This window comes from Natrix helvetica (genome assembly GCF_964273705.1).
Source record: "Natrix helvetica genome assembly, chromosome: 2".
In the NCBI taxonomy this organism is placed as follows: Eukaryota; Metazoa; Chordata; class Lepidosauria; order Squamata; family Natricidae; genus Natrix; species Natrix helvetica.
The window spans coordinates 126,734,984-126,991,475 of NC_138552.1; the positions used below are offsets into that span (position 1 = coordinate 126,734,984).

General features: G+C 39.1%; 5 protein-coding genes across 8 annotated transcripts; 3 read left to right on the forward strand and 2 right to left on the reverse strand.

Annotated features, from left to right (window-relative positions):
• Positions 1 to 5,955: 5,955 nt before the first annotated feature.
• On the forward strand, positions 5,956 to 15,889 carry LOC309386318 (cysteine-rich venom protein TEL1-like; the record flags this gene model as incomplete). Its single annotated transcript, XM_081941549.1, has 7 exons — positions 5,956 to 6,012; positions 7,016 to 7,129; positions 10,091 to 10,178; positions 10,919 to 11,067; positions 11,877 to 11,971; positions 14,544 to 14,632; positions 15,227 to 15,889. The coding sequence occupies 7 exons, from the start codon at positions 5,956 to 5,958 to the stop codon at positions 15,352 to 15,354; spliced, it is 720 nt and encodes a 239-aa protein (XP_081797675.1). The 3' UTR covers positions 15,355 to 15,889.
• A 12,744-nt stretch (positions 15,890 to 28,633) lies between these two features.
• On the reverse strand, positions 28,634 to 37,541 carry FAM161A (FAM161 centrosomal protein A). 3 transcript variants are annotated; one of them, XM_081945596.1, is made up of 7 exons: positions 36,714 to 37,541; positions 35,426 to 35,661; positions 32,632 to 33,798; positions 31,100 to 31,267; positions 30,834 to 30,933; positions 30,144 to 30,304; positions 28,634 to 29,223 (listed from the first exon to the last, which is right to left on the reverse strand). In XM_081945596.1, the coding sequence occupies exons 1-7, from the start codon at positions 36,846 to 36,848 to the stop codon at positions 28,989 to 28,991; spliced, it is 2,202 nt and encodes a 733-aa protein (XP_081801722.1). In that variant the 5' UTR covers positions 36,849 to 37,541; the 3' UTR covers positions 28,634 to 28,988. The 3 variants fall into 3 exon arrangements, with proteins under 3 accessions (XP_081801722.1, XP_081801723.1, XP_081801724.1); XM_081945597.1 differs by lacking the exon at positions 31,100 to 31,267; XM_081945598.1 differs by lacking the exons at positions 30,144 to 30,304; positions 30,834 to 30,933; positions 31,100 to 31,267.
• Positions 37,542 to 42,568: 5,027 nt separating this feature from the next.
• CCT4 (chaperonin containing TCP1 subunit 4) lies at positions 42,569 to 57,322 on the reverse strand. Its single transcript, XM_081941546.1, has 14 exons — positions 57,019 to 57,322; positions 55,623 to 55,675; positions 52,323 to 52,412; positions 52,013 to 52,121; positions 50,997 to 51,139; positions 49,877 to 49,998; positions 49,666 to 49,798; positions 48,294 to 48,433; positions 47,517 to 47,613; positions 46,351 to 46,461; positions 45,962 to 46,092; positions 45,642 to 45,876; positions 43,021 to 43,134; positions 42,569 to 42,740 (listed from the first exon to the last, which is right to left on the reverse strand). The coding sequence occupies exons 1-14, from the start codon at positions 57,155 to 57,157 to the stop codon at positions 42,726 to 42,728; spliced, it is 1,632 nt and encodes a 543-aa protein (XP_081797672.1). The 5' UTR covers positions 57,158 to 57,322; the 3' UTR covers positions 42,569 to 42,725.
• A 2,396-nt stretch (positions 57,323 to 59,718) lies between these two features.
• COMMD1 (copper metabolism domain containing 1) lies at positions 59,719 to 162,544 on the forward strand. 2 transcript variants are annotated; one of them, XM_081941551.1, is made up of 4 exons: positions 59,719 to 60,011; positions 99,079 to 99,360; positions 161,750 to 161,822; positions 162,057 to 162,544. In XM_081941551.1, exons 1-4 carry the CDS (start codon positions 59,820 to 59,822, stop codon positions 162,062 to 162,064), a joined length of 555 nt encoding a protein of 184 aa, XP_081797677.1. In that variant the 5' UTR covers positions 59,719 to 59,819; the 3' UTR covers positions 162,065 to 162,544. The 2 variants fall into 2 exon arrangements, with proteins under 2 accessions (XP_081797677.1, XP_081797676.1); XM_081941550.1 differs by lacking the exon at positions 161,750 to 161,822 and having other exon boundaries at positions 59,744 to 60,011.
• A 30,801-nt stretch (positions 162,545 to 193,345) lies between these two features.
• On the forward strand, positions 193,346 to 211,148 carry B3GNT2 (UDP-GlcNAc:betaGal beta-1,3-N-acetylglucosaminyltransferase 2). The gene is made up of 2 exons (XM_081941547.1): positions 193,346 to 194,165; positions 208,999 to 211,148. The coding sequence occupies exon 2, from the start codon at positions 209,008 to 209,010 to the stop codon at positions 210,199 to 210,201; it is 1,194 nt and encodes a 397-aa protein (XP_081797673.1). The 5' UTR covers positions 193,346 to 194,165; positions 208,999 to 209,007; the 3' UTR covers positions 210,202 to 211,148.
• Positions 211,149 to 256,492: the final 45,344 nt, after the last annotated feature.

The window sequence follows — 256,492 nt, forward strand, 5'->3', positions numbered from 1 at the left end:
CAATTTATCTTCCTCACTTCCTTTAAATGGTTAACCTCCTCCATCCCCCCATTCTCCAACTCACTGTCAGCTTCATTTTGGTGAATTTCTGTACTCAGGGATGTCACTGCCCTCGTACTGTTTTGTTGACTGACTATTCTTGATGACCGCTAGTGATTTCATGGACATCTCAGCTGCCCTAGCCTCATCCAGAGCAGACTGAAAAGTCAAATCAGGCTTGGCTAATAACTTACATTGTAATCTTAGATCTCTGATCCCACAGACTAGCCCATCTAATAATGTATCATCCAAATCCTTAAATTCACAGTGCAGGGCAGAGGATCGCAATGCAGCCACATGATGATTGATTGACTCCCCCTCAGCCTGATTCCTCCGATAGAAATCATGACAGCGTGCAATTTTAGAAGGAGATGGGGCATAGTGGCTTTTCATCTTAGTCATGAGCGTATCCCACGGTACAGAATGAATTTAGGTTGGCCCCATAAGTGCCCTGGCCATGTCAAACATCTCGGTGCCACACACAATTAGGAAATAGGCACATTTTCATTTGCCCGAAATGTCAGAGAAATCGTGAGCTCTGAGTAAACATTCAAATCAAATCCTATATTCAAATATAGGACTCCCACATTTCTGAATTAGGGCTGAACAGGGTGAACGCCATGAGAGTAGCCATCTCTGTCAAGGGTAGATCGATCTGAGATAACGCCATCTCTCCTTCCCTCAGTCAGTCAGTCGTGCAGTGATCCACTGTCAACTGTTAGCTAGTAATTAAATCACCTGCTCAATAACTTGATCCCACCTTCGTCGCCACTTTGTTATATTTTGAACGCAAGGATCTATTATTGAGGCAAGGGATGGTTAAACTAGAACTTCTTTATTATGTAAGAACCAACAACTTCAACTATTTTCTTAATTAGCACAATTAGAAAAAAAATGCCTGTTCCTGCTTGACAGCTCCTTTAAATAGGTGGCTGTCAAACAGCCAATCAGTGGCGGGCATCACTCCGGCCTAAATGGCAACCAATCCAGATTGCGATACTCTACATAAATTGCTTCAACTTCTATCCTCAAAACAACACTATAGGGCACTGCAAACCAGAACAATTACTAGACACAAGAACAGATTTTTCCTGAATGCCATCACTCTGCTAAACAACTAATTCCCACAACACTGTCAAACTATTTACTAAGATTGTATTACTATTATTCTTCTCGTCCTTCCTATTACCTATCTCCTTCCAGTTATGACTATACCAATGTTGATTGCTTTTTTACAACTTATATTTTTCTGCTTGTTTCCTAGTATGATTTGCTTATTAGTAACCTATGACTATCACTAAGTGTTGTCTCTTATGATTCTTGATGAATGTATTTTTTCTTTATTTCCTTTTATGTACACTGAGAGTACCAAAGACAAATTCCTTGTGTGTCCAATCACATTTGGCCAATAAAGAACTCTATTCTATTCTATTCTGTGTAGAACATTCATAAGAGAAATCCCATTACAGCAGTTTAGAAATAACAATTAAATGGCTATGTACATCTCCAGCAGGTGATGCCCCTTTTCAGAGTGGGGAAATTTTGTCTGGGTTTTAATGAAAGGAGCCATATGAGAAACACTGATTCTTCCTTTATTTTGATATAATTTTGCAAAAACACTTAGGGCCCCACGATCTATTTCTCTTGCCTTCTCCACTTCCAGCCCTTCTTTGTTTGTTTTTTTAGCAAGGAAAAAACTTGTTCCAGATTTTCTCAGGTTGTCAGAAGAAGCAAAAAAAAAAAAAAAAATTGGAAGGAAGATGGCATTCCCTTAGATTAGCACAATGAGCTTTGCAAATATTTACAAAATATTAGATGTTCAATTTTATATGACATTTATGTCATTTTTTAAGCTTTAAGTAAACCTGCTCTGATTTGTAAGCCTTAAGCTTACTTAAAGACCTAAAGAGGGGTGTAGCCTGAATGTTGTAGCATGCCCATGGTGAGAAGGGATGAAAGATATAGTACCATCCTTACTGTGGTACTAAGTTCAAAAGGCACTATGGATATAGATATGACAGCAGTTCCAAAGAGTTACAACTATTTGGGGTCTATATTAGGACAGATGGTTACTGTGAGTATTCTGTGGCTAAATATGGTTGTGATAGTCAGAGTAATACAGGATCAATGGTCCTTGGCCTAAAATTTGACAGAAATACCTCCAAATATCCTTGAGTCAATCCTGATAGAGGGTAGCAAGTAGCAAGTATAGCTGATTTATGAGCCCTAGGTTTGTAAATGTGGGAAGGCCAGAGAGGTGTCCCTGGTATTTGTCTAGCTATTCTGGTTAGGTATTCTGATACCTAAAGCCCAGACCTTCTGAAGAGCACCTATTGTAGAAAGTTGCTATAAATCAAGGTTATCATTCTCCATACTACAGTGTTAGCATATGGAGTTTAGAGTTTAAATGATCACAAAGCCACAGTTTGTATACTTTCAATATTTTTAAATTACAGGTGAAACTCGAAAAATTAGAATATCGTGCAAAAGTTCGTTTATTTCAGTAATGCAACTTCAAAGGTGAAACTAATATATGAGATAAGACTGATTACATGCAAAGCAAGATAGTTCAAGCCAAGATTTGTCATAATTGTGATGATTATGGCTTACAGCTCATGAAAACCCCAAATCCACCATCTCAGAAAATTAGAATATTACATGCAATCAATAAAACAAGGATTGTACATAGAACAATATCGGACCTCTGAAAAGTATAAGCATGCATATGTACTGGGCCCCCTTTGCAGCAATTACTGCCTCAATGCGGTGTGGCATGGAAGCTATCAGTCTGTGACACTGCTGAGGTGTTATGGAAGACCAGAATGCTTCAATAGCGGCCTTCAGCTCTTCTGCATTGTTCGGTCTCATGTCTCTCATCTTTCTCTTGGCAATGCCCCATAGATTATCTATGGGGTTCAGGTCAGGTGAGTTTGCTGGCCAATCAAGCACAGTAATCCCACGGTCATTGAACCAGGTTTTGGTGCTTTTGGCAGTGTGGGCCGGTGCCAAGTCCTGCTGGAAAATGGAGTCAGCATCCCCATAAAGCTTGTCTGCAGAAGGAAGCATGAAGTGCTCCAAAATCTCCTGGTAGATGGCTGTGTTGACCCTGGACTTAGTGAAGCACAGTAGACCAACACCAGCAGATGACATGGCTCCCCAAATCAGCACAGACTGTGGAAAGTTCACACTGGACTTCAAGCATCTTGCAATGTGTGTCTCTCCATTCTTCCTCCATACTCTGGGTCCTTGGTTTCCAAATGAGATGCAAAAGTTGCTCTCATCAGAAAAGAGGACTTTGGGCCACTGAGCAACAGACCAGGTCTGTTTTTCTTTAGCCCAAGTAAGACACTTCTGACGTTTGTTGTTCAGGAGTGGCTTGACAAGAGGAATATGACATTTGAAGCCCATGTCCAGGATCCGTCTGTGTGTGATGGCTCTTGATGCAAGCCTCAGTCCACTCCTTGTGAAAGTCCCCAACACTTTTGAATGGCCTTTTCCTGACAATCCTCTCCAGGCTGCGGTCATCCCTGCTGCTTGTGCACCTTTTTCTTCCACACTTTTCCCTTCCACATAACTTTCTATTAATGTGCTTTGATACAGCACTTTGGGAACATCCAACGTCTTTTGCAATTACCTTTTGGGGTTTTCCCTCCTTGTGGAAGGTGTCAATGATGGTTTTCTGAACAACTGTCAGGTTAGCAGTCTTTCCCATGATTGTGATTCCTACTGAACCAGACTGAAAGACCATTTAAAGGCTCAGGAACCCTTTGCAGGTGTTATGACTTAATTAGCTGATTAGAGTGGGACACTAATTGCACCTTTTCACAATATTTTAATTTTCTGAGATTGTGGATTTGGGGTTTTCATGAGCTGTAAGCCATAATCATCACAATTATGACAAATCACAGCTTGAATTATCTTGCTTTGCATGTAGTGAGTCTATCTCATATACGAGTTTCACCTTTTAAGTTGCATTACTGAAATAAATGAACTTTTGCACGCTATTCTAATTTTTCGTGTTTCACCTGTATCTTGAAATCTAAAGAGTTGATAACATTATACATGTGTCACTGCGATTAAGCAAACCATGTAGTCATTAAGCAAATCCAGCATATCCAATGCATATTTTTTGCCATTTTATGCTGGAAAAAGGCAAAAAAAATCGCAAATCACAGTCACGTTATTGTGAATTACTGTAACTAGACATAAACGTGAGCTGGTTGCCAAGCATTCAAAATACAATCATATTACCCAGTCATATCTTCAATGATGGGTTGTAACTAACTATTTTTGAGTCTGTTGTAATGTCAATCATTAAGGGACTGATTGAGAACTGAGAAGAAAAAAAGAACTTGAGCCAAATCCAAACTTCTGTCTTATAAGACTTAAGCACTGAGTCACTCTGAATTACAGGAAGCAGTGAAGGTATATAAACCTGGTATTTTCTGTCTGACTTCCACGATTTTCTGAAAGCAACAAAGAAGTTACCTTCAGATTTATTCAAAACAACAGGTAAGATTTATTATTTTACTGCAGCTTGTTTAAATCCATTATTTGTAATTAAGCAAGCTAGGATAATTTTAGAGGGAAAGGCAATTAGTGTTTATGCAACTTTTATGAAACTGTTTTATTTTGTTCTATTTTTGAGAATCTGTTACATCTATTACCATAATAAATTAGGTTTTATATTAGCTTAAATAGCATGACATTCTTTTAAAAAAAATCTGACACTGCTGTTTTTTGAGTTGGCCGATGATCCTGTTAGGCATTCCTGGGATCTTCCCTTACTAAACTAACATTTTTAAGATTCTCTGGAAAGAGGAAATTAGAATTAAAACTGTTTCAAGGCTACAGATCTTTTTGTGCATTTATATGAATGAAATGCAAATTGAACTCAATGGAACTAACTTCCAAATAAACATTTGTACCACTGGTCTGTAAATGTATACTGCAATATATAAAACCTCAACTTAATCCTATCCCTTTTTGGCTTAATAATTTTTCCTAAGAGAAACTGAGCTCATAAAATATAGCATTTTTTCTATTTCCTCCTCTCAGATTTTGGCAGTCTGGTTTAGTGCCTCGAAATATTTTATGCATAGTGCTAGAGTTCTAAATCAGGAATTTTAATTTTTAAAAATTTATTATTAAATATATACGCTGCCCATTCTGCTTTCCATTTTAAAGTTCATCTCAGCTTCTTCTGCCTGTAGTTTCTCATTAGATGCTACAGCCACGGAAAAGGGCCACAGAAAAGCCAACTCCACATACAGTGGTGTCATCACTTCCTAGCACACCTGAGATGCTGGGAAGTCAACTAAATTGATCATATTAATCCAGTCTGTTTCTGTGTCAATCCAGTCATGATAAAAGCTGCCAGGACAAATTCTTGCAATCAGGAACAAATTCTGATTGCATTGCCTCAGGAGCAATCACCATTGTCATATGTGTTAACCCTGTAGCCTTTGCATCTGCAGATAATAGTTGATTATATCTGATATAAGACAAAAAATTGAGGAACAATATATTCTAAATGAGCTGTTACCAACCTAGGATCCTTCAGACATCTTGTAGATTAGATCCAATAATCACTGATCAGAGTGATTTTTTTATTGGCTTTTATGGAAATGGCTGGGGTAAAAGTTATTTTTTACTGCAGCAAATCAATAAGGGAAAACTTAAGGAACTATTATGGGTTTATAGATGATTTGTATATAAATGATTTACATATCCTTAGAATGAACCATTGATATGCAGGACGCCTATTGGAGTACAAGGGAGTAAAAGAAAAAATACTTAAGAGTTAGAGTAAGTTTTGTGGTTTAGGAGATATCTGAACTATTTACAGAAAATTGGCACAAATTCCATTGAGGAGATTAAGCACTGATATATCTTAATATATATATTTTTTTAGAAATGATTGTCTTCATCTTGCTAAGTCTTGCTGCAGTGCTGCAACAGTCTTTTGGAGCTGTAAGTTTAATAATTTTGTATCACATATAGCAGATTTAAGATACGCAGTACATAACTTTTTCCTCTTACAATTAATACATAAAACTGCCTAATACATGTTGGATTGTTCCATATGTGTGATGGTTGGTAGAAATAACCTTTAGGAGCAAGAAGAGGAGATGCAACTGAGACAACAGTGAAATAAATCTGAATCCAGACTTTCAAGTCTCTTGCTGTAATATTGAAACCTTGTAATCAAATAGTATTAGCATTCATTACTCTGGTCTAATCAGAGAAGCTTAGTCAATCTAACTGTTCATTTTAATTTGTAAATATATTCCAGGGCTGAACATGCAAAGCAAACAAAATCATGCTGAATGGGGCATTCAAATATAATTAAAACGGGCACATTTAATGAAAAGAATCTGACTAATTTTAATGCCTGTGGCCTATAAAAGAATTCAAGTCCCAATCCCCTGGAATAGCCCCCACACACGCACACACACCTGAGACTTGAGGGATCCCTACCCTTTTAAGCCTTCCAGAGGGCAGTGAAGATCTGGTTCTGCCCCCCCCTCCCCAAGTATTGGGCTCGGATGGGGGTTCAATGAGGCTGATTGGTCTGACACTTGGTGAATAGGATGGCTCTCTTTTTATTCCTGTTGTGAGCCACTTAAGATCATTATAGGATATAGACAGCCATATAAGTTCTTTATATAAATACATACATACCAGTGCAGTATTCCCATGAAGAATAATGATTAATTCATTTTACCTTGGCTCTATTATCACCTGCTTCTTATGTTGTGGCTAGTCTATCCAATACACAGACAAATGGGGCCACTGTTTCATAGCTAGTGGTCAGAAGAAAGTTGCAGGGAGTAGAATGGTGATAGAAGAAGATAAGGCAAAGTCATTCATAAGGACTGGTGCTGAATCCTGAGGCCACTAGTTGCCTGTTCTATTCAAAGTCATACAATTTTTAATTGTTTTTATTTTATTTTATTTTGCTTGTTACCTTAAGGTTGATTTTGATTCTGAGTCACCCAGGAGAAATGAAAAACAAAGGGAGATTGTTGACGTGCACAATTCTTTTAGGAGATCTGTGAGTCCAACTGCTAGCAACATGCTAAAAATGGTAAACTAAATATAATTATATTTGTTATAGAGTTTGGAAGTTTAAGTTCCTTACTAGTATAAATATTATATGATGTACTAACTACAATAAGGGAATATATTTATTATTGATTGATTGAGTAATTCTGTTTTTTTGCCAATGTGAATTTAGGTGCATCTATATTTTTATTTGAATCTATCAGTTATAACACCACTCAGGGAAATATATAATGCAAAAATATCATGAAAATATATAATAAAAGTATTGAGGAGAAATTAAGCTAAGAGGGCCTTTGGCAATATCTAGTACTGCCTCATAGCTGTATTTTTTTACATTCCAATATTGGCTGTTGTATCTTTAATTGCCATAATCTCAGCCAAGACTAGACTTGCACATTTCACATAAATTGCAATCTCAAGGTCCTTTAGTTTGATATAAATCCCATGGAAATCAATAGCCCTTATGTTCTAGCAATTGTACATATAGTAGGTAGATACCATAGTACAATACCTATAGCATCTCGATTTTCTTTCTTATACATGAAAATCAGTTACAATACTGCCAGTTACATCCAAGCACTGTGGTTTCAATTGCCATAAAAAATAATAATAATAGAGTTGGAAGGGATCTTGGAGGACTTCTAGTCCACCCCCAGCCCATGGTAGGAAATCCTACACTGTTCCAGACAAAATGGCTGTCCAGTCTGTTCTTTAAAAATAATACTAGTTTTCTGTACTGTTTTGTACAATATTATTTTTTTCCTTTTATGAAAAAAACTTGATTAGCTTTCATCAAAAGTAAAACCAGTTTTACAAAGTATTTTACCTATTAAAATAGCAATGAATATTGGCAAAGCAAATGGCCCAGGTAGATATTTGATTCACATGGCAGAATCACCGGGAAACAGATTGAAAATACCAATTGGAATGATTTATGTAAATAAATAAATATTATGACATCCATGAAAAAGAAGGAAGGTGATGGGGTAGTCAGAGTGACATAAATGACAGTGTCATGATATATCCCTCATCCCTTACTACATGCATCACAAAATCCAGGGGATGCTACTGTGTAAATTATCAGAGATCCTGATCATGTAGGAATCTTGATAAAATTGGTGATTAGGAGGAGATAGCTAGTCTCCTCTCCTATTTAACATCTAAATGAGATTGCTAGGAGAACTCATCCATCGCCATGAGATGAGTTATCATCAATATGTTGATAATATTCAATTCTACAGTTCTGTCCCTGGCAAATTAAGTGATGCTCTGGATGGGGCACAACTGACTTTATGTAAATGTGGAAAGACCTAGTGGCTTTAGGTTTTGGGACCCTCCAGTTATGAGACTATGACTTCTTTGGTGCTGGATGGCATTATACTGCCCCAAACTGACCCTGTGCACAATCTGGGCTTCCTCCTGGACTCACAAATCCTGCTTGAGGGGCAGATGGCAGTTGTGGCTAAGAGAAGCCTTCATACAACTTCATATTGTACACCAGTTGGAGATTCCTAGATCAAGGAGCTCAGTTCACAGTGACTCACCTTTAAAGTTCTACTGGCATGGGGCTGGGTTATTGGAGAAACCACCTCTTCCCAATTACATCTTCCTGTATCACCAGATCTAGTAGAGAGGACACGCTCTGGGTTATATTTAGGGAGCTACATTTGGGAGGCCTTAGGCAGTGAGCTTTCCTGGCTCTGATGTACCCACATTGTAAAGTATCCTCCCCCACCACCACAAAGCTAGCCTGAGGACACCAAGGAACTGGAAAATTAGTGAGGCAGGTCTATTATTAGCATTTCTTTGAAAATTTATTTTTTGTTATGTTTTATAGTTTTTAATGTTTTTGATAATAATTGTTGCTGTTATTATGAATTACTAATTTTAAAAATTTAAAAACATGACCATAGTTTTGTCAGATGGGCGGTATGCTGGTTTTGTTGTATTCGGGTATTTTCCCATGTAGGATTGAGATTGTCTTGGCAACATTTCAGCAAGGTCTCACTCGCCATCTTCAGGCTGGTGTTTTTGGCTTAAGGTGTGATCGGAGCTGCCGTCTTTCTGTAAATCTTGGTGGGGGGATATGGAGTGCTGGCTTTGTTTCAGTAAGTGGAATGATTGGTTGTGTGGTTGTATCATGATTGGTAGATTGGGGCTGATTGGTGCTGGCTGTGTGTGCATTGTTGTTTTGTATTGTAACGGCCTGGGTGGTGGGTGAGGCTCATTTGTTGACTAGGGCTGGTTTCCAGATGTTTGGTAGGCGGGAGATATCGTCACGTTTATTCATGTTGTGGGGGTGTTTCTCTATTTCGAGAAAAGCTTTAAAGCTTTAAGCCCAAAACTCAGCCTTAAGATGGTGAGTGAGAGCTCGTCGAAACGTTGCCAAGACAATCTCAATCTTACACGGGAAAAGACCCGAATACAACAAGACCAGCATACCTACACCCGTGAAAATCTACAAATACATACATACATACATACATACATACATACATACATACACACATACACACATACACATAGACACACATATACATATAATAAGCTACAATAATAAAGGTTATGTTCCAAATATCATCTCTTAACCTTATTTTTTCTTGATTTTGAAAAAACCATTCTTTCTTTGGCTCCTGCATGCAAGGGTATTCAACATACAAACATCAGAGAACTCCATCTCAATTGGAATTTTAACATTCCTGGTCAGAAGGAAACCCACTTAATGGCAATTATCATGGTACACACATGGGTTGTCGTCACACATGGGTTGGTTGTCAAAAAGGGTGGAGAGGGAGCCTTACCATCCAGGTCCAACTATTCAAAGGATGTTTTAAAGAATATTGCTGTAACTTCTGAATTCTTAAATACAAGATTTGAAGGAAGTCAAAAGGTAGTAAAAAATGATCAGACAAATATGTTCTGCAATTTTAAATTATGTCTCATTGATTGATTGATTGTTGCTGTTGACTTCTATTCTATTCAGGAATGGTATCCTGAAGCTGCTTCGAATGCAGAACGTTGGGCATTTCAATGTGCTTCTGATCACAGTCCAGATAGTTCAAGAATTCTTGGTAAGTCAATCCAAAGGTATAGAATAGCTTTAACTGGTTAGAGGACTAATAGTATATTTCACATTAAATAGCATTTACAATAACACTTGTTTTTCAATATTAGCAGGAAAAGCAATATTTATGAATCTCTCCCGCGTAAATGATTGGTAGAAGGATTAAGACAGTAATAATTTTCTTAATTCCCCCCCCCCCATGAATTTGCAAGAAAAATTTTATTTGAACAATGATTTTTTTTTCATTTCTTTCTTATATTGTACATTACTACATTTATGGCCCACCATCCCCCCAAGATGCTAAAGATATTTTCCTCACCACAGCTGTTTTTGATGGTAGATGCCAAGCCCAAAGATGTTCAGAGATTTCCATGGTCAGTGGAGAATTAAACCTGAAACTCCCTAATCTCAATACCACACTATGTATTAACATGGTGATGTCCCCACAAAATAAAGCATCTGGGCTCTAATTTACTTCTAAAGAAACTATGTTATTGTTTTTAAATGCTCATCAGAAAACAATTCATTACTACTTTAAACAATTAAAAGTTCTGCAAAAGTATTACAGTAAGGAAGGATTCTGGGTACAAATTTTTCCTTTCCTTTCCAATAGTTCATTAATATTTCTGGAAAGATAAGAGATAATGCTCAGCTATGACCTTTCTGCTGTCCTTTTGCTTCTTTCAAAACATGTGTTCACCTGTGTTTTCTTGCTGTTGCTTTTTTTTCAACCCTACCCACTTTTAGGTGGAATACAATGTGGTGAAAATATATACCAGTCAACTGTTCCCGTGGCATGGACTGAAATAATGCAGTCTTGGCATAATGAATACACAAATTTCGTATATGGCGTTGGAGCAAACCCACCAGGTTCTGTTACTGGCCATTATACTCAGGTAGGACTTTTTCATATCTTTGCCATTTCTATGTTCACCAAGTATAAATCCACAAAAATGAATGAGATAAAAAAAAGGTAGATTCCCTTAAATTACACTTAAGTCCATGGCTGATCCTGAATCACTAAGCTAGGCCATGCCTGGTTGTTATATAGTAAAATCATGGCTTGAAGCTAGACAGGAAAATTGAGAAAACATCCCACAAAAAGTTAATAGCAAAACATTTTTCTGTGCTGTGGCCAAGAAAACCAAGAAACTGTGTCCTTACAATCACTAAATAATTCCATAGACCTGAACACAGGATGATCTTGGCTAAAAGCCATAATCCCAGTGCATGTTAAGGAAAAGGAAAAACTAGACTAGGTTAAATGTTGCACCATTTTGTTTTTTAAGTACTGATATGGAGTAAATGAAGGATTGCAAACATACTAAATGTGTTATTTGTTATTCACAAATAGCTGCCCATTCAGATCTTGGCTTTAATGCAGCTGGGAAAGAGGAACTAGCTTGGATGTGATGGGGCAAAGTTCAGGATGAAGCAGTTTCGTGTTTTTCATTTTAAATATATACATTAAAGGACAAAGGACGAAGCCTTATTTGTTCTAACATTTCTTTGCTTTGGCAAACTTTTATATGAAATGATTGGAGAAGTTCTTTGTACACTCATTGTTATTATGGTATACTGTATATACTGCAACATTCTTGTAGCTGCGTTTATTTTCTTACATGCTCCTCTGAAGTCCATATGTTTGTTATCAATATTAAGCTTCTAGCATATTAACCTGTGTGTATATTTTTGTATCTTACAGATAGTTTGGTACAAAAGTCACCGTATTGGTTGTGCTGCTGCCTATTGTCCTTCATCTCCCTACAACTACTTCTATGTTTGTCAGTACTGCCCAGCGTATGTATCAGCTATGATTTCTATGTTTGTCACATTTATGGCAAGTCTAATTAGAGTAATTCTGATTGTCCTGGGGAAAAATGAGCTTAAATCACATTTTAATCAAATGTTATGTACAATCTTACACCCAAACAAAATATAAAGCAGTGTACGATAAAAAGAACAAAATAAATGCAAGTGAAGCAGTAAAATATGGCTACTATTAAGGTAAAGGTAAAGGTTCCCCTTGCACATATGTGCTAGTTGTTCCCGAATCTAGGGGGCGGTGCTCATCTCTGTTTCAATGCCGAAGAACCAGCGTTCTCAGAAGACATCTCCGTAGTCATGTGGCCAGCATGATTAAACGCCAAAGGGGCATGGAGCGCTGTTACCTTCCCACCAAAGGTGGTTCCTATTTTTGTACTTGTATTTTTACATGCTTTCGAACTGCTAGGTTGGCAGAAACTGGGACAAGAAACAGGAGCTTACTCTGTTACAAGGTGCTAGGGATTCGAACCACCGAACTGCCGATCTTTCTGATCGACAAGCTCAGCGTCTTAGCCACTCAGCCACTATGGCTATGCCTAGCTAGACCTATTATATATTAACTAACCGTAATGAGTTTTGTGTGCTAATAATTCAAGTTTGGCCATAGTGTATGGTTTTTTGGAGATATTTATTTAATATAAGATTTTGAAAATGAAATATATCAAGACACCAAGGATTATTTGGAATAGGAGTTCCAACAAAGAATTTCCAAGAGCTAAATTCTAAGTAATGGGCCTGAGGCATATGGACAAATCTTTTCTATTTAGTTTATTTTCCTAAATCTGACTCTGAAGATGATTGATAATAGAATATGAAATTATAGGAATGAAAAATCTCACATACCATTTACTGATGTTGCCAGTTTGAAGAAAATATAATTTCCTAATGCTATCCTCAAAAGTAATTTACTATGTTCCACTTGTGCTTCTACAAGAAGAATCCTTTTTGCTAAGAATGAACATGGCTCGCCCTGTCCCAGAGCCAGTGATGCTCCAGATAGAATCCATAAGGGCACGGGTTTTCTTCAACAATCTTCTCTAGTTGGTATGGGCTGAAATGTTATCTAGCAAAAAATGTTTGAACTGCTAGTTGTCATGATGGAAAAATTATGAAATAGGCATTATGACAGCACAATATAAAACCCACCCTTTTGTTCTATTTGTTCTATGCCTTGATTAGACACAATATGTTAAGCCACAAAGTTTGTGCTTTAATGCCATTGTTCTTTCCTGCAGATGCTTTTACCTAGCAATAACATCAAAAATACCTAAATTTTCATAAGATTAGCTGACACACACTCTTAGTTATATTTTATTTCAGGAGATCTTCCAATTATGTATCTCTATTATTTCTGCACTGGGTTAAGAAAAGAGTTAAATCAAAACTGACTTTGGGATTTTTAAACAAAAAGCTATACAGTTAGTCCTCATTTAGTGACCACAATTTGGGCTGGCAACTCAGTCATTAAGCCACGTGTTTCCAAAGGGGAATTATGACTGTGTTATTGTTTCAATCTCACTCTATAGACCTGCAAAAGCAATGGTTGGTTGCAACATTAGTTTTTTTTGTCACCATCATAAGTGTAAAAGTTTGGTGTCTAAGTCAATCACTGAATGAAGACTGCATATATAATTCTACACACAATTTCCTTAAAATATCCTTCTGTGTGATGTGATATAATGTTATGTTGTTTCTTGGATATCTGTTTTTTAACACGATATTGTTTCTTTAACTCGTTTCTTTAACAGAGTCATTTTGGAATGGAGTAGTCTCGAAATTCATTCAATTCATCCATCCAGTAAATATTAAAAAATTGAAAGCTGTGGATGGATGGATGGATGTTTATGGATGGATAATTAAATTTAATTTTTGTCCTAATCCTGTTTACTATTTTGTATTCGTTTTGCTTACTTTTCCATTCATCTCATTTTTTTTAACTCGAGTGGCAATTCCAAGAACGGAACTTGAAATCTTCAACCTGTAGGCACATGATTTGTCACATGGTCCCTCCCCAACTATGGGAAATACCTGAAAATAACATGCATAAGATAACATGCAGAGAGACAGCATGGATGACGTACATAGAAGGCAGACTCCTCAAGCAATCATGGCCTATGATTGGCAGGAAAGGGGGAAAAGATTTCTGTGTTGCTTAGAGAGACTTGAGAAAGACAGAGAGATAGGAGAAGAAGAATGTTAACAAAGAAAGAGGAAAAATGAAAGAGGGGAAAGAGGAAGACATGAGGCAGAAGTAAAAGTTTCTCTCAATTATTTAACAAGCCGGGAAAATCTTTTTTTGCTCTCTTCAAAACTTGACAGGGTTTACTGCCTTTTGGAGAAGACTTCAGAAGTCAGGTCTTCCATGGAGGGTGGAAGATGGCCACCCTCTTGATAGTGGTGCTGTCTGCTCTCTCAAAACTGGAAACCCAAACTAAGACAATGCAACCAAAGTCAATTATTTATTGATACAGCACGGGGGGTTCAGCAATCACAAATATAAGAGTGGTAATATATGACACCGTTCTGTTCATCTTTTTCATTCCAGAGGGAACTTCGCAGGTTTAACTGCTACTCCATATAAATTAGGGCAACCTTGTGAAGACTGTCCTTCGGCTTGTGACGACGGACTATGCAGTAAGTTAAAAAGACCAATTATTAAACCAACATTTGTAAAGGTCATGTCATATCACCCAAGAATAGATTTCATTTGAAGAGATAATTATGTCTAGGTAGAATAACTGGCATAATGGAAGATGTCCAGCTATCCAACAAGACAAGGGGATCAGTACATACATGAAGCATGCTATTGTGGGATAACCAGACATCTAGAGTTGCCTCAATGGTGCTTCTATATGCTCCCTCACTAGTGGTTGATGAGCCCATGCAATTGAATCAGGATATACGAGTATATTATCAATCCATTTCAGCTTAGGAAGAACTTAAAATCCATACCAGATTTTTGTTCAATTTTGTTCAGGACTATTGCTGAAAGTAATAATTCAGCAGCTGCCTACAATTACTTTGATATGTACTCTAAAATAATTACTCTAAGTAATATTTTCCTTTTAAAAAATCTTCAGCTTTAAATCCACCCCTTTAAAAAAAAATAAACAGGTTTGATTTTTGAGCTCTAAAATGTTATATACAATTGTAAAAGAGTTCCTAGCAGTTGTACTTTTGGTAATGTCTAACTTTTATTTACATTTCTTCTCTTTTTAAAATTTTCAGCAAATCCTTGCTTACAAATTGATAAGTACACCAACTGCGATTGGTTAGTGCAACGAAGTAGCTGCCAGAATGATATGATCAGGTCAAGCTGCCCTGCTACTTGCTTCTGCCACAATGAAATAATATAGTGGGCCTCCCATTCAATGTTTGTTATTTTTGCCAGAAAAATCTTAAAATCATGGCATCTTTTAGTATCAGCAAATTCTTACGTGACATTTGATTTCATATATTTTGCATGAGTGTCCTATGAATGTCTAAGGGAAAGGTAAGCAGGAGTAGAGGCTAGGGATGAAAACCCTAAGTTCAAATAGGAAAAATCACAGGCCTGGATGACATCAAAAAAGGGTCACACTGTAAGCTTGATTATAAGAAGATACTGAAGGCCTGAAAGTAAGATCACCAAAATTCTTTGCACTCCAACTATTTTTAAGAATTTATTAAATTCTTCTACTAAATCTAATCTAGAACTGCTTTGATGCCATTCATGCAAACTATATGTCGGGGTTTGGTGTTTTTAATGTTTTAATCAGTTGTGGTTTGTAGTTTGTTATGATTTGATATGATTTTTAATTTTTGATTGGAGCCGCCCAGAGGTGATTTAAAGATGGGCAGCTTTATAAATGTTATAAATAATTAAATAAACAAATAATTAAATGAATTCTGTGGAAGAATGACTGGTCAATGTATTGTGTATATGTATCTATATATGTGTTTGTGTATGTTTATAATTCGGTGCAACAATCTACCAAAATATTATTAAAAACATAACTTTCATGAAGCGGTTCAATATCCCTGGTGAGACTCTTAAATCAGCCTACCTTAATGCAGCAAATGTTCTGCATATTATTTTTTTTTAGTGTTTTCCTACTTAAACCAAGAATTTTTACATTAAAAAACTACCTTGTAATGCAGAGCATAAACATCGCAAATTCAATATCAGTTGGGAACAAACATGAAAGGTAAAATCACCCTGTTGTTAGACTCAGCATCTAGTGACAGTGGAGGTAGGTCTATGTCAATAATGGCGAACCTTTTAGAGATTGTGTGCCAAAACCCACTTATTTATCACAAAGTGCCAACACGGCAGTGGTGGGTTTCGGCTCCTGTTGCAACAGTACGCAGCAACGGGAGCCGTGTGTGCACCACAGGCATGCACGCTGTGCACGCATGCGCACCCACTGCCTACGATGCTCCAGCTGCTCGGCGGAGCATCGCGCAGGCACCGTATGCTACACGCGCATGCGCAGATGGCCCATTTCCTACAAATAGAGTAAGGAACGAGGGCGGGCGGACGGGCCCTCCAAAGCACCATTCTAGTGCAGTGGCTGCTGCTTCCAGCAGGCACCAGTATGCGCGTACCGGGGCATACTGCCTGCAACCCACCACTGCAACACGGCAATTTAACCTGAATACTGTGGTTTTAGTTTAGAAAAAACAACTCATACATTAACATCTTTTGTCTTAAAAGAAAAACACAATAACAGAGCTTTAAATGATACAAACAACTTTTGATATTTTCAATTTTGGGCCCGCCTTAACCATAATCCGGTCTCCGCTTCTGCAGCTCCAGCTGCATCAGGCTCTTCTCTACTTTCTGCCAGGATGAGGAGCCGGTCCCCTAGGCTGCCCTCAAGATGCCTGAACTCTGGCAAACTCTGTGCTGGGGTGATGGCGCACATGCCCACAGAAAGGGCTCTGAGTTCCCCCTCTGGCATGCATGCCATAGGTTCACCACCACTGATAGGATTGATGCTAATATCACCTCAGAGGGAATGAGGTTCCAAAGAGCATTTTGTGGAGTGCATTACAATAGTCCATTTGGTCACTATTCAAGAGGTAACAAGGATATGAGTATCTATAAACAGGAATGGGCAAACTGGCACACAACCCAAAGCTGTGCAAAGGTCCTCCTATCGATGACTGCCACCTGATCTTGAAGCAAGATTTGTGAGTCCCAGAAGGATCTCTCCCTCCCCCACCCTTTGTGCACCAGGCCTATTTGGGGCACTGCTATCCCTCCATTAGCAAAGATGGCAAAGTCCCAAACCATTCAGTTTTTCCAAGGTTGAGTTGAAGCCATATATACATATATATACATCATAAATACATCATATATACATCATATATACATACATACATACATACATACATACATATACACACATATACACACATACATACATACATACATACATGTATGCATGTATATAAGGGAGGTGGTGGCTCAGGGGCTAAGATGCTGAGCTTATCGATCAGAAAGTTTGGCAGTTTGGCTGTTCGAATCCCTAGCGCCACGTAACAGAGTGAACTCCCGTTACTTGTCTCAGCTTCTGCCAACCTAGCAGTTCGAAAGCATGTAAAAATGCAAGTAGAAAAATAGGGACCACCTTTCGGGGGAAGGTAACATCGTTCCGTGCCCCTTTGGCAATTAATCATGCCGGCCACATGACTACGGAGTCATCTTCAGACAGTGCTGGCACTTCGGCTTTGAAACGGAGATTAGCACCACCACCTACAATCAGGAATGACTAGTACTTATGTGCGAGGGGAACCCTTACCTTATAGATGATAGATAGATAGATAGATGGATGGATGGATGGATGGATGGATGGATGGATGGATGGATGGATAGAAAGATACTGTAGAAAGATAGATAGATGATAGATAGATAGATAGATAGATAGATAGATAGATAGATAGATAGATAGATAGATAGATAGATAGACAGATAAACAGACAGACAGATAATAAATAGTTTATTTGCCAGGGGGAGATATATAATTATATATATGTTACTGTGAAAGTCCGAAATCTGGTGAATGTCGACATTCACCGGTGAATGTCGACATTCACATAGTCGCTTGGTGTATGTCCTTATCCTCTCGACACCCTTACCCTAATACCCTTACCCTAATACCTCGGCTCCTCGCTTCCTTTTAAGCGTCTTCTATTCGCGGACTTTTTTTAAAAAAAAACCTGTGATCCTGCGCGGTTAGAACAAGTAGTTTCCAGGACCCCGAATTGAAAAGCAAAAGTAAAGCGTTACGCTGACTCGTTATATATGTCACCGTGAAAGACCGAAATTGGTATGTGTCAACATTCACCGGTGAATGTCGACATTCACCGGTGAATGTCGACATTCACCAACATTCACCGGTGAATGTCGACATTCACCAATTTCGGTCTTTCACGGTGACATATATATTACATTCTGACAATGTTAGCAGTTGCTAACCAAAGCTAAGTGATAAATATATTTTTAAAGTTCTGGAGATCACAATGTCTGTTTCTTTTATAACTACATCTGGAGCTCGCATTTTTAAGACAATTCACAATGTATGTATGTATGTATGTATGTATGTATGTATGTATGTATGTATGTATGTATCACCCTATAGTGACAGACATACTTCCCCAGAGTTTCATGTAGATGTTAAACAGGAATGATGAAAGTACCAAACCCTGTGGCACCCAACATAATAAAGGGACTTTCATTCCCAATCAACACCAACCATTATATGCCCCTTTAAAAGGAAGAGAACCAGCACAATACAGTGCCTCCCACTCCTAGTTCACATAGCCATTCCAGAAAAATACCATAGTTGATGGTGTTGAAAGCCGCCAAGAAATCGCATAGAGCCAAGATGGATACACTAACCCCATCCCGCTCGAACCAGAGATCATCTGAAAGCACAACCAATACCATTTCTGTCACCTACCCAGGTCTGAATCCTGATTGAAAGTGATCTGCATAATCTATGTAATCCAGGGTTCAGTGACTGCTGCACAACCACTTTCTCCACAACCATTCATAAAACAAGGAGATTGGATACTGGACGAAAACAAGGAGAAATATGACTCTAATGAGCAGGTGGCGGCTAAGCTCACAATTATGAGGACCCTGTCCAGTTCCTCAGGCCCAACTGGTTCAAATTTGTTTACAGACCAACTCTAGACCACAGGTATCTCCGCTGGACCTGTACCAAGACTGGAGTTTAACTGGGAATGAATTTGAATGATTTGGTTTGCTAGATGCTCTGAAAATTCCTCTGCATGGCCTTTCAGATTAATCTCTAGGTCCCCCTTGCCCAGAAGAGCTCAGATCACCTAGAACAGAGGTGTCAAACTCAAGGTGTCACATTGTCATCATGTGACGTATCACGACTTTTTTCCCTTTCGCTAAACTGGGGGTGGGGCTGGCCAACGCTTGATGCATCTGGTCTGTGGGCAATGAGTTTGACACCCCTGACCTAGAACAAGGCTCCAAGGTGGCAATCCATAGATACAGTTGTAGCCCTGCTCTATCTGCAGCTTTTTCATTTCACAAATTCACAGAATTTGACTTTTACAGGTGCTGCTCAGATACTTCCACACCAAAGGTGGTATTTAGCAGATTCTAACCAGCTCTCGAGAGCCAGTAGCGGAAATTTTGAGTAGTTCGGAGAACCAGTAAATACCACCTGACTGGCCCCGCCCCATCTATTCTCTGCCTCCCAAGTCCCAGCTGATCGGAAGGAAATGGGGATTTTGCAGTATTCTTCCCCTGCCACGCCCACAAAGCCATGCTCACCAAGCCACACCCACCAAGCTATGCCACTCTGGAGGGTCTCCGGAGCCTGGGAGAGGCAGTTTTCACCCTCTCAGAGTCTTGAGGAAAGCCTCCGGAACATGGGGAACAGCCCCCCTGCTGTTGTGCAGGAGGCCAACAAGGCTACGCCCATCATGCCCACAGCCACACACGTCCAGCAACCGGGCAGAGAACCCATTGCTGAAATTTTTGAAGCCCACCCCTGGAGATATATATATATATATAGAGAGAGAGAGAGAGATCCTCAGAAGGACAATTGTGATATGGCCCCAAGGCAGTCCCAAAGCCTTGGTTTTCATCTAACTCATGGGTCGTCAACCTGGTCCTTACCACCCACTAGTGGGCGTTTTGGGATTCCAGGTGGGCGGTGGGGATTTCGGAGGTTAAAACCTCCTTTTGTGCGAGTGGGAAGGGGAGGAATAGAAACTGTTAGCAGAGACAGGCAGAAGCACAGAAGTTGCAAACACGTGGGAAGAGGAAGGGGAGGAATAGAAACTGTTAGCAGAGCAGTTGCAAACAGGTGGGAAGAGGAAGGGGAGGAGTAGAAACTGTTAGCAGAGACAGGCAAAAGCCGAGCAGAAGCCGAGCAGAGCAGTTGCAAAATAGGAGAAAGAAAAGGCAGGAGAGAATTGTTGTTGGCTAATAATAATAAGTGGGCTAACTAGCTCAGCCTTACTTTTGTACATAGCCCTAAGGAAGATTTTAAAAAGGAGATAAAAAGGAAAAGCACCGAAAGAGGAGACCTTCGTTTGTTCCTTACTAAAATCGAACCAGATATCAAATATTTAGTCTCGCAGCATCAGCCTCAAAGATCTCATTAATCACTAGTAAAGCTAATTTCAATTTACTTTATTGTTTTCTAATTAAACTTTATAAAGTTAAAAACATTATAAACATGCATAAAGTAGAAATAAAAAGATAAATGTATGTAGATTTCTTTTTTTTTTTAAACACCCTCCTTTCTAAAAAATATTCTGCACTTGCGCAAAAACTGGTGGGCGGTAAGGAAATTTTTCCATCAAGAAAGATCCATTAATGGGCGGTAGGTAGAAAAAGGTTGACTACCACTGATCTAACTGATGCACTATATACAGAAACTAGATAGGTTGTTTCTTAATGGTCTAAGACAGTGGTGGGCAACCTTTTTTTTCAACTGAGCCAAATCTCGCCAAAACCACGATTGAAATTTATTTTGAGAGCCACATTTTTAAAACCGAAAATACATAGGGTACACTGTTTTTAGTTTCAATAAACTCTGGCATTTGAAGCACGCAAGTCTTAAAGCTGTCAAGTTACAAGATCCTTGCATCCCTAACCCTTTAGAAAAAAAAAACCCAGGGGTCTTCAAACCTGACAGCTTGAAGACTAGTGGACTTCAACTCCCAGAATTCTGAGAATTGAAGTCCACCAAGGGCATCAATCATATTAGCCCAGGGATCTGCAAAATTGGCTCTTAAGACTGGTGGACTTCAACTCCCAGAATTCTGAGAATTGAAGTCCATCAGTCTTAAAACAGCCACCTTTGCAGACCTCTGTGTTAGCCCAAAGCCTGGGGCTGGGCGGGCCTTGCTCCCCCATTGGTGGAGCCCCAAGAAGCGAGGAGGGAGAAAAAGAAATGGAGGCTAAGGAGCTTCCCCCCCGCCCCCTCCCAGCAAAAATCTAACCGGGGAGCCGGGTGGGCAGTAGCAAATTAGCCGATCCCGCCGCGATCGGCTAATTTGCTACTGCCCGCCCGGCTCCCCGGTTAGATTTTTGCTGGGAGGAGGCGGGGGGGAAGCTCCTTAGCCTCCGTTTCTTTTTCTGCCTCCTCGCTTCTCGTCCCCGCCCGACTTCAGGATCCTCCCTAATCATTGTGGGTTGAAAAGAAAAAAGGGAAAGGGGCTCTTGTTTTGAAGTGCCCGAGATGAGGGAGGGGAGCGGGCGCCCAACACACAGAAGAGCCGCATTAAAATGTGTAAAGAGCCACATGTGGCTCGCGAGCCGCGGCTTGCCGACCACTGGTCTAAGAGATTGCAACTGCAAGATACAATATAATCAGTTGTAATTTTCCATTGCATAGACTAGCATATAGCTTATGAATGATACAGCTTATAGTTTATATAAGCTTTATCCTTCGTTCAAATTTCCTAAAGTTAGTATTTTAACATATAGCCACACTACTACATATCCAAGGTGCAGCCATGTTTAAATTTGCTTTTCAATTGTATTGCTGATCATTTCCCATACGCCTTAACTTTCAAGAAAAGGCCTCTATTTCTGAGACCAGGACTGGTCTCTTTAATACATTGTAGCATTTTCATCTCTTCCCAAGCCTCCAACCTTGGGAAAGGCTGATAATGTATCTTATCCAACCCATTTTGATGTTTTCCCTTTTCAATGCTCTTTTCTATGGCTGTGCTGTAATTCTTGCACAACAAGAGAACTGATAAGGGAATATCAAAGAGGTGAGAAATGGCCGGCAGGAGGGGGAATGAGCGCTCAACAATTTTGGCTGATAATATGGACTTCATTAACTTTAAACAATTAGGTGTGATAGCAGATTATAGGTGGTCGGAAAGCATGTGATCAGACTAGACCTATTGACTGGACCTGGAAAGGATGGACAAGCGACCGGTGATACAAATGTATAAAATATGCTGAGATCTGTAACTGGTGTGGTTTCTCTTGCTTGTATGCTTGGAAATCCATCAGCCTTTGCAAATGCTTCAATAAAATTGTTTTGTATTCCAATAACTTCGGAGTTCAGATTTTACTCCTCACACAACTGATCACAAACTCTCTTCTGCATTGGGAAGTGAGGCAGCCATGTTTTACCCATATGGCCCTCTTCCCACCCCTGCACCCACACGCTATTTTCATTATATTTCTTCTCATCTCTGAAGCCTACCTGTTTTGTACAATGGATGTGCAAAGATGTCTGTACCTACCTGCACATGTGAACAAGACTGATTCAGTTCTCTTGTAAGTATCAGTTCCGTGTATGGGTAGATCCGGTATTCTTTCACAGATCCATTTTCAATATAGTGCATGACATGAATGAAAAGGGCAGATTTAATGATTTGCTACTAGATCTTGTATTCCGCCTACAACTAGTACATATTGGAGATCAGGCACACTGCAGGAGGGAAACTATTAGCTGTTAGAGGTCTGTTGTAAACAGCTTTCTGAAAAGTCTCTACCCAAGGAAGTGATTGAAGCACAAGGAAACAACAGCTGAAGACTTAATAGCCAGCCATCAACATTCCAATCAACAACCAAAAAGCCTCACACTGCCAGGCACCAGAATAGCCCAAAGCACATACTCTGCTAGAGAGAAGTTCCCTGAGGATGGGCTCCAGCACAAGTCCAAAAGCTCAGAAGACTAAACCGCTGGTTTAGACATATTTCAAGATAGCGGGATATACTTCAAGATGGCGGCAACGGAGGAAATATAGTTACATCGCAGGGAATTAAAAGAAAAGTTGCTATTAAAATAAGATAAATGATAGGAGAGGTGGAGAGGTAAAGACAAATTATAGAATAAATCATAGAGAGAGAGAGAAAAATAAGTGGAGGAAGGAAAAGGAGAAGAAAGACTGGAGAAATAGGAGGAAAATGATCCACAGCGAACTGCATCGTTTTGATCACACTATAAAAAAAATGTTGAGACTCTAGAAAAAGTGCAGAGGAGAGCAACCAGGATGATTAGGGGACTGGAAACTAAAACGTATGAAGAACAGTTACAGGAATTGGGCATGGCTAGTGTAGTGAAGCGAAGGACCAGGAGAGACATGATAGCAGTATTCCCATATTTGAGGGGCTGACATAGTTAGAGGAAGGGGTAAAGCTATTTTCCAAAGCACCTGAAGGCCACACAAGGAATAATGGATGGAAACTGATCAAAGAGGGATTCAACCTAGAAATAAGGAGGAACACTTCTGACAGTGAGAACAATCAACCAATGGAACAGCTTGCCTTCAGAAGTTGTGGGAGCTTCATCACTGGAGGCTTTGAAGAAGAGATTGGACTGCCATTTGTCAGAAATGGATCCTGCAATATTATCCGGGGACATGTATATTTGCCTTCATTCATCTACCTTTACAGAAGGTACAGAAGACCATGCAGGCAGAAAACCATATTTTTTATTTTTAATGTTGCCTTTTTATTCAAATCCCAGTAAGGGTATGGCTAGCTGATGAGAGCTAATTAGCTCGAAATAGATCTATACTAGTCTCCCTTTATTTATTTATCAGTACAAATACAACACAAATATATAAAAAAGGCAACATTAAAAATAAAAATATGGTTTTCTGCCTGCATGGTCTTCTGTGATGAGCCGAAGGACAGAAAGAGGGAGTAGTGACCTTCCTCCCATATTTAGGCATACCAGGGGTTGTAACACAAATACATGTGTGTGTGTGTGTGTGTGTGTGTGTGTGTGTGTGTGTGTGTATGTATGTATGTATGTATGTATGTATGTATACATATATATATAAGCAAAGGCCCTGTAAAGGAAAATTGCTGATCTATAAACTCAAATTTAAAGATGTGTGACAAGAAATCTATTTGAGATTAAATAACCCACTAAACGCAGGGATGTCAAACTGTCAGCCCATAGGTCCGACGTGTCACACTCAGACCACACCCATCCCGGCTCCGTGAAGGCAAAAAAAGTCACAATACATCACAATATGTCACATGACACAATCACGTTTGACACCCGTACACTAGAGAGTCACACACTTTTTTAAAAGTCAGCTTTAAATCTGTCTAGAATTCAACTCAGTTTATTTTATTTATTTTCTCCTCAATCCTTATTTCACAATCTTGGGAATTATTTTGTATTGGTGTAATATTGTACTTTATAGCTGTTATTAAAAGGTAGTGAATGTGGAGGTACACTGTCCATTTTTCATCATGTATATTAGAAAATGGAGTGGAGCTGTGGGTAGGACAGCAATGGTGGTAAAGATGGGGATTTAAATTGCCCTTTCTTGGTATAATAGATAAGACACAAAAATCAGGTGTTCCGAATATCAAATGAGCTTTAGGCAATGTATTTTAAACTGAGATAAACATGACAGAAAAATAACTGTCTTCTGAAATCATTCATACATCCAGTAGCTGTACTGATAGGAATGCTTTTGCTACTCAGGTCCCAATAAAGGAAATGGAAATACATCTATCTGGAAAAAAATCTTAATGGAACATGATGTTCAAAGAATCACAGGTTTTCCAGACGTATATAAATGGATATGAGGAAGTACTGTTCATTAAAGAACGAAGGGAGGCTCTGTATGTATTCTTCCTACAATTTAGGGGGGGACGGGGACGAAGAGGACTTGTAAATTGTTTGGGGAACAAAATTCAAGGACTCCAAAGATTTGGATTATGTAGGAAGCTACATTAGGAAGCTAGCCAGGCAGGCAAACAGCATAGCTGAAGCTTGCAGGTTGCAGCATTTAGGCATCCAACTCAGCCTCCACAAGCTCAAAAGAATCCCAGGCCACGCTGGTCATCTTGCTAGACTCTCTCCAAATGGAGTTAAGCTTACAGCAAATGCAAGCTGTCTTTCAGTTTCTTGCCTTCCTATCTTAAACCTAGTATTAGACATTAAGGTAACAATCCTTCTCCAGTCCTATTCTCAATATGTTATATATTGAAAGGGTTTTATATACTGTACTTATCTTTACTACACCTGAAGACCTACCGTATTTGCAGTGCTAATCTAATAATTTTAATAAATTTAAATTTAATACATAATTAATTTAGCAGTACGCCTGCTAAGCCAAATTTCAAGCAACCCTGCTAACGATTTCAGCCTTATCATTATGGAATGGAAGGAAGGCCCAAAGCAGCAGCTCCCTGAAAGTTTTTGAGAATCAATACAATAATACAATACAATACAATAGTAGAGTTGGAAGGGACCTTGGAGGTCTTCTAGTCTAATCAACTCATGAACCAGTCTGAGTCTTTAAGCATCATAGCATCAGGTACACAAACCCCAAATAACATTTACAGATGCTCAAAATCAAGCATGTTTATTATGTTTTTTCAGAAGAACGAGTAAAATATGCAATGCAGGTAAACCTTTCTTAACGCTTAATGACTGATGGTTTGAAGTTACAAAAGTACTGAAAAAATAACAGTCCTTGCATTTGCAACTGCCGCAGTGTCTATGGTCACATGATCGATAGGTGCTTCATGACTGGCTTCGAACAAACATAGTCAATGGAGAAACCAAAAAGTCAGTGTCACATGACGTCTTGCTTAATGACCCAGTGACTCATTTAACAATCAAACGGGAAGTGAAGTCCACTGCAGTCACGTTTCACTAAGTGACCGCAGCAAACTTGCTAATCCCAATTGTAGTCACTAAGCAGGCTACTTCTACTGATTGCTAGCTGCAATTCAGCAGTGGAAATCTCAGCAGGCTCAAGGTTGACTCAGCCGTACATCCTTCCAAGGTTGGTAAAATGAGGACCCAGATTGTTGGGGGCAATATGCTGACTCTGTAAACTGCTTAAAGAGGGCTGTAAAGCACTGTGAAGCAGTATATACGTAAGTCCAAGTGTCACAGGGCAGTTATTATTGCTGTATTTGGGAATTGCTGAGCAGATTCTGTCCTCTCTCAGGTTGTTAAGGAAGATATATTTGTAGTTTAAACTGTCTAGAAACACAACCATCCATAACAACTCTGTGCATTATATTATATATGTATGGTAAATAAATATTTTTTAATACTAGAGATTAGGCCCTGCTGAAGTTATTGGTAAAACTCCATTGATTTTAAAGGTGGCACATAAAGAAATTGTTCAGTTTACTTTAAAATGGAGATTTTACCTTTTTAAAATGGAAATAATTACAAATCAAGTGGTCATACTTTTCAGTGACAAGACCAAGGGCATTCCTGAAAGATTTAACAATGGTCAATGAAATCCTACATAATTCAAATAATTTTATCACTCTAAGAATTTGCTATCACAGGCATCCTACAGCTACCTATTATGTGTGTTACAGTTAATGAGCATAGATTGTAATATACTGCAATACCATAGGAAATTATAATGCAATTAAATGACACAAGCAGATTACTGTCAAAATTGCATTACAATTAAACCTCTGAATCTTCAGGAAGCTGAAGAACACAATTTAGAATAGAGAATGTACAGAAATTAAAACCACACAAGGCAAGGCAAGTAGTTCAGCCTCCCAACTAAGAGGGTTGGGTGTGGACTGAAATGCTTTGTCACTTCCCATATCCATCAGTTGCATTTCTTACATTTCTCACCTGCTTTGTTTTTTTTTTTAACTCTATTTATTCTATTCCCAGCAAAAATGCTGACTTCCTTTTCCTCTCTGGAGCTACTTCCTCTTCAACTCTAAGCTTCCTCTTTCAGGCTTAACCTGTTACATATCCTATGCCTCTTTGTATCTCTGTCTTGCCTCAGGTCCAAGAAAGGTTCCTTGTCCGACTCTAGGGGGCAGTGATCATGTCCATTTCCTAGCCGAAAAAGCCGTCGTTGTTCAAAGACACTTCCTTGGCCTTTTAGCCAGCATGACTATACACTGAGGCACACAGAATGCTGTTACCTTCCCACCAAAGTGGTACCTATTTATCTACTTGAATTGGCATGCTTTTAAACTGCTACGTTGGCAGGAGCTGGGAGAGGAACGGGAGCTCACCCCATCACATGGTACTTGCGTCTTAAACTGCCAAACTTTTGGTTGACAAACCCAGTGTCTTAACCACAAGGCCAGTACGCCCTCAGGATCCCCCAAAGTGTTCAGTATTGATTCCCATGGGTGGATGGTATTGTCCAAGAGTTGATGATCATAAGTAGTATTTAGTAAATTACTTTAATATAATAAATTTTGGGAATCGGTGAATAATCAAACTTGAAGGGGTCGATGAACTGAAGAATACCTGCTCTAGTCAAATTATTGTTAAGCCTACAGAGCATAAGATAATGCAGAAATTTGGATTAGATTCATAAGAGATGCTTCAGAACTCATGGCTGCACAAACACAGCCCCTCTGCAATTGATTAAAGCAGCTCTCTCTCTCTCCAAGGTCCCACGGAAGCTGGGGAAGCCTTGCTGCACCAGCCAGAGAGCTAGAAACAAGCACAATTACTTTGTGTAGTGATAGGCAAGTGCACAATGCTAGAAAGTACTGCTCATGAATATTAAGTACAGTACTGTACTTGCTCTTTTTCCAATCTCATTCACAATGTCATTATTTGTTAACAATATCCTTCCTTTTGACAAATCTCTTGTGTATGGAAACAAACTATTGCAAAAATCCAGCATGACACACTGCATATTTTCAAAAATCAATCGGGAAACATTTGATCCTCTCAGGCCTACGGTTGCCGAAATTACATTTTGAACAAAGGCATATAGCATTTACATATTGAAAAATACCATTATTATCCATATAAGGAAAATAGAAGCTGAAACAGCATAGCTGCAAGGTCATGGGTAATTTGAGAGCAGGAGGTCAGTTTTTAGAAACTGAAGACTCACCTGTTCCGACTGGCTGGTCTGGCATAATTCTTAACGTCTACCTCCTGGCATATATATTTCCTACTGGTTTTTTAGGGGACTTAATTTTATAAGACACTGGGGTTTTAAACTTTGTATATTTTAAATTATTTATTTAGCAATTACAGTTCTGTCTATTTTATCCTCCTCTTATTTATGTATTTATCCATTTAATAATTTTTAATTGTTATTATGTATGATGATTTTGATATGGACTGTACACCGCCCCGAGTCCCTTTTGGGAGAGGGGGCGGTCTAGAAGTGCTAATTAAATTAAATTAAATTAAATTGTAATGCTATCATTTTGGGGAACTAATTATTTCTCAGTGCAATTCAATCAAGAACAATACTGAAGAATATTCAGTATACTCCACTCAGTGTTGTAAAACATCCAGAATTCATGATTTTTTAAACAAAAAACATTTACAAAGCAATACTAATTTTAGTCAAAATGGACATCATTCTAAAAAGAAACTTAAGAGCAGAATATAACAACACTAGGAATAGCCAAAAGGAATTCAAATGTGTTGTGAGATTATAAGCACCAGTTATGTGAGTAGACAGGTTATGTAAGTGAAGGATTACCTATATTAGGTCCAATAAATAAACTATGAGCATTAAGACTCAGAGTAGTAGCAATATATTTTAATCAGCCCTCATAATCACTGGATTTTTCTATTGAATCTTTGCAATCATTTTCACTTTCATGCTCAGGAGTTTCTTGATCAGCACGATCTGATTGAGTGGCAGTATCTTCGTCTTCATCTTTTTTCTCTTCCTCTTTCTCTTTTTCCTTCTCCTCCTCCTCCCCACTAGGCTGACCTGACTGGAACTGGGAATTATATTCTCCTTCAGATTCTCTTTTTTCTTCATGTTCATTATCACTGTGTCAAAGGGGGAAACAATAGGTCCACTGAATAATAATGTATTGCTTTAGAAACACCTTACATCAGAGAGTATAAGCAATAAGATCCCCTTTTCAAACTCAGCAAGTAGTTTTTTCATTGTTTCAAGAGCAAACCAATAATTTAATTTTAAACTGCTGAATGTTATAAGTTTGGTAGAAAAAGATAGAATATTTAATATTAATGAACAATTTATTAAATTTTTATCCTCCTTTTCAATTTAAAAAAGGCTGTATAAGGTAGACTTGATTTCAAGCTTATAAACTGGAATAAGATATATATGGAAAATGAGTCTTTCTCCAAATTTTTATTCTATTCAGTTTAAAGAATGCAATAAACTATTTTTCCAAATATAAAAACGTATGCTCGCATAAATAAATATAATACACAAAGAAATGTGCAGTTACTTTTGGTGTGTTTATGTTTTTATGTCCCTGAACGATCAGCTACTAACTATGTCTAGTAAGGAAAGAAGAAATAAATATTGTACACCATTGGTCTCCAACCTTTCTGGCTTTGTGGACCGGCAGTGGCAGCAGGGGAAGGAGTGGGGATGGTTCTGTGCAGCTCCAATTGCATAAGCAGTGGGCTTGTGCACTCACACAAATGGAGCTGTGAGTAGGAGCTGCGAGCATTTGTGCAGCCCAGTTCCAAATGGGTCTTACCCCGTTACTGGGCTGCGGCCAGTGGGTTGGGGACCCCTGCTGTACACTAAAACAAGGGACCAAAACAAGATAACTGTCAAGAGCTGTTTATCTGTTATTGACTAGATTATGCATTTTTCCTCTGAAAGGTCAACTTTTCCTAACCACAAACAGCTATATAGACATTTCATATTTAGAATGAAGTATATTAAGAAGCTCAAAAATAGTATTATAAGCTCCCAAGCTAATATCTACCTTTCTACATTTGCTACCAAGCTTTCAAAGCTATTACTGTAGGAATCCTGCAAAAACTCTTCAGTAGCAGTTTGGCCTTTCTTTGAAATAAAGTCTTCACACAGTCCCAGCTCTCGCAGCAAATCAGAATAATGCTTCACTGCTGCTAGCCGTGCATTCTTCTACATTTAAAAAGAAAACAAAATTAACACATCTGAAATATATGTCCAAATTTAAAGGAATCATTTTATGTGTATTCCTAAATGTCCTTTATTTTACAAGATAAAATATTCTAAATCTGCAGGTCACTTGATTGAAATCTAAATAAATTGTTCAGACAGCAGACAGCTTTACATCTTGACATTTTTAACTTCTCAATTACAGCCTTAAGCTGGCAAACATATTATATGTATATCCAGATTCCATGCTATTAGCTGCAAGTGGCTTCTTCTGCCATCAATAGACAAGGAGAAAAATACCACATCATGATATATGACAGATCAGAAATGTGGAAACCAGTTTGAACCAATTGTTCAGCACCCATCGCTGGAAGCAATAGCTTGGGTAAATCAAGTTAAGCCCAATGCCATGGCAGGTGGCAATTACTAGCATTATCTTACCAACAATTATTAAACCCAACATACAAAGAAAAGGTAGCAACTTAATGAATAGATATATATATAGAGAGAGAAATATTAGGATGTCAATAACCTGTGTGGCTTGTTCCAACAATAGAGGCCTCTTTTCCACCCTTTCTTCAATTTCTTCCAGTTCCTGCAGATATTCTTTCTTTCTCTGCTTTTCATGTTTCCTGTTTTTTTAATATACCATGACATGGAAATGGTATGGAATTTAAATATGAATCTTTTAGCAAAATAAAAATGGAAGGAGTAAGACTATATGGATCTGCCTACTACTACTAAACTAAGGATCCTGTATCTAAGGGGTCAGGAATCAGGGGATATATTGCAGAATACCTAAACAATTTTAACTTTGGGTTAAGCATCTTGGCTAGGCTCTGATGTGGATCATTTGCCTCAGCCCGAGTAGCTATAAGCCTTTGTAGCTTTCTTGCTCTCTCTCTTTGTTTTGCTTCTCTTCTTTTATGCTCTTCTTCAACCTTCTTTTGTTCCTCAGCCGATTTCCTGAATAAGAAAATAAACTTAAGTCTAGCTAATGCATAACACCTTTTGTGGTCTTTCAGTGCCATCAAATTTGGTCTAGGACAGAGGTGTCAAACTCAATTTCATTGATAGCAACATCAGCATTATGATTACCCTCAAAGGGTCAGTTGCATGTAAAACTATGTATCATATTAGTTCAGGAGTGCATTATGTCTAAGTCTGGATATAAGGAGGCTGAGAGTCACATGATGGGGTGGTGATCAGTCTATCCCAGCAGGTGGGTCACATGATGGGATGGTATTCAGGTAGCTGGTCGGCCCTTCTTCCTCACTCTCTCCTCTCTCTCTCTCTCTTGCACTGCCTGCTGGTACTCCTTTCACAGCCTCTGCTCCTTTGCTAGCTCCTCTGCTTTCCTCCCTTTCACTCCAACTCTTCTCTCCCTCAAGCTTGCCGCATAGAAGCCTCTCCTCATTGCCTTGTCCCTCTCACTTCTCTCCTTTTTCCGCCAAACCCCCCTCCTTTTATCTCCTCTCCTCTCCCTCCCCCCCACTATCTATTCATTAGAAACAAACAGTCTGAAGAAAGGATCCACTTTGCTTCCTTGAATTTTCCCAGTTTCTTATAGATTGCAATGGTTTTTAGGCTACTTTTCCTTATCTCAGTCTGCAGTTTTCCACGGATTTAAACAAAAACTATTTTCCTTTTAAAAGAGAAGCGGAGATGAGAGGATTTCTATGGCCTAAATGCTGGTAAGTCATGCTTGAGATAAAAGATGTTCAGGAGATAGGCATAGAGATAAGAGATATAGATACACATACAGATATATAAGTACAGATATTGATGTAGATGATGTAGATGTAAATATAGATGTACATGTAGATAAATATATATTCAAAAAGTTTGCAGTCTGGCTGCAAACATATAGACTAGGAGCTGATAGACTAGGATGATGTAGATGATGTAGATGTAAATATAGATGTACATGTAGATAAATATATATTCAAAAGGTTTGCAGTCTGGCTGCAAACATATAGACTAGGAGCTGATAGACTAGGAGGGAGTTTGAAGCATCAGTAAATGCAGACCAAGGTGGTTTCACAATAAAAGCCACGTGGCCTTTTCAACTCCAGGAACAGCAGCAGAATAAAAACAAGTGGAACCCTCAAACACTAGGAAAAAAATAGTGCATTATTTCTTTTAAAACTCTCACATGGGATTTATTTCACACTCAGAAACAGCCACAATGGCAATTCTGAGATTGGGACATCCTTGACATGGAAACATTTTCCATACCTCAGTAAAACAGGTATTTGTATTTTCAATATCTGCATGTTTTACTTACCACAAAGAACTGGGATTAAATACACAGCATATTAAAGGCTTACCTTATGGCTTCTAGCCGTTTTCTTGTAGATGCTGTAATTCTTGGAGATGGAGACAGTATACAGCCTGAAGGATATGAACTTGTATTCAAGGTTCGAGGGGGATATCTTGTAGAGACATAAGGCCAGCGTGTTTCTTTTAACGTTGCTTCATCCATGTCAATGTCCTCAAGAATTTTCTCTTTATTGGATGAAATATTTGGTGTACTGAGTTTGAAAGGCTCACTGATTGTGACACTTTTCACATCCTTATGTGTTTGAAGCTGCTTCTGGAATTTTTTATGTAATGTTTCAAAATCAGGGACTTTAACTTTGGTTTTTGACTTACATATTGATTCTTCACTTTGTTCAAAGCAGTTTTGCTGCCTAGGCCTAATGGTGCCTTTATTTCCTAATCTGCTATTGGGAAGGGATGAATTACGCAGGAGCTCTTCAGATCTAACTTGAATTCTAATGTCTCTATAGAGTTCTTCTTCATTTAGTTTCTCTCTCATTTCTGAACTGGAAACAAATTTAGGAACTGGTTTAGCTTTAAACATTTTTGCTTTTTTTTCTGGTGAGGAAAATTGCATTTTTCTCAGTTCTTTCTTTTGTGCTTCTCTTTCAATAAACTGAAATGGCTTTTGTGTAGCTAAAAGAAAATTTCCTCTCCTTTCTCTAAATGACTTTCTACGTTCTTCATTTTCCTGCATTATTTCATGATAAAGAGGGACAAAAACATGTGCAGGTGCCGGATTAGCTCGAAATTGTTTTTGACACTCTTCCTCCTCTTCTAATTGCTTCTTCAGCAAGTTATTTTCCAGCTCCATGAGTGACTTGGACTTGATGTTCTGTTGCTTCCTCTTAGCTTCTCTAATAGTCATCTGGAAAGGTTCTGGTACTGTGATCTTTGGGAACCATTTTTTCTTTTTCTTGCTTAGCTTCAAAACATTTAATTTGGGTAAAATAGTTTTAGGGCAGAGTGAATAATCCTCCAAAAAACAGTCATCCCATGCATTTTCAGCCTTGTCCATTGTTAGTGATCCAACATCACTGTCACTTGTTTCTAACTCTAGGTTTTCATCAGTCACATCAGAGAAAGTTAATGAATGGAACGAACTGTTCAGATCAGATGCAGAAAATGATCTATGCATGTTTTGAAGTTGAAATGGTTTAGTTTCCCATGCTGATCTAAACATAACAAAAATGTAATGCTTAATTGTGTAGAATTGATACAAATTAACCTGATTTAATAATAGTTGTGGAACTTCTTGCCAAATTGAATAAAAGAGAATGTATAAAACAATTATTTGTTTATGAATATATTAAACGTTAGATTAAAAGAATATCAATTCTAAAACAATGTTAAATTGGTTTCTGAATCACATACTCCTTTCTCCATATTTTTCTTGGAGTACAAATATGCACATTGTCAGGCTATAATTAACAATTATAATTCCAATAAAATTCATTAATCCAACTGATAAAAATGTAAACCTGGAAATGTGAAAATCACAAACAAAATAAAAAGTATTTACAGTAATACAACCCTTTTAAGGAATGTTTGGATTGTTTTGGACTTTTAAAGAAAGAGCAGAAACTGACAAAATGAAAACTAATAAACATTCACATAATCAGGCATGACATCTTTTCTTAGATTTTTTTATAGATTTTGATTGGTCACTGTAAAATACGAGCTGCTGATCATGATGAGCCTTTAATCTGATCTTTCTAGACATCTCTTACTCTCTTAATATTTACACTTTATTATTGCTAATATGTATAATAAACCAAAAACAATGCTAAGACGATACTTGGGGTTATAACTACTTTTATACCTATGATGAAGAGCCAGTTTTTAGTTATGTTTTCATATTTTATATTCTTAATACCAGTCAAAGTCACAGCCAATATTATGTTTAATCACAATAAAAAAGGGGGAGAAAATATAAGCAGTCTGATGCCCTCATGTTTTTTTTAGAATTGGTCAAGCAATCAGTGTTGTTAAACCTTTACTAAACTATAAAGTCTGAGAAAGATAAATAATTATCTCTCACTGATTCATTTTATTCTTGCTTACCTAACCAAATCACACTGAGTTAGTTAAAGGTTAAATGTCTTTTAGAAACTCTAAAATTCTGATTCATATTTTCCAATTTTGCTATGGTTTTCAGGTAAGAATCTTAAGTTTTTCCAGAATATTAAGCAATATTCCTGATTTGAGAAGTACATTTCCTGCTGGACAAGCTTTCTGGAAAGTTATAGAACAACATGAGAAGAAATTGTTGCCTCTTAATCTATTTCCTAAATCAGGGCTGTCAAACTCGTAGCCCAGGGTCAGATGCGTCACACGCTGGCCACACCCAAACACGGTTTAGCAAAGGGGGGGAGTCATGATAAGTCACATGACACCACTATGACAACATGAGTTTGACATCCCAATCCTAAACTGCAAGAGGGTAATTCTGGCTGGTAGAGTTTTCAAAACTGTATGTTTCACAATTAATGACACTTTAAAACACACACTAGTCATTAAAAGCAAAACATTTAGAAAATTTAGACACATTAATAATCTACTAATAATTTTAAAAAGCCACAAGAAACAATCTTTCTTCTGGGTTTTTTTTCTGTACCTGGATATAGCTCAGGCTAAGGTCACTGTCTACAAGAGCTAAGGATTCAGACTTTTTATATTCCTTTTATGTATTTAACATATTTAATAACAATATTTTTTGCAATGATTAAGATATTTAATATATACAATAACCATTTTGGGACAAAATATATATTCATAAGTGTAGATTATTGTAAAAATTACCTGTAAGTCTTACAATAAATCACATCTTTGTTAGTTAAAGGTTGAACATCTTTTAGAAACAGCTTATTCTGATACATTTCTTCCAATTTTGCCATGGTTTCCAGGTGAGCATTCTTAAGTTCTTCCAGCTTTAAATAATATTCCTGATTTGAGAGGTACATGTTTGAGAGATCTAGCCAATCTTTACATTCAGCACACATGATGGAACCGTAATCTCTCCCTGGACTTAAGGATTCCTAAAATAAAAGATGGTCATGTTTGTTTTCCTTCTTTTTGAAAAAAAAATATTTATTAAATTACTCACAATTTAATAAGTTTGGTGTCCTAAAGTTACTTAAGAAACATATAAGACTTCTCTATTTGCTTGGATTTGCAGAGTAAAAAGGTCCCGGTGCTGATTAACCCAACTTGACAAAGCCTAAAATCAATAAGATATTTGTGGATGGCAAATGGTTCAAAATGTCCTACAAGTTAATAGACTATCTCCTATATCATATATAAAGATCTAAAACCTGTTGCTTTTCCCTATGCCCATGTGCCCAAGACAAATGCAGGCGAATTTGGGAACAGGCTTCTAATGCATCCATGAGGTTTTTCTTTTTTAATTAAAAGGGATTTAATATAACAGTAACATAATCACCTAAATCTGGCAAGTCTACAAAATTGTGTTCAGTGCTGTTAACCACTGCAAATGGTGTAAAGGCATTTTCATTAAGAAAATTTGGATGGCAAAGAAAAAAAAATTCTGGGATCTTGGAGGTGCGGAAAAGAGGAAAGGAATATTTTATTTCTAAAAAGTTTTGGCTTGATAAGGCTAGAATCATTCTCATCCAAATGGATAAGAATCCCATGTAGGGATAAGATTCCCTACACGGGATTCAATTAAAACTGAATGTGGGGTAAAATGAGGATTGGGCGAGGTTCTTTAAAGGAAGGGTAGGCCAGAGAGGACCACCAGCACCAAGGTGGGTGCATTCAATTACAGTAGCACGTTGGAATCGCTGAAGGGCCAAGTTAGTGGCAGTTCAGGAGAAAACCTATCTATGTGGACTTGATGGCACCTAATCGTCATAATTAAGTTATTGTCACGTGATGGCTGGCGCTACTTTCTATCCGGATGGAGGAATGACCCGAAAGAGCCAAGGCGCCGATTGGGGGGGGGGGGGATTTGAAACCCTCGCGAAGCCATTTCTGCAGAAATCCCGTCTCTCAGTTGCACGCTCCAGCCACCAGGGAGCAGCAAGCAGGAGCAGCAACCAGCGGACGGCGAAGGCAGATAGCCACCTACCTGCCCCACGCCATCTTCAAGCGAGGCTCTTTCTGGTACCCGTTCATAAAGCGCCGCCGGCGCCTTGGTGCGCGGGTTCACCGGTGTATGCAAGCAGGAGGCGGTGAGCAAAGCAGCTCGGTGGGATGCGTCCATGGGCTTCTCAAAGGACGGGAGGCCACAGCCAGCCTCCTTGCTAGCCTGATTATCAAGCCCCTTCCCTGCGTGTTTGGTTGCTACGGTTACTTGGCTTAGAGTCTTGAGACGCTACGGCAGAAATGGGGAACGACGGCCCTTTTATGACTTATGAGCACATGCTGACTCAGGAATTCTGGGAGTTGAAGTCCACAAGTATGAAACGGGAGTCGATCACCGCTATTGCGCTACGGCATCTCGAAGAGGACATTATCCTCCCGCTCGTGTACAAAGACGCGTCTCCCCTGTGCAATCTGTTTCTTGGAATTTTTCATCTGTTCTGAAACCGTCTTTTCCCACGTTAGAGGCATCTGGGAAAGAATTTCCTAAGAAAATGGGAAAATCTAGAACCGTAACCAAGCAGTGTTTCAATAGCACCAAGTTATCAGCTCACAGCAAAACATAACTTTAAAAATTGGGTATTATTGTGTAGTGATTTTTTAGGAAAATAGAAAACGTAATCAAGTATCATTTTCACATTATATACTAGAGATTTTAGCTCTAAATCAAGGCAAAGTTTTTAGCCTGGTGTGCTTTTTGCCAAAATAAGATCCAAACTAGAACGAAATATTTATTTCATTTATTTATTCTGGACCATTATTTTTACAATGTAAAGATTAAAATCACCCCATGCTGTAATTCCCATTTTATAAAAAGGAGCTGTAGTATATAAGTGGTTTGTTGTTGTTTTTTTATAAATTTCATTACTTTTCCATTGTCTACACCAGTGGTTCCCAAACTTTTTCAGTCCACCGCCCCCTTGGTGCTACAAACTGATCCTCAGTGCCCCCCACCCAGTGGTGGAATTCAATTTTTTACTACCTGTTCTGTGGGCGTGGCTTGGTGGGTGTGGCTGGGGGTGGGTCATGTGACTAGGCGGTTTGCACAACGGAAGGAAGATAATAACAGTAAAATTCAAAACTGTAACAATTGCACATTTATTCAAAATCCAATTTAAAAATCTTTTTAGTTGATGTTATTAGGATCTGAATTGGAATGGAGAAAAATGGTTTTGTGCGTGTGTGTGTGTGTGTGTGTGTGTGTGTGTGTGTGTGTGTTTGAGTGAGTGAGGGGTCCGGTAAGGGAACTGCGCCTATTTAGAAAAGGTAAATTATTGCAAACATGATCAGTCGAAGATAAGTATGGAGACAGGTTGGGCGGTAGAGAGAAAGTGATAAAAGACTGGGGGAGAGGAAGAGAGGAAGAAAAAAGAGGGAAGACAGACAGAAAGAGACAGAGAAGGAGCGAGAAAGTGACAGAAAAGTGGGAAAGAAGGAGAAAGAGAGACAAAGAGAAAGAGGGTGAGAGAGACAGAAAGAGACAAAGAGGAGAGAAAAGGGAGAAGAGAGAAAGTGACAGAAGAATGGAAAAGAAGGAGAGAGAAAGAGAAGAGAGAGAAAGAGGATGAGAGAGACAGAGAGAGACAGAGAGAGACGAGAGGAAGAGGAAAGAGTAAAAGAGAACATCTCATTTCAACCCTAAGGTGCTAATATTCTATTTGATTGGTAATTTTATTTGTCCATTTACTATCCAATAGTCTCATTTCTCCTTAAGTTCATCAAGAATTGCCTTCTTTTTATTGAATTTATCACAATACTTTGAGAACAACTTTTTCTGCATAGCTTTAGAGCTATTTAAAATATATAGTAATTTAGATCAGGTTTTCAGAACATTAGTCTATTTATAAGTCACTAAGCGCAAGAAACAGAATTCAGAAAGTTGGCTTCCCTTTTTGTAATTGCCTATTGTCTGCTTAATTTTCTTCCTACATTTTTGATAACTGATATTCACTGTTGACCTAAGAAGCCCATCGTAGAAAGAAACCTTCCCTATGAACTTTGTTGGATTTCCATGGAATGAAGTTTGATCTTTTTCTCAACCATACAGTAGCATATTCTTTCTAAGGAGGATATAATCAAGATAGTCCATAATTGTCTATCAATCTAACAGTATGACAATCTCTTTATATTTTAACTCTAACTCTTTCAGTCTTAAAGGTTTGGTGAGGAGAAATCCAAAAATTATTTTAAAGAGGAAAAAAATGCTTGCACAATTGCATCCATGGAGACATGTATACAGTATATAGACAACATAGAGAGAAACAAACTTAACAAAGTGCTAAGTCTGCCCACCAACTAACTCTCTCTCTCTGAGAGAGAGAGAGAGAGAGAGAGAGAGAGAGAGAGAGAGAGAGAGAGAGAGAGAGAGAGAGAGAGAGAGAGAGAGAGAGAGAGAGAGAGAGAGAGAGAGAGAGAGAGAGAGAGAGAGAGAGAGAATCCCTCCTTCCTTCAGCCCAACACTCTTGCTGGCATTCCAGCCAGACGAGAGGAACTGCAGAGGGTCTGCAGAGAAGCGAAGAGGCAGGAGAGACGAAGCAGGGAGCCAAGGGTCATTCCTTCCAAGAGGCAACTTTCCCATCGAATGACTTGCTGCCCTAGACTCTGGGAGACCCTCTGCAGTCCCTCTCGTCTGGCCGGGATGCCAGCGAGTGTTGGGCTGAAGGAAGAAGGGATACACATGTTTGCGCTCTCCCTCTCTCTCTCGCAAATGGCAAATCCGAGCAGCCGCTGCTGGGAGCCCGTCCCATGCCTTCTCCCAACCCCCACACCCCTTCTCAGCTACTTTCTGCCTTGTGGACCTAGAACTGATTGCTGACTCCAGGCTGGCTCTCCTCTCCTATTATCGTAGAAGGCGTCTCACAAAAACCACTGCACGGCAGTTGGAAACTGCCGCAGGGTGTTTTGTTGCCACGTGCGTGGCCGCGCATCCATGCAGCTTAGAGGGAACATTGCTAGTGACCCAAAATATCCAACAAAATTGCACAGATAAACTGACAGATAGGAAGTTTAATTAGCTTAAAAGCAAAAATATTCTCAATGAAAATCCCAATGAGTTATCTAATATCAGGTGATGTCAGTTGACCGGCTGGAGACTCAAAGATAGCTGAGATTGCAGCCAGGAGAGGTAGAACAAGGAAGACTTTCTTTGAAAGAGAGAGATGCAGGAAACAGACCCTGCTTCCTGCATTTGGATTCTCTGGTGTGCGCACTCTAGGTGGGAATTTAGGATCGCTGCTGCGCTGCCCTGGATTTGCCAATGCGAGCCTCAGGTAGGTAGCCTCAAGAGAAACGGTGGCAGTAAGTCTCCTGCCATTGCTTTCTACCTCATTGCCACCGTTTCTCTCTGTGGAGCAATCCACGCTCGGCTTAGTTGGCTCGTTCTTGGTTCGCGACCAGCCTCACCCGCACCCCTTCTGGGCTTTTATGTGTTAATCGAGGCACGGATGCTAGAGAGGAAGGGAAGCTGCTTTCACACAATACAGTTTATCTCAAGAGGCTGAATTAATCACGCGGGTCAGAAAGACAGGAAACTTTCTTTCAGCGAGTTTCGGCCAATCACTCCCCCCCCCCCCCAATGAGGCAAATTTAGTCCTCTTAATCTTGTGCGAAGGCAGCTGTGGGCAATGTTCCCTCTAAAATAGTTGCTCCAGGAAGCCCGAGCCACCTCAAGTCCTCAACCCAGGCATTTTGCTGCCCTGCTGCACCTCAAGACTCCTGTTTAGCTGGAGGGGGTTTCAATTGCGACTGTGTGGCCGCTCTGCAGACTGCAGTCCGTGTCCGGCAAATGACACTGCATGTCAGTTGGAAACTGCTGCGTGGTGTTTACTTTCCACATGCCAAATTGGGGGGCAGGCGATTGAAGCGGTGCGCACCCCTCCTGGGAGGAAGGCGGTAATTGGAGGTGAGGGTGGTGACGCTCTCTGCAGCAAACACAATCTTTTTTTCCTTGCCCTCTTAGCACCCCCCTAAGTCATCTCACCGCCCACTAGGAGATGGTACCGCCCACTTTGGGAACCACTGGTCTACACTTATCAGTGCCCAATAAACATTGCGCTGACTGGATACCCAAACCAGCTCAGCAATATAGATTACTCTCTCCATCTCAACCTCCTTTCCAGCCACTGGTAAAATAAGTTCCATGTTTGATAATATTCTGTCTCTTCTGTTTAATTTTCAATGTAAATCTATCCATTTCTGCACAATCTAGTATCCATTTTCCAATATAGTGTGAATATAATTGCTACTGTTAAAACATGCAATATTAAATATATACTTTGCGTATCATTTTTTCTGGTATTATGCCTAATAAAAAATAGTTTATTTAAAATCTGTGTTTCCCTATCTTTTCTGTACTTTTGCCCATTTTTTTTGCTTTTACACAAATCCACCAAATGATAAAATGTTTTTTTTAAATTACATACATTTCCAACATTTGCTAGACATATTTTTAAACATTTTACCTAACCTAGCAGGTGGTAAATGCCATCTATAAAACATTTTATATAAATTTTCTTTATAAGAAGTTACTATTGTTAATTTATAGTTCCTTTCCATAAGTTTTGCCATTTCTCTAATTGTTATAGCCAAAGTTTTTCCCCCATTGTCTTTTACTTTTTTGTCCTCCATTTTCCAGTTTAGTAAGAAATTATAGATCTTCTTAGTTTTTCATCAGAGTTCAAATGTATCAGATCAAAGGGTGTTTGTCATTTATACAAGCCATACTTTTTCATATCTTTTTCATATTTATATTGTATTTGCAATTGAGGCCACCAAGATAATACCCTGGTCTTCAAGCTTTTGCTTAGATTTTAATTTCCCTTCAATGTCCAAGATGTCTTTATATGTCACAATTTTTTCAAACTTCATCAGATTTTGGTATGTAAATGCTGCCATCATTGAGAGCTATTCTGGAATTTTCAAATACATCTTAGGTTTTATTTTTCCCCATACATATAATAGTGAGTTTCTTATGTAGTGATTTTGAAAGTATCTGTGAATTTTATTCTTCTCATACCATAAAAGGCGTGCCATCCCAGTTGTAAATCATCTTTCTAAATATAGCAGCTTCTTGTGCCTCATTCTTTTACCATGTTATCACACATACGTACATGGTAGTATAGGTTGCTGTTAAAAATCAGGTAGTAAAATGTTAAATTATTTTCGAAAGTTTCCTTTATTTATGAACTCTTTCTATTTTAAAATTCTACAAACCATATTTTCTCAATAGTACTTCGCCTGATTCAATCCAAAGGACAAACCAAAAGCAGAATACTATTTATACTAAATCATGAGTTCAAAAAGTTCCTATTGAAGGCTAGTATCTCACAAGATTTTCAGTCCAACACTTCAGTAATCAACGTAACAGCACATAATCTCCTAAACAGCTTTGTTCAAGAACTTAATTGGTAAAACTACTTAAGAGGCCAGAGAAGCTCACATTTCCACAAGCAACAATGTGGACAGTAAATTCTGATACCAACATGATAAACAGGCAATGACAACACACACATTATTTTATTGTGTGCTGGTGTCAGAATGAACATAAGTCGTATTTGTTTCATTTCGTCACATGTATGGTGATTTGCACCCATGCTTCCTGCTCATATATATTTAGGAAATTTCTCTTGCATTAAAAAAAACACTAACAGCTAAAAGAATATAATGCTGTCTGGAATGCATGTTAAATAATGGATGAGAAAATGAGTACTTAAAAGACAAAATCCTTGCTGATTTAAATTGAAAAGCATGTATTGAAATCAGTTTTTAAAAGGGCTACAACCCTACCAGTTTGTGCAGTTTTTAGCTCTGTAAGTTTAATGAGTGAAGAATTTAAACAAAGTCTGTCTTTTGAAGTTAAGGTTTTATTAACTTAGTTTGACAGAACATGAACACAACCGCAAGTTAAGTAGGTGTCTAACGCAGTGCCTCTATAAAGAAGTCAAGTTCCAAAGTTAGGATAGTGTACTAATTAAGAGCACTGCCTCTTCCTTTAGTCATTTCATCGAGTGTTCACCTGTAAAAAAAAAAGACAGAACATAGTATGTAAAATGATATCAGTGTATAATTTGCCAAGCTTTATTCTCCAAAATATAGTATTCTAAATTTTCAAAAACTATTGCACATGTCTAATTGTCCACATTAGATAACTATAATTACAAAATAATTCTCACCCAACAATTACAAATATAAATACAATTGTATTATGGTAAGAACTATCATTTTGATTTTAAAAATTAACAAAAATTAGACAAAAAAGACTTTAGAGCAATTGAAAAGAACATTAAATAGCTTACCACATCATCAATCTTAAGAATGCTGCGAACTGTTTCTGTAGCTAGGGTGAGAGCACTGATCGACACCAATAAAGGCTGGACCACCAACTCTTCCAAGATATTTGAAATTCCACCCTACAATTTAAAAATCACAATATCAAAGTACTAACAATTATCAGCAAGCATCTTAAACATGATATCATGTATTTCTAAGAGCTTTTTCAAATGTCTACACTAAAAGATAATCATCCAATATGTGACATTTTCTCAATATCTGTATCAGCAAAATTAAAACATTTTGGAGTACACATACACATATACAGAGTACTATGCAAAAGTAGCCAATCTGATTCTGCTTATCCAGCAAAGGAATGACCCCATTTATGACTGAACTTTTCTTCACTGAAAACAGAACTGCTAACATGAAATTGCTGTTACACAAATCTAGGATATCCTTAAAATAGTGGCTATAATTCTTACTTCAAAAGGGATATTACAGAGCTAAACAAATACAAAAAGTGGCAACCAAAACTCCTAAGAGGTAGATGAGGTCTCTCTCTCTGTTATATATGTATATGTACGTATATGTGTGCATGTACATATGTATACATACACATATATATGAAGTACTACTGTATTAAACACTAAGCAACTGTTTTCTTTTTAATGATGCTAACATAATCAGAAATTACATATTAAACCTGTGAGAGATGGGACTTTTACAACTATGACAACTGTTCTGACAACTTTTTCCCATATAGGGAAAATAGGAAACGAACATAACATGAACCTTAATTGCAGTGATGATTAGCGATTTTGTTTAAATAAATACAAAGAGAAAGTACAGACCAAATAGGAATAGAGCTTCCCTGAGTATTTTTGCAGGAGATGAAAGCTTATTAGACCTATTTTATTGCCAACAAAGTAGGATGAAAAATCATGACAACTTTATTAAATTATGCAAACCAGATCAACAAGGCTACATAGAGGTCAACACTTCCTCACATTTACTTTATTAACATAATTTAAAACATTTAAGAAAGCTATTTTTTGTTGACATATACCAATTACTCTATATGACTGCCATTTTCACTGACATATCTAAAACCATAGAAGGAAGTATTAGATATAGAGCGATTTAGCAAAATTTCAGAAGACAGCTCCCAACCAGCTTTGCCAATGTTCAGAAGCTATGCTACTTTTGATGGTGTGGGAGGGGTGGGCCATTCCTTTGGGGTGAGGCAGTTCCTCAAATAACCTAAACCAGTGATGGCGAACCTATGGCATGTGTGCCCTGTCAGCTGGCAAGCGCACATGCACATGCTGGCCAGCTGAGTTCACCCCTTTTTAAAGCCATTTTTTGCTCTCCCCAGGCTCCAGAGGCTTTATAGGAGCCTGGGTAGGGTGAAAAGAGCCCCCCCGCCCCCCCGGAGGCCCTCCAGAGGTTTCATGAGCTTCCCTGAAACCTCTGGAGCACAAAAAAACGGCCCTACGGGCAAACCTGAAGTTCGGAAACAGACTTCCAGTTTGCTCGGAGGTTCGTTTTGACTGCTCTGGAGGCTTCAGGGAAGCGTCCTGAAGATCCCTGAAGCCTCCGGAGGGCTTCCGGGGGGGGGGGGGGCTGTTTTTGCTCTCCCCAACCTCCTATAAAGCCTCTGGAGCCTGGGGAGGGCAAAAAAAGCATGCAAAAAATGGGAGGGGGGGTCGCGCGCCTATAGTGTGCACATGCGCACTGGGGGGGTCGCGCATTGCATTATGGGTGCGGCACGCCCGCACACTACCCCCCTGCGCTCCCACTTATGGCACGCGAGCCAAAAAAAGTTCGCCATCGCTGACCTAGACCAGTGATGGCTAACCTTTTTGTCGTTGTGTTTGTGTGCATGCCCATAACGCAATGCATGTGCAACCCCTGCGCATGCACGGACAACCCCCCACTCCCCCTGCCAGCTGATTTACATTGTGTCAGATAGGTTTGAAGCCACAAACAGCAGCATCAGAAGCAGCTTTGAATGGCCAATGGGACAGACTATCTGCCTGAATAGCAACTATTGTTAAATAGCAGAATAAAGTCCATGAGTGATATTGAAATGTTGCCATCCTTGTGCCTTCATGCACTTCATTTTCATACCTAAAATGTGCAAGTTGCATTACAGATCAAGCTAGAATGCTCCGATCTCCACAGCAAAAAGGACAGTTTTCTTTGTTGAAATGCTAATTGCAAAAATTGTTTGTGTATTAGAAAGAAGCATCAAGAAAAAAGCCATGCACTTAAGTTGCTATTATGCTACTTGTGGGACGTTGAAGTGAATTGCTATTTAGCTGCCTGTTTGTGTAGGCACGCTACAAAAAACACTACAATTATATTGCCACTTGCTAAAATGTCCAACATTCTAAGAGCAAAAAAGGATTTTGTTTAATTGACATTTCTAAATTGGGTCACCCAAACCAACACAATATAGCTACAAACCCGATACATTTCTCTGCATTTGTTGCAATTTATATTGAAATTTCAGGATGAACAATCCTAGTTATGCATAATGCAATAAACATGAAAAACAGTACGAGTGAACTCCAAAAAGGCAGAATCTTACTAATGTCAAATATGAGGTACATCATTTGTTTTATTAGAGTTTGCAGATTACCTTTCTGACATTGATGCCAGCAGTTTTCTCTCCTTGTGCATGTCTGTTTCTCAACTCTGTAACAGTGGATATCGGATTAAGGCCCGCATTTTCAGCCAGGGTGGATGGAATAATTTCCAGAGCCTCTCCATAACCACGAACACAGTAAGATTCCATGCCACTTAAAACACGAGAATATTCATTCAGGCGTAATGCCAACTCTATTTCTGGTGCTCCACCACCTGCAATTAGGGCTCTGAAATTAAAATTAAAATGCATCTTGAAGTGTAGCTTGCTAACTTGAATGATGATTTTATTGATCCAAAAAGATGATGCAGTACCTTTTCTTGACCAAACAACGGACAACACACAGAGCATCATGGATGGAACGCTCAGCCTCTTCAATCACCAGTTTATTAGACCCTCGTACCACAATTGTTACTGTTTTTCCAGGGCTAGCACAGCCTGTAATCTGAAATACAAAACAAGCACTATATTGAATATTCAGATAAGAAAGCTTACTGCTCTTGGGAGGGAAGATCTGGTTTTGGGATCAGATTTTAGAACTATGAAAGCACTGATAACAAAATGACAGTCTCAATTTCCTTTTCAAGAGTTTTCCTTTAGTTTTTAGCAAGGAGAGCTTTTTTTGTTATCCTAAAGAATCCATTCAACCCAGTTTGAAAGATTTGCTTTAACTTCAGAACAAAGTAGACGAGACATATCTTACCTTAACTAGCTTTCCAGATCCATTTAAATTAACTTCTTCTGCAATTTCGGCAGATCCCAGCATGTCAGCAGTAAACTGATCAATATGAGCAACTGGCTTAGTTCCAATAGTCTTTTAAAAAATAAACAATACACAAATACATCTTAGGTTAGATATGTAATATTTTTCAGAATGTTCTATAGTGCTCAAGGAATTGGAAATCAAAAGGCAGGTAAACTTTCCAAGCAGATGTCAAATCTACTTCCAGGTCTGAACAAAAATAACTGTGCATACAGCTCCATAACGACACAGCTTCCCCATCCCCAAATAACCATAAGCATACACTCTAGCTTATTTGCTCATAACAGGGAGAGAGGCAAACATACCCTTACAGGCAGAAACAGCCTCTCATCACCTCCAGAGACATGATTTTTGCTCAAAGAAGAGAGGAACTCTTCTTTGAGAGGAATGCAAAACAGTAGCTATTTTATTCTTTCAAAAGCAGGGACAAACTGCAAGACTGAGGGAGTGAGAAAACCACTTATTCATTTAGCTACCCACCACTGCCACCTTGTCCTCTATGAAAACACATATGCTGGCCACATATAGAACCATAGTCACATGTGTACTATTTTAAAGTCCTCAGTGGTGGGTTAAATCTACCAGATGCATCACAGATGTGAACAAAATAGTGCAAAAAAGCAGTATAGTGACAGATATTTCAGAGTTACAGTGTCTGGGCTGATTATGTGTCTCCCAAAATAGCTTCTGGTTCATTCAGTTTGCTCACAACTAAGCAATTAAGAAAATGCATTAATGTGGAAAATACATGTATTTGTAATCTCAACTGGCTAGCTGTTTGTAAGAGAACTGAGGGGGCAAAGTGGGAACAAGCCCACAAAGCACATAAGTAATTTGATAAATGTATGTGTTATATCACTGAACCACAATCTATTTGTATGGAAATAAGACCCATTAAATTAGCTTCTGAGCTGATGTTAGATTATTCTGTAAACCTTTTTAGAAAATATTTATAGACTGCTTTTTATTATAGCATTACAAATGTCAACAGAGATTCATTCACTGTTACAATCAATTTCAATTCATGATTACTCATGATACTGTCAGGATTATAAAATTCCATGACTTAAGAATTCATTCATTTCAAGAAGCCTCTATTATCTCACCTTACATATAAATTCAATGTCTTCTCTTTCAATATCTTTGATCACCATAATCTTCATTTTGTTGAGGAAATGTAGACCCAGATCACTTAGAGCATCCCTACAACCAACACATTAGATGTGGTTTAATATATGTCATCACAGCATAGCATTATCAGTACTATTCTGATCTGACATAGAATGATTTCAAAACTAGAACATAATTTTGTTTTCTTCCTACTCTCAAATATGGGTTTCAGATATTTCCCAAGCCTTCTGGAACTATGAAAGTAATTCTTATGGCTCCTCTATCCAGGGTGTGTGTGTGATCCCACCGGTTTAACAACCGGTTCACTGCACGCACCTCGCATGGTTCACAGAGAAATCACCTTCCACATTACTGCTGGAGAGGAAACCAGCTGAGGTGCGGCAATCCACTCTGCCGTGCTATCAGCTGGGCTTCAGAAAAGGGAATATAGGTGAGTATAGCGCAGGGGCGGGAGAGCCCAGCCCAGCTGATAGTCAGAGCTACCGGTTCTCGCCCAAACTGGTCCTAACCGGTAGAATCCCACCCCTGCCTCTATCTCAAGTCAGAGCATATTACCAAGTACTGGGAACTATAGTTCTTCCACTACTATAGTGCTAAAAAGTCTCATTTCCATTGTTTTTAGTTTTAGCAGTATACAAACTCCAGAGAGAGGTGCATTAGACACACATTAACTATGACAAGAACAATTTTAAAGCTAAAATTAAAGTTCTAGTTAAAAATGAATGAAATATGAATTATTGAAATAAACATACCGCAAAATGGATTTCTGAATGAGTAGTACATTGCAACCCGTCTTCTTAATTTGCTTAACTAAATTCAGAATATAGGCTCGCTCTTCACGCAAGACCCTATCCATTTGAGTATAGTCAGAAACAACAATCTGGTTATCCATCTAGTAGAAAAAATTTAAAAAAAGTATTTTAAGTATACTTGTGCATAATAGTCAATTTAATAGCTTTGCAACAAGCCAATCACCTGAACAGTCAAAATATAGGTTTTGCAAAGTACTAAATTACAGCTGACATTTTTTTAGGCACAAAAATATCAATTTCTCAGCATTAGTTCTTGTCAGTTTGCTTCATTTCTATAGAACATGCATTAGGGTGCCTTGAGTGCCTCCCAAAGACAATTCTTTTAGTGGAGGGATAAACAGTGATTTTTATCAATAAAATAAATACAGTTAACAGACTGAACTCTAACTTATAATTTCTGTCAATTGCCTGTCCCCAGAAATCTGTTGTAGTTATGGATATTTGTAGAAAAGGAAGAATGCTTTAGTTGTATGAGACAATGCCAACTTGCATAATACTGCATTTAGTCTTATATTAAGAGGATTGCTCAAAACAAATTGGATATATCTTGCTTTGTGAACCTAATGTATTCTTTAATAAGTGCAGAAAGTCAGTCTGCAATACAATCTTACATGCTGTTTTTTGTAAAAATCTTACATTTTTACAAATCAAATACAGGATTAATATTTTAAGAAACTTACAACCACAATTGAGCCCAACATTTCTATTGCTGAGACAGTTTTTAAGTGAGTTTTGTCCCATTTTACGACCTTTCTTGCCACAGTTGAATCAGTTAAGTTAGTAACACTGTTGTTGAATGAATCTGGCTTCCCCATTGACTTTGCTGGTCAGAAAGTTGCCAAAGGTGATCACATGACCCCGGAACACTGCAATCATTATAAATACATGCCAGTTCCATGCATCTGAATTTTGATCACACGACAATAGGGATGATACAATGTCATAAGCCTCTTTTCCCAGTGTCATTGTAACTTTGAACAGTAATTAAACAAATGGTTGTAGTTGAGGACTAACTGGATACTTAATAATGAATAGAATGAAAGGACAATGCTTTTTGAGCCACAAAAGTCAGAAGGTTGCAAAAGGTCATCATATCACTCTGGGACACTGTAATTTGTCATAAATATGAATCAATTGCCAAACATCTGAATTTTGATCATGTGACCATGGAGATGTTATAATAGTCATTAAACGTGAAAAAGTCTTAGTTACTATTCTCAGTGCTGTTGGAATTTTGAATGGTCACTAAATGCACTATTGTAAGTTGAAGACTACCTATAATTTATTCAAAAGAACAAATTAAAAAACTTACATCTGTTTTTGGAGCAGATAAGCAAAACTGAATGAGACCTATTTTAGCTTTTTCCACTCTGTTCACGCCAGTATTGGCCACTTTTTGTGTAAGGACCAGCCCTTCAACGAGTTCACAGTCATCAATTGTGCCCCTAAAAATAAATACTCAGTGAATAAGCAATACTAAATAAAGATACAAAATAAAAATTCAGAATTTGACTAACTCTTACCCCAGTTTTTTAACGATTTTAATGTCTCTAAGATCCACGCTGCTAGCAGTAGTTGGATCTATCACCTTCATCACAGCTTCAACACTCATTGGAGAAAGGAGACTAGAATACTGCGATACAACCTGAAGGATCAGTAAAGATTTACTTAACATGCCTTTTGTTTTTCCATTATATAAGAATTTCACACAACTTTACTTTTTTAATTATTCAAAACTGAAACAGGAATTAATTTCTTCAATTGTTTTAATAATGTAAATGATTTAAATAGAACCTATTCCACAGCATCCACTTGACTCTCTCAATAGGTCTCCTGAAGCAAGCCTAATGAAGCTTAATGTTCAAGACTGATGGTAAATAGCTGAACTCCAAGGAGACAGCTGCAAAGCTTTCTTTCCTACAATACTCATTATGGATGTATGGTTCTTCTTTCATGTATGAAATGGCAACAGCAACTCCAAATGAATAGATTTTGTCTCGACAAAGGAACCAGAACAAGGCAAAAGACTTCCATGTTTAATCATTTTGTTTTTTAATCAGAACAAAATTCTCGTAGCAATACTAGATAGACCAGGTAGGCAGTCCAGGAGAGGGGGGAACAGACAACATTCTAATGAGATTATATTGCTGGGCAAAAGGAAGCATCTTTCTTTCATTTCTTTAATGCTTGTGCCATGATTTCTAGAGACTCTCATAACTGCATCTTAGCTATATATTGTGCAAATTTTACACAGGAGGACTTCATTAAATTTAATCAAGTCACCAAGTGGAATGACAAAGGTTTTGTACCTCAAATAATTGTAAAAAGTTTTCATAGGTACATTTTGATGAAGTCATTATGGAAATTAAATGATTAAAGTTATTGTAAGAATTATATCACTAGCTTTCAATAGGAAATGATGCTAAATGTTTGCCGAGGGTTGGGATGATCATAATCAATTTGAAACTAAACATACCCTGTGTACTCTTGAACATTACTGATGGCTAATTAATCTTATTTATTTATTGAGCCCATGGAGACTCATATAAACTTATACATATAAACTGTACATAAAAGGCAAATTATGCATACCCAAATAAACAAAAGTAAAAACTTATCAAGTGTTCTCTTTCCAAAACCCACCTTAGAATTCAGTGCTGTAGTTGCACTGTTAAGGAGGGTTTCTCTGTCACTCAGTTCGACAGGCTGTCCCATGCTGGTCAAGATTTCAACACCTTTTTCCAATGCCTTCTGGAATGACTCCGAAATGATGGTAGGATGAATTCCTATGGAGAATTTCAGATATAAATTTATTCAAACTATAATCAATACACAGATATAGATCTATAACATCAACAATCTGATCTCATAGATTGGTCTCAATGATTTGATCTCACAGAATGATTTCAAATCAAGCTGTCTGTAAAAGAATTGTGTTAGTAGTAGGTAGATGAATAAAACCAAGCTTGGAATAGCTAAGGCTCCTGAAAAGACTGATTAGGGGTTTTAAAAATGTCTCATTTTGGAAGCAAAAAAAACCCTCTCTGGCATAAAATAAATCTTAACAGTAACATAATACAAATGCAACACATAATATAACCAGTCTTCCAATTTATCTCTAAAACTATTAGCCTACATTAGCCGTATGAAACACAAAGATAATTATTTTTTAATCTACAAAAATCTTTCAGTTCTTGTGGGTGGGATAACTAGTTGCTTTAATCATATAACCAATGAAGCAAATTCTATAGTAACACTTCTTTTTTGCACTTTGGGTTCATTTTATGAGTCACTCATCAAGGTTTTCCATGCAAACAACACAAAGGAAAGTTCCCTCTCCCCGGCCCTCCCCACCCTTTATCTAAAATGTGCTTGTATATTGTTTAGGAAACAGATGCTCGGTTCCCAGCTCTACTTTTTGTTATTTGACCTTGGCTGGCTGTAGCTTCTCACATGGCTCAGCTGGGTTTCCATCCTCTCTTTCTTCCCAATCTGTCTTCTCCCCCTGACTGACAGCTCATGGAGCTTGGATAGGTGAGATGCAGCCATGATAGCCAAGATTTGGATGCAGAAGTTTTCTACTGTGACAAAAAGATCACCCAGACTATATTTTTATTACTTTACATTGCATTTCCATATGCAAAACTGCATAAAGATACCTTTCTGAAGAAGTCTGGAACAAGCATCCAGGAGAGCACCTGCAATGACCACAACAGATGTAGTGCCATCTCCAGCTTCAATATCTTGTGCTTTTGATAATTCCACCAGCTACACGTTGTCAAATGTTGAAAGAAAAAAATGTAAATTCCTGTATAACACTACTAGAGGTTTTTATTAACAAAAAACATGCAATACATTTCTAGGCTCCATGTCAATGTACTGCAGTAATTATTTTCTATAAGGAATATAACCATCATAGTAGTTAGTGCAATTTGGCTTTAGTTTTTGCATTTACATTTAAAAACTTACCATTCTGGCTGCAGGATGAAGAACCTGCATCTGCTTCAGAATTGTTGCACCATCATTTGTGATTGTCACATCACCTTTACCATCTTGGATCTACAAAAGCACAATCAAGTTTTTGGACACCAACTCAAAAAAGAGAAAATCTACAAACAGAATACAAGTTGAAGCATCAATTTATATTATGTATTGAAAAGTACAAACCATTGGTTCAATATTGCAAACTACTATTTAGCCTAGGGTTAGAAATATTTTCAGTAATGTTCACCAGCACTTCTGCATCCAATGAAATTTCAAGAGCATGAAACCTCATGACATTTCTTGAATAGCAAAGTGTACAACTGATGTACTTGAGTTTGAATGAAAGTACAATCCTTTCATATTATTTAATCTAAAAATCATCTGCCAAAGATTCATTGGCAGTTCTTTTTATAAATATGGTTCATGCCAAATAAGACTTATTTCTATCCCTTCGTTTCTCACGACACTCCGCATGTAGTTACATTAATTAGAATAGTTGCACAAAATTTTATTTTACTACAATATTCTAAACCCTTCCCTTTATTACTTCTGAAAACATATATAAATATTCAGCAACTTCATATCAGCTTTCAATGGATCTACACATGGGAACTCAATTACTATCAAGTCTCTGCAAAGTATTTAAAAGTACACTACCATGAGTGCACAGAGCATATCAATAAAAGCTGCATCTTCAGGAAAAATTGACATGGCTATTTCAATGGGTTCCTGAGTATCTGCACATGCAGAGTTGCTTAGTTTTTGGTCCAGCAGAAATGCTGTCTATGAATGAATGTGAAGAAAATTGGTAAAAACCTTTGAAGTAGTTCAAGGCTTCTTGGGAACAGTTACCATATTTTTTGGGTATAAGACGCACCTCCCCCCCAAGAGTGTGAAAATCTGGATGCATCCTATACTCCAAATGTAGCTCCACCTACCCACTCCGTGCGTCACATTTTCAGGTGGTTCCAGGCTGGGGAGGGGGGGGGGGAGATCCTCACACATGGAGCCTGATTCCCGAAGAATTCCCGGGGAATTGCATTCAAAGCCTTTTCAACAAAAGCATTTTGGGGCGGTAGCACCACAATCCCCTACCCGATTCCAAAAAGGGCACGTGCAGAAGCCAAAAAAGTGCATCACATTTCATGCGGCGGGAGGTTCCAGGCTGCTCCCTAATCCCTGCAGCTAGGAACCGCCTGTCACTTGAAATGCTCTTTTTCCTCCTCGATTGCAAAAATGGCTTTTCTCAGGATGCTAGATTGGGAAGTTAAAAACCTGGAATGGGATACAATCAAGCTCCTGAGATCGCTTTGCTGCTACCCAAAAACGCTATTATTGCGATCTCTGCCGCCTGGAACTGCCCGAGAAGGGGCAGGTGAAATGGGCTTTGCAGAGATGACTGTAACAGCATTTTTGGGTGGCAGCGCAGGGATCCAAAGCCAAAGCCTTTGAATCAAGCTTGATTGTATCCCATTCCACGTTTTTAACTTCCCAATCTAGCGTGCTGAGAAATCTAGCGTCTTTGAGGCACCTCTCATTTGCAGGAGGAGGAGGGTGGCATATACAAAAGCCTCTGAGTAACTGGGAAAGAAAGCAACGCTTGGAACCTGCCGAAAACTGCCGCCTGAAAAGCCCTTTTTCTCTGTCCTCCTCTCCTAAGGTTTTCAAAGCATGATCACCTTCCCAAGGGCGCCACGATCCTCACGAAAGCGGAGGGAGAAACAAAGGGGGAGAGAGAGCTTGCGGAGATGAGAGATTCCCTATGAACCCAGGGAAAGGGAGCCCCTTCAGGAGGAAAACAGCCACCTTCTTCCCCTCAGATTTGCACCCTCTTGTTCCTCAGCAGCCCCGCTACCAAGCCTCTAGTGCCATGATGGCGAACCTATGGCACGTGTGCCACAGGTGGCACATGGAGCCATTTCTGAGGGCACACGAGGCGTTGCCCTGTCAGCTCCAGTGAACATTTTCTCCTGAAGCTTCCGGAGAAAAATGGCCCAACGGGCAACCTGGAAGTCTGTTCCCAAATTTCTGGTTTATTTATTTATTTTTATTATTTATTATTCGTATTTATAGACCGCCCCTTCTCCCGAAAGGAACTCGTGTTGGGCTGTTTTTTGCCCCCCTAGACTCCAAGAAAGCCCTGCGCACATGCACGGGGCAGTGAGGGGGTCACATGCGCATGCACAGGAGCCACTTAATGGGGACCATTAAATTATGGGGGTTTGCACACGAGCATTTTGGCACCCGAGGCGAAAAAGGTTTGCCATCACTGCTCTAGTGGCTGAAACTCCACGTTTGTTTTGTTTTTTTACTTCTCACTTTCATGTGTTTCTGCCACATTTCCTCAGCACTCCAGCTCATGGAATGGGGCAGGTGGAAGAAAAGCAAAGATAAGCCAAGGAGCCATGAGCTAAGATCGTAGGCAGGTCAGGGAAAGAAGAAGGGGGTTGGGAGAGAGAAAACGCCAAGCTTGTCCTCGCCTTTCCCAAGGAGCTCCCACGCCATCTCACAAGAGCACCTGGTTTAACACAGCAAAAGTTTGGCTCACACAGAGGAGAGACGATTTAAGGGGAGGAGGAAATGGCTGTGGGAGGCGATGTTAATCAATGCATTGTTACTGTAAATGCCCTTGTACGGGAAGGGTGTGGGCCCCCGCAGCCCTCCAAGAGGGCTTCAGCAATCCCGAGCGCCACCAGCGCTGGGCCAGCTTCTTCGAGCAGCCAAGTCCTTCTTCTTCTGCACCCATGAAAATCATCCCCCCATCCCATCCCACTCCACGCATTCCAGTTAAATCTGCGTATGGTGATAGGGTTTGTTTTAAATGGATAAAAAAATCTGTGCTGCTCATTATCAAAATCTGAGTGGAAGTGAGGATCCCTGCCACTTGGAACCGCGAGGCACACAGGCAGCGATGGTCTGTGGCAATCCCTGCAGCCTGGAACAGCTGGTTGGAGGTATTCCACCCTTCAATCAGCTGCTCCTCCTGAATCAGGCTGCTGAACCTGGCCAGGACATTTGCTGTTTGCTGCAAGGATGCTCGCCAGATTACTACCAATGGATGCTGGTAGGCAGAGGCAGAAACTTTTTTTTCTTGTTTTCCTCCCCAAAAATTAGGGTGCATCTTATATTCTGGTGCTTCTTATACTCCAAAAATATAGTAATTTACTGAGTCCATAATGTTTTGCTTTTGCTAATGCATTCTGCAAAACATCTTTCAAATGCTCTACACAGACTTATTATAAGCACAAACTACACACACACACAAAACCCCGGCTCAAAACTCACCATTTTATCCATTCCCTTTGGGCCAAGACTTGTCCTGACAGCATCCGCAACCGCTAAAATAGAGATGAAAATAAATTTTATATATCCGAAGTTTACTTCAAGGGTAAACAATTTCATTTATTGGATTTGTTATGGCTGCCCACCCCAAAAGACATTGTGTAGCCACAAATAATATAATAAATTAGACACTAAATCCTTTAGGATGTTTAAAATACCAGCTTCCACAAAAACATAATAAAGTGATTCATATTATTAAGCCATTGCTTGTTTAATGATGGTTTGCTAAATAAAGTCCAACTTCTTTAGTTCACATCACATGGACCAAAAATGAAAAATCACAATATGCATGCCAAATTTTCAAAGTATTTGAATATATCTGAAAGTGGCTTGTATATTGATTGCATGGACCAGCTGTCATAGCTTATTCATGTAGCAAACTAAAGTGGAACAAATACTGCTTTTGAATAATGCATGGACTCAATAACTGTATAGAAAGCAAACTAATACTACATGAAAAATAGCAACAGTAATAGTAAAATAATGTTATTTTATAATGCTGTCTTATATATTAGTTACATATTAATTATATTTTGGGTAGTGACAGCACCATTTAAATTTAATTTAATTATATATTATATTACTTAAAAACAAATGTTACCTGACAATAACATGCAACTCATATTCAATGTGAACACTAAAATAACTGGAGGATCACTCTCCCTAAATGAATTTGCTTTTGATCTTCAGTTTTATTTTTTGCATCTAACATCACCTGTGGTTCAGGATCACCCTGAGGAGGATCCAAGAATCTAACAAGCCACAGGCAATCCATCACTTTTCTGGAAGAATCCTCAGGTTTGTGCCCTCAAGCCTTTTCCACTTATAGATGCTGACCTCAATCTTAACCTCTAATCAAAGCGCTCACATTATGGTTTACTGTGCTGTGCAATCCGACCAAGAAACATTTTCTTGTATAAAAGGTTTATCTTTTATTTCAAATCACACTGGAAACATTCAGCACAATGACATCCATTACACTTTCTAAAAGTGGGAAAAGAATAGGAAGGATAATAGAAATCGTTCCTTTACAACGAATGCAATTCATCTTCTTCCCTTTTATTTAAAAAATACAGGAAAAAATAACAGCGTTATAAACAGCAAAGCTTTATACTGCTCGGCCTGCTCGGCCTTCTTTTATCTTCAACAAGACTCTGAAAGGGCCTCAAGTTCATTCCAACAAAAGAAGCGGAGGGCCGAGGGGTGTGGTCTGCATGCTTTAGGGATCGGGAGCCCCTGCCCGAGCCCGCCAGATGTCAACGGAGGGTCCATTCATCCTCCCCTCCACCCCCCCTCCACCCTTCCCCCTATAAAGACAATGGGGTGTCCCATCCATCACCTTTCCCCGCAGAAATGTTGCTGAAACGGATCTGAGCCGGCTTATCTTTATCCTGGTAAAAACTGCGATTGCCGCCGGAGTTGCGGTTCCCTGAGGCCACATTCAGAAAGGCCCCCTTTGTGCTTGCGTTCTCCGGCATGTTTGCGCCCGGATGCCCGCTCAGTCCTCCGATGGAGATGGATTATTTTCTCCCCAGTCCTGGAACCTGCGCCACCAACGATTCCCCAACGCCGATCGGAACCTTCCAGAACGCGCGCGGCAGCAATTGGGAGAAGGGCCTTGCAACGGTTCCTCAGACCGTCGCTGAGAATGACGCTCCGTACAGGGCTGTCTTTGTATGTGCCTGATTTTCAATAAACACAGGAAACCGTCGACGTTTTTTTCAAGTAGTGACTTCCGGGAAAGGAAAGAATGAATTTGGCCTGTGTGCGTAAATGTTTTCCAGAGGCTGAAGCCGAACTATTTTAAGTAGGGCAATAATGCCAAACAGGGAATAAGATAGGCATCAAAAGCCACAGGCTCCAGTGTCATTCTTAACTGCTCAACAGTCTGAATGCTGAATTCTCTTCTATTGGCGCAGAATATAATTGGAAGCATCAATTTAACTATCGCGAAAAGGAAAGAGTTGCTAAATGGAAGGAATTATTGAATTTATAATCATTAATAAAATAATTAAAGAAAATCAAATGTTGCAAATTGCAAAGCACAAAATAAAGAAAAAATTCACACATTTATTCTGCAATTTTATTTTATTTTGCTTGAAAATAATCTGATATAAAATGAGTGGGATTTCAAAGTAAGTCTGCATACAAATACAGACTGGTAGAGCTAAATGAGATTTAAGAACCAGTTTTTAAGAAATCACCCTAACTTTTCAAATGAGAATACTTTTAAAAGCAACAAATGTTCCATAACTTCAGCAAGCAAATCATTAATTTTGGGAGATTTGTGTATGCCACAAATTCTTAACTGTAAAACATTTGTTTTACTTATCAAATGTATATTTTATTTTATTATCATGGGCTGAAATAATTATTTGTTTCAGAATTGTTGCAATTTAATGTACCAATTCATTTTAATATCACAAAATTATAATACTAGAAGTATATAGATTCTTTTGACCATTCTTTTCATTTCAGTTTCATATGCCAGATGAGATTTTTTTTAAAAAAAATGATTCTTTTATCTCCAAGAGTAAAGAGAGAGAATTCTGTTCAGGAACATTTTCAAACAATTATAAACTGATGAATGAGGGATTGAAAGTAAATTGCTTTTCACAAAAAAACCTCCACGATTTTATGTTAGTAGATATTCTACTGGAGAATACTATACTATACTATATTCGGGTGGGTTCCTGCCAGCTCTAACCTCTTCTATAGAAGATGTTCCACAAATCTACCATGCTGTTTAGAATCGGTTCCAGCTACCTCCCCCTGCACCACGCTTGCCTTGCCCGCCGCTCACCCGCCTGCCTCTAAGAGTCCTATCTAAACTTTAAAGTCTTAAAGCTGTCAAGTTTGAACATCCCTGGGGTTTTTTTTCTAAAGAGTTAGGGGTGCAAGGGTCTTGTAACTTGACAGCTTTAAGACTTGCGTGCTTCAAATGCCAGAGTTCCTGAGCCAACATTTTGGTTGCTAAGCAAAAGCGTTGTTAAGTGAGTTTCACCACATTTTACAAGTTGGCCATGCCCACCCAGTCACATGACTGCCAAGCCACTCCCACTCGATCACATGGCTAGCAAGCCACTCCCACCCAGTCACATGGCCAGCAAGCCACACCCACAAAGCAGGCCACACCTACAGAAGAACTTCTAAAAAAATTTTGAAACCCACCACTGACTATACTATACTATACTTTTATTTGGCCAAGTGTGATTAGAGACATAAGGGAACAGACTGGACTGGACTGGACTAGAATAGAAAAGAATAGAAAATCGAAAAGAATAGAATACAATAGAGCTGAAAAGGACCTTGGAGGTCTTCTAGTCCAGCCCCCTGCTCAAGCAGGAGAACCTACAATCTCAAACAAGTGACTGTCCAATCTCTTCTTAAAAACCTCCCACAATTTCTGGAGGCAAGCTGTTCCACTGGTTTAATTGTCCTCACTGTCAGGAAGTTTCTCTTCAATTCCAGGTTGCTTTTCTCTTTGATTAGTTTCCAACCATTATTTCTTGTCCTGCCCTCTGGTACTTTGGAGAATAATTTGATCCCCTCAGATACTGGAATACTATCATGTCAACCCCTAATTCTTTTCTTTAGACTAGCCAGACCCAAAACCTGCAGCCCTTTTTTGTATAGTTTAGTCTCCAGGCCTTTGATCATCTTAGTTGCTGTTCTCTGAACGTTTTTCCAAAGAATTTGCCTCCGATGCAGAATCTCTCAGTGTCCATGCAAAGCAACAGAGTAATAATAATACCAATAAAAGGGGTGTAGTAAAGAAGGTAAGGATAATAGTTATACAACATATCCCTATGTTTTCATCAGAAAAATGTTAGACAAACTGGACTGTACAATGTATCTGCAAGACATAATAAGTCCCTCTAGGAGATAAGCGCAATTTGATTAATAAGTAACGTCACGCAAGCATGCAAAAAAAAATAAAAATCACCTCGCAGTCAGAAAAACATATGCCATACAATTGATATGCCATACATACAAGGAACTCGGCTTTCCATTCCCTTCACCAAAAGGGGGCGCAACTATCCCCAAGAAAGAGCGGTCGCCTTCCAAGGAAGAGTTTTTGTCCCCGCCCGGCTCCCATCCTCTAGTCTTTTCAGGTCCAGTTGAGCCCCCTCAAACAAGATGGCGGCTTCCGCGGAGCATCCCTTCCCGGAGCCTGCCAAGCCCTTACTCGGGCTCCTAAATGGTATCGCTCAGACCACCTTTTACGGCAACATGGAGATCACGGAGGAGCTGCTGCGGGAGCAGCTTTACCCGGAAACGGCGTCGCAGGAATTTGGAGTTCTGCTAGCTAAAATGAAAGGAATCGTCAAGGTAACGGAGGCGGGGCTGGCAGGTTGGCCGGAGTGGAGTAGAGCGATGCAAACCGGGGGTCGGGGGGGGAGGCACAGCGAGGCTGGTCTGGCATCTGGGCACGAAATCGCTGAATAACGACTTTCCCAAGCCCGCCCTTTTCAAAAGCACGCGAATTTAAGCACCCTTTCCCTGCATTTCGGAGTGGGGGGGAAGAGATCGGACCAGCCGGCAATCCGATGCTCACAGCAACTCGGATGCGGGTGAGAGGCAGGATCGGGATAGATTTCTCTTCCCAAATCCAACACCAGTTAGGCCACTGCTATAAAGCGGTTCTGGTTGGGAATGCTGATAGCTGTAGCAACGCTTCTAGAGAGTTCAAGCTTAGGAGTGCCCACCTTTAAGAAAAGAATGCCTTTTCGGGCTTTATTTCTCTTCTGGAAAGGGCAGCAAGGAGGACATTTATTTATTTATTTATTTATTTATTTATTTATTTATTTATTTATTTATTTATTTATTTATTTATTTATTTATTTATTTATTTATTTATTTATTTATTTATTTATATATATTTTTTAATGTATTTGTCGAGCATGTATAAGGTAACAGATAAAAGTATAAACATGAATACATGAAATGGATACAAATAAATGGGGACATTAGAACAGGGACAGTAGGCACGCTGGTGCGCTTATGCACTCCCCTTTTATAGATCCTTTTAGGAATGAGTTCAAATCCCTGAACTGCAATCCCTGTTATCCTCCAAATGCAGCCAGAGGAGTAAAAGTAGCTTTTCCTGCTCAGAGCAACTGCCTCTTCTTCTTCTCACTTATCTGCACTTATATTTACAGCTTGCTCACTTGTCAAGGCCAGGCCTCTTCCTGCCATGCTCAAAGAGGCCCTGCAGGGTTTTTCCTTACTGGGGCTGGCTCAGATCTGACCAGGACTCTCTAACACTCTTGCTCAAGGCGTGACCTGACCAGAGGAAATGCCATTTACATCATTTATATACCGCTTCCCAGTACTTTACAGCCCTCTCTAAACAGTTTACAGAGTCCCCAAGGGCTCTGCGCGTGGAAGTCATTTCTCCCTGCCACATTGTTCTTAGAAAGAGGGAGAAGTGGCAGTTGCTTCCATGCATTGATCTCCCATGTTGGCACTGACGGATCTCAATTGTCAAGAATTTCCTATGTTTGTTCCTTGGTCGGTGCAATCTTGGATTTTAAAGCTTGTAACACCTTTTTCTAACTCAAAGCTAGAATTTGAAATGCATGCAGTTTTTCTTGGAATTTGAAATATAATTTCTAAGTCAAGTTTCAACATTTTTTTGCTTTAAGAATGTGCAGTGATACTTTGAAAATGCACAAAGGGGGTTTCTGCTGGGAATACAGTTTTGAAGGAAGGTTCTTTTAGCCCTGAATAAAGTAGTGTTCCAATTTTAGTGAGTTGTTTTCAGATGTTTAAAATAATCTTGAGAAAACACTCAAAAAATTAAAATACACATTTGGAGAGAGTTATAGGGGTTTTCCCGAGCATATTGTATGTAAAAAGTCTGTATCTTTTTTCCGCCATCAATAGAAGAACTTCTATAAAAGCACTGGTAGTCCTACACTTACAACCAATTGAGAATGGAACTTCTGTTACTAAATGATGTGGTTGTTAAATGAGCCTTGACATGATTTTATGATTTTTTTGCTACGGTCGTTAAATGAATCTGGTTTCCCCCCAATGACTTTGCTTGTTGGAAGTCCCCTGGGAAGGTTTACAAAAGGCAATTATGCTATAAATGTTGTTGATATTTATGGTATGACATGATAGTTTAATGTATAAATATTATTTGTTCATTTTGGTTAAACTTTGTTGAAGCCCAGCCAGTGTAACCTTTAAACTAAGACATATTGTTGAATACATAGTGTGAATTGAGGCCAACGTTTGTAAGAAACCGTGAATCTAACCAGTATGTATCTCTAAGCCTGATTTGAAACCAAACCCCTTCAAGGGATTTTATTACCCTTTGCATAATTGCAAAGAAAGCATAGATAATTTTACAGAATTATTTTTATATTTTATAAGAAATATCAACAGAAATTCAAATAAAGAACTATCTTTAAGGTAGTTATGTTTTTCATTTTTTTAAAATTGCTTTTAATGTAATTTTAATTTTATTTATATGTAATTAGATAGCATATATACGTATGTATGTATGTATGTATGTATGTATGTATGTATGTATGTATGTATGTACGTACGTGCAACGTATATTTTCAGGCCATTTCTGTCTGAAGTTTATATACCATAAAACCCTACATACATTTTAAAAAAAGATTTTTATTAGATAAACATTAAAAATGTTGGACATAGTGCGACATTTCTGGCATAGTCGTTTCCAAAAAAAAAGCCTACATGCATTTTGTCCTGGTTTCATTCTTAGACATATGTCATTTAGTTATAACTTGCAGTAGGAAATTAACAATAATACGAGCCATACAAAACTAAGAAAAAAGTAACAATTTTAGTGAAAGGGAACACAATTTGAGGTAATAAAAGGTTTTGGTTCATTTTTGTTTAAAGATTTCATGCGAGAACCTTCATTCAGATCTTTTTGCTTGAATAAAAGGAACATGAGAATTAAAAGCAGACTATAATAATTTGCAAGACTTAAATACTTAATTTCTGAATGTTGCAGTTCTTATGTAAATAGAAATATAGATCATTTTCTAACTATTGTGGTACCAAAATGATTAAATATACATTGTAATGTCATAACATAAGCTCCACTGTTTCATATTTGTATTGTAATGTTGTAACATAAATACCACCTATATATACCATACTTGCATGCAACCTGGTTGCCTATATGTAAATAATAGATAATGCCTGCCACCTTGAATATGGAGCAAACCAGCTGATGGCATTTGTGCCTTCCCATAGTGGGTGAAGCTGTGCCTCTGAACATTGGATTGCCCTTTATTCTCCTTTGGGTAAAGAGAAATAATGTTATCCATAGAAATAATAGTTTACCTTTCCTACTTGATTGCTGGCTGTTTCATTGAATAAGACAGTTTATTGACAAAATCATATTTAGGTAATGAGGACCTTGTTCTAAATTTCAGAACAATATTTCATAAATAAAATAACAAATTTATACTGAGTTTGAACACTTGCATGGTGTGATTCAGTTTAAGTACTGTAGATCAGGGCTGTCAAACTCACCGCCCACAGGCCGGAATCATCACACGCTTGGCACACACATACCTGGTTTAGCGAAGGGAGAGAAGTCATGATACGTCATGTGACGATGCGAGTTTGACACCCCTGCTGTAGATTTTTTAAAAAAACTTAAATAATTAGTATTTGGGATTGTTTCACTTTCTTCCTCTAGATGGCAATGCAATATATAATATTAGCTTTGGTGCAAAAATTGCTGCATGTTTAATGTTGTCTTCCCAGTTCTCTTTTTCAAAACTGGTATTTGAAATTGACTGACACTGCTGGTACAGTGTGATTTAGCATATGACCTCTCTACTAATAGCTGTGACACATTAAATAATAAAACAACCTTCTTTAAATGCAAGGCATATATTGTACAAGATGTATTACCAGTTTTTTATCTTGCACTTTGATCTTTTCAGTCACAAGATTGGTTTCAACAAATGAAACACAGTTGTTAAAGACTTGGTATTTGCACAATACCAAAAGCTTGGGGTTAATAAAGGTCTTTGTTTCTGCAATATATCCAAATATAATTAATGAAAGCCAAATAATTGCAGTTAAGCAGTGTTTGTGAGGCAAATAGAGTGTAAAGTAAATAATCTATTATGTGGGCAAGACAGAAAATATGAAGTTAGACAATTTTGTAGATATATTTTATGTTGTATATAATGAAAATTTTCTGAAAATGTTTTGAGACGGATCTTACAGTACAATATTTAAGTTTGCAGATAATAGGCAATAATAGTGGCAATTATTATTCCTGCATATTTTCCCCACATCCTTACTATAAATAAAAATCTACTTTGAGGATCTTATAAGAAGCAGTCATATGATAGTAGTAGAAAGGAGTCTGTATAAATATCTTTAAGTTTAACAATACACACACACACACACACACACACACACACAGAGGAAGTAAGGCATGACTCAAAAGAATGCATACATCTATCTGCATGTGATTGTTAAGGGAGAAGTTTATTTTAAAAAGGTTGTTAGTAAGGTAATGGTTACAGCTGGTTTACATTGCAATTCACAGTATAGACTCGAATTACTTCTCACAATAGTAGAATTACAGTATCTTATTCCTGTGGACAATATGGTATATGTATACATGAAATTTCTTAGCAAGTGGAATTACAGTACCACCTAATTCTACAGTTTGTTAGGATATCGTGTAATATTTGCCCCAGACATTGTGTCATTCTTGATGTTCTCTTCTTTGACCTTTCTTTTTAAGGTGATTTTTCTGCAGATCCAGTCCCTAAGGCAATTAATTATTCATATAATACAAGCTTTCTACTATTGTATAAAATTAGACTCAATGGACAACAAAAGAAATCAATGAAGGTGAAAGAAAAAATTCCAAATAGCATATGGGAGAGAAAATGGAATAGAATAGTCAGAAGTTAAGAGAAACATAAAAACAAGAAAGAAGTCTACTCAGACCTTACCCAAATACATCAATTCCTGATTTAGTTTGGAACTTTGTTTTAAAATATCTAATACTATAAATATTAAGGAGAATCTGTGAAATTTCAAATGCTAAACAAAAGCATTTTACCCACCATAATCCTACAGATCTCTCAATTTGAAAACTTTCTTCTCTGCATTAGTTTTTTTTTCCTAAATAAAAATGCCAAACAAAAGAAACCCTTTTGTGGTTTTCAGCCTTTTGATCATTTCTGCAATTCATTTGGCGTTTTCTAGTACTTTGGTGGTTGGTCAACTTGTGCTTCTAAACTGTAATATTTGCAATAGAAGAAGCAAAACATGTGACTGCATCCTGAAAGAATCAGTTCTGGTTTCTTTCTGTTTCTCATTTTTACTTTGTTCCTTTCCTAATTCACATATATATATTTGTCTTTTACAGACATCTTTGCAAGCAGTGCACATATATTAATTTCATCAGTATTGTACATAGATTTTGTTCAGACAATTAAAAAAATACAACAATATTAAAATTTATAAAGAGGCATCTTGCACATTATGCCACCAGTTTATAATTGCAATAGCAATGTCTAATTCTTTTCCCAAAAGTGCATAGTTCATGGATTGTGGAGCCCAGCCTTCTGAAGATGCAGGAAGTCATGCAGTAACACAACATAACCAAAAGAAATGGAACTGATTTTGGAAAAGTCTTTGGAGAGGACTTTATAGATGGGTCTTCCAGAAACAGTCTGTTCCCTGTCCTAGCCATTATATCATCTTAGATTCCCCAACAAAAGCTAAAATTGTGCCACTAAATTTGATGATTTGGGCATTGCAGGCTTAGCATACTGTGGCCTCAAGCATCTCTCTAGTTGTTAATTGAACTTGGAAAGGATTGTTTTCTCATAGATTACGTACAGGTGAAATATGTGCCAAGGAGGTATTGCTGCACCTGGTCTCACAGTTAAAGGAGCCCAACATCTTTGCCCTCTCCACTCTCCATTATTTGAGGTTCATATTGACTCCAAAGTGCAGGCACTCTCTGAGTTCCATCTTTTGTTGTTGGACAATATTCTTTATATACTCTATAGTCTCTTGATGCCATCATTCTCTTACAAGGAATGTCAATTTTTGATGGAATCTCTGAGTTCAAGCAACATATGGTCATAATGAAAATTTAGAAGTTATTTGAAAACAAAAGTGGTTTTGTTTACTAAGCAACATAACAACTGCTTTCACAGTTGGAAAATTGGCGGCATTCAAATGGAACAGATTTAAGATTTTTACATCTCTAGAAATTAATTTTCAGTCTGTTCTTTTTTGGAAACAATAAGTGGGACTAACTACAGCTCCTGCTAAACAGACTTTCAATGCTTAGATTTGCTAATTGTAACAGTAACTTTCCTTCTGCAGGAGGAAATTATTTAGAGCTATGCTGCTGAGTCTCCTGCTGTATGTAGCACAACTTTGCACTTAAAGAGATAAAAGGACTTTTAGTAGCAACTCAATGAAAATGTATAAAAATTGTATGGCGCAGTGCTTAGAATGCAGTACTGCAGGATACTTCTGCTGATTGCTGACTGCCAGCAGTTCGGCAGTTCGATTCTCACTGGCTCAAGGTTGACTCAGCCTTCCATCCTTCTGAGATAGGTAAAATGAGGGCCCAGATTGTTGGGGAAAATATGCTGACTCTGTAAACTGTTTAGAGAGGGCTGTAAAGTACTGGGAAGCGGTATATAAGTCTAAGTGCTATTGCTATATTTGTATGCCTCAGTTTGTGCCAAACATACATGCTCAGTTGGAATTTGGCTGTATTGCTATGATGCTAACATGAGAATGTGTTCCTTAATATATTGCTTAAACCTAATTTCTTGGGGTGGATCCTTGATTTAGTCAAGGCATTTAGCTCCTAGGGAAAAATGTACTCTAAAATTACTTACTGCCGTCTTTCAACGTTGTCCTTGCTCATGCTTGTACCAGAATCAGCTATGGTAAAGGTCAAACACAGAGTCCTTGAACCAAAAATTCAAGTCATTATTACAAGGGCCCCTGTAGCAAATCTTTGGTGTATCTAATTTATCATTCACTTCTTCCCACACAAAAGAACATTTAATGTTTTGCCCTCATATGTATTGGAGAGGAGGGTTAATAACATCCCCTATTCTGAGCCCCTCTCCCCATGCTAGGATAAAATCATCAAGACAATTCCATTATTGTAATGTCTTGTATCTCATTCTTTAAATTAAGTGTTATCAGGCTCAAATGGAAACATATATGGAGCTCAATGGATTTTCTTTCCAATTTCAATCCTTTTCTCAGAAGGTACTCAAATATATAAATACAGCAGCTTATTCAGATTTCATTAAAATGTGCATTCCAATTCTCTTATTTGATAGTGCCCTGAATGAACAAAAGGACAATGATGATTAAAAAGCAATACAGTGCTGCAGCAATTTGGTGAAGGGAAAAAGTATGAGTTTGAAGTTAGAATTTTGGGGAAAGTGTTACTTTCATAGTATTAGTGTTAAATATTCCCTTACATTTTTAGACATGGCTCAGAAATTGATACTAAATTTTGAGCGTCAGGAACTTAATTAGAGTCACTCTGATTAAACTTGTTTTTCAATTTCCCTTATCTTAAAGATCATGCTTTAACCTCACTTCTCAGTCTAAAACTACTTCATATGTTCATATGAAGGTAGCAAAGCAAGCAGAAAAGTGAACTAAATGTAAGGACAACTCATTACTAAATTTTGCTTATTGAGGTATTTATGATATTTAATTCTGATTTTCTATTTTACAAAACACTTTACTATGGATCACAAGGATGGAAAGTTTGTGGAATACCAAATGATTGAGATATTACCAAGAATGAATATGTAGACTCCCATCTGAGGTAAGTATTTAAATATGGGAGTTAGGAAGTTAAAATCGAGACAGACATTGTAATAAATGATCTGACAGTATTACTACTGATCTAAAAATCAGGCCATTGTTTGGACAGACAACTATAAAACTGTAAAAACTTGTTAAATTTCATGATGGAATATGAATTTAAAATGTTCAACAAAATGTAAAAAATCTTGTAATAAAATATTATATTATATGGAATAAATAATTTGCAACTTTGCAAAATAGTCTTTAAAAATGCAAAGCAAAGTAATAGCACTAGCATTTATCTGATACATTTTCTTGTGGTGATAGTCAAAAGACTTCATTTTAATCTGAGTTTGAAGAATAATTTAGATGATGGAATAGAAGGGAAACTCATCAAATTTGCAGACAACACCGAGCTGGCAGGAATAGCCAACACTCCAGAAGATAGAGTCAACGTGCAGAAGGATGTCAATAGATTTGAACACTGGGTCCTGTCTAACAAAATTAAATTCAATGCTAAGAAAAGTAAGGACCTACATTTGAAGAAAAACCAAATGCACAGGTATACAATAGGTAGCACATGGCTCAATAATAGTAACTCCTAGATGGATCTTGGAGTCCTAGTGGACAATCACTTAAATATGAGCCAGCAGTGTGCAAACAGCTGCAAAAAAGCCAATGTAGTCCTAGGCTGCATTAACAGAGGGATAAAATCAAAATCACATGAAGTGTTACTACCACTTTGTAATGCCATACTTGGAATATTATTGCATCCAGTTACTTTGATATTTAAAAAAAGAGAGACTTTTGAAAGAAAAGGGCAGACAAGATCAACAAAGATGATTAGGGGACTGGAGGCTAAACATATGAGTATGTCAAGTTTAGGGCTGTCAAACTCCCAACACCCGGGCTGAATGCTTCATGCACTGGCGACACCCATGCCTGGTTTAGCAAAGGAGGAAAAAGTCCTGATGTGTCATGTGACGCTGCCATGACAACGTGAGGTTGACACCCCTGGTCTAGTCTAATGAAAAGAAGGATTAGAGATGACATGATAGTGTTCCAATATTTGAGGGGCTTCCACAAAGAAGAGAGATTCAACCTTTTCTCCAAAGTACCTGAAGGGAGAACAGGAAGCAATAGATGAAAACTAATGAAGGGGAAAATCAACTTAGAAATAAGGAGAAATTTCCTGACAGTTACAACAATTAATCAGTGGAATATCTTGCCTCCAAAAGTTGTATTTGCTCCAACACTGCAGGTGTTTAAGAGATTGGACAACCATTTGTCTGAAATGATATAAGGCAGCATTAGCAAACCTTTTCGGCATTGAGTGCCAAAAAGAGAGTGTGCAGGGGCGAGCACCAGAAACCGGAAGAGCAATTTCCTGACGTGCATGTCTGCACTAGGAAGCTGAGCTTCCAGTTTCCAGCGTGTGCATGCACACTTGTCACCTGGTCTTCTGGTTTCTGGTGCACATGCATGTGTGAAGACTAGCTGGCTGGCACGTATGCATGCGCCGGAAGCCGGAAGCTTAGCTTTCTGGCATGTACATTCATGCCGGGATCTGCTCTTCCAGTTTCCAGTGCTACTGTGCACGCAAAGACCAGCTGGCCAGCGTAGAAAGCAGAAGAGCAAAGGGGAACAGCTGGCGTGCCTGGAATGATGGCTCTGTGTGCTACTTCCAGCACGAGTGCCATAGGTTTGGCATCTCAGGTATAAGGTTTTCTGCTTGAGCAGGGGGTTGGAGTAGAAGACCTCCAAGGTTCCCTCCAACTCTGTTATTCTGTTATTATTCAAAGCTCCTCATTAACTTTATCATGGCTTGGATACATAACAATGGCTGTTAATTAATGGACAGACAGCAGATCCATCTTGGATGAGAGGCATTTTTAAAGAAGAGTGTAATACTGACTTGCCTAGTCTAAGGTTAGAAAAAAGCATCTTTTAAATTAGTAGTTGAGAACTACCTTTACAGGCAGTCTTCATTTTACAGCATTTCATTTAGCAACCATTCGAAGTTACAATGGCACTGAAAAAGTCACTTACGTCCATTTTTCACACTTAACAACCATTGCAGCATCTGCATGGTCACGTGATCAAAATTCAGACACTTGGCAACTGACTCATATTTATGACGATTGCAGGGTCATGGACCTTTAATCACCTTTCGTAACTTCTGACAAGTAAAGGCAATGGAAAAACCAGATTCATATAATAGCCATGTTACTAACGTAACACCTGCAGTGATTCACTTAACAACTGTGGCAAGAAAGGTCATAAAATACGGAAAGCTCACTTAACAAATGTCTCACTTAGCATTAGAGGTGTTGAGGTAAAATGTAAGTCAAGGACTACCTGAATTATAACACCAAAGAGTATCAATATGTAGTAGTGTAACTTTTAAACAATCATTCTTTCTGTGTCTGAATAATTTGGTACTGTAACTGAAAAAATGGTGTCTTCTCTGTTCAACTAGCTATTACTTAAGTCTTCACAGAACAGACTTTCATATTCAGCAATCTCTTGCAAACAAATAATGAAGATGCTATGGAGAGAGTCAGGTTGTTTTAGTTGCTGGGCTACTTAATTTAATTGAAACTGTTTTGTTTCTACTGTTGTAGTACCTTTTTAAATTTGTTTCTGCAGTTATCTTACCTCATTTAATTTGTGGTCTTTACAATACACCCTGTGCCAAAAAAACTGTCTCATTTATTGATGTTGGTCGACCAAAATACAAAATGTTCTTTGCTCGATCCTATCAAGAGTACATAAAAAAGTAACACTTGTCTTGGTGAAACATTTTAATGTCCTGTTTTTGCTGAAGTCTCACAACAAAGTACATTGCAGTCAAACAGATAAAGCTTTATGTGTAAAATCACATAAAATGATGTGTCATATGCCTTCTCTCTAGTTGTTTTATAATTCCAGAATCTAGATGCCCTTAAACAGAAATGTACTATAGTAGATAATATCTATATGAGGTTGTATTTATGGACACAGAATACGTTTGTAGTTATATATTTAGAAGTACCGTATCTGTCTCTTTCCTCAATGGATGGTAATGCTTTACTGACCACCCCTGAGATCAGGAAGAAAGCAGCTCACACCTAGTTAGAACATGAGTGGAACACCTCCAGGCAGCAGTCTAGGCAATAGGCTTGCCTGAGAGATTAAAAACAAAAAATCCTCAAGTAAGCACTTCCTATATTGTTGCCAGGAGGATTATATAGATATGTCCGTGGTATCATCAACAGTTCAATTGTTCTTGAAATAATTTTTCTCCGGTGCACTGCTTGGAGTGTCCAAGGAAGGGTTAAATTCTGTACCACTGCCCAAGGACTGGATTGAAAATCTTTGGCCACGCCCTCTGGCTCCTTCCATCCTCAGTTTTTCAATTCAGTCAAAAGCCCATTGGATGTATTTAACAGCCTTAGCTGACAGAATTCAAATACTACTTTTCCTTAGCTTAGATCTTTCTTGTTTTACCTTCTTTTTCAGTTAGTTAGCCTTCCTTACTTTAGCTGTATCGTTTGCCTTGCCCTGAGAAGCTGGATTCGCTCCGGATGGAGCACCGCGCTTCTCAGCCTCCCGGGTGGCCTGTCACCTCCGTGGTACTGCCGCCCAGTTGATCTTCACCGGCGGGGCTGTCTGAAGCTTCGGCGGCCGGTCCAGCATTTGGGGGCACTTCCAGCGACTCCAGCAGCCGCACGATGAAGGGATCGAACAGGAGCGGTCATTCATCTGCCGGAGCCGCAGCACGTGTTCTCACTGCATGCGGCCATCTTGGAAAGCAGCAGTGGCCATTTTGGAGGCGTTTTTTTCCCATCTAATTGCCACCCCTTGCTGCTGGAGCTCCAGGACCCAGCAGATCCACTTCTCCCTGCAGCAGTTTCGGGCAAGGGCTTTGGCGTCCGGAGGCCTTGGCAGCTGCCATCCTCTACGGCCTTTTTCCTCTGCCAGTAGCAAGTTCCACCTGCGGCCCAACAGAGCCCTGCCTCTTCTCCTGACAACAGCGCCTCAGCCTGAGAGAGTGTGTGGGCTGAATTCACCATCTGCCTCCAGGCCCACAATTTCCTCAGACTCGGCTGTTGGTATCTCAGGCAACATGGACACAGATTCCATTACCGAAGCTCCTGAACAAGGGCCCTCCCCAGGAATAGATAGGCTCTATAGCAGGCAGCCAGGCAGGGCGGCCAGGGAAGCTATAAGGGGGATTGGCAGACGTCCTTACTTCAGGAAGGCGTCTGCCGGACAGCATAAGGTGGATGCCAGGCGCCAAAAAGCCCTAGAGAAGCAATTTGAAAGGGTGCAGAGGCAAACCATCACAGTGGCTCAAATTACCGTGTGGACCCACCTGAGTCTCCGGGAAGCCAGGGCCTTTCCCATGCCCCCCCCATCCTCCTGTGGGGGTGAACCATAGGAGTTCTCCTCCGGCCAATCTTATGGAGGGTCCAGGTCTCCTTCCCTTTTTATTGGTGGGGGTGCAGATCTGTTTGATTGTGGGGTAGTGGAAGAAGAGGATTCCCTCCTCCCCCTCCTTCTGTGCCCTGTTGGCCGGCCTCAAGTTCCATTTCCAGGGTGGGGACCCGCCCAGTGGAAGATCAGGGACCATCTCTCTCAGCTGAAATGTGGGAGGTGATTGCTTCCGCCATTGCCCAGGGCCTTAAGGAACATGCTGAAAAGTTGGGCCAAGATCACAGGAGCAAGTCTAAGACTCCCAGAACTTCCTCGTCCCCACCCTCCGTGGTTAGTGCTGAATCAGTCTCGGAGGGGGAGGATCTGGCTGAACCACATCTGTCTGAGAACGAGGGGTTGGTAACTGATAACTCCACCTTTACCGGCCTGTTCAAGCCTTCTTATTTAAGTCTATATTATACAAGGCAAAAGTATTACTCACCAGGAGGCGACCCCCACCGTTACTCAGGAGTCTACAGACCCTGCTGACTCCAGTGGGGGGTTGTTTGATGAGACCATCCAAGCTCAGGACCTGGTGGCTGCGCCTAAATTATTCAAGGACATTGTGCAACGTCGGTGCAGCCAGGGACTTGGGGGACCCCGGGGGGTAATGACAAGTGGCTTTATGCCGTAGAGTCTGGCATGGAAGACCTTCTCAAATTGGCGCAGGTCGATGCTCTGGTGGAGGCCCTGACTTCTAATTCCATTCTTCCCCCAGATCTCTTGGAAGGGCTCAAGGCGGAAGATAAGAGAACGGAAAGGGCCTGTCATAAGATACACTAAGCTGCGGCGTGGGCCATTAGGGCTTCCACCTCAGCCTCTTTTTTTGGCAGGGCTTCTATTGCCTGGTTGCGTCAACTGCTCACCCGGATTCCCTAGGGCAGTGGTGGGCAACCTTTTTTTTCAACTGAGCCAAATCTCGCCAAAACCACGATTGAAATTTATTTTGAGAGCCACATTTTTAAAACCGAAAATACATAGGATGGTACACTGTTTTTAGTTTCAATAAACTCTGGCATTTGAAGCACGCAAGTCTTAAAGCTGTCAAGTTACAAGATCCTTGCATCCCTAACCCTTTAGGGAAAAAAACCCAAGGGGTCTTCAAACCTGACAGCTTTAAGACTTGTGGACTTCAACTCCCAGAATTCCTCCTCCAGTCATGTTGGCTCAGAAACTCTGGTATTGAAGCATGCAAGTCTTAAAGCTGTCAAGTTGCAAGACCCTCGCACCCCCAACCCTTTAGGAAAAAAAAAACCCAGGGTCTTCAAACCTGACAGCTTGAAGACTTGTGGACTTCAACTCCCAGAATTCTGAGAATTGAAGTCCACCAAGGGCATCAATCATATTAGCCCAGGGATCTGCAAAATTGGCTCTTAAGACTGGTGGACTTCAACTCCCAGAATTCTGAGAATTGAAGTCCACCAGTCTTAAAACAGCCAACTTTGCAGACCTCTGTGTTAGCCCAAAGCCTGGCGCTGGGCGGTCCTTGCTCCCCCATTGGTGGAGCCCCAAGAAGCGAGGAGGGAGAAAAAGAGACGGAGGCCAAGAAGCTTCCCCCCGCCCCCTCCCAGCAAAAATCTAACCGGGGAGCCGGGCGGGCAGTAGCAAATTAGCCGATCACGCCGCGTGGGCAGTAGCAAATTAACCGATCACGCGGCGTGATCGGCTAATTTGCTACTGCCCGCTCGGCTCCCCGGTTAGATTTTTGCTGGGAGGGGGCGGGGGAGAAGCTCCTTAGCCTCCGTTTCTTTTTCTGCCTCCTCGGTTCTCGTCCCCGCCCGACTTCAGGATCCTCCCTAATCATTGTGGGTCGAAAAGAAAAAAGGGAAAGGGGCGCTTGTTTTGAAGTGCCTGAGAGGAGGGAGGGGAGCGGGCGCCCGGCGCACAGAAGAGCCGCATTAAAATGTGTAAAGAGCCGCATGTGGCTCGCGAGCCGCGGCTTGCCGACCACTGCCCTAGGGGGATACCAGGCTCCACCAGGATATTAACAAAATAATGGCGGCAGCTGAATACACCGCAGGCGCATCCTTTAACGCAGCAAAGTTTGCTTCCAGAGCCATGGCCGCTAACATCACCTCCCGCCGGCTCTTATGGCTCCACCATTGGAATGCGGACATGAGGTCTAAATGGAAGCTCGCATCTGCTTCCTTCAAGGGTGGCAAGTTGTTTGGGGATGCCTTAGACTCTGTCCTTATTGAGAATAAGGACAAGCAGAAGGTTATGGCTTCCATCTCGCGTAAACCGGACTGCAGAAATTCTTCCTTTCAGAAGCAGTCCTTTCAAGCCGCTGACTCGCAACCTAATTCCTCCTCCACTTCTGCCTCCTTCCAATGCCCTTATGCTCAGGGCTCCGAAAGAAACCAGGACAGGCAACCTTTTAGGGACAGGACCCGTCATCAGTCCTTCTCTAGACGCCCATTTCGAGGCTGATTGGCTAACACGCCATTCCGCCACAACAAATGACCACCAGTCACACACTCCTATAGGGGGTCAGCTTCAACTGTTTTCAGAATGTTGGGAAACGACCATGTCAGATGTGTGGGTATTGCAAACAGTGAGGCTCGGCCTCACCCTAGAGTTTATTTCCCTTCCCTCCCGTCATTTCATCCATTGTCCCACCCCCAGGTGTGCCACCAAGAGGGGGCTCATGGAGACAGAGATTCGTCATCTGACAGAAATAAAGGCCATAGAACCGGTTCCCCTGGGGCAGGAGAGTAGAGGGTTCTACTCCATCCTCTTCCTGGTCCCAAAAAGCTCAGGAGAGTGGGGGGCCATCTTGGACTTGAAGAAGCTCAACTATCATCTTGCCTACAAGAAGTTCAAGATGCAGTCCCTCCACTCAATCCTGGGCAGTCTTCAACCAGGGGATCTGATTACTTCCCTTGACTTACAGGAGGCCTACCTCCATGTTCCGATAAGACTAGCCCACAGATGATTCCTGTGGTTTTATTATGCCGGCTGGCATTACCAGTATCAGGCCCTCCCCTTTGGCCTGTCATCAGCCCCGAGGGTCTTCACAAAGATACTGGCTGCAGTGGCGGCAGACCTCCGAAAGCACACCATTCATCTGCAATCTTATCTGGACGACATTTTGGTCCAGTCGTCCCCCCACACCTAAGCACTGCAGGACCTGAAAGTCACCATGGACTCCCTGCAGTACCATGGTTTTTCCATCAACCACAAAAGAGTCATCTTCCTCCCTCCAAGAGAGTGTTACACTTGGGAACAGTGATTGACACTTCATCATGTCTTGTGTCCCTATCTCCAAATCGGATTCGCAGCCCCCAAGAGCTGGTACAGCAGGTTCAACGGTCTCCCATCGTTCCCGTGGTCCTGCTGTCACAATTGCTGGGCAAGATGATTTCCTGTCTGGCGATTGTTCCCTGGGCAAGGCTGCATGCAAGAGAGTTGCAATAGTTCCTCCTTCCATCGCAAAGAACCAATGCCAGCAACTCCAGGGCCCGCGTTCACCCATTGCCAAAAGTACTTCGCTCCCTCAGGTGGTGGCAAACACCAGAAATGATGAAGGGCTCGTTGTTCCAAGAACCCGAGTGTGTGGTCCTAATGTCGGATGCCAGCCTCTTTGGGTGGGGAGCTCACCTCTGCAACAAGGTAGTGCAGGCAGGTGGTCCGCCAGCGATTTCGCCCACAACATCAACTGGTTGGAGTTGAGGGTGGTCCGCATTGCTCTGTGCAAGTTCCAATCAGACCTGCAAGGGTACCATGTGCTTGTCCGGATGGACAATGTGGCGGCAAAAGCACACATCAATCGCCACGGCGGTACCAGATCCAGCGCGTTGATGGCAGAGGCGGATGCACTCGGACGGTGGGCAGAGCGTTATGTAAGTTCCATAAGAGCAGAACACATATCAGGGATAAACAATGTTTGGGCGGATTGGTTAAGCAGGGCCACTCTGGTCCAGTCGGAGTGGCGCCTGCATCTGAACCTGTTCCGTCAACTGTGTGTCAGGTTCGGCACTCCTCTAGTCGACCTTTCCGCCACCCTGGAGAACGCCCAACTTCCCCACTTTTACACCAGGTACAGTTCGCCTCAGGCAGAAGGGGTAGATGCGCTCAACTGCCCTTGACCCAAGGGCCTGATTTACGCCTTCCTGCCCTTGCCTCTCCTTCCTCGAGTCATCAGGAAGATTCTGCTGGGACAAGCGGAAGTGCTGCTGATGGCTCCTTACTGGCCACGAAGAACTTGGTTTGCCGACCTCACCAACCTCTCGGTCAGCCAGCCTTGGAGAATTCCCCAGGAATTGGTCTCCCTCAGCCAGGGGGGTCATACAACACCCAGAGCCCCAGTGGCTCAATCTGACCACCTGGCACTTGAGGGGGATCTCCTAGCTCAAGCCAACTTCTCGAGGCAGGGCATTCATACCATCCAGGTGGCCGGGTGTCCTCCCAACACCAGAATCTACAGAGCCATGTGGTCTGCCTTCTCCACCTGGTGCAGATCACGCCACCTAACGCCACTTTCTGCGTCTCTCCCTCAAATACTGGACTTCCTCCAAGAGGGATTCGATAAAGGACTAGCTCCAAATACTTTACGATGCCAAGTTGCTGTACTGGCCACTGTGATATCTGTAGACTCTTCCCATCCTGGGACCTCGCTGTTGTTCTCAGGGCTCTATCAGAACCACCCTTTGAAACTCCGTTCTTCTTCCATCAGGCACCTTTCCTTCAAGACGGCCTTCCTCTTCGCCATTACTTCGGCGAGGAGGGTGTCTGAACTGGCAGCCCTGTCAGTAAGGGAGGATTTGTGCCTCATCCATAGGGTCAGGGTCATTCTCTGGCTGGACCTGTCATTTATCCTGAAGATCAGTTCCTTCTTTCACAGGGCCCAGGAGCTCGTTCTCCCAAACTTTTACCCGAGGCGCTCGAAAACCAGCATATATATACGTTTAAATAATTCTAGTTAAATAAGAATGGTGGTACATTGATAGTAAAATACATAAAGACTTTTGATTTAAAATGTACAATTCAATATGAAGGAAATATAAATAATGATTGTGGTAACCAATCAACTCGCTTTCTACAAGATGTAATGAAGAACGATTCTTTTTTTGTGTTCTTGTTTAATTAAAACAATTTTAAAAAATCAAAAATTCAAAAAAAAAAGCATACATCTCCTTCCGATCTCCTTCTGATGCTCAGAGGCCTTCTTTTCAACCGGCGGCCATGGGCCGAAAGATTTCATCTTCCACTATCAGTCGCTGGCTCAAGGCTTGTATCTCCATGGCCTACGAACACCAGAGTAGGTCTACACCTCCCAGACTGACAGTGCACTCAACCCGAAGTGCAGCGATTACCATGGCCTGGGCTACCCAGGCGTTAATTGAGGAGATCTGCAAAGCTGCAACCTGGGCAACACCATCCTTATTTGTTAGGCACTACAAGCTGGACAAATACGCCTTTGCGGATGCTGCCTTCAGAAGACGTGTCTTGCAGAGCGTGGTTTCTGCCGAATCTTGATGTGGATTGTGGACCTCATTGGAGGCACCCGCCCTAGTGACATTTTCCTTGCGCAAGACCCTTGCTTGGACACTCCAAGCAGTGTACCAGAGAATGACTATTGGCTTACCTGAAGGGTCGTTCTCGGTGCACTGCAGGAGTGTCCAACCCCACCCTGGGGTATTATTTCCAGGATGTCTTGCTTTTCCATGTGAGGATACTTTGCCAGTCAGACATCCATCTCAGATGGACCATGCAGCGTGGCCAAAGATTTTCAATCCAGTCCTTGCCTTGGGCAGTGGGACAGAATTTAACCCTTGCTTGGACACTCCTGCAATGCACCGAGAATGACCCTTGGTTTTCAGTGTACTTTCTAGATTTTTTCAGACAGCAGTTCCCAAAATTCTCTAGCTTACAGAACTAGCAGAACCCTGGCTTAGGAACTACAATCTTGGTATATGCAGAAGATGTCATTTTGGAGAAGAATGTTGATAAATATAGATGTTATGTTTTCATTTACTAGGATGTATTAATTAGTAGAGTAAATAAAGCCATCACAAATAGCCATAGATTTTGATTCTTGTAGAATGCTGTAATACACAGCTTTCAGATTGTTTATCAAGATTTGCCTAAGTATGAATAATTACCCCAGCTCCTGAAAAAGAGGAAGTTCATGATTGGGTTGTTTTGTTCTTTCTGCTTTTTTCACTTTTTGCTTTTTGTTTCTTTCATGGAGATTTTGTCTTGATCCCATGACAGTTCAACAGAAGTGGAAGAAAATTCATATACAACATAAATGTTAATTGCTTGTTATAGGGAATTTACATGATACCACAATTAAGAAGCAACTGTTTAATCTCTTCATGCTACAGAGTATTTGAGTTTGGAGAATAAGTCTGAATAAGTGTACTTAAAAAAAAAATTATTCTCCTCCACCCTTTTTTTTTTAACATACAACTTAAGACAACAAATATTCCAATACTCTTTCTTCCTTCTGTTTTCCCACAACAACCTCAGCCCTGTGAAGTGAGTTGGGTTGAGAATTCTGGAAGTCCACACATCTTAAAAGTTGCCAAGGTTGACAACTGGTTCTCAATAGTGCATTTAGTACTATTCTATTTTTTTAAACAGAAATTAAGAATCAAACATTAATTGCAAGTATTGTATAATTTGACATAAACTAAATAAATGATAAACTAATGTGCTTTAACAAAACTCTAGAATTGAAAGCAAAGAAAGCAGTGTGAAAGCAATTTGTAATATTTGTTGCCTAGTTATCCTTTTAAAAACACTGCACCAAGTTTATTAAAATACCAGTACCTATCTTCTCTTAAGATTTTATCTTTTTTCAAATTGATCAATCAAATGTTTGTTACAGTGTGAGAGAGTGAAGTTGGGGTTCCTGTCCACACTTTGGAAAAACAGCTGTAACCAAGCAGAAACACTTCCCCATCTGTCAGGTGCAAAAGACCATGTCCTCATGTGAAAGTTCAGTTTAACTGATTTATTGCTAAAAGCCTATTCACAGGAATCTTCCCAACTAATGTCAGTACTTGGTTAGAGTTAGATGAGGGTCAACGCCGCTCGAGGGTTAGACTTAGTTCCCTTGTGGCTATGTAGGGATTCTAGACTAATCCCCCTCTTTATTGCACTCCCAGGTTTTGTTATTCCTTCTGCTACACCATCCCCAGTTCCTTCCTCTGTTAATTCATACAGTAACTCATAACTTTACTAGCATCCAAATTGTCAGTGATAATTGAGCCACACCCTGGCATTTTCTAGGACATGCCAATGATGTCCAGAGGCAGCTTCATCCCACTTGGGCTATTAGTTTACAAAAGCAATGCTAAGACAGAGTGAAGAGGGATATAGATCAAAAAGTGTTAAGCAAACATGCAGGCAAGGAAGTAGAGGCGACATCTGGAGACTGTCAGCTATTACAAGTAGGCAAAAGGACTATCATTCAGCTGCCAGACCACAAGCTAAGCATATCTGGTGGGAGTCATGCTTGGAGCTTTGCTTGGAGCTTGGCAGCAATTACAAACAACTATGCCTTGGCAGTTTCTCATCTGAAGTAATGCAACAGCTTTTGAAAAAGGCAGATTGCCTTCTACTTTAACTAATTTTGAGACTTCTGTTTGAACTGAATATTAAAGGACGGAAGATATATTTACATGGCAACAGCTGTTTGCAAATACTTAAAAAGGTGGAGTTGACCCAAAGCAATAGTTTGTTGTTGGGGAAGATATTTGCTGCAATAAAGCTATGTTGTGGTGTGTTCAGTCTTTGGAAAGGAAAGAACCCTCACATAGAATAATGAATTCTCAACATGAAACCTACTTTAAGAATATTTATTTTAGGAAATTATTATAAAAATACTACATCTTGAAGGTTTTTATCATTTTCTTTGAAAGTATGTAATTGTTGCAGAGAAAATCATCCGATCAATAGATAATTGTTTCTTAGACATTATTAAAATTGATTCTAATTAAATATTGTATCTTGTAGCATTTCTTCCAATCTTGTTTCCTTTATCCTGCTTTTAGTATTATTTCTCTTTTAACCTCTATACTACAAAGAAAAGTGTACATAAACTTACGACCACAATTGAGCCCAAACTTTCTGTTACTAAGTGAAATTTGCCCCATTTTATGACCTTTCTTGTTACAGTTGTTAAGTGAATCACTGCAGTTGTAATGTTAATAACCCAGTTGTTAAGCGAATCCAGCTTTCTCATTGACTTTGATTGTCAGAAAGTCACTAAAGGTGATCACATTATCCCAGGATACTATAACTATAAATATGAACCAGTTGCCAATTGTCTGAATTTTGATCACATGGTCACGGGGATGCTGCAATGGTTGTAAGTGTGAAAGTCATGTAATCACTTTTTTCAGTGCCGTTGTAAATTCCAACAGACACTAAATGAATGGTTGTAAGTCAAGGATTACCTCTAATTTTTTAAGGCAAGTACTATTTATGTATTGAAAGGTTCATTTGATATTTTTTTTATAATGTACTTTCATTTTAGAAACAATAGTTTATTTCTTTCAATCTTTGTAACCAATGAAAAGGCTATCCAAGTCTCATTAGTTTAAAAAGTTAAGTAAATGTTGATATAATTCACAGCACAATAAAATATAGAGCCACTTCCCAAGTAAGAAGCTAAATGAGTAAAGTATTATCTTGCTATATATATGAAGCTTTCCCCCTAACAATCACTTGGATTATATGGGGTTTTTTTTTAGAAGAAGTTGAATTATTTTGTACTTAAATGGAATATTACCATCTATCTGATCTGGAAATTAGTTTCTTGAAGTTCTGTGGACAGGGCTTTAAACTTTGGTCATTGATTGGTATTTATATAAAACTTCTGTGATGTTTTGTTTTATTTAGAAACCAAGGGAGGTCAAAAAGCATAGGTTTGGAGAAAGTAAAGAAAGAATTTTTTTTATCATTGGCTTGTTTGTTTTAATCATAGGCATGTCAGTTTTGGAACCCTGACAAGGCACCCTGCATATATAGCTGATAGTCAAATTCTGCAACAAATTGATAAAAAGTGTAGTTCCCTTAACAGCTATTCCTGAAATTTTTCTTAGAAGATGATCCTTGTAGTAGCAAATTGTGCAGATCTACTATATTACTCCAATTTCTACTCCAAAGGATTATGTTTACTAATTTGGGTGCGCACCAATTACTACTCTGCTTTTCTGTGTAAGCAAGATTAAGAAAGCATGGTATTATAAAATTAAAGAACAAATATTCCAAACTTTTGTCTTAACAAAAGATTAGGGATACATGTTTCCCGCGTAGCTGTGAAACCTCTTATAGCTGACATGATTCGGTATCCTGTTGTCTGTATTTTCTGTAAAATGGCCTCTGGAATGTATTATTACTTATCTATCTAATAAGTGAGTTTCTGAATTTTTAATGACATAAGTGAAGAATTCTGAAACCAGACCTTGGTGTAGATTCAACAAGGAAAAAGCAGAAGCATGACAATTCCTTGCAATCTAGGGACTAAGTATAATATATTTTTCAAGATTAAAAAAAAACTCTAGACAGCACTGCAAAAGAAGGCTGAGTGAGCCTTCTCCCATGGCATTGCTCCAAAGCAGCTGAAGGCTAACCACATTGTTTTGTCAAAGTAAATCATGTTGCTTTGCAAATCACTTGGTTGAAATAAATGGTAAAAAAGCTTCACGGAGGATTAAGGGATATGTTCAGCACTTAGTATTCACTAGTAAAAGTAGAAAGGAAAAAATAGAGGCTAAAAATATCCCCTTTCTGCTTAACTTTAAAACATTTTTAATGATTATAGTTTTTTTTTTAAACCACACATGCAGAGAAGACAGCAGATGATCATTTTTTCAAGTATTTTGTAAACAAAGTTTGTAGAGTTTGTAAAAACAAGCAGATATCTAGTTAGATGCCAAAGATAAAAGGGTTGGCAGCCTGGAATTGAAAGCATAGCAAAACAGAAGATTTTAATAATTTGTAGAGGCTTCACTAGTGGAATGATAAAAAAGAGTATAATTTCCCCCAATTAGGGAACACAAGAGATTTTGTTTATTGTCAAGGTATACTAAGTGGAAATATGGAAGTGTCCTACAATGAACCATGTCCCTGACCATCACATCTTTTGTAATATCTTTTTAATATAGCCTGTATATAGCATGAAATTTCACCCTTTTGAGCATCTGGGTGATACAACAAAGTGTATTTCACTATTCATCTAAGAATCTCCACAATAAATTCTTCAAATTTTTCAAATCTATGAAAAGGGAAAGATGGAACATTATTAAGTCCTTTAATTATTTATCTGATAATGTTCAAGTCAGTTATCAGAACTTCACTAAAGAAAATTATGTGTACAACTGTGCCCTCTCAGTGGTGGGTATAGCTACAGGGAAGAAGAAAAAAATTACCAAAGAGAAAGTTCTTTGCTGAGCTTTTTAGAACATTGTCTAAGCAGTGAAGCAGTGAAGACAGTCAACTAACTCCTAAGTAAGCCCTATGTAAAGTATGGAATTAATTTAGCCTTATAGAAGATCATCCCAGTTTAGAGATAAACCTATTCGCCTTTGGATTAATTAAACAATTCATTTTGTGAGTTTGAACAACATTGTACGTACAAGAAATCAAGAGCCCGGATAGAGTTCAAAAGCACTACAAGTTTATTTCATTCTACCAATATACAAGAATCTGATATACTAATGATCAAAGCAAATTGGCTTCAAATAAGAGTCAACAGACTTCAAGGGTGGCTGGATTTAAGTCTCTTATTATAACATAGAAACTCCGTACTGATGATGTTTTAACCCTGCCTCAGGCTCAGCCTGGTCATCTCCTACATCCATACTCCCCCAAACCCATTTAATCATGTTATACAGGTGAAACTCGAAAAATTAGAATATCGTGCAAAAGTTCATTTATTTCAGTAATGCAACTTAAAAGGTGAAACTAATATATGAGATAGACTCATTACATGCAAAGCAAGATAGTTCAAGCCGTGATTAGTCATAATTGTGATGATTATGGCTTACAGCTCATGAAAACTCCAAATCCACCATCTCAGAAAATTAGAATATTACATGCAATCAATAAAACAAGGATTGTACATAGAACAATATCGGACCTCTGAAAAGTATAAGCATGCATATGTACTCAGTACTTGGTTTGGGCCCCTTTTGCAGCAATTACTGCCTCAATGCGGCGTGGCATGGAAGCTATCAACCTGCGGCACTGCTGAAGTGTTATGGAAGACCAGGATGCTTCAATAGCGGCCTTTAGCTCTTCTGCATTGTTCGGTCTCATGTCTCTCATCTTTCTCTTGGCAATGTCCCATAGATTCTCTATGGGGTTCAGGTCAGGCGAGTTTGCTGGCCAATCAAGCACAGTAATCCCACGGTCATTGAATCAGGTTTTGGTGCTTTTGGCAGTGTGGGCAGGTGCCAAGTCTTGCTGGAAAATGAAGTCAGCATCCCCATAAAGCTCGTCTGCGGAAGAAAGCATGAAGTGCTCCAAAATCTCCTGGTAGACGGCTGCGTTGACCCTGGACTTAATGAAGCACAGTGGTCCAAAGTCCTGTTGCTCAGTGGTCCAAAGTCCTCTTTTCTGATGAGAGCAACATTTGCATCTCATTTGGAAACCAAGGACCCAGAGTATGGAGGAAGAATGGAGAGGCCAATCAAGCACAGTAATCCCACAGTCATTGAATCAGTTTTTGGTGCTTTTGGCAAAACACAGGCCCAAGGTCATCTTTTGTCTCCGCACCTTTGCACCTGACCGGAACCAGCTGGGTTGATTGCTTAACAACAATTTGGATCTGAATCTTGGATGCTGAATGAAGTTATCACTAAATAAGAAATCATGTGACTACTTCACTCAACTGCTACAATTCCATCAGTTCTGGTTGTGGTCATTCAATGGTAGGAAGCCTAGAAAGCCTCTTGAGGGTGAGAGAGACCCTTGAAAGCTCCCCTAAGAAACTGAAAATCCTTTCTGCCAAAATCCAAACAGGATCCTCAGCCCTGGGTGGAGAGGAACGGGTGGCCTAATCTGGGTCTCTCAAGGCCTACCTGCTTACCCTGTACTACTTTCTTTACCACACCACCCCTCCACTCAGGATCTCAAAATTCAGGATCTGAACTATGTTTCTTCCACCGTACTGAAGGAGACCAGATTCCCTCTAAGCACAGAAGGGAATAATCAGGATTAAGATCAGTTCTGCACCCCATGGGAGGATATCAGCTCTCTACACGTTTGGAAGAGAATGCCTTTGATGGTCTGGAGAAAGCTCAGATCCTGAAAATATGTGCTCCGTTATTGCACTCTGTTGAAGGAGCTCCACTTGGCAAGCAGCTGTTTTAGCCAGCCCTCAGAGATTAGAGAAAGTCCTTCTGGCAGGCAAGCAGCAGCCTGCAATCTTCCCTGCCGACTTCTCCATTGATTTACCAAAGAATCTGCCAGAGGAGATTGCAGATGGCAATCCCATGATTGTGAAGTGCTTGGCAATAGATCGTAAGTGCAAACAGGCTGCCAAGCACCCAGACTGCAAACAGCTGACCAGGGGAGGGGGGTGTTACAACAGTCAGAAATGTTTTAGAGATCATAAACCACTCTTTCTGAGGGCATCATATCTTCAAATGATCATTAAATAATATCATAAATCTAGGACTACTTGAACTTCCATTTACCATATTTTTGGAGTGTAAGACGCACTGGAGTATAAGACGCATCAAGGTTTTGAAGAGGCAAATTTTTAAAAAAGTTTTTGTACTCTGCAAACTTCCCAAAAATTGCCCCCCCTCTTTTTTTTTTTTTTTTTTTTTGTAAAAATGGGTCTGTTTTTTTTTTTCCAAAAAAAGGGTATGAATATCCTTTAGGAGGCTTGTAGAATACTCCTGGGGCTGGGGGGGGGGGGGATTGAGCAAAAAATGGCCCTTTTTTGTTCATTTCTGCCCTCCCTAGCCCACAGGAGCTCTCTGAAAGCCTCCTAAAGGCTATGCATGGCGATTTTGGTGAAGGGGGTGGGGTTTTGGAGGCAAAAATGCTGCATTCAGTGTATAAGATGGACCCAGATTTTCAGCCTCTTTTTTGAGGGAAAAAGGTGTGTCTTATACTCCGAAAAATACAGTAATTGGAGATCCAGTATCATATCTTAACTGAGAAAGCCTCCACCATTCTTTACCCGCAACAAATTTTTAATCAATGAGTATATTAAAGGTTAAGGTAAAGATTCCCCTCACACATATGTGCTAGTCGTTCCCAACTCTAGGGAGTGGTGCTCATCTCTGTGGTCATGTGGCTGGCATGACTAAACGCCGAAACCGCACTGAATGCTATTACCTTCCCACCAAAAATGGTCCCTATTTTTCTACTTGCATTTTTCGTGCTTTTGAACTGCTAGGTTGGCAGAAGTTGGGACAAGTAATGGGAGCTCACTCCATTACGTGGCGTAGGGATTCTAACCACCAAACTGGCAACATTTCTGATCTCAGCATCTTAGCCACTGAGCCACCGCATCCCTATAAATGAGTAAATTAAGATCCTGTATTTCAACAAGTATTTTCACCATAGAAGAGCAGGCCGTTTAACCCACCAGTTGACCCCCAAATCATGCTAAACTAGTGAATTGTCCAATTTGTCAAGCAGACAACAAAACATTAAGGCATTCAGGTTATAGAAAAGAAATCTATTGAAAATATCTAATTCTGCTACATCGAAATGGTGCACGTAGGGCTGGTTATATGAAAAAGTCCTCCATAATAAGACTAATATAGTGAGATTGATAGCAATAATACTAACAGTCAAGATGCAATAGCAGTATGCCACTTAAAGTGAAATATTTCTGGAAACTTACAGGGCAGGCAGCTGACTTTTTCAATCAGACATTATTTTTGTAGCCTCATAGTTCAGGAAAGGTAATAAAATGGAGGCGGGCCCAACTGTTTTCCCTTCAGTGCCTTTAACTACATAACCAGATTTCTGTTTTGGGATGGCACTGTGACATATTTCTCATGTTTCTCCTGATTAAAGTGTTTCCAAACGTCCATACTATCAGATTGTATGGATAAAAACTTTGATCTGGGAAAATTAAGCTTTTCACTTGTTTTCAGTGAGCTACTGGAATGGCAATTAAATCTAAACCTTCAACAGTTAGCTTAATTCCAACTGCTTCACCATCTGCCAAGGTAGGAAAAATGGCAGAGGAGGATTCTTCTACTAATTTATTAAAGGAGATCCTGGCTCAGATACAAGTTCTGAAGCTGATCCAGCCAGATCTGGCAGAGCTTAAAGGTGATTTTAAAACAAGTGCCAGAAAAAATGGCTCCATAAAGATTGATTGACTGCCCACTATTATGCAAGCCAGTCATAATATTTTGGATAAATGAATTACTTAAAGGTCACAATTGCACATTATGTGAGATTAGCACTGAAAACCCCCAAGTCAATCAAATCTGCCTGAATTTATGAAGGATTTTTTGGGAAAACCTCTCCCTTTGGAAATGGATTTTCCATTCAAGACTGATCATGTGATTAAACTTCCTTTAATGAGAAGGAAGACTGGAACTAGTTCCAATATCGTTATTGTACAATTCCTTCATGTTAATGCAAGAGATGAGATGATACACATATTTCAGCAGGAATTGATAGTCTCTGCTGATGGTGGGTTCCAGCCAAAGTAAGATACTAATTTATCTGATTTTACTAAAGAGCAAACCCTTTTAGTAAAGATGAAGCTTTTCACAAAACCGAGAACTTTTGCCAGATCAATACTTCAGCATTTCCAACTTCCTTTTTTCATTATTTGTCCAAATCAGATTCACAGATTTGATAATTCTTCAAATGCACAGCCTTTTATCTTACATTTGAAATCTGCAAAAGAACAAGCCTGATGGGAGAAGTTTAGGTTTGCTCTGAAACAGCCTTATTTTGTTTTTGTTTTTAAAAAACCTCTGGGAAATACTAGATAAAGTTCAACAACATTCAGGGGGAGCCAGACTTTGCTCTCTTGGGTCTATGTAATGATTCCAGACTAATCGACTACTTGTTTCCACTGCGACAGAGGGGGGAGATGGTTGAGCCATGGAACACCCACATTAGAGTACATAAAAAGCTTGACCTCTCTTCCCCCACATGCCTGACTAGAACTATCAATTGAGGAAAATATAATAGGTAGAAGGAATGACCTTGAAGAACAGGGGGAAGAGACGTAATTAAAACAATGGTCAGATAAAACATCTGAGTCTAGACCAGAACTATAAACTAGTAAATCATTTCAGACAAGATCCTCCCTAGGTTTCAAGAAATTAAAAGTAGGGGGAAATGCATTCATTTCAATGCAACAAAATTATATTATTTTAAACATAATAAAGGTAGTAGTGTGTTAGCATGCATTACTTTTAGTTTCCTAGTCTGGTCTAAGAATTGCTGACAGAAGAAGTGCAGCAGCCATGATATAATGGAGCATCCACGGCCTCTAGATCCAAAAAAACCCTAAAGAAATTATAAATTAAATAAAAATTGGGAAGTCACCAGCCCAGATGGGATAAAAGCCCAAAATTATAAAAGTTAGAGGAAAAATTGGCAGAACTATTAGTAAGGACAATGAATTTAGTCAAAGAAGCAATCAAAAACATTGAAGAAGCAAGTATAACTTTAATACTTAAAAAGTAATCCAAAGAAACCATAGTCATACAGACCAAACTCTCTATTAAAATGTTCATTGTAAGATATTTACTACCATTGTGGATGAATTTACGGTATGAGGAAGTGCATTCCCAAATTGATGTACATACATCAGACATGTTGTATTCCAAAGAGAAAGATAATGGATAATAGTAATTTATTATGAATGCAGTGGTAAGAAAAATAAGGCAGCAGTAGTATTTTTAGAGTTGAAAAAGGCTTTTGACAGTTTGAACAGTTATTTTTACTAGAGGTTTCAAAGAAAATAAAATGCAAGCAAGAATTTAATACTTGGATAGAGAATATATATGAACATTTAATTTAATACTTAGAGAGAGAGAATATATATGAACAGCAAATAACAATATTCTCTGCATAATGTCCCAATATACTATTTGTAATCAGTTTGAAAACTCTAGCTAACAAGATTCAACTTGATAAATAAATGACTTGTATTAAAATTCAAAGACAAGGATATGAAGTGAAGTATTAGGCAGAAGATAATTCAAAATTATGGGTTGCAGCTTTGGGGGGCATAATAGACTGATGCACCTTTATAAATAGTGAAGAGGAAGAGGAAGCTGCAACAAAGACCAATGAGCAGACATTAAGCCTGGTTCATAGATATCTCTCCAGATAATGAGTTTGGAAGATTTTCCACTTGCTCCCTGAAAGACTGGTCTTCGTGAGGAAGATTTGAAGAAGTTCTGAGGCTTCTTTTGAGTCTAAGCACCAGTGCTGCAGAAGAGTCACAGCTAGAACATAGCCTGCAAAAGGACATTGAGTTGGCAAAAGAACCCACTTTCCTAAGCACATTTGGAAGAAAATTATTTTAGCAGAGCAATTGAGCCACTAGTAGAGTGATCACTTCATTCCAGATTAAAGATAAGAGCAAAGGAACAAGTTAAAACAATTAAAGGCAAAAAGATTGCCAAGATTTTAAATTAAGAATGTTTAAAATGGACTAAGGGGACAGTAGAATTTGGATTTATGTATTTTTAATGTATTTTTAAAATAAGTAAACTATTAATACATATCTCTGTGTGAAAGAGTTTTATTTGGACTAATTGGGGACAATGATTGAACAGCTTTGCAAAATAAAATTTAAGGGAAGTTATAACCTTATCCAGATTTCAAATATGCTTAGTCTACCTTTTTACCCATAATGTAATTTCTGGATTAAGGTACTTTTTGAATAGATGGGCCTGGCAATAAAAAGTACCAGCCTGAATTTATAATAGCTCATCCCACATCCCTCTTGTTATACAGTGGGGCAAAAAAGTATTTAGTCAGCCACCAATTGTGCAAGTTCTCCCACTTAAAAAGATGAGAGAGGCCTGTAATTGGCATCGTAGGTAGACCTCAACTATGAGAGACAAAATGTAAAAAAAACCCCGAACAATCACATTGGCTGATTTGAAAAGAATTTATTTGCAAATTATGGTGGAAAATAAGTATTTGGTCAATATCAAAAGTTCCTCTCAATACTGTGTTATATATCCTTTGTTGGCAATGACGGAGGTCAAATGTTTCCTGTAAGTCTTCACAAGGTTGGCACATACTGTTGCTGGTATGTTGGTCCATTCTTCCATGCAGATCTCCTTTAGAGCAGTGGTGTTTTGGGGCTGTCACTGGACAACACGGACTTTCAACTCCCTCCAAAGGTTTTCTATGGGGTTGAGATCTGGAGACTGGCTAGGCCTCTCCAGGACCTTGAAATGCTTCTTACGAAGCCACTCCTTCATTGCCCGGATGGTATGTTTGGGACCATTGTCATGTTGAAAGACCCAGCCACGTTTCATTTTCAATGCCCTTGCTGATGGAAGGAGGTTTGCACCCAAAATCTCACGATACACGGCCCCATTCATTCTGTCCTGTACATGGATCAGTCGTCCTGGTCCCTTTGCAGAGAAACAGCCCCAAAGCATGATGTTGCCACCCCCATGCTTCACAGTAGGTATGGTGTTCTTTGGATGCAACTCAGCATTCTCTCTCCTCCAAACATGACGAGTTGTGTTTCTACCAAACAGTTGTATTTTGGTTTCATCTGACCATATGACATTCTCCCAATCCTCTTCTGGATCATCCAAATGCTCTCTAGCAAACTTCAGACAGGCCCGGACATGTACTGGCTTAAGCAGGGGGACACGTCTGGCACTGCAGGATCTGAGTCCCTGGCGGCGTAGTGTGTTACTGATGGTAGCCTTTGTTACGTTGGTCCCAGCTTTTTGCAGGTCATTCACTAGGTCCCCCCGTGTGGTCCTGGGATTTTTGCTCACCGTTCTTGTGATTATTTTGACCCCACGGGGTGAGATCTTGCATGGAGCCCCAGATCGAGGGAGATTATCAGTCATCTTGTATGTCTTCCATTTTCTAATTACTGCTCCCACAGTTGATTTGTTCACACCAAGCTGTTTGCCTATTGCAGATTCAGTCTTCCCAGCCTGGTGCAGATCTACAATTTTGTTTCTGGTGTCCTTCGACAGCTCTTTGGTCTTCACCATAGTGGAGTTTGGAGTGTGACTGTTTGAGGTTGTGGACAGATGTCTTTTATACTGATAACAAGTTCAAACAGGTGCCATTGATACAGGTAATGAGTGCAGGACAGAGGAGCCTCTTAAAGAAGAAGGTACAGGTCTGTGAGAGCCAGAAATCTTGCTTGTTTGTAGGTGACCAAATACTTATTTTCCACCATAATTTGCAAATAAATTCTTTCCAAATCAGCCAATGTGATTGTTTGGTTTTTTTTTTTACATTTTGTCTCTCATAGTTGAGGTCTACCTATGATGCCAATTACAGGCCTCTCTCATCTTTTTAAGTGGGAGAACTTGCACAATTGTGGTTGACTAAATACTTTTTTGCCCCACTGTATATATCCCTCTTCCTGCTGCTACACTGATCTTTCCCAAATGACTACCTCCCTCTTCAATTTTCTCATCCTCATTCCTCCACCCTGATAATTAAGAGAATTACTGTAAATGCTTGCAGTGGTATCATCAGTTGGAATCTGAACATTCAATTATTATAATTGATAACAAAGTTCACATTTAATTAACATGCTAACAATTGTAGGAGACAGAGCTCCACAGAAACATCCAGTGGAAGCTGTTTGTTGGAGAATACTGAATTCAATTGTGTAGGAGAATTTTAAAATTACAGGAAAATAATATTTTCAATACATTTTTAGTTCAGTTTTTGTTGATAGCAATGGTTGCAGTCCTTCATTCGCAAGTCATACCACAAATAATTGTTGCAAATTGCTAAATATTAAGTGTACAGTAGATAATGTTGAACTAGCATTATGTAATCTAAAGGCATCACTATCCACAGATCCAGATGGATTATGTGCTTTTTTCCTGAACAAGCTTGCTACTGTCCTAGCTGAACTTTTGTGTACAATTTTTGAAGTATCATTTCAAACTAGTTCTCTGCCTGATTTATGATCATTAGCCACAGTTATACCAATTGGTTTAAAAGGGTGACCCTAGTTTAGTTGAAAATAGACTAATTTCTTTGTGTTGTGTTATATGCAAAGTTATGGAATCATAAACCAATCCATTATTCATCACTTAAGAGACAGTTTGCTATCCAACAAACAGTTTGGCTTTAGAAAAAACTCGTCCTGTAATTTACAACTTTTGCACTGTAAAAATATCTGGACTACATGTCTTGATCAAGGTAAAGCTGTAGATGCAATTTACATAGACTTTTGTAAGGCTTTTGATACAGTAGTATATGATAAACTGCTGTTGAAATTAAATTCTTATGGCATTTATGGACTTTTGCACAAGTGGATTGCTGCTTTCTTGCCTAATAGCCTGGATAAACAACCCCCATACAATATCTGGAACAACATGAATTTAAACGTTAGCAAGCAAGCAAATAAATTAGAGCAGTAAGCTACTTCGCCCATGTTTTCTCTGTTCAGACTACAGTAAGGATTCAAGCAAGGAAACTTTCCCAGCCCAGAGATCTTAAGAGTTGAACTTAAGAGTGGCTTTGAGGCCATTGACCACACAAATGATTTCAGAAGGACAACCATTAAAAAGCATTTGAAAATTAGCAAGAAAATTCTTATAGGAAAACATCGGGCACCAAAGACCACACATGAAATTCCAATTAAACTGATATATCATGCCTATGCATAGGACTGTTCTCAACTAATGGTTAGCACTATTTTGGTGCTAGATAAGGATCAATGGAATTCAAGAGGTGTTGAACTTAGTCCATTTGTGGCTCTGTAGCAACTTGAGCCTGATTTCTCTTTTGATTCCACCCCCAGTTCTGCACCCCTTCTCCTATAGTGACCCCATAAACACTTTAAAGAAAAAAAATCAGTACTAATAATCAATACAAGTTTCTTAAACTCTTCAGTGATACTAATGAGTTGACCCTTTTGTACTATTGATTGCCTCATTTGAAAATTTTAATCTTTGCTTTTCAAAGATATCCTCATGTGAAACCCATTACAGTACAGCAATCATTCAACCTGGCCCTTATTGTATGTGGCATGACTAACTTAATCATACTAACTTTCTCCAAAAAAGGAGAGCTAGAGCACTAAGTGAAATTGAACTAAGGGCAGAACTGCTAATCAGTTTAGACAAGTAAATATTAAAACTGCCACCTTCTACAAATACAGTCTCCGTAAAAAGTATAATAATCAGAACAGATTGTTGCTAGGGTGATCTTACACAATGTGGACCAAAGAAGAACAACAAGAAACTATTATCTCTGCAATTTTTGTAATTATGATTTATTAGGAATACTGTTGAAGTGATAATACAAGAAATCCAGTAAATAACCTATTTTCAAGTGTAAAGGCCATTTATAGACATTTCAGAGCTGTAGATTCTGTCAATCTTCCTCTCATGTTTGGGAACTGTGCAGGAGGATACCAATCACAATGGTATGGAAACGAATATGTTTCCATATTAATAAAACTAAATGCTTTATCTGTAAATGAATTTATAAATGTTTTAAATAAAAACTAATGGTGCACAATGGATGGAAACTGATCAAAGAGAAAAGCAATCTAGAATTAAAGAAAAATGTCCTTTTTAAGTAATTAAGCTCCCCGTTGGGAGAGCGAGTATGCAGAGAAGCGTAATGAGAGTGATATGGAATAACACGCACAAACCAGCATATAGAGACACTGAATAGTATAAAAATATAGTAGTTTACTATGTAGAAATATAGAGGTATTCAGAGTCCGGTTAACAGTCCAAGTCATACACGGTTCAGTCAGTCAGTTCTCAATATTCTCAGTTTAACCCACAAAGTAGCTAACAGTAGCAAGACTCAGTAACTCACGAGCAGTATCAAACAGTATCCACGATCAGCATCTAACAAAACAGAGATCTAACAGCCATTCTGGCTCCCTCTTATAGCTGCTAACTATAACAAACCAATTACATCTCTGAAGCATTTAAAGTAACAGTAAAGTAATCATAGCTTATATACATTGCCAAGCCAAGCCTAGGGTTACATCCCTAACAGTCTCTAACAGTGAGAACAATTAACCAGTGGAACAGCTTCCCTTCAGAAGTTGTGGGGAAATTTTAAAGAAGAGATTGGATAACCATTTGTCTGAAGTGATATAGGGTCTCCTGCTTGAGCAGGAAACCAGTCTACCCTTAGGCTTTGCTTCTATAACAATGATAAGCCTTGTTATCAATATGAGAATCTTCTCTTACCAATTGAATACTATTTTTTGTTTTGACAAAATCTTAGCTAGGATTTTTTTTCTCTTCAAACTGAACCTTTCACACAAAACACTATTGATCCTAACTATCAGGACTGGTTAATCACAACTCCTGAATCAGTTTAGAAGAAAAACAAAAGTCGAAGGTTTGTTGATCTGTATACTAATAGCACCCAACGTATCTTTAGGTTCCATTCTTTGTTTCATTAATAAATACAAACCGAACAATATCACACACCATTATACTGATGTATCTAATTTTTATAATTATTTAATTATATTAATGGTTAATGTCCATAAAATCAGCATTCTCCTAGAGGTGTGTGTGTGTGTGTGTGTGTGTGTGTGTGTGTGTGTGTCTAGGGGGCAGTGCTCATTTCCGTTTCAAAGCTGAAGAGCCAGCACTATCCGAAGACGTCTCCATGGTCAAAGACTTGCCTTGCAGGTATTCATCATCAGATATCCATGCTATGTGTATCAGAGGCTGGATTACCTCCAATCATGTAACATGATCTTATAGAACCTCAGCATGGACCTTATCCATTCAGTTGCTTTCTCAGGCTTTTTCATCCCAAAGCCAGATGAGAAAAATTGTCAGCATAAATTGTACCCAGTATGACCTTCATATAAACTATTACTGTTCTTATAGTTTCTCTGCATGGCATTACAAAGGAAGTGAATGGTGATTTCCCCCTGGCTAACGTTCAGATATTGTCATCTGTGTGGAAAGCTGCCGCTCATCGCCATATGAAATGTGTGTTACAATGGTGTTTGTAAGATCTGAGTGCAACATGCAACCATTGTTTTCTCCAAAGGACTATTATCCTGTCAATGTATGATCACTAGATGCCAGCAAAGAGTTCATCTTTCAGTGCTTCTACTGTTTGCCTGGATTTGTGTAATCCAGATGCAGCTGTTGTGAAAGCGTCCTTGGAGCTTAAGGAAAGGTTTTGATATGCCTGAGAGATACACTCATTATGGGATGGTCCTGGGTGCATCTGTATGGTTTTTCTAATTGATCTTTCTGGTGGCAGAAAGAATTAAGAGTTTTGCCTCTCTTAGCTGCTGCTACCTATTAGTAGTCCAGATAAATATTGTTGAAGAGATGGAGTTTGAGAAATGAATTTATTAATTCTTGTGGCAAATCATTACATACTTACAGCTTTGATTATATATGTATGTTAGTGCAGCTGTATACTAGGCCATATCTATACCAGACTACATTATATGATAGATTTCCTAAAATAACATTCTGTCTAGCAAACAGCTATATCTTCTAAAGAGCAGCAGTCATTGTGAAGGGAATTCCCCATCATGCAGGCTACAGAAGCTTAAGAGCCAAGTCCTGTCAATTATATACATTATGCCAAGGAAGGCTGTTCAATTTCAGGGCTTTGAACTCTCGAAGTCAACTGGTTGTCAACTGTTTAAACAAATTAAAAATGGAAATGACCGCAGAGGTTGTAGCTCAGGTCTCTCTCGCAGCACTGCCAAACAGCTACTAAACCCAGCGACCAGTTGAAAGTGTAACAAAAAAGACTTGGCCTGTTCTGTAGAATTAGAAATCTTTTATACAGCATTAGAGTAGACTCAGCGAACACTATGTCTGTTTTTACCTTAGGTGCTATTTCTGTGTGTGTTGGGGTGAGAGTTTGTGGAGGGAGGGTATTATGTTTTCTTTTAACATTGTTAGCTGTCCAGAAATAATAATCTGAAACTATATAGATTGAAATAATAAGCAAAAAACAGCATACACCCAGAAACAAAACAGTCCATTCATAGTCCACACGGACCAAAACAAACTGATCCAACCTCCCAGCCCTACAGTCAAAGGAAACATCCAGATCCTCAGTAGGAAACATCCAGATCCTCAGTGCTTTGGGGGCATCCTGATCCTTGACACTACAAGAGAGAAGGCACAATTCCTAGGTTACACAAGATGAAAATTCCTAATGAAAGGAACCTGGAGCATGCTGACTGCCAATTCTGCTGCAGGAAGTGGAACTGATTTAGGACACAGTCTTGCAAGTAAACTGGCACCATTCTAGGTAGGGATTATGGATGCCAGCCAGTACTTTGAATTGTACCCTGAAGCCCACCGAAAGCCAGCACAGTTCACAGAAACAGTGATGTCCTATGGGCATATAACAAAGTACTCAAGACTGCCTGTGCACCAGGCCAGGGTGATTGCATTGGAAAACTTCCAGTTAAATATTTTGACAGAATGAGTCTTTTCTCTCCCAAGTCCTAAACAAATACATCTAATAAATAAATAAAGAGTTTTTTCTTGACTATTACAGAATTGGAAAGTTAGCAATTCCCATAGTGCATACAGTTGAATTGCAGTTTCTCTGAGCCTTTTGACTTCAATTTATTTTTTATCAGCATAGATCTACAGTTTTGAGGAATCGCTAAGAAGAAAGCTTAGATGGCTTGTGGTAAAAAAAATATTCTTGGAACATCACTATTGTTATTAACAAGTACAAATCTATTCTGGAAACAGTGGGAGTTTTCCACTTGAAATTGTCAGTTGTATTTTTTCACTTATATGTTTGTCATGTTTTAAAAACACGCATGTGTTACATCTCAATGAATGTACATAAATATTTTCTGTGGTTTTCAGATACTGGGCCCACTTTTCTTTTGGATGTAATAAACAGTATTAGGCTATGGGAAGCCATCTTATTAATCAGGATTTTTTTTTTTCATAATGGAAATGGCGTTTGGAATTTTCATATTCTACTTATTTACCAGAAGGCTGTTGTTGGAACAGAATAAAGTATCATATAATTAAATTATTCTCATAGCAGTAAACAATGCTTTTCTCAGTTTTAATATCATATGATTCTTCTCCTAAAATATAAAATAATTAGGGTTCAGGGTTATCAACTTGCCAGTTTACTGTCAAGGGTTTACTCTCTTTTTTGCCAAGAAGAAAAGCTGTCTTGGAAAAGAAACCACATTTGTTTTCCTTATGATATCCTTAAAGAAAATGGGGGGGAGGGGATTACCTGCTTCCTTTTTAACATAGTTTTGCACAAAATAAAAAGAAGGTAGATTATTAAGACTATCAGATTGGAAAAATCTGGATGACCATTAAATGTCAGAAAAGGGAGATACATAATACCAACCTTGCTGCTGTATACAGATTGGCTAGATTTTTGCAAACCAGTTCTGATAGCCTTAACTACCAACTTAACCATAATTCTAGCCCTATATCCAAGCCAAAGCAAATATTTTATTTCCCCATTCCCACGTTCTTGCAGCATGCTCCAGGATTAGAGGAAGAATAGGCCTATTTTTGGCTACAACTGTGACCAGGAAGTTTAGTTAAAGGCACCTATATTTCAAGGATGATATATTGAAATACTAAATTCTCTTCTTTAAGAAGATAGGCAGAATTGCAGTAGTTAACTTGAGATTAACTCAAATTTAGACAAAATAAGTGTTCATTTCTATCTCATCCTACTTCTGGAGATTTCAGATACATGTGGCAGTCCTGGGAAATAGATCAGATGGAATTTAATTTGTCTCTGTAAGATTCATAGCTGATTGGGGATTTAAGTATTGGTTTTCAAATCCAAAACCAATAGCATGTAAACTGCCACATAAAGTTGGTTATTGAACAAAAGGAAGAATATACCAAAATAATATTCTTCTTTCCTTTTACATATCACAATGCTGTACATGGGCTTTTCTGAAATTGCTGCCCAGTAGATTGGCATTTTTATTATATTGCTAGCCCACAGTGGCTAGATAAAGTTAGATGTTTCTGTGATTAATTACTGTTTGTTCATATAATATATTTTTATCATGTTATTGTTGCTGACCTGCTTTGGGAATATCCTTTTGGAACTTTTTACAGGTATCTCTGATTAATAAATACCATAGGCCCTGTGATTTTGGTTTTAACAATTAGATTGATAGATCTTAATAGAAATGGCTTGCTCATATTATTATGAAAAAACAAAAAATTGTGATTTGATGTTAATGCCTTATTCTACTGCAACAGAGAGAGTCGGAAGTCAATGCTTCTTTTTCTTTTTTTCTCATCCGCTCTCACTTTTCTTCCCCCTCTTCCTCCCCACCGTTTTCCTATTACTTTCATATTTTGTATCTCATTTTATTTTATAACCCAATAAAAATGTTAAACACAAACATCGTAGGCCCTAAAAAGATTTTTAATTTCCTGGTTTTCACTGGAAAAAAAGTTACATGTTGTTTTGAATTTTAATTTAAAGATAAGTAGTATATTTGATTGAAGATCAATAATTTAATATTTTGAGTTCTTCAGGAACTCTTTGTGCATGACATCTATTCTTTCATTTTGTTTTATCTCTATTTATTTCCTTTTTTAAAATTTCTTCCAATGGCAGGCTAGTTTTGCATTTGTTTTTGTTCCTAATGATAAGTAACAAGTTGTTCAGCTTCTTTATAGTCTCTATAGTATGTTTATATATTTTCACACCTTGGTCTAATTAGCAAAGCTCTTTACATGACTATTTAGTGGTAATATATTTTTACAAAATATTTTGCTGCATCTTTATCTTGTATTCATTTTGCCAGTATTTGTATTACTTTTAATTCTTTCATTTTGGGCAATAGTTCTTTCTCTTTCTGACTGCTTTGACCTTGCATATTAATCATACTAGGGATCTTCTTGGATTTGACAAATCTTCATCATATATTCTAGTTGACATTTTATTAATGGCACTTTTACATAATAAGTATCCATATATAGATACATGCTCTCATTTTTCATTTTTTTCGCATATTTTTTTAAAAGGGGTTTTAGGGGTTTTTTTTGAGGTGAGGAAGTCAAATCAATTGTTGTATGATTTCACTTATGTTAATCATTCTTGGCAATTTTGCAGTAACTTTTATGCTAAATGTCATACTTCTTCGCAGTCAGTTTAGTACTACTTCTATCTCCTTCACACTATAATTACTTCACAGGTAATATGGACAGGGAAGTCATATATAGAGAGTATAGCTTCTAGCACTATATGTATACATCAATTACATATGTTACAAATAATTGACATAATCATTTCCTATTATAAGGTTTTCAATAGATGCCATATAGTACTATATGCTCATTATAGTTTTAATTTATATTTGGTTTACCTGAAATGTTTACATTTCATCCTCAGGAAATGTTTTATTCTAAACAAGATATTTTTTACATTTTGTCAGTTTAGTACCCAAAGATATTTTAAAAGCTATGGTCATTTTGCTGAGCCAATCCACTGAAAACATTTATGGATTAGTTGAAGTAAAACATACTCAAGCTTAGCTCCTAGTGACTATTCAAATAACCATGTAGCACAAAATTTACAATTGCTTTCTTTTGGGGTATTTTCAATTTTCTATTATCCTAAAGTGAAAGATCTATGTGTCACCCAGGAAACACCGCTTTCTACTGCTCTAGGTGGGAGACAGTTAGAGAGTCAGAACTCAGTGTTTTTATTATAAAATTCTGTCTTGGCCTCACCTCAGCATAAGTACAGAACTAGGAATCTTATATTAACAATTTAATATGCACATCAGTGAAATTTGTGCCTTCTTTGTTTCCTCCCCCATCCCTATTGAACCCAGAACAAATGCTTGCTTTTCATTTGGAGAATTGGGTAATTCAGTCTAGGCTTGCTTTGATAGAAGGGTAAGGATTTGTGGATAATGTGTTATTTGAGAATTGTACTTACTTTATCAAAGAATGTGGAATTGCGGACTGTAAAAATTGTCATTTTGTTTCAGTCAATAGCTTCAGCTGACATGGATTCAAATCAACTAGAAGCTTTTCTGACTGCACAAACAAAGAAACCTGGGGGAATCACAACCGATCATGCTATAGTTATTGCAAAATTTTGGAAGAACCAGCGAGCAAAAATTCACGAGAGTCTGATAAATCAAAGCAAGTGGGAAAACAGCTTGAAAAACATAAGCTGGAGAGTAGATTTAAAAACACAGTCAAGACACATTGACCAGATGAACAGTCCTGTGGCAATAGTTGAAATGGAACTTGAGAAAAATGGACCGGTAAGAACATTTTATCTTGTTTTACCAATGTGAATGTTACATGTTAGTAAGTGTTTGCTTCCTAAAGATAGAGGAAAAGAAAAGGAATTCTGCAGATAACAACTTATACTATTACAAATCACTATAATGCAGGCTTCTTTAAGTTTAAATATCTCAAGCTTGGATCATTGGCTATGCTTCCTCAGAATGATAGTTTCCAAACTTTGGGTGTATAAACTTCAGAAAGCCAGTCAAGGTGTAGCTTGTCTCTAAAGTACAGTAACTTATATTGTCCAGATGGAAGTTCCTGCATGATCTGAAGAGATGTTTTAAAACTGCAAGAACAAAGAGAAAAATGAATGCCTTTTATTCATTGTTTGCTTTATATGTTACCGTTGATATGGTCAGTCTCATCAAAGTGATCATTCTGATTCCTATAGAATGCTACATAGCACAATATTATTTTGCATAATTTATTAAAAGATGGTTTACTTCTCTTCCTACAGAATGCCGATTCCCTCCCTCCCCCCCACAGGGAAATTCTTCTTGTTAGCTTGCAGAAAATACATAGTTCAGCTTTACTGAACTGTCAGCAGAAAGGCATGATCTCAGATCATATGAACTTCTATTTTTAGTTTGCATAAAGCATTTGTAAATATGTATGTGCACTAATTGAGCAGTAACTGCAGTTAACTTAGTAGAGAACATTCAGTGCTAAGAGTTAACAAGGCACTGCTTCTCTTTGATTTATAAAATGTTTATTACATTTCATTATAAAATAAAAATACAGAAAAAACAAAACTTAGAAAAATAAGAGAAAGAAAAAGTGCAGAGGAAGAAAAAAATGATGACATCCAACTTTTTTTCGGGGTAGTAAAGTACAAAACAAAAATACAATCTCAACCTTTCTATAACAACAAAATCATTTTAATTATAATAACAAAATCATTCTAATTCCAAGGTACAGTTTCTTGTGTGTCTCCTTGTATCTGCAGGTTGTTGCAAACATATGTTTCATATCATATTCTGTACTGTAATAAAGTATTATATTTGTTGGGGTTAACATTTTTATAAGTTTTTTTCCAAGAACAAAATAAGTTAACACTAACTCAGTTGATACATTCTGATGAAGTATTCCCAGTCATTCATCTAACATTTGAAATTGTATACTTGTCAAATTTATTTATTTAGCCGCCCATTTTAAAATAACTTCAACCAATAAAACTATATAAAACAATATAAAACCAAGAGCCATAAAAGTAAAAAGAGAAAATCCTGACATCACAGCAACACTTCTTTAATATACTCACATATTCATTCCACCCTGATTTCACCCAATCCCAATGCCTGGGAGAACTTCCAGATTTTAAGCATACTTCAGAAGGTACAGACCTGTTGGATCTCAATAGGGAGGATGTTCCATACACTCCAGTGGAAAGGACATGCTTCTGAAGACCCACAAGATGGCAATATTTAAGGGAAGTGAACTGGAGCATGCACACTTTATCTGCTCTATGGGATGGGCAGAGGTCCTCAGGAAGAGATGGTCCTCTAGATAACATGGTGCATGCTATATTAGGCTTTAAAGCTAAATGCAGCTCAAGCAACAGCGAGGTAAGATGGACATCTACCATCTAACATGCCAGTACATTCTGGACTAGTTGTAACTTCTGGGTGACCTTCACGAGCAGCCCCATTTAGACAACATTATAATTATCCAAATAGGAAGCAATCAAGATGTTAATGGGCATCAGTAAGTTCTCCCAGTCCAGAAAAGGGAGCAATTTATGCAAATATCTGTGCCAAAGCCCCTCTAACCATGACTAGTTCCTCCCATCAAGATTTTCACAGCCTCCAGGCACTCAGCACCACCACAATCTTAGCCCCTCCCCCCAGCTCAGTGATTGAGCTGAGCCAGTGGTTTCATGTAGATCAGGAGTGTCAAACTGGCAGCCCACGGGCCAAATGCGTCACATGCAGGCCATACCCACCCCAGCTCCGCAAATGGGGAAAACATGAAACGTCACATGTCAGCAACGTGACAAGGTGAGTTTGACACTCGTGATATAGATTCAAGAAGAGGAGAGACCCAAACACTGAGGCACCCCATATTGCAAAGCTAGGGTTTAACGTCTCTGTTCCACCAACACTGACTGAAGCCAACTGGAGAGAAAGAAGAATTGCTGCAAAAAAGTACCTCCTGCTCCTAGTCCCAAAAATTGGCTCAGAAACTTTCCAAGGCTAATGTTACTGAAAGCTGCTGAGAGATCCAGGATAATCGCACCACCCCACCTAAGCTATCCAAAGGTCATTTTTGAAGTAATAAATTGCAATCAGGTTTGTTGATCCAAGGGCAACCCCATTGTTATGTAGCACTGAAATACATCATTGCCTAAGAGAAAAACTTCACACCAAGTGGACCTTACTGGCACAAACCAAGTTAATAGTATTTCTGCTCAGCACTACTCCCTGGGCAGGCTCTTCTTCCCTGTCAAACTATACCCAGTCTCTTTAACATCCAACTGTACCCACCCTGCTCTTACACGGGTGATGGAGGGACCCTTACACAAGTGAGCTTTGCAGGCAAAGCCCCTTCCTCCATTCTCATCTTTCACATAAGCATTACAGAAAAGCCCAGCCATACTCCATCTCCTCCTCAACAACCAACCACGGTTTTTGCCAGTCAAGGTCTGTTACCAATTGTATGACAGCAGCTAAGATGTTTACCCAGTCCAGTGATGCTGGAGATTTCACAACCATGCAAGTGCCAGGCATGTTTGCTTTAATGTCATCAGTTTAATATTAATAAAGGAGAATATTTGTAACTCAGCGTTGAAATGAAGAGTCCTTGGTACTCTCTGAGCTTGGGTGTTTTCTTATAGATGTTTAATTAACCAAACTAGGTAACATCATTAGTGCTAGCAACCAAGGTCAGAGAGCATTAAGGACCCCTCTAATCTTAACATTCCAGTGCTTGAACAGTCAGCACTTGTTACTGTTAGTTTATGCTCCGTGTTGAGATTAAGCATAATCTCAACACTGAATGAGGCAATGAAGGTGCTTTAAACTCACATGAGGCAGAGCAGAGATGTTTATTTCATCTTCCCTAATTCAGAATCATCTGTGACCCTCTGCCTATATTATGTGGTTTAGAATATCAGTGATCCTCTCTATCAGTTACTATAGTTCAGTTATAACTTTTGAATAAATTGTGAGATGGGCAGTGGAAAAGGGGTACACTATAGTTTCAACCCATTGTTGTCTACGCTTTCATTCTGAGTAGACTTATGTCATACAGTGCTCTTGCAAACAGCTAGCCTACCAAGCCTGTTAGGCATTTATGTATTTCTATGCTACGTAACAATAGGACTGTGCCTTAGATCAACGCACTTCATTGCAAATTACTATTATTTTTTTAGAAGAGAAATATTCAAATTAAATTGAATAGTTTTGAAAAATAACATGTGATTGCAATAAATGTGTCCCATCCTGATCTGTTTTCTCAAACACATGTTCACTATGTTCCCAAAGCTCTGTTCTACAAATTTTCTATAGACCAATAAAACCATGAATCCTCTGTAGTATCTGACATTTATAAGAATATTCTCCATTTCATTAAATTTTATTGCATCGCTATAAAACTACATTGTTTGCCTGGTGGTGTGGTTGGAAACCTGCAGAATTTACAGTAGCTTCATGTGTAAATCCAGCTATTCACAACAAAAAGTAAAGCAGATTATGACTCAAACGATTTGTGTATTACAAGAAGGGGAGTTATATAATGGGAATTTATATCTTCCTATATATTAATGACTTATACAACCTAGCATTGGCTATTCAAATTGTAGAGGATTACAAGCAAAAGTATTTTCCATCATCTGCTTCCTAACTAAACAACTCTAACTAGCGAAAAATAACAGTTATTGTTGCTTTGCAGAAGAACATTTAAATAAACAATGAGAGTCAATTTGACATAATAGTTTAAGGCACAAGGTTAGAAACTGGGAGACCACGAGTTCTACTCCTGTCTTCGGCACAAAACCAGTTGAATGATGTAGGGTTAGTTACATTCTCTCAGCCCTAGGAAATAGGCAGTGGCAAACCATTTCTGAAAATATCCAAATACACCTTGGCGTTCCCCCAGGAGTCAAGAATGACTTAAAGGCACAAAAGCAGAGCGAGGATAAAAACAGTTTCCTGTTTGAAGCAACACAAATTCAGGATTGTATCCTTCTTTCTACTTTGATCAGTGTTAAAGAAAACAAATCGTTTTGTTTCTGGTCTCCAAATTCTCATTATTCTTCTAAAAGATTATCGAATATAATAAGATTTTGTGGAGAAAATGGAATGGATTGGATGGGAAAAGAAGATATTTTGGATTTGAACCCCAAAACATTTCTAGAAAAAGCAGAAGCTCTTCTGCTAAGCTGCCTCCCTCAACAAAACAGAATACAGATTCTCTCCATTCAAGTTCACTGCAACAAGGAGTGCAGTGTCCCATAGTCCCAGGAGGCTTTCGGCACTCAACGACAAAAAGGTTATCCATCACTGGCCTAGAAGATCTCCAAGGTCCCTTCCAACTCTTATTATTTGGTTAAGTGTGTAATATACTAATCAAATAGATTAGTCCATGTTAGAATTTACCTAATTTATATATGAGATAAAGATAACCAGATTTTCTGTTTCCTAATTTTAGTATGTTGTATCCATAGCAATTCTATGATTTTGTCAAAATAGCAACATGTGCATTGCAATCTCATAATGCAACTTCTACCACCTGAATGCAATTTTATGACCCACAGAGAAAAAGAAGAGTTTATATATCATAATGAAAAATTTACCTTTTGCCCCCACCATGCCACCCATGTTTTTAAATATCTTTTCCCCTAGTAAATCTAAAATTGTCTCCCTTTCTCTATGGGCTCACATACAACTTTCATCACATGTTTTGGGCATGGTATGATATGAAAGAAAGAAGGGTTAGGGTTAGGGTTTGGTTTGTGCAGTAAGTAAAAAATAAATTGCATTATAACATCGTTGGGTAAGTATTATACTGAGTGCTGTGTTAAGAGTTCCTGTAGAAATTCATTTGCCCACCACCCATGCAGTTCATTCAGTAAATTATCTCTATGCTGGTTTTTGACCAAACTAACATTTGAATTTCAATTTAATACACGTAACTGCATTTTTGTATTGAAAATGCTGCTGGAAAGATTTCATAGAAAATTCAGAAAAAATCCTAGAAAAAAACTGAATAAACCATTTATCCTGAGTAGGACTGTTTTTGTTGCTTGGGATGGGGATGAAGGAATGAATATGTATATGCTTCCATGTTAATAAATGAGGCAGAGAAAAAATGTGCACATTGACAGCTTTTGATTCTCAACCTGGCAATTTAGGAGGTCAAAAGATTGCTTATCGTAATCTAAAAAAAATTGAAAGAAGTTAATTATGATGATGTAACCGTTGAGAGGAGCAGAGAATATAAAAGTAATTTGTAATTAAGATGAATCCAAAAATAGAATGAGGTTATTTTTAAAATATATTGTATAGGTAGGCTTGAGCAGCTGTTTAATAAGTTAAAGACTCTACAAAAAAGATTTCATTAATAAAATAGTTAATGCCTCAATTCAAGTAGAAAGTTATAATATAATTTATATTTATAATAATGACATTATTAATAACTTATAAAACTATTATAGTTATTAATAATCCATGCTATAATATACCAATTGATTGTTTATTCTATCTGTAATAGAATGCTAATAGATACAAAGAAAACTTTTTCCAAAATTTCCTGAATTCATACTGGTACCCATCTTTTTCATCCAAGGAACTGAGAATAACATTTTTAATCTCCAATAATTATGAAAAAAAAATCCTACATAGTGATTTGAGGAGTGAAATGACAAATGTTTATTCTCCAGTAATCACAAATACTTCAATAAAGCAACATACTACAAAATATATATTTTATATATACCGTATTTTATATAGAGAAAGAGAGAATGGGATACATGAGAGGACATCATTTTCTTACCTGTGTAAAAACAATGTCATAAGAAAAAGATTTAAATAAAAGAAAAAAGCCAGTCACAATTTAGAAGCAAATGAAAAAAGGTAAATGATAGGAAATGGCACATAGGATTTTTAAAATGATTTTTATTTTGTCTCAATCAATCTTTGGCTGTGAAAAATAACACAAAATAAATAATCCTTAATGAATTCATAATAAAACAACAATTCATTTTCTTTACAGAACCTGTGTAAGACTGTATCTACTAATATAAGGACATTCATTTCTTTCATTTTTTAATTTTCTTTCATACATACTTTAGGCATTGCTTAATTAAATATAAGTGCAACTGATCAATATATTAATATTAAAGCTTAAAATAGTTTCTTCTTATCTTCTTAAGAACATCTTTAATATGTTATATTCCCATTTGTTTCTAAGCAGTTGCTTTCTTATGGAGTCCTTGGTGCTCTCTGAGCTTGGTTGTTTACTTACAGACATTTTGTTATCTGACTAGATAATATCATCAGTGCTAGTGAGTGTGGAGTTGCTCCCTCTTATACAGTAACTTGCTCTGTCAGTGTTGATGGGAATATGGTTTTGCGCTTGGTTGCTTGCCTGGTAATAAATCCCTGCTTATCTGGGTTAGGCTTCCGAGGAGGATGTGTTCTAGTCTTTTTGTTTCCTTTTCAGGTTTTTTATTGTCTTTTGAATGGTGTATAAATGAGGCTGATCTCTATGTGTCTTTTGATAGCTGATTTGTCTGAGTGCCAAGCTTCCAGGAATTCTCTAGTCTAGTGTTATTCAATTTAGCTTGGTTTAGGATTCTCGCAGTTTCCTGTTGAAAGTATGGTTGAGTTTGTCCATCATTGTTAGATTAAGGAGTTTTCATCAGTCTTGATTTGATGATGTTCATGGATGCACTCTGCTCGACTTCTGCCTGCCTGTTCTACATAATGATTGTTGCAGTGCTTACAATCTATGTTACAGATGACTTATTTTCTTTCTTCTTGGATTAATGGGTCTTTAGGATGTTTTGAAGGGCTCTAGTAAGTTTGTGTGCTATAGTGATACTATTATGGAATTCTAGGAACTGACACAGAATTCCGGGATCAAACAGAAAAGGTTTATTGCACAAGATTCAGTTGCTACACAAACAAAGCAAAGACTGAATCCCGAAGGATTCTAATGCAGGTACTTTTGTACATACTTTTGACATCTGATGATTGGTTACATTTCTGACAACCCACAGCTCCCCCTTATCTCAACCCCCCCCCCCTTGTTGCTAGGTCACAGGCTGCTTGCAAACCTATCTACGTTTCCTGCCTAAGTTTCCTGTCTTCAAGTCTGCGGTTACATTTGCTTGGCTATGTGTGACTTCCTGCTTATGAAGCTTCCTCTTACAAACTCCTATCATGCTCAATGAATTTTCCTTTGACAAAACTCTTAACATGCACCATTATAAAATAAGTCACATATATTAAGATTCCTATTATCCCATATTATTCCATATTCCATCTTAATACAAAGTAGTTGTAATAAACTGTTGATTGTTTCTGACATGTTTCTGATGCATGGAAGTGTTATCTTTTTCATAGCTTATGTTGATTGTGCTGTAGCAGGTTGAATGGCCAAGCACTTTTGGATAAAATTGTGTAGGTATCCATTTTTTGGGGGGGAAGAAGTTGTATAGGTAGTCTGTTTCCCTTTTCTGATGTTTTGAGTTGCTACAGTGCTTTTATGCTAATCTGAATAATGTTCTTACACAGCTCCTCTTATGGAAGGTTGAGTTGTTACTTTGAAAATGGAGAACTTGGTTAACGTGGTGCTTTTGGGATAAATGTGTGCTTCTAATTTGCCATAATTTCTTTTGCTGATGTGGATAACCAGAAAGGTAATATGTTGTTTTCTTCTTCCCTTGTGAATTCTATTCCTTTGAAGATGTTGTTGATTGTTTTAAGTGTCTTCTCTAATTGTTCTTTTTTTAATTAACAAAGATGTCATTCATATACTGGATACATACTTTTGGTTGTATGTGTGGGAGTGCATATAGTTTCTAGACATTATATTACAGTTCCTGTTTTTAATCCTGAGATTGACAATCTCATGGCTGTAAATCTATTTTTTAAATATATTTTGTCCATCAAATTGAAAATAGCTAGCTACGCAGAGATTGTTTTGGTACATTATTCTAGGTATTTCAATCTCTCCTTGCAAATAGAGTATAGCATTTGAACAAAACAAGCATATTGAACAAAATAGCATCTCAAAATATTTGATTCAAGGAGAATTCCGGTCTTACATTTCATATCAGGTCAAAGTGACCTGAAACATCTGAGCCTGGATGAAATAATGAAACAAAACAGATCCTCACTGAAATACATTATTTTCATATCCAGTCACGTCTATTTTAAAGTATTTTTGGAAACTTGGAGGAGACTCTTGAATTATATGTACCCTTGAGCTGTTTATCTTGTATAACAACTATGCACTCGCATAGAATGTTATATAAATTCCATCTCTTTGTTTAGAAAGTTAGGTCTGGTTAATTTTTTTCTATGTATCCCTATTATAAAAATAATATTGAAAAATTCTGGTTAATACTTTTTTCTCCTATCAGTCAATAAGTAGAAGCATAGTGGATGAATCTAGTGTTAGCAAATAACTTTTGCCAAGTGCTTCAAAATATGTTAATTCCCAATCCGTATAATACTGTAATCCAATTGTAAAGACAATTTTAAAAATTTTACTTATTATTTTAAAAATGTTTTCTGAAATTGCATTGATCAAAAACCTAAAGGAATAGGATGAGAGATCTAAAAAACAATTGATGTTCAAAGAGTTGATAAACTTTTTCCAGAATAAATACTCTTCATCCATAAGAGCTTTATAAGGAAAGTTGCATGTCATGAAAACATAATGATTTAACTGTTAAGCAAGCAAAATCCATTCTCAGATCCAGGATAACCACTGGCTTTCAGATAGACAATCTCAACCTTCATGGCCCAGTGGCCTTATTATTCTATACGGCAAGTTCTTATATTTCTAATCTTATTTTTTTCCACAAAATGTCATTTTATCCCTAATTAAACATTAAAATAAAATGAATTTAAATTATAATTCCCAATATCTTTGTTTTCAACATTTTCCTGAATCTTAGATATTTGGTGGTTAGACAAAAATAGGCAATTATATGTTCTCTTGCCCTTATTATTGGTTGTCCTGGCTAGGGTTGGTTGAAGATGAAATCTTAAATATTTGGCAGAAATCAAGATGTCTATTCTTGGTCTGCTATAATTGATATCAGCAGACTTGAAGTAGATTATAGTATAGCAACACAAATCAACTGATGTTAACTTCATTGCTGTGTTGGTGATATGACGTTGTAGTCCCACCATCCTTAGGGCTGAGTGTCAGGAGGTATTGCTTTTACGATAGTGATAGAGATTTCTCTGCAAGAGTTCTGCTCTGTGTCTTATGGGATCCCCCCAAAACATAGTTATGACCAGGTTCTAAAGTTCTGACAGCCAGCTACCTCCCGTTTCATGGTGATGGGATCACATTTTCGGCACTCACAACTGACCTACATTTATAATCATTTACAGTATCCCATGACTGATTTATGATCTTTTTGCTGAAAACTAGTGTTTACTTCTGGTTTTCTGCAAAAGCACTCCATAGCACTTAGTTTACTTAATGACCATGGTGTTTGCTTAACAACTCCACAAAAAAGTTCTAAAATGTAGTCAGTCATGGATGACCTGCTTTATGAGCATCACAACCTACAAGCGTAATGGGAAGGCTCCATTACAGTTGTAAGCCAAGTACTTCCTGTAATGTCGCATAATCTTTAGATCTACTGTATATATTTGAATGATGTATAATAACTGCTAAATTGCTTTAGCCTCATCAACCAGGGGAAAAATAATGGCAGTAGTTTTTCTCACTGTACTTACCGACTAAAACATATTTTCGATGTTCATAGAGGAAGTGTTGAAGGGGGGGAGGATAAAACCTTTCTTGTTGAATCAGGTTTTTTGCTGCTGCTGCTGATGATAGCAAGACATCATTAAGAATAGCAGTTAACCGAAGCATATGCCGTTTTTAAAAAGATTAATTATTAGAATGATGAAGTACGACTGAAGAAAAAAGGTCTACAATAGATAGTATGAGTTGAAAAAAAACAATTTACTAACTATAAATAAAACTTAGTAAAAATATATTAGGGCAAAACTTTGTAGTAACACATACTCATTTCTCTTCTATTTTATGCCGTACTGCTAACCAAAACCTAGGTATTTATACTTTACATTAAAAATTAAAGTATATTTAGACAAAATGTCTAAATATGTAGTGTAAAGTGTACGGAGCTTAAATATACTGCACACCATATATTACACTACATGTATGGAGCTATTCCGGTTTTAATGTGGTTAGAGTATTAGGAATATATACTGTCAATTTTGCAATTTTGTCCAATTTTGCTCTCACAATCTGAAATAGTTGACAAAGTTCCTCTTTTCCAGTGTTGTGCTAAATTCGTTTTTGCAGTTGTCAGTATGTAGGTTAGTAAATTGTGATATTTATTGTGAGATCACTTTTTTTTATTTCCAGTTATTTTATATTTAGCCTCTTTCTTGAGTCTGGAAGTACCATTTGTCATATGATGAAATCTTTCTTAACATTGTTCCTGAAATAAAATGCATTTGATGTTGAAGCTTATGGTGAACTCACCTGATTTCTTCTTTTTTTAAAAAAAGATTTCATTTTTTAATCAAAATTTGTTTTATAATATGTCCATTCAAATTCTTTCCTTCATTTCCTTATACCACAGTTACCTGTGACGTCCATTAGCTATACCAGCTCCTTCTATAATTAATGCCCTACTCTTTTCTATAGATTCTGTTGAAAGACAACCAGTGTAATAATATCATTTAAGATTAAGAAATGCAAGACCATCTTTTTATTCTAAATCTGACAAAATTCTAACTCTTATTCTTAGTTTTTTTTACTCTGTTTAGTACAGATGCTTTTGGAAAACACTGGACTTTATATATTCGCCATTGAGTTTTAGTGATAGGGGGTAGGGAATAGTACAGTGCTTCTTTTAGATTAAAGAAATTTAGGTCAGCCTTTGATGGGTAATTTGATGGAATGGTTGCCTTTTTATGTAGTTGTTTTGACGTAGGCTTCCTGAGAAAGCATAAATCACAATCTTAGTCCCCAAAACCCTCTTTTATTTATACGGCTGTAAATTATGGTCATTAACAGTCCGCAAGGCTTCACAAACAGTCCATGAAGGTTCCGACATATGTCTGCTCGAGTTCCCACAGTCTTTCAGGGAAATATTGATATCTCCCTGGGAATGCTGCTAGAGACCTAATTGCCAAATGCAGAGCAAGGCCAAATTTAGCACAGTGTCAAACAGAACTTTTTAAAGCTTGAACCGACCAGATGAACTAATTGCTTCCTGCAAAAGCTCATGTCCCATTTGCTCCTCTTTCATGTCTTATGGGAGGGACCAATCATCTCCAAGTTGACCCTGTTTTCTTAATTGTTCTTGCCTTCTGGCAGCTCTGCACATGCGCACACTGGGAACAGGCTCCCATTGTTCTTCTGCCTCGCTGATGTCAGACTCCAGAGGCAGTAAATAACTATGAGAGGGCCTTGGTCCCCTCTCTGCCTCTGAGGCAGAGCCCTCATCCAAGCCTTCCCCAGACCCAAGGACTGGCCCATGTTCCTCCCTAACCTCCTCACTGTCCAAATCTACTGCCAGCTCTGTTGGCTGCTGGCGGACCACAACAATAGTATGTATTCTGGTAGTTATTCTTATTGGGCATTTCATCTGTAGTTGCTGATAAAGGTGTATAACAATAATACACTTTCTATACTGCCCACGTAGGAAGTTCATATGCTTTAAGAGTTGTTTACTCTGCAAACCTTGCCTTCAAACCAATTCACTTAAGTTCTTTTGCTTGGAAAAAAGTGCATACATTTTGGATACACTGAAATGGTAGAGATTTATGAATGTTGACCAATAAAGCTGATGATATTTTCTCTTGTTTCATTGTGTGGGTAAAAAATAATAGTTATTAACCTCATCTGCTTTCCCTGGGTACTTATTCATTCAAATGTGTTTACAGTTGTTATCTAAAGAATTATTATATAAAAATATAAAATCCTTAAAATAAGAACACCTTACAGTGGAAATCTGTTAGCCTAGACTTAAAAATATCAGATGTTTAAAGAAAAAGACAAGAGAAGATATATTCACTTTATATTATAAAAATAACTAGAGTACATAAAACCAGAGCAAGTTAAGCAAGTCTAGCTAGTATCTTTTCAATTGCCAAGGCTAAACAGATCTCTGGCTTTAGAGTAAATTGGAAGGGTATGTTTGTGGGTAGGTGTAATTTTATATAAAGACAAATCCAAAGGAAGGAAGGAAGGGAAAGAAACTAAAGTTATGATATATAATAACTCCTGACCATCTTTTCAGGAGATAATTAAAAACTTACAATCCCCCATTCCTCTTAGAAGTTATATAAGTCCCTTCAACCCCTCACTTAATCAATCTCTTTTAAAATCTTCAAACCCATAAATCAATGTTTCTTTCTTTCATTCTGTTCTGATTCATCATCCATTAGTCCCAGTAAACAAGATTTTGGTTTCTTCACAATTTTTATCTTAAATTGTAACACAATGTCAATTTAATACCAGTGACCCACATTCTCTCCCAAGTGCCCATCTGTATATTATGTCCAAAATTAATAGCCAATTTTGACATTGTAGTGTTTAACATGTTGTTCTTCTGTTTTAAGTCCTAACAAAGGTTTATACATTTTTGCTATTACATTTTCTTTTTTTTGTATAATTCAATTTCAAATTCTAGTTTGTATTTTTCAGTTGCAATTATCTTTTTATCCATATTAAACCTTTCTTCTGAGCATTGAAAACTGTATCCTTCTGAAGTCTATTGTTCTACTGACTTCATTAATAAGTCTTGGCATGTTAGCCATTTTTTCCTATCAGCTGTTTCTTTCCTATAAAATGCTGAGAATTGTCTTGTTTTCAAACGTCAATCTTTTAATGTAACTAAAAGGACATTTTCTTATTATATAATAAGTTTTTGTAACTGTAATACAGGTGAAATTCAAAAAATTAGAATATCGTGCAAAAGTTCATTTATTCAGTAATGCAACTTAAAAGGTGAAACTAATATATGAGATAGACTCATTACATGCAAAGCAAGATAGTTCAAGCCATGATTTGTCATAATTGTGATGATTATGGCTTACAGCTCATGAAAACCCCAAATCCACAGTCTCAGAAAATTAGAATATTGTGAAAAGGTGCAATATTTTAGGCTCAAAATGTCCTACTCTAATCAGCTAATTAAGCCATAACACCTGCAAAGGGTTCCTGAGCCTTTAAATGGTCTTTCAGTCTGGTTCAGTAGGAATCACAATCATGGGAAAGACTGCTAACCTGACAGTTGTTCAGAAAACCATCATTGACACCTTCCACAAGGAGGGAAAGCCCCAAAAGGTAATTGCAAAAGAAGTTGGATGTTCCCAAAGTGCTGTATCAAAGCACATCAATAGAAAGTTATGTGGAAGGGAAAAGTGTGGAAGAAAAAGGTGCACAAGCAGCAGGGATGACTGCAGCCTGGAGAGGATTGTCAGGAAAAGGCCATTCAAAAGTGTTGGGGACTTTCACAAGGAGTGGACTGAGGCTGGAGTCAATGCATCAAGAGCCACCACACGCAGACGGATCTTGGTCATGGGCTTCAAATGTCATATTCCTCTTGTCGAGCCGCTCCTAAACAACAAACAACGTCAAAAGTGTCTTACCTGGGCTAAAGAAAAACAGACCTGGTCTGTTACTCAGTGGTCCAAAGTCCTCTTTTCTCCTAAGGCGCTGTTTGGAGTGTCCAAGCATGGGTTAACTTCAGCTTGCTGCCCAAGGACTGAGTTCAAAGTTCGTATAGCCACGCCTCCTGCTCCCTTTAGGGGCTCAGTTTAAAAAGCTCAGTCACCCTTAAAGGACGCAGTTGGGGAGCTCCAGTCCTTGAGCATCAAGTTGGACTCTCCAAGCAGTGTGATTAGTGTAGCCTTTTTTCTTATTTTTGTATAGAGTAGATTAGGGTAGTTATTCACAAGGCATACATTTCTTTTCATCGTCTTCGCACAGAGCAGGCTGCTCGGAACAAGCCTGCTGTTCACGCCCACGCCGCTGAGCTTCACTGCGGGGGGGGGCTCGTTCAGCGGCTGCTATCAAGCCTGGGGCCAGGTAGGTAGTTAGGAGGGCCCCACCTAATTGTCAGAGGATTTATTAATAGCTCCGGAGGCTGTTAAAAGCCTTGCCGACCTCCAGACAGTCCCCAGTGCCGTTCCGACTCACGCCGCAGCCATTTTGGATGGTTTAAAGTGGCGTGAAAATTTTTCTCCGCTGTTTTTTTGCCGCTGCCTGTCTCCATCAGCAGATCGCCACTGGGAGGGGTTGCCTACGCAAGGACCTTGCTCTGGGGCACCAGCAGGTCCCCCCTCCCCATCAAGGACAGTATTAGAGCGGCTGCAAGGTGTTTGGTTTCCCAGCTGGCCATACCTTGCTTAAAATTGGCGTGGATCTGCAGGCATTCCGGAATCATTCAACGGACGCCATTTTGACCTGCTGCAGCTCATTTCAGCACTCCCGGATAGAGACTGGCAGATTGGACTCAGCTCAATTGCTCTTCTAGTGACAACTGTCCTGCAGTGTTGGCCTGACTGTTCCAGCTTCGGCATGGCTTCCACCAGCACAGCAGAAGATATAGCTTCAGCAGGTCCTTCCTACCCTAAATGTAGCAGGCCAGGGTCTGCAAGCAAAGGGGTGGCTAAGGGGCGCCCACCTAAAGGCAAGCAGCCCATAGCTAAGGGGATATCTAAGGCTTCTCAAAGACTGCCAGAGAGGAGCCAGAAAGCCTTAGAAAAACAGTTTCAAAAGGCTCAGAGGCTTGCAAAGCCTCCCTCTCCTTCTGCAGAGGCCATATCTGGGCCCCCATTGCCTCCTCCTCTTAGGGACATTTCTCCATCCCTGGCAGAGGAAGGGGATTACGATTTGTCCTCAGACCCAGACCCATGCAGGGTGGCCCCGGAGTCACCTTGCCCTTCCTTGGGGGGAGAGTCAGTACAAGGGGACTGTTCCCTCATGGAGGAGGAGGATCCACCTCTGATATTGCCTAGGCCTGGGACCAGTCGCCCAGCAGAGGACCAGGGACGCAATATGTCCACTGAGATGAAGGAGATCATCGCTAATGTGATATCTCAGGGCATAGCCGAGGGCATGAGACAACTAGGTCAGGGCCTCCCACGCCAGGCAAGACCCAACCAGGGGACATAGGCCTCAGGCTCGAAGGACCGAGCTGGGAGATCATCCTCTCCAGCTTCTTTGGCTGTCAGCGAGGAGTCCAAGGCGGAGGAGGGGGGTCAGGAGGCTCTAGATTTGTCTGAGGATGAAAATCCTGCTCCTGATCCACCCGCCTTCTCTGGATTGTTCAAGCCCTCGATGTTCAAGGCCATCCTCACCAAGGCCAGGGCCTCTTCTGTTCAGATGGGTCTCCCAAGGCAGAGCAATAAGGACTCCACAGAGCAGGGGAATAATGAGCCTACTGGTCCCAGGACCTAGGGGCTGGGCTTTTTAAAGAAAAGCCCTCCATCCCAGGAGGTAGTACCAGCCCCTCAGTTGTTCTAGGATGTGATCGAGCGTCAGTGGGCGCAGCCGGGATCAGTAGCCAATCCAAGCAGGGTGGACAAGAAGCTCTACAATGAAACACTGACATATATGTGAATAATTTAGAATCTTTTGTTATAAAATGAAGGACAAAGATAATAACGAATTTATGTACATTTGATAGAGGATTGGTAATATAATGTATAACTCTTAAGTGCATACTATAAAGATATTCTGTTGAAAATAGTGATAGATATATAAATATAAGCACTTGGTAAATTCTTTTATACTGTAAAAATACTAAAATTGAGACAATGATTACATAAAGGTACGTTGTTATTAAGCAGACAATCAAGAATGTAAGAGAATTAAGTTTACTGAAAAGAAAGAAATATTAATCGTAATTGAATATATGCTGTACAATGAAAGTGAGGTTTTTGGAAAATCTGTGATTGTATATGTAATTGAAAATACAGATGCAAAACACTTGTAACCAAACGGCATGCTGTATGTAATGGATGAAAATTTTTTAATGTTGTCTTTTATGTTTAAAATTTTTAAAAAATGTGGAAGAAAAAAAAAAGCTCTACTCCATGGAGAGCAGTATGGAGGATCTTTTAAAGCTTCCTCTGGTGGATGACCCCATTGTTGCCTTGACTTCCAACTCTGTCCTTCCAGCGGATTTGCTGGAAGGCCTTAAGGCAGAGCATAAGAGGGCTGAGAAATCATAAGACCTACCTCACCACCACATGGGCTTCCTCTTATTTTGACAGGGCAGCCCTTTTCTGGCTCCATAAGCTGCAATCTAAATTGCCAGCAAGCGATACTAGACTGCAACAGGATGTCAATAAGATTATGGCTGCAGTCGAGTACTCTGCTGATGCTTCACTCAATGCCACAAAAGTTTCCTCCAGGGGCTTAGCCTTCAATGTAACATCGCACCACCTGCTGTGGCTTAGACACTGGCAGGCGGACATGAAGGCAAAGTGGAAACTCGCTTCCGCTCCTTTCAAAGGGGGAAAGCTCTTCGGGGAGGCCTTGGATTCGGTCTTAATTGAATCTAAGGACAAACTAGAGAAAAGCCACCTGTTGCCAACCACCAGAATCCAGCATCTGGGCATGGTGATCGACTCCAGACTCTGTAAGGTGCTCCTCACACAAGAGAGAATGGACAGCACCACATCCCTCTTGCGTCAGGTCCGGAGGTCCAGGTCGTCATGCTAGCCCAGCTGCTGGGGAAGTTGATCTCGTGCATCCCAGTTGTCCCCTGGGCACGGCTGCATGCACTGGAGCTTCAATGGTTCTTGCTTCCTATTCAACGGCACAAGGCCAGCAATTCCAAGAGGTGGTGAGCGTTCCTCCACGAGTACTCCGGTCACTCAGATGGTGGCAGACAATGGCGCTGAAGAAGGGCGAACCACATTTCGGGGGAGGAGAACGTGACAGCGGACTGGCTCAGCAGAACAACCATCAGCAATTTGGATTGGTGGCTTCATCCGTCTCTGTTTCACCAACTGACCCAGAAGTTTGTCCTTCCGACAATAGACTTGTTCGCCAGTCCAGAGAACACACACCTCCCTTGGTTCTTTTCAAGATTCCAATGCTCCGTCGCGGAAGGGACGGATGCTCTTTGATGCCGCTGGCCTCCCGGCCTGTTGTATGCCTTTTTGCCTCTCCCACTGATCCCTCAGGTGATCAGGAAGATCTTGCTGGAGGGAACCAAAGTACTGCTAGTCGCCCTGCACTGGCCAAGGAGGTCCTGGTTTGCCGACCTTGTGAGCCTGTCAGTGACCAAGCACTGGTGCTTACCTCAGGAGCAGATCTTCCTCAGCCAAGGGGCCATCCCACATCCAGGCCCTCAATGGCTCCAATTTGCCATGTGGCACTTGAGGAGGACCTCCTGAGGCAGGACAGCTTCTCTGACAAGGTCATCCGCACCATCCAGGAGACCTTCTACTGTGCAGATCTATGACACAACATGGACTATCTTCACCTCTTGGTGTCACTCCCATCACATCAATGCCACAGCAGCGACAATTCCGCAAATCCTAGACTTCCTCCAGGAGAGGTTGGATGAGGGCCTCGTCCCCAACACACTTCGGAGGCAGACGGCAGCCCTAGCCACCATCTTGTCCAGAGACGATTCTCAAGCGCTCAGCAGACACCCAAGGGTTCGCAGTTCCCTAAAGGGGGCTACCAACCTATGCCCTCCGACAGTACACCGTTACCCAACTCGGGACTTATCAATTGTCTTGCAGACCCTAACATCGCCAACATTCAAACCAATTCGCTTGGTTGGTCTACGGCACTTGTCATTCAAAACTGCCTTTTTCATAGCCATCACTTCAGCGCATAGAATTTCGAAGCTAGCCGCACATTAAGCTGGCTTATGAGCAACAATCCAGGCCTGATCCTCCTCGTATAACAGCACACTCCATGACTACGGCTGCTTGGGCCACTCAAGCACTTATTGAAGAGATCTGTGGGGTGGCTACCTGGTCCTTGCCATCACCGTTCATTCGGAATTACAGACTGGACTCATTTGCATCTGCAGAGGCTTCATTTAGAAGGAGAGTTTTACAGCTCCTCGTGGCTCCTACTAACCAGAACTTTCCTTCTTCCCACCCTGGAACTACATAGCTTGGGTATGTCCCATGCTTGGACACTCCAAGCAGCGCCTCGGAGAATGACCGTTGGCTTACTTGAATGGTTGTTCTGTAGGTGCTGCGGGAGTTCCAACCCCACCCTGGGGTCACCTGCGGGTACGTGAATCATCACCTCCATGGCATAGACCTTACTCCTTACAGCATCCTTCTAGGTCTGTCATTCTGATGAGAACAACTTTTGCATCTCATTTGGAAACCAAGGACCCAGAGTATGGAGGAAGAATGGAGAGGCACATACTGCAAGATGCTTGAAGAAGTCCAGTGTGAAGTTTCCACAGTCTGTGTTGATTTGGGGAGCCATGTCATCTGCTGGTGTTGGTCCACTGTGCTTCATTAAGTCCAAAGTTAGCGCAGCCATCCACCAGGAGATTTTGGAGCACTTCATGCTTCCTTCCGCAGACGATCTTTATGGGGATGCTGACTTCATTTTCCAGCAGGACTTGGCACCTGCCCACACAGCCAAAAGCACCAAAACCTGGTTCAATGACCATGGGATTACTGTGCTTGATTGGCCAGCAAACTCACCTAACCTGAACCCCATAGAGAATCTATGGGACATTGCCAAGAGAAATATGAGAGACATGAGACCGAACAATGCAGAAGAGCTGAAGGCCGCTATTGAAGCATCCTGGTCTTCCATAACACCTCAGCAGTGCTGCAGGCTGATAGCTTCCATGCCATGCCGCAATGAGGCAGTAATTGCTGCAAAAGGGGCCCAAACTCAGTACTGAGCACATATGCATGCTTATATTTTTCAGAAGTCCGGCATTGCATGTAATGAGTCTATCTCATATATTAGTTTCACCTTTTAAGTTGCATTACTGAAATAAATGAACTTTTGCACGATATTCTCATTTTTCAAGTTCCACCTGTAGTTTATAACAGATTTTTGTCAACAAGTTCTTTTCACTGATAACAGAGGATTAGCACAAAATTCATACTGACCTACGTTTTACTACATATGTATGCAACTATTTATTTATTTATTTATTTATTTCTTGGATTTCTAGACCGCCCCCTCTCCCAAGAAGGGACTCGGGGCGGTGTACAGTCAATGTAGATAAAAATACAATCATAAAACAATTAAATACATTTGGATGGAGGAGATAGGCTGTACAAGAAATAAATATATTCTAAAACCCTAAAAACATCCCCAATTAAAAACCCAAACCCAATTAAAATAAATCCCCGGGAGGTAAAACTAAGAAGGTGCCAGGCCAACTAGTGGCTAAATATTTCGTAGTTGTTAAATAAATTGAAATTACTTTTGAATTTTTCAACCAAATTGGCTCTCTTTCTATTAGGAGAAGATAATACCATGAAAGTGGAGTTTGTTGGTTTTCTCTTGAAATTTAATCCTATTTTCTTCTGGCAATATTTCAGTGAATATACCTCATGCAGCTTCAATATCTCAGCAAACTCCCCCCTCCCCCCCAAGGATAGGGAAAATAACTGGAGTGTCTGTTTTTGCTTTTTCTATTTGGTGACACTGAGGTTTTGAATTGGATATAATTGCTGAATCATTGATTTTCCAGCTTGCTTAGGTAAGCTGTCTCTATACTCTCAATGAGAAGAATGCAAGGATGTTTTTCAATATATAAAACTATAAATATATTACTAATCATTAATCCTTCCTGTACCAATTTTTTGCCTATTAGTCATTTAATTAAGCTGCAGCCGAGGAAGAGATCAAATCACTCTGACTGTTCTGCTGTCAAATTAATTCTATTTACAGTTGTTCTACCTCTCCCTTTGCCTAGGTTTTTCCTTGCATGAGGACCACATAGGTGGCCATAATCTTTCCCTTAGACCTCCTAGTTACATAATTATCATTTTGTTGTACACGTTTTAAAACTATTAAAAATATAAAGTTGGAATGTCAGCAATATTTCACACCCAAGAATACTTCTTGGTTCCAAAATGGTTCAGTAGCCTTAAAAATAGTTAATAGTTAATGATTACAGACCATCTTGAAAGAATTCTAACCCAGGCAGAAACAAAGACAAAGATTAATAGAGTGGATAGAAAACATCCATTCAGAAGGTTAAACATTGGCAGGAAACATTCTGCCAATATAATTGCTTAAGGTTACCTCTTCCACTGCAGTCATTGATATATACACACCGTTCTCTCAGGGATAAATATTTGTGAGAAAATCCATGAGTACTGTGTGTTATCAGCACCCATCCCCCACCTCCAAAAAAAATTGCGAACCACTAGACTATTTCCATTCCAGCTGATTGGAGTACAAACCATAGTTACTTACATTTAGAGACAGATTCAAGTATACTTTTTGTCTAGTTTCCTTCATATTATATCTTTTATATAATAAACTAGCAGTTAAGTTTTATTTTTGCTTATCTCCATCAACTCATCTGAAGAATTGAATGGAATGGATTGGAATGGAATGGAACAGAATGGAATAGAATAAACCTTTGTTTAGCAACTGCCTCATTTAGTGACCATGTGCAGTTAGCATGAGAAAGTAACTTTGCTATCAGTCTTTGTATTTACGACATTCACAGGTCTGTAAAGCAAAGGAAATCTGAAATAGATCATAATATTTCCCGTAGCTACACTGCTTAATGATTAGCTTGCTGATTCCAATTGTGGTCATTAAACAAGAACTAGCTCTAGTACTAAATGCCAAATATCTGTGATATGGTTGATGATCTCTGGAGGGCCAGAGATAGAGGTTGTTCCTCTATCCTGGTCCTATTAGACCTCTCAGCGGCTTTTGATACCATCGACCATGGTATCCTATTGCGCCAGCTGGAGGGGATGGGAGTCGGAGGCACCGTTTTGCGGTGGTTTGGCTCCTACCTCTCCGACCGGACGCAATGTGTGTTGACAGGGGGGCAGAGGTCTACCCTGAGGCCACTCACTTGTGGGGTGCCACAAGGGTCGGTCCTCTCGCCTCTCCTGTTCAACACATATGTGAAGCCACTGGGGGAGATCATCCGTGGTTTTGGGGTTGAGTATCATCTGTACGCTGATGATACCCAGCTGTACATTTCAACTCCAAACCACCCCAACGAGGCTGTCAAAGTGATGTCCCGATGTTTGGAAGCCGTCGGGGTCTGGATGGGGGACAACAGACTCAAACTCAACCCTTCCAAGACTGAGTGGCTGTGGCTACCGGTACCTCGGTTCAGCCAGCTGACTCCATCGCTGGCCATAGGGGGCGAACAATTGCCCCCTGTGGAACGGGCGCACAATTTGGGGGTCCTCCTTGATGCCCGGCTGTCAATGGATGACCATGTAGCAGCCGTGGCAAGGGGGGCGTTCCACCAGGTTCGCCTGGTGCGCCAATTGCGCCCCCTACTGGACCGGGATGCCCTGCGCACGGTCACTCATGCACTGGTGACGTCTCGCCTGGACTACTGCAACGCTCTCTACATGGGGCTGCCCTTGGGACGCGCCCGAAGACTGCAGCTAGTCCAGAACGCAGCCGCGCGGGCTGTCATGGGGAGTACAAGGTACTCCCACGTAACACCTCTCCTGCGCGAGCTGCACTGGCTGCCTGTGGTCTTTCGGGTGCGTTTCAAGGTTTTGATTACCATCTTTAAAGCGCTCCATGGCACAGGACCTAGCTACTTGCGGGATCGCATCCTCCCACACACATCCCTGCGGCCAATTCGCTCTCACAGGGAGGGGCTTCTCCTGGTGCCGTCCACTAGGCAATGCCAACGGGTGACGCCAAGGAGTAGGGCCTTCTCTGTGATGGGCCCAACCCTCTGGAATGACCTCCCCCCCCCCGACATTAGAACCACCACTGACTTCCGCTCCTTCCGACAAAAATTGAAGACTCACCTGTTCCGATTAGCAGGCCTGGCATAATTATAACTGTTACCTCCTGGCAGACATATTTTTAACTGGTTATTTTAGGGGAATTGCTTTTAAATTTAATTTATGTGATATTTTTAGGGGTTTTAAAATTATATTTATATATACTTTACTCAGCTGTACAGTTGTTTTTAACTTTCTTTTTAACCTCCTCCATATTTACCTATCTACCTATTTAACAATTTTAATTGTTTAGTTATTTAATTATATTATGATGTATTTCTTGTATGGACTGTACACCGCCCCGAGTCCCTTTTGGGAGAGGGGGTGGTCTAGAAGCGCAGTAAATAAATAAATAAATAAATAATAATAAATAAATAAATAAATAAATAAATAAATAAATAAATAAATAAATAAATAAATAAATAAATAAATAAATAAATAAATAAATAAATAAATAAATAAATAAATAAATAAATAAATAAATAAATAAATAAATAAATAAATAATAAATAAATAAATAAATAAATAATAAATAATAAATAAATAAATAAATAATAAATAAATATTTAACCTATGATTATGTCTTCCTGACTGAATTGCTGTTAGTATTTTTCCCCTTTTGGATTCATTGTTGAGTCACTGACACTGCATTAGTGCCCATAATGTGGCTAAATATTTCCTTAGTCTACTCCATGCTTCATTCATTTTTATTGCATATCAGCTATAACATGACTTCTCCAAATTAATGACTTTTTTTCATTATTTGTGTTAATTATAGTTAGTCTGGATCTCATCTGACTGATTTTCATTTATCTGTTCTGTATTAATATGAGTATTGGGTAGAGAATTTGTAGCAACATCCATTAGGCATCAGTCAGCAGAGATCTGAGCATGCGGCGTGTCCGTATGGGAATGCATGGGGCAGGCAGAGGTTGAGGGGAGCAGGTAGTCCTGCAAGTAGCTCAGTTCTATGGTATCTAAAGCTTTAAAGGCAATAGCCAGGAAACTTGAATTGCACCTGAACATCTATTGGGAGCCAATATAGCTTGTGGAATACTGGTGTCACATAGGTACAATGAGCTGCTCTTGTAATTATCTGCACAGATACATTCTGGAGCAATGGAAGCTTCTGGACAGTTGAAGGGCAGCCCACGGAAAATGTAATGGACATGGCGAGTTCTCCTGTAGTGAGTTGGCCGTGGCAAGATGACTGCAAGGGGGCCATGGTGAGATGGCTGCAGCAACTTGGCCCTGGCGAATTATCCCATTCCAGGTTTGGCAGAGTAGAACTACAGCTTGTTCTTTCCCCTTCAGATCCTCCCAGCCTCCAATGGCTTCATTTGGATTTTTAAGTGGCTTTGCATATAGCAAAACCCTATGGATGTAGGAAAAAAAGCAAATATTTCTCTCTCACAGAAACATCTCTGACATAGGAATAACATGTTCTGTCATAAAAGCTCCCCCCTCTCCTGTAATCTACAGACGTAAAATCTACAGAAACAGGAAAGATGGAGTAAAAATGTGAAACTAAATCATACAATAAGAAAACTAGGAAAGGGAAATCCTAACATTTCACACATTTTTCTTTCAGAACATTTATTAAACACCCTTAGAGAAAATATAGATGTTTTTAAAATTAAAAAACCGTACATGCAAAAGTATATACATTTTACAACTAGAATTAGTTCATCTAATCTTACTAATAACTGAGCAATTTACATTGACTGAAGTTATTTGACAAATACCTATTAGTTTTAGCAAAATGGTATTTCACTGGAATGCAGATGGTTGATGGGAAATTTCAGCAACGTGGAGGAATTTTAAGTACAACTTGATCTACTTGGGGAGATTGAAAGAACAACAAAAAAGACTCATGCAAGCTATTTGGGAAAAGACAGGCTCAATATTAAGTTACTTTTGTGACAAGCTAGCCTGAAGGTCAAACTGTATATTATATTAAAATGCTTTTCAATTTAATACGACTACTTTAAAAACTAAAATAGCATGCTTTGCAAAGGGAGTAGCTTCAGAATCATCCCCACATGACAGTTTATCTCTCTTTTAAACTGCTGTAGTTTCAGAACAGAACACCTCTTTTGTCACTAACCACGTCAGGCATGGAACTGAAGTCCACTTAGATTAATGGACCATCTTACAAAAGCAGATTTGGAGTGGTTCCACACAAATGTTGCTGATGGTTTCTGGAAATTAAAATTAATGACTTTTCTTAGTTTTTTTTACTGTTGAAAATATGGAACGTATGCACTTTCTGTCCTGTTGCAATTATCCTTCAGTATTGTGAGGATGACTGCTTGCAGCAGGAAGGCTGCTCCCATTTTACAAAAAGAATCTTCCCAACCTGACTTCTCAGATACTTTGTGACTCCAGTTTCATAATTTTATGAATGTCCATGAATTCCAGTTACCCTTCAATGTCATTTTAGTTACAAAAGGGAAATATCTGATGAAATTCTTTCTACTTCTATAATACAACATGGAGAAACAAAAAAAGGGGAGCAATCCCCTCACTCTTGAAGAAGATTGTGGTGTGCCCTCCCCTCAAGAAGCAATTGCTATACTCAAGGGTTCTGGAGAATTTCCAGACAGTTAAGTTTATGCTTACAGTTGGCTGTATTGCTCTTCCAGTTTGCTATAATCTTTTTTAGTTTTGATTTTTATTTGTAAGCTGCCTTTAACTGCTAAAAAATCAAGTGGCCTCAAAATTGGATGCATGATAGATAAATAAGAATTACAGTCATTTTAGTAATAGTGAAATTATGTTATGAAAATATAATATAGAATATAACATACAATAAATAAAAAATAAGAGCAAGCAACAATAATGTGAGTGTATAAAATATAGGAAACAATTTTATATTTAAAATTAAAACATGCATTGTAATTTCATTAACATTCTCAGCTCAGCTACATCACCTTCAGACAGGTTCTTATCTGCTTCCAGTAAAGAATTACTAGCTACCACCTTTTGGTTGTCTGGATTTTGGCAGCTCAGATGTCAATAAGAGGCAAGCATATTGTAAAAGTAACTTGGTTAAAGAGTTCAAGATACATTTATGGACACATTATTATGGAGCCATAAGTTCTCTGTTAACCTGTATTCTATTGCTTCAACAAGGGATGATACTTGAATGTATGAGACAAAGGCAGAGAAAAGTTTATATTATACTGTCATGTATGAAAACCACTCAGGACCTAGGCTAATAGGAAAAATAAGTGGCAGGAGTTGCCTATTTTGAAATGCTAACAGTTTAAATTTCCTATTTCCTTACAACCAACTTTGGGCTTCCTAAAATTGGTCTGTGGGATTAAGAGAGCTGAATGGAGGGAAATAATGGGTTTAAATCAGAGAGTTAAAGAGTCTGTTCTTCAGATCACTGAGAAAGCTCAGAAGAAGTTGTTCAAGACAATAAACAAAGGAATTATAATTCCTATAGAAAATATTTGTGGTTGCCTTCATTTGGGAACTTATTGTAGATGTTCTATCTTAGTTTTTTTTAATTAAATAAAGTTTGAGCATTCAGATTGATATATCTAGACTGCTAAGCATCAGCGTTGCCTATAGCATTTGAACAAGAAGCTTCTCAAAGCATGCTTTGTGAGAAAAGCACTTCTCTAATCCTTAAAGCAATCATGGCCATTGGCTGCTTCAGAGGCACTGTTTATGCATGCATGGACAGCCAGACGTCTGCCAAGTTCTTCCAGAGGATGTGGCTTTCAGGAGGGGCAGTTTGCTTGTAAAAAAAAATCTCTTTCAAATATTATGCACCACCTAACCAAATCTTTAATGCCACCTCAGCTGGTTTTTATCAGATGACTGGTCCAAAATACATGTCATTGGCCACATGGCATATGGAAGGGTTGCTCACTGGTGAGCAATTTGGAAACATTAAGCTTTAATTTTGCACACATACACAGACACTGCAGTTAAAAACAAAAATAACAAGTGAGATAGGTGAACACCAAAGGAAGTGCATATAAGTATTAATGGATGATCTCTAAGCATCATGTTGAAGATGTCAAGCATATGATACTATTCAATTACCTTTTGTACTTAATGAGAAAGTTGTTGATGGATTCCTATGAACTGCTTATTGTAGATATTTGATAAACATAGTGGAAATCTATCACTTTTAACTGTTTACAAAATTAGTGGCAAGGGGATTTTTTTCCATCATAAGCAAAAGGACTGAATCATAGAAAATCTGGGAGCTCTCCATACTTAATTCTAATAATTTATAGAATGTATTTTAACAGAAAACAGGATTTCGGAAAACGGAAAACAGGTTACAGAAAATTTCAAATAATGTATATTAGATTTGTATATAGCATTTTAATTTATCAAGCTGCTGTTATGGTCCAGTTTCAAATTAAGAGTCAAGGCCACAAATAATTGACAATACTGATCTGTTGGTTTAAGGAAATTATATATATAATATAACCTAGCAGTTCGAAAGCACGTAAAAAAATGCAAGTAGAAAAATAGGAACCACTTTGGTGGGAAGGTAACTGCTCTCTGTGCACCTTTGGCATTTAGTCATGCCGGCCACATGACCACGGAGACATCTTCGGACAGCACTGGCTCTTCGGCTTTGAAACAGAGATGAGCACCGCCCCCTAGAGTAGGGAACAATTAGCACATAGTGTGAGGGGAACCTTTACCTTCAACTATATATAGATTTATTTTTCCAGAAATCTTATTTGATATAAACCCCACCTATGGAAAGTTGGTGGACATCCTATCAAAATTATACAGAGTAATAAAAAGATGCATGTGGGAACAAAACTTAGAAATGAGTTAGTTAATGTTTATTTGGCATCAAAAACCAAAACATCAACGATATTCCAGTATAATAGCCATCTTAAAAACATAATAGAAAACAAGAAAATAATGAATCATTAAAACTATTTTTATTATATTTATGATTAAAGGGCAAAGTATACAAAGCAAAACTAAGATACTACATATGTAAAAAGGCAGAAGAATAAATAAAAAGCATTTTAGAAATTAATGTGAAACAACTTAGAAAAAAAATATCAAGGCTACTAAACAATTAATCATCTTGCAGCAATACAGTAGTGACAGCAAGAAATTTGGCAGTCCTTCTATAAATGTTTCCTGAACTGTCAGCTAAAAGGAAGCAAGTAATCTCCTCATCTAAACCTTACATGACTTTGAATCAGATGAAGGTTATTAATACAATGTGCCATCTCATGTAAAAATGGCACTGCAAGAAAATATTAATATGGTTTTTTTAAATTTTCTGTAGGGGACATGGGCAAATTCATGCTGCAACATTTCAAAGTATAATGGGAGAAAGGGATATTATAATACTGGACCAGGGTAATGGATCCTATTTGGGATAGAAAAAATTGTACTTCTAAGTATTTTGCGTAAGACGGTTGCCTGAAACAAATCTCTGGCATACCAACTGTTATAGAGTAAAAATTAATACACCCAAGATAGCTGTACTCCTTTAGAAATCAATCCTGCATAGCTATATTCTAAGTTTTAAAAATCAAGACTTAGATAAAGAACCATGGACTTTCTGTGCAAAGGGAAACAAAATGATCAATTTGCTCATCGTTAGTGATGAGTCTATTGATCCTATTTCCTCTGTTAAACATTGGCAGTCTTTCTAGGTATGGAATCTTATATCTAAGGCACAGATATTGATGCAGCATAAAAAATTATTCAAGAAACTTTGTTAGTTGAAAAACTTTGGAAAATTTAAATACACCTATTACTATTTAAATATAATTTCAGTGATATTTAAAGGGGTGCAAACTTGACTAAAAATAATGACATACCACCAAAGAACTTCAAAAAGCCTGACCATGAAAAATAGATTAATTTTAATCTATTTGTTATTTACTAACTATATTGATGATGTTTTTCCTAATAGGTTATGTTGTTTTTCCGAATAGGTTATGTAAAGCTATCAATAAGATTTCTATTGGAAAATGGAGATTTCTCTCCATTTTTGGAGAGAAATACATGATATACATGTTTAAAATGTAAGATCATAATTGCATTTCTCACATACAAATACAAGCGTTCCAAATCGCCTGATCCCTACATATGTATGCTTGTGTGTAGAAGTAGCATATACTGTATATAACCTACCAGATTAATACTAGTAGTACCAACTACTACTGTCACAATTTGAATGGTTTTCAAAAAACCCCTCCAGACCTCATTTAGGCATCATTTTAAATCCTATTTTGAAATTAAAGGACAATTATTTTCTTTTTGTAGTATTGCCCTCAGTACTTTAAAGTAAATATAAACCATAAACAATCAATTATTTAACTGTCTTTAAAATAAGCTTTTCTAGAGATTGAAGGCAGCTGGAGTACAATCTTGTGATATCAGGAAAAGACAGAATTGCTTTAAACTTTAAAGAGTTGCAGATTACAGTATGCTATATTTGTAACCACATGATTTCTGAAGACAGCTTTGAAAATGGATTTGGAGCGAAGCATAGTCCTGCATGACAATTAGTCACCAACTAGTATTTCTGAGAATGATCTAACTATAAATTGACAAAATTAGTTTATAGTAGTATGTTATGAGCATGTGCAACTCCCATGATCTCTTGCTATTAATTCAGGGCTTAATGGCGAGCAGAATTCAATGCTAGAATGGTTTTTGCATCATCCCTTAAAGTAAAAGAAGTTCATCCACAAATTCAGAAATTAGGATCAATTTTTTTCCATTTGTGCACTAGAAAGATACATGTTCTTATTTACCATCATACTTTATTTTTTTCTAGCTATAAACAACACTGAGAGCATTCTCTGTTAGCATGGAATGTCTAAGTAAACTTACCAATCCACTAATAAATTCACATTTGCAAGACTAAGGCACATATTTTTCTACCATGCTAATAGTAAGAACTGTTTTTCAGTCAATTTCAAATTTTATAACACAAGTGGGCAGATTTGATTTGTGAAAGCTGATTGTTTTCCTCACATTAATATTGGCATCATGTGAGACCTACATAGAATGCATTCCTTATCGGTGGTTACCCCTGTGCTCTTTAATGGTTTCCTCCCCAGGTCCCAACCCTGCTTACCTTTAAAAAAAAACAATTGAGACCTGTTTTCCCCCCAGACTTTTATGTCTAGTTGAGTGCAGTCACCTTTTGATTGTCCAGTTATCCTGTTTAATAACTCTTTTATTTTAAGTTGTTCCTTTTCGTGTTGTATGGTTATTTTTCTTTATTAATTGTTTGTTTTTCTTGTACTCTGCCCAGAGTAACCCTATTCATTTGTGGGTGTTTTGTTGTTGTTTCTGGCTATTTTTCCTTTGGGAGGGACACACGATTTCTGAAACTCAGGGTCATTTTCTTTTTAGTATTATTTATTTGGTATCTATTTCACTGTTTCTTTTCCATAGCAATAATTAATATTGTGACTTCGAAGTTTTATGAAGCAGAACGACTTTGTTATTTTCTCTGGAATTCAGTTATTAATTTCTTCAAATTCCAGCCATACTAATGACTTTAACCTTATCACAAGCTCCATCAGTGGCTGTTTGTTTTACTGTCTGAAGTAGTTAAATATTTTAAGATGCCTGAAATAACTGGCATTATATTTCTAACATAGGGTTTTCTGCTTCTTTATTTTTTCTTTTTTTGTTACTGAGTCCAAAGAATAACACAAACAGAATAAAAAGTACAAAAATTATTCCAAAATGTTTCAGACAAATTTAATAATTGCACTATTTAATTCAAAATCGTATGTTAATGTGTTGAAGGAAATGAACAATTTCCTTCATAACAGAAAAGATAACAGAAAAGATAACAGAAAAACAGAGTTGGAAGGGATCTTTCAGAACTTCTAGCTCATGCCCTACTAGCTCATGCCCTATTTAGGCAGGAAACCCTATACCATTTCAGATAAATTGTTGCCCAATTGCTTCTTTAAAACCTCCAATGTTGGAGCACCCATAACTTTTGGAGGCAAGTCATTCCAAATAATGCACTTGTTTAGAAGAGCAAGTGTAGAAATTAGACAGTTAGAGGTTCATGGACTTGATTTTTCTTCCAAGTATGTTTTGCTCAGATATGAATAGGCTTTTAAGGAATATCTCTATTACTTTTTTGTTTGTTTTTGTATGTTTTGTCTATGATTCTACATTTTAAATAAAACAAATAAGTTTAGGCATAGCAGAATTTATGTTTAATGACTGAAATCTAGCCATTTTTCTTGATTGGGGAGCAGTTTTCTGGTATATAAGATGTATCATTACCACTTCTACAAACTGAAATATTTGGAATAAACTAAGCAACAGCCAGAAATAACCAGTAAATTTTGGTATAGATTCTTATGTACCTGAAAAAGGTTTGAAAGAAACTATGCTGTAGAACCCATAGCAACTAAAAATGCATATAGAACTTTTATTTATAGCTGCACGAGTACAGAAAGAGTTGCCAACATTTATTTCTGTCAATGTGATTAAGAATAAATAGGATGGAAACAGAGAGGAGAAGGAATAGCTACACTAAAAAGGAAAAATAAATGGCAGGGGAGTAAGATAGAAAAAAAGGATGGACCTAAACAATAAAAGAGGAACCAAAGCAAACATTTTTCACTTTAAAAAGAAATTAGAGAACAAACAATCCTTTCAATGCAAAAATATACACTTTCCAATAATAGTAGCTGCAGTCATTGGTTACTCCAATTCATTTGAAATAACCATCTTCTATTCTTCTCAACATATATAAAATGTGCAAACCCTCAAATTATTATTTAAATAAGGAGGAAAAAGCTTTCTTCATATAGACAGCACATACAAAAGAATATTTTCTGGAGACCAAAATTGTGGTGAACGATCAGACAAAGCATTAAAACTCATCAAACTAAGGAGGGGCCTCAGGATGCATTTCAGATGACTCTTGAATGGTTGAGAACTGGCCTCTTGTTATCATTAGAAATATCAGAAAATCATATCCTATTCTGTGGCATATACAAAAGAGACAGGCTATGTGATTCAGATGGAGCTGATATATTCTTTTGTCCTGCATGTCAGTTGCAATATCATAATATTATGGCTGAAGATTTGCACTGGTATGAATTACTATATTATGATTTAGATACTGAAATATTCTGAGAATTTAATTCATTGTGTCTTGGTTATAGACCCCTCAAACATGCTGTGAGAAGAAATGCTGTGTTTAAAATATTCTAGAATAAGAGTCATAGAGATGGGAAGTAAGGCTTGGATTAGAAGGCTAGCTACACTGGCAACAAGTTTATTGAAGCCTAGTCTAAAATATGTTTATGTAAACTGAAACATTTCTCAATATTAGATAAGGTATTTGCATAATCAAATTACTCTATGTGCCAACATCCGCTATCATCCTATTTAATAGAGTGCTGACTATGTCAACAGGACATCTGACCATATTTCCATCATATAGAAATAGAAACTCCCTTTCATAATTTATCCAAAATATGATAATTGGAGCCTCATCATTTATGCCTTGGGTGAACAAAGGGTTTATTTGTTCTATGATCCATTGGTATATTTTCTTGGCCATTTATAGTATGTTCAGGAGTCTTCTCCAACATCAAAGTTCAAAAGTTTTCAAAGTCCAATTTTCACTTCCATGTAGTATCACAGGGAAAACCAATCCCTTAGTGATTCTGGTATTTGTAAGTACAGATGTAGTATCTGGCATCTGAATATCTTTTTCAATGTCTTTATTATTTCTAGCAAGGGCCACTATGTGGCATATTTTTTGATGTCTGGCTCCTTTGAAAATCAATCCTAAAAGATTTAAGTACTTCTCAATTCTAAGGCCAATTGTTGTCATTAGTTTGATATTTGTATTTAATTTTAACCCCATTTTTTCACTGCACGCCTTTTCATTACTACAGCTTGCAGTTCATATGCATTTTCAGCCATCATAGTAGTATTGGCATAGCACAGGTCATTGATATTGCTTCCTCCAGTTCTAAAACTACATTCATATTCTTAAAATCCAGCTTCCTTCTACATGAATTCCACATATATATTGAATAATAAGGGGAAAATATACATCCTTGCCTCACTCCTTTGGCACTTGGAGCCAATCTATCTGTACTGTGGTTTCTTGACTTGGGCATGCTTAAAACAAGTTTCTTTAGAAGAGTATTTGCATTGTGATTTTTGTTACATATTTATTTTTTATTGTTTTTGTAGTTTTTATGTATTTTATGTATTTTGTTATATGATTGTTTTTATATTGTTATTATATTACAGATAATTAATGTTTTGGATTATTCTGTAAGCTGCCAGGAATTTAATTGCAACAACAAGCCTAACAAAGAAAGAAAGCATAAAAATAAGAGAACAAAAGTGGGCATTCAGATTCCTCAAAAGATGCTAGGATTCTGTACTTTTTTGCCACAAAGTCACCAAGATTGACACCAAGTTTAATGTCACTTCATTTAGAGGACAGCATGAGGATGGGAAGCTGCTTATATTTCTTCTATATAGCAATTTAGGCATGTGTTCTGCTTTGCAAGTACACTTTTGTATAAAACGTGATTAGGCAGTTATTGAAAAGATGCCTAATGCCAGAGTAATGGAGTGAAAGCTTTAACCGATCAAACAGGTGCTACTGTTCAGTAGAATAATTTGACACTGACAAGTTTTAAATGGAGTATGCTTTCTTTTAAATCAATAGTTCGCTATCCTGCTATAGAGCAAGAGAGATTAGAAAATGGTTCAAAGCAAAATGTAAGAAGATTTTTACCAGCTGGTATGAACACGTGGCTGCTAATTATTATTAAAAGGTTAATCCACAATTTAATGTTATTTGTTTTTATAAAATGCTTCTTTCATAAAGAAATAATTAATTATGCAAGCATATAGTAGAGGTTTTTTTATCATCTGCTTCATACATCAAGATGTAGTATGCAAAACTAGGGCACCATAGCCATTAATTTCTCTGAACTTTGCATTCCTGCTTTTTTTTTTTTCATTTGACCAAAATACTTATTGCAAGAGAAAATGAGAGCTCTAATTAGGTTGCACAAAAGAAGAGATTAAGACTTTAGAAGGGAGAGGCATCCTTTTCTTGTTGGTACATCCTACTCTATTGCTTTTGCTAGGCTCCGTTAGTGTAGTTGAAAGAGCTAACTGAATTGAGAAAGAGCTGAAGAGAGGGCAAAGGAAGCAAGAATCGGGTGAAAATAGTATTAATTTATCTGGTCCCTTCAAATAATATTCTAAAATTTGATTTCTTTTCAATTTTTTTGTCCTTTTCACAAAGTGGTTCAAAACTTTAACACTTCTATCATTTCCTATCCAATATAGGAATATTATCCAGGTCACTCTTTTGGTTTATTTGTATAGCACTTTTAAATATTAAGGCATCAGCTAGTTTCATTTGTATGTCCAGTGTAGCATCTTTGGCCATATCATTTTGTAGCCTGTCATTTTTAAGTGTAACTTTCAAATCAGGCTCAGACTTATTTATTTATTAGATTGTTATTAAATTTTTATCCTGTCTTTATTACTTTATAAGTAACTCAAGGCAGCGAACATGCATAATACTGTTCCCTCCTCAGAACAACTTTATGAGGTGAGTTGGACTAGAGAGTGACTGGCCCAAGGTGCAGTAGATGTTCTTCCAGAACATTTTTAAACACAGTCTATCTATAATAACAAATACTCTTAAAATTAACTTCTGTGTCTAGTGTTCAAAAATATCTTTCCATAAAATATTTTGCTCCATTCTGTACTAGTATGTCAAATTTAAATGCTTTTCTTCTTTAATTCTGAACTTTAGTTGCTTCTGATTCCCTCAATTCCTGATCATCCTCAAATGCTCCATATAGTTGCTCCTTGTGAGAATAATAATAAAAGGAGACTTTGAATATTGGACATTAATATTTGAAGTGTCCTTTTATTAGTCTTCTCACAAGGAGCAACAATATGGAGCATTTGAGGGTGATCACAAGTCCTCTTGAGGAATTACAAAGTCTTACTTTTGCCCCCTCTTCATTCAGCCACTATCATCAGTTCCACTTTTAAGGGAGCCATCTTCAGTTTACCATTTCTTCCCCCGAGGTCCTCAAAATTAAGATTGTTAAAAGTAAAAGGGAGAAATATAAAGTTGTTTTATTTGATCAAATTTATAATATATATGTTATTATCTCTGATAACTCTTAATGGACTTTTCCTGATTTGGATTGAATTTAAGTTTTTTAATTCAGTCAATAGTGGAAATGTTTATTTAATGATGTGTTTATAAAAAAGAGATGTCATACTGGAAGACCATTTATTGTATTTTAAGAAAAAGTGATAAGTTTCTAATATTGTTTATACTTGTGATGAAGGGAGAAGTCATTTCTTTATATTTTTCTTTTCTTTACTATATTTTTCTCTTTTCTCATTTTTTGTTTTTCTTTTCTACACTTTCTATTTTTTCTTTTCATTCTTTTAGCTTGAATTGGTTTATCTTTTTAATTATAATTTATAATATTGCTATTTAATAATGCTATTAATTTCTCTCTTGGGATAAATGTAAACAATACCAGGTGGTGAAAACCAATGCCCTATGGCCAATCTCAAAAAAATGAAGCAAATGGAAATTATATGAATTATTATAAGCAGATTTTATACTAACTGTTATCTATAATTTTTGCTCAAAACCCTAGTTTAAAAAATAGGTGCAAGTAAAATCATGAATGTTAATATACTTGACAAGACACATAGTCACAGACAAACACTGTAGTTCCCATTGGAAAAAAATATACAGATTAACAATATAGAAGAACTTATGCAAAGATCCAAATATAACGACAAGTTTCAAAGATACTGGTAGGTGAGTGGAAAAAATGATGACTCAAGCATGACCAGATTATGAGCCTTCACTACAAGAACTGATCTCTGATCACAAAAACTGTGCATTTTAACCAGTAAGAACATTTTGTCCTGCTAAGGACCCTTGTAAAATAAGGGAAGATGGGCCAAGCCTTTTTCTGTTGTGGTGTCTATCCCCAATTTCAAAAAGTACTCCAAAATAATCAGTTTGGTATATTGGTTAAAGATGCTGGTCTATGAAATCAGGAGACTGCTTCAGGCATTAAAAACAGGCAGCCTGACTTTGAGTGGGTCTCAGTGCCTGAGTCTATCTCAGCCCTACCCATCTCACAGGGTGGCTATTGTGGGGAAAATTGGAGATGGAAGAAATATTACATATGTTCATCATCTTGAATTACTTATAAAGCAAGATAAAAATCTAATTATTTAAGTGACCCATTATAATTCATTTTGCTTCTAATACTGGTTGTTTGCTAGAAACATTTGCCTTGGGCAAGGCTGAGTTCATATACTATTTTGTATTTTTTAAAATAATTTCGTTATAATCCATCCAAAGCCTTTTAATTAGGACAGGCTATTTAAAAAACTAATTAAATAAATAAATTGTGGGACCTGCCAACCAAAAGGTTTTAAATAATATATCATGTATCTTTATATTCAAATCCAACTGAATGAAAAAAACAGATTTAAATCATATGGACAAATGATGCTATTCAGGTGCTTGCTCGATGCCTCAGAACTGGAAGATCTGGATGGGGAAAAACTGGCTGCAACTCAACCCTAGCAAGTTGTAGTGGTTGTTGGTCTTTTATCCTCTATGATCAGGAAAGTTGACATGCATGATTTTGTATTAGATAACATTCCCATGGGCAGACTTGGGCTTAATTTTGGGTTCCTCCTAGAGCCGCCTCCTGGAAGAACAGTTGGCAATCATGACACTGGGGAAACTTTGTAGACATCTTGTGTATCTATTTAGCCCATTTCCAGACCAGGAGGCCTTGCTCACAGTAACTTATACCTTAGTCACCTCCCATTTACCTTATTGCAATATGTTCTACATGGGGCAGCCCTTGAAGACTATCCAGAAGCTGCAACTGGTCCAGAATGCAATAACACACATTTTTTGAAGCTTGTGGTTCTCCCCAGTTATATTACTCTGTGTGAGCTGCACTGGCTTCCAGTTGCATTTTTATGATGTATCACCTTTAAAAATATGGATAATTACCCAGGGCATGCCTTTCTACCCCTAACCCAGAGTCCCTCTTTAAAGGAAATGTAAAATATAAATAATCTCCCAATTAAATTACAAGATAAAGTACCAACCTGACCTTCCAACCAGTCAAGATTGTTTTGGCATCCTATTTAATATTCAAGAAGATATGCCTTCCTTTGTACTAAAATTATGGGAATGAATTAAATAAGTAACAACTGATGTCCATTCATGACATCTAAAACTGGCTGTGTGCGTCATTGCTGACAGTTCTGAATTCTCCTGTCCTACAGCTCTGTAATCCCAAATGTGCAAGGGTGACTCAGCAAAATATCTTCTGCTCATTTTCAAAATGAGATGACCCCCTCACCCCCTTTTAGGACTTGTTTCCAGATTTGTATCCAGTAGATTGTCAGTATATAGCTCATTCAAGTTGATATATCCAACCATGGCTTGAATTAACGGTTTAACCAAATATAAGAATGAGAGTTTGATTGCTTCCATTACTGTGCTGATGAATTCCTTGATTTTAAGGAATAGCCAAGCATCTTTGCTGCTACTACACAAAATAAAAGATTGTGAACTAATTAAAAGTTTGTTCTGAGAAGACTGCTTTTCAGAGATGATGCAAAATAACATCCTGATGTTATCTAAGTTTTTAGAACAGCTGAGAAGAATGGTATTGCAATATAAACTTCATATTTTTTAATGCCAGATTAATCCCTACAACAAATTATTACTTATGTGGGATCCTTGTTGCTCAGAGCTTGGTTGTTTTCCTGCAGAGTTTTGTTACCCAACTAACTAACATCATCAAGGCCAACTGTCCGGCATACCAACCTGATGATGTTTTTTGAAGATGCAACCCACATGACATCTGTGGGGTGTGCGGATTGGACTGGGGGATGGGGTTACCAGGGGGAGGGAGTTTGGTTACATATTGATATCTATGATTATGCGCGCTTTTGCCTCAGATCTTGCTTTGCCTAGCTGCTATCTACTCATAACCAGTAAAAGTACTCTTAATTCTGAAAAATGGAGTTGAGTTGTTTCTTTCTTGGTTACTGATGGAGGCTGCCCTGACATTAAGCAAGATCTCAGTTTCGCATTCAACCCAGAGTTAACACCTTCCGAGAGGAGTGCAACAAAATCCCAAATTTCAAAAGAATGTCTCACCTGGGCAGTGACCAGGAGGACGACATGGGAGTGGCTGCATCTTCGTGCCCTCTGGAAACGGAGCGAATGGCTGGACTACACTTGGAAGAACAATCCGTTCGCCCTAGATGGACATTGGGAGTGGCACAGAAGTATGATTCCGAAGAAACTCCGATTGGGGTCACCACAAGGAGACAGAGGCGACCAGCCGCTGCTTGGCAGGAGGTCGAGGAGGAGAACCTTATGATGTCCCAGGCTATGAAACTCTTCGAAGAAGCTTGGGAGAGGTGACGTTTACATGAGAGTGGTCCTGAAAGAGAAGATATTCTCCCAGAAACAGAGGAGAGAACTGCAGAGGGTCTGTTCTGCCCGAGAGAGGCTGGGGGAGCGGATGGTGGCGCTGATCAAGATGAACGAGTCCCAACCCTAGTAGCAGCGGCCACCAGAGCCATCCCAAGAGGGGGAGGGCCGCCGCACAGATGCCGGATGGCCAAAGTTCCTCCACTTGGCATGAAATCTGGTGGAGAATCAAAGGATCTTGGGTTTTCCTGGTTCAAGTATGGAATTATATGCGTCAATTTGGCAAAGACCTACCTACAGAAGAAGCCAAGGTAAGAGTCGTTACCATGGCATTCGAAGATGAAGCAGCGGCTTGGATGGTTGCCCTACATAACGCTGACTCCCCCCTACTGAGAGACTATAATAGATTTATGGCCGTCCTGAGGAAACGCTTTGATGATCCGCTCACAGAGCGAAAAGCTAGAACTAAATTTAAAACCCTTACCCAGGGGAACAGGCCAGTTGCTGAATATATACAAGAATTTCGTGAATTGTCTCTGTATATGCAGGGTTGGTCCGAACAGGCCCTGTTGGATAGTTTCATGGACGGTTTATATACCAGAACTGTGTAAACAGGGCGGGGGGGGGCACAGATTGCAGCCCTGGTATGAATTGGCAGCGGATGTGGAAATTGATTTAGCCCGAGACAAGTACCGTGATGACAGTTAAAAAGAGAAGGCTACCCTCCTCAAACCCCATCCCCCAACCTGGGGGGAAATAACAAATTATCTCCATGATGATGGATTCTTAGGCCTTTTGTCAACTGTGTTAACAAATTCAACATAGATTCCAATTTAAATATATATATTGAAACTGATAAGGGGGAGAGCAAGGGGCATTGGATGAGCCAATATAGGAGAAGGAACTCTCATATTACTGTAGGTCCATTCTAAACTAATTGCCTCTAACCTGGTTCAGTTAGCTGTATGTCAGCTTCCTTGATCCCCAAGGAATCTGAATTTGGTAAATTTGAGTTCTGTATACAATAAAATTGTATCCATCCATCATATGCATAAGGAAGCAGATCTGACACGTACGATTGAAATATGTACTATTCATGCTCAGTCATGTAGCCCTGTTAGAAATCTAATATTGGATTTTGGGTTCTGCAACACTCACAACATCAAACTCAAGAAGTAAGGATTACCATTTGTGAAAACCTTGCAGTGACCCAGAGGTGATTAGTTGCAAGTGTCTGTATGCTGAGCTAAATTGCAGAGAGAAGCTAGAGCTACTAGTGGTATTCAGTTGCCGGGAAATGGCCTTTCGTGAACTTCTATATCTCTTATAGAGAATGGTGTAGAGTCCCTGGGACCTTTGATCTTGGATGATTTCCAAATCCGTGCCCCAGGAGGGAATTCTAGAATGGCTCATGAATTTATGGCCTCTATGACAATCATGGGCATAAGCCAAAAAAATAGCAGCTTTGGTGCACATACGGTGGGCAAACATTTGCTTGATATGTTCTTTACTTCAGAGCAGAGGAGATGGGATCTGGACATGAGAAACAGAACTTATAAAAGTCCTTTTACAAGATGATGAAACTGACAATGATATAAAAGCAAAAGTGAGCATAGCCAAGCACAAGTACAAGCTCATGTTGGAGCCTACTCAATAGCAATAAGTGTGGTGACATTTCAATACTTTTCCACACTTACTGTATCCATGGACTCCCTGTTTACTGAAAGTATGAGCATTTTCGGGAAATGCAGGCAAGATAAGGCACCTGCAGGCCATCTAGAGAGTTTTGCAATTTTTCTTACTTATCAAGTCTCTTCTATCTAGATTCCAGTTGGACTGCTCCAAGTGAGGCAAAAGGAAATATCTTGGATTATGACATAGGATTATTCTGAGTTTGTGGAACCTGAGGAAATGCATACGATTCACTGTAGTATAGGTTCTACCTCTGGCCCATGATTTGGAGATTCTCCTGGACTAAAGAGTCTTGCTGGAACAGCAGGTGAAAGTCATAGCCATGAGTTTGGCTGTTGCATTCATTATAGTGCTGTCTGGACCAGGATGCTCTGGTGACTGTGACTCATGCCCTGACTGCCATATAACTGTCCTATTGCAATTCATTCTACTTGGGGCTGCCTTCGAAGATGACTCAGAAGCTGCCACAGATTCAGAATGCAACAGTAAGGCTGCTAGCTCAGGAAGCCTACTATTAGAGGATTACATCTATTAGGTCATTGTATTCAGTTGAGCCATCAAAAGAAGGCCTATTGAGACTGTTCCCCTCTCCAAAGAAATATATGCGGTGGGGACAAGATGACTTTTTTTTCAGTAATGGTCCACTCTCTTACATGCTTCACCTACAGAAGTTGGGCTGGCACTTGCTTATAGATACAACCATCTTATTTTTACAGTTGCATCATTATGCACACATCTACCACTTGACTGTACTATGCAATATATTTGAAATAATTCATTTCATTCATTCATTAAACTTAGCAAAACCTAGTTAGTTAGAAATGTGGAAAACCTAGTTAGTTAGACACGTAACCAAAGAATGTATGATATTTTTTAGTAGAAGTAATCTCTTAATTTTTGTTAGAAGATCACAGAATTCTTTTTTACCTATGTTTCCCATCATGTTTTTTTAAAGTCTGTGACAGTTTAGTTGTAAGGCATTAAAGCTTCAATCATGAAGCTTTCAGAATATAAAATGATGTGGTTGGGATGCATAGAAACCAGTTCTGGAATAATCCCTTTCTTATTTGGTAGCATAATTATATTACTATTAAGAAACTGCTCACTGGCTATAGTCATAGACTTAATTAAGGCCTTTAGAGAACCTATAATATAATTGCAAACTTGTACAAGTAAAGGCAAGTCCTGTTGACTAGGAGAAGTTTAGTCACTGGTTTTTTTTTAGAATCCTTGACTTATTAAAATATGCCTTTGATATACAGTAGCTGCCAGAGAATAAGCAATTTACAACTCCCAAAAACAGTGCAAGAAACAAAAAATGAATACACTGTAATAAGCCATCCATTTGTTTATAACTTTATACATGTTATACACAAATATAACATTTGTATATATGTCAAAATAGTAAAAAGTACTGGCATACAGTTGAATATGCAAGGTAATTAATAGCTTGATACTTTCAAATGTGTTTTCTGTGTCTTATTAGCTGTCAGTGTTGCTGCAATACTGTAGATATTAGAATGATTTATATTACTGACTTCTAACTTCATCTGTTGCCTAGCTCTTTTCCAACTTCTGATTCCTGTCTGTGTCCATAGGTCAATTGTGACACAGAAATGATCATTTGATATGTCTTGATTCTTTTGAACTGCAAGAATTTCTCTGTACTCTATACAGTTTAATATAAACTGTAGCTTTGCTTAGTATCATTTTGATCAGCACTACTAAAAATGTATACTTCAGTTATATTTAGCCTAGTGCTAAGAGTACAGGCCAAGAATTATGGTAAAATTTTATTTGGCTTCTCTATACTGTACCTACACTTGTTATTTCTTCGTTTGTACTTCAGTTCAGGTTCTTGACACTTTTAATCATATGCCTTTCTAAAGATCTCATTTTTAATATGTGTGCTAATCCTGATGGTTGTTATTATTATAATTTGTTCACTGAACTCTTACAACTCTGAGTACTGTGAAAAATTGAATAATTCTATAGCAAAGTGATTTTTAGTTTAGTTTGTGAGATGGAATACAAAAGAACAAGACAAGGGACAATATAACTTCCTCACTTTTCTAAAAATTTCTTTTCCTTACATTTACTCATTTAGATCATGCATATTCTCATGTCTATTTTTGAAAGTCTGATCCAAATTTTTTGTTCACAAGTATAGATATAGATTGTTATTAAATATGCATTTGTAGGTTCATATTCTCAAATATAGCCATTAACTGTTGAAAAATACATTGCACGTTCTTAAAAAGAAATTACGTTCAAAAATCAGTTCTCAAAGTGAAATTCTATAGGTTTATATTTAAGTAACATAAATTAAAATTATTTTATCTATTTTATAGATATTTATGCTGTTTTAATATTTTAACAATTTTAAAATCAGTTTGTTCCTTACTTCAAGCCATTGTAAAATATCACATATAACTAATTATAAAATTCAAACTAAAATATTTTGTTGTTCTACTGAATTTTTTTTTCTTTATCCAGTCACTTAAAAAACCCAGATCCTGATATGATTTCTTCAACAACAGGCAGATTAGGATGCGGTTCTCTTTTGATTTCTGTGAATATTTAAAGTACTTTCCAGCTCTAAAAGTGTTAAAATATGCATTTATGAATTTATATCATATAGCAAGATGAGTACAGAATTGGGTACTTCGTGGCGAAACATGTTCATGCATTTTTATTTTTAAATTTAGGCTAGAACTGACTTAAAAATGGTAAATGAAAATAACCAAAAATAGACTGATCCTTTTATCTCCTAGATGAGTAGCTACACTGTGGTCAGTTTCACAGATCAGTCTATTGGCATAGAGTGGTGAAATTGCAGTTAGTGAAATGGCATAAATAAGCTCTCTCCTTAGAGTATTGGCATCATTATCAGGTTAGGAGTGCTAGGTCAAGATTTCTGCTGCTATAGTGATCAAGGGAAAGCTGCTTCCATGGCAGAGGTTCCACATGACCAAATCTGTATGCTTCTGACTACTTTAATTCAGGGTTGAAATGATGCTGAAATATAAAATCCAGCATTCTTCATCATTAGTCACTCTAGTTGGGCTGAGGGAAATTGTAATCAATTGTAATGAGAACCAATAATGACTGACATAAAGTCTCTACTTTATGTATATAAGTTTGTATTTTAGTAAAATATAACAAATAAAAAGATAGCCTGGCAATTTTGAGAAATACTGTTGAGAGAAGAAGCAATGAATATTTTGACTATAATATATGTTTATTTATTTTAAAGGGAGTAGTATGTCAAATATTTTAGCTTTGAATATTCTACCTTTATATGCTGCCAACAGCCTTGCTTCCTTTGTAGATGCTTCAATTGATGGCATTTTTTTGTATTCACATATATTTTTAGATGTCAAAACATGTACTCATACTGTTTGGCTGTAAAAACATTGAAAGCTATGGCCCTTTTCAGACAAGGAATACTCTACATTAAATCAGGTGCCTGTTTATGGCATCTTGGTGGAAAACGTGGCAACAGAGGAAAGAAGGACCAGCCTTTGGTGAGGCCAAGCAGTTTACTTACATACATACATACATACATACATACATACATACATACATACATACATACATACATACATACACGTCTTCAAAAAAGTTTTTTTTCCTGGAAGATATTGGCATGTTCGTTATTATTTTGGCTGTAATCAGAAAGGAGGTCTCAAGGGTTAAACTATTTTTTCAGAGTATAATTTACAAAAGGCTTTCAATTTAGATACTTACTAAAAGCAGTAAAATCATAGTAATATGGAAGAAACCTATTTAGTATTTAGGTACAGAAATTAAAAATAACTGATGACAGAGTGAAGAATTTGAGGGGCCTTTTCAAGGCAAGAAAAGGGGGAAAAGTTTCAACCTCAGAAAGCAAGTAAAAATAGATTAAAGGGAGGAAGAGCATTCAGGAATCATAGCTTTTGTAATGTCTCCCTTTTTTTTGCACATGTTGGAACTATCCCACAAGATTTTTCTCACAATTATGAAATTGGTGTGAATTGGTGGGATATATAAAATTAGTCACTGCTTGTTGCAGACTTTTAGAAAAATAACAGGAAGAATAATGATGTTGATTAACAATTTGGTTGTTTTTTTATATGACACAAGGAAGCAGTGGATAACTTCATGTAAAAATGTAATAGTTTTTCCTATGCCAGAGGATACCATGAAGAGAGGTAATTGCTTATGATTCATCATTTACTTCAAATGCACTGTGCAAGCTTTTTATTATATATGGTTATTCTTATTCTTTCTCAGCTCAATGGACTATTGATAAGCAACTATATGAAGGGGTTTGCGACTCTGTCCATCAGCAGAATAATTTTCTTAAAACTCGAGAGAGAAATTTGATATGGTAACAGAATTCAGCAAAAGAAAGTTCAAGTTGAAATAGCCCTTATCTGGCTACAGGTTGCAAAACTGAAAAAGTGCATCTTTAGGGGAGAGTGGGTTGGGCAGGTGATCAATTTCTGGCAACTCTTTCTAAGTCTTTCTTCCTCCTGGTCACAATACTCAGGCATTGTCATTATTAAGGCGTTAGAAAAATTCCAGAATCCATGCTTTCTATATCCTGTTTATAAACTTACTTTGGGAATGGTCCATAGAATTTAAGAATATGTTTCTCAACAGTATCTGTCTTCATAGTGTGGTCAATTTAGCATAGTCTGTGTCCCATTCTTGGTGGTTATATTTGTATTAATACTTGTTATATTAGCCTTCCCAAACTTGATGTCTCTCAAAGGCGTAACTCCCAATTCACATGATGATTGGAGGACATTGGATTGAAGAAAATTATATTCAATTATATAAATCAAGTAAAATAAACTCTTTAGTTCATTGACTTCCCCTCCCCCATGATGAAGTTTAAGTTATTCACCAGCCTCCAAACATGTTTTATATGAAAATATATAATAAATGCTACTTTAAATAATGATATTACAAATAACAATAAAAAATGTTTTGAAGACTGCAAAATAGCAATAGAACAGTAGAAGAAATTCTGATAACCACAATTGCAAAAACAGAGGAAAAAGTTGACTTGGATTATAGAAATGATAACTTAGAAGAAGTAATAACAAGAGAGCCAATATTAGCCAGCACTGAAACAACCTATAAACTGACCCTCCAACAATACCAACAATGGTATTGCAGAATTACCAGTATAGTCAAAGACTGCCAGTGTTGAAAGTAGTAACTTTGTAACCCTGGCACCAAAAATGAAGGATGTGACTAAGGATTACAGTAACATCTATTAAAAAAAGAACAGTCAGCTTTCTTAGAGTACTAGTAGTTACAGAAGAATGGACTATTAAAATTAAAAAATGAAAAGCAAAATCATATTCAATTCCATAGAGGATCATGGAGGCCAAGAGAAAGGAATTAAGATCAGATGCAAGTTAGAATCGTTACAGAAAAAAATAACAAAGCAGTGAAAGACAGAATTGGTGGTTGAAATGCTTGTCAAACATTAGGGAAGGCATCTTCCAAAATGCCTCATGACCCTTATTATTTGTCATTGTCCTGATCCTACTTTCAGTGATTTTGAACAAAACAAATATTGGCTACCAAAATCTCACATTTATATGAATGATGTGAAGCTCTATGGAATATCAGAAATTGAAATCCAATCATTGACAAATACCATAATAATTTTTAGTATAGATATAGCAATGGATTTTGGCCTAAAAATGTGCTGCAGGAGCAATAAATTGGGGTAAAATCACAAACAGTAATGGAATTGAAATGCTGAATGGCCAAACTATCGGGAGCGATCAGGATGAAGCCTAGACATATTTGGACATTTTACATTTGAATAAAACACCAAGCGTGGAGAAGTTAAAAATTTGATTAGTAAAAAATACAACCAAACAGTGAGAAAAATGCTAAAGACAAAATAAAATGGTAGAAACAGCATCAAAGCAATCAATACCTGTGATACGATACCCTGCTTGAATTATTAGTCTCAAGTGGAACTGTACAATTTTGATCAAAAGAAAGAAAGCTAACAGCTGTTCACTATGTATTATATACTACTCACTATGTAGTATATAATGATATGGATAGATTAAATGTGCCTCACAGTAGTAAAACAAACTGTCAAAGAAGAAAAACATGTTTTGGATGCTTACTGTACATAAAAGTCAATAATAACTTTGAAAATCTGCACATTGCCAGAGTTTCCATAATCGGTTACAAAAGGTCATACTGCACATATTCTATGCCAATACATTACGACATCCTACGTTTTTCAGAAGAAATCGATTTGTATGAGTGCAGACACCAGCTAAAGAATTAGCAGCTGTGATTTCATATTGTTATGTATATTATAATAATTATATTAAACAGACAAGTGTGTGCCACACAATACCCCCAGACTTGATAATTGTTGATAAGACATAAGTGAGGATAGTGGATACTATAATACCTGGGAAACAGCAGAATTAAAGAGAACAAAATGGAGAAAATCACAAAATATAGATGTAGAATGACTGACAAACAAAAGCAAAGATAGTACTAATAGTAATACATGTAGTCCTCAACTTACAACCATTTGTTTAGCGACTGTTTGAAGTTAAAATTCCACTAAAAAAATCATAAATATGCTGTAACTCATTTAACAACCACCTTGCTTAGCAATACAAATTTTGGTCCCAATTTTGGTTGTAAATTGAGATGCCCTGAGTGCATTTTCAAAACATCTGGAGTATCATATGAACACCATCAGCATTGACAAAATAACAATCAATTGCACCAGGCGACTTTACTTGGAATAGCTGACATCTTGCAACAATGAATTTAATATTATTAAACAAATCTGCCTATCTCAGGTCCTTGAGACGGACTCAATAGGTACACAAAAATGTCAAATCCAGTCTAAACATCTGTCTGTGTGACCAAGCATAATAATAAAGACAACTCAAGGCCACTTTCACTGGTGGCTAACTATTCAAGCCCAGGTAACTCTCTCTTGCTGCTGACACCTTATCTTAAGGACTAGGAACTGGTGTGGAGCTCTCTAGAGATACCAAAAGATTAATTGATACAATTGGGCTTCATCATTTATCAATCACCTATTGACCCCCAGACATTTATTGTTGGGGATTGATAATGACCACTTCGGGGGACCTCGCTATATATTATAATCACTTCCACATAAAACTGTAAACATCTATAACAACCTTAAAAGCAGCCATGTGATAAATGGTAAATATTTTAAAATCATTTTAAACATTAAATAGTGTTTGAAATTATTTGAAAAGAAGGAAAACTGACATCTCAGTTGTTTTGATGTGAGATTTATAGCAGCAAGAATAGTGTCTTCTTCCTATTAGACCTTATAGTCCCAATCCCTTGCTCAGTGGGAAGGACATTTCAGAAAGGAATTGGACCACACTTCATTGACACGTTTCCCACCTTTTGTGCCAAATACATTTGGTGGGGCCTTCAAGGAGATGAAAAAGAAGACAATGGAGCCTTTGAACAGCTGCTCAAATTTCATTCTAAGAATCAGGCCCTCTAGCCAAAGTAAACATGTGATCAGCAAAACATTGTTGCAATTTCTCACAGTTATTTTGAGAACTTAGCTTTGAAAACGACTGTCCTCACAAAGCCCTCAAGTATTAACCTTTTAGGTTTACACATACATTTTATCAAAATGCCTAGTTGAGTTGCTACATATGTAGCAATTTTATAGTATGGTCTTGGAACTACAAATATAAACAAAGGTAGACTTACATATATATGAGTATTTCATATTTTATCTAAAATAAGCACAAATATAACCTTGGCACTCTGAAACTGAAAGAACATAATCTAGTGCCATGATGGCGAACCTATGGCACTTGTGCCACAGGTGGCATGCAGAGCCATGTCGCATGGCACACCAAGCCGCGCCCAATTGTCTTCCTGCTTTCTTGCGTTAATGCCCACGCAACAATCAGCTCCCAAACAGCAGCCAGTTGATTGGCGCGCATACATGTGCACAGAAACTGAAAGTTAATTGAGCTCCTTTTACCTCGTGCACGAAGCTGAACTCTTTGGATCCTCTTCTCCCGTTTGCTGCTCCGGTTCCTCTCTCTTGACTGTAAGTTGCCCAAATGAAATGGGCTAGCATGGGTTAGGGCCGGCTGCAGCTGAGCTGGAAGAGATGGTGGCTGCAAAGCCTTGGGGCTCCCAAAGCTCATGGTTGCGTCTCGCCCCAAAGAGCAAGGGGGTCTGTTTTTCCCTCTCAAAGCTGCAACGGCCGGGCCAGGCCGAACAAACAGCCCAAGAGACCACAAGAGGAGCACCATGCCTGTCTGCCGGCAGCTCCTCTGGGGGAAGGGAAAGAGGAGGGAGAAGCCAGGACAGGGAGGAGATGACCAGGAAAGGGAGAGAGAGCGGGAGAAAGGCTGGGAGGAGGGAGGGAGAGCCGAAAAGTGCCTGTGGGGCTCGTATGTGAATGGGTGCTCTGAGCAGAGACAGACAGCCCAGAGGCACTGAAATGACCACCCCTCTTCCCCCCTCCTGCAAACAAGGTGTTCCTTTGCTATAAATTTCAACAACCCAGCGTCGGGAAAACCCTTCCTGCTCAGTCCTCTACAGAGCAGGAACCCCCCACCCGCACTACTGAAGTGTGAGACAGATGGCTTCCCTTGCCTCTGCTGGACAAGGCTCGAGTGGTTTGACACACACACACCGCTTGCCCACCAGCAGAAGACTCCTGGGAAGTTTTGGCTGGTGGTTGCACAGGGAAGCTCCAAGCCTTTTTGCCTTCAGGCAGAGTTGATTCCGCGCCTTCTGCCTTTTCCCAGGCAGAGTCACACGTTCCACCCACCTGCCTGTCTTGTCTTACACAAATTGGTCTGGAGCGGGTGAGTCCATCTTTGGGGAAGGGCTGTTCCTTCTGCTCAGCTTACGCACTTGAAAAGACCCCACGGTTCCACAATCGTAGCTGATCCCTTCCTGGCCAAAAGGGCGCCTTTTTGCTCCCAGCGGGGCTTCTGGAAGAGAGTGGCCGAAGCGGCTTCTCTCTCCTCCTGCTGCCAGACGAAGGAAAAGCTCCAGGGAGACGGGCTCCGCGTGCTGCTCTGGTGGCGCCAGCTGAAGCCTTGAGCAGCCGGCAGCTGCAAGAGGCATGAGGGAAATCAGCTCTGCCTGAAGGCAAGAAGGCTCGGAGCTTTCCCCCCTTCCTTCACCCACTAGCCGAAACCTCCTGGGAGGGTTCTCTTTTGCTCCTCTAGGGACGCGTCGGCTGGCAGACAGTGGGGGGGGGGAGCTCCAAGCCTTCTCAAACCACTCTGTCCCATTTGTATCTTAGGCTTATTGCTTTGTGACATTTGGGTTGCAAGATTAAAAAGGATAAGGCTCCCCAAAAGTTGTAAAAAATTAGCCACTCTGACCTTTTGCACAGGGCTTGTTCTCTTGCCTGTAGCTTTGGAGTTGGAGGGAGTTGCTATGGGCAGACTCGAGCCTTGCCCAGCAGAGGCGAGGGAAGCCCTCCGCCTCACCCTTCAGTAGTGTGGGTGGGAGGTTCCTGCTTTGTAGAGGACCAAGCAGGGAGGGCTTTCCCGACACCAGGTCGTTGAAAGTTATAGCAAGGGAACACCTCATTTGCAGTAGGAGGGAAGAAGGGTAGTCATTTCAGCGCCTCTGGGCTGTCTGTCTCTGCTCAGAGCACCCACATTAATATTTGCAAACAAGCACCACAGGCACCCTTCGGCCCTCCTCCCAGCCTTTCTCCCACGCTCTCTTTCTCTTTCCTGGTCATCTCCTCTCTGTCCTGGCTTCTCCCTCCTCTTTCCCTTCCCCCAGGGGAGCTGCAGATAGGCACGGCAGACAGCTATTATCATGTCTAAAAGCAAGATACTCCATCTTTTGTCTGGAGTACCATTTAATCCAGAGCCTGACTTCTGGAATTAAAAGGCTGGTAAAAATGCAAAGACAAGTACAAGGAACAAATAAAAGACCTTCATGTTGAACCAAATCTTACTGGTGGGACAGAAACCAGCTCTCAGCCACCTTGTGGCGCCTTGAAAAGCACACACACACACACACACACACACACACACACTCCAATGTCTGAGGAGGCAGGGGAGGGCTGCAGGTGTCTTGGTTGATCCCAAGAGGGTATAGGAGTGGGTGTGAATTTTCCCAGACAAACCATCGCACAGCCCTCTCCATCCCCTCTTCTGTGAAATTGCTTTCTGCCACTCGCTAGTGGTCAGCAAATTCAAAAGAATCCCCAGCTGAGAATTACTGCTGTAGATTGGTTGATTCAAGGAATTTCTTTAGTGTTAACTAATAGTGTTAGCTACCATATTTTTCGGACTATAAGACGCACCAGTATATAAGACGCACCAAGATTTCAAAGAGGTAAGTAAGAAAAAAAAGTTTTTGTCTTCCCTGGGCCCCAGGAGCACTCTGCAGGCTTCAGCAGGGCTGGAGTAAGGCAAAAATGCCCCTGTTTTGGTGGGAAATGGCCCGTTTTCCACCTGTTTTTCATCAAAATGGAGGCATTTTTCCCTTCCCCAGCCCTGCTGAAGCCTGCAAAGTGCTTCGGGGAGGAGGCAAAAACACCCCCATTTTGGTGAAAAACGGCCTGTTTTCTGCCCACTTTTCACCAACATGGGGGCATTTTTCCCTAAACACCCTGTTTTGGTCAAAAACGGCCTGTTTTCCACCCGTTTTTCACCAAAACGGGCCCATTTACCCCTTCCCCCAGCCCTGCTGAAGCCTGCAGAGTGCTTCTGGAGGGTGGGGGAAGGCAAAACACCCACGTTTTGTGTGAAAAACGGCTTGTTTTGCACCCATTTTTCACAAAAATGGGATGCGGGGGCACGGCTTAGGGAGGCAAAAATGGCTGTATTCGGTGTATAAGATGCACCAACATTTCCACACTCTTTTAGGGGGGAAAGGTGCGTCTTATACTCTGTAAGCATTGTTATTGTGGGTTTTTTTCAGAGAAAAGACGTTAATCACATATGTGTTGTTTTTTCTAAACTAAAACCTCATTATTCAGGTTGAATTACCATATTGGCACTTCGAGATAAATATGTGGGTATTGGGTTGCGGTTTGTAGTCTCAAAAAGGTTCGCCATCATTGATCTAGTGTATTTTTTTTTTAAACAAAGTTTTATTGGTTTTTTTAAAATTTACAAGGGAAAAGGTAGTGGAAAAGGTATACAAATTTTGGCAGTTGCAAAGTGTGGTAGGCGCCCCCTCCCTCCATACTCATAGTATACATCTAAGTAAAAGTCATTAATACATAGTCGTATATAGTCAGCATGTTAATTCCATTGGTACTTTCGATCAGTTTATGTCAAAAAGATTTTCTTATTCATTTTTGTGATCTGAGCTTTCTTGGTATTGCCCCATCTCCCCCCGCTGACAGAGCTCCGGCCCCTCCCGTGTCCTGCATATCTGTTGTAGGATCTTCTGTTTTTTCTAGGTGTGTTTTGTTTTTTTTCCATAAAGGCCTGTGCCTCTATGGGTGTATTGATTCTAATTCTTGTCTCCTCCCAGAATATTAACATACCTTCAGGCATCAGCCATCTGAACCATACCCCCTTCTGGTATAATTTATTCGCTAATTGCGAATATTTTTTTCTTTTTTCCCTCACTTTCTTGGGGATCTGCTTCAGGATGGTTATTTCCCTATCTTGGTATGTCAAGGCTTGCCCCCTTTGTGCACCCAGAATTTCGTCTCTTGTGCTTTTTCTAAGGAATTTAATATGTACCTCCCTGGGTACGTTGTGTGTTCTAGCATAGGCTGAGTTCACTCTATAAACCAGATCTATCTCCCATCCCATCTGTTGTTTTTCTTTATGGATGTATTCAGCCAAGATATTTGTCATGGTGTCCCTTATGTTTTCATCGTCTGCTTCCATCACATTTTGAAATCTAAGGTAAAAGGACATTCTCTCAAACTCTGTTTTCATCTGTTGGGTATCAAGTTCTTTGTTTCCCTTCTGCACCCCCTCCACCCCCTCCCTCATCTCAGCCGCCCCACCCTCCAGAAGGTCCAATCTCTGTGAGTTCTTATAAATTTGGGCCTGATTCTCTTTAATTTCTTCTTTCATCTCCTTTAGTTGTTTCTTGATTTCCTCTTGTCCCTGTAAAAGTTGCTGAAGCATTTGTTGGAGGTTCCATCTCTGTACTTTTAGGTTGCATCAGGTCTGTTATCTTTGATTGTGTAGCATTGATCTAGTGTATTAAGGTTTATTAGCAAGTGTTCAAGAGGAGTCTGTATTTATATTTTCCCAAATTGCATATTTTGCGGTAAGTCTCTATTTACCAGAAAAATAAATGACATTTAGAAGTTGCTTTAAATTTCATGAGTTTTCCATGTCATTATTGGTGAATCTGTGAAATTTTAAACAGAATACTTTTAACAGTTTTGATTTGTTCGGAAACATTTATCTTTAAAACAAACTAAGTCAAATCAATTATGAATGAACAGCATCCTAGGAGCTCCAAGAACTATTCACAGTGATTATGACAAACCCCTTTTTAGTAATGTAGAGAAATGTGAGATGGAAGATCAAAAATGTAAAACTATAATTTTAAGTATCCGGGAGAGGGGGCGGTCTATAAGTGTGAATAATAAATAAATAAATAAATAAATAAAGTATGTATTTGTTCTTTTTCATATCCAATTTTTTGCAAAGTAATGAATGTGTAAAGTAGAAATAGCATAATATTTAAATGTAGGTAACAAACTAAATATGTGCATCAATAGTTCTTACAGTATAAGAAAAACATCCTTTATGAGTTTAATAGTAACTAGAAGCCCCATTGATAGAAAGGTGATGGGAGGTTATGATCTGCTTAGCCTAGCTAATGCTGTTTCCTCTTTAAACAATTCGTACAAGGAAATATCCATCAATCAAAAGGCCAAACATCATGAAGAAATACACAATGTGCTGGTTTATCAAAAGCTGACCTAAAGAGGTCAAGCAGAAATTGACAGGAAAAGGAAGGTGCTTAAGAAACACCAAGGAAAAAATGTATAGGTGTAACAATGCAAGGGATATGGTAGCTTGGGCCCCAATGGGTTCTACAAGGAGTCGCCAATGCCTTCTCCCACAACTCTGCTGCATCTTAGTGCAACTTTTGAAAAGCTGACAGCTGTGTACTGCTACTAACCGCTTTACTCCAGAGAGAATTCTCTGCCCCATAGTTCAACAGAAAGAAAGTATCTTTATTTTAGATATCAAGGTCAAAGACTTAGAAGAAAGTAGAAAAGAAAAGGTAAAGAAGAGATGACCTATTGCTTTCTAAAGAACCTGCTCCCAAGGAGATTCCAGTCCAGTTGCTGCTGGCTGAAACGTTTACTTTTCTCTTCCTTTCAACCAACCTCAAAGGGGGAAGTGGGGGGGAGAGAACCAAACCACAAAGACAAAAGTGGAGGTTTTCTTCTCTTGCAAAAGCATACCAGGAGAAACCCACCCTCCTGAATGCCTTCTCAGCACTCATTTCCCTGGCCTTCCATTTACCTGAATTGACAGGTCAGCTCCTTTCCATTAGCTCATTTAGTGTCTCAAAGTGTTCCTCTTCAAATGGAAATGTTCCTTCATTCATTACAATATAAAGCTTATTTGACAGCTTTTATTGACAAGCTATTCCTGTGCTCTGTTTTTTTTTTCATTATTAGGACAGAAAAACTGCTATTAAGTGTGACAGTTATTCAGGGAGACAGCCAGACTCTTATTCTTTTTGCTGTTAATTTACATTATGCGTATATCTAATACTTTGCACTTAGTATATGGAGCTAAGTTTTAAAAGGGGGGGTTAACTTGTTTTGAGAGCTGCTAAATAATCCTTCTTTGATTTATGTGATAAAAATGGATTGGGAAAAAATAGAACTTAATATTATAAAAGCAATGAAATTAAATTTGCTGCACTATACCAGATGGAAAGTATTCTTTGGGTTTGCTTCAATCTGCTTAATTTCCAATGACATCCACTTCATCAAAAAGAATTAAAGAAAAAAATACTATTCCCTCACTTTATAATATGGCACAGAAAATAATATTGCCTTTCAGATTGTATACCCTAAAGGAAAAATATGTAGACCAAAGATATTTGGCACATTAAGTATATGTGCTTTTCATTTTTCCATCATGAAAATGAATCATTGAAATAAGCATCACTTTAGATATTTCAAATGTCATAATATTTGTGCCAAAAATACAGACAAAAACTATCATAGATAGGTAGACTGACAGAAAGATTTACTGCCAGAAATACAGACAACTAGGCAAATAGAATTACTGTGGTGCTTTCCCATATTTTCTTTGAGAAAATCTTACTTGGACTTACACATAAACAGCAACTAAAGCCCTCTTTAAATAGCTGGATAATTTTTTACACCTAAGGGAAGGCAACCTATTTTCCAAAATGTCCTTCTTCATCACCTTCTTTCTCAGATTAGTCATAGGACATAATCAGAAAGACTCCTGCAATTAAAGCTGAAATACATAACACTTTTCGAGAGAGGACAGAGAAAAGTGCACTTAACTGTCTTAGGCTCGTACCCCCTACAGGATATATTTCATCAGCTATCAACAAAAGCATTTATATCCACAGGGCTTCTTTCTGCAGCCCTATGTATACCAATATCATGTCTGCAGATCCTCTTTCGTGTGCCTCATTGCCTACCATCCTAAACAATTGTTTGCCTAAGGTTTAAAAATACTCGCATTACAAAATGATACAATGCAGTCCTAAACACTACCACTTAATTGCATCATTAAAAGAATCAAATTAAGAGTGTTCCCTTTCATGCTTGTAATACAACCTCTATGCTATTAAATTCTGGAGCTACTGAGTATATGGATTTCAAAAAGCAGGACTTGAGCATCAGTTTCTTTAGGATTAATATAAAAATATCACACCCATCCATACTGAAACTCAGGAACTGACTTCCCCCGGGCTACTAATTCCAGATGCGGTACTTTTCAGGTACCAGCTGTACTGCTGCCAGATCTCAGAACCCACAGATCACATGATGACTTGCATTTCTCACCATTTGGAGAAAAGCTTCTAACCAGTCTAGCTGTAGGTTTAATCCAGAGTTGCTTAGGAAACCAAAGAAAACAGAGGTTTGGAACAGAATGCAGGGGATTTTGTCACTGGCATACCAAAATACTGAAAATTATTTTAGTTACATTGCAGCCTTTTGGATTTCTAGTAACAAAAACCATAAATAATAAGGTCAAGGAAAATAAATATGTTCTAGGATCGGTATTACGTGTTAAAGCATGCCCTACCTTAGTTGCCATTAGTTTTGGAAATGAGAAACATCCTACAAAGAAGGGATGCATTGAAAGTATTTCACACTTTTTCTGTTAAATGTTTCTGCTACTGTTGTGTTAGCATTGGAACATTAAGGGAGAAGTACCAGTCCTTAAAATAGGATTCACCAAAGGATGTCTTTGTTCTTTTTGAGAACTGTTAAATGTCATTAGAAAAATATGGGAGTGTAAGAAACTTGGCAAGAGGAAGAGAGTTCCATTTTGAAGGTTTTGATAAGAAACATACTTGTCTGTGCTAAAGCTGATAGGGCTTATCAATATAGGAAAGCTGAACTGACACGCCTGGCTAAAATAGCCATATAGATTTCTTTGTATACTATAAAAACTAGGCTGTGAATGAAGAATTTCATTGGCAGAATGCATTTTTTAACTCGGTACACAACTAAAAAGCACTATCTCATTGGTTTCATCTATTCTGCACCTACAGTAGGGGTGTCAAACTCGATTTCTTTGAGGGCTTCATCAGGATTGGCCATGCTCTCCCAGGTTTTACCTTGGGAGAGCATGGCCAGAGTGGCCGTGGCCAGCTCAATGTCACTCATGTTGGGGGCGCCTGTGGTGGCCCGAGCCCTCTGCCAGTGAAAATGGGCTCCTGGCCTCTCTTTTTAGCCATGATGGCCTCATACAACTCTCTGCCAGTGAAAATGGAACTCGGGAGGGCCGATGGAGCACTCCATTTTCACTGGCAGAGGCACCGCGGGCCAGTCCTTCACTTCGCACATGTAGGAGTACACAGATACACACACAGATCTGCCTATAGGTAGACCTTGTTTTACAACTGATCTATTTAATCACCATTCAAATTTATAACAACACTGAAAAAGTACCTTTACAACAGGACCACACATTTACAAACATCCCCACAGTCATATGATTGCCATTCAGGTGCTTCACAAAATTGATGTGCATTTATCACCATTGCAGCATGGTCACATGATTGCTATTTTTGAACTTCACACCTGGATTCCAACAAGCAGTGTCAAAGGAGAAACAGTGAAATCGCTGGTTATGGTTGTGTAATATCTCACTTAACAACCGCATGTGATTCTCTCAACAACTGCAGCAAAAGATACTTAAGTCCACTACCATCACGTTTTGCTTAATGACCAAACTGCTTGAGTGTGTGTGTGTGTGTGTGCGTGCACGCGTGAGGTAACTCCATCCAGCTTCCTCATCTAGCTTACTCCAGGGATTCTCATGCAGGGAGAATCTCACTGTCATGAACCCAATAAACAAGAATTCATGTTTGTTGTTTTTTGGTTCCTTGTTGACTAAAGAAAGCCAGCCCATGGTTTTGTTGTTCTTGTCTCTTTATTAAATTTTGACTGTACATTATATATGATGCAACTAAAATCAACTCCATCCAGAGAAATGTATACATTTCTATCATCAGACACAATATTTGTATCATTTAGATCTGATGTGCAAATGATTTGTTCTTGTCTTTCTACAAATTATGTTTTGAATGTTCCAGGATACTAGGCTTGGGTTTTCTTTATTTACTTATTTAGGAGATTTATATAGCTGCTCATCTTAAGTATATAACTCTGAGAGGTGAACAATACATACCCACAAAAAGAATTTTTTGGGGGAAATAAATCACTTACCCATTAAAATAGCACCGTTCAAAGAAAAACAAATAACTACACAATAATTCTATAAAATACACAAATGTATTTATCTCTCCTAGTAAGAATAAGATATAAATATTGGGCAATATAAAGATCAGTTGCTTCTTCCACATATTATTCAAAGCATAACAAAACACATTCTGAAATAATTTGCAAGCTATCTGGTTTGACTTTTGATTGTTCTAATAGCACTTCATTGATTGCAATTCTCCCCAGTTGGTGGAGATAACAGCCAGGATGAGTTGTCTCTGTCCAATAGGTCACTGAGTCTACAGCTGTGACATCACTGTACCTCTGGTGACTCCTCCTAGCTTTAGACTCAGTCCAATTGGGACTGGACGCATTCCCGTAGCTCTCCTCCAATTTAGATAGATAATTAGATTTTTCTTCACAATCCACTAAAAATTCAATTTAGCTTCAGTTCAAATCCATTGGAACTCCAAATTCTTTTAAATTGGCTGAACTCTTATTCTCTGCCTCTCCTGGGACCGCAGGCGCCACGAGTACACTCCGGAGTGCACCCCGGCGTCGATTCATCGGACAAACCCGCGGGTGGTAATCCAATGGTCTCTGTCCTCTCCCCTGACTGCTGGACTGATTTTCACTGTCGGCGCCTATAAACCTCCCCTCAGCCTTCAAATCAGTGTGAAAAAGGCTTTGGTGGTCATTTTAACTTGCCCAAAGCTCTGGTAGCCATTTTGTTTCACGCCAAAAGTCCGGCGGCCATTTTACGGGGCTCTGAATACATCCCTTTTGGCGCAAAGCACAGTGGAAGCCTGGGCAAATGGTTCAAGTGGGATGAGTCCCTGAACCACCAATTACTATGGCATCACCGGCAAGGGGGATCTGGATCAGGCGAGGCCACTCTCACCCCCTCCTGACACAATCTGATAGCAGGGCCCTCTGACTTGCCACCAGCCAGGAAAGGGCAGCGTCTGAACCCCGTCCAAAGGGCCGACCAGTTAAACTCACCCAGGTGGCTCAAAAGGCAGAGGAGTGCCGCCAGTGCAAGGAATTTACCAAAGCACAACACCTGGCAGGCAAGCAACAGGCACAGACCACTCCAAGGTGCCCAGTCAGCGCTCATCCCTTTCTGCCAGGCCCATTGCCAATAGACGATCCTAGGAATGCTGACCTGTCCACAGACAGTGAAGCGGAGTCACAGGAGTCACCACACCAACCCAGTTCAGGCCCTTTGGAACCATCTCCTGAGGTGCTGGCTACTCATCCACCACCTGAGGTTGGGCCTTCTCTCGCATCAACACTTGGTCCCTTGGCAGCAGTAGAGTTGGAAATGGCCACCATTATCTCTGAGGCCATCAGGCAGGAGATTGCAGCTGGCCTCCAACAACAGCCTGCCGCCCCACCTACCCCAACTGTTCCATCACCAAGGCAATCTCAAACCAGCAAGAGCCCATCCTCGCAATCTGTTCCCACTCACTCAGAGCAGGCCTCAGTGGGGATGGAGGGAGAAGAGGTAATCAGAGATTCTAACTTATCAGAAGATGAAGACTTATCATCAAATCAACCTACTTTTGTGGGCCTGTTCAAACCAGCAGTTTTTAAGTCTCTCCTGCTTAAGGCTAAAAAGATATCCAAAGTAGGATTAACTCACCCTCAAGCTTCGAACTTGGAAAAAGGGGATCCAGTGGATCCCCTCTTTCTGGAGCCTACACTAGAGAAGGAAGTCATTCTTTCTACTAAACTTTTTCTAGATTTGGTCCAAAGGCAATAAGGATCCCTGGGATTGGGGCCCCTCCCCAATTCTTTGGACAAGAGACTTTACAGTGTAGGGCCTGAGCTAGCAAAGCTGTTAGAAACTCCAACCATAGACCCTCCCCCCTGATGGCTGCCTTGTCCTCTCCCTTAGCAGTGACTGGGGCCCTGGAGGAGGTCTTGAAACCTGAGGATAAGCGTTTTGAACAGTTGCTTGTCAAGGGACATCAGGCTGCAGCCTCGGATGTCAGAACCTCCAGGAATGGCTCCCCTCTTCTTACTCTAGATCGCACAGGGACCTTAATAAAATTAAGGCTGCAGTGGAATTTGCGGCTGACACATCCCTCAATTCAGTCAGATTCGCTTCCAAAGTCTGGTGGCTTCCTCTGTTTCCACCAGACACTTGCTCTGGTTGAAACAATGGCAAGCAGACGCCAGAGCCAAATGGAAACTGGTGTTGGCTCCATTTACGGGGGAAAACTTTTTGGGGCTCTGCTGGAACCTCTACTGGTGGAATCACGCAACAAACGCAAAATTCTGCCTTCCCTTTTTCACAAATCAGAACCCAGACCCTCTCCTTTCTACCACCAGTCTCCTTTTCTGGGATCGGACAGGGGGGTTGTATGCTTCCCATCAACACCAGTCCACCCCTAGACAATCCTATCAGGCACAGGACAGATTTGGGAGAGGAGATCATGGATTCCCGTCTAAGAAGCTCTTCAAGGGTGCAGGGAACCGCCTGTTCAGACATCAGAAGTGACTGTCTGGACAATCTCCCAATCGGAGGTCGTCTCTCAGCCTTTGCCGATCACTGGGAGGGTACGACCATGGACCTGTGGGTAATAAACACAATCAAATTCAGCCTGTCCTCTCCATCCCCACCCCACCCCCAATTTTCTTTGTCCCTTACCCCATCTCTCGGGAGCCACCTCACAGACTCCTGATGGAACAGGGGTCTGTGTTGATGGAACAGGAGTTCCATCAACACCTGCTAGAAATCTGGGCAATCCAACCAGTTCCTCTGGATCAGGTAGGTCAAGGGTTTTACTCATGGCTGTTTGTCATTCCAAAGGCATTGGGGGGCTGGAGAGCAATTCTCAACCTAAAAGCCTTGAACCAGTATGTAAAATATTGCAGGTTCCAGATGCATTCTCTCCAGACCATATTAGAGGGGATCAGGGAGGGCACCACCTGACATCAGTGGACTTGATGGAGGCATACCTCCACGCCCTCATATTACTGGCCCACAGGAAATTCCTTCAGTTCTGCTATGCAACACAGCATTACTAGTACAAGGCCCTCCCATTTGGCCTGTTGTCCTCACCAAGAGTATTTACAAAGGTCCTTGCGGCATTGGCAGCCCATCTTCATGCCTGGCCCATCAGACTGCAGTGCTACCTGGATGACATCTTAACTCACTCCAGGTCAGCAAATCAGGCATGCAAGGATCACGAGGCCACACTCTTGGCCCTCAGGGACCATAGCTTCTCCATCAACGTGGAGAAAAGCCACCTCATTCCCACGACACGATTATTACACCTGGACACAGTAATCAACATGGTGCAGGGCGCAGTCTTTCTCTCTCCAGACCATCTCTCCAGCCTACAGGAAATAGCCCAACAAGTGAAGCAGAGTCACAGAATGTCCCTTATCTGGCTTTCCCAACTTCTGGGCAAAATGGTCTCCTGTTTTGGCATCGTTCCATGGTCCAATTGCAGAGACGAAGCCTGCAGTAGTTCTTCCTTCCCCACCAGAGAGCCAACAGGAGCTGCTCTGCAAGGTTGGTCAGCATTCCAAACAAGGTAATCTGGTCCCTGGGGTGGTGGCTCTCCAACGGGTCCTCCTTCAGGGAATCAGACCATGTCACGATCATGACGGATGCCACCCTCGTGGGTTGGGGGTGCCATCTCCACACTCAGATAGTGCAGGGCACTGGTTTTCTCAGAAGACAGAACACAACATCAACTGGCTCAAACTGCAAGCAGTCCACCTCAAACTCCAGCAGTTCCTAGCCCTAGTAGCAGATTCCCATGTGCTGGTCCTCGGGGACATCATAACAACAAAGGCAAACATCAACCATTAAGGGGGAATGCGGTCCCACGCTCTGATGGACGAGATGAAACACCTGGGCAGACCGATATCTCTGCATGGAAGACATCAGTGGAGTAGACAATGTCCAAGCGGATTGGCTAAGCTGCTTCCAGGTGGATCACACGGAATGGAGTATACCACGGGAGCTGTTCCTCTAACTGACCAACAGGTTCGGCATTCAGTGATACACCTGTTCTTGACTCACCTCAACAACAAGCTGCTCACCTTTTTCACCAGGTATGCGGATCCGGGGTTGGTGGGAGTGGATGCTCTCCATTGCAAGTGGCTGAAGGGTCTCCTCTATGCATTCCCTCCTCTACCGTTGGTCCAGAGAGTGATCCGCAAAATGATCAAAGAACAGGCAGAGCTCATACTTCTAGCCTCACACTGGCCGCCCAGACTATGATTCACAGACTTGGTAAATCTTGGCAGATCCCCACACATAGGGGGATGCTAACTCAGGGCTCTCTCATCCAACCAGACCCACACTGGTTGCAGTTGACCACCTGAAGATTGAACAGACGGCCCTAGCAACGGCCAATCTATCTCCAGGGGTCATCCAAACACTCCAAGCCTCCAGGCGCGCCTCCTCCAACGTATATACAATGCTACCTGGAGGGCCTTCAACAACTGGTGCGTCAGCCATGAAATCATTCCTGCCACGGTGTCGGTCTCTACATTTTTGGACTTTCTCCAACAAGAGCTGGATATGGGTCTTTCCATCAACACCCTCAAAAGGCAAGTAGCAGTACTAGCATCAGTCCTAATATTACCATCATTTGAGACTCTCTCCCGCCACCCTTTGGTGGCTTGTTTTCTCTGGGGGGTGGCCAATATCAGCCCACCCACAGTACACAGATTTCCTACTTGGGACCTGAGCAAGGTCCTAGACACCCTCACCTGGTCCCCCTTTGAACCACTTTGCACTATCTGTATGAGATACCTGTCCTTAACGGTAGCCTTTTTGGTGGCAATCACCTCAACGCACCACATCTCTGAAATTGCCGCGCTGTCCATTAGGCAAGACCTTTGTATTTTCCACAAGAATAGGGTGGTGCTTTGTCTTGACCCAGCGTTCATCCCGAAGGTCAACAGCAGGTTTCACAGAGTCCAGGAAATTGTCCAGCCCAATTTCTGTCCCTCCCCGAGCCACAGACTCGAGCATAAATGGCACAAGCTAGACATTCACTGTGCACTCCACATTTACATCTCTCGAACTGCATCTTTCAGATGCTCGGAGGCCTTGTTTGTTTCTCTTCATCAAACTAACAGGGGTGCCAAAGCTTCCTCTAGATCCATTCGATACTGAATCAGGTCCTGCATTTTAAAGGCCTACGGATCCCACAACTTACTGTTCCCTCCTTATGTGACAGTGCATTCAATGAGAAGCACAGCCACCTCATCAGTGTGGTCTAGCCAAGCCTCAGTTGAGGAAATATGCAAGGCAGCCATGTGGTCATCACCATCTCTATTTGTGAACCATTATAGACTAGACAGCTATGCCTCAGCCGACGTTGCCTTTGGAAGGAGGGTACTCCAAGTCAGGACAGAATGAAGGGCCTCGGTCCAGTCATCTAACCACCCTTAAACAAATGGACAAGCTTTGATATGTCGCATCCTGGCTGCTATCTCTACCAACTGGAGAGAATGGGCATATTTTCTTACCTGATATACCCGTTATCTGGACGGTGGAGATAGCAGCCAGCACTGCCCCATAGATGATTAGTCTCAGAGAGGGTTCTTCCGCTTCTTTATATAAGGGATAACACAGGGTACGCTGGAGGAGAGTGTGTCTATAGGGATTTTGTGATTAACACAATGCGTCAGTCTACAGAACTACCTTCGTTAAAGCTAGGAAGAGTCACCAGAGGTATAGAGATGTCACAGCTGTAGACTCAGTACTATTGGTACTGACAACCCATCCTGGCTGCTATATCCACCGTACGGAGAACGGGCGTATCAGGTAAGAACCAACGCCCAATTTATCTAGGCTGACTAAAGTAAAGTTATAATAATAGAGAATCACATTCCCTAAAAGAAATATTGGAAGTTATCAAGCTTTACAACGTATATTCAGAGGTGAATGTTGAGATATTTTCTGGACTTTGATAACATTTTCAAAAACAAAAATTATGTGTAGGAGGCATGGCTAAGTATGGTTGGCAGCATACAAGGAGTTTTTGGCAAATATGCAAGCATTTTTATCAGAAAATAAGTTCTTGTGAGAAGCATTCATGAATGTGGAAAGTATAAAAACCAGCACCTTCTGTTCTCAGATTGCAAGATACTCAGGATGCTTCTTGGCAGAACACGTGATGCACCAAATATATCATTTAGTTGGGAAACCAGGTACTGCAACTTCAGGAAATCTATAAAAGTGTAATTTTGTGTGCATGTGTATTCTTGTAGTAAGTCCATAAAAGTGAGGTGGACAGCAAACAAATTTAATAATAAAATAAAAGCATGCAAAATATGATTTTAGGCAGGGAAGGTCATTAATTCCACCTTTTGAATAGAGTGTTGAGTGCATTTTCACATTACAAAGTTATCTAAACTTATTATCTTTCTTCCTTTTTATTGTAGGAATCTGAACTTTTGACCATGGAATTTGATGAGACCGAATTGAATGAAATGTTGAGAAAACTTTCAGAGATTGAAAACAGCATTATTTCTCTGACCCAGGCATCCTGACTTTTCACTTAAAACAGTGTTTGATTCATACTAAGATTGACCTTAGTTCACATGTAGTTTATCCAGGACATCATGCTTTTCTTTGTTTGAAAACTTACATAAACATGGGATCAAAGAGGAGGAAAAAAGATAATGGAGGCATTCAAACTGATGTACATATTAAAACAAAAGAACATAACTGAATGCATTGAAAGAAAATACTCCTCCAGAAAAATGTTGAATTTGTATAATAAAACAGCAAATATATTCACCTTTTCTATTATTGACATCACTGTATGATTTATTCATCCAGCCACTAAAAAGCAATTTGTAACAATGGCTGCTCTACATTTGTAGATCCAGGAGAAGGAATTCCATTAAAAAATATTTTTCTTTCTTTATTTTGCTTCATATTTTCATGTTCAAAAAGGTTGTTACTTGAGGAAAATGAAACAGTAGTGTATTTTAGTTTCATCTTCTCTTTCTGGGACATTCTTTTGTGGGAAATTGCAGATTCCATGCTAGAAATAATTCTTTAGTTGCTAATTGACCCATTAGGATGTGACAGATGTTCCATTTCTCTAGCACTAAACCTAGCTATAGACTCTGTAAAAAAAGGTGGTCGTTTAAAAAGAACTGTATAAAATTCATTAGCAATAGAGAATAAATACTGTATGTATTCACAAGCATTTTCAGCATTAACTGTTTCATTATCTCAGCACTATGGTATTGAATACTACAGAACGTATTGAAAATGCAGAGTATATGGACAAAACATTAAAGAGAAATGGCTATCCACTCTAGAATGTCTTAATGCTTACAATCTATTTTTTTTGCCAAACCACCTTCTTCTGCTATTCAACTTGGCCCTCTGTAAAACACATCATATTTTTAAATGTTGCCTTAGAAACTAGCCTTGAAGTGTTTCTTCCAGAATATGTGCTTTCCACTTGACAATACAGCTATTTAGCTTGCCTGGTCTTGTCTACCAGGTTATCTGTACAGTATCTTATTTTGTACCAAGCAGTCATATTCCTATGTGGTTGTTTCAAACCATAGTATATCTATCCTGATATTATGCATTATAAACTAATGCCTTCTCATCATGTGAGCTTCTCAGTTATCTTTCAGCATAGCTGAATAAAAGCTGCAATATTTCTTTTTCGAAAGTCAGTAACTATGGCAGTACAAAAAAATAACAAATGTCTATCAAACTCAACTAATTTGCAGTAGTTTTATCTATTATTGTCTTTTGGTGTTTTCAAATCCGATAAACACTGTAATCAAACTCATTAAAGTTACAATTAACATTAGAGAAATATACAGTTCTTAAAGAACCATGTATTGCATGTATTTACCACACACATAAGTTCTCATGACATTATTAAATGGCTTATTGACTATTTGTAGAAATCTGAACATAAAACAACTTTACACTTTAAACTGCCCATCTTCAGCTTGGTGTCCTCCAAAGACCTTCAGATTACAAGCCTCAGAATTTCCAACCAGTTACAAATTACAACCCCAAGAACAGGTGAGGTGGTTAGAGAAAGTTCTTTTAAAGCATAATATTTAGCCTTTGTTCAAAATAGTATTACATTGTTTAATTGATGTTATTTTAATTTGATTTCATACAGGGTTGTATTAATTAAGATGATTTATTTCTGATTTGTGTGGTTACTGGTGAACATGGATATAAAATGGAAGTTTTCTGTATATTGTTTATGAGGTAAGAGATTAGCTTTTTTATTTATCTGAATCTTGGAAATTAAAACCTCATTGCACTCTTCATCTCTCTTATTTTTAAAATATGTTGTCTATTCTAATACTGATATCTTTGTGTGACTTATTCATCCAGTCACTAAACCTTGTTTTCCTACATTACTTACAGTTCATTGTCACCTTAGTGCAGTGATGGGGAACCTTTTTTGGCTCAAGTGCCAAAAGCGGGGGGAGCACAGGGAGGTCATGCGCGGGCGTGCCACACCCATAATGCAATGAGCAACACACACACCCAGTGTGCATGCGCACATGACAGGCACGATTCCCTATTTTATGCATGCTTTTTTCGCTTTTTTCCGGTTTGCCTATAGGGCCGCTTTTTTGCACTCCGGAGGCTTCAGGGGCGGGGGAGGCTGTTTTCGCCCTCCCCAGGGTCCTATAAAGCCTCTGGAGCCTGAGGAGGGTGAACAATGGCCTCAAAAAAAAAAAAGGCTAAAGTCAGCTGGCCATAGGGCAACGAATCGTGCGCCTTGACAAATGGCTCCATGTGCCACCTGTGGCACGCATGCCATAGGTTTGCCATCCTGGCCTTAGTGTGTCCTGCTCCTATCAGCTTTATATTGAGCTATTCTGTAACTGTTTAATTTTTTTTTAATTTTCTGAATATTCTGGGAGATAGGGAGGAGGAGGAAGGAAGGAAATATCCAACCCTCAGTTGGATAATAATAGTCCTCATTATTATGTATTGAAATACAAGTTATTTTTGAAATCCTATCTGCAAGATAATTTTTGGTCTGTTTGTTTTTATTATTATTATTATCATTCTATGAAGTATAATGTCTTTGTTTTCTCTGCTTCTAATAGTAGAATCATGTCTAACTTGTGTTCTGTATAATCATGCAAATATATTTAAAAGCTTCAAAACATTTATCAGTCTTCTACATTTATAATAATAATAATAATAATAAAATTTATTTCTAAGCCGCACCCTCTCCCGAAGGACTCGGGGCGGCGTACAACAAAACACATAGGAACAATACGAAAAATACACAAACAACTAAACAAATACATATACATAGAGGAGGAAGGAAGATGAGTAAAAACAGTTAAAACACAATTTTAAATCCCCTAATAAAATTCCCAAAGTCGCAGAATTAAAAAACCCGTCAGGAGCAGTGTGAACGAACTATGATTGAGCCAGGCCAGCTACTTGAAATAGGTGGGTCTTGAGCTTAATCCGGAAGGAGAGGAGGTCAGAGGTAGTCCTAATATCCGGGGGAAGGTCATTCCACAGGGCTGGGCCCGCAACAGAGAGGGCTCTACTCCTAGACGCCGCCCCCCGACATTGTCTGGTGGACGGCACCTGGAGGAGTCCCTCTCTGTGCGAGCGAATTGGTCGCAGGGATGTATGGGGCAGGATACGATCCCGCAAGTAGCTAGGTCCTGAGCCATGGAGCGCTTTAAAGATCGTTATCAAGACCTTGAAACGCACCCGGTAGACCACAGGGAGCCAGTGCAGCTCGCGCAGGAAAGGTGTCACATGGGAGTACCTTGTACTCCCCATAATTACCCGCGCGGCCGCGTTCTGGACCAACTGTAGTCTACGAGTGCATTTCAAGGGAAGCCCCATGTAGAGAGCGTTACAGTAGTCCAGGCGAGACGTCACCAGCGCATGAGTGACTGTGCGCAAGGCATCCCGGTCCAATAGGGGGCGCAATTGGCGCACCAGGCGAACCTGGTGGAACGCCCCCCTTGCCACGGCCGCCACATGGTCATCCATGGACAGCCGGGCATCAAGGAGGACGCCCAAATTGCGCACCCGCTCCACCGGGGCAAGTTGCACGCCCCCGATGGCCAGAGATGGAGTTAACTGGTTGAACCGGGGGGCCGGGACCCACAGCCACTCCGTCTTGGAGGGGTTGAGCTTGAGTCGGTTGCCATCCATCCAGACCCGTACGGCTTCCACACACCGGGACATCACTTCGACGGCCTCGTTGGGGTGGTTCGGGGTGGAAATGTACAGCTGAGTATCATCAGCGTACAGGTGGTATCCCACCCCGAAACCACGGATAATCTCACCCAGCGGCTTCATGTATGTGTTGAACAGGAGCAGCGAGAGGACCGACCCCTGTGGCACCCCACAGGTAAGGGGGCTCAGAGTCGACCTCTGCTCCCCTGTCAACACACGTTGCGTCCGGCCGGAGAGGTAGGAGCCGAACCACCGTAAAACGGTGCCCCCGACCCCCAACCCCTCCAGTCGGCGCAACAGGATACCATGGTCGATGGTATCAAAAGCCGCCGAGAGGTCTAATAGGACCAGGATAGAGGAACAACCCCTATCTCTGGCCCTCCAGAGATCATCCACCAACGCGACCAAGGCCGTCTCCGTGCTGTGCCCAGGGCGGAAGCCGGACTGGCGCGGGTCTAGATAATCATTTTCCTCCAGATGTCGTGGAAACTGATAAGCCACCACACTCTCTACAACCTTCGCCAAAAAGGGAAGGTTGGAGACAGGACGATAATTGGCCAGCTCCGTAGGGTCCAGGGAAGGCTTCTTGAGCAAGGGTCTCACCACCGCCTCTTTCAAGGTGGCTGGAAGGGACCCCTCACCCAGCGAAGCGTTCACTAGGCCCAGGAGCCAGTCGCGTGTAACCTCCCAGGATGCCAGTACAAGCCAGGAGGGACACGGGTCCAGTAAACATGTGGTAGGTCGCAGTCGTCCACACACTCTGTCCAAATCCTCGATGGCAACCAAGTCAAACTCCTCCCAGATAGGACTCTCAAGACTCGCCACGGACGCCTCTGCAGGACCACTGGAAGGGACCCAATCCTTCCGGATTTGAGCGATTTTGTCCTGCAGGTATTTCCCAAATTCCTCTGCCCTACCCTGTAAAGGGGCCTCCCGCGGCCTCTGAAATAAGAGGGAGCGGGACACCCGAAACAGGGCGGCAGGGCGGTTCTCTGTGGATGCAATGAGAGTGGCACAATATTGACGTTTGGCCACTCTCAATGCCACAAGGTACGTCCTTTAAAAAAACTATTTTAATTTGTTCAGATACAGTTTCTGAAGTTCACACTTGTATTTTTTCTGGACATTTGCTTGCTTTTTTCCCTCTATTTCCTGGGATTTTATTTGGGTGTATATTCTAAATATTTAGAAAGAGCAGCTTAGTTTAGCCTTGGACAGATCTCGTTATTCACATAGAAAGCCTTTTAAGGAGCTAATTTAACATGGCAATGGCAAGATTTTGGGTAAGCCAGTGCCCTTTTCCAGAAGCCAATCTGGAACTGCAATTCCTCCATCATATTATAGTGAAGAAAGGTAGCACGAATGTTTCTAATTTTGAAAAAAAATGTTGTATATTAGATGGGTGGAAGAGACTTTGAAAATAAATATAGGCAGTTGTATAAGTAGAGAGCACAGTATACCTATAGACAGATAGACATCCTCTAAAAACCAGAAACAAAATAGGAACTACATTTCAGCTTTATGTTACATTTGGGAACTTCTGGGTGTACCTGGCTAACAATTATTTTAAATACAGTATTTGCTTAAAGGGAAGTACCTTGCTCTGTTTTAATTCAGCATTCTGTGTGCAGTGATTCCTGTTTAAAGTTTCTGCATGCTATTTGAAAGAAATTGAACTACCCCTCAATCATTCTGTTTGCTTCATATAAATTCCTATAGTAAGGACCATTCCAGTTCCTGACTTTCTGCTACTTCCAAGAAAGCAAATATATTTTCCAGTGCTGCTTGAGGAAGTTTGGGATATGTTGTAAATTCTTGACTGAATGGTTGAAAGCACACATATACACACAAAAAGTGTGGGTCTAATGCCATGATGTGAGAACTTTACTGATATGCCACAGTTATTTATTCCCATACTAAGTTTGGATGATATCTCTTCCCCATCACTCGTTGAATTTCATGCAGTTTAGTCTTTTAAAAGAATTAGATCCTTATTTTTGCAAATTGGTGATGCCACTTGGCTATTACTCCTGGTTTTTCTTCAGGTTCTTCCCAGTGTTCTAGGAATATATACATTTGTCAGGGCATAGCTCCTGCTTAAGGTTTTTGGGGACCTAGAATGATCATCACCTGGGACTCTATTACTTTGCCCATACACAGGTGAGTTGAGAGTTAGGGCAGGCTTCTGCCAATGCAGAAGTCTTTTATTGCAGGCATTGTTGTTGACCATGGCAAACTGCTAGGCGTCTTCTGCTTAGCTGTTTCTCTGGCAGTACTGTTCAGTCAAGCTGCTCCAGCTGTCACCCACAAGTTTCTCTTGCAATTGCCAATGCTCTCCACATCCATTCTTCAAGTATCAGTTTCCATTTCTTACAACCATACCCGTACCCACCCTACTCAGCTTTTATGGGCTTCCTGTCCAGGTGGAGAGAGAATCCTGGAGCAGACTGAACGAGGATCCTGTCTGCATGTATAAATGGGCAAAGTTGCACCAGTCCCATTTTATGGGCTTTGGCAGGTCCAAATCTCCATTGGCCCCAGAGAGTGCCTGAAAAGAGCTCTGTAAATAATTTGGGGAGGAGGCCTCCAGAAGTGCATACCCATGAACAGGCTGAAGAATAGATCCTCAACTATTGCCAAGCACTTGCCCTGCCAGCAAGAGTATGGATTGAGGCTGTGCTATAGCTATAGCTCCACATAAATTTATCCCAGCACCTTTGTTCGCCACCTCCTTTCAAAGGATGCTTTCATTGCTCCACTCTTTGGAAGTTGACTAAAAAATAGAAGGGCAGAATAACACTGAATCAAGGGGAGACTTTGTCTCAGAAGAAATGCTGGCTGAGATGCATGTTGCAGTTAGCTTTTCCTGTAGCTTTTATTCTGAAGTATATTTTTATAATATCCTTCTTGGATGCACTTATTCAACCTTTTGTCTGTTACCCAAAAAACCCTCAAGACATCCCAAATTCACAGCATCTGAAGCTTTTTAAATTAAAGAATACAAATAAAATGATTCAGGTCCTTCTGGTATACTCTCTATATTCATTGTCAAGCAAAAATACAGCAAAAGGTACATCAAATATTTATCCTTGGAAATTAAAATAACATGCAATGCAATAAGATTCCGTTTACAATTTAATTGCTTCCAGCATTGGTAAGAGATTCAGATGCACAAGAAAACAAAGAAGAGAAAGGGAAACAGACATCATCTGAGCAAAAGTCAAAAGTCACAGGTTTAAAAACAAACAGTTTTTTTTTGTTTTAGGGAATAATAAAGAATGATTAAGTAATAAAGATAACCAAGAGCAAGAACAGACATGGAGAATAGAAGGAAAGGACTGCAGAAGCTGAAAGAAGAGAATAAAGTGACCCAGATGGGTACTGGAGCTCTTTCTGGCCCAGTTTTCAATCCAACACATGATTTCTACTGAGTTTTAAAAAGCTGCAATTGGTTTGAGAAGTGTTGGCTGTCAACTGTTTCAGCCCTAAACTGCATCAGATTGAAAGGTGTTGAGACACTGATTCACAAAATATAAGACAATACTCCATGCTTGGTTTTGGTTTGGTTTTGGTTTGGTTTCTTTAAACTAATTTTTAAGTTGTATTTGATACTTTTACTTGGAAAAAGAGTGTTTTCTGACTTTCCATTGATAGGGTCTTCTAAAGGTAGGAAAGACTGTTGCCGCTATTTGAGGACATTTATACAGTATACCTGTTCTATATTATTTCTGCAACCATCTGTAGAACTGTTGTCTTACTAGTTTGAAGAGATATTGTTTCCAGCTTCAATGTTTGCACTCATTTTACTAGAACTTATGGCTTTTATTGAGTCATATTTTTTCATGTCACCTCAAAGACAAGACCTTGGAAATACATATTTCCTTTTCATCAGTTCTGCCAATGTAGCAGTGGTGGGTTGCAGACGGTACCGTTCCGGTACAGTGCTCCATAGGGTCCACCCGCCCACCCAAGCTCCTTAACTGTATTTGAGCTCTTTGGCGCTTCCGTGCACGGAGCGCATGGCACCTACGCAACACTCTGCCAGGCAGCTGGAGTGTCACAAGAGGTAAAGACACATGCGTATGTTGCACGTGTTCATGTGGTGGATGCCGGGCCGGAACCCACCACTGCAATGTAGAGTATTTTCCTTCCCCATGAGAAGTGGGGAAATCTTGTGGAATATGCTTAGTTAAAACATTACTAGAAGATGTAAGTATATAAAATGTAGGAAGGTAGGAGATACACCATTTAGGCAACATGTTTAGCTGTGTGACATTGCAGAATGCATCCCCTTGATATGTATGCACAGAAAGTCAGCTGGCTGTGATAGAATAGCGGGTAGTATCTGGATACAGACTGGCAAGCCAGTTAGGGAAATCAGGGAGATTTCTAGTTGCTCAGATAGCTAAAATAACCCACATTTTTGTATTACCCCTGCATAATCTGATGATTATCCATGTTAAAAATGGAAAGTATTTTTCTAGCCTATGCGCCAGTAAGTGACATGCAACTTAATCATTAATCCATGTTTCAGTTTAATATCTTTCTTTGAAATGTTCAATAAAATAAGAAATGTTAGCAACAAGATATGCCTCAATTTAGGATCTTCTATGTGAGTTTTCCATGTTCCATCATTTTCACCAACAATTCCTCCATTGTGGGTAGTGCCAAATCTTTCCTTCTTTGTGCATACAATCTAATTTCATTGCAATCAACATATACAAAAATACAATTATTTTATTCCTCTTACTTATTAGTATAATAAATTTATCTTGGGACTAGTATTGGAATTCCTGTAGCCTGAGTCTTGGGAGGCTTCATTCTTCATGCACTGGCTAGGTAGTCTGTTGGCTCAAATTTTTATGACCTCTATAATGGTCCTGTTTCAAGTATTAACAACTACATATTAACGTGCATAAGCACACCATCGTGCCTACCGTCCCTGTTCTACTATCCCCATTTATTTGTACCCATTTCATTCACACTCATGTTTATTCTTATACCTATTATCTTGTAAATGATTGACAAATCAAATAAAAATAAATAAATAAATAAATAAATAATATGTAGATGGAAGGATACTGGATCTTGTTTTTATTTCAGAGTGGATGAAATGTTCTTTGAATATGGAAGATATTGACACCTTCCTTGCCATACTTATTTATGACTCTGGGTAGCTTACAAACATTAAAACTAGCACACATTAAAATAATAAAATAAATATAATAAATGTTATTTAAATGGGGAGGGGAACACAAAGCACACAGGGAGAGGGGAGGTTTTTCCTAATCCAATTGCCACCTACAAAATGGTGCACCCCCTTTGGGGTCCTAGGCCAACTGGCAGGGGTCTTCAGGCCCTTGCAAAAGGTCAGAAAGGTGGGTGCAGAACTAACCTTGGCGAGGTGAGGTATTTGCACAATGATCCAAAGGGCATGAGTCATACCAGAAAACGCTTTTCAGCCGAAAATCCTTGACTGACACCACCCGCAACAAGCCTCTGCCAGCACAGGGGAGGTGAACAAATCTCATTGGGATGAGACAGTTCTTCAGATACCTAGAAGTTAGAAGTGATGAAGTTGCTTTCTGATTAAACTCCCCCGACCTCCCCCCTGATATCAGAACTACTACCGACCTCCGCTCCTTCCGACAGAAACTCAAGACCCACCTGTTCAAATTAGCTGGCCTGGTCCATTTATAGTCCCATTTATACCTCCTGGCAAACATTTTATCCCGGGATAGTTTTTAGGGGTAGTTTTTATGCATTTTTAAATTTTAAATTGAACTTTAACTATTATTGTACAGTAAATTATATGTTACCTCCTCCAGCCACACCTATATCTATTTTATATTTATGTATATGTATTGTGTTTTTAATATGACTGTACACCGCCCCGAGTCCCTTCTGGGAGAGGTGCGGTTTAGAAATCAAATAAAAGTTAAAGTTAAAGTTAAACTGTAGACTGAAAGGCCAAAAGTCCATTAGACAATCCACCTAGGACTGAATCCTTAAATTTCCACAGGATTCTTGGGATTCTCCTGCTAATTTGGCAGACGGGTCTGTGCCTGGGTGATGTCTGGAATACAGGGATGACTAATACGTTAGATGAAATGTCTCCTGCAAGGTTTTTCATATTTGCTGATCCTGGTAAGCCACCTGGTGCTTGGATGATTTTTGAGAGGTTCAGTGATTGAAAATACTATTTCAACAACTTTGTCCCCTATGTGGTACTTTGTAGCCTGTGACTTGGTGATCCTAGTTGCTCATAGTTTCTACTTGAGCAGCAGGTGGAAGCTATTATCAAGGGAGTCTATCCTCAACTTTGACTGGTTTGGCAATTCTAGCCTTATCAATGCCTGCAAGCCCTGGGTTGTTTACACCCTGATTACTGCAACTCTATGTGGAACTGTGTTAGAAGAAAATTTAAAAGCTGCAACTGGTACAAAAAATGGCAGCCTAGTTAGCTGAGAATATCTACAGCAGAGATACAGCCATCTTGAGTTTACCGCATTGCCTTTCAGTAGGTTTCTCCATTCAATTCAAAGTGCTGGTTGTAACTTATAAAGGTATGTATGTATGTATGTATGTATGTATGTATGTATGTATTTTATATAGGAAAATTTACATGATCACCCAACTCACTTCCAGTGACTCCAGATGGCTTACAGGAATAAAATCGTAATACAAAAAGCTATATAATACAATACAGAAGTAAGTACAAAAAAAGCAATAACCCCAGCCCCTTGGTGACAGCAATCAGACAAGTCACTTGATGGGCTCCACATCATTCTCAAACCCCAAGCTCATGGCCTTAGAAAAGAGTGTCAAAATGGGAGGTAATCCTATCTCTGTAGGGATGTTACACAGGCAGGGAGCCACCATAGAGAAGACCCTTCTCCAGATGGATGTTCTTAAGAGCATTCCCTGTCTTCCCGCTCTGGTGGATCAGGTAAATATGATTGGGAGAAGACAGTCCTTCAAATTCCAATCCATTTAGGGCTCTGAACCTGAGAACCAGCACTGTGAATTGCACCTGGAAGGAAATTGGCAGCCAATGCAGCTCCCACAAGAGAGGTGACACATGTACCAATCTAGACTTGCATAAAACCATGCAAGGTGCTGCATTTTAAACCAATTGAAGATTTCAAATATTTTTCAAGGGCAGTCATATGTAGAAAGCTTTGCAATAGTCAAGACAGGAGGTGATTAGGGCATGGGTAACTGTGAGCAGGGATTGTTGGTCCAAGAAATGGCGTAACTGATACACAATCCATATTGAGCAAAGGTCCTCTTGGACACAACTGCCACTTGCTCCTCAAGCAGGAGTTATGAGTCCAGGAGAACCCCCATATTATGTACTGGGCCCATCTAAGTTAGTGCCATCCCATCCAAGACCACACTGCATCAGACTATATGGGGTATCATCAATACTGGTAGTATTATGCCCATCCAGTGTCTAATTTTCCCACCTAAACAGTGTCTGCCAAGAATTTTGAATCCAGCAGAAATTGGGATAGTTGGGATAATGGGCCTCCTCCTCTGTATTAACCTCCGTTCTCTGGAACGTGCTGGTTAGAGCTGTTATCTGGACACTTATGGAAGACCTGACAACCACTGTGTTTCTGTGAACCTTTGGTCTATAACAAAAAGCTATGGATGACACTGACAATTGTTGCTGCTATTATTAATGCTAACATTATAGGTTTAAAGATAGTTTCTACCCTTGGGCTGTGAGACTTTTAAATGCAACCACAATCACTCCATGCACACGCTAGTTTTTTTTCTTTTTCTTTCTTTTTTCGTTTATGTTATAAGTTTGCACCAGTGAGGCTAAAACCAATTTTGTTGTATTTAAGTACAATGACAATAAAGATTATACTTATACTTGGAAGGTTGAGTCTTCTTTTTGTATACTGATTAGACACAGTATATTGATTGGTGTGGTACATAAATGTAGAGTAAATAAATGCTTCTCTGTAACATTGAGGGTGATCTGATAAAACTGGTCTCTAATCACTTTCGACACCAAGCATAGGTTTTGCTCTGTTTTGTGTGGTTTTTCTTCTTTGCATTTTAATAGGTAAAAAAGTGAAGTGAATCTATGGAACAGTAAAATGGCAATTTCCCTTTTCTCACCAGTCATGTCTTGCTTGTCACTTCAAGATGTAAACCTAATAATGTCTTTCTTCATATGTAAGCCACTTTTGGAGACAATAATTGTTTAAAATACAGGATGAAAAGGAATAAAGAAATAGAAACTTGATTACAAACATTAACTGAATTTCCCCCCCCCTTTTTTTTTTCACCACTCTCTTCGCAGGGTGAAGAAATTAAGTGCTATTTTCAGCAACCAAAACTGCAATGATTTGAAACTACAAGGGTGAAAATAAATGAAACTGAAAGTAATATATTTCTAATTTGTCTTTATAGTAATAGTTTGTCTTCTAAGACAAAACTACCCCCGTTGGACAAAATATTGTGTGCTGTGTGGCTTAAGAATGTATAATATATTGTATCATCATTAATAATAACTTAGAGACTCTCTTTTTATTCCATCTGTAAAATCACCTTCTTATGTGCACTTTGTTAAATCTGGTTTTTCCTGCTGGCCCTAACAACCCTTCCAGTTATATCTGAACAGGATTGAGTATTCAGTAACTCGTTTTCTTGTAAATGTCGCTTTTCCTTAAGGAAAAGTTTCCATTTCAAGAATTTTCCATCTATATGTTTTTATTTTTCTGCAGGAGGTGTGATCATTTGATTTGGAGAATAAGATTGCATGAAAATAATTATTTTTCATATTTTTCATGCCCATTTTTGACACGTTATATCTGCCTCTCTTCATATGTGTCTTCCCATGTTGTAATCCTACAAAACACTCCTCCTTCAGAGAAAGGAGATGGTTCTTGGAATCAGAAACTCTATACAGCTCAAGCCACAATCTGGATAAGTGCTTTGTCAGGCGTACCAAAATCCAGCCCTAGTCATTCATTAGTCATATTCAGGGATATTTCTTTCAACCTTGCTCCTCAAAGTACGTATTTTTAAGCCATATGTGGAATTGAGGATGTTTGTTTGCAAAGGTTGTGAGGAAGGAATATATCCCTCCGCTCACACAGAGAGGGACTTCTTCGGGTGCCGTCCGCTAAACAGTGTCGGGGGGCGACACCCAGGAGCAGAGCCTTCTCTGTGATGGGCCCAGCCCTGTGGAATGACCTCCCCCATGACATCAGGATTACTTCCGATCTCCGCTCCTTCCGTGTACAGCTGAAGACCCACCTCTTTCAATTATCTGGCCTGGCTCAACCGTAATTTTTTTCTTATTCCTCCTGACAGTCCTTTTAAATTTTAAATTGTGGTATTTCCAATGGGGTATTTTAATGGTGACTTTTAATTGTCTAAATGTGATGTAATCTGTTACCTCCTCCGTGCATGTATGTCCGTGCATGTATGTCTTAGTATATGTGTGTATTTGGATGTCTATGTGTTTGCACATGTTTTATGTTTTATATGTTTTATTGTACGCCGCCCCGAGTCCTGTCTGGAGAGGGAGCGGCTAATAAATTTAAATTTATTATTATTATTATCAATCATTTAGAACCCTGAATGCTGCAATTCCTTTACATAAGGCCTTGCTTAACGAGCAGCTGCTGAAAGACATTCTGCCCTCAGCCAATAGGACAGCCTTTTTCCTGCTTGAACATGGAAAATTTGAAACTGGGTAGAGCATGGGTTTGGGTCACTTGCATGTCCCTTGCTGTCCTCTTACTCCTGCCATTGAACAACAACAACAACAAAAAAAGACTGGAAAATAATGTATTTGCATTCTCTGAGCAGGAAGGACAAAACAATAACACGAGACCTCCACTGCATGGGTTTTTGAAGTTTGTTGTTGTATTAATTTTTCGGCCAAGAAAATTCCCCAAACTTTAAATTAATGCTGATCTAAAGAAATACTTTAGACTTCCGATAACAAAACCTGTCAACTAGTAACAAAAATTAAATCAATTGCTTATGTTGCATCCACCTAAAGTTTAATGAATAAGGCTAAGAAACCAACAGTAGGATTTATTACCAAAAAAGCTATTGGGCTATTTTCTTTATTTGTTCAAAACCATCAAGCTAACAGCTACTGGGATAGTAGCAATAGCACTTAAACGTATATACTGCTTCACTGTGCTTTACAACCCTCTCTAAGCGGTTTATAGCAGTGACGTGCGGTGAGGTTTATGGCTGGTGAGGCTGGTGATGTCATCAAATTATCATCATGAAGGGAGGACTGTGACAACTTTCTCACTCTGTGTGTGTGTCTCTGTCTGTCTGTCTGTCTGTCTGTCTGTCTCTGCCTCTTCCCCCTCTCTCTCTGGGCAGCTTGATGTGATTAAGGCCGTTCTGCTCCTCCTTTGCGCTTCTTGCCCACGGGCACGCGCTGCCCTCTTCTCTCTGATAGAGCCCATCCACGGGGGGAGGGATCCCCCTCGCGTTCCTTGTCTTCCCGGATGGGCTCCGGACCAGCGGAGCCGCTTCCTCCTTTTTAACCAGGCGGCTATCAGAGAGAAGAGGCCAGCCCGTGCCCGTGGGCTTGTGCAGCAGCTGAGTCCTCGCCTCCTGTTCTTCGGCTGCTGCACAAGCCCAAGGTCATGCGCTGCCTGGTGCTTGCTGAATGCGGTGCGGCTTCAGAGAAAGAAGGCGTGCAAGAAAGCCCCCCCCCCCCGCCTGAACTTTTGAATAAGGGAGGCTGCAGGCTCCTTTGTCCTTGGCTATGTGATCTCCTTTCGTTCTCTGCTGCCTGAACAAGTGAATGAGGCAGAGGGAGAATGAAAGGAGCTCACGTCAGGCGGGGGAAGAGAGCCAAGCATTCCAGGCAGAAAAGATGGATTTCTTCCCCACCCCAATTGGAAACGAGGTGGCTGTCAAAGCAAGGGGGCGTCCCGTGCTTTCCTGGGCAAGTCTGGGGAGGTGCTTTGCTGGCGGCCAGGCCACGCCATGCAAGCTACTGCCGCCCCGCCGCCCCGTGCTTTGCTGGGCAAGCAAAATACCCCAGGATCATGGTGGCAGGGACAACTCCTTCCGCTGTGCTGCGGAGAAGAGCCTCAGGAAGGAGGGGAATGGGACCACGTGTGCAGGAGGCTCCTCAGCACCAGCCTCAGATCAGCACAGCTGCGGTCCCCTTCATGTTGGCTCAGGAAGGAGGGGAATGGGACCACGTGTGCAGGGGAAGGGGACCGCAGCTCATGCTGATCTGAGGCTGGCACTGAGGAGCCTCCTGCACACGTGGTCCCATTCCCCTCCTTCCTGTGGCTCTTCCCCACAGCACAGCAGAAGGAGTTGCTGTCCCCACCACCGTGATCCTGGAGTATTTTGCTTGCACACGCAAGAAAGAGAAAAGGGGAGATTTTTTTTTTCTTTTCATGATGAGAGCGGTGAGGTTCTGCCTCCCCTGACTGCATGTCACTGGTTTACAGAGTCAAAATATTAGCCCTAACAATCTGGGTCCTCATTTTACCCACCTCAGAAGGATGGAAGAAGGCTGAGTCAAACTTGAGCCTGGTGAAATTCAAACTGCTGAACTACAGGCAGTTGGCAGTCAGCAGAAGTAGCCTGCAGCTCATAATGCCATAATACCATGGCCCATTATACCATTACACCGCATGGTATAATATTTACTTATCTATTTTAAATATTTATATGGCTGCCCCTCTTATATAATGTAATACTGGGTAGCTAACAACAGCAACTCCATAACACCCAAATCCATAATCCACATTTTTAGTTTTTAAAAATGCATCCATATCTTTTGCTGAAATGTAGGGACATCACCTGTCTCCAATCCTGGAGATACAATAGCAAAACTGTAGGAATGATGACGATGTTGAAAGTAATATTGGAATGATGTTATTGAAACTAGTTGAAAAAGAAGAAGAACAGACATGAAAATCAGAAAAAGATAGGAGAAGTAGCAGTGTTTTTAAAATGCCTACATTTTGGAAAATTAGAGCCTTTTTGATTAGAGGAATTTCCCAAAGAATACTGCTGTTAGCTTAGCATTGCAGCAATACAGGCTTTTATACATTTCACATAAAATATATATAGAAGTTACTAAACAGGTCACACAAGCCTTTAAATCCACAATATATTCTGGCTGTTTTGTTGAGACAAAAATAATGGCTTCTGGTAGCAGATTCCTTTGAGAATTATGTTTCAGATAGCTTTTGTGATTGCTGTGAAACACTTGAACCTGCTGCCTGCCAAAAGTGGCATATGACTTTCAGTAGTACTTTCAGTGAGTGGGAATAACCTGTGAATGTCCCATAGGTCTCATAGAGAAGAACAAAACCTTTCAGTGAGTGGGAATAATGTGTGAATGCCACAAGTAAACCATAGCACAGAGCAGAAGCTGGGGTCTGAAGAATGTAGCCATCTATCCCGTGGAAGCAGCTTTCTATTATATTAGTGTAGTGGGTCTCAACCTTCCTAATGTCATGACCCTTTAATACAGTTCCTCATGTTGTGGTGACCCCCAACCATAAAATTATTTTATGTTTTCCATATTTTTTTGAAAGTATGTGTTTTCCAATGGTCTTAGGCGACCCCTGTGAAAGGGTCGTTCGACCGCCCCCCAAAGGGGTCCCGACAACACAGGTTGACAACCACTGTATTAGTGCTAAGGACTGCATGATATCATTATTCAAAGTCAATTTTAATAAAATGTCTTGAGCCTTTCAAAGTCAGAAAAACAGCAAGGAATGTTAATCTACTTTGCATTGAAACCAATTGCCAGGCTCAGAACACTTGGAACTAGCTTGGCTAGGCTCTAAAGTTCACATATACACACACATTCACACCCAAACCTGTAGTTTTTAGAAATTTACATAGTTTTTAAAAGGCTCATTACACTACCCTGCTGTAGCAATGTTTATGTCAATCTGGAATGCTTGATAAAAAATAGACTGCAACAGTGTTACCTTCCTGCCATCACTATTGGCCTTGTTATTTTTAGTTTATTTATTTCAGGCCCACAGAAGGCATTTTTCCTTCCCTCCAACTGAAAGCATAGATAGATACTTTGACTATATTATATTAAATATAATACATACAGGTATTAAGTATATTAAGTATTATATAATCAAAGTAGCTATATGATTTCAGTTTGAGGAGGAAAGAAAGACGGCTTTCTGTGAGATTGAAAGAAGTAGACTAAAAATAGCAATGCCAGTAGTGATGGCCGGAAAGTAACACTGCTGCAGCCTGTATCTGCTTGCACGTTTATTAAAAACAGAGACAAACTTCATTTTATCCACTGTCATATTTTTAATGAATCTACTGGATTGTCTTAAAATTTGAATTTGCGCAAGTCATCTACAAAGGCTAAAACATAGTTCAGACATTGGGTTTTTTTTCCCCCTGAATGAATAGATTGTGTCTTTAATTCCACATTCAACTTCTCTGATCCCAAAGTGATTTTTCACACTCTAAAATGCTGCCAAAATAATGACTATTTCAGCCTTGTTATTCAATGAATTTTACCTGGCTTCTGTCTCTTAAGAATTTTCCCCAGGGCGAGATGGGCATTGCTGGAGGACCAATATTCCAAGATGGAAACTTAAGAATAAACATACTCACTGCATAGGTCACTCCAATCAGAACAAACTCTGAATGACATACAATTCCTCCTCCATAAGTTGGAAATAGAAACAAGACTAAATGCCACAAAGCAGAACTAAATACCACTAAATGTACATCTAACGGAGTGACTATGTATTATATATCACTGTGTATCATTTATGTCTCAGCTTTAATTTCTGTTGCTGCACCTGTGAACACTAACTGTAAAAGTTAAATTTTCAGTTTCAAGCCTGAGCCGAAAGTGGAATAAAAAAATGCAAAACTAAGTAATGAAGTGAATCAAGACTTCCTGCAGTTGAAACATCTGCTTTGCTCTAGAACACTGGGACCTTGCCAGTTCATCAGTGAGTTGATGATACTCAGTGATACATTTCTGCCCAGGCTGTCCAAGCGATGCCACCGAGGTTCTTCCCAGATACTGGAAACTATGAAAATGTGGATCGGAGAGAACAAGTTTGTCTCGACTCTAATAAAAAGAGGGGATAAGGACTTTGTGGTCCCCCTTATCTGAAGATCTTCCATTATTAACTCTGGTTAGGCTTGTATACTCCCAGATAGAGTTGGTGCACAATTTCATCTTCAAAGCACAGGTGGCAGCCATGGGGCAGGGGCTTTCCTTAAATCGACGCAGCTCATGAAGCAGGGGTGTAAGATGCACAGGCTAAGAGCACCCATAATTATCAATTGCATACCAATTGCAGTTTCCAGCTGCGCTTCAAGGGCAGCCTCATGTAAAGCACATTGCAACAGCCCATACCAGGTTGGCTTTCCCCTTATATTTGTCTTTTAATACATATATTATTGTTACTCATATTATTCTAGTAATAACTGGATTAGTAAACTACCTCAGAATGTAGTCTTTTAGTCAATTAATAATAAATGAAGAAAATGCAAAACCTTGCATCACTGAAGGGTTTTTTGTTTTCTTTTTTTTAATTTATTAATTGTTTTTATTTTCTGAATAGACACAAACAAACAAGACACAACAAACACCATAAAAACATATTCCGTTACAAATTATAAAAAGTGTGTCAATTGGTTACAAAGAACTTTCGTGCATCTCTTTCACAGTCATCACCTATAATCCATATCAAATTATATATTTTACATCAAATATATTTATATATATTACTATCATCATACCTCATCCTTCATATGACTATAGTTGTTTTAACATCCCTTTATAACAAATATTCCAAAATTCAAAGCAAAACCACATAATGGCATTCTATTGTCTATTTTCAATATCATCCAACAACGTTCTATCTTTATTGAAATGTTCTAAATAAAAATTAATTATGTTTGATAACATAGTTTCTAAACCTCCTTTCTTAATCACTGTTTACAATTTATATCCAATTTCAATATTATAGGCTTTCATACATAACAAAATTTCTAAACTTCCTTTCATGGTCATTTTTATAAATTTAAAAATTTATACCAAATTTTCTCTTGTCAAACCAATACATATGTATACATTATATCATTATCAATTATCTATCTAGCTATATCCATTATCACTTCATTTTTAACATAATGCTCTAATTTTAACTATTTAGCTAGTATTTTGTTAATAGTTTTCATATCTCAACCTGTGTCCTTCCAGTAGTAGTACAGTCTTATTTCTTTTGCCTTATATGAGATTAACCTTCTGGTTATTTCCTTAATCAACTTTGTGTGGACTTCTCTTCGCACCTTGTGGCTTGTTGCATGTCTTATAAATTCTCGAAACACTCCATCAGCTTCTTTAATCAGCTTATCTTTGGTTATCAGTAGTGCTTTTGTCAAAGTTCCTCTCCTTAAATCCATCAATTCTTTTTTTTTCTCCTTCTATACCTTGAAATCTGGGGTAGAGCTCCTTTCCATGTTCCATTCTTTCCATTTCCAACCATGCTCAGATCACTATCAATATCCACAGTTATCTTGCCTCTTTGTTCATTTTTCCCTTGGGTTTTTGAGACTCTAACCTCCACTTTTTCCATTAGCTGGCTATCTTCAATTTCATCAAATTTTGCTATATTACCATCTATATTTTCCAATTTCTTCTCAATTCCCTCTGATGTTTCTAATAATTTTTGAATTTCAAACATAATCTGTTGTAATGTTATGGTTTCTTCTTGGTATTGTGTCATTGTCCAATTTATAAACACTGTCACTCTAGTTGGAAAACAAAGCTTTGTTTTTCACTTCTCTCTCGCTGCCAAAGAGACATCCAAAAGGCACCTGCATAAACAACCCATCTTATCTCTTTGCAAGCTAAAATCTTTGAAGTGCAAGGTCAAAATGTTCAAAGAAAAGAGAGAAAAAAATATTTCCAGAACTCAGTCTCCAACCTCCAAGTGGCAGTGTAACTTCTTTTCCCTCTGATGTTAATGCTCTTTTTATATTCCTTTTATATCCTCTTTATATTCCAAGCTTAAAAGAAACAAGGCTCTTAAATAGAACAAAATAAAAAGAAAAAAAACCCATCCAAGCCAGTATTGTGAAAATAAATAAAAAATTTAACCCATAGGTTAAAAAAAATAGAAGAAGAAAAGCCAATACTTTCACTTTAGAAAGTAGGAAGTGTTTGCAAAACTTCCATCCATAGAAGACAATTTTTTAAAAAAGGATAACACACTGTCCAAAATAGCTTAAATTTGCTGTTTATTTTCTTTTCTTTACAAGTTTAATTTGTTTTTTGGGGGGGCAGTCTCTTTTGTAAAAATAAAATTTCCTCACCAGATGGACACACTTTCTCTTTCCACTTTCCTCCGGTTGCGGAGCTGTCCCGACTTCAGCAGCTTGGGGCTGTGCTTCTATCGCCAGCTAGAAGAGATTCTCTTGGATCAATCAGGGACTTTGCGATGTCCCTGAGATCAGCAAGACATACTCTTTCCTGTCACCATCTCTTCGGGACCCTTTAGGTCCAGATGGACCACCCAGCAATAAAAGTATCGGCTGCGATCTCGGAGCTCCAAGATCGCACTTCCGTATCGTTGCGACGTCAGCTCCTTTCTCAAGGCTTTTTTGTTTTCCTACTGGCTAAAGACCCTTTCACCTTTATATTTTCTGGACCCCAGTCTTTTGGGGCAGATATTTAAAGGGAAAAAAGATAAGAATGGGAAATTCCTTTTCCCATTCACAGCAGAGGTAATCCTTGATTTATGATTATTTCTTTAGTGACCTTTCAAAGTTAATAACAGCTGAAAAAAGTCCAGCCCATGCACTTATGACTGGTCCTTACACTTATGACCATCCGCACAACCGTTGCATCCCCATAGCCATGTAATCACTGTTTGTGACCTTCCCAGCTGTTTTGCAGGAGTCAATGGTGAAAGCTGAGTCTGCTTAAGGGCAGCATGATTCACTTAATGACCCATGTGATTTGCTCAAAGACTATGGCAACAAAGGTCATAAAGTAGGGTGTGAATAATTTAACAGCCACCTCACTTAGCAACAGAAGTTCCAGGCCAAATTGTGTTCATAAGTCAAGGACTACCTGAAGATTTTCCTTTCCAGGGTGGAAAACCTCTTTAGCAGGCTTCTACTGAAAGAATATAGGACCTCAGCAAAGATTAGCAGCTTTACATAATAAAAAGCGATCAGTTCCAGGAAAGAGGGGGAGATCTATAAAGCAATTGCTTCTTCAAATTCAGTGAATGAATTCTTTGTTAAAAAGCAGGAAGTAGTTTTTCAGAAACCACAAGCTTCTACTTAAACGAATTTTGCTTGAATCCCAAAATGATGGGGACAGTCCATATCTGAAACATTTTATTGTTGTCACAAGATCTTGAATAAAAATATATGAGCTAATTGTCTATAATTTGTATCCTTTCAATCATATGATAAAGCACAGAGATAGGCATCCTTTCTCTATTGATGAAGCCCGAAAATATTTAAAAATAAGATGTTTTTGGCATCCTGTCCTAACCTGAACACATATACATGGCTATTGTGGTATCATTGTCATGCGCTTAGAGGGAAGAGGGAAAAGGTAATTATTCTGTCTTTACTTTGTAAAGGGAAGAAATATCAATGCTGTAAATAATGAGCCATATTTACTTCCCAAAGAAGGAATGAAGGAAAATAAACATCACTCATGATAAAACATTATGTTTACACTCATGCGCACAACTTGTCATTTTACTTGGCTTTATATCTACTTAAGCTTTAATGGAAAATTCATTTCTACAAGCAGAGATATTGACCTAAAAAGTATGATTAGGCCTTTCGAAAAACAGATTAACCATTTACAGCTCCAGAATTCATTAACCTTCAAGCTGAAGAGCACAGTCTAAGAGATACAGCTATCTAAATTAGAATTGAAAATATTTGTAGGGTTCACTTTTTAAATATACCTCAATTTCTACTTCTTGAACCTGTAGAAAGTGAACTGAATTCAGCTTATACTGTGTTTTTCTAAATATACCTTATGATTAAAGGTAACTACAGGGAATTAAACATGAAGAACAAACCAGTTATATACAATAAACATAAAATTATATTTTCTGAACTCATTGGAATATTTTAACTCTAGACAATAAGCAAATGGTTGATCCATTAGTACATTACAAAACTACAGAATGCAATATTAAAAGTAAGAATAGAAAGATTTCTGGAGGAAAAATGGAGAACTGAAGACAGCTCTGCTAAAAGCGAAGACAACAACAGTGAACAAATGAACAGCCAGAGAGTAGACTGGCTCGTCATAATTTCTTTCTGGACAAAGAATTAGGAATTCCTCTTTGGACAAGGAACAAGTGTTCCAAACAGTTGCTCCTCATGAGGAGACTGCAAGACTGCAGTTTCTGGAAGGTTTCGAGATCTGTAAGACAAGGAGAATAGCTCAAACCATAGTTGTTGCCTTCAAAAAGACTGGGCTCAAATACTTCCTTTACTAATCATGTTTGAAAACTGCTTGTTAATTGCATTTCAGCTATTAGGAACATTTGGGCTGACAAGTTTTACAGCACCAGGTGAGTGTCCTCTAAATCATGGGGCTCCAACCTTGACAACTTTAAGACTGTGGACTTCAACTCCCAGAGTTCCTCAGCCAGCAAAACAAAGCTGGCTGAGGAATTCTGGGAATTGAAGTCCACAAGTCTTAAAGTTGCCAAGGCTGGAGCTACCTGCTCTAAATGTTAGTGAAAAAAATTAAATACAAGTTTTACAAGAACAATAGCAAAAGTGTTGTTAGAACTTTGATTCTGGGCACTTACAAATGGGATAAGGGATTTGAAATAAGATTTTTGAATTAATTATAAGAATCCTTTCCATGGGAAAATGCTTTTGTTTTGAATTCTACTTAAATATGACAAGATGAGACTTTGAAGGCTGGAAAGTAGAGGGAACAGAAAAAACTAAAACTTGCAGTTAGAGGAGAACGTTTACATTTGACATATTAATGCAGAATGCAACAAATGGTTTAACATTTTGCATTAACATTGGACATATTGATATTTTTGAAGAATGGACAAAGAAATTAATTTTAAGAATGTCTACCTCTATAGATAGATACGTAAGAATGATATGGAAAAAGATGCTACACTGGACATACAAATGAAACTGGCTGCTCTTTTTATTAGATTTACATACTACCTATCTTGTGATTTGAGGCAACTTGAATTAAATAAAAGAACTATCCAAATAACAAACCAAAAGAGTGACCTAGATAATTTTCCTATGTCAGTGGAATAGTTCACATATTACAATAAATCAAAATATGGATTTTGATTTTCTTAGCATGCCATGTTAATCCAATTATTGTGTCTCTAAGACATAATCAAAGGTTCCGTTATGGTTAATTTAATATACTAAGTTTAAAACTGCCAGTTATAGTTAATTAAATAAATCATATTTCAGCCTCCTAACATAGAATTCAGTAAGGAATAAAGCACGAAAACTAAAACAATGACCAAGAATATGTTACAATATGTGAAGGGAAGGCAGATTTTAAAGCAAGTTGATTGACTGATTATGCACAATCAACTTGTTATTGACTCTTAGCAACCACACAATCTTCTGATAAGCAATGGGAAAGCCAGATTCACTTTAACTAACTTAACAACTGTAGTAGTGATTCACTTAACAACTGTGGCAGGAAAAGTTATAAAATGCACAAACTCACTTTTAAAAAGTCTCACTTAACAACAGAAATTTTGGACTCAATTATGGTCATAAGTCGAGGACTACCGGTGTACATTTCACATAAGGATAATGATTTCCATTTTTCTACTCACATTCTACAGCTTGAGGTGAAAGACACTACTGAATCCCTTCTATAATGAAAGAAGCATAGACTTCTTTGTGGTATTATTTGAGTTTCTCAATTACCCAGCTTGCATGAACAATAATGTCTCATGTTCTTCAGACTTTTCTGCCAGTTTCAACATCTGGTATTTCCTTCTCCATGCAGGCTTCTAATCTGTGCTGGATAATCCTAAATATTATTTTGCTAGCATATCAGATTAAGGATATTGTATAACAGTTTGCACATTCTGTTAATTCTTTCTTTGGTATCAATATATAGATTGACCTCTTCTGATCTTTGGCTACTGTCATTTTTTTTCAGAATTGTTAGCATAGCTTCGTTAGTGCCTTTATTGATTTTCCTTCTGTTTCCAACTATTTCTGTAGATATTCCATCAATTATTTCAGAATTCCTACAGATCTTATTGTAAATAGAGAATATCTTCTAAAATATCTTGAATATTGACAACTCTACTATACATATTGTCAGTATACTCCTGCCAATTTTGATTGATGTTCTTTTACTTTCAGTATGTTCCACTGGTGTCATTTTGCATATCAGTTTGAGATTGTAACCTCATTCTGGGTTCAAAGATCTTTTCTCTTGTTTTTCCTCATCTTTGGTTCTTTTACAGGTGCCATAGTATTGCTTTTTGTTTTTTCTAAGCGCTCCCTGAAATTCCTTGTCAAGTAACTTAAGATTTTTGTTTCTCTTAGGTTTGGCTCCTCTTCATTTCTTGGTAGTTTCCAGAGTTTATTCGAACATCCAGCTTAATTTCTTCTATTTCTTGATCTTAGACAGTCTCTTTTCATATTTATCCTTTCCAAACAAGACTCAGGACCATTTCTCAGGCATGTGCTCAAGATTATAGTATAGAAATATGTTGGCTTTCTTCTTCCCCTTTAACTTAACTTAGAACTTGCATACATGTAACTTGTGACTGGTTCCATAGTACCAGGCTCAGCCACATTTTTGCTATTATAACTGATTCAAAGCAAGTAGCATCTTTCATGTAAATGAAGGACATGGATGGTTGGTGTTTCACAAACTTATCCATTTTAGGTAGACACTAGCTCATGGTTATCTTAAAATGATTCACCTTCTATGGTGTCTATTTTGAATATGCTATGATAGAAGTATACCAAGAAGGGACCATTGGGCATTTCAAAGAGGTTATCACTAAATCAGTTCTGTTGTTAAATATCATTTTTGCGGGATTGTAGAGAAAAGCAACCATACCTCTATCTAGCATAACAGGGACCAAGCCATATTTTCTGAAACTGTACAACAAATCCCTTTTTAAGCTAAGATATGATCATATATCTACTCTTAAAAGATTATCACATTCACTTTAGTATATTACTTGACACATCAGGGAATGAAAATTAGCTCCTCATCACAAACTATTGCTTTTCTTCTATCTTTGCAAGGCAAAAATGGCAGGCTGTTCACTGTAAATATCACCCCACAGCTGGAAGAATGAATATGACTTTCCATTTTTCTCAGTCTAAAAGGAAAAAGAAAAGGATGTTCATGTTATAATTCAATACCCAATGAAGTGTCCATCCACTGAAAATAGTAAGTTTCCAAAGGAAAAACATTCAAGAAACTCACTGCCAGGAATTCGATCCAATTGATGCTCAAGGTTGACTCAGCCTTGTGCAAGTTGAGCTGTGTGCATGCAGGCATGTGCGCTGCCACTCCCACAAGTTGACCTGTGTGCATGCACTTGTGTACTGGCCTGCCACTCCCGCAGCCTGGTTGTGAATAGGCACAGACTGGTAGTCGACCACAGCCCAGGGATTAGAGACCCCTACTGTAAAGCATATGAAACAGTATATAAGTCTAAGTACTATTGCTGTTGTTATGACTATTAAGACTCCCACCAGGTTTCTGTTCTTTATAAAATGGATTAAAACTGACATAAATAGCCATTTGTTAATTTACAAGAGCAAAGATAAAAAGGACTTACTTCTTGGTCTGTTTTTTCAGCTGCTAATTCATATTTATGCTATGTCGTGAAAACCCTAACCTTAAGAAAAGCAGACATTGGCTGTTTATGGAAGAAAAAGACAAGACTGAATTTATGATCATTCCCACATAGAAGAAAAATACACAAATAAAAATAAATAAATAAAAGTTAAAATCCTGTATCACACCCAATTTCTTCTCCCTCTTATCAGCTAGGCTTGCCAGTTCTAGCTGAATCCACACCTGGGGATTCCCCTTCCATCTGGTAATAGTTTTCATGTGGCATATTTGGCATATGGACATATATGTACACAAGCATGCATCAGCAGAAGCCACTCTGCAATAAAGGACAGATGCAGGACTCCCTGGCATGCATTATTTGATAAACTACTAATTAAAATATTGATAGAGTTATATTACGGCAGGGGTGTCCAAACTTGGGAACTTTAAGACTTGTGGACTTCAACTCCCAGAATTCCCCAGCCGGCTGGCTGGGGAATTCTGGGAGTTGAAGTCCACAAGTCTTAAAGTTCCCAAGTTTGGACACCCCTGTATTACGGTATACTATTCTCACATAGTTGCATACACACCACATTCTCTTCCTTATTTTTTTGGAATGGCAGAAAAGATGGGGTGAGAGGGAAATGAGGTGAGGGTTAAAGACAGATTTATTGGGAAGGAAAGAGAAAGAAAAACAATACCAGGTATACATGAGGCAAAATGGAGATGGGGAGAGATGATTGAAAAGAGCAAAATTACTGAGGACAGCTCTAATTTAGGGTTTTTTTTTAAAGAAGGGTTGCTTTTATCATTCAAGCAGACTCTCACAAGCAAAGTTAATGTTCAAAGACCTTCAAGTCCTTTTCGGCCACAAGAACTTCCTGGAAAAATCTTTCTTCCTCTATTGTTAATGAATATTTGTTGGAAAACATTTTCTCAGTGAAATGTCAGAAGTCAGCAGAGAAGTATGCAATTTGGGGTGGATTTTAGTATCTGCCACAAGTTTTTGCTCTGCTTTTGTCACCAAAGTGAATCTATTTATATTATTTATTTTAAATAGGTGCATGCTGCCCATTTTTAAATAACTCTGGTCAGTTTACAAAATTAGAATAAAAATGGTAACTTGGAAGTTATAAGTAAAAAACATTAAATAATATAAATGGAAATAGGAAGACCCTTAACATTAGCATTTCAAAATGTGAAAAGATCCAAGTGAATAACTCTATTTTTGACCTTTCTTAAACTATACTAAAGAAGGAGCTTATTTCAGTTCTAAAGTAAAGTCAAGTGATCCATAACATGGGCACTCTCACACAAAGGAGGAAGAAAACAGAACTTTATATCAATTGCATTTACGTTGCTATTTTCAGCAGTGGTTGTCATAATGCCTCAAGACTGTGATATGAACTATAAAGAAGTAGGCAATCCTGAAAGTAGAAAGACTTACAGAAACAGAAAGATTTACAGAGCTATTAGATTTGGGCTACAGAAATCTGGATCATCACTAGATGGCAGCAAAGAAAATTCCAATGTTATCTGGTATTCAACTGCATTTTGCAACCCAGAACTGTCAGCCCTAGTTTTTGCACTGACATGAGCACCTTCAACAGGACTGGGAAGGCAAATGGAAAGCAGTGATATTGTTTCAAAGCACAGTTTATGTGAGTCCTTTCAGAAGCACTATTCTGGCCCAGCGGCAAATTGTGGACCATTTTAAGAGCTGCCCCAAAAACAACACACATAGCTGGATTACAGTAAGTCAAACATAAAGTCACCAGCATATGAAAGACTGCAGCTTGTTTTCTCTCTCTCCTTCTCCCCGTCCTTCTCTTCCAAGGACACATCTGGTTTATCATCAATGTGGCAGTTCAAGGCCAATATTAGATATTCCCCAAGCTGCAAACCTGATTCCTAAGAGGAAGTACAATTGCCTTTAGAACTAGTGTATTTTCCCCAAATTTAGTTCCCAGATCAGTCACGACTCAATTAAAAGCTCTATCTTGTCTCTATTTACTTTCATCTTCTTCTTCCACATACAATCCTTTACAATTTGGTTTGGGGGTGAGGGTGGGTTAAAAAGAGTTGGTCTGCCAGAGTTTTTGAGAAGTCACATGGCCTTGTAGTTTAATTAAAAACTGAGAGAAGAATGGAAATATATCAAACCTTGAGCTTCGGTTTAAAGGAATTGAGCATCACTACCATATTGGCAATAACTAGCTCCAAACATGTAATTCTTTTTAATAGCTTGTTATAGGTATTAAATAATACAAGTAATGAGAAAGCCATGATCATTCTCAGGGTTCAGGTTCGCAGTATCAAATTTTGATAATGCCCAGAGAAGTAGGAGCAGAAGCAAATTTGCCCCAACTGCCTGTGATTTCTTCCTTCCTCATGCACTTTCAGATACTGTCATCTATGTTATACAAAGGAGTTGAGAGACCCGGCAACATCAACACCGCAGCACCTTTGTCTCTCTCCCATTTTAACTCATGCATCAGGTTGACCAAGGCAGTTTTCATGTCATACCTAGATCTAACACCCTTCTAAAAATAACCCATTTCCACTAAAAACATATCTGAAGTTCCTTGATTTGCAAATTTACATCTTTGGGAAATTATATCAAGTGCACATAGGTCTCCCATCTGCAGATTCATTTTATGGACACATATAACAACTGAAGGTTGAAGTTTTGGTGAAATAAAACTATATTCAATTGTCTGCTAAAGGACATGATGGAGGGGCCATTACAAACTTCTAAGAGTAAAAAGTATGGGTTGCCACCAGTGGTGGGTCGCCCCGGTATGGGCGTACCGGAGCCAGCCCAGAGCATCGGATACCGTTCCAGTATGGTGCTCTGGAGGGCCCACCCACCTGCCCGAGCTCCTTACTGGTCTTTTATGTCGTCTGTGCTTCCATGCATGTGCACGGCGCATACTGTGCCTGCGCAATGCTCCGCTGAGCAGCTGGAGCGTCGCAGAGGCTTGGGGAGACATTAAGATGCATGCACACGCTGCGCGCATCCATGTGCACACCACCGGGCCCATGTGGTCCATGTGCACGCAACCGGTATGGTTGGAACGGGATCCGAAACCCACCACTGGTTGCCACACTGCCTAACTCCAAATGACTAAGTAGCTCACAATATAATAAAAAGATAAAATGCAATAACAATTAATAACTAAAAGCTAATTTAATAGTTGTTAATTTAAATATATGTAAGCATGTTGGCACAATCAATCAATCTCAGCCTGTCTTAAAACTGCCAACTTCAGAATCAATCATTGTTGCATCAAGACTGGGTCTGAAGAATGAAGGTCCTCTCCTAGAAGTCCTCTCTGTCTACAATCATAACTCTGCCTCCTGCCTTGTGGAGTGAAACTTGACAATTACTGCTGCCCACACTAATCTTCTGGTGATGCATTCATCTTACATTTTCCCTCTAATGCCAGCATGTATGAGAGATAGAGCTCCAACAACCTTTATTGCTTTTCTGGCAGATTAAAATTTAAAAATTACATTGACTAAATATGTTCTGTAGTATTACCTCCTAGCCCTATAATATTGGGTTAGGTGACTAGGAAAATCAGTCTCTTCTTGTCTCTCACTCTTTGGAGAGACAGATTAATTTAACAGGAGATTTTTTAAAAAATCAAAATATTATTTTTTTTAAAAGGAGTTTTTAAAAGTCGTCTTGGTTTTAAGTAAATGCAAACTACACTTTGGTTGGCAAAGGGGATAAAGTATGTAATTCAGATTACAGGTCACAACTGAAAGGCTGTTTTATAAAAAAATATGAATAATAATACAGTGCTCTGGGAATATCACAAGATGATGCTGGTCTGATCCCAATTTAGAGAGGCATCCCAAGCTGAAAACACATAGCAATGTTCAGCTTGTATAGAAAACCTAGATTCCACAGACAAAATGTTTGACTTTAAATAAAAACAAAATAACTGTCAATTGACTACCCTATCAAAAAATCTTAAGGCTTTTAAGCAGTTTGACATTCAGATGTTGCTGAGTGTTGGCGCATATGTACTTCACAAAAGCAAAACTTACAACTTACTCAGATAACAACTGAGTTAAAATGCTGTCAAGAGTGGAACATTTGTTTAATATAATTCTTTGAAACATTAATTAATAAATCTCAAAGAAATCAATCACTTATATTGTGTGGGTAAATGTAATAATGATCTTTAACTGTCAAGAAGTTTTGGAAATATTCAGACCTCCTATTCTTTAATACATATTTGTGACAGAATTACTGCAAATAAACTTCCCAGAACTGTGTACTGCCTTTGCCTGTTCTTTGGCCACACTTTATCAAAATTTGAAAATCTTTTTCTGGTTCCTGATTCCAAATGACTCCCTTCCCTTCCCTTTCTCTAATATGTCATGCAATGCTATGCCATATTTTTCAAATTTGATAGCAAGAGAAATATTTACTAAAGATGTCTTTCAAAAGCTCTTTAAAGAAAACCATAAATATCCCACGGGAAAGATAACAAATGGACACTGTTTTTTAATACGCTATATATAGCATCTTTTTATCTGGAAGAGACAGCTTCATATTAAAAGTCTTTTTCTGGAGGCACAACTGTTTTAAGAACTACAGCTTGAGCACCTTTGTTGTGAGCCAAAAGTTTAGCAGGATGATTACTATATCCTAAGACATTAGATTGTCCAATATTGATATTCTGGCAATCTATTAGCATTCTAAGTTTTGCAGTATACTTATAGTATCTATAAAATCTATGTGTGGATTTCTAAAATAATAATTGAACAATATTTTTTTATTAATGTAATTTATATTGTATACTTGCTCTAAACAAATGACAATCTTATTAGATACACACCACAGAAAATACTGGAACCAAGGATACATTTATTTATTTTTGCAATGTGCTGAACTGTTTCTTTGACTTTATTAACCCACTACTTGAGGTTGTGTCTGCGTAATTCACCAGATTAACATGTAATTGGCTAGTTTGTATTCAGGGTAAATGTGCATACTGAGGCTAGTGGATTAATTCGAAGAGCCAAGCTGAGTGCAAATGTACAATCTAGAAATTTGCCTGATTTGGTCGCTGCGAGGTTACTTAGCAGATGCCTTCTGGAACTCGGACTTTGAAGGAGAAACGAATGTCAACAGATGCTTAATTCTAATGAGTAACTACTCCAGCAAAATCCCAGGAGGAGATGCTGTTTTGACGCACTAATTACTTGTGTGTGTAATTACAACGGATGTAGGTGGGAAAAGAAATTGAGGTATTAATTCGCTGTCATGGCATTGAGGGGGGGGGGAGGAAACAAAACCGGTCAGCAGAGAAGCGGAGACGCTCAATGTCATCTGCTAGCTCCACCGCAGGATTTCTGTAGCTAATGACTCTCCGCTAGCGATTTTGTGGAGGTACTGTAGTTAAAACATTCCCACTCCAGCGGCTCCGGCAACTCGTCCCCTCTCCGCCCCCAGCACCTGATAAGGATGCGCAAGCATACTGAAAGGCGCCGCTAAGTTTACTATCCCGTGGAAGCAAACGCTTCTCGTCTCCTCAGAAAAAAAGAAGCCTTTCTCCACCAACTAGCGGGGACGAACTACAGCCCTGGCCGCTCATCCCCCGCCTCCCTCCCCTCCCCCGGTCTTCTACAGCGCCGAGGCCTTCTTTAGCCGTCGGGAGACCGCCCAGGAGGTGTGGCTTAGAGCCTGTCTCCCGCGGTTGTTTTTTGGGTAGTCGAAGCTGAGCGACGGGACTGGTTTTGCTGGGTTTGGTTCCCCTCTCGGCCTGATAAGCAAGGCGAGCCGCTGCGGGCGAAATTCGGACTGCAAAGCGAGTGGAGAACTCCGTCCGGCGAGCGGTGCCGTCCAAAAGGAGGGCGAGCAACAAGTGTCCCCGGCCCTTTCGAGCTGGGCCGTGTACGAAGTTAAGAGGGTTCAGTTCCCCACTTTCTCCGGGCTGCCTGAGAGTACGTGGCCCCGGCGCCTGGGAGGCGGACTCCTTGCGGAGGAGCCGGAGGGTCTGGTTCAGTTCAGGTGCCCTCGCCTGCTACTGAAGAAAGAGGAAACCAGGCAGCCCTGGAGGAGATGCACTGAAGCGAGTAGGGGGAAGAAGTGAAGCGGCGGCTGCGGGGTGAGTCACGAAAGCGAAGGGGAGAAAAAGGGAGACGGAAGCGGCCCTGACGTTTCTTCGTTGCCTCGTTTCCCGCAGCCGAAATGCTCCCTTCTCGCCGTCGGTGAAAGCCCGGGAAGCCACCCCCTTCCTTCGATTGCTGGCGGGCCCTGGGGCACCGGTTCCAGGGAGGAAAAGCGACGCTCGCTTATACCAAGGGAGGATCGACTCTGGACTGTGGGAGGAGCGAGGGAGAAGCAAGCGCCGCCGAAACAACGTGTAATGGGGGAAAACCCGGCATATCCTGGCTCCTAAGAGCGATGGTGGCGCCTTCATCAAGGACGACAGCAAGAACACCAACTCCGGTCAGAGGGACCCGGCCATTGTCTGCCAAGGTAACGCCGAAGCCTCTTCCTCCGCGGTTTTGGTTGCGTGTTTTGCGTGCATGTGTGTTTGTTTGGCGACCGGAGAAAGGAGCAGTTGGTGTCCGGACATGTTGAACAGGGGAGAGAGAGAGAGAAAGGCGGCTATGGTTTTTCAAGAGGGCTCGCATTCAAGTGGGTCGTGGTAGGGTTTCCAGGGTTTTCCTGTCTTCGCGCAGAGGCGATCGCCCGCACGCCTCAATAATCCTGTTTGGCCTGTTTAATGCTTTCCTCCGACACACCCTGAGCACGAAAGGCCGTGGAAAATTTTATCCCAGAATATGGCTCGTGGGTATGGCGTCGAAATTTTGAAAAGACCAAGGGGGACTTTGCTCTCCTTGGGATTTCTCCACTACCGAGTGTTAAGAGCCCAGCAGTGCTTTTTTTTTTTTAACTTTAAGGAAGCGTAGGTGATAAATCCCTGCCTTGTTCTGCCGGGTTTTCTTTTTCCATTTCAGACCTTTTATTTTCTTACTTTCATTTCTTATTTGGAAGCTCATGTCTGGTTGGGTTTGATGATTAATCAGATTACATTCTAAATGTTCTCTAGAGTGTACAATTTAGAGAAAGAGAAAGAGAATTTGACAGTTTTGGTAAAATCTGGATCATTTCATCCAAGAACCAAGTTCATATAGGACTGTTAAAGTACTGGGCAAAAAAGTGAAAAAGCTGTTGGCTTTCAGTTTATTTTCTACCTTGCATGGGTGCAGGACTATAGAGGCTGTTTTCTGTGTTTCTTTGAGGCTTGTGCCCAATTGATATTTGGTAACTTATTCTCTAAATATGGGGAAATAAAGGGTTTCATTATGTATGTAAAGAAATTGAACTAATTGGAAGAAATAAGCCATCTTCAGTTTTACTTTTTCTTAAGGTTTAAATATTTCCTCTTGCTGGTGTCAGAGCAAAGATTGTTTGGATGCTCACAAAATAAGCTAGAAAATGTCAATGATCACTAGATGGTATTTTATTTGCTGTCACCTAGTGGTCATCTGGATGTTTGCAGACCAAATCATCATGTTCCCAAGCATACAATTGTCCTTCAAGAATTATCTTCTCTCTGTATGTTCCTCTCCTTGGATTTAGCTAATTAATTTCAGAATGTTTTGTAGTTCAGAAAACCAATTAATCTTCCTTCGAGTTTACCTATTAGTTAGTTTTAATCAAATGTTTTCACAAAATAATGATTTAGCTATAATGAGTACACACAAGACCATATCAGTTCTGTAAAAAATTCACACAATGTCCTTTAAGGATAATTTTGCACATATAAAACATTTACACACTGGTAACTATAGTACACTACTCCCAAATCATTCTTATTCCAAATAGTAAAACTAATTAACATTCGCTTTGACTGACCTCCATATAATCATTAGACTACATAACTATAGATTATTAACTCAAGGATTCAGCAGTGAAAAACAGAATCCCCTTTGCAAGAATACATTGTCGAGGACAATTTACCAGATAAGAAAATTCCTTTGACAAAGATTGCAAAAAAAAAAAAAAAAGGTGCTGGAGTAATCATGATATATTTCTACTCTTTGAATCCCTCCCTCCAAAAAAGCTTCCAAAGTAGCTAAGACAAAACAACCATGATCCAAGGAAAAGAAGTGGAACATAGAAAAAAGGGGACTTGTTAGCTCTGGCTTTAGAGCTTAGTTAAAAATTCTTATCAAGTGGAATGAAAGATGTTTGGGGTGCCTTGATGGGACAGTTAATCATAACTTGGAGAAACAGGCAGACTCTAAACTGAAATAATGCTAGCTTGGGGAATATTTTCCATATTTAGAAAATTATAACATTACCTGAGCATAAAAGTTTTTTACCTGTAACTAAGCTTTTGCACTGGAGGGGTGGAAAAGTGACATTAGAATGCAAGTAGAAAGATGGATATTTTCCATGATGAATTTAACCTTGGTAACTAAAATTATTTAAAGGAGGGGGTATGGAAAAAAGAGTGAATGGCAGATACTATAATGTTCAAAATAATCTGAATGACAGTCCAAATGTATATACAAGTAGCTTGAAATATTTGCATATTTGAATGCAGGAAAGAGACATTAAGACTTTTTGTATGGGAGTTTCAAGGTAGGGTATCATTTTTTAAATGTTTAGAAAGCTTTCATTTTTAAAAAATTAATCCTGGCAAAATCGGAACGTATCGGTTCCAATATAGTAATTGAAATGTATGACTTCAATACATGTATACATTTTTAACAGCATGGAGTAAAAATAAAACTAAGATTAGATGCGTGTGACTATATTTAACATAATAAACTTAAAATTGATTCCACTCCACTTTTTAAACTGTTTTTTTTTTGGGGGGGGGGGAGTATTTTTTTTTTTTGTTTAATCAAGATTCTAAATATTTTAAGCATTTATTGTGACTGCATTAGTTAAACTCAAACCCATAAGGAATACACTGTAATAAAATGTGAGAATCTATCTTAATATACATTTCTTCCACAGTTCGGGATTATTCAGGTCTCCCCAGTCAACACAGGATGGCCTGAGAATGAAAGCATACAGACTGGAATACATACAGGATTTAGCGGTCAGATCAGCACACCAAGCTCTATCTCTAGATGTTGTGAATACTCAGGTGTGCTATCAAATGCATTAATAGGACCATTGAGACATGACTGTCAATACGATGGGGGATGGAAGGATACGCTTGATTTATTTATTCAGTTTAAATGGTGTCTATTCACAGGAGTAGCTAAAAACCAGTTAAAAAGAATTGAATAACAACGCATCGTGCTTGGAGTGACTCATAAGCTGCACAATCTCATTCCTGACACCAAGCATCTTGACCCACTGCTCAAGAGAAGAACCTGGTCTTCAACACCTTACAAATGATCAACAGAGTTGGGACCATCCAAATCTTGGGATGATAGTGTTTTGTTCCATAGAACAAATACTACAAAGAAGCCACACTTCCTGGGTCCCATCAGATGATAATATGTGATAGAAGGGACCTAAAGCATGCCTATCCTCTCAGCTCTTGTGTGATAGCCAGAATAATTGAAGACAACAGGTCCTGCAGATAAGCCAGCCAGTCCTATGTCATGGAGGGCTTCATAGATGAAAACCAGTATTTTGCATCTGGAAGCCCATTGGAAGTTAACAAAGTAGAAGTGTGACATGGGTGCACTGAGATATGACTGTAATTATTCATAACTACTTACATTGCTGCAGCATAGCCATAGCTTCAGGGAAAGTCTTATTCAGAACACATTGCAATGATTTAAACCAGGGGTGTCCAAACTTGGCAACTTTAAGACTTGTGGACTTCAACTCCCAGAATTCCCCAGCCAGCTGGCTGGGGAATTCTGGGAGTTGAAGTCCACAAGTCTTAAAGTTGCCAAGTTTGGACACCCCTGATTTAAACAGAAGGTGACCAAATCTGATGAAATCATAGAGAAGATAGCAGGACAAGAATGGAAAGGGTTATTAGAGATTACAAGTGGTCTCACTTAATGACCATTCAACAACTGTTCAGACTTATGACAATACTGAATCATTAGTATTTACAACCAGTACTCTCTCACAGTCTGCTACAGTCACATGGTTGTCATTTGTGACTCTCATTGCTGGCTTCTGACAGCAAAGTCAATAGGAAAGCTGGCAGGAGATCATAAATGGCAACCACATGAAGTCAGGCTTAATGATGTCATGTGATACACTTAACCAGTAATTAGAACTGCTGGAAAGGCCATTCTAAGCAGCATGGTCACTCTTTATCACCATGTTGTTTAACTGTAGAAAGTTTAGTCTCAATTGCTATTATTAACCAAGGACTACCTATCCTATACATTATTAAATCCAAGAGGGGAGGGGACAAATATGAGAAAGATTTAGAGTAAGATCACTTTAATTATGCTAGGTATAAGTTGTGTGGGCAAATTACCTTGGTAGATTTTCAAGGTAATTGTCAAGTCCTAGAAACAAGATTCATTTAGATTTCTGGAAAGAACCAAGGGGGACACACATGTAATACACAATTGGCCACATTTGCAATCCTGGCAATTCTTACTCAGGAGAATATAGGTCTTCTCACTGCAGTTAGGATCAGCAGCTCCATTGCTAAGTAATGTCATAAATTGATAAATCACATGACCATACCCAACTTACTATGGCAGTCCCAGTTGCTGTCAATAAATGAATCACCGTGGATCATTAAGCACAATATCATATGATTGCAATTTGTGACTTCCTGTCAGCTTCACCATTGGCTTTGCTCGTTGGAAGCCAGATGTGAATGTTGCAAATGGCAATCATGGCTGCGGGATGCTGCAACCATCATAAGTGTACACCAGTTGCCAAATGCCCAAAACATATGACCATAGGGTTGTTGCAACAACTGCAACTTTAAGAACCAATCATCTCGTTGTTCAGCACTACTGTAACTTCTGGTTGCTGGAAGAGTGATTTGTACAGGTAATTTTCAATTTACAACTGGTCATTTAATGACAGCTTCAGGAAGGAAATTTTACAACCCATACACCCCTATCACAGTCACATGACCACATTTCAGGAGCTTGTTAACAGGCTCCCATTTACATCTGGTTGTAATATAGTGTAGTATCCTGTAGTCACATGACTATGATTTGAGATTTTTTTACTGGTTTCTGACAAAACAGTCCTTCAAGGTGTTAACTGCAGTACAGACCTTATCAGTTCCTTGAGATAATTGTAAGGCCATGAGCTCCCAGCCAAAAGGCTGCAAATTAGGTTCTGGCAAGCAGTCTTTGTGGCACAAAACACAATGAGCAAAATCTTCAGAAATGCAAACTCTTGTCTCCTACGACAACCATTCCCCTTTCCTTCTATTTATTCCCCAGTCGGGGGACGGGGTGGCATTCAGCCTCCATGTGTGCTTTGCTTCATGAGTCGACTCCTTGTCCTACGTTGCTCACCTCTCCTAACTGCTCTGTGCATGCGTGCATCTGGAACAGGCCCCAGGTGTTCTTCCTCCTCACACATATCAGCCTCCAAAGGCAGCTGCCTGTCTGGTGGCTGGAAAATGTCAGATGGCTCTGGCTCTGTATCCGACACAGACCATCCATCAGAGCTTTCCCCAGAATCCAGAACTGGCCCAAGTTCTTCCCCAACCTCATCATCCAAGTCTGCCTCCAGCTCTGCTGGCAGCTGGCAGGCCACAACATCTGAGTCTTTTGGGAGAACAGAAAGCTAAACATAATTTATTTCTCTACCTGTTTTCTTAATATGTAAGCAAAGGCACTGTGCAAATTCATGTGAATAATTTCTGAAGAGAAATATCTTAAGAGTTATTGTGGAAGCTTAGGAACAATGTCAATGCAATGTGTATTCCACTTGCTGTAAAAATAAAAAGCCAAAAGCCATGCTTACTATAATTAGGTAGGCAGCTAAAAATAGAACTGTTGATAAAATAATGCTGTTATACAAACAAGCTAAATGTGCTACATACAATTCTCATAACTGTACTTTAAATAAGTGTTATAACTAGAAAATAATTGAAAAGAGTTGATTAGGAGGCTCAAGTAACTCTACTATCAAGAAGCACTACAGCAATTGGGCCTCTTCAATCTGTAACAAAGGAAGATAAGGAAATACATGGTAGAAGGGGTGACAAGGAGACTGATGACATTTTCCCCTCTGTCACAATGTTAGAATCCATTTTATTCCACTGAAGCTGGATAAAAAGAAGATTCCAGACCAATGGAAGAAAATGCCTTTTCACACAATGCCTAGTTAGAATTTGTAGTTGGCCAACTAACAATTCAGATTGGTTGAAAAGGGGATTGGATAAATTCATGGAAGATCAGGCCATGGACTACTGTTCATTGCCTTCTGAATCATAAACATTCTTCAGTATTGTTCGTTGGGAAGCAATTAAGAATGGGGTGGTGCTGGTAATGATGATCTGTATTCAGATGCCACTGTGTGGTATAGAACAGTGGATTAAATGGATCTGTGGCCCAATCCAGGCATTTTAAACTTTTTAGGTCGAATCAACTGTAGAATAGTACAGTTAGCTTTTCTTGACAATAGTTTCTGCCAACATTATATATGTTGAAAGAAATCTGTTTTCATAACTGCAGCTATAAGAATTCCCATATGTACAAGATAATTTTTCATGGGCCATATGGTCCTTATTTTTGTAAAAAATGAACTCTAATTTTAGTGCTTTCATGGTACCCTTTTGCATTTTTGAATTGGAGACAAAATGCTATCGAACATCAGAAAAATGTAATCATTTGTTGATGATGCATGTACAGTTACATGCCTATACCTGGTCACAGGTATAGACATGTAGATCTACTCATCTCAGAAATAACAAGACTATTATTGAACAGAGAAAAACATTTTTCTCTGAAATGATTGTCAATTGCTGAACATTGTTGTTCATGTAATACCACTGTGTTGAAAAGGATGTGAAATTAAACTAGCTGAAAATATATCTTTGCAGGTATACTTTCTGTCCAATATTTCAGGAAATCCATAACGAAAATGCAAGCTTCATTCGTTGATTTGCCATAGTGACAGAATTGCATAGCTTGTATTTCATGTTTCCAGTTGTTGGGGGGGGGGCGCTAATCAGTTCATTTTGAGAGCAAGCAATGGATGCTCCAATGAACTTGAAGGGAAGGGTTATTGCATACTCATAAAATAACTGTCACAGTAAGTATGTGGAACCTCAAAAGATGAATTGTCCAAAAAGCAAACTGCTCCCTGTCATTCTTCCTTGCACCCCAAGTGACTTGTTATCACTGTCCTGATTTGGGACTAATGGCCAAAGCTCTGTGGTTCAGCTTACATATCTCTCCCCCCCCCCCCCCCCAGTAAGAACATCTATTTGGAGTCCAGAACGTTTTTGATTGAGGAGATTGCCATCTTCTCCTTTTTTTTTGCTTAATTTGTTCTTTTAATTTTAAAAGTAGAGTGAGGAGATACCTTCAAGCATCCTAGAGAGGATTTCAAACTTCCGCCTGCCTGTGCAGCTTCGCCACCTATAGGCTCTGTGGAAAGTTTTTTTTTTGGGGGGGGGGGGGAGGCTTTATGTCCCTTAGGACCTACCGTAGGGAAAGACAAGTTTCTGGCCTGAGGAGAGTTTTGCAGGGACTCTGATGACAGGGGAATGAAAAAAAGGTGGGTGAGGTTAAAGCGAGGGAATAGAGCAAGTTTCTGGCTGCTGCTTCCATACATCAGAGCTTTTTTTCAAGACTGCCAGAGGCTGAGGCCTATCCAAGTATCTCAGGATTGGGAAATCACAAACAGGTCTGAGAGACATTTTGTACATTTTAAACAAACCCCAAGAACGCTGCCTTAGAGGAATGTAGAATGGTGTAAATGCTGAAGCTATTTTAAAAGCTGCCTGGGATACCGCAGAAGCCGAGAGACCCTGGTTTGGCTTCCCTTTTTTTGGTATCCAATGCTCATTGGGTGATATTTGGCCGTTCGAGCTCTCAGCCCTGTTACCTTTCAGGTTGTTGTTGGGTGGGGTGAAAAAAATAAATAAACAGAGGAAGGAACACTGTGTACAACTGCCTCAGTTTCTGAAAGAAGCTGGATGTGAATCAAACAAACAACAATTGAAGAGCCTGTTTATGGTTTTTGCTAGACGCTCATGTCTCTAGAGCACAACTTATAGAGTTGAACCCTAATTCTTCCCCAAAGATTTTCTGACGAACTCTGGTTTCTTACAATCACAAGCAAAAATGTCTAAGACTTGGAGGCTTTCTCATGCCTTAAGACCGCATCAGACCATCCTGTGTAACTATATAGAATGGAGTCAGCCCAGCTAATGAAAACTTGGATCCAGTATTCTATCTAGTCATATTCTGGCATGTTATTTTTAATGGAAAAAAAGGCGTAACTTGAAATTGCCAGCTTCAAATATAGACACCAGTGTGTTAAGAAAAAAACAAATCCTACAGTACAAACTGACTTTACATTCTTGAGGTGACAGAATAATAGAGTTGGAAGGGACCTTCGAGGTCTTCTAGTCCAACCCCTTGCTGAAGCAGGAGATCCTGTTCCATTCCGATCATTTCATAAAAACCTCCAGTTTTGGGAGCACCCACAACTTTTGAAGGAAAGCTGTTCCACTGATTGATTATTCTGTCAGGAAGTTTCTCCCTACGTCTCTTAAATTTAAGGCAGAATCTGGATTTTCTTTGAAACCAAAACAGCGGTAAGGAACAATTTTCAGTCTCAGGACTGACTCATCTAGGAAACATTTACAAAAGGTCATTTTCCCTCCATTTTCTATCTTATCTCCATTCTGGGTTGAAAGGAGGTGGAGCTTAGCTTCACACATTGAACAATTGGTTAGTATATTTCCTTCCTATTTAGAAACCATTTAATGGTTACAGAGTAGGAAGAATCCATATAAATCAAACTTTAAAATTTACTGAGACTAATTTTGTACATAATAAGCCTAGATAATTAGTGAGTTTTGATACTGTATGCCACCTTTGAAATCAGAAATTACATCACTGAAGTTCAGCATTATGTTAAGAATAAATGAAGATGTCTTTTCATGTCAATTGTCAGAGGTGAAAAAAATGGTGTAAAGTGAAAGATAGGCTTAACAAAAGAAAAAAGGAAGTTAATAAAAAATGCCAAGCCTCCATTTGTATGCCGCTGCCTTGAAAGTAGTTCTGGGCCTTATATTGTCAAAGTAATTGTTTTTCAGTGATATTAAGCATGGCTTACTGAATAAATTATTTAGCAAGTTTTCAAAGAGCTCAGGACCACACCTAAAATTTTTGAGAATCCAAAACCTCAAAAACCACAGCCCCAAATCATTATTTATGAAGCACAATGACTGGATTAGCACAAAGCCAAACAGAAACATTCTTATTTAGCTTGCTGAACAAGCTATTTACCCATTTACCATGATTTTAAAGTTATTACTTATGAATTGCATATTGTAGAATGCACACTGTTGCTAAACTTACAGTACTACTGTTGCTAATAATAGATTCGGAATTGTTGAAGTGTTTGAATGCGGTAAGTCGGTTGAATAATAAAACATTGCTTTATAGTATATTCAGGTATGGAAAAAGTAGAATGGAAACCTCTTGAGAAGCAATTAGTTTTTAACTGAGCATCCCAATATAATTGGGCTAGTTGGATTTATTTATTTATTTCAAAGAGGAATGAAATTTGATGAAATGATTTCATCATCAATCATTTATAATGTAAATTTTAGGAAGACATGAATAAAATGTTAGTGCAGATAATGAATGATTTTATAGTCAATAATTTATTTACGAAAACATGCTAAGCTAGGCTTTATTCCAGGATACAGCATATGACCAACTCTCAGAATGAAGTTTCTCTTTATGGCTCCTCACATGAGAAGCAGCAGGATAAATCTGCCACTATTTTTTTCTTGGAATGCAAATGTTTTTATCTTATTAAAATCATCCTGAGGTTTAACAAGAAAGAAAAAACAGTACAAATCCTTTTTTGCCGTCTTTCCCCACTGCTGAGAGAATAGCAATTCCTCTTCCTTTTAAAAAAATGCTTTGCCTGTGCCAAAGGATTTGCTGAACCAGCAGAAATGACTGAAGAGATTTGAGCTGAAACTTGTGGGTACTGATTAAAGTTGATACCTTTGTTGATATTCTAGGTAGCTGATTTGTTATGTAATTATTTTATAATCAGTGTAAGATGTATTGCCTACAAATTAATCCTTCTACAGTTTAAAATGTTCTAATTTTTGAAGCAGTTTTGAAGAATGTGCTGTGAATGTGGGTTTTTTTAGAGCAAAACTTTAATTCCTTTCTACTAAAATAATTATGGAATTGTATTGATTTGTTGTTCAGTTTCTAATCCATATATGACTTTTTGTAACCCCATGGACCACAGCATGCCAGGCCCGCCTGTTCTGGACTGTCTTGTGGAGTTTGCCTAAATGTCATCTTCTGCCATCCGTTTCTCCTTTTGCCTTCAATCTTTCCCAAGAACAGGGTCTTTTTCCAATAAGTCCTGTCTTCTCATTATGTGGCTTTAGTATTTGAGCTTCAATTTTAGTATCTGTTCCTTCCAAAGAACAGTCAGGGTTTATTTCCTTTTGGGTTGACCAATTTGATGATCTTGCAGTCTAAGAGATTCTCAAGAGTCTTCTCCAACAACACAATTCAAAAGGATCAATTATTCGATGCTCGTTTTCGACAGGAAGTTCTCCAGCTGGACAGACATGGGAGATGTGGGCTCCTAAGAGTCTCACATGAACCCTGTCTGACAAACCATCTCCGAAGATTCTTTTGAATCAGAACCCCCACTGGAGGTGGGGGCAAAGAAGGGCAGCATCTCATCAAGCCCTGAGAGAAGCAACAATCTCTCGTGGGTTAGAGATTTGCCTATGAATCGGAGTTGGAGCGGCAGCCTTCATGGCCTACAAGATGCGGACCTTTTTGTCAAAATAAGTTTGGAACAGGTGGAGACTGGGAGAGATAAAAGACCTGATAAGAGAATTTAACTAACCCACAACTATAAATTAAATCTGGTAAAGGCAAAGAAATTTTGAGAACATAAATAATACTAATGGTCAGATCGGGACTTTTTTTTTCCTAAAAGAAAAAAAAACAAAGGAAGATGGAGGCTTGTAACACCAGCCCCTCCCCCCCTGGAAGTTCTTTGTCTGCGCTTTCGAACAGAAGAACAGAAAGCAGAGCAGTTACAAACCCACATAATTATAATGTTAAATTAGGCTTTGGATTTTACAGAAACCAATATTTTTACTTTGTTTGAATTCTTTCCAGCTTAAATAATCAAGAAAAAAGCACGTTTTTTTTTTACCCACTCAATATAAACTCTAATCTGGTCTCGTATATCAAATAGAAACCAAATATTTTGATCTCTTTTTCTCTGATAACGGATAATCTTACCTTGATTGTGTGGGAAGTTTTAATTAACCAACTACCATAAATCAGAAGTTGCAAGAGCAGGAGACAAAAGAGACACGTACCCGAATCTAGCTCTTTATAAGTTTATTCTAATTGATATGTTTTAAGCAGCTGTGGCTGATTGGAGACCGAAGGTGACAGGAGGAAGAATTATTTCAGAGATAAGAACTGGAAAATGCTAGGGTTTTTTTTTTTCTTCCCTCCTTCGTCTTTCTATTTTACTGTAAAAGATTAAGATGGCCCCGGCTTCACTTCCAGTTCCACAGTAGCTAAAACTCAAGGTGGACAAGAGCCTCAAAATAAGACTTTGTATAACTAACTGCAATCTTCCTGGATATTAAGGAAGAACAAAAGACCAAGATGGCTCCCATCGTTGTCCCCTAGAGCAGTGGAAGTGGACAAACGTAAGGTGGACTAGACCTCTGAAATAACTGTATAGCTAATTCTAACTTTGGAACTGGACATCATGGAAAGCTGGAAATTTGAAGAACTACATGATATTATTAGAGTTGGCCTCCTCAGGGTGCCGTCGGCCAGACAGTGTCGGCTGGTGACCCCCAGGGGGAGAGCCTTCTCTGTGGGAGCACCTTCCCTCTGGAATGAGCTGCCCCCGGAGCTTCGCATAATCCCTGACCTCCGGTCCTTCCGACGCGCCCTAAAAAGTTAGCTTTTCCAGCAAGCCGGCCTGGCCTGTTAATTTTATTTAATTTTTAAAATGTGAGTGTTGTATAAATTGGATTTGTTTTTTGGACTGTTTCTAATTTCCTTTTAACTTTTGTACTATGTGTTTTTTAATGCTGTACGCCGCCCTGAGTCCTTGGGAGAAGGGTGGCATATAAATCTAATAAATCCAAATCCAAATCCAATCCAATCAAGCCTAAATAGAATTCTGAACCCAGAGAAGCAGATATCCAAAGAAGAATTTAAAGAAAGGGAGCAAGATAATGAAGGAGTAGAAACGGAGGGAAACAAAAGGCAGACAAAAGAGGTTGAGGCTGTTAGTGACATAAGGGAGATTGAAGGGGGAGGTTTTGCCCCAACAAAGAGAGATAAAAAACAACCTTTTGGTGGTGACCTGGGAAAAGTTGGGGAGAGTGAATGTGCCGAATCAAAGAGAAGGGAGAGGGCAGGAGCAGAGAAGTGGGACAAAAGGCTTACTAGGAAAAAATGAGACAACCAGAAATTTTTATGTGGGAGAATATAAAACTAAGATAAGGATGTTATTTCTAAATATGACAATAAAATGGAGTTGCTAATTGATTGAATGTAATAATGGAAAGATAATTAAGCAGAGGTTGAAATATATGAAATATGGATAAATATGATATTGATATTGATGTGGGGAAGTTGTGAAAAACATGTCAATAAAATGGAGTTTCTAACTGGTTGAATATAACAATGGAAGGACAACTAAACAAAGCCCAAAATATATGGAATGTGGATAAATATGAAACTGACATGGGGAGGATGTAAAGCAAAGGTTTGTCATTCACTTTTATACATGATAATTAAACTGAGTGGCAAATTGACTGGAAACGACAACAGAAGGACAACTAAGCATGAGTTAAAATATATGAAACATGGATATACATAGAACTTTTAAGATGATGAAGTAAAGTGAGATGTTTACCGTTTGTTATTCTATACAATAGATTAAGGGAATTGAAATGAATATTGAACATTCATTCTACTGAGGAAACCATAGCTTTGACCATGCGGACATCTTTGTTAGCAAGGTGATGTCTCTGCTTTTAATATGCCTAGATTTGCCATAACTTTCCTCCCAAGGAGCAGGTATCTTTTAATTTCATGGCTGTAGTCACTGTCTGCAGTGATCGTGCAACCCAAGAAAATAAAACCGGTCACCGCTTCCATTTATTCCCTTCTATTTGCTAGGAAGTGATGGAATCAAATGATATGGTCTTTTTTCATGTTGAGTTTCAAGCCAGCTTTTGCACTCATCTCTCTCACCCTCCTCAAGAGGCCTTTTAGTTCCTCTTCACTGTCTGCCATTAGAATTAGGATGGTATTGAAGCAACTGTTAATTAAAGCCAGGGACAATTCATTCCCACTTTTTTTTAGAAGAAAGGAGAAAATTGTTTTCATATATTGTTTCTTCTTCCTACAGTTCCTCCTATCTTAACTTTCAGAATTACAGACAATAAAGCATACAGTAGATTATAGAAGATGTAAATACTTGGCAAATACAGTTGAGGTTAAATTCATCTTGAGCTATGGAAACTCACTGGCTGATAATATACTCTATGTATAGCATGGTTTCACATTTACTGGAACCAGAACTGTGGCAAGCTGAAGTTTAGATTGGATGTGGAATGACACCTATATCTCTTCTTGTAATCAGAATTAGGGGAGTAATTCAGGGGTTTATCAGACACTTTAATGGGCTGGCTAGAGGCCACTAAACCAAAATTGACACTTGGGACCAACCAGTTATCAAACAGTGTTAGAGAATTCCTACTAACTTTTCTCTTTCACATTTGGTTGTATGTACAGGAGAAAAGTGTGTAAAAATAAATATGCTATATTAAAAGGCTTATTTTGAATTTCAGAAGTTTACTTTTGAGAGCAAGAGAACTGCTCCTTCACTACAGCCTCCATTTTCATTTCTAGATTTGGAGTTGGGTTTGTGAAGAGCATTTTAAGCATTACACAATGAAGTATCTGTCTTTGTAACAGAGAAAAATTACACTTTTGCTATTGGTCCTTCTATGTTGGGTTGAATTTGAGTTTCTCTTAAATGGTCTTACCTAGAAGGCAGATTATAAATATTTTTAAAATATATATATAACTGACAATAACATAATTCAAGAAATACTGTTAGCATATAAATAATGACTTGCAAAACAAAGATACTGCCAGACTTGTTTTTCAAAATCCCTTCCATGTTACATAAAACTCTACAAATAATCACACACTAGTATTTTAGCTATGCTGCTAGTTCGAATTGCTTTCAGCTTTGGAATGTGGATAATATCCTAATTCCTTTTTGAATTGATAGAATTTTAATCTGGAAGGATTGCATTTTAAGCCTCAAATGAATAGTGTGATAGAAGTATAAAGATAAATAAACTCCTACTGTACATCACATGAATGAATTAGATCCTCTCTGATGTCTGAACCATTTTGACAGCTTCCAGAGCCTCCCCTATTCTCACTACTGAAATTCAACTGCACACAATGTCTTAAAGTTAATAGCCTTAAAACCATTAAGTTATTTTTTGGGGAAGGACTTTCTGGATATTTTTGAGGCTAGCATACCTACCAACAGTATTGATGATACTGTCCTGTTCATTGTGGTTTTCCGGGAGAGGGGGGGGGGGCGTGGAGAAGTGAAGCCTTTCAGCACTGAAACATGTAAACTGATTCTTGCTCCATAACCAATTCCAATTTTGAGCATGTAGTAAGCCTTGTTAGTTAGGGAAAAACACGATGGGTCAAATAGATTTTAAAATTGCTTAAAACTGTTTAATAGCTAATTTTTGTCTTCTACAGCCCTGAGCATGTTTCTTGCAGGGAGTGATCTTAAGTGATATAAATTCTCTTCCTGCTTGTAGACTTCCGCTGCCTTTTTTCTATTTGTGGACTACAGTTAGTCCTTGATTTGTGACCACAATTGGGACTAGCAACTTGGTCATTAAGTGAAGCAGTTGCTATGTGAAACCACCACTGTACTTACTTCAGCTTTCTTTGCTTTTCAGACGGTTACTTTTTCATCACTTGTTATCATTGCAAATGGTTGTTAACTGAGGTAGTTTCTAAATGAGGACTGCATATTCTGTTGAAGACAAAATCTCCATTTGCTTTTCATTCTATTATGTTACTATTTATGCAAATCTTGTTATATTAATAAATATTTTTCTGATTTAAATGTTTTCCAGATATGAGACATGATTGTTGGACGCAGAAGATTAAAATTGCTGGGAATTCTGATGATGGTAAATTTCTTTATATATGTCATTGTGGAAGTCTCAAAAAATAGTGGCCAAGACAAAAATTCAAAACAACAAGTTATACTCCCAAGGAGCAGATTTTGGAGAAAGTATATTCCTCACAAGGCATATTGGAATAAACAGCAGCAGAAGTTGGAACACTTATATAATCCTATTTTTGCATTGCTTTTCAATATGACTGTGGAAGAAAGGTTATCTTCCAATAATAGCTTTTTGAACTCCTGTGATCCTGATCCATCTTTATCCTCAGATCTTAAAGATTTTGAAGACTTACCAGATAGGTTTAAAGACTTTTTTCATTATTTAAGATGTAGAAATTATTCATTATTAGTAGATCAGCCACACAAGTGCAAATATAAACCTTTTTTGCTTCTGGCTATTAAATCCCTCATACCACATTTTGATAGAAGGCAAGCAATCCGGGAATCTTGGGGAAGGGAAATTAAAGTAGGAGACATAACTATTGTGAGAGTGTTCCTATTAGGTCAAATTCCTCCTGAAGATAACTATCCCAATCTGTCAGATATGTTGAAATTTGAGAGCAAAACCCATCAAGACATACTTCTATGGAACTACAGAGATACTTTCTTCAATTTGACTTTAAAGGAGGTACTATTTCTAAAATGGGTCAGTAACACTTGCCCTGATGCTCAGTTTGTCTTCAAAGGAGATGATGATGTTTTTGTGAATACCCACCAGATCCTGGATTACTTGAAGAGTTTAACTAAAGAAAAAGCCAAAGACTTGTTCATAGGTGATGTTATCCGTGATGCTGGACCTCATCGTGATACAAATGTGAAATATTACATCCCACACAGTATTTATGAAGGCTCTTATCCTCCATATGCAGGAGGTGGTGGATTTCTTTATTCTGGTGATCTGGCATTAAGATTAGCTAACATATCTGACCAAGTCCTTCTTTATCCTATTGATGATGTGTACATTGGCATGTGCCTTCAGAGACTTGGGCTTTCTCCAGAAAAACACAAAGGCTTCAAAACTTTTGACATTGAAGAGAAACAGAGGGACAATATATGCTCCTATACAAACCTAATGTTAGTCCACAACCGGAATCCTCAAGAAATGATTAAAATTTGGACAAACTTGCAAGATCCACATTTAAGTTGTTAAAAATGTATGTGTCCAAAAATTATTCCTAAATTTCAGTTTAAATTCTTTGGCTAAATGGTAAGCATATTCTCTTCAATTGGTGGCTTGTTTTGTAAACCAAAATTAGCTAGTAACATTGTCTAGTACTTCTAAAACTGAGATTACAACTACAAGAGTGCACATCAGAAGATATGGCATGAAAATATTCTCATTATAGTACTGTCCTAAAATTTTGAAAAATTAAAGCTTTCCAAAGTTGTGATTTAGCATAAATTTAAAGACTGATTAGTCAAATTATATTCAATAAATTTCTCTTGTTCTGATACTGTAATTAAATTATGGTGATAGATTCCATCATCTTTCCTGAGATGAGAAATTATAAAGATTTTGCTGTTAACTCAGACTCTTATTTTCCCAACAACTTCCATAATAACTTAAATAATATCATAATTTAAAAGGGGTTTGCAGCTTAGATTCCCACCTTCAACTCCAATTCCTTTATCACTTCATTAAATAATATTTTAGTTAATGGTGGTAGAAACATCTCTAATATGGGACTGTGTATTTAAAAGATCCAATTTTATGTCAGTGAGAATCTCATAAAAATGGTGATAATTGAGATACCAATTTTTTTTAAAAAAATCCTTAAGGCTATTGCATCTATTTTGGAAGGAATAGATTCTAAAAGTCTCAAATCTATATTGCTATATCTTCATATGTGTTATATCTGACAATTCAAACAGTCTTTGTATATGTAGAAGTGCCTGTATTTATTGTTTAATGGAAGACCAAAATATTTTCTTAAAAATATTTAAGAAACATTTGTAAAGCGCTGTCAGTAATATTTAAATTAAATAGAGTATGCTATTTTAAATGTGTTGAAACACGAAATGTTAAATAAAATTGTTTTCGAATTTGAAAAAAAGAGTTCTTTGTGTACATTACAGTGTTTGTGTAATATGCCCAGACAGTTTTAAATGCTTCAGTGCTTGGCAACTGCTTTTGACCAACAGAGCAGTTAAAGAAATGAAACTGCCACATATCAGAGCTCAGTCATGTCTTGCTCTATTGCATGAAGAAAAAAAATGAGAAGTCTAACTAATTTTTATATCTTTATCATATTCCTACGGGTGTTGTTGTGGGGGGAAATGGGGCGAGGAAGCACTGTGCATGCCCTTGATCCCTGAATGAAAAAGAGAAGGGAAATCAAATGAATATAGTTTGCAGGAGCAAACTAGGTTTAAAAGATAGCGCTGAACGATACTTCACACTGGAAATTTCCATCTATTGGTACAAAAGTCTGCCAAAGAAATTTTCTGTTGTTCTAGTTCAGGCCAAAACAGTGTTCTCCAAATACTGGCTACAGTTTAAGATCTTACAGACATAAAATAAATATACAGCATCTGTTATTCTGATATTATGAATTAAAATACTAGAAAACACATTTCACATTTAGGTACAGATTTTAGGATAAACCGTAAAAAAAACCTAGAACTTCTCTATGCCAAAATATACATAGAACAAATTAATTATTCTTATTGTATCCTAGTTTGTTCTTTCTGTTAATTAATCAAAAATGAAATATCCTCAGATAGCAACACTATATTCATTTAAAGGCTGCTGTCCATTGAACATGAGTATAAGTCTCAGTGAACTTATGTCTGCATAAGCAAAATAAGATTGCGCTCCAAAAATATTTTAATTTACGAAAGTAGTATCTTGCTTCTTGTGTCAACTGATCAAATCTATGCAAGTAACATTTTGGTAACTAATAAAATATTTGGAAACTGGTAAAAAACTTTTGTAAAATGTGCTTATGACTTGATTCTGCTTTTTTATTGTCCGATTTCTTATTCTATCACAACATAAAATAGTAAGCACACAATTGAGTTGAGCAATGAATTGATTAGACAATATATGGCACTGTAGGTCACAAATCTGGAGAACTCCTAAAGATAGGACATTTTTGGAGTTTTATGTGCTATATTGGCTTTTATTCAAGAAACCACATGTCACACACTGTAGATTTTTTTATCTAGCCTGAATTTTTCTTTGAGACCCAAAGAGAACACTGACCAAAGTCCTATATGGCAACCTTGCCTATAAGGAATGATTTTATTAAAATACTAATTGAAGTTACCTATGTAAGTTATAATTGAAATTATAAATAATTGGAGTTATTGATACACATTAATTAAATAAATGCAGTGCAATAGAGTTATCTTGTATGCTGCTCTGACTTTCTTAAATATTTTCTAAAATGTTGAAGAACTTACTGGTAAGTGACAACACTCAGAAGCATTTTAATTTGTTGTCTAAGGCAATTATCCCTAATAGAAACCATATGGTTTAAATTATCCCTAATAGAACCATATGGTTTCTATTTGGGAACATTTTGAGCTGTGCTGTACTTTAAAAAGAAACCATGAGAATTGATAATCAAATTTTGAAACACACAACATTGGTTATGCCAAGATCCTGCTTCTTCCTGCATTCTCTTAAGTGAATATGTAGAGGATTGTCTTAGTCACAGATTCAGTACATGTTTTATACATTCTCATTGTTTAGAATATATGTATTCTAAATAAGTGAGTACACCCCCTCACATTTTGTAAATATTTAAGTATATCTTTTCATGTGACAACAATGAAGAAATTACACTTGGCTACAATGTAAAGTAGTGCATATACAGCTTGTAAATGTGCTCTCCCCTCAACTCCGCATACAGCCATTAATGTCTAAAGTGTGTGTCTGTGTCTGTGTGTGTGGAGAGAGAGCGCACGCAGTTGTCACTATTCCCCAAAGTTGAGTGTAATGGACCCACCATTGGTAACGGCACTATATATTTTTATCTTAACTAGTGTGCAGCAGCCAGGGTAGGATTTAAGATTGTATCTGGAGCAACAATCCCCAACCTTTCCAGTTTGGCAGCCTGGTGGGAGAGAGAAGGGATGGTTCTGTGTCAGTGGCAGGTGTGTGCATGAATGCACGCAGCTCCATTTGTGCAAGCAGAGGGCAAGTGGAGTTGTGCATGTATGCTTATCCACCACTTGCACGGCCAGGTCCAAACAGGACATGGCTGCAGATAATAGAAGTAGCATAGGTGATTGGTAAGCAGAACTGTCTGAATAGATATCATCTTCCTAACTCCAATGAGACCCCTACATTTTGTGACATGGTCTGTTATCTTGAACAGTTGGCAGTTTAGCAAACATGATCAGTAATTTCAATTTACAGGTACTGCTTCTATCATTTGCGAATTTTTCAGATTTCTTTTTCTCAGAATATGAATTTGGGAGGGCTGAAAAATAAGCATTGCAAAAGTAAAATTAATGGAATTTAGTTTTCCTTAAACACTTCTAAAGAGAGGTGGTCCGCACCGGTTCGGTAGCACTGGTACATCAAATCTACCGAACCGGTTAAAAGAGGTTCCACCAGTGGACCTGGAAGTAAGTTCTGGAACACTTGCCCTGGCCCTGTTGCTCACTCGCTCACCCCTGCCCGTCCGGAAGCCGCTCCATTGCTCGCTCCCCCCCTGTCTGCACTATCCTAGTCGTGCCCACTGCTCACTGATTGGCTATCTCACCAATCGCCCCACCCGCCTTTAAGAACCCTATCTAAACCCACTTACCTTTTTTCCTGCTTGGCTCTCTATTGCTGCCTGCCGACTCCGAGGAGGTAAGTAAACTGCAACTAAGCGTGGGGTGGGTGGGGCTGCCGCGGCCCAGCACTATAAGTGAGTCCGGTGACCTTTTGCGGCCTTGCAAGGATCCCAGGCTCGCTTATAGCTCAGGGCCGCAGGGCCACCAGAAAGCACAGGCACGGGGGTGGGGACGAAGGCCTTTGCCATGTCCCCGGACTTGCCTAAGATGCCTGGCTGCCAGAAAGCATGGGCGCGGGGGTGGGGACAGCGGCAGGAGCTTACGCGGCATGGCCGGCATCTTTGACAAGTTCGGGGACCTTGCAAGGCCTTTGCAAGGTCCCTGGACTTGCCTAAGATGTCTGGTCGCCAGAAAGCACGGGTGCGGAGGTGGGGACAGCAGCGGGAGCTTATGCGGTGTGGCAGGCATCTTTGGCAAGTTCGGGGACCTCGCAAGGCCTCGGCGTTTTTTGCATCCGGGCGTGCTGCAAAAGAGAGTGAAGACCTTTTCCGGATTGTTGGTGGTGGAGGTGCGGGCCTGTGCTCAGCAAAGCAAGTCCGGGGAAGTCCTTTGCGCCGGCCGGAAAAGGTCTTCACTCCCTCCCTCTTGCAGCATGCCCCGATGCGAAAAATGCCGAGATTGGTGCACTTGGGGCTGCTGCTGCGATGTCCAGGGAGGCTAAACCAAGCCGCGTGTCTCTCCCAGCCACTTTTGTGGCTTACCGGAGCACCAAGAACCTTCGCGCTCTTCTCCCCACTCTACTCGGCTCCTCGCGACTGCAATAGACATTCAGAAGCGGCGGGGGCTGGAAACCCAAGCCCCCATTAGCCCCAAAAGCCGATTCTGGACATCTATTGCAGTCGTGAGGAGCTGAGGAGAGCGCAGGTAAGAAGCGTGAAGGTTAGGGTTACTGGGCAACGTCTGTGTGTGTGGGGGGAGGCTGGAGCAGTTCCGCTCTGAATGGAGGGAGAGGAAAAAAGTTAGGATTCTCCCTGCTGCAGTCTTTAAATGGCAGAGAGAAGCCGAACTTCCCCCCCCCCCAATAACAGAGTAGCTACGGCTCCCTTTATGCCCCCCCCAGCCCCCTCCATCCCGGGGGTCGAAGTGCCTGAAAGGGACAAGCAGGCTGCCACAGCTCCACTGAGAAGACATTTCTGAAAACAGAAACTTCTCCTGTCTGGCTGCACCCGAGCTGGTGAAGCGCCTGCACCTGCCCGCCCATCACCAGAGAGACTGCCAGTACAGGTGAGCCGCATGGTTGCTCTGATCGCATGGGTGCTCCACCAGCTCGGGTGCAGCCGGACCCGAGAAGTTTCTCTTCTGAGAAATGTCTCCTCAGAAGTAAAGCTGTGGCAGCCTGCCTGTCCCTTTCATGTGCTTCGACCCCAGGGGGAGCATAAAGGGAGCCACATCTCTTCTGTGAATGGAGAGAGAGGCAAAAAGTTGGGATTCTCCCTGCTGCAGCCTTTAAATGGCAGAGAGAAGTCGACCCCCCCCCTCCATTCACAGAGGAATTGCTGCTCCCTTTATGTGGATGTAATGTGATATTTTGCAAGGACTGGGAAATCTCTCATGCAGTCTCTGAACAAGAAAAATGTATTTGAATGTTAATGGGGGAAACAGGTGGGTTAATTATAATTGTAAACTATTTTTGGCTTACTATACAGATAATTTAGTGCAAAGCTGTGCACAACAGTATTAGATTTCTGTGGTTTTATCTTCCTTGGTTGGTTTTGGGGACAGCTATGGAAAGCTAAAACAAATGCTGTGTAGCAAGGAAGCATAAAACATTCCTTTTGATTCATTGGAGAATTAAAACCAAACATTATTTCAAAGGAGAGCAGTTTCATATCATGCAACTTTCATCAAAACTGTTTCACATGCCCTTAAATCTTGGGGGTGGGGGGAGAGAGAATAGTGAACATCTAGGAAGTAGGGTAATAGTGGCAAATATCTTAGAATAATATTGTGGTGCAACTATTATAAATTGTTCAGCAATAATGTAATTAAAAGAATTGTGCATACTATATATAAATTGTTACTTCTTAGCAGGAAGTCCAATATTTTTTTCTTTGCATTTTCCCATTTCACTGAGTTTTTCAATACTCTGACATACTATTCTTTTATATTGGGGATATATTTATTGGGTTTCAGTCTCCCATCAGTTAAGAAGACAAGAATTGCAAAGCAGGTGGTTGTGTGCAAATATCATAAGTATTTTTGGAATGTATGTGTGATGCTACCATTGTGAATTTCTTGTTAAGAACATTTATCAAGTTTTAATATTATGACTGTCTAACTTATTTAGAGGGCGAGTGCTTGCTTGCTGCAGTAAAGTACAAATGCCATAAGCAAAATACCTGTTTACTCAGAGGTATATTCCTGCTTAAATTGCTTGATAGCAGTGTGCAGAAACTTTAAATTGTATAGCTCACAGCAGTACAGGAATCTTATATAGCAGTGACTACTCTTGGCTGTTTCTGCTTCCAAGTGATGCTTTTGAAATCTACTGGAACATATTAGGGATTTCTGCACTGAGAAGCCGAAGGATGGACTCTCGCCTTTATGACGGGCTTTTGAGACCCTGGAAAGCAGTGGGAACTTTTGCTACTTCTAAGTACTTCCAAATCCAATAAGAAATTGATTATCTTTCTTTGAGCCTCTTTATGCAGGGACAGGTGCTGAAAAATCCTTCAAATAAATGGAAACAGTGTGTGTGTGTGTGTGTGTGTGTGTGTGTGTTTGGAGGGAGTTGTTTCTGTTGTGTAGGATTGGAATATAACTTATTGGCCCTGGATTTTGAGGGTGGAGGGAAGTTGCAGAAGCTGAAATGCGGTTGGGACAGACTGGAGAGTCCTATGTTTTATCTCTTTTACATTTTCAGAGATTATATACAGTGTAAAGAGTTAACAGTTGCACTGATTGTACTTTATGTTTGTGTACACAAAACAAAGAACAGCTAGTTCAGCACATGACTGCCAAGCCACTCCCACTCAGTCACATGGCTGGCAAGCCACTCTCACCCTATCACATGATTGCCAAGCCACTCCCACTCAGTCTCATGGCCAGCAAGCCACTCCCATCTGGTCACATGGCCGGAAAGCCACTCCCACCCAGTCACATGGCCGGAAAGCCACTCCCACAAAGCAGACCACACCTACAGAAGAGGTTTTAAAAATTTTTGAAACCCACCACTGCTTCTAAATTGCTTTCAACTGGCATGCTTCAAATTAAATTGAGAATTGGATTGTTTGGATTTTATTACAAAAGATAAAATATTTGTTTACTTAAAAGACCTACGTGGCCATCTATCTCATAATACTCTAGCTGGCTCAACAATCCATAAAAACCTAGGTAAAATCAAATGTACCCTTCCTCCTAGATGCCAGACCAAAAAAATCAGCCTCCTTCATAGCCCAATGCTTGAGAGAAAATTTCATCAAGAATGTTTGACAATGCAATTCTGTTCACTTACAGTAATTACTCACAATTACATAGCTTTCTATTATATTAACCACAAATGTGAATATGATTTTCTGAAGCCTTAGAACATTCTGCTGGGCTTGAAGTAAAACCAAGCTTCTGGCACAACGAAAATATGTGTATCAGCATACCATAATGGAATAAATGTCATTGAGTAAATATGCTTTGGCTGCTGAGTTCTGTTTTTTGTCTAGTGTGAACCAAAATGTAGTACTACATCTCACTTTTGATTTCATGTAATGAATAGATGTGCTGATTATAGCTTAATACAATCTGCAAAGTATGAATTATCCAACAACTATAGTTTAAAATATTTTAAAAAGGAAATGAGGATGCAGTCTTTATTACCATTTATACCCTTTTCTGGTTAATTTTCCACTTGCTAAAACCATAATTTCTCATGGGAAACTAGTTGGACAAAAACATCTTCCTCAAAGCCAGGCAGGCAATTAGAAAAACACTAGAAGTAGGCCAAAGCAATGAAGATGAGAGAGCGCCACATAATTATTTTTCTCCAGCTATTTCTGCAGCTGTGTTTATTTTTCTACATAATGTGATCAAATAGCATTAGTGTTATGTAATTGTGTAGCACCGCGAGCAAAGACTTCAGGGCTGGTTGTCTTGAAGATCCATAATTAGCTTCCCCAAACATGTTACTGTTCACTATGCCATTTCTCCCTGCTTGTTCTTGCCAATGTGTTTCATGTACAGACTATTGCAAACACTTTTCAGTAGCAGAGTAGCAGAAACTGAAAAAGAAAAGGCTTTTTAACTGAAGTACCTTAGAACTGAATTGGCAAAGTTAGGCTTGGATTAAATATTTCTTTCTCCTCCCATCTTGTTTTGAGCAAGGATTTTGTTTTGGTTGCTTAGGTAGAAGTTAGAAACGTACCTCACCTGAAAAGTTCCCCTGAGATCAATTAGACAATGATCGTATCTAGCACTTGCCTTAAGTGCTTTGTGTTTATCTTCAATGTGCCTATTTATAAGATAAACAGATAAATATTTAGGGTTTAGCTTTGATTTATATTTTAAAGGTATATAATGTTAATAATGGCATTCTCACAGGATAGGTGTACACCCAACTTACCTGAATGCCTTAATTTTTCTTGTAAACTCCAAAAAAGAAATATAATTAATTAATTAAATACAGAAAATGCCAGAAGGTTCTAGGGAAAATAGCAGAAAGATAGTCGGAAAAAAATGTTTTGACTCCTTTGACTATTGGTGGATCTAATAATGATCTTTCTTTATACCATCATGTCCTTTAATACCCGATTTCCCTGAAAATAAGACCTCCCTGGATAATAAGCTGAATCAGGCTTTTGAGTGCATGCGCTAAAATAAACCCTCTCCCGAAAATAAGCCTTCTCACGAAAATATTGCAACACAGCAGCAGCCATGAGGTGACCACACTCGCCGCCTCCTGCACCTCAAAAATAATAAGACCTCCCCAAAAATAAGGTCAAGTGCTTATTTCGGAGGTCAAAAGAAAATAAGACCCTGTCTGAATTTCGGGTAAACATGGTAGTAAATATGTAATTGAGAAAGCAAATGAAGATTAATCTCCCTTTGTGTTTTAAGCTATATGTCCTATTTTTCATCATTGAGGTATCTTGTTCTCTGCCTAAAGGGACCAGGTAGGATGAGATGGGGATGGTAAAGTAAAGGTGTCCATGCAGGTTTTTACCCTGCTACCATGACTAACTTGGGGGGCAGTGCTCATCTCTGTTTCTTCAGCCAAGGAGCCAGCATTATCTGGAGACGTTTCCACAATCATGTGGCCAGTATAACATCATACCGCAGCACAGAACATAGGCAAAATATGGTATGCTATTACCTTCCTGCATGCTTACATTTGGGATGGGGACTGCTAAAAATTGTTATTCCAGTTCTGAGCTAAAAATGAAAGGCACAGAACTACCTGTTCTTGTGATGAAGTTCAGTATGACAGTAATGGTATTAAAGTGATTTACAAACTAGAGCATTGAATTTTAAGAGACCTAATTTCAATAAACATAGAGAGAGCTTGGGAAGAATTCCATGGATGAGAATCCTCAAGGGGAAAACAACTCAAGAAGCTTGGGAAATTTTGAAAAATGAGATTACAAAAGCCCAGTCTAGCACAATACCAATGAAGAAGAAAAATAACAGCTCCCAAAAGAAACCAGCATGGCTGCATAAAGAACTATCTGACAAACTGAAAGACAAAAAAGTTAAGTATAAAAAGTGGAAAGGGGGGGACATAACTAAGGCAGAATATCAGCAAATAGACGGAGCCTGTAAAGATGAAGTAAGGAAAGCTAAGGCTCACAATGAAGAAAGGCTTGCCACAAAAGTAAAAATTAACAAAAAAAGCTTCTTCCAACATGTTAAAAACAAGAAAAAAGTTAAGGAAACAATTGGTCCGTTGCTGAGAGAAAGTGGCAAGAAGGTGACAAGCAACAGGGAGAAATCAGAACTATTTAACTCATTTTTTGCATCTGTCTTTACACAAAGGGATAAAATAGTCCAACCTATCAAAAACAACACCACAAAAATCATATTAGGAACACAAATTGAAATAGGGAAGAAGATGGTAAGTGAGCACCTGTCTACCGTAGACGAGTTCAAATCACCAGGACTGGATGGATTACACCCCAGGGTTCTGAAGAAACTGGCAGATGAGATCTCAGAACCACTGAACTATATCTTTCAGGGATCCTGGAGCACCGGGGAACTGCCAGAGGACAGGAAAAGAGCTGATGTGGTTCCCATCTTCAAAAAAGGGGAAAAAATTGATCCAGGAAACTATAGACCTATCAGCCTGACCTCAATACCAGGAAAGTTGGTAGGTGTTCGCTAATTTGTTGCTTGATTATCTTTTCCAGAATTTTTCAGGGGCTGCTAATTATATAAAAACATGATTGTAGGCCCAAGGCATTCTGAACAATTTGCAATGTAGCAGCTATGCTGCAGCAAATGGTTTAAGGACAGGGCTGTTCTAATGGTTTTAGGAATTATCTCAGGATCAGAACATGGCAGGTTCCCATCCAAAATGTATTTCAGTGTGATGAAATTAAAAAACAATACACAATGGGTACCATTATAAAGCTATTATATTTCTCCTGGAACTCTTGGGCAGGAACTTCATCCCATTTTACTCAAAATAAAATTATATTTCCAGCAGGAAAAGCTGTAAACCATTTTTAGAATGTATTTGAATAAAAACATTTTGACCCTTATTTTAATAATAAATGTATAGACTAATAATCCCAATTTGAAAAGGGTTATCTATTAGTTTGTGTTCATCAGCTAAGAAGGCTAATAATCTTCTAAATCAATTTGTGTGTGTGTGTGTGTATGTGTGTGTGTTTAACTAATTTGAAGTACTAGAACAGCAATTTAGAATATTTAAAACTAATATTATGAGATGAACTAATACGGTAGTTAACGTCTAATTTCACAATTTGGTCAGTCATGTTTTTTTTCTTTCACTCCAATTTTGTCTAATTCTTGGAAACTACCTGGGCAATTTTGTTTTATTTTACAGTTTTATGGCAAACTTCTTCAGAAGTGGTTTGCCATTGCCTCCTTCCTAGGGCTGAGAGAAAGTGACTGGCCCAAGGTCACCCAGCTGGCTCTGCTTGCCCAAAACAGGATTAGAATCTCCCAGTCTCCAGCCTGATGATTTACCAAACTGACTCTCCCAGACATATTAGCACCACCCAAAGCTCTTGATTAATTATTAGTGTTGAAATGTCTTTTGGGTTCTCCCAGCTACACAGTATTTGAATACATTGCTGAAGAGTATTATTAAGAAGATACAAATTAGCAAGCATAATTAAAAGAACAAATGAAACCACTGCCTTTTTAAGGTGTGCCCAAAATGTTACTATGGATAGAGATTTGGCAACCATGTATCAGGAGTTAAGAAGCAGAACAACAAAATGACTTATTTTGAGAATAACACTGTTTACCAGTAAAATTGAGGGAGAGGTTACACGTGGGACATCATCTAAGCCTGATTGGTCCAGAGACTGAGGGAAATTTCTTTAATACTTCACCTTTCCCCATTGGTTGCAGTTTCCTCTCAGTCTTTGGTCCAAACACTGTTTTTTTGGTTCTATTTCCTAGAGGAAATATTAATACGAATAGATTATTGCTAATTGATTTAATTTGGTTAATTGACTTATTCTAAATTTCAAATTGTTCGAGCTGTTGTCCTCTGAGACCGGGTCTCCAGCTCATTTCAGAGTGGGAGATCCCTTGGGGCTTCTCTCCTGCCCGTGGGCCATTGGGAGCTCTGTCTGGTCCCCGGCCCAGCGGGGGTGACAGACTTCGTCATTGCAGCTCTGCGGGATGGCTGCGAAGATCGGTGAGTCTTAGAAGTGGCACGGCCAGAATTCAAGACAAGCCGCGCCTGAAGAGAAAGAGCCGAGCCGCAGCATGGGAGCCGAATCGCCGTTTTTCGCACCAGCCATGGCTTCAAAAGGTGAGCCGCAGCTTCAAAATGTGAGTTGCAGCTTTTTGCAGACAAGCCGAGCCTCTAGCGTGGGGCTGCGGCTTCAAAGTCGAGCCGCAGTGTGAACAGTGAGCCGGCAGAGTGCCTGACGAGCCGCAGCCACACCGGCTTCCCCAGGCTACATGCAGGAGCCCCCAGCGGCCATTATGCAGCGCGCACGTGGAGGCGGCCATTTGAAGGCTCGGGCCTGCAATGTGGCCACAGATCGAGGTTGGCAGGCAGAACAGTACTGCCCACAGCCCCAGCAGATCCCACAAGGCTGCAGCTTCGCCAGTAGTCTTGGCCGGTCACAGCTGTTCACCACAAAAGGCCACATGAGTGTGATGGGTGATTCTAGGCCCAAAATGGCGTAGGCCCGGGAGTGGGAGGTGAACAGGCCCAGAACAAGAGCGGCAGCTTCCAAGCCTTCTGCTGCCCAGCGTCCCTCCAGAGCTAGAGTCAGGGACGAACTCAGGAGCAGAGAGCATTAGAAAAGAGGATTGCCTGGGCGGAAAGGTCCAGCCAATTAGGCCCAATTCTCCGAGCAGATCCAGATCTCCTATTCGGCCTACTTCTCCTCAGTCGGTCTCTCCTCCTAGGGCAGTGGTTCTCAACCTTTCCAATACCGCAACCCTTTAATACAGTTCCTCATGTTGTGGTGACCCCCAACCATAAAATTGGTGTCTCGGTTCCAAAGACCATCGAAAATATGTGTTTCCCAATGGTCTTAGGCGACCCCTGTGAAAGGGTCATTCGACCCCCAAAGAAGTCCCGACCCACAGGTTGAGAACCACTGTCCTAGGGGCTTCAGTCCCTCTTCACCCTCTGTCTCTCCTCCTAGGCAACGCAGGCAGTTCAGACAGGAGATTTCCCCCTCTCCTCCTGACTCCCCAAGACCAGTTGGAGAAGAAGTGGGCAATCCACTAGAAGGTTCTTCTCGGGACTTTTTTCCTGCTTCTAACCTTGCCCCTCAGGCTCACCTCACAGGGCCTACTGAGGAGGAGCTCGATGATCTAGAACTCCTTCCTGAAAGCATCAAACAGCTTATTTCATCAGCCATTTCAAAGGGCATTGCAACAGGCATGGCCCAGAGGGCTCTCCCACCTCAAGCAGAGGACAGCCCACACTCCGGGCCCAGACAGACCACAGCTGCCCATGGTCAGGAGAGTTCCAGACTAGTTTCTCCTTCTGTGATGAGCAAAGGCTCCATCTTAGGGGAGGATGCCCAACAGGACATGGGATTTTTGGAGGACGAAGACACCGTGCCTCCGGACCCTCCAGCCTCCCTAGGTCTTTTTCCTCCACCTATGTTTAAAACACTGTTGCATAAGGTGAGGAGGACCACCAAGATAGGCACAGGAGACCCGGCAGTTTCCCAGTCTAGAGATCGAAATTTAGCCATGTTTTCCAATACTGCCACCAATAAGGAGGAGGTCCCAGCTCCTCCTCTGTTTTTAGAGGTGGAAAAAAATCAATGGGCTCGCCCCTCCACACTTCCCAACCCGGGGAGCAATGATCGCCACTTCTACAACATGGAGCAGGCTTTCTCCCAGGCTTTGCAGCTACCAACTTTAGATGCGCCAGTGGCTGCTGTAGTGTCAGGAGATGCAGCTGACAAGTTGAAACCAGAGGATAAGAGTGCGGAACTTACTCTGTGTAAGAACTTCACTGCTTCCACCTGGGCAATTAGGGGTGATACACCACCAAAAGGAGGGGGGAAAATATAGCAGTAAGATACTTCCAAGCATTGTACTGCCGAGAGGAAACAGAAGAGGAGGATATTAAAAGGTATCTCCAGAGGAGAAATCTTCCAACCCTACCGGAAACAACAAAAGAAACATTAAATGAGAAAATAACTAGGCTAGAATTAAAAAGGGCAATCCAAAAACAAAAAAATAATGAAACGCCAGGCCCAGATGGAATTCCAGGATTGCAAAAATCATTAGAGAACATATTATTAGAAATGTATAATGAAATATTAGAACGAGCTAAGACACCAAAATCCTGGATGGAGGCACTAATAACACTAATTCCCAAAGACAACGCTGAAAATCAAAAGATCCAAAATTATAGGCCAATCTCGCTGCTAAATGCTGATTATAAAATATTTATGATAATTATGGCGGAAAGAATTAAAAATATATTAAACGAAATCATACACCCAGACCAAAATGGATTTTTACCCAACAGACACATAAAAAACAATATACGAACAATAATGGACATATTAGAATACTACGAAATACATCCAGGAAAACAAGCAGCATTGATATTTATTGACGCACAAAAAGCATTTGATAATCTGAATTGGGATTTTTTTTATAAATCAACTAGCAGTAATGAACTTCGGAGATAAATTCATCGGGATGATCAGAGCAATATATTCGAGTCAGAGGGCAAAAATAATACTAAACGGGGAAGCAACAGAAGGTTTCAGTATAACCAAAGGGGTAAGACAGGGATGCCCGCTATCCCCTTTGTTATTTATCCTTTCACTAGAGACATTGATATCACAAATCAGGCAAAATAAGGATATAAAGAGACTGAAAATTAGAACACGGGAATATAAAGTGCAGGCCTTCGCAGACGATCTTGCATTTATCATAGAGGAACCCCTAGAAACTGGACTAAAACTATTACAGGATATAAACCAATTTGGTAAAGTAGCAGGGCTTAAAATAAATAAAGAAAAAACTAAAATATTAACTAAGAATTTAACCAAAAGACAAAATGAAGACCTGGAGGAGAAACTGGGAATTTCGAGGGCCAAGAAAATTTAATATTTGAGAATATGGCTATCGGCAAAATGTATTACAATAAAAGAAGATAATTACAACAAACTGCTACGACAGATACAAAAAGATTTGGACAATTGGACTAAACTACAGATATCACTAATTGGCAGAATACCAACAATCAAAATGAATATACTACCCAAATTACTCTATCTTTTTCAAACAATACCAATTAAATTAGATAAAAAAATTTTCGAACAACTAAATAAAATGATATCCAAATTTATTTGGTCAGGGAAAAAACCGCATATCAAATACAAACTTCTACAAGATAGTAGAAAGAGAGGCAGTTTTGGACTGCCAGATTGGGAGCTATATTACCAGGCGGCAGCCCTAACATGGTTAAAAGACTGGATCCAATTAAAAAATAAAAGAATCCTTATCCTAGAAGGACACGATCTCCAATTAGGCTGGCACGGCTTCCTCTGGGAGGGAAAGACTAAATCCCACTCCTACTTTCAGAAACATATAATAAGGGATGCTTTGTTTAGGGTCTGGGAAAAAATAAAAATAAAACACTACCTGAAAATCCCAAGCTGATTATCAACCATGGAGGCAATGACATATCCATTTACTATAGAGTATAGACCTTAGTAAAATGGTAAGATACGCAGACCTCTTAGATGAAAAAGGAGAACTAAAATCAGTACAAGATCTGAAAGCACAGGGAATAAATATGGAATGGTGGCCATACCTACAAATTAAAACAAGATTTAAAAAAGATCAGGAACAATACGGAATATATGAGACACAAGTGGAATTAGATAAAATATTACTAGGAACGGGAGGAAAAACGATCACTAGATTATATAACTTTCTTTTAAAATATAAAATGGAGGAAGAGACGGTAAAGGAGACAATGATTAACTGGGGAAGAAATTTTGGCCACAATATAGAGTTAGAAAAATGGGATAAACTGTGGGAAAGAAATTATAAATTTACGAAGGCAGCAGCTTACAAAGAAAATCTCTATAAAATGTTTTATAGATGGCATTTACGTCCAGCGAGATTGGCCAAAATGTACCCAAATTTATCCCCTAATTGTTGGAGATGCAATCACAAGCCTGGAACTTCCTATCACATGTGGTGGATGTGCCCCAACACAAGGAAGTACTGGTGCAAAATTCAAAAGTGGTTAGAAGAAATCACTGAGCAAAAAATAGAACTCAAACCAGAAGCATTGGACTACTGGATCAAAAAATGGACAAACAATCTCAACACATAACCATACATATACTCACAGCAGCCAGGATTGCCTTCGCACAAAATTGGAAAAAAACTAATACACCCTCAGATGAAACTACAATCAGGAAAATACTTGAGTGTGCAGAAATGGACAAAATGACAATAGAACTAAAAGAAAGAGAAGAATCGGATTTTTATAATGGTTGGAATAAAATATACAAGTGGCTAGAAATCAAAACCCAAAACAGGAAATAGAGAATACAAATAGATGGAGATACAAATGAATATTACTATAAGTGTTTATACTATGCTTGTTACATCATAGGACAAGGCTATAGTAATAGGAAGGCAATGCAGAAGGGAGAATTATAAAAGCTAGGCAGGGAAGCTGATATTGAAAGCTGTAAAATTACTCTATATTGTTATGTATGTTCCCTGTTTTGTTTTGTTTTATTGTGGTTTTTTTTCCTTGTTGTGTCTTTTTTACTTTTTTTAAATATTAAAACATTCAATAAATTTTTTTTTTTTAAAAAAAGACTGGCGCAGGGTCAATGGTCGATCTCAGACCTGCGCCACAATATAGACTGGTTGGAACGAGCCATGCGACGATCGACCATGGTGAATGGCAGCTCCAATGCGAACTGTTCCACAAGATCTGCCAATGATTCGGCACACCTCTGGTGGACTTGTTCGCAACCCCGGCCAATGCACAGTTCCCGAGATTTTTCTCATGCTTCCCGGCCCAAAATGTAGAAAGGACAGACGCCCTCAGGAGCAGATGGCTGCTGTGCCTCCTTTATGCCTTTCCCCCTCTTCCCCTCATCCCGGGGACCCTGAGGAAGGTAGTGGTAGAGAGGGCGTCCATCATCCTGATAGCTCCTTATTGGCCCAGCCAGCCTTGGTTTGTGGACCTTGTCCAACTGTCCATCTCCCCTCCCTGGAGGATTCCTTGGGAGGAGGTCGCCTTGTGCCAGGGGATCCAAGTCCATCTAGAGCCCCAGTGGCTCCACTTGACTGCCTGGCACTTGAGCAGCGCCTCCTGAGGAATGCAAACCTATCCTCTCGGGTCATAGCGACCATCGAGGCCTCCAGGCGACCGTCCACCACACGAATATACAATTCCACATGGTCCACCTTCGTTAAGTGGTGTATTTCCCTGGATTTTTGCCCAACTGAGACTTTGGTGGCTCAGATCCTCGATATCTTGCAGAAGGGCCTGGATGGGAGGCTATCCCATAATACCCTACGATGCCAGGTAGCAGCCCTGTCCTCGGTCCTTGCTGGGGACGACCTTCCCTCCCCTCTCCCAACTTCCACTAATCAAGAGATTCCTGAAGGGAACTGCAAATCTTCAGCCCCCCCTGTACATAGGTTTCCCACATGGGACCTTTCCTTAGTGTTAAGGTCTCTGACAGGGGCTCCATTTGAACTGTTGTGGACAGTTCAATCAGTTCAATCAGTTCAGGTTCCTATCTTTGAAGGTAGCGTTCTTAGTCGCTGTAACTTCTGCCCATTGCATTTCGGAGTTAGGGACCCTGTCATCCAAAGACGATCTTTGTCAAATTTATCAAGGTAGAGTGGTCCTGCGGCTGGACCCAACCTTCCTCCCAAAGGTCAATTCCCCCTTCCACCGGGCACAGGAGGTCATCCTTCCCAACTTTTGCCCTGCCCCCTCATGAGAGGGAGCATCTTTGGCAACGATTAGATGTACGCCGTGCCCTGCGTATTTATTTTAGGTGCAGGGCAACCTACTGCAGGTCTGAGGCCCTTTTCATTTCATTTCAGCCTACCTTCCTGGAGCTCAGGATATTATCGCTACAATTGGTAGGTGGTTACGCCAGACTATCTCCTCCGCCTATGAGTCCTCTGGCAAGACTCCTCCCTCGGGGATCACGGCCCACTCCACACGCAGTGCTGCTACCACAGCGGCTTGGGCCACTAGGGTCCCGTTCGAGGACATTTTGGGGCAGCCACTTGGTCATCCCCAACCACCTTTATCAGACACTATCGTTTAGATTCTTTTGCATCTGCGGATGCATCCTTTGGGTGCAGGGTCCTCCAGCAGGTGGAGACCACCCCTCCCCCTGAGGCTTAATTCCCTCCCTGGGACTGAGTTTGGGTACATCCCACACATAACCCCTCCCTCAATTCTACTGGTAAAAGAATGTTGGTCCTTACCTGAATGTTCATTTTAAGTAGAATTGAGGGAGGGGTTACATCCCTCTCTAGTTAGACCTTAGGTAGCTAGACAGGTCGGGGTGGTCTGTCTTGTTTGTATTTTTGCAGGTTCTTCATATGACATCGAGGAAACTGGGAACCAATGGGGAAAGGTGGAGCATTAAAGAAATTTCCCTCAGTCTCTGGAGCAATCAGGCTTAGATGATATCCCACGCGTAACCCCTCCCTCAATTCTACCTAAAACGAATGTTCAGGTAAGGACCAACGTTCTTTCCATATCAGGCTTTGACTGCTCCCAAATGATCACTGTTTGCTTACATGAAACCAAGAGGAACAGTTTTATTTTCAGCTAAATTACTTTTTTTCCTTTCACCCAGAGGAAAGGAGTGGTAGTGAAAGTAGTAGTCTTAAGAATTGCTGTTCTCTTCCGTTAAGAAAGAATTTTATTCAAAGAAAATCAGAGGTAAGGAAAGATGAGCTCTCCAAAAATCAACTGCATCTCTGGAAGGGATATCTAGATAGGATGATCACCTTACAAGGTTGACTCAGCCTTCCATCCTTCTGAGGTTGGTAAAATGAGGACCTAGATTGTTGGGGGAAATATGCTGACTCTGTAAACTGCTTAGAGAGGGCTGTAAAGCAGTATGTAAGTCTAAATGTTATGGCTATTATTAGCAAAAAGAAGCATATGTACTTTCCAATTATCATATTTAAAGTGCTAAGTTTATTTGGTGGTGGTGCAATTCTTCCCTTAAGAAGTAGTAGTAATATAAAAGCTTCCAGACACCTAGCTCCTAGTGCTACTAATGAGAAGCTGTTGGCACTATTCTTGTTTTTCTTGCAATTGAGCTATGAAAGAAGATGTAAGGGGTCCCAGTGTCATATTATATTGAATGGAACAAGGCAAGGTTGCTAACATACTATGTTGCAAATGTGATGTATGCTTTCAAGGTTAAAGAATGCAATCAGAAGCAGGAAAATAACAGTTCCAGAAGCACTACACAGAACAGACATTGCAAATCTTCAGGCAAAGCAGCTGCAGTTTTGAAAAATATTTTATTTTGGCTAACCTTAAGTTATTTCCCAGCCATTCGATGTTTCCTCCCACCCCCTAACTCTGAGGCCATGTAATCCCATTTACTCTTTAGCTTACATAGCTTATCTCATAATCAGCCACTCTCATACTAAGGAGATTTGCCATAGATTTTTAACATTATTCTTATCGTTTTCTTCCTTCCTCCTCAGCTCATGTGGGAGGTGATTGACTGATTATGTGTCATCCATTCAGCGTTGATTCTTAGTTACCACGTAGATAAATTTCCTCCATAATGCTCTGTTTCTAGGAGGAGAGTTTGGTCATTTGTGCCTCAGGTGAGAACTCTAGACTGAGTCAATGAATGACCTGTACTTTGTTCCTTGAACCTAAATGTTATTTACAGTAGTCTACTCCAACACTAAGTTTCAGTTTCAGTTTATTAAATTTATAAACCGCCCCCTCTCCCCGAGGGGACTGGGGCGGTGTACAGACAGAAATAAATATACAATAAACAACAAAAATACAAAACCCCAGACAAACAAATTAAGCACAAAGTCTGTACAATAGTCATAAATTAACTAATGCTTAAAACCAATTAAAACCAATTAAAATACCCCAGAATTTGAAAATTTAAAATACCGGCCAGGAAGGTTGGGATTAGATCATGATTTTAATTGCGATTGGGCTAAAATTCAAAAACATTCTTAGCATTGTCCTGCTTCTTCAAAGATGGATGGAAAAAGGAGACGAAGGAAGGACCACAAACCCTGGCACTAGATGTAGCTTCAGAGAATGCTTTGAAACAGCACAGTAATCCAGGGCTGGAAAGGACCTCAGAGGTCATCTAGTCCAACCCTCTGCTCCAGCAGGAGACTTTATATCATCTTGGTTATTTTGGTGCCTATAACACAGAGGAGAAATTCCCAGAAAAGGGAAGGACTTTACTAGGCAAGGCTGCCATGGATAGGAAGGCAGAGATAGTCCTCGACTTATGACAACAATTGAGCCCAAAATTTTGGTTGCTAAGCAAGAGCATTGTTAAAGTGAGTTTCAACACATCTTACTCAATCCATCCTCCAACAGTGGATGTCAATCACTGTGAGCCAGACCGAGAATTTGAGAGCAAAGGCCTGCTGGACTACCGATGATTAACCCACATGTAAGGGAAGCAGTGGTGGGTTCCTGCCGGATTGCACCGGATCGCGCGCGCTCCCGTTTGGCAAGGAACTCGGAAGTAAGTTCCTGCCCCACCCCTGGCGACGGGACGGCGCTTGCCTGCACTCCACCAGCTCAGGCGCGACCGGAGACGTTTCTCTGCTCAGACATGACTTCAGTGGAGCGGTGGCAGCCTGGCACGCTGAGCCTGCGTCCCTTTCAGGAGCTCCGCTCCGCTGAGAAAACGTCTCTGGTCCCAGCCGAGCTGGTGGAGCGCAGGCAAGCGCCGTCCCATCGCCAGGGGCGGGGCAGGAACTTACTTCCGGGTTCCTTGCCGAACGGGAGCGCGCGCGATCCGGTGCGATCCGGCAGGAACCCACCACTGAAGGGAAGGTATCCCTCAACTTACTGTATGTCCACCATTGAGCCTCGAATCTCCATTGCAAAGTGAGACAGCTGTTCAGTGAGCTTTCACCCACTTTACGACCGGTCTTGCCACTATTGTTAAGTTGCAGCTCTTAAGTCTGTCATCTGCACCTCTACAACTGTCTGGTTTGGTTCTGCAATCCAACAAGATAGACACAGAATAATTAGAACTGCAGAAAAAACAATTACTACCAACCTGCCTTCCATTGAGGACCTGTATACTGCACAAGTCAAGAAGAGGGATGTGAAAATATTTACTGACTCCTCGCATCCTGGATATAAATTGTTCCAACTCCTACCCTCAAAACGACGCTATAGAGCACTGCACACCAGAACTAGACACAAGAACAGTTTTTTCCCCAAACGTCATCACTCTGCTGAACAAATAATTCCCTCAACACTGTCAAACTATTTACTAAGTCTGCATTACTACTATTATTAATCTTCTCATCGTTCCTATCACCCATCTCCTCCCATTTATGACTGCATGACTGTAACTTTGTTGCTTGTATCCTTACGATTTATATTGATTGTTCCCTAGTATGATGTGATTGCTTATTTGTACCCTATGACAATCATTAAGTGTTGTACCTTATGATTTGTGACAAATGTATCTTTTCTTTTATGTACACTGAGAGCGTATGCACCAAAGACAAATTCCTTGTGTGTCCAATCACACTTGGCCAATAAAGAATTCTTTTTCTTTCTTTCTTTCTTTCTTTTTCTTTCTTCTTTCTTTCTTTCTTTCTTTCTTTCTTTCTTTCTTTCTTTCTTTCTTTCTTTCTTTCTTTCTCTCTCCCCCCCCTTCCCTTTGGATGAAGCCCCTTCATTCTCCTAAAAAGCATTTAACTTTTCTAAAGCCATTTGGCTGCAGCCCTTCCCTCAAACCCCACCACCCCTGTGATCAATCGCACCGTGGCTTCTGGCTGCCGACATTGGCAGCTAGCTGATTGGTTGGCAACTAACTTCCCAGGCAGCTAAAACCTTCGGCGAATGGGCCATGTCGAAACAATTGGGATGGAGGGGCTTTGGCCCATTGTCCATGGCAAATGGGGGGGCCATGGCAGCTGAGGAGAAAAGTCAGAGGTGAATTGCCCGAGGATGAACACTGGCAGAGAAGGAGGCACGGCCAAGGGTAGGAGACAAAAAGTCCCATTCCGGACAATGACCCCTAACCCACAAAGAAGAGGGGGTCAAATTATTCTCCAAAGCACCAGACGGCAAGACAAGAGACAATGGGTGGAAACTAATCAATGAGGGAAGCAACCTGGAATTAAGGAGAAACTTCCTAACAGTGAGCACAACTAACCAGTGGAGCGTCTTGCCTTCAGAAATCATGGGAACTCCATCACTGCATGTTTTTTTAGAAGAAACCGGACAGTCACTTGTCTGAGATTGTATAGTTCTCCTGCTTGAGCAGGGGGTGAACTAAAAGACCTCCAAGATCCCTTCCAGCTTCTGTTCTATTCTATTCTGTTCTGTTCTGCTCTACTCTGTATTCTATTTTGTTCTCTATTCTATTCTATTCTGACATGCTTTGGGACTCATATTTTTCTACAGCTTGATACGAATGACAAAAATGAAGGCTCCTCCATGTTTTTCACCTTTATGAAAAATAGTTTTGCTGCTCTGTGCAAGGCAGGATATTGGTTTTGTCATATGCATTGTCCTATACTGACAGTCCATATTAGACTTAGAGGTGAATGTCAGTACTGCAGTAAACTCTATACAAGAGAAACAGATAAGGTTGCCTATCTCTCAAGTCTATATTTAAATTTTCTTGAATTTCTGGATCTCTACGTTTCCAACCATTCTCAATTTGAAGTAGTGTAGCAAAGAGATGTAGAATTCTCCAGTTTATCAAAAGATATGGCCCAAATGTTGTATTCATTATGATTGTTTTATTTATTCTTTCCTAATATATTGTTCAAAACTAGAATGGTCAAGAACCTTTTGTCAACAGAAGCAATCCCAGTACAAGTATTCTCTGTAAACAAAGGGACATGTCTGAAGACCTTACAGCAGTCACATCAAGCCTTGGAGACAATACAGTGCCTTGATGTTTGATGCTGTAGGCACTTGAGTCACATAGTTAAATATTTCTTCAAGCTTTTTGTCTGGAACTTTTATTCAATCCATGTGGGGGTGTCTGAATTTTTTTATTATTTCACCATTTTCGCTTTGGTTACCTGCTTATTTCTGTCATCTCAAGATTGCTGAGCAACACCAACTAACCTCACCTTTGGAGCTGAACATGGTCACCCATAGTTATTTTTGTAGGCATCCGGCTCTTGACAGATCTGCAGTTTGTCTGAATCTACACCTGTGATTCCATCCCCATTACTCATTGCTCTTCTTCCTATGTAGCTTGATATCTTTCCTTTCTTCAGTTTATTATATCTATAGTTGTCAAAGCCTTGGATACTACTGTTCATTTCTTGGCTGAGTTAAAAGTTTAAAGCTTAAAAGTTCCAGCCAATTCTTATGCTACCCAACCACTTTGTGTAGAATAGATTAATGAAAGTTGTAGTTCAACATTTTAGGATCGTGGCAACCTTAAAATAATCTTCCCTAGTACAGCTGTTCCCAAATATTCTAATATGTAATCATCATATATGCATATTTGAATGCTACCTAAATTTTTAAATGTCCATAAGTGAATTTTATGAGGCACATTAACTGTCACGTTGCTGTAATGCATTTTAAACGAATGTGTGCTGCATGTAAATTTAGAAACACACACTTTAATATTGCAAAATTTGAGGATGCTAAAACGTGTCCTTGTTTGTGGATTAAGGCAATGTTTAACAAAATGTTAGCATCAAAGAGCTAAATTTGGACTATTATGATCACATGACAGAAGACAATAAGGAAAGAGGAACATATTGAGGAAACTGAAAGTTTTCTGAAAAAATTAGGAGGAAGAATTATTGGCTGATATATTTTACATGAAAACTATATGAAATTGCTACAGTGCTGATTGCCTAACTAGGACTTTCACAATACAGCAAAGGGATAAGATCTTGCTTCAGTAGGCTAACAAAGCTATTGCTCTGGAAATTTTAGGGTTTTTATTTATAACTTCATCATATGATGGGGAAATGGCTTTTATTGTTGGAGACTAATCGACTTGAAGAATTATTCAGTTAGTTCTTAACCACTTTATTATGATTAACTTTGTCTTTTATTTTTAACTTTTCTATTGCGCATTAACATAAGAGTTATGTTTCTCTTTAACTACAGCTTAAGTATAAAGTCCATCTTCATTAACTTTGTTAACTAACTACTGCACATGATTCAATGTGAAGTAGTAATTGAATGAGTTGAATATCTGTACATTTGTGTGCAAGCCTTCTTCTATTTCAAAGTATCACATTTAAATTAGTGTTATGGCATTGTGTTGCTGGAAGGGATGTTGAATAGGTAATAACTGTTGACCTAGGGGTTTTTTGCCTATTATTTCTAATTTGTAGCATTCCACTCTATTCAGTAATAGTGAAATAGTTGTTGACATCAGCAGAAAGTTGCAGCACCAAAGCAAAACTTAAAGGTTATATCTTCCCCCAAGGCTGAAAACTGTATACAGAACAGAACAGGAAGAAGCAACTTGGCAATTCCTTCCAGTTGTTTTGAATTACAGCTAAAATAATCCCTCAATATTTGCTAAGGAGCTGGTAAGGAGTGGGATTGAAGTCCAAAATGTCTGAATGTACCAAATTGTTTACCATATTTTCAAAATTAATCTTTAGATAAAAGATTACTCACTTTGATCATTCAACTCTCATCTTTTTGCAATGCCATAAGATGATTTAACTAGGCTGCATAGAAATGTATTTGACATCAGTCTGGTGAATGAAGCAGTGCATGACTCAAGCATCTCGGCTGTATATTGGCTGTTATTACATATGCTTATGCTAAACGTTTCCATAGGATTTGCCAACAAGAATGGCATTTAATTGGAATAGTAATAAATTACATGTTATACCCAAAGGCAAAGTTCCATAAAAATTCTGTAGTTCTACAGCAACAGAACAGAAAACCATAAGCTTTAGACCTGGGCACTTCTGCCTTTGTCCTAAAATTCCATAGATGTTGGCCAATTTGTATCAATATGTACCCCCATATATTCATCACAGCCATATATATTTATAAGAAGCAAACTACCAAATGAATTGGAGAAGGAGATCATAGTTATTCTGAAGTTATTAAAATATGTAGAAAATTCTTCACTAGACTGTGCTTCTTTACAATCAATGTTTTTTTAAACCAATTATAGTAAGGGGATATTCTATGATGTTTAACATATTCTACCCAGTATAAGTGTTTTTTTTTAATGGAAGGGTCATCAAAGGGCACCAAAAGCTGGGAAGACATACTTATGGGCCCCAGACAATGTGACTGTGCTTCTTACAGCCCCAACATCTATGCCAGGGGTGGCTGGGGAATTCTGGGAGTTGAAGTCCACAAGTCTTAAAGTTCCCAAGTTTGGACACCCCTGATCTATGCAATTAATGGGTACACAGGAACAAGCAGAGGAAGAAGAGGAACTTCTCAGAATGTGATGCTCACAACACCAATTTGTAGGTTGAATTTCAATAATAGAGGCATATTTATTTTTTAAATAAACAATAGTTGATTTAAATACAGGTAGTCCTCAACTTCCAACAGTTCATTTAGTGACTATTTGAAGTTATAATGACACTGAAAGAAGTGATTTATGACCATTTTTCACATTTATGACCATTGCAGGATCTCCATGGTCATGTCACCAAAATTCAGACGCTTCTGATTCACATTTATGACGGCTGCAGTGTCCCAGGCTCATGCGATCACCTTTTGCAATCTTCTGACAAGCAAAGTCAATGGGGAAGCCAGATTCACTTAACAACCGTGTTACTAACTTAACAACTGCACTAATTCACTTAACAATTGTGGCAAGACCGGATGTAAAATGGGACAAAACTCACTTAACAAATATCTCACTTAGCAACAGAAATTCTCGGCTCAATTGTGGTTGTAAGCTGAGGAATACCTGTATTATCACAGGCCCTCATACCATTTTAAGACCGAAGCCTAGAAAATGATACGTCACACCAACTTGGGAAGAGAAGATTTTTTTAATGGCCCATTTAAGATGGCAAATTTCTAAATAATCAGAACAATTTATAAATGTATAAGTGTTCAGGGATAAAATGCTGCAATACATCATCATCTATTGCTATTATGTCCATCATTCAATCAATAGGGGGGGAAAGCTGGGGGGAAATTGTCACCTTATAAGAATATTTAATTTCACATTTGGGGGAAAATAAGTACAGTTCATATGTATTTTATAAGGGATGTGGTGGCTCAGTGGCTAAGATGCTGAGCTTGTTGATCAGAAAAACAGTTTGGCGGTTCGAATCCCTGGTGCCATGTAATGGAGTGAGCTCCCATTACTTGTCCCAGCTTCTGCCAACCTAGCAGTTCGAAAGCATGTAAAAATATAAGTAGAAAAAATAGGAACTACCTTTGGTGGGAAGGTAACAGCATTCCGTGCACCTTCGGCGATAAGTCATGCCAGCCACATGACCACGGAGATGTCTTCGGACAGCGCTGGCTCTTCGGCTTTGAAACGGAGATGAGCACCACCCCCTAGAGTCAGGAATGACTAGTATATTTGTGCGAGGGGAATCTTTACCTTTATCTTTTATATATATTTATGACAGTTGTTCTGTTCCGAATCATCTGTAACTTTCCCAGCTAGCTTCTAGCAAGCAAAGGCAATGGGGAAACCTGATTCATTTAACAATGACATGATTAACTTAACTGTGGCAAAAAAGAGTCTTAAATGGGGCAAAACTCACTTAACAATTGCTTTGCTTAGCAACAATTTGGGGCTCTACTGTGGTCATAAGTTGAGGACTTCATGTAATTTTGCTCAGATTGTTATTTCTCCTCTTGGATGTTCACAGAGACACCAAAATGTTACAACTTCCAACAGGATGCATATCATAGAAGACACAGAAGAATAATTCCCTGCAAAACTAAGGAAAAGATTACAATAATAGCCATAAACTCCTCGGAAATTGTTAGGAAGTTTCAGCAGATGCAGAAGCTGGAAGGATAAGAATTCCCCCTCTGACCACTCAAGTGGATGAAAATAATCCTGAAGCCTCAAGGGATTGCCCTTGTGCTGGACAACAGAGAGCAAAGAGCCTGGGATGCTGCAAACCACAGAGCAGTTGGGACAATGTGTTTCACAAGTAGTGATTCCATTACTGTGCATTTAAGGGAATCTATATTAAGCCAAAGACACTGGGAAAAACCCTTTCAGACTTTCATGAGAAATGATCCACGGCCTCCAGAGGTTTCAGGAAGCTATGCAATAACCATCTGGAGAATAGAAAGAATCTGAATGAAATAAAATAAATATTGCAAGTCATCTTGAAAAGCTACACATGCCTGTCCAGCAGTGCTTCTCAAAAAGTGGTCTGAGGATCTTTAGGGGGTTTCCCAGGCTGCCTTCTGAACGGCGTGCAAAATCCAAATTATTTTCCAGCCTATATTAAAAAAAATAATACAGGTAGTCCTCAACTTACAACACGTCGTTTAGTGACTGTTCAAAGTTTCAGTGGCACTAAAAATGTGACATGACCATTTTCCATACTTATGATCACTGCAGAATCCCCATGGTCACATGATCAAAATTCAAATGATTTGCAACTCATAATTACAATGGTTGCAATGTCCCAGGGTCATCTTCCCTGTTTGTAAGACTCAGGTCTTAGCTGGATTAAATGTTTTGATTTGACTGTGGTGGCTGGAAGCCTGAAGGGAAGACCTGGACCAATGCGGTTATTGTGGATTTTGGCCTGTCTTGTTGGTGCGGTACAAAAAAAAAATTAAATGTGTCAAAATTTGGAATATCTACAGAACTCAGTGAATCCATATTCTCTTTATCTGAAGTATCATATTACAAAGGCGTGCCTGGGTACAAGATTCATTAAAAGTGCAAGATTGACCAATAGGTTTTAACGTAATTGAATACAAAAAGTTCATTGATCTATATCAGATTCCACATTGTTCCTAATGTTTAAGAAACTAACACTCAATGAGTTTTGGTGTAGTATCAAAAAAACCTATCCACAATTATCTGAAAAATCCTCAAAATACCTTTCCCTTTTTCCAAACATATCTGTGTTGAAGCCAGATGATAAACTTCGACTAAAAATGTATTGCAATAAATTAATTGCAAAACCATAGAAGAGAATCAAATTGTTTTCTATTAAGCTCTGGCTCTATCAAGCTCTGGCTTAATAAGCAAACATTTGAAACAATGTCTTTCATTTCCATTTTTTATTTATTAAAAAGGTTCTTTGCATGAAATATATTTTGTGTCAACTCGCGAAGTCTTCCTGACCTGGTCTCAAGTTGCCATTGGCAGGGGGATGGTGAATCGAGCCTCGCAGCTGTATCGAGGAGATTGCACCTCAGTCAAAACAAAGCACATTCCAGCTGGCAAACATCAAGGTCATCTACACGGAGACCCACAAGGGCTGGAGGGAGTAACGTCTACAACCTGTGAAATTGCTTCGTTGGGGAATGTAACTGATAACACACCTTGAGGGGAGGGGGAAACAGGGTCAGAGGCAAGGCATGAATTAAGTGAGGTCAGAGTTGACTTTATTTGTTATGTGCTCCTAATAAATTTATTTTGAACCTCGGCTTGAGATTCATGTTTTAATTAGGGCATTGGTCAGAACCCTGATATTTTGTGTATGTTAATATCAGAGAATTAAATATATATTTTGATATGATTTTGATACGATTCAATAAATACATATTCTACAAATGTGTCCATTGTATATTTTAATACTATATTAATATATTATATTAGTAACTATAACCTATAGAAACAAAAGCTTTTTTGGAGTCCTCCAAAATTTTTAAAAGTGAGCAGGTGTCCTGAGGGGAGGGAAAGTTTAAGTAACAATCCAACATAGGAAGAAATGTGTTTTGCATTTATTTTAAATTTTTTATTTTAAATTAAATACAGGCAACAGAAATGAAAGGAAGCAGACGATTATTTTGTAATAAATGGCTTTCAAGACTATAATCTGCCTAACATTTAAGAGCAAGAAACTGGCTTCCGTCAATAATCTACTTTTAAGTTTAGGCAGAAAGAGAGGAAAGGTTTTGCATGCAACAGGCTGGGGATCATTTGCAACTCCCTTAGGAAAGGGAGACTAGACCAACCAGTTATACTACATTTCCCTCACTTCACCCCAGTGTCAGAAAAAGCCAGAGAAAAGCAATACAATGCCATAGCAAAGGGGCCTATAAAACGGTTTCGGCCTTATTCACTTCAAATACACTAGGGGTGTATTGAATTAAATAAGTATAAATTTATCGTTTACTTTGCAAACTGAGGGGAAAAAATAACCTCAGCAGGGAGAAGCTTTGTAAAATTGCACTATGCCATTCATTAGGCAAAGGAGAGATGCTCTGGAACAGAGATTTTGAGGCAAGACAGCTCACAGAAAAATATACCACAGAGAAAGGGTGTAACGTAAGATTTAAAGGCAGTCTCGAACAGAGGATTGCTTATGGGTGGCAACCTCTAGGAAAATGGACTGTTTTAATTAAACTGTGCAGGAGATAAAGCAAGGACAGCAAAGAACTGCAACCGCAAATGGAGAATTGAGGACAGAGATCTAAACGCTGTTGTAAATTGGAGAACATAGACAAAGTACCAAGGCTGTAGCCATGTGTGAATCACTGCAGGTGTGTCAGAGGTCAAAGACACAAATTCACTCTTATGTGGAGGGAAAGGAAAAACAGACATACCATTAGAACTGGGTCACAGTGCCTTTTGAAAACTGAATGCATGTCACCTCCTAGTAAAAGGCCAACTGCTGTTTGACTATTCACCATAGAAAAGAGACACAAGGTGGTAGAACCTGCTGCACAAGCCATTAAAATACACAGCACTGCTTTTTTAATGAGAAGGGAAAGATTATGGATGCAACAATATTAATTTTAAATCTAATATAACACGTATTAGTTCTATCTTATTCTATACCTCACTGTATCCTTGGACATCTAATTTAGTATAGTCTAACAATTTCTCAGAAACAATTGCTGTAAAGTTATTGTTAAAAGAAATATTAAAACTTTTAGTCCTAGTGGAAATTCCAAAGTACTTGTACTACCAACCTATATCTAAATGGCAAAGTTATTTTTAACTGAAGATATCAGGAAGCCAGTTCTCTTGAGGTCAAAAATCTAGAAGCTGAAGGTTTGTTTACCAGTCCTAAATGCCTGCACAAACATTTCCCAAGGTGATTCAATCCAGGTAAATCATTGGACAGGAATTAATGTAATTAGAACAGATCACTGAGTGCCAATGTTCATGTTGCAATGGTCTTGTTGCACTGCTTCAGAGGATCAGGCTACCAGGAGTCTATGTAATTAAGTGAGATGCAAATACAATAATTCAACTGCTGGATTCAACTGTTGAAGACCATTTGACCAGCCCTGTTGAGAGTACCAAACCCAATATATTATAATAGGAGAAAGATGAACTGAACAGTCTTGAATTCTGGATCATATTAAGATAAATTTTAATCACATCCGAAAAAACCTACAGCCTCCTGAAAACACCAAAACCCATTGAGAAATGTGAAGCCAATTACACTGAACAAATTATTCTAGCTGTAGCTTCCATGCATTAAAAAGAAAAGAACAATAACACATAACTTCTATCATCCAATTCAAGTATAAATAACAACTCTCAGTCTTTTAAACAAATGGGAAACCAAGAGGGAAATTTTAACACAACCTGTGTACAATTGGCAGAAATTGGTGAGATGTATAGAAATAGCAACCTTAAGCAGAAATTAGTTTCAATTGTGATTCAGAAGTCAAATGAATAGAATTATTTCCTTGCCATATAAAGGATATTAGATATGAATAGAATTATTTCTTTGCCAATTTTAAAAAGACAATTCTTCATTAGCAAAAAACAAAAACAAAAAACAATATGCAAAAATAGAAGCAGCAGCTTATTCTAGAATGCTATTTTTTTATTAATTGCCATAAAGGCAATTAAGGAATGTAAGTCAAACTGAGTTCTTGATGTTCTTTGAGTTTTTGTTTGCTTGCAGATGCATACCCAACTAGAGGAGGAGGAGGAGGAGGAGGAGGAGGAGGAGGAGGAGGAGGAGGAAGAGATTATTATTACCTAGTGATGATGTTACTAGTTAGATAATGAAACGCCTGCAAGCAAATAACAGAGCTCAAAGAGTATCAAGCGCTCTACAATCCAACCTTGAGTTACAGATATTTTCTTCGGTGAAATAACTATGTACATTATACATCAAATGATCCTGAGGTTATTTTTCCTGAATATTTCAAACTTTTCCAAGGCAGGTGGACTGGAAACACTCTTTAGACAAAGAAACTACATCACAATAACAGGAAGTTATTCTGAAGGCCAGTTTGCCATCTTGTAATATCCCTCTAAAATTCTTGTTAAACTAGCCCTGAGTAAATGTCATATTTTTTCCCTTCGTTAACAGGGTTGAACTTCTTCCGGAAACTGCCCCTGTTCTAAGAAGTTAAGTTCCTTTCAGCTCCTCAGTTACTTTGACTCAATAAAGAATGTATTTATATTAGTCATTTTGAACTTATATACTTAGAATTCACAGAGACAAGGACAGATCTAAGGAGGAATCAGTTCTGCAGTACTGCATGTACTACAGTATGCATGTATGTACTCTAGCTGCATATATGCTGTTGAAAGTGATCGGAGCATTTATTCAGGGAAGTCATTATTATCAACACATTCACTAAATGGAGCATACATGCATTAAGGAAATGCTGCATGTTGCAAAATATCTTTTCCAGCAATAAAAAATAAATAAAATCAGCCGCACAAGAATGGTCACTTTTGATCATTGAGGAAAGCAAAGAAACCAAATCTATAATTGAGTGCTAGCTTTGCATTACAATCAAGATGACTCAACAACATGGGGGTTTTCAAATTCTCCAGAACACTTTAACAGATGAAATGACATAAAAGGGTGGAAGAGGCAGAAGGTTTTAAAGATTAAGACTAATGTTTTTGTTTGCCCTGAGATCTGTGGTAAATAATTGGTCTCTAGATGCAGCTTGTAAACGTAAGGCATTACTCACCAGCAGAGTTATAGGAATCAGATTGCACCTAACATTCTGGGTCACAGAAGCAATGGATGACCTCCTGATTCTAACCTTGGGCAAAGTACACAGATTCTGCAATTAATAATTAAACCATCCCTTGAGAAATTACTGCCTTTAGAAATGATTTTAGGAATTAAAAAAAATAGTTTCTAACCTAACATTTCAGCAGGGAGCTAATTGGTGATGTGGGAATCTTTTCAGATTTTAGGGAAGCTAGCTTCTTTTTCCTTAGTTGATTTGTCAATTCCATATTAAGACAGCTGCAAATTAATTTCCTTTGCTCTGTCAGATTTCATATATAAAGGACAAAGCAGGGCAGAACTATAACATTGTCAAAGCAAGCCTCCTTTGAGCTGAGCTTCTGATGATTTCAAGGATATTTCTGGGCATTTTCTTCCATTTCCAGCATTTCTTTTCAGTGCCTCTCTGCAGCACTGTCTCCTTGGTGATAGGCCTGAGGTTACTGAATCAAAAATTTTACAATGAGGTACAACTTCCCTAAAAGAAATATAGGAACATGCTGTTAAAAACAGAAAACATACTTTCTTAATAGCTCACAGCAGATATTTTGTGCCCAATAAGAAAGATTGGGCCAGCCTACCTATTCAGAAACAAAAGACCTTCACCTCCAGCAATGGGATTAAAAATTTACATTCTCCTCCATCTGAATTCTAAGACAGGAGTCACCAACCTTTCAGACCTCAGGGACCACTACATTCATAATTTTAAATCCTGTGGACCATTAATATAAATTAGTGATGGGATGGGGTCCTTCAGGCACTTAGCTTGGCTGACTGTTAGTGGAGAGAAGTGCCTGGGGTCAACCCTAGGTTTGCTGTCCATTGCAGCTAGGAATCTCAAATACGGCTAAGAATGAATGTTTATCTTATAGCCAGCCCAGGCGCTAGATTGGCCCCCTGCAAACTTTGTCTTTTGAGGAGCCTGGCCGAAGTTTCACACACTGCTCACTGAAGCACCTGGATTCCCAGGGAGGGAGGGAGGGAAGGGCTGGAGCTACTAAACAGGCAGCCAAGCTAAGTGCCTGAAGGATCCCATCCCATCAGCGAGTTGGAGTAATTTCTTTGGCAGGCCATATCTAGCCCAGGGGCTAGAGATTGAGGATCCCTGATTTAGTGCAATATAAAAAATGCAAAAATGCAAAAAACATTCTGCGGATCACCAAACTGTTCTCACGGACCACCAGTTGGTGACTGCTGTTCTAAGAACAGGACCATTTAGGATTAACCCACTACCATTTAGCAAAAGACACAGAGCTCACTATACTGCCCAATTTCCTAAGGGCATTTCAGACATTGCACAATCACACACACACACACACCACTGCCTAGCAGCATTTCAGGACCTGTATAAAATCCTGGCATTCATTTAGCTAGTTATTCAGCTGACCCAGAAGTGCTGTTGGTTCTGTTCATCATTAAACTTTCTTTCTAATCAGCCTCCTTGTTGTTTCCACCATCTTTCTCCCAGCCTGGAACTGAACCAGATGGATTTTCCTTCCAACAGTATAGATATTAATAACCCAGACTCCCTCACACTGTCAGGACTAAATTCTAGTCAAACTAGAACGGTCACACAACATTAAATCTTGTGGTTTGGTAAGAAACATTATTGAACTCAAAAAAGGGTTGGGTTTCAATTTTCCTTTCAAATTCAAGTTATGATAATAGGGAAATTTCTATGCGATCTTATATTTCTCCTTTGAACATGCACTCTGGAGCTAAACTCTACCAAATTCACTTGATCCCAAAGTGTGGGATACACACAATATTGACATCTTCAGAAAATCTTGCTAATTACAACCTGGATTTAAAATCTTACTATCTACATCCTGTGTTTTATCTACAACCTATAGCAAAAAAGAAATTACAATGTTTAATGTAGTGTATTAAATTTATTTTTAGAAAAAGAGTTTTTCCTTTGGCTTGCTCTAAATCAGTGGTTCCCAAACTTTTTCAGTCCACCGCCCCCTTGGTGCTACAAACGGATCCTCAGTGCCTCCCACCCAGTGGTGGAATTCAATTTTTTTACTACCGGTTCTGTGGGCATGGCTTGGTGGGCGTGGCTGTGGGGTCATGTGACTAGGTGGTTTGCACGACGGAAGGAAGATAGTAACAGTAAAATTCAAAACTGTAACAATTGCACATTTATTCAAAATCCAATTTAAAAATCTTTTTAGTTGATGTTATTAGGATCTGAATTGGAATGGAGAAAAATGGTTTTGTGCGTGTGTGTGTGTATGTGTGTGTTTGAGTGAGTGAGGGGTCCGGTAAGGGAACTGCGCCTATTTAGAAAAGGTAAATTATTGCAAACATGATCAGTCGAAGATAAGTATGGGGACAGGTTGGGCGGTAGAGAGAAAGTGATAAAAGAGTGGGAGAGAGGAAGAAAGGAAGAAAAAAGGGGGAAGACAGACAGAAAGAGACAGAGAAGGAGCGAGAAAGTGACAGAAAAGTGGGAAAGAAGGAGAGAGAAAGAGAGACAAAGAGAAAGAGGGTGAGAGAGACAGAAAGAGACAAAGAGGAGAGAGAAGGGAGAAGAGAGAAAGTGACAGAAGAATGGAAAAGAAGGAGAGAGAAAGAGTAGAGACACAAAGAGAAAGAGGATGAGAGAGACAGAGAGAGACGAGAGGAAGAGGAAAGAGTAAGAGAGAACATCTCATTTCAACCCTAAGGTGCAAATATTCTATTTGATTGGTAATTTTATTTGTCCATTTACTATCCAATACTCTCATTTCTCCTTAAGTTCATCAAGAATTCTCTTCTTTTTATTGAATTTATCACAGTACCTTGAGAACAACTTTTTCTGCATAGCTTTAGAGCTATTTAAAAGATATAGTAATTTAGAACAGGTTTTCAGAACATTAGTCTATTTAAAAGGCACTAAGTGCAAGAAACAGAATTCAGAAAGTTGGCTTCCCTTTTTGTAATTGCCTATTGTCTGCTTAATTTTCTTCCTACATTTTTGATAACTGATATTCACTGTTGACCCAAGAAGCCCATCGTAGAAAGAAACCCTCCCTATGAACATTGTTGGGTTTCCATGGAATGAAGTTTGATCTTTTTCTCAACCATACAGTAGCATATTCTTTCTAAGGAGGATATAATCAAGATAGTCCATAATTGTCTATCAATCTAACAGTATGGCGATTGACAATCTTTTTATATATATTTTTTTCAATTTTATTAAGAAACATATAAAATACACACACACAAAACTTAGATGTACAACACATTTACACAATGCAATACAAACAGGAGCTTCCTGTTCTTTCTAATAGCAGTTATCAATCGATAGCGCTCACCTTATATTATTTCCCATTCAATTGTATTTCATTTGAGTTTCACCATTCTTAACTTTCTTATTTTACTCATAACTATTATTTTTGAGTTTTGTTACATTTCTTCATTGATTCTTGTTTCTTTCTTCCATCCACCTATACCATTTATCCCATATCTGGTAGAATTCTGATTCTTCCTTTCCCTGAATTTCTTTAGTTAGTTTGTCCATTTCAGCACAGTCCATAACCTTTCTTATTATTTCATCTTCACTTGGAGTTAGTTTGTTTTTCCATTTCTGGGAAAAAGCAATCCTTGCCGCTGTAATTATATGTAGTATTAAATACTGGATTTCTTTTTTGTATTTCGCAGACATTATTCCTAATAAAAAAATTTCAGGTTTCCATTCTATTTTAGCCCCCGTTATTGCCTCCAGCCAATTTTTGATCTTTTTCCAAAAAAATTTAGCCTCCTCACAGGTCCACCATAAATGTATCGATTCACATTTCCAACATTTTGAGGAGGTATTTGTTGATATTTTAGCTAACCTTGTTGGTGCCAGGTGCCATCTATAAAATATTTTGTATTGGTTTTCCTTGTATGCAACTGAGAGTGTCATTTTTAAGTTTGTTCCCCAAAATTTTTCCCATTTGTCTAATTCAATATTATATCCAAAGTTCTGCGCCCATTTTATCATTTGTTCTTTCACAATTTCCTCTTCCATTTTATACTTCAGGAGAAATTTATATAGTCTCCCTATCATCTTTCTATCTGAGCTTTGAATAATTTTATCCAATTCGTGTGGTTCTGTTTCGATGTCATATAATTTGATATCTTTAATGTATTTAGTTTTGATTTGAAGGTAAGTTAGCCAGTCAACTTTCATGTTCTGTTCTGCCAATTCTTCAATTGTTTTTAAGTTTCCCTGTCTATCAGTTAAGTCTCTATATCTTAGCATTTTGTTCAAATCTATAAAATTTAGATGGGTCGTCTTTTCTGTCGGTGATAGCCAATTCGGAATTTTCACATAGTGGGTTTTTTTTTATTTTGAGCCATTTTTGCAATAACACTCTTCTAATTAAATGATTTTGAAAGTATTTGTGTCTTTTATTTTTATCATCCCATAGGAATGTATGCCAGCCTGCTTGCAAATCATGGCCTTCCAAGGTCAACATTCTTTTATTCTTTAGCTCTATCCAATCCTTCACCCATGTTATTAATACTGCTGATGCGTATAGCTCCCAATTTGGTAATGCTAAACCTCCCCTCTCCTTGCTGTCTTGCATGGACTTTAGTTTAATCCTCGCTTTTCATCCCTGCCAAATAAACCTAGCAGTTATTTTGTTTAATTCTTGAAAGAATTTTTTACCTGGATTAATGGGTGCGGCTTGCAACAGGAATAGATTCTTGGTAAAATATTCATTTTAATTGTCGCTATACGTCCCATGAGTGATAGTTGAATATTTTTCCAATTTTCTAACTCTTTCTTTATTTGTATCACTAATTTGTTATAGTTATCATCTTTAATTGTGTAACATTTTGCCGACACCCAGATCCCCAACTATTTCACTTTCTTAGTTATTTGCATTCTGGTTGTTACTTCCAGTTCCTCTTCTTGCTTTTTTGTCATGTTCTTGGTTATCATTTTTGTTTTGTCTTTATTGATCCGGCCACTTCGCCATATTCTTCTAATTTTTGAATTAATTTCAGACTGGATTCTAATGGGTCCTCTAGAACAAATACTAAGTCATCAGCATAGGCTTGGGCCTTATATTCTTCATTTTTGAGTCTTAAACCTTTTATTCCCTGGTCCTTCCGAATTTCATTTAATAAAATTTCCAAAGTCAATAGAAACAGCAAAGGAGAGAGGGGGCATCCCTGTCTGACTCCTTTTTTTATTTCAATCTTCTCTGTTAATTCTCCATTCATCAGAACTTTGGCTGTCTGATTGTTATAAAATCCTTCTATCATTTTTATAAATTTTTCTCTGAATTTCATCTCATCCAATAGTGTTATTATAAATTTCCAGATTACGTTGTCAAATGCTTTTTGTGCATCAAGAAAAACCAGTACCATTTGTTTTTCTGGATGCGCCTCGTAGTACTCTATTATATCTAGAATGATTCTCGTTTGTTAAACATCTGCGCTCTTTTTTTTTTTTTTTGGTGCGTTCAATCCATTCAAGTTTGTTGAAATAATTGTTATTTCCTGGTCCATCTTTAGATGGGGTATTTTTTGTTGCTTCTAGTTTGTATCTGACTTTTCCCTCTCACGCCCTCCTTTTCTGCTCTCTCTCTCTTTCTTGCCTCTGTTCTTCTTTCCTGTTTCTTTCCTTGTCTTCTGATGTTTCTTCCTCTTGACTTCTACTTTCTAGGTCCTCTTTACTTCTTTGTTCTTCTTCCCCTGTGCAGTATTTCTCGTAGAATTCCTGCACTTCTTCTATATTCTCTATCTTATACCTTTTTCCTTGCCAAGACACCAGTATCCCTTCTGGTACCAACCATCTGTACATTATTCTGTTTTTATTTAACTGATTTATTAAAAATTGGTATTGTCTGCGTCATTCACGAATTCTCTGTGGAATTTGTTTAAGCGTGATCAACTCTTTTCCCTGGTATGTAATCGTCCCTTCTCTGGTTTTTTTGTATACTTCATCTCTAGTTGTTTTTTTTGGCAAATCTTACATGCACTTCTCTCGGCAGCCTATGTCTTCTGGCATAATTAGTATGCACAGGGTAAGCTTCATCAATATCCCCTCTCAACTCTTTTTGTTCTTGTTCTTTTCTCTGTAGAATTTCAGTGAAGATTCCATTCATTTTTCCTTTCAGGTCTTCCTCCTTCTCTTCCGGTATGTTTTGGAATCTTAAATAGAATGCAGCTCTTTCATTTTCAAGTCAAATTATTGATAACTCTAGTTCTTTATTAACTTGCCTATATTCCAGCTCCATTTTTTCCATCTTCTGATCTGTTTGTTCTATTTTGGTTCCGATGTTCTGGATTTTCTGTTTGTTGATTGCTAAGGCATTCTGTATCCTTTCAATTTTGTCATCCACGGTTTTAATATTTCCTTTCAATTCTCCCATTTCATTTTTCATTTCTTCATGATTCCTCCTTGTCTCTTCGTGATTTGTAGCTGTCACTTCTTGGTTTTTTATCAGTGTCTCTTGTATCATCTGGAGCATCAATTGCATACTCTGCATCATTGGTGCTGGTCCCGTTGTTCCTGCCATCGTTCTGCCTTTCTCCAGCCCCAATGCGCTCTCAATTGATCTTTGATTTGAGGAGGGGGGTGTTGCCGAAATCATATTAGGTGTGGGTTTTTTTTACTAACTTTGCTGAAGTTGCCATTCTTATCCCCCTATTTATCCTTGTCCACAATTGCATATAAATTCTACTTTACTTCTACTTTATCAGCAATATCAATATTATCAATAATTATATATCTCAATATTTAGCAATAATTAACCTTCCTTGATATCACATTTCAATATCTACACATTCTTATGTATTTTTCCATTCTATTTTGATCCTTAATTATTATATATCCTAGCGTTATATATCACATTGTTATCTTATACAAATAGCTGTCTCACAATTGTATCAATTATATGGGTATTCAATTCTAGTAATAAGTTTCTCTCTATGCATATATATCAGCTTATGTCACTGTTAAGGTTTCTTGCGTCAGATCGCAGGGTTCAAATTTTTGATCCACTAGGTGTCACCCTCTATTCAGTATCACTGTTAGTGTCAATCAGTTAATGCAACAAGTCCAGCGACAAAGGAAAATAGAGGGGGGTGGGTAACGAAGCCCTCTAATCATTTCAAAAGAGCAAGAAGAAAAAAGTCAACAAGTCAACAACTAACCCGAATGTTAAACAATCCTTCTGTGCTTTGCACATCTTCTCAGCAGTTACTATGTCCTACTCCTGTTGTCCATGGCAGGTTTTCGTTCTCCCTCTGGCCAATTTAGTTCAAGTTATTTACGCTGTCAATTCCAACTCAGTAATTCTGCTCTCACAGCTTTTCGGCAAAAATCTGAAAGATCTCCTTCCCAGAGCCTCCTTCTTTCCAGCTCACCCTCTCTGCCAGTTACGCATTGTCCTTCTCTTCTTTGGGTTGTCAATAATAGTAACAGATGTCTTGATTTCAACTGCTTTCTCTCTCTGCTTCCTTCTTATGCGGTCGCCATTGCTCCGGTCCTGACGAAGTGGCAGGATAGTTCCTCGTCCGTTTAGTGGGTTTCTCCTACCACTGGGAGGATTTGCCTTATCAACCCAGCATCTTCAGAGTTTCCCCCTTAATCTGTTGGTCCCTCCAGGATCCACAGCACTCAAAAATGAGCCCAAACGAAGAAGTTAGAGTTAGAGGTCAGGAGAGCTCCTGTTCCTCAACTCCAAGCACGATGACATCACCACAGGAAGTCAACAATCTCTTTATATTTTAACTCTAACTCTTTCAGTCTTAAAGGTTTGGTGAGGAGAAATCCAAAGATTCTTTTAAAGAGGAAAAAAATGCTTGCACAATTGCATCCACGGAGACATGTATACAGTATATACTCAACACAGAGAGAAACAAACTTAACAAAGTGCTAAGTCTGCCCACCAACTAACGCTCTCTCTCTCTCTCTCTCTTTTAATGCGAGAGAGAGTGAGAGTGTGTGTGTGTGTATCCCTCCTTCCTTCAGCCCAACACTCTCGCTGGCATCCCAGCCAGATGAGAGGGACTGCAGAGGGTCTCCCCGAGTCTAGGGCAGTGAGTCATTCGATGAGAAACTTGCCTCTTGGAAGGAATGACCCGGCTTGGCTCCTGCTTTCGATCTGCCACCCAATGACCAAACGGAGAAGCAAAGAGGCAGGAGAGACGAAGCGGAAGCCAAGCTGGGTCATTCCCTCCAAGAGGCAACTTTCCCATCGAATGACTCACTGCCCTAGACTCGAGGAGACCCTCTGCAGTCCCTTGTCTGGCCAGGATGCCAGCGAGAGTGTTGGGCTGAAGGAAGGAGGGATACACATGCTCACGCTCTCCCTCTCCCTCTCTCGCAAATGGCAAATCCGAGCAGCCGCTGCTGGGAGCCCGTCCCATGCCTTCTCCCAACCTCCACACCCCTTCTCAACTACTTTCTGCCTTGTGGACCTAGAACTGATTGCTGACTTCAGGCTGGCTCTCCTCTCCTATTATCGTGGAAGGCGTCTCACAAAAACCACTGCGCGGCAGTTGGAAACTGTTGGAGGGTGTTTTGTTGCCACGTGTGTGGCCGCGCACCCATGCAGCTTAGAGGGAACATTGCTAGTGACCCAAAATATCCAACAAAATTGCACAGATAAACTGACAGATAGGAAGTTTAATTAGCTTAAAAGCAAAAATACTCTCGATGACTTTGAAAATCCCAGTGAGTTATCAAATATCACATGATGTCACTTGACCGGCTGGAGACTCAAAGATAGCTGAGATTGCAGCCAGGAGAGGTAGAACAAGGAAGACTTTCTTTGAAAGAGAGAGATGCAGGAGGAAACAGACCCTGCTTCCTGCATTTGGATTCTCTGGTGCGCGCACTCTAGGTGGGAATTTAGGATCGCTGCTGTGCTGTCCTGAATTTGCCAATGTGAGCCTCAGGTGGGTAGCCTCGAGAGAAACGGCGGCAGTAAGTCTCCTGCCATTGCTTTCTACCTCGTTGTGGAGATGTAGAAAGCAAAGGCAGGAGGCTCACTGCCGGCTCACTGCTGCAGTTTCTCTCGAGTGTGAGTTGCTCTCTGCAGAGCAACCCACGCTCGGCTTAGTTGGCTCATTTTTGGTTTGCGACCAGCCCCCACCCCCACCCCTTATGGACTTTTATGTGTTAATTGAGGCATGGATGCTGGAGAGGAAGGGAAGCCGGCTGCTTTCACACAATACAGTTTATCTCAGAGACTGAATTAATCACGCAGGTCAGAAAGACAGGGAACTTTCTTTCAGTGAGTTTCGGCCAATCACTCCCTCCACCCCCCAACGAAGCAAATTTAGCCCTCTTAAACTTGTGCGAAGGCAGCTGTGGGCAATGTTCCCTCTAAAATAGTTGCTCCAGGAAGCCCAAGCCACCTCAAGTCCTCAACCCAGTCACTTTGCTGCCCTGCTGCACCTCAAGACTCCTGTTTAGCTGGAGGGGGTTTCAATCGCGATTGTGCGGCCGCTCTGCAGAGTGCAGTCCGTGTCCGGCAAACGACACTGTGCAGCAGTTGGAAACTGCTGCGCAGTGTTTACTTTCCATGTGCCAAATTGGGAGGCGGGTGATTGAAGTGGCGCGCACCCCTCTCCTGGGAGGAAGGTGATAATTGGAGGGGAGGGTGGTGACGCTCTCTGCAGCCAACACGATCTTTTTTTCCTTGCCCTCTTAGCGCCCCCCCTGCAGCCTCCTTTGCCTCTTAGCACCTCCCTGCCGCCTCCCTTGCCTCTTACCGCCCCCGTAAGTCATCTCACTTAGGGGGCGGTACCACTCACTTTGGGAACCACTGCCACTAAATTTTAGTGCCACTTTCATTGAATTGGTCTTTTCTTTGTCTGTCTGTCTATCTAGCTATCTCTCTCTCTATCTATCTATCTAAAATGGCTATATGTGTGTGTGCGAACGCAATTTCAACCAAACTTGGTATACAGATGACTTACCCTCTGGAGAAAAATACCGTGGGGGTAAGACAATCCTAACATCCCTCCGGGTGTTCCATTAAAATACAGCCTGTTGTGCCATACTGCTATACTGGCTTCTACTATCATACTGGCTTCTACTGTCATACTGGCTTCTACTGTCATAGTGCCATACTGGCTTCTACTATACAGCGCAGTGGAGTTGCTATGGCAACGGCTTCACAGAACTCAACAAGGGGGCTCCAACATTAGAAGCTACGTATGGTCTGGACACTTCCCCCCTATAAATAAATACCCAGGCAACACCAGGTTAGCAGCTAGTATATAATATAAATACATATAAATACAAATACACACACACACACACACACACACACACACACACATTTTATCAGCATTCTATTTTCATGTGCCATCTTATTGGCTGAATCATGCATGCCACTAAGTTAAGTTAGGTTAATGTCTAAAGTATAAATGGTGTAATTTTCCCATGAGGTGAATTCCTAATCCATAGTTTATTAATCACAGTTGGTCATTTCACAGAACATACTAAATTAAAATTAAATCACACTCCGGCTTAGCATAATGTATGCACCCAGCTTAGAAATGGAGCCAATTTACTTCTGGGTTAACTGCAGTTTAACCAGAATTACCAAAAACACTGCTTTTCCATCTGCAGTTCGGCAAATTTTAAGAGCTAGGGGAGGGGGGGCTCAGTCCTCATTTTCTGGAAATTCTTCACTCAATCAGCCTTCAAACAATTCATTCACCCCCATAGGGTTTCAACATACTGAAACTTGCCTTTCTTTCTTTCTTTCTCTCTCAGGAAAAATTTCTGGTCCTGAAAATGCTGAGATCCAATCATTTCCCCGTTATAATTCCCAAAAAGCCCCTATATGCCACAAAAAGCAATGCCCACTCAGATTTTTTCCCCAGTGATCCCAAAACATATGAGAGAGGCAGGGATGCTATAATGTCTTTCTTTTTCTTTTCTTTTCCCCCTCTTTTGCTTGGAGATAGGAAAAATGCTTGTTGCTCCAGGATCTGTGATAGCTTAAGAAATTAGGACACAAATTGGATACTATTTCTTGCAGTCTCCGACTTGCTTAATACATTTTTCTACATATTTTAAGATTGCTAAAACGAAGGCAGAGCTGAAGAAGCTTCTTGGATGAGCAGCGAAAGGTCTTCAAATAAAAACCAGAAAGTCCAGTTGCCTCTTGAAAAAGCATCTTTGGGACAACGAAGGCATATGCAATTCGGCTTTAAATTGGGGAGGAGGTGAAAGCAGCTTGATGTGGAAATGTTCACATTCGCAGGTTCTAATAGACATATATTTGTACGAGGAACACCCTTATTTGCATTGAAATGAACATCAAAACAACAACAAAACAACAACAAAACAAAACAGGACTGTCTCAGAGCATGAACAATTTGGGAATAATAAATTTTGAGAACCCCATTTAACTGCTGCACCTAATCCTAGAATGCAATGGCGACATCTGCTGGCGCAAAAGGAAAAGGACGGAAAGTACCGGCGCTCTGAAGCTAAAATACATTCATAAATACAGCACAGATTTTCCTACACTTTATTTTAAAGTCAGGTATATCTTCAGGAGTGAGGATCAATAGTCAAGCCCTTATGACCTATCTGTCTCTCTATATAAATACCCACATACACACACGCATATGAATTTTTATTAAAGAGACTTTTAACAACATAAAAACAATACAAACTTTAGAAAATAGAGAAACGTGAATTTATGAAAAAGAAAATAGAAGAAAAAAATTGTAAAGAATCAACTTCTAATCTGCTTTACAGCAGTTATAAATGCATTTATATTTTGCCCTAAAGTTTCATCATCATTTCTTTCTTTCCATTGTCTACTTCTCTAATCTTCAAACCCATAAATTACAACTTCATTTTTCTTTTCTTTTTTCAGCATGAACATCAACAATAGCATTTACACTTTGTTTTGTCCAGTTGAAATAGATGTTAAAAATAACGGGGGAAATGTGCTGCTTAGGTGTAATGGCCACCTTGGAGCAACCAAGGTAATACGGCATTATATATGTGTAAGTCCACTGGACTCAGGTGGGGCATATCACAGACTAGCCAGGTGCACATTTGCAATACAACTTAGTTAGTTCAGTAGCTATTTTGCCCCATGACTCAAAACTGTGTGCATGAAAAATACACAGAGAACCCACAAACATATTAACATCATGAGACTGCTTACACTGAAAAGCCGCAAGTTTAAAAGAGGATACAGGACTCCTGTGCATAATTATTATTGGAACTTTTCTTTGTGGATTAGTTTAGCATCTAAAGTAAGCATTAGCTAAGTTGTTAAACCATAGCTTGTTAAAGTACTTTACTTATATACTGTAATAGCTTAAATCACAATTCATGTGGTTTAGAAAATTCAGGGGTTGGATTTCTACAGCAATGTTAAGTAAAATTGAAGCAAACTAGGCCACAGCTTCATTGTCAGCATATGTACTTGCTGAATGTATAGGTTTATAGCTGCATAATGGAGAAAAGTGACAATAATTAAAGAGAATGAACATACTAGTGGGACGAATCTGCTCTTTGAGGATGCAATTTACTTGATGCTAAATGCAAAAGGCATTTCCTAAATGATGAAGAAGGGAACTTGAGCAAGTGCAGGGTTTTTTCAGTCTCGAGCAAGAAACTACAACACACTCCTCTCTGCAACTATTAAAGTCACAAGAACTCTACAGCTTTGTCTGGCAACTATCACACAATTCCTGATGTTAGATTCAGGCGCTGTTCATAAAATATCTAAATAAATCTCAGTGCAAGTGTAGGCTAGAGAAAATTGCCTTGGTAATGACCAGCTTTTTTATTGCCACAAAAGGAAAACAATATATTTTGTTATCAAACTATCATTGGAGAAACCCTATAATCCCTGAATTGGTGTTTCCCTTGGGAGGGTCTCCCTGCCCGTGACTCTTATAGTCATGTGCACTATGGATGTCTGGGGGAGAAGGGCAAAAAAAGTGACCTTGGCAATCACACAATTAAATATTTGAGTTTCTTATCATGCACCTTGTGTGCAATGCTAGGTTAAAAAGGAGGACTTCACTCGTTACTAGAGTTACCTTGATTTTTTTAACATCCCCCCTCCCACACACATCCTTATCATATACCTTTCTCATCTCCTCACCAATTCCGGAGGCATTTACCTTGGAAACTCTGTTAACAGTATTTCTGTTAGAGCACATCGACTTGAAAAGGAACAAAAGTCTGAAACCGGGTCATTGACCATAAATAACTTTTTGTCCAGTTTTGACCTTAGTTCAGTGTTTTTCCAGTTCAATTTCAGTGAATGCCAGAAAATGTGGAACCAAAGTTGAAAGTATCAAATCCTGTTTCCTGCTTGGTTTAGAGCAAAAGTTATGACACTGTAGAATTCCAGAAGTAACTGGCTCTGTTTTCATTCTCCCCACACGTAAGATTTTAAAAACAAGAGTTGCCATGACTCATTTCTGCCTCCAGGTCATAACTTCTCACCTGAAAAATATTTTTTCCAAATGCAGCTAAATTGAATAAGCTGTTATTACTCAGCAGGATGGGACAAATATTTTTCTTTTATTGTCATTATCGACATGATCTAGGCTTCAGCATTGCCATTATTGTACTAATAAGTTGCTTCAAGTACAGCTCTGTCTTTAGCATGGGTTCAAGCATCATACTTGGATGGCTTAACCATGGCTTCTTGATTATGTGCCATCAAATTGGTGCTGACTCAGCAATCATGAGTTTTCATCATCATGATCTCTCCCTAACCTGATCCTTCAGATCATTTAATTACATCATTATCACTGTAATTTAAGTCAAGTGACTTCTTGAGTCACCCACAATTTGCTGAATTCACAGAATGAACTAAGCTATAACCTATGGCTTATAATTCTCATTGGCTACATTCTCAAATATATCAAGTGTTTAGCAAAACCAAGCAAATACATTTTTGACTTAACTCAAAAAGCAAGTCTAATGAGTAGGTGTACATCAATGAGAAAGGATTAAAGCTGATAAATTTAAGCCTGTTCTTTAAAGTGGGATTCTTCTTCCATTCCCCCCCCCCCCTATAATATTGCAGTAGGGTCCTTTTGTCTGTGTATTTTTACTCAGAAGCAAATCCCATAGTATCAAATGAACCTTGTTCCAAAATTTGTGCAGCGAATTCTTTAGCATAAAGTTTCTGTGTTGCAGGTGAAGCTTTCTCCACCCATCGAGAAGATTCCTCCATTCATGGTTTCTTGTTTCTTTGGTATTGCAGAGTCAAAATGAAACCACTGATTTATTCAATGATGAAGTTGTAATATCTGGTAGATAATATCCTCCTTTGAAAATTATGTCACATTATGAGACATAATCACTTCTCTAAAGCACATAATAAAATATTTGGCAGGTTTTGGAGTGAGATAGTGTAGGGTAATTAATAAGATGCTCTTATTCAATTAGCTTCAATGTGCTTTCCTGGGGAAATGTAGTTTCATGGAATGTGCTGCTTTCAACTACCGTACTTAGTTCATGATTCTTGCTAAATAGCAGACAGCCACAAGAGTGCGGTACAGGGCCACTTTATATTCTGGAATGGGGGGGAGGGATTAGGTGGCAACAGAGAGATCTTTAAAATAGGAAGTGAAGGATTGTAAGTGTTGTGATAAAACTTACAAGATCTGAAAAATTGAGGGTGGATTTACACAATACTTTAAAGCAATGTTTTTTTTCAAATTCTTCTTCTCAGGATACTTCCCACTTTCCAAAAATTATGGAGGAC

Bases quoted from the DNA above. Each gene is read 5' to 3' on its own strand.
- FAM161A (XM_081945596.1), bottom strand. From the start codon at position 36,848: ATGGACGCATCCCACCGAGCTGCTTTGCTCACCGCCTCCTGCTTGCAT. The intron at 30,934-31,099 runs GTATTCTGCAAT...TTAAAAAAACAG, and splicing joins CCAAAGTTAAAATTGTTTAG to GAAACATGAAAAGCAGAGAA. The intron at 30,305-30,833 runs GTTATTGACATC...TTTTAAATGTAG, and splicing joins TGTTGGAACAAGCCACACAG to AAGAATGCACGGCTAGCAGC.
- CCT4 (XM_081941546.1), bottom strand. From the start codon at position 57,157: ATGCCGGAGAACGCAAGCACAAAGGGGGCCTTTCTGAATGTGGCCTCA. The intron at 55,676-57,018 runs GTGATGGATGGG...TCTCTATTTTAG, and splicing joins CAACATTTCTGCGGGGAAAG to CGGTTGCGGATGCTGTCAGG. The intron at 46,462-47,516 runs GTGAGATAATAG...ATTTTTTAAAAG, and splicing joins ACATTGAATTTATATGTAAG to ACTATTGGAACTAAGCCAGT.
- COMMD1 (XM_081941550.1), top strand. From the start codon at position 59,820: ATGGCGGCTTCCGCGGAGCATCCCTTCCCGGAGCCTGCCAAGCCCTTA. The intron at 60,012-99,078 runs GTAACGGAGGCG...ATTTTGTTTCAG, and splicing joins AAATGAAAGGAATCGTCAAG to TCAATAGCTTCAGCTGACAT. The intron at 99,361-162,056 runs GTAAGAACATTT...TTTTTATTGTAG, and splicing joins AACTTGAGAAAAATGGACCG to GAATCTGAACTTTTGACCAT.
- B3GNT2 (XM_081941547.1), top strand. From the start codon at position 209,008: ATGATTGTTGGACGCAGAAGATTAAAATTGCTGGGAATTCTGATGATG.